Raw genomic sequence first — 284,912 nt, forward strand, 5'->3', positions numbered from 1 at the left:
CGGTGTTAATTAGGATGATGTCAGCTTACTGTTTCATTAAACTGTAATCAGAAAACGCGGTTATATGCTATAGACCCTATAGTATCTGTGGTATAAAGGCTGGGACGAATTTCAAATTATAAATATGTACACTTTATGTTGAAAGTATAGGCCGTCGCGATTCCTGTTGAACCGAATGGTGCGGTGATTATTTTTCAAAACGAGAGCTGGTAAATCGAGAAAAATGAATGAAACTGTAATCAGACAACGCGGTTATTGCTATAGACCCTAGAGAATCTGTGGCATAAAGGCTGGGACGAATTTCAAATTATAAATATGCACACTTTATGTTGAAAGTATGGACCGTCGCGATTCCCGTTGAAACAATGGCGCGTTGATTATTATTATTTTTTACGGTTTTCGTTTACAGATTTTTCCTAAACGGTTGTGATTTACTAGTGTACTGCGGTCGGCTGCACTCCTGGCTGTGTCAAACAATGGATCACAGTAGGCTTCACAACTTTGCAGTCCTGTCAATTGAAAATGACATAGCAGTGAAGCTAAGCCGAGCCATTGAAATACATACTATATTTGGTGACCATTGACCTCTAGGGGGCGTAATAATTAACGAAGACGTGTTTTAACTCCTCTCTCTTCACATGAGTATATTTCAAACTTATTTTTAATGTCTGGTGATACTGTCAGACCGCCCTATATAGCTAATAAAATATTTCCCATGGCAACTTCAGAAATTGGCCGCCATGTTGAAAGTTGTCAATATCAATATTACATATCCACAGGCCATAGATTATGTCCAATCCTCATGAAACTTATCCTATATGGAATGTACCAAACAGCTTTTTCTAATTCAAAACCGTTAGGCCGTGACAGCCAATCGAACTTGACGTCAAAGCCGCCAAACAGGAAGTAAGCCTGTTCTCAGCAACTCTTTAACATATCATAGCCAAACTTGCTACATAGACATCATTCTGGGGACACCCAAACAATGTGCTGACCTTTGACCTCAGGGGGACGTCAAACAACAATGACTTTATTTACCGTTCCGCCCACTTACAATATAAACTGCAATTCTTACTGGATTAGATGCTTCATGAACCACCTCAAGAACGGATGCTTGATAACATTGTGTCTCTGTTAGGGATATTGTTCTGTATACCCCTATGTATTTGTGTCATTTATTCTGTCGGGCAGACGATAATGCGCCCTTACCTCTAGGTAGGGTCGTTTTTCCATTTGGTGAACATTGACGCTTACTCACATAATGCTCTAGTTCATTCCACTAGCCGTCGTTATTACCGATTACTGAGACGGCCGTCATGGTAGCCGATTACTTCCGTCCGATTACCGATACGGTCGTCATGTAGCCACCTAGCCGATTACGTGCGTTGGGCAGAATTAGTTTATCGAGTCCCGGCCGTCATGTAGCCACCTAGCCGATTACAACCGTCCGGCGGCAGAATTAGTTTATCGAGTTCCATTATGCTTGACACCCACATTGCTGCTTACAGCTATATGTATATATTTTTTTGTTTCTACTTTTTTCACATACCGTATTATTTGGCAGAATAAATATTTCAGAAAGATTCAGACTTCAATTGTTCTGTGTTGTCAAATTTCATTAGTGACTAAACTAATTCAGGGATGCACCACACCATTATGTTAACCTCTGTTCAAAGTATAGACTATTTTCAGACACAATAGAGAAATATCAGTGGCAGGCAGAAATAGGCCTAAACTTTATTTGGAAAGAGTGAGTTTATGAAACTAGCCTATATATTCTTTCATTTGCATTGATGGATTTATTTCTAAAATATTTTCCTTGAACTCCCCCCATTATGTAGACTTGAATCCTACAAACTCTTACATTTGTTTAGCTTATTTATATATATTTTTTAAAGAGGACATCCTGAAGACTCAGGAGAGGGAAGCAGGAGGTCTTAAGGCAAGTAAAGAAAAGAGAGTGAGCCAGAAAACAGGCCCTGATAGATGCTCTGCTGTACTCTCTACTGCATTGGTTCTCAAAGTGCGGCCCGCGGAATCATTCCTGGCGGCCCGCAATGGCATATATAAATATGTAAGTTATAAAAAGAAAAAAAAAAAAACTTTTTTATTTTTATTATTATATCAATATTAATATAAATAAATATAAAGAGAAAATTCGACTCTCTCTAGCTTTCAATTAAATCCTTTTACATTTGTTAGTTTTACAGTTTTTCTCAGTCGCTTTGGTACATTTCTCAGATCAGAATTGAAATTTGCAAAGCAGTAAGTGCCTTTCTCAAAACAATGTGTTCAAATAGCAAAACACCATGGATCAGAATGACAAGTCCTTGTGTCAATGTCTACGGATAAGACGGTCAAATTGCTTAGTCATGTTGTCAATATAACAGTGTACTCTGGAGGGATTTTCTGATGTAAACTATGGCTAAAGTTTTGAAGACAAATATTGTAAATTGTAAGTTACACCTTAGTGTATGTGGGAGATTGATTGCAAGAGATTGGACAAGATTCACATTTACGCTTTGACTGTTTGTACTTTAATTTGTTGACAGACCATGTCATTGCTAGAAATGTGAACATAGGAAAATCTCCTTAGGGTAAACTGTACATGCATTGCTGTAGGAATTACAGTGCAGTCATCCTACAACTCCTGACGTTCCTGTCTGTTGGGCTACAAATTCTCAGACAATGTAACATTGTGTTGTGCTCCAGCTATATATATACTTGCCAGTTCATGGTTCAGGAGATGCACCTTTGAGCTATTCCAGTACTGGTTGATCGTTGGTTGATCTAACACTTCACAGATTTCCCTTCTTAAGGGAAAGTCAAGATTCACCTGGTAGCAATTGACCAATTCAGGACAGATTTAGAAAAAAGAACAAAGAAAAGAGTCTAATGCCAGTGTATAGAAATGTATAGAAATAGGCTTGACATATTATGACAACTTGTTCAACCATTTTGCACGTAAAGACTTATGCAATGAACTAATGCCTAAATGTTGTGGGGGTGAGACTATTCCATAGAGACATTACAATACATTTTGATCAACATGATATAAGCAATTGATAATGTATGAGAGCTTAGAATTGTACATAATCATGTGCATGGATGTACCAAAGCATTTGCAACGTGTTCAAATAAATGAGAAACTGTTTTTTTCATGTGCACAAGTGACACACTGATGTGAAGATTGAACAGGTAGTTTTGAGAATTTCAATTCTGATCTGAGAAATGAACTCAAGCGACTGAGAAAAACTGTAATCCGACTGTACATTACTTTGAAAGGGTGAACCTCAGTTTCGTGATTTAGACCTCACTTGACCTCACTCCCGGAGGTCCACGGTGCAATGTTTCTTTTGACCACTGGGATGCTGACGGCGTTTCCCGGCATATTTTTTTCTTCCTTTGGCGGCCCTCAGTGAAATTTTGGGTTCCTAAATTGGCCCTCAGTTGTCAAAACTTTGAGAACCCCTGCTCTACTGTAATATGAATTAAAGAACCACTTTAAAGATGTGATGAAAAATTTTCGCATGCATTTTGGGCACTGCTAGGGGCTAAGCCCCTCCAGCCTCTAAGTCCTAGTGACGTCCCTGCAGCCATGTATTAAGGGCTGGTTTCCTATTCAAAGGCAGCCTGTGGAAATGCATGATTACCCCAGCTGCCTTGGGCCTATATAATTCATTAATGCAGCCATGGGCAATGCGATAAGATGATCCTCCTGTAGACCTGGTTGTTTGCTTTTCCGTAACCATTTCAGCGAGCCTCAGAGCCTGGCTCATTACCTGCTATGGCTGCTAGAGCAACAGAGTAGGAGTAGGTTACCATGCCAGTGACGTAGCTGATTGTTGAAATCCAACATTGCGGCACCCTGTAAAAAGTTCACCGTACAATTTAATCCCTTTAGCAAGTCCAGCCCTTTTTAGCTATTGTACCAATGAGAAGGAAGACAATACATCTGTTATATCAACTAAACAAAAAGCCGTTCGCGTTCTTTCACCCGGGAATATCTTGACGCTTATTGTGACCAAGGATGTTGATCCAGTCAAAAATTTTCATCTTTGCGACTTGATTTTGCTCAGAGTAAAGACTGTATGATCAGCGTGTTTTTAGTTAGGTTTACCATATGAGGATGGTCCGGTCAGTTGTGCTTTTCTTTTGTCCACGCTTATTCCATTGACTTGTGTCCTACTTATGTAACAACATGGAGTGAATGTTTGTTTCTGCATACACTGTAATTAAAACAAGATGAATATGCAGCTTAGAATAGATTCATCATTGATATGTAATGAAACAATGCCTCCAATCATCATAATTTCTGCTCAATTGTGCAAAGTAAATGAGAGTACTGTGGACGATTTTTGAACTTCTTTGTGGTTCCCAGAGCAATGGTAATGAGCCACCGGCAGCATACGACGCCCAGAGCCCCTTCATGAGCGAGGCCCAGAGCCCCTTCTGCTTTGAGCCCAGGTAACACCCGCACCGGCCCTCTGTCTGAGCTGTGGCTTCACGCAGCAGTGTTGTACATGTCTAAAGTCCCCTCTGTCTTGCTGCTGCCGTTAATTTCCAGCAGGCCAACCAGTGCCTGAGACCTTTACCTTTTAATGCTCATCCCTTGTCTATTAAAGTCACAATGTGTCACATATCAACTAGCTTACAGCTCCAAGTAATCTTGACATATCTGTAGTCAATGCTTTTTAATAGTGATTTCAATGTTATCGATAAAATCACAAATCATTTCCTAAAATATAAAATGCTGGCCAGCCCCGTACCTCTTTGTTTACAAGAATGGTCTTGGACACAGCCCAAACCCCGCCCTCTCTCGCCCTCCAACCGGGAAGTGACAGTTAGAGCGGACACAACACTAAAATAGTTCCTTTAATTTGTGAAAATCAATCAATGACCACCTTAACACTAAATCTCTTCCATCTTCCCCCATCGTTTGTCCTCTGTCCTCCATACGCAGTGTGGACATGAAACGCTGTCCACTCTGTGAGGTCATCTTTCCGCCCAACTACGACCAGAGTAAGTTCGAGGAGCATGTGGAGAGCCACTGGAAGGTCTGCCCCATGTGCAGCGAACAGTTCCCACTCGACTGCGAGCAGAAGATCTTCGAGAACCATGTTCTGACGCACTTCGACGGCAACGTGCTTAACTTTGAGTAGACAATGGTTAAATCCCATCTGCTTGGCCTGTATATCTTCTCCGCTCAATCACATCAACTTCTCTTACCGCATGTTCTAGTGTGAAGATCTGCTCTTTAGGACCTTATAGTATTTTTGTTTTGTCTGCTGTTATCTTTGTTAGTTCGAAGGTGGTTTGACATAAAAAAACGTGAGATTGTTTCTGACCTTCACTTATAACCCAGGGCTTCTATATTCGGCGATGAGATGTGCAGATCTAAATAGGTTATTTTTAATGGTGCCTAAGTTCCTTCATTTGGGTATGACTTAATTAAGAGCTAAGACTGTTCTTCACTTGGTTCTGTCGTAGCTCTATTTTTTTCACTCGATTTTACAAATCAGGAAAAGAGGCAAAATGTGTTTGTTTACCAAACGTACATTGGACTCCATCTAACAAAACTCAAACAACCTCTTCAGATAGCAGCCTAGTGCACAATATGCAGGAGCGGAGAAGGAATTGCTTGTGTGATTACATTAACAAATTATTTCATGTGATGAAATCATATACTTTGTTTTTTCATATATGTAAACAATGATGTTGTAAAAGCCTTGATGATTCATGTACACTCTCATCGATTGTCTGTCTTGGTCAACTTCGGATGTTTGATTTCATTAATTATTTCAGTAACCGTCTGGATGATGCCTTGCATCTATTTGGGTCTTTGGTGCATGCCAGGCTTCTGTTATTTCTTTCTGTTCTCTTCAGACTTCCAACGATAACTTATGTATTTTAAAATGTTTGATTTGTTTTTAGCAAGCTCCATGTATTGCTTATTAAAGAATAAAGTCTGTTCAAAAGTCATCGGTTTGTTTTCAAAAGCATGCTTGTGAATTTGAATTCATGCTTCAGAAAAAAATTCTTCAGACTCAAAGTTAACAAGAAGCAGCTTTATTTTGAAAGATACAGTAAATCTAGAACAACCGATTGCATTGTAATTATCAAATACACGTGTGTATATATGTTTTACAGGCCCACCGGACTCTCTCCCTCCCCATTTTTACTCCACTAACTCCTGTAATTCCATTATGCCATTTTTTTTTTTTTTATACTTCTTTTTATTTGTGAGACAGGTAACATACAGCCATGACCTCCTCATGTCTGCGGACGCTGGACTACTCACCATCCTGATCCTCCTGGACCTGAGTGCAGCTTTTAACAGCATTTCCCAGACCATCCTCATCGACCGATTAGCCTCTCTTGGAATATCTGACACACCTCTGGACTGGTTTAAATCATATCTATGTGGACGTACTCAGTTTGTCCAACTCAAAAAATGTAGCTCCCATTCTTCCTCCCTCTCCTCTGGTGTACCCCAAGGTTCTGTCCTTGGACCCCTCCTGTTTATTATCTATCTCCTCCCTCTTGGCCATTTTTTACGTAGATATAATATTCAGTTCCATTGTTATGCAGATGAAACCCAGCTCTACTTGTCCACCAAACCCACCCCGACCCTCCCTCCCACCTCCCTCTCCGATTGCCTCCAGGAAATCAGATCCTGGTTCTCCCAAAACTTTCTCAAACTCAACTGTGAAAAAACTGAATTACTCCGTATTGGCACCAAATCCAACCTCTCTAAAATAAATAACTTATCCATCTCCATTGAAAATTCATCAGTTTCCCCCTCTCCCCAGGTCAAGAGTCTGGGTGTCATCCTGGATAGCACCCTATCATTTCAGTCCCATATCAATAATGTCACTCGGGCAGCATACTTCCATCTACGTAACATCTCTCGCCTTCGCCCATCTCTCTCCCCCAACAGTGCTGAAATTCTGGTTCACACCCTGGTCGCATCGCGTCTGGACTACTGCAACTCTCTCCTCTTTGGTTTACCTGCTAACAGTGGTGTATAAAGTACTCAAAAGCCATACTTAAGTAAAAGTACAGATACCTTACTTGAAAATTACTTAAGTAAAAGTAAAAGTCACCTTTTAGAATAGTACTTAAGTAAAAGTATTAAAGTATCTGATCTTTACTGTACTTAAGTATCAAAAGTACTTTTCTGATATTAAATGTACTTAAGTACTGAAAGTAAAAGTACAAGTAACTGCTGTTAATAAAAAAGCAAAGGGTCAGAATTTTGAGAATAATGGAGTTTATTTCAACTAACACAAACACAATAGGCAAAACTCCACAAGGCCATAAACACTTCCGGTCCAACCTACCTCCAGGACCTCCTCACCGCTCATTTTAAATCAAGGACACTCAAACCTCCTTGCAGTGTTAAAGTGTGCTATACAAATTAAATTAATTATTTATCATTATTAAAACAGCACCGAAAGTGTGTGTGTGTGTGTGTGTGTGTGCGTGCGTGTGTGTGCGTGCGTGTGCGCGTGTGTGTGTGCGCTGGTACACGTTACTTAATATTGATTTTGGTGTCATCCAGGATCGCGGATTTTCGGAAAACTTAAGTCCCTGCCCAAAAAGGGTATTTAAATTAGCTTTGTAGCAAAAATGGCACATATACAGCGTATTGAAGTGTATAAGATAGTGTTGTAATACTGCGTGTACAAACCAGCCTGATACAAATAGAAGAATTTTGATAGCCCTTGCCCTCGTCCTAGCCATGCATTTGTGTGTTGAGAGTCGTAGGAGTTTTGATCGACGTAGCAACAGTAACTAAGCAAGGGGGCTTTGCGAACGTGCGCTGGGACATCTGATTCGCCAAACAGGCTCGCAGTCTGTGTTCTACCACAGTCCCCAACGTTATTCTCATATCTCTCATTCTTTTTTTTTTTTCTAAAGATGAGTTGATTTTGTAACGAGTAACGAAGGTTTCAAGGGAAATGTAGCGGAGTAAAAGTATCCGTTTTCTTCGCAAAATGTAGCGAAGTAAAAGTAAAAGTACAGAGAAATATAAGTAGTAAAGTAAAGTACAAATATCCAAAAAAACTACTTAAGTACAGTAACGAAGTATTTCTACTTCGCTACAATACAACACTGCCTGCTAAGTCCATACATAAATTACAACTTGTACAAAACTTGGCAGCCCTTATCATTACTAGAACCCCCTCCATCAATCACATAACACCTGTCCTGCAGCAACTTCATTGGCTCCCCATCAAATATCGCATCATTTACAAGATCCTGCTTCTCACTTTCAAGGCCATCAACAATCTTGCCCCTCAGTATCTTACCGAGCTTCTCCATCAAGACACCCACCAATTCTCTCAGATCGTCTTCCTCCATCCAGCTCACCCTCCCACCAGCTCGCCTGGTTACCATGGGGTCAAGAGCATTCAGTCGCTCAGCCCCCCACCTCTGGAACTCTCTGCCTCATGACATCCAACACTCCAGGTCCATTAACACCTTCAAATCTCACCTGAAAACATATCTATTCACCCAAAACTACTCCCTTTAAGTCAGTTGCATTCTTGTAACTAGAATGAACACGCTGTTTCTCTCTTGTACACTGTTTTATTATGTTGTTTTTTTGTTGTTTGCTACTATGGATGTTTGATTTTGTAAGGTGACGGAAAGGAGCCCATGGAGCCCCGTGTCAAGAAAGGAGCCCATAAATAAAATGCATTATTATTATTATTCTCCCCAAAATACATGAAAAAATACTTTAATGCAATTAACGACAATACATTCACTGTACATAATATTTCAGTACCATAGATACTGTCAGTACAATACTTTGGCAATTCTCCTACACACAAATATTATTTTAACATCAACGCCCATGCATTGACATTGGCGTTGAATAATCCATCAACGCCACTGTTTTTCACAAGACATTTGTAAGGTTCTTTTGATCGTGTAGCATTTCTCGGGCAAACAGCTGCTCCACACATATGGCACTAACCTAACAGACCAACAGGGGGACAGAGGCATGCCTCAACTGGGAAGATTCTTGAAGAAGGTAACGCTAATGAAGGTTACATAGATGTACAAAACCCCAAGTCAGTCCAAGACAATGACATTGGCGCACAATCTGATCCTTCATCACACAGTTAAAAGGCTGTATAGAAAGGGTAGGACTGAAATGCAGTGTTTTATGAATGAAGGAACTTACAGAAGTTCCAAATGCAAAAATATTGGAGGTGGGTTGGGAACAGTCCAAAAGAGCTGCTCCCAATTGCCTTGTTCCTTCGATAATCCTGGACCGGTTCATAATCTAAATACAGGAGATGTAGTCTAAACAGCCTGCTTATGTCTGGGCAATTGGTTAGAAAAAGTGATTAATTCTTACATAGAAATAAGATGTACTGCATACTTCTGGGAAAAAAGCTTGAAAGACTGTAAAAAGAAGAGTGTCAAAACCACAGACAGGTGCCACTGACAGAATTGTGGCACCAAAATGCTTAAATAGTCACCTGAGGTCATCTTCTGGTACTAAATAACAAGACTTCTTCCCCTAAGAAGTACAAAAGTACGAAAACAATTTTTTTTCCGTCAATGCTTAGGCTCTATAGAGACATCTGAATGGGAACCATGAACACCAGTGTGTTCTCCGAGCCCTTCTTTGTGGCCATGCTAACTAAACCTCCACACCAACCGCTCCTTGTTCTGGTGATGAACTTATAAATATATCAAATAATAAAAAGACCCAAACATATAACGATAAATATAGCTGCGAGCAGCAATGTGGGGGGTCAAGCAGAATGGGACTCAATAAACTAATTTTGCTGGACAGACGTAATCGGTTAGGTGGCTACATGATGATATTGGCAAATGGTCATCTCAATGAAATTACATTGAAGTTGCTTTGTAAGGGCCGGAATAGCCTTGCTGCTAACAACGCCCCCCTAGGCGTTGATGATGCCCAATTATTTGGGCATCATCAGGATAGGGTCATAAGACTATGAGCCAAGTTTGGTTTGGATGCATGAAGGCCTTGCAGAGAAATGAGCTCACTTCCTGTTTGACGTCCCCCTGAGGTCAAAGGTCACCAAATGGTTTGGATGTCCCCAATTGATGTCATGAGTCTATGTACCAAGTTTGGCTATGATATTTGAAAGAGATGCTGAGAACAGGCTTACTTCCTGTTTGGCGGCTTTGCCGTCAAATTTGATTGGCTGTCACGGCGAAATGGTTTTGAATCTGAAAAAGCTGTTTGGCCCTTTTGATCAGATATGGCAAGTTTCATGATGATTGGACATAATTTGTGTCCTGTGGATATGAACTATTGATTTTGACAACTTTCAACCTGGCGGCCAAATTCTGATGTTGCCATTGGAAATATTTTATTAGCTACATGGGGCGGTCTGATAGTATCACCAGACATTTAAATTTAAATCAAAACGACTACATAGGGTGCGTTGAACTCGGCTTGGATCAAGGAATCTACTGATAACTTGTTTGTGAGTATTGGATGAATGGGTCGAAAATTATAAACATGAATGCATGTCCAACTTTGACCTTTTTTCTCTTTACGAACAGTTCCAATCAGGCTTTCGCCCACTTCATAGCACCGAAACAGCTCATGTTAAAATAACCAATGACCTCCTCATGGCTGCGGACGCTGGACTACTCACCATCCTGATCCAGTGCAGCTTTTCACCAAGGCGTTCTATGGGCTGCCATAGACTCCCATTGAAGGATAATAATAATAATAATAATAATAGGAAAACATACGAAAACAATAGGTTGTCTTGAAGCTTCGCTGCTTGACCCCCAAATATGAATGTGCAAAAATACAAAACTTACCTCCAAATGAGCTCCAGCATTAAACCCAGAGTCTTCATGTGCATAAATAGCTTTTTTTGAGGAAACATATAAAATAAAATATTTTTGATACCCAGAATGGTTTTAGAACACGTAATCAACCACTGTGATAAAGAATGAATGTAAGGGAATAAAAAGCAGATAGAAAGAGAGTGAGATGAAGAGAGAAGCAGTGGTCAGACTTGTCAATCACAGGTACGATGTTGTCCATGAAAATTATGTGAACCCTGTGATCATGTGGTCAGATCTCGTTTCAACAGAAACATGACCGGAAAGAGTTAGAAATATAAATCAATTATGTTGATTCAGCTTATTTCATAGTTGTAGGCTATACAAATGTTTATTAATTTTTGATTATGAAACAAACTTGCAACATGCTTTCCTGTTTTATGCATTCAGGGCAGGGGGCTTACAGAGTTATCTGTTGTTACCAAATATTTAAGTGTGAGCCAAACCATATGCAACCCTGCCTATTCGATCAAAATGCGACCTAGATCTGATCTGAGAGTGCCCGAAAGCTAGGCCTTACCCATCCTGGAGAGATCTAATCACAAAAGTCTCACTTAAAAGACAAGCATAACCGAGGCCAGAGAGAGAAAGAGAGAGTTGGTTGCCTGTGGTGGCTGGTGATTTTGTGTCAGGTGGTTGCTGGTTCCACCTTCTCCACCTCACTGCTACATCTTGCAGATGATGTCAGCTGAGAGCGGCGGGTGGAAGTGGATGGTGTGATGCCGGAGGCCCTGAGACGCCTTATTGTTCTTCCAACAGTGGCACTTGAAAGGCTTGCGTGCCCTGATCTGGTTCCTGTGGCCGTTCTTCGCGTGGTACTTGATCCCATTCACATTCTGAAGAGGAAGGCAAAGATGATGAATGAGGCCCAGGGGGGATTGTATTTCTCACCTGTAACTGTGTGTTCATGATCAAAGTACAAGCACACAGTTCACCTTTGTTTACAGAAGGAACTTTACATGAGTGCAATTCTAATATACTCAAATGGCCCGCTAAGAAGAAGTGCCTGTCTGAGGTGTCTAATACAAAGATGACAAAGCCCTTGTAACTGTGCAGGGGGGTGTGGTGGTGGTGAGAGTTTTTTGCCCGAGTCCTGCAGTCTGCAGGGTAAACAGTGAATGTGCTCCTTGTCGATCAGTAGTGCCAGTGCTGACCTGAGCTTGTGTCCTCGCCCAGAACCATGTCAGCCATACAATTTTCTCAAGCTGCACATCTTTTATTCCGACCACACACCCTCAGATTTGAATGAAAAATTCAGTAAAATCTATAAATCATTGGAGTGTACTCATTTTTGCCTTTGTGTTGACATGCTGTAATGCTCAACTAACACCAAGTTTTCCACTAGGAGCAGCTTGGTGTCTATTTGTGTCTCCACTTGGCAGTGAGGCGGTGATGGGGGCTTTGGAAGGGGGACAGCGCTCTAGATGAACTAAGGCTTTGTATCGAAGATATTATCAAGAGGGAGAGACAGTGGTCTGCCTTGTATCTCTTGTTGTAGCCCGGCACGGGGCAGGCGAAAGGCTTCTCGTCTACCCCGTTCATGCCCATGGAGCCGAGGATGGACTCAGAACTGATGGCGCTCCTCCTAGTCCTCGTAGTCCACCTCCTCATCACACTCGCTACCTGTGGGGGGGATGTTGGCGTGTATTGACACCAGGTGTGCATGAGTGAGTGCAATGATGTGTTAGTGAGTACAATAGCAACAGACAGCAGATAAAACATGTGGCTCTTTGGTTTTGTTTAATGATTGTATTGGTTGTTAGCAGAGAGAAGGTAAAGCCTCCTGCTAATAATCCTTATCCATGTTAGGCATGGCTCGTCTCTGTGTTCCCAGGTTCCCTACTTCCTCTGGGGCCTGGGGCCAGAGAGAAACCTAAATCATTAAGCCCTACTTCCTGGAGTCCTGGGGAACAGTTGAATCGTGTAGTCATTATTAAATAAGCTTGCGTGACTATCAAAACGCTGAAGGGCAAATTAACATTCCATAAAAAGCTTGACAAACATAGACATGGGAAAATGTACTCCCTACGTTGCTCTCATGAGAATCTCCTTATCGCCTGTGGCATTCCACACTACCAGACAACCTGCCTCTTCCATAGTTAAAGGATTTGGACTATTAAGAACCGATACATTTTTGAGATTGTCTATGTCAAGATGTAAGTCAGCTATGACTGTTGTTAAACTCTCCCCATCTCGCTGTGTAGACAAGTTCATACACAGCCATAAATGCAATTATTGCAGTAACAACGTTGACTACGCAACAATATACAAGAGTATGCACAAGTGGAGTTTATCGGCCCCACAGATCAGTGGATACACACTGACAGACAGTTTGTGTGTGAGGGAAAGGCAGGCCGCCCAATCAATGTGGGCAGCTAGAGGACTTATCAGTGTCCCCAAACGACTGTGAGGTGACGTGATCAGGGTATTCTCCAGGCTAGCCATGGAAGTGGGAAGTGGGGGAAATGTCAAGTTGACATTGTGTTCGTACAACAGGGAATCAAGCACTAATTTGGATTCAAAAGCATTTTCTGCATTCCAATAAGTAAAGAAACACCCCCTAGTAGATTTACCATTGCAATTTATTGAAATATGGCTCTTCTGGCCTCAGTTTCTAAGTCTGTGAGCATGCATAAGCTTCAACACAGAATTGAAAACATGTAGCATGGGTAGTCCGTATACACGTGGAAAAGTCAAGATACTGCTATGGGAGCTGCTAAACACTGGAATATAATGGATGGCAATGGGGAGAGAGAGAGAATTAGAGAAAGATAAAGAAAAAGAGAGAGAGACAGAGACATAGAGGTAGAGAGAGACAGACAGACAGACAGACACACGGATTGACAGACAGAGAGAAAGAGAGAGACAGAGAGAGAGAGAGAGAGAGAGCGGCAGAAAGAGGGACAGACAGAGGGAGACAGAGAGAGAGAAACTATTCTCTGTCCTAGAGACCTGTCGGGGTACTGCTGTGGAAGGAGGAGGAGGAGTTCATGGGTGGGGTGACTGGTTGCCGCTGGCGTGCCGCTGGCGTGCCGGGTGTGTGGAGGCTCTGAGTCAGGCCTTCCCCAGTGCTGCTCAAGGAGAGGGACAGCTTGGGCTGAGACTTCTTCCTCACAGTCTGGTTCTCTCGCCGCGCCGCCTTGATCATGAATATGCCAAGCCGGGGAGTTATTAAGGTGAGCCTGGGAGATTCTATCCAACTTTTAGGATCTCTTCTCCAGCTGTCTGCCCTTAAGAGACACGGTGCAGTCTCTAAGGATAAGTCTGATGGCAGCAGCCGGATAGGTCTAGAGGTGAGGTTGTTTGACGCCTTACCGAAAGCTTTTCGCTGTGGAGTCTGTGCAGTATATCTTTAGACATCGTCAAGCCTAACCTTTACCGGCTCCTTAAAGCTAGGGGCTCCAGTTTGGAGAAACAGCAAGAGTAGGCTTCCTTCCAAAGCCACTCCCCCAAAACACGTGACTAGCTCGCTAGCTTTAAGTCTACCAGCCTTGTGGAAGACTCTGCTCATGGTATTTAGTTCCCGGGCAGACTTGCATGTAGTATCATTCGGCCCGAATAAAAGACAAAAATTGAACCTAGGGTCTTTTTCGGCATGAAGACCCATAGAATAAGCCCTCCAGACACTATTTTTCGTTAATTATCGAGTAAAGATCTTGCCCACGAATGCCCGGATCAATGTAACAGCCCAAATGGCTTCCATGTTATTGGCTAGGGTCAGTGTGAACGCTTCCAAATCGAAATTTATTAATCATTAATATTGCTCAAAATAGTACCAAACCTCTGCAGTAGCATGACTAGGGTCCCAACACATAAATCAAAGCATTGAAATTTGAAAACATAGTTAGCGTACCGGGAGTTTATTAAAAAAGACTGTTTTCCTGTGCCTTACCGGTAGGTACATGTTTCCAGGAAGTCCACAGAAGTCGATTACCGGCTACCGTCAATAATAAAATAGAGGCGCCAAATAATTGTAAACAGCCAAGTATAAAGAGGGGAGATTGTTGAGTTTAATTTCTTGGCGCCTCCATTATATTATTTACAGTATCAGGTAATGAACTTCTGTGGACTTCCTGGAAACATGGACCTACCACTTACTTAGTTGTTGATGCTTCGTTTTATGTGCAGGGACGCTAGTCATGCAGAGGTTTGGTGCCAGTGGCGGTTCTACATCCAGTTACGCCCCGGGCAAGATTTCCTCCAAGCGGGGGGGGTTTGTATCATGATCCTACGGACTTCAGTGGGGGTTTCATTCCGCCTGTGCACAGCACCTTCTCAACGAGCAGGTGTGCGCCTGCAGCCAGAGGGGGCGCCAATATACCAATTCCCCACACAATGTTATGTACTTCATTGAAAACCGCTTTGCGGCGCGTTTCTATTTTTTACTGCTCGTGGCACCCGCCCCCCATCCGATTTGGCGCCCCACACAAATAAGGCGGCCCGGGCGGCTGCCTGGTTCGCCCATGCCTAAAACCGCCACTGTTTGGCGCTAATTTGAGCAATATTAGTGGTTAAATTTTTTTTGATTTGGAAGCGTTCACACTGACCCTAGCTAATAACATGAAAGCCATTTCGGCTGTTACATTGCTCCGGGCTTTCGAGGGCAAGCTCGATATTCGATTATCAATGAAGAAAAGTGTCTGGGGGTCTTATTTTATGGTTCTTCATGCCAAAAAAGATCCTGGGTTAAATTTTCGCCGGAATTACACTTTAATACAGGCCTGCGTCAGTCACATACCTTTATTTTTCCTTTTTTTGTTCATGGCTTTTAATTTATTAATTGCTGTGTCAGGATGTTGAGAACTTCAAGAAATATGTCAAAAAAATCTTCTAAAATGAATTGCCTACCCTAGATTTAATAACATGAGGCATCTAAAATAATCCCATTAAGACACTTTTGATAAAAGTATCTGCTAAATGACTACAGTAATGAAGCTCTCTGGTTGGAGTGAATGTATCATTAGATCAGATCCCATGAAAGAAATATATAAGATTCATTGTTGCTTTTTCGTTTTTTTTATAACGGATAGTTAAATTGTTTATCGTAATAAATGTTTGCCGTAAATGTTTGCCATAAAAATGAAATGTTCACACAGACATAGTTTAAGCAAAAGTGGAATTAACAAATTAAGTTGAAAGCACTTCAAGATGTTTTTGAACGCAGGGAGACAGTGGTAGACCCTTGTACCATGGCTGCTTACATTAGGCCTATACGACCCTGAGTCAAACACCAAAGACCACTGGGATGAACCCAGGGCCCTTAAACCAGTCATCAAACTTATTTATTCTGAGGAGTGCAACAGAGGAATCTTTAACTTAAATTAAACTGATTAAATGAGTAGCAGCATTTGAAGTAGATTGAAACCGGGCCTATCCTACCTCAATGCAACAGTTAAAATATTATCTTTTCATCCCACTTATATCGTCGGAATTGTAATAAGGATTTGTATAATCAAAGAGTAAAGTAATGCCAGCGCCCATACTTTCATATAAACAAATACATATGATTGTGCTGTCTTTATTTGTTGTGAAAGTGTGTTACTTATGAACGTGCAAGTTTACCTGTTGACATAGCTCAGGGCGACATAGGTAGGCTGCTGCTGCTCCTGCGTCTCCAGGAGACGGGGGACTGTGTCTGAAGAAGAGACGGAGAGGGAGAAGAAGACAAAAACAAGAAATGAGAAGAACAAGAAGAAGACAAGAACAATAAGAAGACAAAGAACAACAAGAAGATGAAGAACAAGAAGACAAGAACAAGAAATTAGACGAACAAAAAAAGATAAGAACAAGAAATGAGAAGAACAAGACGAGGAAAAGAACAAGAAATTGGAAGAACAACAACAACAACAACAAGACGACGAAGAACAAGAGCAAGACAAAGAACAAGATGAAGAACAAGAAGACGACGAAGAACAATAACAAGAAGAAGACGAATAACAAGAACAAGAACAAGAAAGGAGAAGAAGGAGAAGAACAAGAAATGAGAAGAACAAGAAATGAGAAGAAGAGGAAGAAATAGCAGAGAAAGAACAAGAACAAGAAGGAGGAAAACATTAGGCCTTGAGCATGGTACTTTTTTTTTATCTTTCCAATGTGTTAAACAACCTCTAGGTTGCCAGGTGGGTGGTTCCTGTATCAGTGGACATATAAGGGGCTAAGAAACATCCATTGTGACAACTCAGTCGAAGGCTCAGTCCGATTTCATTGCTCATAGGCAAATCTCAGCCCTTCCCCTCGCTGTTGCGCGTTCACGCACCATTGAACCATGTCCGAAACCATTGGCGTCAGTTTGGTTTGAAATGTGCTGGGGACAGAGACGCATTGGAAGTGCATTTTTAGAAGTGCTGGGTACAATGAGGATGCACTCTTTTTTCTCTCTTTAGTGCCGGTAATGAAAGGTTCTGAAAGACGGCATAACAATGTAGCTAATTACTAAGGAATAAAATGTATACAAAATCTGTCTGGCTCGTGTATGAAGAAAACGTTTTCAAAAAGCATCGGACATATGACTCACTATGTTCTGCTCCACGTATCCAATGTTGACAACGTGACATGATATGGCTAAGCTAACAACATAAACAAGAGGAACTAGGAAAGGAATTTAACTGCGTGTTTAAGTTCAGAAGGGCCAAAGCAATAAGCAATAAATATCGCGTCTTACCTTTATTTATGTGGCAGTGGTCTGCAGATGCATCCCGTGGTGTAGCCTACCACATCCATTTAGTTCAACAGGTTATCGTTCTGATACTGTCCATGGTACTAGCAACCTGCTCTGGTGCTTCTTACCTATGCATTCAGGCTAAAATGACTTGATTGTCTGATGTCTCATCATCCCAGGCAAAGAGTATTGGTATTATTAGTAATGGCTACTTGCCAAATCGAAAAAATAACTTCACACAGTGTGTCTTTTTCCGATGTATTTGTTATCATTCGTAGCGTTGATCAGCAGAGAAATAATTCACCAAAGTCGTTGACGTCGCTTAGCAACCGAATACGAATGTAGTCTACAGCATTGAGAAGAACCGTGTAATAATTAAGGGATAATTTATAGAATGCCGGTCATTATCGGGAAAATAAGCCCCGACAGGGCGAACAGGACACCGACGCGCAGCGAGGGTAATTGGTTCCCACTGAAGGGGCTTAAATTCGACCGGCGACGTTCTATACATTATCCCGCTTATTACACGGCTATGTGCCAAAACGAAAAAATGACTTCACATGGTGTGGCTTGTTACTATTTATTTGTTACTAGCATTCGTAGTGTTGATCAGCAGAGAAATTGTCCGCCAAAGACGTTGACGTCGCTTAGCAACCGAAGACGCTGGGGTTGAAAAGTTACCGGACTTCTTGAGGAGTGATACCAAAGACGTCATTGGTGGGTACAAAATGATTCTTGACGAAATCTGGTGGGGACGCGTCCCCAGCGTAATCGATGCCTATGTCCGAAACCCATTTAAAAGGTAGGGTAAGGGGTAAGGGGTTGGGCTAACATCCCCTTAAAATTTAGATTTTCGATGGGCACACTCAAAGAAACTGAGAACGCTCCAGGTGTGACTTGCTCCCACAATACCTTGCGAGAAAATGGGAAATCAAGAAAAGATGGCGGGCAAAAAGATGCAACAGGATTGAAAACCACAAATGTAAGTGTTTTCTATGTTAATAATCACGCCGGGGTCTACGCGGTAGCTCGGCCACGGGCTCCGCAGCCCGGCCTCAGGCAGCACACGGCTGGGCGGCCCGCGGTCGGGGAGCTGCCGGGCTCATGTGGCATGATATCTATATGTTCCTTGTTCTAGGGGGACTCCAGGTTGAAGATAAGCTTTAATTTCCTGCCAAGTAATGCAGTAATTCGTTTTAAAAATGCTTATTAGCCTGGAGTATGGTGAGTCAATGTGATGTCGTTTCTTTTTATAAACCTGTGTATTTTTTCATTTATTTTGGTAGAAATATCTATCAGTTATTATATATTGTACATAACATGTGGTCATAATCCAGTTGTACCATATAATTCCTACTTATTTGTTATTTGTTATGTTTTCTTTCAGGAGATCATTGAGGCCGCTGCCATTACAGAGCCCATCCCTCCACCAACTCAATCACCTCTTCTGCATTGGTAGCACTAAAACCCCAAGCATTTTGAGTTGAGCATCCGCATCTGGCTCTAGCATGTCGCCATTTTCAAGGGCAAACGATGCCCGAACCTCCAGGGCTCGGAAAAGGGTTGACCTCAAATGGGTCTTCATCATTCCGAACACCCGTTCAATGATGCTGCGCCCCCTTGAATGGTAGTAGTTAAAACGCCCCTGTACCTCTCCACGAACGGGGTCCTTGTACAGGTTTATTAGGCAGATGGGCGTAATTAAACAGGGATAACCACCATCACGTCAACGTCTAATGACATACGTCGACGACTAATGATAACGTCACAGATTAGGGACTAGCAATGACGTCAAAGGGTAGGGTTGTCCCATCTGGTAGTTAAAGAAGGGTAGGGGTAGGGGGTTGGCTTAAAAGTTAGGGTTATTGTGAGGGTTGAGCAGTGAGGGGTTGGGTTGAGCAATGAGCAATGAATTTGGATTTAGCCCATGCATCTGCAACCAAACATGTGTGTACTTTAACTCAAGCCCAAGTGCTTCAGGGTGTTTACAGGGTATTAGTGGCTACATGTTTCCTCAATTAAAATAAATACACTTTTCAATGGCAGTTGCGGGATATTGTGTATTTATCAACCACACCCAACATGTCATGCAGCTTTGTCTAGACAAGTCATCGGTGAGTACTATCCTGCTGTCAAAGACATGGTTTTGATGCTTGTGTTTTTTTAAAACCACCAATATGGTATATATGTGTCTAGAATTTCTGCAGCAAGTGGTAAACCCAATGTGACCTCAAGTCAGCCGGTCTGCAAGTGGAATCCAGGATCAATGAGAATGCTTGTCTCGACCCACATACACAACGGCAACAGGTTGTCAAACTTAATACCTCTTTAAAACAGAGTTTAAGCTGTTTCTTATAGCAAGTATAAAACCAAGATACCTATACAGTTTGCAGTCTAGTCCTGTTTTTGTCTAATGATATGTTTTTCCCTGTAAGCTAATTGAATTGTGAGTGTTGTTTTAAAACAATTGAATAAACTTTAGTGAAAGCTATACTGACCCTTTTTTTCTAGACCATAGTGTTATGACAAACGATGCTGAACCCGAGAGCAGACGGAGACGATGTTGAATTGATGAAAAAGGGTTTATTGAACGAGGCGGGGGAGCAGGTAGTGGATGAGGTAGCCGGGGGGAGAGCGAGGCAGGCGAGCTGGAGTGAGGGATCTGGATAACTGCAGGCAGAGGAAAACAGAGTTGGGTTGTGGTCAAAAACGACAAGTGACCAGAGAGCGAGAGCGAGGTAACAAGAATTACTGGAGCCAGGCATGTATCATTACCACTGTAGTGCGTAGTACGATCTGGCACCGACAGCAGGGAATCCAAGGGTTTATGAAGGGGAGCTGATTGGAGATGAAGACCAGGTGAGCATGATTGCAGATGAGGGTCAGGTGTGAGGTGAGACGGACAGGAGGAGTGGCAGACCCAGGAGGAGGAAAACACAGCAGACTGCTGTGACCACACAACAAGCACATTCAATGGCACACAAGCATGGAGAACCACAAATCATGTTGCACACAACAAGTGATTCTTACAGGGATAATGACTTGCAGATGCGTAACTCCTACAATGCACAAAGCAAAGTCCTAATGCTGCCTTCATGCCAGCAACACAAAGAACAAGTCTAATCCTGCCATAAACGACAGAAACTAGAAGGCTAATTGTTCAAGCTCAGAGGAAAAAAAGCTTTTCAAATAAGCACAGGTCAAATGATTCAGGTGATTTGCCTCCAGAAAAAAAGAAAATCCCTTTTTAATTAAAGAGAAGATTTTAATAATTGTAATGATCAACACAGAGATAAGAAACACTGCTATTTGAATCCTGATTGCGTAGTGGTCCAGTGGTATTTATAGTCCATATCAGCAGACGCTTCTCCAGTGAGCAGAGGGAGGAAGATTCTCCTTACCATTGTTGAGAATAAAAAATGCAGATTGTCCAGACTACTGTAATGAATTAATGCCCTTAAATATGACTACTTTAATGCCTTGTATTGTTCGTTTCCCTGGGTAAAGGGATATTAGCACCCCCTATCGCCTATTGACAATTACTTCAGGGAGGACGTTCCTCCCTTAAAGGCCAGATTCCACTGGACGCGTTACGGCAGCGTTACGGCTGCGGCACGCCTTGGCCGCGGTCACCGCAGCAGATAGGTTCCACTTTAATCAATGGGACCATTGCCACCGGGAGCGGCTGCGGAACGCCTCAGCAGCGTCCCGGGAGCGGCTCGCCGCGCCGCAGCGCTATCATTCCGTAGCATTTCAATTTTTCCGCAGGCCGTAGCTGAACCGCGTCAATTTCAACAGAGCAGATCGAGCAGTGCAGGAAGTGAAAAAGTAAAAGCCATAGAGCATCCGGTCAATTTTAAAAATAAAACACAATACTCAGCTCATGTAGCCTATCACAACCACATCAACATTATTACGTCATGACCAGTGGCACCAGGTCAGCAGTCAATCAATCAAAGGGCCTCAGAGGGTCGGCAACATGGATGACGAGAGACTCATTGTCAAAGTTCCACAACATGAATTAATTTATGTACCAAATCATCCTTTCTATGAGGACAATGGCTGGAAGGACAAAGCGTGGCATTTAATTACAGTAGTTTTGGGAGTGGAAGGTGAGTAGGCTACATTAGGTTTAGGATTATCGCGTGATCTCGTGTGAATACAGCTGCCGCTCCGCTGCCGTAACGCGCCCGGTGGAAATGCACGCAGGGCAGAAGTCGCAGCCGTTCCGTGCCGCAGCCGTAACGCGGCCGTAACGTGTCCGGTGGAATCCCGGCGTAAGCCTCCATTGACTCCATGATTGACTCCCATTCATTTCCCGAAAGTGTTGGTGGCCGGTGAATAACATGGGGTTCAATGGGAGAGAGGAGGAAAGTCCTAAGGGATGTGAGTAGCTAAGGGATCTAGATCCCGCCTACATCTATTCAGGATTAGGGTTGAGCCCTGGCTGCGCTATGAACAAATAAGCTGGAGCCCTGGCTGTGGAGCAGCCCGGAGGGAGTGGTTATCCCCTCACGTTTAGGCTACGAGAACCAACAAACCTGCTCGGTCGTATGCCTCGTTACCACCGTGCGGTGCGCTACTGTTCGTTGCAGTACAGTGCAGCTCTGTTCGCTTATATTGACGAACAGAGCAACGTTTCCATTGCCCGTGGCTGGGCTGCCAGCGGCCAAACTGCGGAGCACGCGAGAAGGATTGAATTGATCTATAAATGAAGTTCCTCAATCTTAATTGGCTTAACACCATGACCAACATTCTGAAACACCCATTAACATCCACATTTGCCTCAAACAATGTTAGGCTTACAGCCCACGTAAATAGTTGTGAAATAATGTTCTTGTTGTCCTTTTAATTGTTTGTTACTGACCGTTCTGTTTGATATTGTGGAAAGGATGAATGATACAGAGCATGATGCATTTTAAATGACATCACTTTTGGTTTTGTGTCTTCATTTTTCTTAAAACAATTGTAGCTGAAAATAAACAGTCAAATTAAAACCAATAGCTTCAGTCATTGAGGGCAAAAATCGGCCCAGATTTTATTATTTCATTTTACAAATCAAGACTAGGCCTGATTTCACTAATTGGCTTTGCATCCTTTCCTTCTGCCATTGTAGTCCAAGACATGCTGCTCACCAGCTTTCAAAGTACAATGCTGCCACTGGTGGACGTGTATCAATTCACGTAAATATCCCTCAATGATATTTTGTAGTTCACCAAAACACCCTGAAACAAGTTGAGTCTCACATAGTTATGCCACCATACACCTCTAACACTGCAAGCAGCCAATGGCAGTACCTTCCTCCCTCACTTTAAAAACAACCAGCTGCCACTGGTGTATATATACATACCTACTGACACAATGGCCCTGGGAGCCTCATACCTAAATGTTTCATTAATTGTAGATTTAGCAAGTGTGAGAAGGACAGCAGACCACTCTCTGCTGTCCAACCTGGTTAATGGAAACACAAAGTGAGAAACACACATTAATGTCCCCATTCCCCCTGCCAAACCCCCAAGGGGCCATTTCACACACTGCTGTGCGGTGTGTTTGTGTGTCCAACGAGAAGAAATAACTCCTCACTTCCCTAATGAGCATGGAGGAATAGAAGCTGTGGATCAATCTACTCCCACACACTGTAAATCACACACACCTGGAGTGAGGAGGAGACAGGGAGGGCCAAACCTCCAGCTCTCCACTTTATTCTTCTGTGGGGCCACCAGCACTGAACCCCACCCTGGGCCCTGTTAGAGCTTCAGATTGGAACCAGGACTAGTGTTTATGAGAGGAGATGGAAAGCCGTCTAATAAGGCTACACAGGTGGTCCACTTTGGTGGTCAACCCGTTTAACACATTTACGTTTTCCCATCATTCCCATAGAAGATATAAATCATAGGTAGATACTAAGAATTGTCTAATTACAATGGCTACAATGAGATCAACACACTGTGTTACTTAATATATGGTTTACGAAGGTTTCATGGATTGTTTTTTTCTTTTTAAAATACAGCGACCGAGCATCGAATTGTTAGTTGTTCTGCTGACTCAGCAGGTAGGCATGTTTGGGGGCATAGGAAAACAAGATGCCAACAACCGCGGCCCTCATTAGAGCAGTGGCTGTAGCGCAGGCAACCCACAACAGGAAACCCAGGATTAATCCCACAACAAACCTTAGGCAGCAGGGGAAGTGACGCCTACTTCATCCCTTCACGCCCCCCCCCCCCCCCCCCCCCCCATCATTCTCCCTCACACACACACACACACACACACACACACACACACACACACACACACACACACACACACACACACACACACACACTAAGATTGTCCCGGACTCAGTCACACCTCACCCCCTAATTTCCACCAGACGTGGGCTGTCCCGGCCATCCCTATGAGGGCACTGTGGGAAGTGCAGAGTGGTGAGAATCATGGCGACTTGTTTATGAGCACTCAGAGCAGTGGGCGACATTTTTAAGAGAGTGGTGGCACAGGTAATTCATTAAGAAGGGACCCTCTCCGGAGGAAATGAAACTCCTTTCAGTTGGGTGTAGAGTCAGTCCATGTGGAATGTTGTAGAAAGAGCCATGATGTTTACGCCATGTCATGTGAATGTCATGTTTCAACTACAGATTAATCATGCAGCCGCTATGCTTAAACGCAACTCGAAGAACGCTAAGATTTTGGAAAAGACATCACTGACTCATGATTCCCATTGTTGTGCACTGTCACCATGTCCTGCGCACTATCAACCATGAATACTTATTTTTGTTCAGCCTAGCAGCGCTGTACCTGGCCTAGCACTAGAACAGGAGTGCTGACATCTTAAGGAAATGTAATTAGGCTGAAAAGGTGCAGAGGGCACCAGTTACTACATCCCAAATGTATTACTTCCGTACCGATAGAGGTGGTGAATCAGATATTGTTCTAAATGAGGCCCAAGTGAAGGGGCACACACTCCTATTGTTGTTGCACAGTGGTACTACTACTACTAGGCTTCAGAGCTCTGACACGTCAGGACTTTACAACAGCACTGAGAAGTAAACACAGCACTCTCTCGACATCTGTTCCTTGCAGGCCGGGAACCATAGCAACAATGTCAAAATATCGGAGGGATTTTTTTATGCCACACAAGACAACCCTGCCATTCAAGAGATGGAGAATACTGAAAACATGGCTGAATGCTTACAATGGGATTTGAAAACAGTACTTCCAGTGATCATACTGGGGCTTCAAATGAAAGGTTAAGCTAGTAAGGAGGTTAGATTACATTTATCAACTTTTAAATATTTTCAAGTAGGCCAACAACGAGGTGTATAATAACTGCTCATTTTGTTTTGTTATACGACCAAATATATTTGATTGTACACATCTCCCCGTCCATACTGCCATTGTTCATGGGTGGCATATAACACATGATTACTACATAATAAATATATTTGTGAACCATCATCCTTTAAGTCAAATAATAATAATAATTACAACTCACTGAGATGAATTGACAGTAACAACCATGTGTGATAAATGTGCTGTAATGTTTCCTAGTTGAGTCTTACTAAACCTCACTGCTGTGGTTCTGATCCAGTTCACAGTAAGGCAGTGCCCCCTGCTGTCTGAACACCAAACCAGCAGGCGTCAGGGGGGAAGACATGCAGAAAGAATGTGCTGTGCAGTTTTCCAGGCGCCTAATTATAAAGCAGAATGTGTTTTAACCAGCCGGCCACCAGATGAGGAGGAAGAGAGGCCAAATCTATCACCCTCTCTGTTATTAGGCTTCACAGGCACTTGGCAGGACCCGCCAGATTTCTCACTTCTGACTCCAAGCGGGCACAGACCGAGGAGAGGTGGAAGGGGGGCATACCTTTTTTTCACTGTAGTCCAAATAATTGCCTCATTATTCCCCAATAAGTCATTCAGAGTTTTTTTCTCCATGGCCTCACACCTCGGACACATGCATGACACACAACCAGAGTGGGGAGGAAATTGAAACAAGTCCAGCAACAAACTAGAACAACAGAGAAGAAGCTGCACGCGTCAACTTCAATTAGAACTGGAGAGAAATTTAATGGCTTCAGCAGCATAGTGAAAATCTGCCTTCAATCATGTTTGTGTTATGAGTTATAACATATAGTAAAAGGTGGAATTCATAATTGCAACCCAGCTTGAATTGCAATTGTGATTCATTGAAAATACAAGGGCGCTGAGAGAATGGGGGGGGAGCTGCAGATTATGAAAACTAGAGTTGTCGCGCACGCGTTGCGCGCGCTCAACCTCTTTGTAATTAAACCCATAGCTATCATGTGGAGACCCCAGTCGATAATGTAACAAATTTCTGAGCGCATAATACAATAACATTTTGCCTATAATGTTACAATTTATAACATTCGTTCACCACAAATGACTCTTAAAAGCAGTGCCAACATTCAAATATTTTTTAACCATTCAGCGAACAAAAGGCAAAAGGCTGATTATCATTTATGCCGCGTTTCCACTGCAGGGTGCGGTACGGTTCGGTTCGCCTCAGTCCGGTAGGGAGGGGGCGGTATAGCCCAGCTCAGTTCCGAGGTCACGTTTCCACCGCCGACAGTACCCTTTATGGTAGCCCGGATGTCGATCGCCGCGGCAGCTATGTAAACATCGTAAACAACGTCTTCCTCCCCAAGAATGCAGAGGAACGTCTCCACCTCCTTGTTCGCCCAAGCAAGCGTTTTACGCGACATGTTCATTGTAAAGAATAATACCTCGAGGCTACTGTTTGTTTGTTTTTATCCCCACGTCGCCCGGAAGTGACGGTTCTATCTACCAATCAACGGAGGGGGTGTGTAGCTCGAATTTTCCGGCACCCTTTCAGGAGTCTCAGTACCCCAACGGAGGAGTACTGAAGACGAGGGAAAAACGAGTATGGCTCAGTCCGGGTCACGTCCACTTTTGGCGGTGGAAACGCAATCCGTACCGCACCTTTGCGAACTGAACCGTACCGCACCCTGCAGTGGAAACGCGCCATTAGGGGGCCACTCAATGACAAGCAGAAGCGTCATCAAAATGCCCACTGAAGTGGTGTGAGAAATACCGATTTTCTATTCCTCATTCACAGGTAATTTACATTTCCTACGGAGAAAATACTACCTCAGGGTAGGGCTGCTCGATTTTGGAAAAAATGAGAATCACGATTTTTTTGGGTCAAGATTGAAATCACAATTCTTCAAACGATTCTTTTTGAGTTTGAAAATAAAATGCATTTATTCTGCATTTCAAAAAAAACAACACAGTAACTGAGTTTTCAATTTTTTTAAAAGGGACATATTATGAAAACAACTTTTCCTGGGGTTTGGGGTGTTGTTGTGGGTAGATGGTGCTCCCACACGCATACAAACTTTGAAATAAGTCTGTACATGATTTTTTGAGTGAGATACGCATTTCTGGAAGCAGCCCGCCCCCAGCTACCAAACGAGCCAGTCAGTTTCGGTGCCCCCAGAGTGGTAGATATAACAGAGTGGCGACACTTCCATTGGACTCCGTTGTAGCGCCTACTTCCGGGGTATGGAGCCTCGAATAGTTCCAAACAACCATTTTACGGCGTAGGAGATCATTTATTTCCATTGCTGGCCGTTGAGTAACTTCTGAGGTAAATTGATTAAATAGCTACCTCTTTTGAATGGTCAACTGTCTATATTGTATCAGAGGCCCTTTATGATGCATATACTGATATTTATTTGTAAATGCACAGCGTAATTATATAGCCTATATATTTATCTTGGTAGACGACCGATTGCCTGCTAGTTTGTTAGCTCAACTTCACCACCTGTGAAGGTATCTCCAGGGGTAAATTGGTTAAATAGCTACCTCTTTTGAATTGTCAACTGTCTATTGTATTAGAGGTCCTTTATGATGCATATACTGGTATTTATTTGAATATCAGCGAATATTTTATCATTATATATATTTTTAGTAGAAATAACAGTTTGTTAGTTTAATTATATCCTGGAAAGGGTGATGTTCAGCACATGAAGCCCTACAGATGCCGCCGCTTCAACAAAATGATTATGATGGGCGGTGAATTTAACCTGTATGGCTTTTTCGTTTTAACTTCTTGTTGACTGAATTGTTTCTCTTTCTTAGTGCCAAATGGATTATTTTTTGTTTTACAAGAGCCCTCTCTGCTCTCCTTCTCATCCATTTTTCCTTTTCTAGTTGCCTTATTAGGTCCTCCAGTCGCCCCATCAGTCCCTGGCAGTCTGTGTAGAAATGTGTCGATTATCTACATTGTGTGCAAATCCTCAGAGAATCCCTGACCTCTGGTTGTTTTTTAAACTGAATGTACAAATATGAATTATGTAATCTCAATCGGAGTGTAGTCTATCCTTGAATTACATGAAATGGGGAATATTGTTAGCTGCATGGATCATACCGAAGTTTAATTTGGCGCAATATGTGTGGTCCGTTGCACTTGGTTCTGGAGGCACCCTCACAGAAGGGGGTTTCCTCCTCTTTGGCTTAGGGCGCTGAATGAAAACTGTTGGGACTGCATCGGGCCTCAACATCAACATCCCTTCTCTTTTTGTGGCAGTGAATTGGTCATCTTCAAAGTGTACCTGTAGGTAGGCATGTAAGATCAGTGTAATGGCTAAAACTTGTCTATTGTTTTACCACTTCTTGTGAGTTCCGGTGTTTGCTTTGTTGCGCGTGAAAATAGAGTCCATGAGATGTGGCTATAATGAACTTGACTTTGTTTATTTCTAACATCAGATGTAAATTAAAGCATTGAAGTTTTGTCTTTGTTTCTTTGTTTGTTGGTTCAGCTCAGTTGTGTTTCCTCGCCACGGTCCCGTCAGGTTCACGACAGGTTCATGTCATGTTCACGTTCTGCTCACGGTCAATAATGGTATTCGCAGGCCGGAACTCTCCACTCTCCTTGGCCTGGCACACCTTTATGCTATAGTCAACTAGTGCCTGACCTATAGGGGGCACACACTCAGAAACAAATTACAATTTCCTAATTTGGGACAATTCAATACAAATAAGATCACTAATAATAATTTTGTCACACAAACTAAAATATCAAACTGAATACTCAAAAAAGGTCTCAAATGGCTCCTACACACCGGCCCCTAATAGTGTGCATGGGCAACTATGACAACACTCAAATCATAAAGGAGCCTAAATTCATTGTAGTTTACTGTTACCATTAACTCAAATCATATCATGAGTAGGTACTACTTATCTCTGGCCGATGACTTTGTGGTCATCTTTTCTGCTCCTTCCAGAAGCAGACAGAACTTGGTTATTCTCAAACACGCCAGTCTTTGTAATAATTTTCACTGTCCTCACCAAACCTCTAGTATCTGGTTTGACTTCTATTATTCTTCCAAGGTTCCAAGACCCACGAGGGGCTGAACTGTCCACTACCATCACAATGTAATCTACTTGGAATCCTTTCCTGACTGTAGTCCGTTTTTGTCTTTCCTGTAACAGGGGTAGGTATTCTTTGGTCCATCTCTTCCAAAAGAGATCGGCAAGAAACTGAACTTGTTTCCAGCGCCGTCTGATGTATGTGTCTGACTTCTGAAATAGTCCAGGGGGAAAAGCAGGATGGCACTTCAGAAGAAGAATATGATTAGGTGTTAATGACTCAAGATCAGAATCATCTTCATGAACTGTGCTGATAGGGCGACTCTTCAGAATGCTTTCCACCTCACAGAAAAGTGTTTGCAAACCTTCGTCATCAAGTGGTTGTTCATGAGCAATGGAGTTGAGAGTCTGCCTGACCATACGGATAAGCCTCTCCCACACCCCTCCATGATGTGAGGCTGCTGGTGGATTGAAGGTCCACTGAATACCTTTCTGGAGCATTGTGTTCTGAATCTTTTCTTTGTTCCAGTTTGAGATGGCATCTTGTAATTCTCTTTTAGCTCCTACGAGGTTAGTTCCATTGTCAGAGCGGATGTGTGTCACCTGACCTCTTCTGCTTATGAACCGCCTCAGAGCGTGAATACAAGAGTCTGTGTCTAAGGAGTGTGCCATCTCCAAATGTACTGCTCTACTTGACATACAAGTAAAAATGACACCATAGCGCTTGACTAGGCTTCTACCTCTTTTTGTTTCAAAAGGCCCGAAGTATTCAACACCTACATTGCTAAAAGGTCAGCTTCGAGTCTTTCTTTCGGCAGGTCTGCCATCTTTTGTTCTCCAATTCTTCCTCGGACACATCTGCACACAACACACTTGGATATGACTTTGCGAGCTGCAGAGTTGGCATTAACAATCCAAAATCTTTTTCGAAGTTGTGAGAGAACATGGTTTCTCCCACCATGTCCAAGCTGCTCATGAATGTGTCTAAGTATTAGTGTGGAGACATGAATGTATTTGGGCAGGATTATGGGACGCTTAGCCTCCTCAGGCATTGCGGCCTTGCTGAGTCTTCCTCCTACTCTTAAGACTCCATTCTCCAGTACAGGATCCAGTTTGTAGATGGTGCTGTTCCGCCCTAGTCCTTTTCCAACAAATTTCGTCTTTGCCAGCTTTGCCATTTCCTCTGGATAGCTTTGATGCTGACAGAACATTACGATTGCTTTCTCCGCCTTCATCAGGTCATACAGGGAAATACATTGGCTGCCAAGTTCATTCTTGCTGGCTTTTCTCTTGCTCTCCAGCATTTTGCTCTGGCTTCTTGTCTGTGATTGTGGAGACACTTTACACTGCATCTTTCTATTCACACTGAGAGCAAGAAGAATGTTTCTAAATTTCAAGTACCACACGACAGCTCTTTTTAACTTATTTCAACTTGAAAAGTATTCAAGCAACTGCCATGTCGGATTGTTCTGCGTCTTAATCACAGTACTGTACACTGCTGTGCATCTCTTGACCTCAAGGTCATCGTGTGAGAGTGGCATGGCTTCTAATGGGTTCTGTGGCCACTCATCTTCTGATTTCCACAGGAACTCTGGTCCGTGGATCCACTTTCTGCATTTGATGAATGTGTCTGCACTCATTCCTCTAGATGCTAAATTAGCTGCATTCAGCTTTGTTCCAATGAATTTCCACTGTGTGACATCAGTGTTCTCTCTAATGACAGAGATTCTATTGGCTACGAATGTGCGGAATCTTGTGTGTTCATTTGCAATGTACTTTAACACTGTCTGACTGTCCGTCCAGAATGTTGAGCTGTTGAGTGTGATGTCTAGTTCTTTTCTGAGCATTTTGTCTACTCCAACAGCCAAGACAGCCGCCACAAGCTCCAGGCGTGGTATTGTCGTCTGCTTCAAAGGTGCTACTCTGGCCTTGCCAAGCATGAAAGCTACATGCACAGTGTGTTTTCCCTCTGTCAGTCTTATATAGCTTACTGTTCCATATGCGAAGTCACTAGCATCTGAGAAGTGATGGAGTTCAGCCTGTGTGGACCTTCCGATTCCATCTGGTTTCACAGAGCGAGCCACTCTGAAGTGTTCCAATTCGTCAAGACCGGTCAGCCATTTCCTCCACTTCTCTGATGCAGCCTGTGGTACTTCCTGGTCCCAGCTGCACTTGTTTCTGCAAAGATCCTGAAGAAGCAACTTAGCAGGTAGAGTTAGAGGAGACAGGAAACCAAGTGGGTCATAGATAGAACTGACCATTGACAGAATGTTTCTTCTGGTGTGCATCTTATCTTTCACAGAGATGTTAAACTTGAATGTGTCACTTTCTACACACCATAACAACCCTAGGGCTCTTTCTGTAGGGAGTTTGTCCCTGTCCAAATCAAGTTCTTTCATTTCAGTCGCTCGGTCTTCTTTGGGGATATGAGACAGTACAGTGCGACTGTTACTCACCCATTTGGTTAGATGGAATCCTCCCTTGTGGCAAACACAGGTAAGGTCTCTCACCAGGTCGACGGCTTCATTTTCTGTTTCAAGAGACTTTAAACAATCATCAACATAAAAATTGTTTTCAATAGTGCTTATCACTTCTTGATCAAAACAGATGCTATTGTCTTTGGCAGTTTGTCTGAGCGCAAAGTTTGTGCAGCTCGGAGACGACACTGCTCCAAGCAGATGCACTGTCATGCGATGCTGAACAGGGTATAAAGACACGTCACCTTTAGGCCACCACAGGAAGCGTAAAAAGTCAACATCAGATTTTGAGACTCTGACTTGGTGAAACATTGATTTAATGTCAGCCATGAGAGCCATAGGATGTTCTCTGAATCTTGTGAGAACACCAATGAGTGTGCTGGTCAGGTCTGGACCCTGGAGGAGTTCAGCATTCAGTGATGTTCCATGAAATGTTGCGCCACAGTCAAAAACCACTCTAATAGTGCCTTTCTTAGGGTGAAAAACACCATGGTGTGGGATGTACCATACCTTGCCGTCTTCTCTTTCAAGTTCAGCTTGTGGCACCACCTCAGCATGTCCATTGCTGATCACATCCTCCATAAACTCTGTGTACTCATTTCTGAATGTTTCATTTTTTTTTTACTTCCTTTTCAGGCCTATTAGGCGCTGCTCTGCAACCTGATAGTTGTTGGGCATGACAGGTCTTTCTTTCCGGAAAGGTAAGTCTAGGCTGTAATGTCCATCTTTGAGCGTGATTGACTGCTCTGCAATTTTGATAAATCTTTTATCCTCTATTGACATTTCTTTGTCATCTAATTTCTCATTGAAGTCATGATTGTACTGTTGTATAATCAAATCTTCCAGCTTTGCAACTGATGTTCTGTTGACAGTATGACATGACATTTCACTACTATTTCATTCATCCAAGCGTAATGAGTTGTTATTCTTTAATATATTGATACTTTGTGTGGCTTATATCTTAAAATGATCATGGTAAAACAAACTGATCATGGTAAAACCCTAACTTGAATACTTTGATTTCAATACAGATGTAAGGTTAGTTAAGGTTAAGCCAGTATGCTAACACGAACGTGAAGCTTTCCCTCAAACTTAAAAACGTATCTAAGTAATACTTATAGATAGCTTTCAGTTGTCCCCCAACAACTCTAAATGTAAAACTGCATTTACAAATATAAAATAATGCAATAACAGTCAGACAAATACTTGTATGTGTTTTTTTCATTCATATTTACCATTCAATATTGAAATCATAGCGTGTCGCAACTCTCTCTATACATGGGTATCAATCACGTGACCTTTTTGTTGTGGCGGCCATCTTTAGGACCATAGCGCCAACAACCGATTCCAGGGGAAATGGCATTGGCTACCGTTAACGTCAAAGAAACGGGCTCTGCTAACGTTAATCAGATGATCTCTCATCTCTCTGATAAAGAAAAGCAACGCTATTCCCAAAAAATTGATATTTTAGGTTTTGATCCATATTTACTTCCAAATCAACTACTGACCCCGCTGAAATCTGTCGTTATCTTGCCCAACATGTCTTTTGGCGACATTTACATTTACCTCGTCCACAATCCACAAACCATACACCGGTGAGTCCCTCAAGGCATACAAAAGCACGGAAGAGATGTATTTTAAATCAGGATGGGTGAATGATCCTCGAGTTGGAGATGAAGAAGCTGTTCCTTTTTAAAGGAAAGGTAAGATATATGTTTACTACAATGCTAGGATAATAATTAACAATTGCCAATGGTGTTTCGTTTTTTAAAACTGACCTTACGTTTGTTAGCGAAAACATATTACATACACTATCCAGATAAAAACATTAAGAACAATTTCTTTATGATGTTCATTAGACCTACACTGTAAAAAATAAAAAGTTGGGCAAACTCAAAATTGCAAAACAACTTACTGCAATCAATTTTCGAGTTTTGAGCACATCAAAAACGTGATTTTCTTCTTTAGACAAACTTGAAAGTTAGAGTTATACCAACTAAGATTTTTATATTTTACAAACTCAAAAAAATAAGTCAGGGATGTTAACTTAATATTTCAAATTAAGGTTAATATTATTTAAAAAAAAAAACATTTCAAAGAATGCAAAACGAGTTTTAAGTTCACTTTATTGAAATTAATAATTTGAAACTTCCATTTTACATTTCTGAATGCCAGACAGCAATAGAACAAGCAACATGTAGCTAGTTCAGCAGCAGAGAATCGCTGTCTAAATGCAGCAAACCAAAGAGCAGAACAAGTTTGACATTATGGTCAAACTTGTTCTGCACGAGACGGGAGCCGAGGTTAAACGGTGACGCAACTCTCGTGCCTCATACACCGCACGATGCCGAGAGCTGCCATTATTTAACACACATCCGCAACACACAGCGCACCGCACACCCAACCAACGGACATGCAAGTCTCGGTAACGGTGGCGGGCACTGGCGGCAACACTACGCACAATAAACAACACACAAACAATAAAGACCCCAAACCCGTTAACCCAACTTAACCTAACAGAAACAAATTGACAAAAGGCAATAAACCCCTTTTTCTCAACCGGCATCACGAATACCTAGACTCCCCGGGGGGTAGTGTCGAAATGCGCATGCCTACCGTAGTTGGCCCGGCCTCAGACAGAGTCTGACTTAGGCCCCGTCCACACGAAGCCGATTTCATGGCGAAACCGCAAAGGTCTTGTACGGTCCGGCCTTCCGTCCACACGAAGCCGGCGAATCCGCTGACTGAAACCGCAAACTTCTGAAACCACCCTCGGAGGTGGTTTCAAATCTACCCGGTTTCGTTTTGGATTCGTGTGGACGCCTGAAACCGACTGAAACCGTAAACCATGACGTCATCGCCCAACCCCTCGACCCTCTAGCCAATGACTGTTAAGCCCGCGGAGTCTCAGAACTCACAACAACAAGGATTTCTGTAGCAGAAGCAGCACCCCTTATGGGCCTGGAATGTGTACTACAGCGTTTCTACAGATCTACTCGGTTTCGCTTGGCTTCGTCTTTACGGAGATACTGCGAAACCGGATAGATCGAAACCGTAACGGTTTCGCCTGTTTCGGCTTCGTGTGGACGGGGCCTTAAGGTGCGGCCACACCAGACGCGTATCTCGCGTAATTTTTACTCGAGATACGCGCGTAAAATGTTGCTTGACCATTTTGTGTCAAAAATGGTTGCATACGCGCCATACGCGCCATACGCGCCATACGCGCCTACGTCACTCGCCTAGATGAGTCCATGTCCATGCAAGTGAACGGAGCGTTCCCTCTTCGTCATAACTATCAAACCAAACATCCTTCACATTCACCGAGCGAACATTACGAAAGTAAAATGCACATTTCTCGCTAAAAATGTTTCCATAAACGCATTTAATGGCGTAACTATGTTACTATTTCCACCCAGAATAAAGAAAGTTGTCGGCCGTGGCTGCGCTGGAGTCCGAGGTAGGAAACCCAAACGCCGCCGTGTTTGGGTGATAGAGTTTAGATCGGGTTAGATTAAATAATCTCGGATATAAATAACAATAATCGGGTTAAATAACTTCACATGGTGTGTCTGGTGTGTTTCCAGCATTCGTAGTGTTGATCAGCAGATATATAGTCCGCCAAGACGTTGAGGTTGCTTAGTAACCAGAGACTCTGTCCATGCAAGTGAACGGAGCGTTCCCTCTTCGTCATAACTATCAAACCAAACATCCTTCACATTCACCGAGCGAACATTATGAAAGTAAAATGCACATTTCTCGCTAAAAATGTTTCCATAAAAGCATTTAATGGCGTAACTATGTTACTATTCCCACACAGAATAAAGAAAGATGTCGGCCGTATGCTTCTGTCCAAGCTCACTACTCTGCCAGTGACGTCGGGTCAAGCTCAACGCTGATTGGGCAACGCGGCTAATCGTCATGCGAAAGTTAAATCTTTTGAACTCTTGAAATGTACGCGATATACGCGATATACCCGCGTATGCCTCATACGCGCGTAAAATGTTGCTTATACGCGTGAAACGCGTAATACGCGCGTAAACCAATGGTTCCCTATGGAAAAAATGGCGATTTTATACGCGAAGTACGCAAGATACGCGTCTGGTGTGGCCGCACCTTTAAACCCGTGTGTCTTGCTAACAAAGAGACTACAGTGAGCCCAACTCTTGACCCAAAACTCAACATTGTTTGTTGGACTAAATTGCATTGCACAGTTGTACATGAATACTTAATGTTTTATATTCATTTTACTCAGAAATCATAATGTGACCAACAATTTTGAGTTTTCGTTTTTACAGTGTATGTAATCTGAATTGGAATTGCTTGTTGTCATGAGCTATATCTTGTATATTAATTATTAGCTATGTAGTATGTGTATGCACCTTTATTAAATCTAGTGTGAAAAACATATTAAAATTTAAAACCGGATCATACCAAACAAATATCTGCTTGCGTGACCCCATGTATGCAAAGTGTCCTCCTTTTTGATGTGAAGGAAAAGGCCACCCTTCTTAGATAATGCTATGTATAACTTAAACATCATTGATCTGGCTATATTGCTAAACTTATAATTCCCGATTTGTGTTCCAAACTAAAGGTGAAGCATTCACAAAACCTTTCTGTGACCCCAACACATCCCTGGATCACAGTCCAAGAGGACGGGACAGTACTCTTGGCTCATTGCACCTGTAAGGCAGGCCTAGGAGAGGTCTGCTCTCATGCAGCAGCTCTTCTGTACTCTGTGTTGGCTGCTGCTGATATTAAAAACGGGCAGGCTTGCACGGAGAATGCCCTGTGCTTGGGCTCAGACAAGTATGAACTCTGTCTGAGGGGTCCCATATGAAGAGATCTGCAACATCAGTTTCTCTCATAAACAAGAGCCATGTTCAAGCTGCCAAAATCAAGGTCCTGGTCTTCCTGATATCAGACCATCAGATAAAGACTGCCAGTTATTCTTTGAGGCGCTTCATAATAGTGAATTGCGGGAGTCCAAACCAAAGAAGAGTGCCATCCTCTCTGTCATTGAGGGCGATGAGGTGATGCAACTGGACTTGCCAACTCCTCTTTCCACCCTGTACTCAAGCACCCAGCTGGAGATGGACTTTTCCTTGCTACTGGTTGAGAGTACCAAGGTCTTTGATGATCTACATCTAACGAAGCAACAGGTAAACAATATAAACATTCTCCTTTTAGTTTGCCATAGGCCTACTTCAATTTTATTACATTGTATTTTAATATCCTTAATGGTCAGGCTGTGTATTGGTACACCTCTTTATATTTCCATCAGTTCAGGTGAAATAAATGATAAGCCTTTCCATTTTGAAAGTAGTCCTATGGATGATTTTCCTGAACGTAATAAGTTTTAGTGAATATGAACACATCAGTGGTAGGTTAATCTCTAAATAGTCATGTGTCACTAACTTTTTTTCCCCAGTGTTTGATAGTTGAGGAGACCAGGGAGCAAAGTAAATCTAGAGTATGGTTTGATCAGAGGGCAGGAAGAGTCACAGCGTCAGTTTTCAGTGAGGCAGCCAGAGCAGGCACATCTGCATCCTTGATCAAAAGAATTTGCTATCCCGTGCTTCTCGGTTCTCCACTGAGGCAACAAGGTAGATTGATTACAGAACAGTTTCATAGGAGATCTATGCATAGGCCTACCGTGCATCTCTTGAGAATTTCAAGCTAGACAACCGTGCATAAAGCAGAATTAATTGGTTTAGTTTGTTCTAAGGCTTACAGATTGAATACAATAGTGCTTGCAAGTTTGTGAAGCCTTTGTTTATAAGCCAGTAAATCAATGCTTTTGAATTGTCATAATGCAACACCTTCTGGTAAATGATAGGCCATGATAGACATGTTCACATTTTAATACACATCTTACATTCCAATCTTTGTCAGATGGGGTCAACAAAAGGAGGACAGAGCAAGGGAAAGCTATGTTGCTATGATGCAAGACCACCATGACGACTTCCAGGTGAGGGCTTCAGGGTTCATCATCAACCCAGAACTCCCCTGGATTGGAGCATCACCTGATGGTGTGGTTTCCTGCACTTGCCATGGAGATGGTGTTTTAGAGATAAAATGCCCCTTCAAAACCAGGAACTGCTCTCTCACTGAAAGCTGCAAGGATTCCTCATTCTGTCTTGGCATAGGAGAGGATGGGGTCATGGCACTGAGACACATCCACAAGTACATGTTTCAAGTGCAGGCACAAATGCACATTGCAGAGGTGAGTTACTGTGACTTCCTGGTGTGGACACCACAGGAAGTTTTCACCCAGCGAATTTTGTATGATCCTCTCTTCTTCCACGATGCTTACGGCAAAGTGGTGAATTTCATCAAAACTTGGGTGCTACCTGAGCTGCTGGGGAAATGGTATACAGCACCACGCCTTACTCCCATAGACACCACAGCCACAAAACAGCCACATGAAGCGGGATGCTACTGTGGTCAACCTGGAGGCACAGATGTCATAATTTGCACATCTGGAAACTGTAGGCGAAAGCACTTTCACAAGACCTGCCTTAAGTTGACCAGGGTACCTGGACATGGAGATGTATGGAGTGTAGAAAACGAGTTTAGTATTACCAGTCTGTGACAGTGGAGCCAATGGGATGGGAAAATATATTATGTATGTATTGTAATTGCACATTTATTGTTACCACAATGTGACCATGTACAATAAACATCACAAGTGTTTGTATTTGAATGAATAATATTTTTTATTTCCAAACTAAGTTTATACACATATACATATATATATATATGTATATATATATATATATATATATATATATATATATATATATATATATATATATATATATATATATATATACACACACTTGATAGTTTACTTCGCAAAACTAGTAGACACAATTTTACAGGAAACTCATAAGTAGGCTTGTATAACAAAACAAAGATTGAGATATATTTACATTTGTACACAATTTTTTAACGTTGTGACACTAAGGAAAACAATGTTAGTGACACCCATGCTATTGCGAGGGGACAACAGATTGGCAAATGTTGCACAGAGCACAGCACACTCTGACCATCTTGTCAAGAGATGTAAGCTCTCCTGGAGTTGCAGTCTGGCAGAGAGAAATGGGTATTGTGCTTTGTAAAATGGTGTACTTGTTCCTCACAAGACCAATCACCCGTTCAACGTGAATTCAAACAGCTGCTAGCCCCCTTGAATACTCAAGTTCACTTGGATGCAGTTGCTTTTTACCTCTAGTGAAGGCAGGTATTTTGAGATGAGCACTGTACAATCCCAGAGCATCTCCTACTGTGAAACCTTGATCTGCTAGGACCAAATCACCAGGTAACAGATTTGCCAGGTAGCCACAGTTCTCTGTAATGTGCCTGTCACTTGCTCGCCCTACCCAGCCACGAGACACAAACGATATGACTCCCTGTGGAGTTATTGATATCAAGTACTTCGCAGTATTGTGGTGCTTGTATTGTGAAAATGTTTGTGCTCGGGCTCTTAGGTTTATTATGGATGCACAATTTCTGTAACTACTATTTTTGAAACACATGGGTAAACTAATTTGAATCTGTTCCTTACTGGGCCACAGTATGCATCTAGACAACCTATTGTGCAAGACATTTAATGCACTGTTAAAAATTCAGCCCGCAGTAGGCTTTGACACATGAAATATAAATGAAACAAAGTGCAGTGGTAAATTCAGTCTCATTCTCATTGGAGTCATTAAAAAGATTTGAAAGGGAGACAGTCCAGGTCCCACCTTGAGGAACTCTGACACAAAAGTGAAGACAACCATCAGCTTGGCAAAGGATGGAATTCCAGTTAAGTCCTGCACCATGTCATCATTGTCCTTGAAGGTTTCCTGGCTGAAGGATAACTTGCTAACCTTTTCCCTGAGTTGATAAACGTCTGACCTCAGTGCAGTACACACTTCTGTCAGTTTCCTCACAGTTTCTTGGCAGGCTTCATTGGAGCATGGTACACTGCTCTCAGCATCGACTGTGGAGTTACAGTAGTTGTGATCAGCTGTCTGACCTCTACCCTCCTGAGCTGAGGTGTCATCACAGGTCCAACATCATGCGTCCTTCTCTTTCTTTTGACAGCTTGGATTTGCTCAAATTTGCTGTAGCTATTTATTTTTCTTTTGTGTTGCTCGGGTGTGAGATAATCAAACAAACTTGGCACATAGTCGGGGTGCAATGGATTCTCACTCTTCTGACCTACAGTGGTAGAATGAGATATAGTGACACATTAGATAGATACATACATAGATAAATGTATAAATAAGCAGTATAATTGTAGTGCAAAGTAGAAATATAAGGTGCAAGTGAACAGATAAAACATATAAGGTGCTTTGAGACTGTATTATTATTATTATTATTATGACAAGAGTTTTAGCTGTTATTGTACAGTGTGATGGCATGTGGCAGGAAAGATTTCCTGTATATGTCCCTTAGACAGATTAATGAACCGTGTGTGAGACTTACAGGTGGGCTACACTGGGTAAGTGAACGTTCGTAACGCGCAAAAAATAGTTTTAGAAAACTAGTTTCATCACATCTGATCATAGCAGAAGGTAATTGTTACATCAGACGCAACGCGAACAGAACACTTCAGTTACGTGCCTGGTGTAGCCTTGTTACATCTCTACCAGAAATAAGTAATGGTACTCGACCAAAAATCGAATAATGCAATATTGATGAGCGGAGATAAAATTATTGTGACTGATCTTATTTTGTGAATCACTGTCATCATCAACATTATTGTGTGGCATGTCATTGTATCATCTTAGGTTTGATAGCTAACGTCAGTTAAGGAGTTAACTTACCCGAAATAAAGTGTTCATTGCACAGCCTGGAGTGTTCTGTCGGAGTCCAGTGATCCCTTTTAATGGCAGCTAACCACTTATGTCTCCTTTCTGTGTTTTAGGAATGTTATAAAACGTATGTCCCGTTTTTTTTGACTTGCTGTTATCACAGCCCACGACACAGCAGAAAAGGCATTTTTACCGTTTACTTTCGGTCACTGGGCGGTCCTAAAGATGGCGCCGGCTTTACGCTGTGACGTCACATGATACCCATGTATAGCTCTGCCCCCTCCTACATAGGAAGGGGGCACATTTGAATATTACCTCCCACTTCCCCACTCCCCTCTAATCAGAGCATCGCTAAGATTGTGTGGACCAGAGGACGAGCAGCTCCGGCGGGGGCAACTTGGCGCTAGCCCTACAGCTAAGCTCCGGGAGGCCAATCTCTGCCGGACGGCTTCGACGCGGCCGGTGTTACACCGAATTCTGCGACCGACCGAAATCTGTGACCCCAGGGGGCGTTGTTGCACATTTTCTGCAACACACACGAGTTTGAACAAGAGAGTCTGACTGCAGACATCCACCCGAACGCTCCAGACATCCACCAACAGAACTACCGCTACAGACATCCACGCACAGAAACATCCGCACACCGGAAATCGGAAACTAAAAAATAAAAATCGGAAAATAGAATAAATGTGTTTACATAAATGAACGGGCGAAATCGGAAAATAAAATAAAACTCAGGCGTTACGTAATGTGTTTACATAAATTAACGTAATAAATTATGGTATAAAATTGGATAAACGCTTCCGGTTTTGGACCGAAGACTCTTCTATGGCTCTTCTTTCTGTAAATACACACACCTTATTCAGAATTCCTTCTGTGTTATACTGCAATCATCTCAATTTAATATTTGATAGGACACAAACTGATACTCGTATTGTAAAGCTGAAGGGCATTAGAGATTGAGGCTAATAATTATTTTAAATACAGCAACTATGCACGAGTGGACAGGAATACTTAAAGCAATTCCTCTCTAGCTCTCCTTTTCTGACATATTTATATTAGGTCTAGTTACATTCTGCTGTCTTAATATCATAAGGTTCGACTGCACTCCAACATATTTATCATATATTATTTGCACTTTTGCATTCCTACATTCTTACTCTGAACCTTCATTCATTTAATATCTGCCTCTAATTGTCTATAATATTGTCTTACCTTGTGCTGCTGGAACACCTTATTTGACCATTTTTAAAAACGACAAACTAGAGTCTGTGTTTTTAACTTAGCTCTGTGTGTAACCAAAGTGAATAAGTAAAGTCATAAAAAAATCAAAACATTGTAAACGTTGTTAAGTATTTTAAGAAGCTGCATTTCCCTCACATAGCCACTAGGAAGCAGGACCAAACATATAAGCTGTAAATACTATACATAGCCACAAGGGGTGCAGGACCTTACTGAAGGCTGCAATAACGGCTCCATCCACAGAAGGCAGCACCACAGACAAGTGAGGAAGCCGAGGGAAATACGTCACACCGGCTCCTCCCACTACTTCCGGGCCACGCGGATCAGACAATAACAGTAAACACGAGCCAGCATGCGAGCTAGTGGTGGATTGAATGATTCGTTTCCGTGACTCAGACTCAGTGGAGTTAGTGCTACAGGAAACTCGTTTGTTCGTTCATTCGAGTTTCCGGTGAATCCAATGGTGAACGAGACGACCGAACGAACGAGAGAGACGAACCGGTTCGGTTCGTTTGTTCTAAAGACTCGTTCATTCGAACCGGTTCGCGAACGAACGAGCCAACACTAATGCGAGCCAGAATCTCTCGGCAGCCCATACGATAGGTTTAATAATGTTTTGGTCAGCTAGGAGACGCTCAACACGTGTCCAGATACGCTTCAACCTCCTTTTGCTTCATAGTCAGTTTACCATACCGAAATACTTTACCAATTAAAGTAACTGTTAAAAGCTATCCTTTGGATTTGACCACTTTCCTTGAAGAACTGTACAACGTTTTAACACTTCATTCAGAAGCGCGTCATACACTCGACAGATAACCAAACTCAGAACCTCAACACACACACACACACACACACACACACACACACACACACACACACACACACACACACACACACACACACACACACACACACACACACACACACACACACACACACACACACGTAGCATTCCCAGCTGGACTTTATTCAGACTTTAATTAGCGATGCACTCCATAAAGATGACTGATGGCCCATGGTGCGGTATCAACCATTTATTTTCACACATCCACACCACAGATACACCGTAAGAGCTGAAAGCAAATAAAAAGGCACAATCATGCACTCGTAATATGACCATGCTTTCCCCACAGCTAGCTACCACAACGAGGTGAATAGCACTAGCTAGCATTAGCTAACTCCAAAAATGCATACTCTTACACATATATCAAAAACAAAACGTAACAGAACTTAATTCCACAGTTTATCAACACACATACCTGTTCGCCTTCCAGCTAGGTGCTATTAAAAGGATGAACAATGCTTCATATGTTTTGTGAACAGTTCTAAGCATGAACAAACGTGTTCACCTCTTAAACCTTCCTTTCCGTCTGAGTCGCGCACCGAGAGACGGCAGGTAAACGTCTCTGTGGCCTTTCAAAATAAAGGTCACACAACAAGGTGCAAGTAAAATTCGCTATGAATATTAATCAGAAACATATTTAGGGCACCATACAAATTTGAATGAACAAATGTGATATCCAAGGCACTATAAACCAATCTCAATAATATAAAATATGATAAAACAAAATTGTATGGGTCATTTACACTCCCACCAAATCATTAGTGTTTCAAATATAGTCAAATCAAGCATGTGCAAACACAAATGATTTTTTAACTCAAAATAACCATAGACCATAGACCTGGTAAGGAAGAAGTGTCAAGTACTTCAAAACAAATGAAAACACATCTTAATAGATGCAAGGCATGTGCTAGTTTGTAACTAACTAGTCACTATCTAGTAACAAGACCAGTTTCTGAACAGGCCGTTCAAGCACTGACTGCTTGGTGAGACGTTCACCTTTCTTGCCTAGTTTTCTATCACCTAGACAGATTTTCACCCTCCTAACCAGTCCATCCCTATCCACTGTAGTTTCTGAAACTCTACCCAACCTCCATTCATTTCTGGGCAGATCATCATTTTTCATCATCACTACATCCCCTTTTTGTAGGTTTCTCTTCGGGGTGTGCCAGCGTTGCCGGATGGCGATGTTGGATAAATACTCTTTACGCCAACGGCTCCAGAACTGCTCCGCTAAGTACTGTACATGGCGCCACCTCTTTCTCGCATACATATCTTCTCTGATGAACTTGCCAGGGGGAGGAAGAGCTGGGGTAGACTTCATGGTAAGAAGTTGGTTAGGGGTAAGCGGCTCAAGACTGTTGGGATCATTGAGGTTTTCAACAGTGAGAGGGCGACTATTAACTATTGTCATTGCTTCATAGAAGAATGCTCGGAGGGACGCATCGTCCAGATTTCCAGGAGAGAGAGAGAGGGTCGAGTTGAGGACACTCCTGACCGTCCTAATTTGACGCTCCCACACTCCGCCGACGTGGCTTGAACCTGGTGCATTCATGATGAAGTCGCACTGATTCTCAGAGAGAAAGATTGCCAGTTTGTCAATATCAACTTCCTTAAGAGCTTCCTTCAGTTCATTTTTAACTCCTAGGAAGTTGCTTCCTTGGTCAGATTTTATCTGGCGCACTGCACCACGTATGGCAATGAAGCAGCGCAGTCCATTTATGAAGGAATCTGTTGACATGTCCTCCAGCATTTCGATATGAATGGCTCTGGAGGAGAAGCAGGTGAAGAGAAGGCCATATCTTTTGCACACACGCCGTCCTTTTTTGGTGTAAAAGGGTCCAAAGCAGTCCATTCCACAGTATGTAAATGGTGGAGTTGGATCCAAACGCTCTGGTGGGAGATCGGCCATTCTTTGCTCTTCTGTGTGTCTCCTGAGCTTTCTACACATCACACATTGGCGAAGATGAGATGCCACGGCTCGACCAATCCCCGATATCCAGTAGCCCTTTGACCTGATTTCGTTGATGGTCATTCCTTTACCTTGATGTTTAGCCTTTTCATGACAGTGGACGATGATCATCTTCATGACGTGATGTTCCTTCGGAATGATCGCAGGATGTTTGGCTGCGTGAGGGAGATTTGAGTCACCGAGTCTACCTCCCACCTTGATCACACCATCATTGTCCAGAAAGGCGTCGAGGCGATGCATCTCGTTGTGGAGTGGCAGCCGAGAGCCTTTCTTCAGAAGATTCAATTCCTCTGGATATGTCTGTCTCTGTAAATCTTTGATTATGAGGCGCTCCGCGTCCTCTCGTTCCTCCACTGTAGAGAGACCATTGGATTTGTCTTTGTTGATTCGTCGAAGGATACGCGCCACTGCTCTAACAGCCCGGGACCAAGATGAGAACCCTGACAGCCGATCTGCCAGGGAGTCTTGCTCTGTAGTTTCTGTGCTCAGTGTCTGAGCGCCTTTCACTTCTGGGTCTCCAAGTGGCAGTTCCGAGATCACCTCCTCTGAGAGGCCGATTTCCCTTTCCCATAAAAACGCAGGTCCTTGGAACCAGTCTGATGATATCAGCTCACTGATGGTTAGGCCTCTGGAGGCGTGATCCGCCGGATTTTGGTCAGTGGGGACATATCTCCATTGCTGTTGAGACGTGCTGAGGTGTATCTTCTGGATGCGGTTGGCCACGAACGTGTGGAAACGTCGAGCCTCGTTGTTAATATACCCTATAACGACTTTAGAATCAGTCCAGAAGTACTCCTTGGCATCAGCGTATCCAAGTTCTTCTTTTAACACATTGCTGGTCGTCACTGAGATGACTGCAGCTGTTAGCTCTAATCTCGGGATTGTGGTGACCTTCGTAGGAGCAACACGAGACTTTGCCATGATTAGGGCACAGTGGATGTCTCCTTCTTCATTTCTGAGTCTCAGGTATGAACACTGCCCGTAGCCAATCATGCTTGCATCGGAGAAGTGGTGTATCTCTTGTCTCGTAACCCTTCCAAAGTTTGCAGGTGCGTAACTCCGGGGGATGTCTATCTTCTCCATGTTGGTAAGGTCATTTTTCCATCTCTCCCACCGTGGACGAAGTTCTTCAGTCAGGGGATCATCCCAACCCGTTCCCTGTCTGCACATTTCCTGCAGCACTCCTTTTCCGATTAGCAAGAATGGGGCGACAAACCCTAAGGGGTCGTACAAGGAGGCAACCATAGACAGTATACCTCTTCGTGTTGCAGGTTGGTCCTTGAGGTTGACGTTGAACTTTAAGCAGTCTGACTCGATGTGCCATTGGATACCTAATGCTCTTTCTGCAGGTAGATCATCAAAGGTAAGGTTGAGATCTTTAATGTCTGATGCACGTTCAGATGACGGTATGCTCTCTAAGACAGCTCTGTCGTTGGACACAAATTTGTGGAGCCTAAGACCACCTAGGGCACAAAGTTCTCTGGCTTCTTGAGCGAGCTGAATAGCCTTTTCCGTACTGTCCATACTTGCGACCCCGTCATCGACATAAAAGTCTCTCATAATGAACTGTGAACCTAGAGGGTATAGGTCTCTGTTCTCGGAAGCTAAATACTTCAAGCCATAGTTCGCGCAACCAGGCGATGAGGCAGCGCCGAAGATATGCACCTTCATACGGTACTCCTGAGGCTGCGCGCTGAGATCTCCTTTCCTCCACCAAAGGAAGCGCAGATAGTCCTGGTCCATCTTGCTCACATGAAATTGGTGAAACATCCTTTCTACGTCGCACATCAACGCCGTGGAGTGTAGTCGGAAGCGAAGGAGAACACCATTGAGATTGTTCATCAAGTCGGGTCCGGTGAGCAGATGATCATTTAGACTGGTTCCCTTGTATTTGGCGGAGCAGTCGAATACCACGCGCAGCTTGTCTGGCTTCTTGGCGTGGTAGACGCCATGATGAGGTACGTACCATTTTTCTCCTTCCTTCCCACCATCATGGACTTCCTCTGCGTCACCCTTTTCTATGACATCCTCCACGAACTTGATGTACTGTTCCTTGCACCTTTCATCCCTCGACAGCTTCCTCTTGAGATGGTTGAGACGAACGACGGCAAGCTGTCTGTTGTCAGGTAAGTTGGGTCTCTCCTTAAAGGGTAAGGGCATTTCGTAGTGACCTTGACTATTTTTCCTGATGCCAGTTTTCAGTTTGTCCAGGAACAGGATGTCTTCCTGGGACACCGTTTTCCCATCCTCCTTGGCATCCTTAAAATCGGATTCCAGAACATGAATAGCATCTGCAGGGTTGACTGGAGGGAGCTCCTTGACAGCTATCCGGAAACACCGTCTTGCCACACTTGGAGCGTCAAGGCATGGCGAAGAGCATCCAACTATACTCCATCCTAGATCGGTACAAACTGCGTAAGGCTCTTCATTTCCTCCTGATATTACATCTCTTGGTGCCATTGCCCTTGCACAGTTGTATCCTATTAAAAGACCAACCTCACAATCCTGCAGCGGTGGAATCTTGTCTACGATTGTGGAGAGATGATTCCATTGTCTGGCCTTTTCGCTTGTAGGAATGTGGGTGCGGTTCACTGGAATACAGTTTTTCGTGTAGGCAGGAGGAAGGTCGATGTGGATGGGGGACTCGTAACCTTGTATACGAAGCCCCGAAACTCGTTGGCTTTTCACAATGGTGTCACATCCTATCATAGTTGTTAACTTCAGTGTTACTGGACAGGAGTCTACCTTTAAAGTTTTGCTCACTTCCTCGTCGACGAATGTGGTGTCACTTTGTGTGTCCAGCAGGGCGTAGACAAGTTTTTCAGTTTGTGAGTTATACTTGGATGACACCCAAACAGGCACAATCATCGACGTGTTGGTAGACTGTCCAGTCGTGACGGCATGTGACATCGCAGTCGTGGCAGGATCTGTTCGATGTGTGTTGCTTGGGGATATGGTTTCCCAAGGTTTGGACCGTTCCCCTTTTACATAGTTTTCATCGTGAAGACAGGTTGGATGTTTGCCTTTGCAGGTGTTGCAGGAATGTCTATGTCGGCAGTCCTTTGCACTATGGCCAGGTTTGGTACCGCCATAGCAGAGCTTGTTCTCTTTCACAAATTCTTTTCTCTCTGCCAGAGTCTTGGCGATGAACTTGGGACATCCGTGTAGCCTGTGTTGAGTGTCTTGACAGAACGCACAAGGGGGCTTTTCCTTCCCCTTCGCTGGCCTTTGCCTTTCACCGTCGGCTTCGGTTTCGGTTTGAGTACTCAGAACACTCGCCTTGTTCCTCTTGGGGTCCCTGTTATTCCTTTTAGCTGGGCTAGACTCGGGGTTGTGGAAGGCATATGGTGTGGTGATCGGATTACAGGCAATCCTTGCCTCCTTTGCTATGAAGGTGGTGAAGTCCTTAAAACTGGGGAATTCTCGATTTGAGTCCAAGGCTTCCGTAGCCTTCCTGTTCCATCTAGATGCTATCCAGTCTGGCAGTTTGTGGACTAGCTTCCTGTTCTCTTCACAGTCGTTCAGTATTTCAAGGTTTTTCACATGTGACATTGCATCTTGACAGGCGTTCAAGAAATCTGAAAAGTCCCGAAGTCCCTCTGCATCCTTAGGTTGGACTTTCGGCCACTCTGTCAGCCTATCTCTAAAGGCTCTCTGTATAACAAAGGGCTGGCCATATCTGTGGTTCATTTTGTCCCAAGCGTCCCTGTAAGCCTCGCTATCATTTCTATAGAAGGTCCCTTCCAGTGTCTTACGAGCTGGACCTCCTACATACTTCCTCAGATAATAAAGCTTATCTGCTGAGGAGATGGCCTTTGAGTCAATGAGTGACATAAATGAAGTTTTCCACTCAATAAACTGGATAGGGTCACCATTAAATACCGATGGCTCTGGCACTGGAAGTCTATTTAGGGCCATACTATCTTGGAGGGCCCTGGCTAGGGACGACATATTTAGCTCAGATGACGAGACTGTGACGTTAGGGGGTTGTCTACTTGGAGCTGGGGAGCCACTATGACTATTTGAGGAGTGGACGCTGCCCTCTTGTGGAGCTTCCTGGTTGTAGACTTGTAGTCTGGCCCGAGCTGCCTTGATTTCCTTCTCGGCCTGTATGCGTTCAAGAGCGCGTTTTTCAACTTCAAGCTGCTTCCTTTGTTGCTCCTCTAGTGTCCTTTGTTGCTCTTCTAGAAGTTGGATTTTCTCCCTTTGTTTCTCTTCCTCCAGAAATCCTTCCAACTCAACTTCCTTCGCGGCAAGCTCTGCTGCAGCGTTCATGCGTTTGGCTGTTAAAGTAGTGTCTTCAGAACCGTTGACTGACTTTGACATTCTAGAGACAGTGGATCCATAAACGGAGCGAGCATAGCCGTTTTTCAGTAGCTCCTTGAGACGGCGCTGTGCTTGTTCTGCATCAAAATCTAAATCGATGTCTACAATCCTCTCGTAGGCGATTTTCTTAATTTCTGTTGTAGCTGCCTCACATGCGTCAACATGGTTTCTCAATACGGCTGACGGTGTGAAGTGAACTAGTGCTTCGGAATATGTTTTCACCACTGACTCTTTATCTTTCTCCAGAGCATCGAGCAGAGATGCCAGCTCACTTTCATTGAGGTCTTTCTTTAACTGCTCTCTTGACTCACGGGCTTGACTCTTCCATTTTTCATACGCTGTGAGGATCTTTCTTTCCTTCTTCTTCGCCTCATCTTGTTGAAGTTCAAGCATTTTTGGAGTCAGGATTTTTGTTCGAGTTGAGCGTCGGCGGCTATCCTCTTCCTGTTCTTGAAGTTGACCTTGGAGGCTACTTAATGTTTCTTCTCTACTTTGAATTTCCTTCTCGAAACGTTCTCTCTCTGTAGTCACCAGTGTTTCATCAAGAGCCCCTTTAAGCCTTCCTATTTTATGCTGTAGGCTATCTATCTGTTTCTCTAGCTCTGACTGTGGGGTAGGATTCTCTGCTCCTTTAATATTCAATTCTGCCATAATTGATATGATAAAATGTTCGTCTTTACAATAGCCTATAGACTGTACAGCGGGAAGAAGAATCCTTAATATTTAGACTACATGAAGATAGGAGCAGATCATCTGACATAAATACAGACCACTCAGAGGACTAGAGCCTATTACTGTAGGCTGATTGTTAAATGATTGACTGCAATGTTAAAATGAAATCAACCTCTCCAATTAATACAAAATTCAGTTAACATTTAGACTGTACATTGTTACACATTGAAACACCCCTTTTTTTTTTTTCTTTTTTTTTTTTTCTATTTGGAGTTAACAGGAAGGATGATCAGAAAATGTACAGTAGCATAGCAGTCAATAAACATAAACAAAGTCACAAAATTCACTTGTTTTTTCTTTGTGTGAAGAGTACCTTATTTTTTCTTAAAGGTCCTATAAGCCTTACATTTAGTAGAAGAAAATTCAATAAATGTCCATTTTTGTTGAAATAATTTTCTTCTTAATTTCTTTCTTCTTAAACCATTACAGATGAATATGAATGTTCTAGGTGAAGTTGAATCGTTCCTTTCCAGTCAATGAAATGTTCCATACCTTTAATGTCTGACCGTCACACCAAACCTTTAAGCCAGCTGCATGATGACTTAAAGTCCCTTTGTCTAGAAGACCCGTAGAATGGAGCCGAGTTGCTCCCTACATGAGGTGTCGGCCGTGGGACATCTATCCCCGGTCTCCCCTAGTCGTGCTGCAACCTGGGTCCGTGGTTCGTCTTCGTAGACCTCTCCTCTCTGGCAGCGTGGTGGCAGGGTTGATGAAGGGTCTAGCTCTTACTGTAGCATTCCCAGCTGGACTTTATTCAGACTTTAATTAGCGATGCACTCCATAAAGATGACTGATGGCCCATGGTGCGGTATCAACCATTTATTTTCACACATCCACACCACAGATACACCGTAAGAGCTGAAAGCAAATAAAAAGGCACAATCATGCACTCGTAATATGACCATGCTTTCCCCACAGCTAGCTACCACAACGAGGTGAATAGCACTAGCTAGCATTAGCTAACTCCAAAAATGCATACTCTTACACATATATCAAAAACAAAACGTAACAGAACTTAATTCCACAGTTTATCAACACACATACCTGTTCGCCTTCCAGCTAGGTGCTATTAAAAGGATGAACAATGCTTCATATGTTTAGTGAACAGTTCTAAGCATGAACAAACGTGTTCACCTCTTAAACCTTCCTTTCCGTCTGAGTCGCGCACCGAGAGACGGCAGGTAAACGTCTCTGTGGCCTTTCAAAATAAAGGTCACACAACAAGGTGCAAGTAAAATTCGCTATGAATATTAATCAGAAACATATTTAGGGCACCATACAAATTTGAATGAACAAATGTGATATCCAAGGCACTATAAACCAATCTCAATAATATAAAATATGATAAAACAAAATTATATGGGTCATTTACAACACACACACACACACACACACACACACACACACACACACACACACACACACACACACACACACACACACACACACACACACACACACACACACACACACACACACACACACACACACACACACACACAGCAATGTCGATGAGTGTCCCCCCAGCGACCCAGGAACATGGCGTTGACTTGAAGATCCTCCTCAGCTGCCATGTTAAGGAAGACCTCCATGTCTTGGCTTTAAAACATCGTTAAAAAACGAGTGTTGCATCTACAAAAGACAGATCGATTTTTTACAATTGATGTAATTGTAGAAAAATTAAGATCAAAGACGATAAATTCTCACAGCACAGCAAACTATATAAAGGCCGGTAATTCAGTAGTGGTAGTCTACACCGAACAGGCTGAAAAATGGAAAAACTTAATATTTATTAGGGGTGTGCAGCAATTAATGTCCCTTCAGAGCATTAACTGTTTCTCTCTGTCATATGTTTTATGAACTGTCCGAGCCCCAGCACCCTATTGACTGGGGGATATTGAACGTTTAGAATCTGAGACAGGATAGTAGGCTATAACAGTAATTCATTAACTTTTATCCGCTTTATTACATTTTGAATCTCCTTTACCCCTTTTAACTGAACTAAGTGTTATAAACAGATTGTATGAACTAAACAGGCCGATCGAATATTTAAGGATCGATTTTGTCTATTGAATGATATCACACTTCTCAGCCACCGCAGCGGAGATGAACAGGTGATAGGTTCAACTCTAGTGAAAGCGGAACGAGCTGCGTCAATTCAATTCGTGCTCATTATTTTATCACAACTTAACTCAGTTTTGGCCTACAGATGACTGTCAAAAGTCAACATCTTAAAAACGTTTACACTCGCAACACATCTACAAAACTGTAAAATCGTTTAATAAGACCGACTATAGAGTGGGTATCACGTGCTGTTACCGCTGTCGCTGGGCCGTCTCCACTTGCAGCTCTTTTCTTTTGTCATCTGTCATCATATCAGGGAGTCGGTGGTCTGTTTGATTATGTCAATGAAACTGGGACGCGGACGCAGGTTAAGGGCACGCCCACCAACAAGAAACAGACGCAGACGCAGCCTGACGTAACGTCCGTGCACACCGCACACTTTCAGTGGTGTTTGTAGCCTAGCTCCAACCCCAGAAGTGCAAGAAAAATAATAATGCAAAATGGAAAATAAAAAGAGCAAGAATGGCGCAGAAAAAGCGAGGATTAAAAAGTGAAAAGCCCTGGAGACACATGCAGCCAAATGTGCAAAAATCGGCAGCTTTTTCAATCAAACGTGCTTGCGGCCTAAAACGACCAATGAAAACAGTGAAACGGGTAAGACAAGATGTTGAACAAAGGGCAACTTTACCTGCACCGTTCCAGTGAATTAATTAGCCTATCAAGTCAATGAATTGCATGGCGTTGCAACGTATAGCCTGTCTAACCTAACGTTACATAATTTAAATAATATTATGATGCGACGCCACATAACTGGCCGTAAACTTTGTCTTGTAGCCCCTCAGATACAAGATGCATCACCAAGCACCAGCCATGAGCCCACAGTTCTAGAGTGTGCAGGTAGGATTGCTCATTAAGTGAATGTTATTAGAATTAATACAATGAAGAGTATTGTGTAGACCTAGCCTGGTCCTACCAGACTCTTACTTCATTTCATTTGCACAGAGAGTCTGGACCTACTTAATTGACAAACGTTAACTCACTTGAAGGCGGGTGTCTGAGCACACTTCCAGTGCCACTCTGGATCTGCCATAACCAATCTCTAATGTTTGGCCGGGAATCACGTTGTGCGCAGGCTGTAAACAAACGAAACGCAGAGTTACGTATGTAACTCCGGTTCTATGAATCCTGGATGACCGGTGCATGAAGCACTGGATTTATCTGTCTCGCGCATGTGCAGTTCGAGTACCTATACCAACAAGGTCACATGTGACCCTCGTGACACCGGATTGGCTATATAGCCCGGTGTCGACAGAGGATCTGTTCCCAGAACCTCTAGAACCACGAGACTTCTGAGTGACCTGTAACTCTGGCGGTCATCCAGAATTCATAGAACCGGAGTTACATACGTAACTCTGCGTTCTATTTCATCCTTACTGAATTAATTAAGCATTAAGCACTGGATGGCCAATACCAACAACGTCACGAAGAATCAAAGCACTCACCCTACTGACCAGAGACAGCAGAGCTTGGCATCAGGACCACGCCCATTGGATGGGGAGTGGCAACGTTGACCCGGTAGAACCTGGAGAATGTGCTAGGCGACGCCCATGACGCCGCGGCACAGATGGTCCCCAGGGGCAACCCTCTCAGGGCAGCCCATGATGTTGAGACGCTCCTGGTTGAGTGACACCTCACCCTGGATGGCGGGGGGCAGCCACTGGCCCCGTAGGCGTGCGTTATGGTCTCCACAATCCAGTGGGACAGCCTCTGCTTTGTTAAAGCACGACCCCTGTTAGGGCCACCATGGCAAACAAAAAGCTGCTCCGACTGGCGAATACCGGCGGTAGCAGAAATATAAGCCCTAAGGGCCCGCACCCGGCACAGCAGCTCAGACCCACCCTCCCCAGATGGGGGGTCAAAGCGTGCTAACTGGATGGGCTGGTTAAGGTGATTGCGTGGAAGCACCTTTGGCAGGAACGCAACATTCGGCCATAGAGTGACACCCGAGCCATCAGAGTTCCATCTCAGGCATGTATCACTCACTGATAGGGCATGCAACTCCCCGACCCGCTTGGCAGAGGTTATGGCGAGTAAAAAGGCAGCCTTCATGGACAGCCACTTCAACCCCCCTTGACCCAAAGGCTCGAAGGGAGACGATGACAAGGCTTCCAGCACCTGCGGCAGGTCCCACACCAGTTGGAGAACAGCTTCCATTTGTTTCTGTACTGCAACCTGGTCGACGGTGCCCTGGCACTCATGACAGTACCCCTGACAGCCGCAGTGCACTCCCTCAGCAGTGGGTCGGGCCCTGCAGTGGCCAAGCCCGGAGCTGTAGGCGAGAGCGGTCGGATGCCAGATCTGACCCCCCAGCTGGGACAGGAGATCCCTCCTGTCGGGGAGGCGCCATGGCGAGCGGCAGCAGAGCCTGAGCAGCAGTGGATACCAGAGCCTCCCCGGCCAAAAGGGGGCCACCAGAAGGAGCCGGTGGCCCTGCAAAAGGACCCTCTAGAGTGTCGGTAGAACCAGAGGCAATGGCGGGTACGCATAGAGAGGCCTGTCTGGCCAATCATGCGCCAGCATGAACCAGCCCAGGAGAACCAGAGGGGGCAATGCGCCGACTCCTCCGAGGCAAAGAGGTCCACATCTGCCCTACCGAAGAGGCCCCACATTGACTCCACCACCTCGGGGTGAAGCCGCCATTCCCCCGGTGGAGGCTTCAATCGGGATAGGAAGTCTGCCGCCCGATTCTGGGCCCCCGGCAAATAGACTGCCCGTAGGCTGGCCAGACGGGGAGAAGCCCAAGTCAACAGGCTCTGGGATGCCCGGAGTAGCCGTGCCGACCTGGTGCCCCCCTGGTGGTTCACCTGGGAAACCGTGGCCATGTTGTCCGACCGGACCAGGACATGCCGGCCTGTCAAATGGGGCAGAAAGCTGGCCAGTGCCAGCTGCACAGCCCGGAGTTCCAGCACATTGATGTGTTGTGCAACGTCCCGGCCAGACCACCGTCCCTGTGCAGTCCTGCATTGCCACACTGCGCCCCATCCCGAGAGGCAGGCGTCGGTTGTCACCAACTCCCGGCGTACCGGAATTGCGCCCATGGGCACGCCTGCCTCCAGATACGCTCTCTTTCTCCATGGAGCCAGAGAGACGAAACACTTCAGGGTCACCTAGACCCTCCTCTCTGCCTATGCCACAGACAGTAAGCCCAGAGGCACCACAGCTGAAGCAGCTGCCCAAAAGCTGAAAAAAACTGAATAAAAAGCAGCCTCCTGCCGGCTCTGAAGAGGGGAAGGAGGCGGAGGATGTCGTTCACGCGTCGAGGTGAAAGGTAGGCCTTCATGGCGACCAAGTCCAGGACCAACCCCAGATAGGTAACCCGCTGGGAAGGGTCCAGGCAACTCTTTGATCGATTCACCGTCAAGCCCAGCCGGGCGACATGCGACAGCAGGCGGGCCGTGTCCTGGGCCACCTGGGACCTGGAGGGCGCACAGACCAGCCAGTGTGGTGGATTTTAACCGAGATATAAAACACTTCGACTAATTTAAGAGAGAGTAAAAGAGATCGAGGGGTCCGGAGCAAGTATTGACAAAGGACTTTATCGTTTAAAAAAAGCAACAACGATAACAGCCGAGTGGGTTTGCAAAGTCACAGTTTCTTTGTTCGAGGTTTCCGCCCACAATCAATCATGAGTTTGTCTAACCAAATTATCAACAAAATAATTTAGGACACCAGTTTGAGGTCAGCACGCATTAACCCTGTAGCTTCCTGCTCCTATCATGGGTTCCACCATCTGTTCTGACCCCAGACTCCCAGGCACCGTGTGTTTTCTACCATTAGATATACAGGCCTAATAATAATCATAGTTTACCATAGAATATAATCATTAATTTCTACCACACAATACCCCTTTTGTGGCTGCCAAGATCACAACAAATACATAACAGCAGTGGCGGCTCGCCTATAGAGGGCGCTGGGGCGCCGCCCTCCCGCCGACCGGACATCTTTTCTTTTTAAAATATATTTATATATATTTTTTTTAATAATCTTCTCATTTTGAGAATTCATCTATTTTAATTGCATTCGAATAATGCATTTACTTTAGAATATCTTTAGAATCCCCCATGATTAAATCTTCATTCACTGACATGTTCAACGTTCATTTTGGTGAAGTAGATGTTTTCCGTGGGGCGCTTTTCGCTCAGCCCCACATGCCTGAATTATTAGCCAATGGTTCCCCCGTTGCTAGGCAGAAAAGTACATAATTTCGCCAATCAGCGTCGTCGAATTGTATGGCTCTGGGGCGCTCAAGATATAGCCCCTGCGCGTAAGTTCCGCGCATTTGCCATTACCTCAGAGATCAGCAAATGGCGACTTTGAGTACTGCTTCCACTGTTTCCCTGTGAGTTCAGCTAGCCCCAAATTCAGTTAAGTCTTTGCTTAATCCCTTCGAAAGAAGAACATTTGCAGAGAAATTGCAAGTAAAAGAAATCGGAGCAGAAAAGCCAGAAGTGAACATTACCCAACAAGCAAGAGAAAAGGATAGAGCCTACAAGAGAAGTTTTTCCGGAGTTTGGTTCAGGCTTGGCTAACTAGCTGTGGGTATGCCAATGCAATTTTTTGCTTTCCTTGTATACTTTTTAAAACAAGTGCGTGTGATAGTTCGTGGACACAGACCTGACGTAAGAGGAATGACACATTCTGTCAGAACGGATAAAAAAAACGAGAGTGCATATGAACAACTGTGTGAAGCTAGCCATGCTAGAGGTAAGCAACTTCTATTTATTCCACTAGCCTATATGTATTTCCCTTGAGATGGACACTGGTTGCAGACCCTCACAACCTCCCCCCACCCCGTACTGTATATAGTTCTCTGCAAACCTATGGTGGGACCAGGCCTTCATTGTGCATATTGTATATAGTCCTCTGCAAACCTATTCAGTGTACATACAGTATATAGTTCTCTGCAAACATGGTGGCATCAGGCCTTCAGTGTGCATATTGTATATAGTCCTCTGTAAACCTATTCAGTGTACATACTGTATATAGTTCCATAGGCGTACTTTACGGGGGGGTTAGAGGGGTTATAACCCCCTCAATAATCAGATCCAGCTAATATAACCCCCTCAATATCATCACACATAATTCAGATGAACAAAAAAATGAAATATTCTGAATTAATACCTTGTTTGTTTTCTTTATTAATTTAATTTGTCAGCAAGATAGTATCATGTTTTGATAATCTGTAATGTACCCCCCAGCCCACCGACTACTTGGTATTACCCGAACTATTTCGCAAGGTCGCTGGGATGAATAGTAAGAGAAGACTAATGCTAACTGTACATGAATGGATATGAAAAGGACACTGAAAGGCAGCCAGGGCCAGACAACAATTTTTAATTGTTGGTCGTCAAAGGAGCCAAAAGCCAAAAGGAGTAAAAATCCTGACGATAAGGAGGTAAATACCTGTATTGTTAAGTTAGGTGTTATCATCCACTCTATATTTTTTCACTACCTGGATAGTTTACGCCTCCATTTAAAGTGGAGAGGGACCTTCACTTTCCCCATACAAACCCTCAGAATAAAGAGGTATCAGTGGAGAAACAAAATAATTTTCGATTGAGAGCATAATTTCACATTCAAACAGTATCGTTGGTGTGCTATGTGCAGTAAAACCAGACGATCTGAATAATTCCTGATTCATGCCAGATATTTATTTCCCGCTTTGTAAGAGCTAGCTAGCTAACTATGTGAACTTTATATGATTAGCATAGGCTACGTTGTAATGGCATCGATAGACGTCCTCAAACTAAGATTCTAGAACCCACTGCCTCAAACGTACTCGGTTACGGGTGGGTAAAATGCAATGTGAGTACAGAGACCAAATTGCTGTTTGCTCCCATACAGTCACACATACAGTTTTTTGGGGGAATGCATTAATTTACTTAGAGATGTCATCCATTGACAGCTAGCTCCTGTGGGCTAGTTCAGAGGTTACACCACTCCTTTTGAGCGTGCACTCCTGTACTGTACACACACATACACACACACACAACGGTGAATGACGGTGCATGTGAGTAGGCTTGCTCGTAGGAAACATTGAAACAGCATTATTGTTATTATTATTATTATTATTAATAATAATAATAATGGTATTATTATTATTATTATTTTATACAAAAATGTGTAGCAGTCTAAATGTGCTAGTAAGTGGGCAAAAGGAGTTTAAAATGCTTTACAACTTTTTGGTGAGGGAACACATATTCTCCAAAACTGATATCGATACCACCTCTCTCAACCCATTTAATATTTTTTTATATATCAGGAGAAGAGGGAAAGAGAGGGAAATGGCCAAGGAGGCGACAGAGGGTCAGGTGACCAGAAAGAGAGAGAAGAAGAAGACAGAGGAGGCAACAGAGCAATTGAAGGAGAGAGAGGAGGCGACAGAGGGACAGGTGACCAGAAAGAGAGAGAAGGCGACAGAGCAATTGAAGGAGAGCGAGGAGGCGACAGAGGGTCAGGTGACCAGAGAGAGAGGGAAGAAGGAGACAGAGGAGGTGACAGAGCAATTGAAAGAGAGCGAGGAGGCGACAGAGGGTCAGGTTACCAGAGAGAGAGAGAAGAAGGAGACAGGAGACAGAGGAGGTGACAGAGCAATTGAAGGAGAGCGAGGAGGAGACAGAGGGTCAGGTGACCAGAGAGAGAGAGAAGAAGAAGGAGACAGAGGAGGCGACAAAGGGTCAGATGGCCAAAGTGAGGGAGAGAGAGCACAGAGACAGGCAGCGCAGCAGGCACAGATGACCAGGTAAGAGACCTCAAACAAAATTGTGCATGCCATACACTGTCAGAACACTGACGTTCTGTGAACAGCATACTACTCTGTAGTATTCCATAAGAGTTTAAGGACTGAAACCACTTGATTCTCTACTATAGCACTTGGGGGGTTGTCAAACTCTAGGCATTGTTATAATAATAATATCAATATTATTTACATTTAATTTGTAACATACTCTTAATTCTGAGGAATCCCAGAATCCCAGTTATGGGTTTTAAGTGTAAATAAAACTGTAGATGCCCTTTCAAAAAGTGCTGACTTATCTTGACATTGCTCATTGTGCCTAGTATTTAGTTTTGAATGAGAGATCTTGTGTAAAGTAAGTAATTTGGTTGCTGTGGTTTCCTCACAGAGGGTCACATGATGAGGGCAGCAGTCAAATGAGCAGGTGAGAACACAAGGGAACATAATTTAGCTGTGAAGAGCATTATTGATCAATACATTCATTTAATAGGATTGTTATTTCAGAGAGTGACAAGTTTTCATGTCATATGTTACAGGATATTGAGCCCCAGGGATTTGATGTTTCAGACATCCTCACCTGCACAAAGCCGGCACAACCTGACCCTAAGCTTATAGTAGTGCAGAAGCGAGATAACTGTGTGTTGTCTTTTCAAGAGAAATGGTTCAAAACTTTTCCTTGGTTACATTACAGTGCCACTTTACAAGGAGTCATATGTTTTCACTGTGCCAAGGTTTTTTTGAATCAGCCAACATATGCAAGCAAGTGTGACCCTGCCTTTGTGAGTGTAGGCTTTACAAATTGGAAAAAAGCTATCCAGAAGTTCTCACAACATGCAAAAAGTTAGTTGCATATCCATGCCGTGAACATCTATGCACAAAAAGGTAACACTATAGCTTCACAGCTTTCTTCAGCTGTTGCCAGACAACAGGAGGAAGCAAGGCATGGATTGATGAAGATTGTAGGCTCAATCAAATACTTAGCTAGGCAAGGTTTACCGCTACGAGGTCATGTGGAAGAGAAGGGTAATCTATCCCAACATCTGAAAGAAAAGGCAGAGGATGACCCTGCTTTTCAGAAGTGGTTAGAGACACGCAAGCAGGATTACACAAGTCCTCTCATTCAAAAACAAGGTACTAGGCATAATGAGCAAAGACATTATAAGAGGAATAGCTGACACTATTAGATGCCTCCCAGTCACACAGTTTGCCTTGATTGTTGATGGGACACAAGACATATCAGGTCAAGAACAAGAATCTGTATGTCTTCGTTATGTGGATCATGACTTAAATCCTCATGAGAAATTCATTGGGATGTATTCAGTGCATGAGACCACAGGAGAATCTCTTGCAAATGTAGTATTAGATGTTATCTGCAGACTAAATTTGCCATTGTCAGCTCTGCGTGGGCAGACATATGATTCAATTCAATTCAATTCAATTTTCTTTATTTCGCCATGTACACAGGTACTAGGAATTTTGAATGGTATTCTCCATGCAGGCTGGAGCATAACAAATAGAACATAGAACAGAACAAAGGGACAAGACAGAACAACAATACAAGAAAGTACCAGTATGACCATGGAGGTAGTGCAATAATAGAATTGTTAAATAAGTTAAATAAAGTAAAGTGCTGAGAGGAGCCATAAAGCTCATGTGCAAGGGCTGTTTATGAGGGCTATTGCTTGTGGAAAAAAACTATTGAGGTGACGTGAGGTTTTTGTCATGATGGCCCTATATCGCCGTCCAGAGGGTAGACGGTTAAAGAGGCAGTCGGCAGGATGTGAGGGGTCTGCTGTGATCTTCACAGCTTTCCTGCGGGATCTGGAGCTGTGGAGGTCCTTGATGGAAGGAAGGGGGCAGCCGATGATGCGCTCTGCAGCCCGTACGACTCTTTGGAGCCTGGCCTTAGAGCGGGCAGAGGCAGAGTCATACCAGACCGAGTGTGAGGATGTAAGCACACTCTCAATGATGGCCCTGTAGAACTGCACCATGATGGGGGGGCTGACCTGAAGTCCTCTCAGCTGCCGAAGGAAGAACAGGCGCTGCTGGCCTTTCTTCACAAGTTGAGTGATGTTATCGTCCCATTTCAGTGTGTTGGTGATGGTTGTGCCTAGGAATTTGAAATGTTCGACTACAGTGACAGATGAGTTGTTGATGACAAGTGAGGGATATGTCTGAACCTTTTTTCGGGAGTCCACAATCATCTCCACTGTCTTGTTGACGTTGAGCTCTAGGTTGCTGACTGCACACCAGGACTCTAGATGGGCGACCTCCCTCGGGTAGGCAGACTCGTTGTTGTTGCTGATGAGACCTATCAGGGTGGTGTCGTCTGCATACTTGATGGTCTTGACAGACGGGTCACGGGAGGTGCAGTCATTCGTGTAAAGGGAGAAGAGCAGGGGGGACAGCACACAGCCCTGGGGGGCACCGGTGTTAACTGTGCAGGGCTGTGATAGATGCGGGCCCAGCCTGACATACTGTCTCCTGTCAGTGAGAAAATCTGTAATCCATAAGCAGGTGAGGGGGTGGATGTTCAGATGGGTCAGTTTGCTATGGAGGAGGTCGGGAATGATGGTGTTGAAGGCAGAGCTATAATCCACAAACAGGACTCTTGCAAAGGTGTTCCGATAGTCCAGGTGTTGTAGAATGTAGTGAAGGGCTATGTTGATTGCATCATCTACTGAGCGGTTGGGTCTGTATGCAAATTGAAGGGGGTCCATGAGGTGGTCAGTGGATGCTTTTAGATAGGAGAGGACCAGGCGTTCAAATACTTTCATGACTACAGAGGTGAGGGCAACCGGTCTGTAGTGATTCAAGCAGGTGATCTTGGGCTTTTTTGGTACAGGGATGATGACAGCAGATTTGAAACAGGCAGGTACATGGCCTAATTGAAGAGACTGATTGAAAATGTCCGTAAACACTGGAGCCAGCTCGCTGGCACAGTGCTTGAGGGTAGCCGGTGACACCATGTCTGGCCCACACGCTTTCCTGGTGTTCTGGCCTTTGAAGAGCCTCCGAACCTCATGCTCAGTGATGACTAGTGGAGCAGGTGGCCGGGGGAAGGGAGGCGGGGGTGGTGGAGGGGGGGGGCCCACTTGGTGCTTCAAACCTTGTGCAGAACACGTTGAACTGGTCTGGTAGATTTGGGTCGTTAGAGGTGGGGGGGGGGCTTCTTCTTGTAGCCCGTGGCAGATTGTAGGCCCTTCCAGACCGCCCTGGTGTTCTTATCCCCAACCTGTTGTTCAATCCTGGCCTTATACACCCCTTTAGCATGCTGGATGGCTTTGCTGAGGGCATATTTGGCTTTGGTGTACGCCTCCTTCTCTCTGCTCCTGTGGGCCGCCTCCTTCTCTCTCCTCAATAGCCTCACCTCCTTATTGAACCATGGTTTGTTGTTTCCAAAAGTGACAATGGAATGTCTGGGGATGCAGAGATCCTCACAAAAGTAGACATAGGATGAACATGTGTCTGCATACTCATCGATGGCGCAGCAAATATGTCTGGCAAATATTCTGGAACACAGGCTCACATTAGGAAGAAACAACCACTTGCTTTGTATTTGCACTGTGGAGCACACTGTGTTAATTTGATAGCACAGAAGGCATGCACAGCTTCTATAGTTGTGCGAGATGCCCTTGACTGGGTTCATCAATTAGGAGTTTTGCGTGGACAGTCAAATTCAAACATATGTTTCATACGATAGCGATATCTGACCACGGAACCTCAAGTGCCCTGAAACCACTTTGTGCAACTAGGTGGACCGTCAGACACGGTGCCATCCATTCTGTTTTAAAACAGTATGACTCAATCCTCACTGCCTTAGAGAAAATGGCAGGGACTAACTCTCCCACTGCAACCACTGCAAATGGTCTATTTCAGCAGTTTATGAGAGGCAGCACTGTAGTTGGTCTTGTGATGGCACAAGCAGTTATTGGAGAGCTAGAGTGTCTCAACAGGTCTCTTCAGAGAAGGACAGAGACTGTTTCTGGTATGCGGGCTGCTGTTTGTAAGGTTCAATCTACTCTCAATGGCAAGAGGAGTGATGAGGCCTTCCAACACCTTTTTGAGAGGGCATCTACAGTTGTGAATTCTGTAGACTTAGAACCCATAACAATGCCAAGAGTTCGACAACCACCCAAGTGCTATGGAGAATCAAGTGGATTCAGTCCTAAAACTCCTATAGAATATTACAGAGTTGAGTTTTATAAGGTACTTGACACACAGTTCACTGAACGTTTCCAGCAGGGTGGTCTTCTTACCCTCCAAAAGCTGGAGAACACCTTGCTTTCTGGAAATATTGATCCGGTGGTTCATGACTACCCAGAAATTAATGCCCAGCTGCTGGAAATCCAGCTACCGATGTTCAAACACAATTACATGTACCGTTCCTGTGGAGAGGCTACACACATTATCAGAGAGTTGCCAGCAGAGGTGCGAGGATTATTTACCGAAGTCGAAACTCTGATGAGATTACTCGAAACTCTGATGAGACTGGTACCAGTCTCGTCCTCTGAGGCAGAGAGGAGCTTTAGTGCTCTTCGACGATTAAAAACTTGGTTACGCACAAGTATGTCACAGCAGAGGCTGAACCATGTTGCAGTGTGCAACATCCATCAGGACAAATTGGACCTCTTAACTAAGAAGTCAATTTGTGCACAGTTCATTTCTTTTACACCAAGACGCAAACAGGTGTTTGGTGCTTTTATGTGAAATGCTTTTATACTTCTTTTGTATTTACCTGCTTTTGTTTAGATGTTGATAGTTTGAGCTGGTGATGCCCGACAATATGTTTATTGAATTGTGCATTTGTATTGAATTGTGAGAATTTGCTGGATGTAGGTGTCAATAATACAGTGATGCAATTGATTAATCTTTAAGTTCTTGCGTGTTTTTTTCAAGATAGACACACACAAAATCAATTAAGTGGAAGCTGCCACTGCTGACTAATGCTTAAACATTAGGGCTGTAACGATACACAAATTCACGATTCGGTTTGTATCACGATTTTTGACCCATGGTTCGATACATCCCACGATTCTTTTAAATTTAAAAAGCATTTTATTTAAACAACACTTAAATACCAATTATCTTAATGTAACATTTAATATTTATTTATTTATTTATCTATTATTTATTTATTAATATATTTATATTTATATACTATGCCAGTGGTGATGCTCTAAACTTAATTTCGTTGATTAACTCTGTTGAACAAGGACAATAAAGAAATCGAATCTAATCTAATCTAATAACAAATAATTTGGAACACTGAACAGATTTGAACCGAAAGAATACTATTAAAGTATAGCTAAATTAATAAAGAAATAACCAAAGATTGCAGTTGGAGGATGCTTTTTGCTGGTAGGCATAATAGGGCCCCTTTAACTGTTTGGTTGGTTTATTCAAATATCCTTATTAGCGCTTCTTATTAGGCTATGTAGCTTAAATAATGACATAATCAGGCCGTATAGAATGCAACATGTTTAATAGCCTAACTTTCAATAGATGAGGAAAAACATGAATGTCGCAATAACGATGCATAGTGTTACGAGTAGCATATGTGTGTGCGCGAGAATGGCAGTGTGCGTATGCGTGTGTGAGTGACGTCAGCGAGTGAGTGGACGAGCGAGGAGAGCGAGCGGTAGCGCGTGTGTCTAGTGAAGAAGCGAACGAGTCCGGTAGAATAAAGTACCCATCCTGTCAATAATCGGTGGCCGCTTCATTCCGACCTATAAGCAGACAAACTGCCAGTCAAATCACACAAAACAAGACAGGATCACACAGGCAATTTTTTTCGCGCTTGGCCCACTCTGGATAAATGTCGTTCATATCGCATATGAGGACTTCGACGGCTGTGGAGAAATGCAATCCTCCGTAGCCACGGAGAGCTGTGATCACAGAGAGGGCATCTCGTCACATATTTACGGCATCGATAGGAGGGGGCGCTGTCAGCAGACATTTTTATTATTTAGACAAATTATTAGCAAATTTCAATCGGACAATTTGACCGAAGAGTTAGAAAGGGCATATCGCGCTTCTGCCTTCTCACACCGCGAGACAGGTTCGTGGCTTTGGGTATCGCGATTTTCGGTTTGATACGCGTATCGTTACAGCCCTATTAAACACTGAATTTTACTACTGTCATTATGGCATAAATAGTCAAAAAGAAGCCAAAATCAGTAAAGGTATCGCAATGTATTTCTAATACAGGAACGGCAAATTGACATTTAATGATTGATTAAATAAATAAATAAATATGCCGCGAGTTTGACCCCCCCAATGGTAGACCCAAAGTTACGCCCTTGTATAGTTCTCGGCAAACCTATGGTTGATTCAGGCCTTCAGTGTTCATATTGTATATAGTCCTTTGCAAACCTATTCAGTGTACATACTGTATGTAGTCCTCTGCAAACCTATGTTGCCTTAAAGGGACACTGTGTAAAAATTACTCCCATCTAGTGGTACAATTGTATATTGCATTCAAACTAATAGTGCTCGCTTGTCCAAAAACTACGGTGGGCAGTATGTGCCAAGAAGCTGTGACAGGACACCTACTACCTCATCGAGTCATTCGAGTGATGATGATGAGGTTCGTTATTTTTAACAAACTTCAAACGGCATTGAATCATTAGTGTAAGATAGTGAATTATTTCAGTCATCATTCACGATAGTTATTATTTAACAATGTTGCGAAAACGAAACCCATTGTTCCGAAGGGCCGTTAGTCCGATAAGTCAAACAAGAGGCGCATTAGGCCGACGGTTTAATATGCCGAATAGGCCTACATATAAAGAGTTGTGTATCTCTTTCTCTCTCTGAGAGCAAAAATGACAAAAGAGAGAGAGAGAGGTATAATACTCTTTATATGTAGGCCTATTCGGCATATTGAACCGTCGGCCTAATGCGCCTCCTTTTTGAAAAGTCGGACAAACGGCCCATCGGAAGTAACTTTTAATGTTGCATTGTCGAGGCAATCAGTAGAGAAATAGAAAAATTCAATCTAAATCAGCAATGGCAGGCCTATAACTTTTTTTTAGTAGGCTAGAGTTTATATTACTCTACTACAACGCATGAACTATGTGCTTATTAGTAATGAAACATTCTTTATCCGTTTACTTTTCGATGTCCGTCCAATGTCAGAGATCATCATCAGGCGATTCAACGCCGGTAGGGAGAGGAAGAGGGAGAGGAAGAGGGAGAGGGAGAGGGAGAGGACAGAGAGGCAGTGGATCGGTGGGAGCTAGGCGAGGAGGACGACGAGGAAGAGGAGAACGAGAGTCAAGAGAAGATCTTGATAGGATTGCCGTTTATTTGTTTATTCCTTTTGCCTTTTTTCCCTATTATGGATCCCCATTAGTTGTCTCAGAAGCGGCAGACTAGTCTTCCTGGGGTCCAATTAAAATCTGAACATACAAACAATTAATACGTAACGCCGGTAGGACCTACATGTATTCTGTTACTCCCAAACACTAGCCGCGTTTACATGGCAGATCTATGCCGCATAGATTTCTATGCGGTATAGATCTGTTCCTAAAATGTGTTCCGAATGTACTGTATACATGGCAGTAACAAAAGTGTCCGTTATGTCTCTCGCACACACCTGACACGTCTCTGGACCGGCGGCGACATAATGGATGTCTTATCACTATCGGGGATTTTAAATTTGATTTTAATGAAAGCACAGCAGGAAAGAGCTTTTCTCTGCCTGCTCCTTCAATTAAGAAGGAGGAGGACAGCGCAGCAACGTCAATTTCTCGTCAGATCTTTATATTTACCCTATATGCGCCGCCGCAAACAAGAGGAATTTGGATGCGAGTCCGCAGCCAAGACTGGTGGGAGAGAGTGGTCTTACGGGAATTTAGTGACCAGGAATCCTCGAAGGTCCAATTGCGCACTACTGCAGCTGCCATCTCTCTAAGTTAAGAAGTATTTTAACGTTCAGCCTGCAAAAGTACTAGTAGTAGCCTACTCATTTACAGTTATCTCGGACGCGCGCGGACACCTCATTAATAAACACCCATGTCCCGTCGCTTAGCAACCGGACACGCTTACCGGACTACTTTTACGGAGTGATAACAAAGACGTGAATCAGGCAATAAATCCACTTTCCTTGACAGCGGTGAAGTTCGGTGTGCTTAATAGTACCGACGGAGCTCAGTAAACTACTGCGGCTGCTCTAAGTTAAACCCCAATCTATGCGGAATAAGTGTATACATGGCGATTTAAAACGGACTACACCACCTATTCTATTCGGCATAGAATCTATGGCGAACAGATAATTGTTTTCCGAATGAGGCGTATACATGAACATTTTTCCGCATAGAAATCTATGCGGCATAGATGTGTCCATGTAAACGCGGCTACTGTATAAGTGTTTCACTGTTGTGCCGCCTATGTAATGAATTACACAACCAAGCAATGACAAAAGCTTGTACTTTAGACAGTGACATCGACTTACCTGTCGAGAAGAAAGCAGGCAACATCGGCATCCCTTTCAAAATCTTTCTCCTTCATCAGCTCTTTCCACCTTGGAAAAGTGACTCCGATGTTTACCCTCCTTTTCTGTATTCGCTGGTCACGTTGCATTTTTAACGCTCTTTTTCCTTTTTTTGGCGACGATGATTCCTTCTCCTGTGGCGTGGCATAACTATGGTCTTTCAAAAAAATGCGGTGCATGTTCAAATTTGCCGGTAAAACTCGTCTCGCTAAACTAAGCTCTGTTCCACCGTCACGCTGGCTCAGAGTGAAAACGTGTTTGCAATTCCTGTACGACGTAGTGCTTTTTGTCCCTCTCGGCAGCTCATAGACCGGAAGAAAATGGAAGCCTCCATGAAGCTTACCCGTCCTATGTAACCATATTGATATTAATATTAATTATTCTTCGCTCAGGAGGATAAGTGAGATTTTTGGCAGCGATAATTTTACACCAATGAGGACTTATTTATGAATGAATATGTTGATTTGAGGTAATAAATTACTCAAAATATTACACAGTGTCCCTTTAAGTGTGTCTTCAACAACCACACACAAAAGTTTGCACATTTACATGAATTTTGTGGAATTCATATTTCATTGTATCTGTCTAAATGCATACTAATGCAGACTGTAGATATATTTATGAGTGACGTTTACCAACACAATGGCTTGGCCGTAACACACTCACCCATTATCTCTATCTCTCTCTCTCTCACTCACACACAGAGAGAGAGAGAATGTTACCTTGTGTGTAATTCAAAGTTATTGTTGATGCATCTGCACTCTTAATGTTGCTGATTTCTACAAGGCAAAAAATTAACTTAAAACTTAGTTCCCTGGCCCCATTCGTCTTTGTAAGTAAATGTTCTTTTTTTGCCTTTACTATTTGGTCAGAATGCACCAGAATGCTTCGTTTGTTTGTGAAAATCACAAACAAATCTTCTGGGGGAGGATGCCCCCAGACCCCCCTTTTTGGGTTTGGAATGCAAACGTTCAGCCCCCCCTCAAATAAATTCCACCAGCCGCCACTGCATAACAGTCGTTCAGGTCAGATTTTGCACTACATTTGATCATCATTAAAAACCTTTAAGCATGTCCAGGGATTTCAACCTGCATAATTCTCAGGAATTCCAACCTGTTGTTTAAGGCAAAAAAGATCTATCAAATGTCTAACTAGAATTCACACATAGTAATCTTAACATAGTATTTTCAGCATGCATTGGAAATTAGCATTTCAGAATATATGGCATAGAAATATGAAACTCAAAAAATGACATTTCAAAAAATAAGTAAATAATAAGAATTTAAAATTAAGATTGTCCGTAAGCAAGCATAGATTCGGATAGCTCTGATTATCTTCATGTACTGCTACTGTATAAATGTTGGGGGTTTGGGTTGTCCTATTTTATCAATTCTTATGTTCTCGTCTGGTCCGTATGCTCTCTTCCGCCTGTTTAGGTTATCATTTTCTAAGTCACCGACAACATCATTTATTGAAGGTAGTATTGGTTTCAAATTCTCGGCATCTTTTCATAATTACGTTCCATGGCTCTCCGTCATATTTATCTTCAAGATATTTGTTATGCTGACTCGATCCTAACAGCAGAAAACATTTCATTGAACATATAACATACTTTTTCTGATATGGGATACCTTCTATTCGTGTTCTATTTAAATTTACCTCTAGATCATATTCCTGCTGTGTCCGTTCTTTTAAGCAAAATTCAAAATCATATTTAGTATTTACAACATATTGTAGCGACCCTGGGACAGTTAAATAGTTTGTGTGTTATGTGTTCTGCTCTACAAGAGTCTCTTCAAGAGACATTGGTGTCGATGTTAAGATCTTAGTCGCCATAGTTTCTGAATTCACCATTGATATTGCGGTTGCCAGTGTTTCTATATTATCCTCTTTAGATATTATCATTGTGGTCACCTCTACTTTTGCTAGTATTGTTGTTAATTTAATTTTACCCTGAGCAGTTGCTGCTGTAAAATTTGTTGTTAGTTTGTTTATTAGATCACTCATGACTGTTGTTATTTATCTAATTGGATATACGTTAGTGGCTGCTAGTATTGTTTCTTCCTCTCTAATTTAAGTTACATTTGTGATTTCTAATGTTGTGCTAAATCTCTGATATCAGAAGTTTCATTAGTCTTACTTGCATCTAGATTTGAATTTAATCTATTAGTGGTTGCCAATCATTTTTTCCCATTATCTCTAACTGGAGGTTGATCTACTTTATCGGTGGCTGTGGTTACATTTACTTTGTCATTATCTGAAGATTTTAGTGGATTGCTTTGATCAATTTCAACGACCTTACCCGTTTGATTTTTGATTACACAAGGGTCTTCTGCTTCTAATGTAAAATTGAATGTTCTGTCTGACACTGCTTTAAGAAGTATATATTCTCTCATATTTAATTTATACTTTCTGTTATAGTCCCATGTTTTTCCTTACGTTACTGTTAAACACCATTTCATTGGTTTAGGTTGGATATGTACTTCACACCGATTTTTCCTATGCGCATGTTCATAATTCTGGCGGAAGGTTAATGCACATAATGGTTGGTTACCTGACATAACAGTAAACACAAATTCATTCGATTGGTTTTGCGGTGGTATTTCAGCATATAAGACTATTCTCCCTTTCTTGTTAACTATTCCTGAATGAGTGGGGGCCGGATTGTCCTGTGCTTCTCTCAGGCTTCTTCCGTACCAGCCCCTGATTCCTGGCTCTTCCAGGTCTGTGTTGTCTCCATGGTTTCATCCTTCCTCGTGATCTGTCCTTGAGCCAGCGGAATCTGGCACAACCCGTAAAGGATCAGGAACAGGCTCCCCATTTTCAGCATCATCATGTGGCTGTTGCTGGCTCGGCTTGGTATGGTCCTGGGGCAGCTGATCAGCCCCAGGCGTGTCTGCATCTGGCTCCTCACCCTCCTCCTCACGCTCATCCCTGGCTTTGGGTTGAGCGGCTTTTGTGCAGTGGTTGAGATGATACCACGTGGCACTTCCGTCCACCTGGATGGCTGTTGGTGGTGCGTTGGTGACTTTGTATGGTCCTTCTCTCCTGGGCTCGTTCCACTTTCTCCTGAACACCCTGAGGTACACTTGGTCACCTGGCTCCACCCCTCTTGGTGGTTCCTCCTCCAACTCCGGAACTCTGTGCTTCTCTCGCTGGGATAACAAACTTATGTACAGCAGTTAGTTGTTCAAACATATTTTCCTTAATTTTATTACTCTAATGGAAGTCCCTTTTGGGACCCTCGAATATTAGGTGAAGGCATGGGTCGACCCTTAAGCATTTCATGCGGGGTTAGATGCGTCGTTCTGTTAGTTTTCATGCGATAACTCATTAGTGTCAGTCGTAGTGCATTAATCCTTTAATTGAGTACTCTAATTTAATTTTGTTAATCTTTGTCTTAAGCGTCCCATTCCTCTCTCCACCATACCTTGTGGTTTGAGGATTGTAGACACGGACTAGTCTTTATTTGACATGCAGATGTTAAATCACTTGTTTGAGTGTTTTCTGAATAAACACTGCCCTATCGCCTGAGCTAATTTGTGACGGAATTCCAAACCTTGGCATGACTTCTCTAGTCTGAAACTTGATTACTGTAGCCGCACTTTGATCTTTTGATGGGACTATTTCTACCCATCTGCTGAACAGTGTTTTATTTTTCTAATATTTCACACTCATTTAGCTGGATGTCAATCATTGTTTGCAAGTATGGTGAAGAAAAACCTTGTTTTCTATTTTTTTTTTCTAATTCTCCTCAATACCTCCCCACTTGCGCAATGGTCAAAACCATGCGCATTAAATGATAAGCAAATCTAAGAACGCCGTTGGTGCAACCAACGTCGGAACGTCTAACCTTAACCATCAGCAAACTAAAACCAATCTTTTGGGAAGGGAAATCGAAACCAGTATGTCCAAAACCAAAGCCCAATATGGGTGGGTTTACCATCAGCCGCCTGAAACCACGCTTTTCCAAAGTCATGCACTAAACCGAAAAACGTACATGCGTTAGTGGGCTTCTATACCACAAAGGTAAAATAAAATAAAATAAAACGCGACATGCCCCATTCCAAGACCACCTCTGCTGCCAGAGCTGACATATCTGACTCCTGTTCCCCTTCCACCTTTCATCAGCCGGCTCTTCCTATGATGGTTGCAGTTCGTCACTTCATGATCAAGTGAGCCAGTGCTCACAGTGACTCTGCCAAGTAATCGTGACTGTGCCTGTTTTAGGTTGTCCCGGGCTTCAAGGTGGGATCTTACCCGTCGTTGGCTAACCAGCCTTCCATACTGGCTTATTGCAGGATGCCGTACCTGGGATACAATCAATCCCCACCCATATAGTGGTATAGATCGCAAGGTTGAGGGATGGAGACAGAGTCTTCAGCCCCATCTGCCCTATGCAGCCAAGTGTGTGCGTAATGGATACACATCAGGGAAACTATAAAACAAAAGGTAATTTATCAGAGTTAAAATTATTAAAATGTTGCAGCAGCAGTTGTGGCATTTGAAAGGTAAACCCACTACTTCCGAATCCAAATTGACGACATAGCATGTAGGACCCCTTCCCAGCAGATGTGGCGTCAATCCATTGTGGATAACCTAGTCTAATTTTAATTATTGCTGATTGTTTTTTCTAAATTATAAGACACTTTTAATAAATTGTATATTACTATCGTAATCTCTAAGGAAATATTTTATTTGTGTTGTTATCTTGGCACCTAGACCTCGTCAGGTCCAAGCACCAAAACAACATCCACCTATCCACCGCGCTCCCGCAGAGACAATGGGTTGGGTCAGCTCCTCTTTTGATGAGTGCAACTGTGTTTGCCCATTATTCCTAAATCCTGTGATCAACTTGTAACTTGCTCAGGGACACATCAACACTCAGCTAGGAGGAAATGGGGATCGAACTAGCAACCTTTCCAAACACCTTCTCCCTCTTAACCAACACAGTGATTCACCAGTGCTCTGTGTACCAAGATGTAATGATCTATACCACATGGCGCTTCGACACGATGGAGAGTCTCCAAGAACCACAGAATCACCAATCCCAGTCGTGGTTCTATGTTTTTTCAACAGTGGACATAGGTTACATTCAGGGACCAATTACAGAGCACATCCAAGCGCACAAATAATCTATCCAGTACAATGCAAATTAATTTTCTTTCTCTCTGTTGTCTCTCTGTCCAGCCCCCTCCTTACTTACGTTCCTTCTCTCTCTGTCATGGCCACTGTTGTGGTGCTGTGTATTCTGCCCCTGTGTTGGCCACGCCCCCTGTCTCTCTCTGCCTTGCCTGCCACTCAACTGCTCACACCTGGCCTGCATCAACTCATCAACTCCCCTACAAATACACCTGGTTTCCCTGCAGTCATCGCCAGATCGTACTTCGTGTTACCGTGGTAGTTACTCGTTCCTGGCTCCAGTGCATCTCTCTAGTATTCTCTCTTGTGGAATTCTCGTGCCTCACCTTTGTTTTCTCTCAACTATAGTTTTTTGATCGTCACCTCCAGCCTGCAGTCTTCACTCCCTCCAGCCCGATACGCCCCACTCCAACCAACCTCCTGCTTCACTCCTAGCTGAACTAAATAAACCTGTTCACCGTCACTCCAACTCCTGTCCTGTCTCTGTGTTCTGCTCTTGGGTCCAGCAGCTAACGCTACCCTAACACTCTCTCTAACTCTCTTTACCTCTCTTTACCTCTCTCTCTACCTCTCTTTACCTACTTCCTTTGCTTTCACAAGTCTCCATAACCATTTTCACTTTCAGTAATCCTTTCCTTTCCTTTCTGGTTTATTCGTTTTTGGACACCTCCAAAACTAGATTATTAATCTCAAAAGGCCATCGAAAGATTCGAATCTCCCCAAAGAAAATTCTAACCGGAAAGCCTTCTCCAATCTCATCGCCACTTCTCGTCGACAATCCACACACTCTTCCTCTTTCCTTCTTCTTCTTCTTCTCTGTCTCACTCTTCACAAATCACCTAATGACCTGGCCCATCAGGATTCACTTTTAGGACACACTATCAACCACACACACACATACATACGCATACACCAAGTATACACACATACCAAATTCAGAACAAAGGAAAAAGTAAAGTTGTTTTCCGCTTCTGTTAGCTTTGTAATTTCTTATCACTACCTCCATGTCCCTATACATTATTTGATCAAAAAGTCCCTCCCATGGACCATATAGTGCCGGATCCTTCTGTTCTTTCCTCCTATTTCTCAGAGATTTTTTCATCTCACCTTTAAGCAATATACGGTCTCTACTCAAAATCTCTACCGCTGTTGGTGCCATTTTAAATTATTACTCTATTTATTTATTTCGAAATACACTATTTATTAATACAATCTATTAAGTTTATTTTACTCGTTAATTTAGATGTACTTTCTTTATCTCTAAGGCTGCAGATGTGCACTCCTCCCCGGCGCTTGGAATGTGGCCCCTCCCTTCACTGTTTTCTATTTTTAACCCTGCTAGACAGGGCCCTGCTTCTCTGCTCATCCCCGCTGTTTGCTCGTCCTCGCTGTTTCTCCGTGCACATGCAGTTAGAGTCAGCGCGATAATGTTTAAGTCAAAGAAGGTTTACACATTTATTCATTACTTCAACAAATTAACTATTCTCTATCCGTCTAATTCAGGCGCGTCGTTAGACCTGGGCATTCGGGGCTATAGCCCCGGATCTTTTGGGATCAGCCCCGGATCTCTGCCGTAAAAAAAGAAAAAGAAAGTGTGTATATATATATATATATACAGGGTGCGATTTGTGAAAAAACCAGAGGGGGGGATAATTTTGAGAAACATTTTATTCAGGAAAAATAACCACACAACAGTGTGAAAACTTATGAAAACAGTTGATCTTGTGACTTTGTGTATCTAAACCTTACACTTAGGCTTCATAACGTAGGCGGTAGGCCTATTTTGAACGTGAACTTAACCACTGCATTTGCAAGAATATTTTCTCATAGCTAATATTGTTTTTAAATGTGCCAAATAAAAAAAAATATTTTTTTTTCCCCGATATCAGTTCAACAGAAAATATGAAGTACCACAATGTGCTGTCAAGACGTTTTTTTTTTTTTATGGGTTAATCGGGTAGACTATAGGTCAGACTACGAAAACAGTCCGCTCTGATGACGCACTTCAGCCTCTTTTTTTTGCTTTCCTGTTGGCGGATCGATAGCAGCGTGGTGGCAAGGGGAAATTACGTATTTCTGGATATCTAAAACGTAATGCCCAACACTCAAATGACGTTTGAGATATCTTTAACTTTCATTCTGCCTAGGCGAAACTGAATTACAGATATCTGCAAATGTCATTTAAGATGTGTGACGAGTTGAATGTCGTTTTCCGTGAAGTCATTGCAGATATCTGTAATTCAGTTTCGCCTAGTCAAAACTGAATTACAGATATCTCTAACTATCGTTTCGACTAGTCAAAACTACGTCACAGATATCTCTAACTGTCGTTTCGACTAGTCACAACTACGTAACAGATATCTTGAATGAAGTTGTTGATATCTACAATGTAAATTCCGGATAGTCAAACTTAGTTAATAAATGTCAATTCGGCTTGCCATAGTGGTGACCCTGCTTCAACCACATCTCTGCAAATCTGCGGGCCGGGAAGGCTGGATAGCTCTCCCAGAGAGCTGTCACTGACGTGCAGGCTGAGGACAGCCAGCGCACATCAAACACTCTCCCAATCCTACGAGCCTGGATGCCCAAATCAAAAGCCGCAGACTCAAGCTCTTTCAAATATGAAGATATGCTGCTCTGTATTCTTTTCATTTTTCGTCCATTTGGTTTAAACTTTTGTTTCGGCGGGGACAGGAAGTTGACTTTTGAAACCATAGAAACGCAAGTAAATCCGGTTGGTTTTCAAAATAAAACTGCTTTCTGCGAGCGCGACGCCTCTGACTCGCTCCCGGTAGATCAAAATCACAGCACAATCAAAATGAAGACGGACCCTGTGTATTTTGGTTGTTAATTATTACGATGTAATGGTGAAAATACTTTGGGTGGGGGGGATAATTTTTATCCCCACCGAGGATAAAAATAATTCAGCAGAGGGTAGGACGTGTAAACCAGAGGGGGGGATAATCCCCACCATCCCCACCGGCAAATCGCACCCTGTATATATATATATATATATATATATATATATATATATATATATATATATATATATATATAGCTGCTTTCATACACGTAAGTACTGGCTGCTCTTCTGAATATATGCTGCATCGTTACAGCAACATTGAAGACGATCGCGTTGACTTCTGCGGTCTGTTCTGCCTCCATGCTGTCTGCGTCAAACCAAAACAAATCTGAGTGACAGCGGCCGCACTTATCCCGCCTCCTGCAAATGTACGTAATATCCCTCCCCTTGCAATGCCGGCGCTGGCACTGGCCGCGGGAGCAAGATGTTATTCAAACAAAAATGCATCAATCATTGTTTTATTCTTTCATTACACAATTTCTTTCATTCTTATAAATAAAAAAATAATATAAATACATATATAAATCTAGCCAACTTGTCAATCAAAATTAGTCTTGTCTTGTCCCTCTGGTTGTTCATTCTAAAACACTACAATCTTTTGAGAAGCAAATGGTTGCAGCCTCTATAGGCGCTGATGTGAGTACTGTATGCATGCAATACTACTACTCATAGTAATAATCGGAGAGGGTTGAGAAACAGTGGGTTGACAATCCATTCTGGTACCTCATTTTGAAAATCCCCAAAAAAGAAACTTCACGTAGGACTGTCTTTCGATTTTTAATACATTGCTTTGGAGGTTTTCAGTCTAACATCCCACTGGTTTGATTTTACCTAAGAGAATTTTTTTTATTTTTTAAAGCATCCACAGCAGCCATAATAATGAGATTATGAGACAATGAGAATGAAGCGGCAACAGTGTGACTGTGCAGAGTGAGAGAGATGGCTTCAATGGATGACCAGGGATTGGTGGTGGCGTTACCCAGGAAGGGCGGCTGTAGTTAACTGCAAGCAACAGAACATGAATAGTGAAGTGGAGGAAGGAGTCGAAATGAGACTTCATTAACAGATTCATGTACAGCTCAGATTTATATGGAGATAAGCTTCTTAAACAACTTGCATACAGCATAAGCAAGTAACAGAAAGTAACATATTATTTTTTCATTATTTAAATCTACATCCTGGTTACACGTCGCGCGATAGCGCATATCATTTCATGCAAGCGAGTGTTTACTTCCTGGTTACAGGTCGCGCGATAGCACATATCATCTCATGCGATCTTAAAGAGAACTTGACGTGAACAGTTTAGGAATGCATATTCCGGGAAAACATTAGAACTCTGAAATTCTGACTAAATATAAAGCATGTTTTTATCTGTAACATTAAACCTACACTGAAAATAAGTAATAACTTAAAAATGAAACATAAAAGCAGACCACTACTTACTTGCCGTTGCCTGGCTGGGGGAGAAAGGTCCGTCGGAGCAGCGATGGCTTCTTGACATCGGGTAGGTGCACGCAGGCTATATAGGCTATTCTAATGTCTTATTTTTGCCCTGGCACTCGGCATAGGCGACCTATGTGTTGGGGGCGCCCTTAATTAATTAATCGATACATTAATTAATTAATTAATTATTTAATTAATTAAGATACTGTAGCACGCAGGAGTCAGGACGGTGCTCCCCCCCCGGGCTAAAGCCCCGGATGTTTTCAATTGCTAACGACGCGCCTGGTCTAATTTATTTATGATTATCAATTACTTTAAACAAATTGACTATTCTCTGTCCGCCTAATTTATTTATGACAGAATCAACTAAAAAGAAAACGGGCCGTACAAGTCTCCGAGGTAACTTAATCCTACCGCGGCTTGTATACAGAAATAAACCGATTTATGTGAGCATGTGGAACGGTAAAACTTTTAAAACGTGTTCAGGACCCTTAGGTCTAGAATGGGCCGGAGTCCGCCGTCTTTCTTGGGTACCAGAAAGTACGCCGAGTAGAACCCCACCAGTTGTAACTGAGGATCCACTGGCTCGATCGCACCCTTGGCCAGGAGTGCGGATAGCTCCTGGGCCAGAGCTGCGGCCTTCGTCGGGTCGCGGACGACTGTCATCTTGACCCGGCCGAAGGCTTGGGGCCGGCGTCGGAACTGTAATTCGTACCCCCGGGTTAAGGTGGAAACCACCCAGGGGTCTATAGTACAGGCAGCCCAGTAACTGATCTGCTGCTGGGAAAAACTGCCGACGACCGGCCCCGTGGTCCTATCGCCTGGCCCCCCGGCCTCTGTCGGCTCTGGAGGGGTACCGGTGAGGCTCCGCGGCCCGAGGCTGCCCGGGCGATGGGCGGGCGGGGGCACGAAAGTTATCAGCGGGCTGCTGGGCGGGCCGCCGAGACCTACGTAGGCCCTCATCTCTCGCTGGGTAAGAGCGTGGCTGGGAGCGGCCCCGGGGGGCAGCCGGGGGGGCTCTAGACCTGCCAGGAGCGGACACACTCCTGTGAAGACCCGACAGCTGCAGGTTGGTTTGCCTAGCTTGGGCAGCTCGCTCCAGCGTCTCCAGGGCAGCTGACCCAAACAGCTCCCCCGGTACCACTGGCACGGCTCTGAGGGCCTTCCTGCATGCCTCCGTCAGGGGCGACTGAGCCAACCAAACCTGGCGGCGAGTCTGGACCAGGGTGGACATAACACGCCCCAATTCCCTGGACATGAGGGCAAAGGCCTGTAGGGACGCATCGCTCAGGTCCTGCGTAGACGGCTCAACTGCAGCTTGTTGCAGCGAAGTCGAGAGCGCCAGCATTAGGTGGGAGAGGGAGTTGCCAATCCGCCCCATACGCGCTGCTGCGTCGTAGGCCTTCGAGAGCAGGTCGTCTGTGACCCTGCACTGGGGCCGAGGACACCTGGCATTCGGCCGCAAAGCCTGATCGGGGGTTAAAATGAGGGAGGCAATGGCGGGCTCAACGGGTGGCATGCGACCCAGCCCATATTGCGCTGGATCCCGCATGGCAGCCAAGGCCCGAGCACTGGAAGAAGGACGGGGGAGAGCCTTGGCATCCTTCCAGCAGACGTGTAGCTCCTTTAAGTACTCCTCCGAAGGAAAGGGGCTGTGGCAGGGCTGCACCTGAAAAAGGCGCTAGGCTAAGCCAAGTCTGCCTGAGGAACATCGAGCCCCAGGCGAGCCAGGGCCGTACGGATGACGGCCCCGATGGGGTTACCCTCTGTGCTGTGCCCAGAGCTCTGAGCAGAGGAGCGGGAGGCCTCCACAAAAGTGTTCGAGGCTTCCTCCCCCGTGACACCCTCACTGAAGAGGTTAGCTGATGCCGCCATCGTCAGGACATCGTCCGTGCCCGGCACATCCCCCAAGGAAGGGTCAGGCCGGATGCCAGCCACCGCGCCACCTGCCCCAGGTTGCAGGGTCAGGAGGAGTTCCTGTATCATCACCATGTCTGACGACAAGCGATCCACCTTGGATGCTAGCTCGTCCCTAGCCCTTTTCCTGGTGGGGGGCACTGCTTTAACCCGACGCCATGAACGGCCGGGCTGAGCCGAAGGAAGTGACGCCATTGATGGAAGGTCGACGGCTGTTGGATGTTCTACCGCTGCAAGCCTAGCCAGCCTGAGTGCCAAGGGCATTGAGCCGCAGTTCATACAGGCCCTCTCGGTAAGGCCCTCCCTCAAATGCTCGAAGCCGAGGCAAGAGGGGCAGCGATCATGGCCATCGTCAGGCTCAAGGAGGGTCTCACAGGCGCCACACACATGAGCCATCAGCAGAACAATTGGAGAGGGAGCACTGCCTTCACCAGTAAGCTACTAACTCGAGAAAACACAAGACAGTGTTACCGGGAGAGGACGCGAGAGCGCAGTCTTCACCAGCAAATGACTGAAAATAATTACACACTCAAATATACAGCAGTGTTACCGGGAGAGGACGCGAGAGCGCTGCCTTCACCGGTAAGTGACTGAAAAGAAATACACAAGTGTTACAGGGAGAGGGCGCGAGAGCGCTGCCTTCACCGGTAAATGACTGAAAATGAATCCCAAAAAGTGTTACAGGGAGAGGGCGCGAGAGCGCTGCCTTCACCGGTAAGTGACCGAAAGAAATACGCAACAGTGTTACAGGGAGAGGACGCAAGAACGCTGCCTTCACCGGTAAGTGACTGACTGAAAAAACTTTTTTTTAAACAAAAGTGTTACCAAACAAATTTGGTAACCCAGAACACAGCCGAGCTGTTTCTATCAGGGAAGCTATCAAGCAGCAGCTAAAAGCGCTGGAAGGGAGCGGACACGCTGCCTAACCCACAAGGTAGGTTAGCGCTGTACAATGTAAACAGTAGTGAAAATAATCCCAGCAGTGTTGCCGGGAGAGGACGCGAGAGCGCTGCCTTCACCGGTAAGTGACTGAACGATTATATCTATATTTTTCTAACAAAAGTGTTACTAAACAAAACTTTGAAGCTTCTACTCAAAGGAAGCCTTTCCAGGGGCTGTTTGTACAGACAAATAGCCCCTGGAGGACGAGTTCACCCGTTGCTCTGACCCTTGGTCGCGAGGCTGCACACAGTATGGAGTGCGATCCTTTCCAAAAAGCGAATACGCTATCCGCAAGCGGTACTACTACATGCGTCTTTTTGAGAAGATGAAAAGAACAGATCCTCTGTGGACACCGGGCTATATAGCCAATCCGGTGTCACGAGGGTCACATGTGACCTTGTTGGTATAGGAACTCGAACTGCGCATGCGCGAGACGGATAAATCCAGTGCTTAATGCACCACCTCTGGCGGTCAGTAAGGATGAAATAGAACACCGTGCATGAAGATGTCCCTAAACGAGAGCTGACTTTAAGGATTAGATATCTGAACACTAATTTGCTTGATATTGCAGATAAGGACATGCTGAAGTTGTATTTGTGAAATCTGATTATGTTATTACAGAGTGCAACCCTTTTTATTTTTTCAAATTGAATATATCATATTTTATTTATTCTTTTTATAATTTGTTGAAAAGGATGTTGTGTTGCAAAGAATAATGGTGGAGATGTGCACTCATGTTGAAATAAATCCCCATTGTGAAGCAACCATTACTTCCACTGAATTGGAATTATTTTAAAAAAAAATACACGGAATTACAAGGCGTCCTAACCCTAACAGTGTGCTATTGTATGCTTAACATGTAAAGTTATCATTACATTATTTAAATATGATAGGTTGTGATCTAAAGTGGGCCGGTCTGAGGCATGAAACTCCAGGGCTGAAAATGAGTCCCACTCCGGCCCTGGGCCCCGTTTCCCGAAAGCATCGTTAGCCTAAGTGGATCTTGAAGTGCGTCGTACGATCATCGTACAGTTTTCAGACCGTTTCCCGAAAGCATCGTTGGTAACGAACGTCGTGAAAACTCTCCTAGCTAACGAGTGCTCCAGGGTACTCGTAGGACGCTAAGAGCATCGTTAGCCTACTATAGAGTGAACTCATTATTGCATGAGGGTGTCTTCATTCATAAAAAATGAAAACATTCGGGAGTATGCAATAATACAAATTAAGTGTGTAGAGAAGTGGGCTGAGCACGCAACCCTGGGTTCATGGGCAGGGTGGGGGAGACATGCTTGCCAATCCTGACATGTTGTGTGCGGTGTGTTAGAAAGTCCAAAATCCAATTGCATAAAGTGGTGTTCAGGCCAAGTTTGTGTAGTTTGCTGTGTAGCTTGTTAGGCAGGATAGTGTTGAAAGCTGAACTAAAGTCAACAAAAAGGAGTCGCCCATATGTGTTACTGTGCTCAAGATGTTCTAGTATAGTGTGTAACACAATGGCAATTGCATCCTCTGTTGACCTGTTCTTCCGGTAAGCAAACTGATTCTGATCTAATGCTGGCGGTATGGAGGCTTTAATGTGTTTCGTGGCTAGGGTAGCTAAAATGTGATTAGGACTGATATATATGTCGGCCTAGGCTTAATCAATTGTGTTTTAATATCTTTAGCATTCATATTATTGCAATCTATTCTTTTCGTAGGCTACTCGGTTGGCCTTGATGGGGAGATTCCGTTTCAGCACCATGTCAGTGGATAGGTACAATCCTACGATCGTCGTGAGTGCAGCGAATGCGCGTTCACGTTAAGAGGAGTTTCGGGAAACGCTCCAAAGAAATTAAGGATGGTTCGAAAGATCCATCGGGACAATGATCTTACGAGCGAAGATCCATCGTTATCGGGAAACGGGGCCCTGGACTATAGGCTATAACGTTTACAAAATACATTTGCCTATCTTGCAAAAATGAAACCTAGCTAGCGTTATCCACGTCAGTGTGGATTAAAACAAAAATGGTTTAACGTTCGGTTATCTGTTTGATGGAAAAATCGAAACTCACTGAAACTAATAGATCTGTAAAGAAATGCAAGTCTCGTGCATTGATAATTGTATCGCTGTTTTGAATAGTCACCTACCATAACCTCCAAGTGCAGCTGAACCGAACGTGTCACATAGCTTCGTGCAGTCCCGTCCCTTTCGCACGTTGGCAATACATGGGTATCAATCACGTGACCTTTTTGTTGTGGCGGCCATCTTTGGGACCATAGCGCCAACAACCATGGACATATTATAAAATGGACAACGGATTCCAAATGGCGCCTATTCATTCCTATGTAAACTGCTCAATGGGACAGGGCAAGATCAAGGGGGACTCTCTAAATCGACGCCCCTTTGCCCGGGGCGAGACTTTACGTTCTACGTCACTCGCTATGGGTGTGCATGCAACCCGGTATCACGCGATTGCGTGCTCATGCGCACGAACGTTAATCTATTGAAGCGTGTTCCAGAGTACGATAGTCCGACTTTTTGCGTGCTACACAGAACGAAATGTAAACCAATGCTTTCTGAATGGGAGTGTTGTCAGACAATGAACGTGCTCCACAAAACGGTACGAGAGAGAAAGAGAGAGAGGGAGGGACAGAGAGAGAGAGAGAGAGAGAGAGCGAGAGAGAGGCTTCAGAAAGGGTGTGCGCAGATAGTACAGTGCACCCTAGTTATGTTTATGCCAAAACCACAAATGCTATATGTATATATATATATATATTGCCTAATAATATACATTGCCTATATATATGTATAGGCTATATATATAATTAGGCTATAATTATATTATTTAGCGTGTAATGAGACAGCGTGTAATCTATAGTGTTACGTATTTTAAGAATCTAAGCTTCCCTCACTTGTCCACTAGGAAGTAGGACCAAACATATAAGCTGCGTTACCCTCACATAGCCACCAGGGGAGCATGACGTTATTGAAGGATGCTCCCTCTTCACCTTTAATTAAGTGAAGAAGCCGAAGCCATAACGTCACCCCGGCCACGCCCACTGCATAGGCCACACCCACTTGACGTCCTGTACGGAGGACGTCGAGTGAACGCCCAGAGATTTTCAGCGACACCCGCGAGGGGACATGGGCCTTTGCCCATGTCCCGTAGTAGCCAGAGTTATTATCTCTCACACGTGTTCTACCAATTCCTAGAATTCCCTCCGTATAGCTTCACTTACCATGCCGAAACATGCCGACGACTTTATAATAAATGAAGTGAGTTAAAGCAACCCGGGATTGGACAACTTTCTTCGAGAATACTCAACAAGATGGTGACCACCGACGTTTGGAAGAAAGTCCCGTCCCGGCGCGACGCTAAAACAACTTCAACAGGCCCGCACGTCTGAGGTAAGTAGTACTGTTTGTCTTAAAGATTTAATCTGAAATAGGATTGGTTATAAGAACATTTAGGTGTAAGTTTGTTTTAGCCACCGTCCGGTCGTGCTGCATAACAACACGTGTAGATCAACGGTTGCAAGGAACACTGAACGCCCAACCTCCCCCTTTCTTCACACTTGAGTTGTTTTTAGTACTCGTCGTTAACGATCATTCTTGGTACTGGTTGAGAGGTGAAGCCCTCCACTATCGGTCTCTGTATAGATCGGGCCAAAATAGTATATTAACGAGAGTTATCTTTCACTTCTCCGCTGAGGCCGGCACGATCTGTGTTCCTAAGCAGTAGCACCATAGCGGACGTTCGGAGTGCATACTATCTTATCTGCCGATCCGCTAAATGCCACCCTAGACTGCATGTTTCATTTTACATTCAAGTCTGTTGATATTTTGTTACTAAAGACGATGAATTATTAAAGGTAAAAGACCCTCCAGGCCCCCTACACACGTGTAACCCCCCCCCCCACCCTTTGTCCCAGTCTTCCAGGTCCGGTAGTCAGACCCCCCCCCCCCCTTTGTCCCAAGTCCGATCGTCAGATCCCCCCCATCCCACCCTTTGTCCCTGCAAACGTTCTCTTCCCCTACCCTTCCTTATTCATATTGCTTAGAGAAGGCAACTCGCCTCTCTATTGTTAGTTAAATTGCCCCTTGCCCCCTCAAACCCTCAAACCCTCACACCTAGCCATGTGTTGGAACCAGGATGTAAATTTAGCCTTTGCAACCTGTGTTTGTGTGCATTGATCTTAATATTCTCTCTCTCTCTCTTCAGGAAATAGCAGTATATGCAGTAACGAATGCCTAACACTCAGACATTATGTTTTTCAAGGTTGCTGGGCCCTTCTGTCTGTTTTCATGCGTTTTGTGTATCTAAGCAGGAGTGCAATAGACACGGGTTGTGTCATGCACAATGATATTAGAGAACCAGGATGGTTCAAATAGACACAGGGTTCAACTGCTAAAATAATATGTTTAATTAATAAATTATGCACATGGTTTTAACCGGTGCACAAGGCGGCAGTTAGCTCAACTGCTGTAGTTCAATTACAATAACATTTGTTTCATCCGATAACTTCTGAATTTTTCTTTTAGGTTCAGTTTTTGTTTTGTTTATAGAATATCACCATATATTTAATACCCAGATGTGCATAATTGTTGTAGGTTTGGATGACCCTTTGTTCTGCCTAGTTTTAATGTATCGATTTGATGTTGACCAACAAAAAACTAGATAATTAAGTCTAATGTGCAATTTTGATTAGTATACAACGCAGCCGTAGAGGTACACTTGCGCAGTTTTAACCCAACTGGTGTGAGTGCGCTAACCCGCCGTGGAAGCAAATTTGCCGCAATCTCAATATTCTTATTGAGATCCATGAAGGCGTTTGACCAATAATCTGGGTCAAATGGCGAAAAGTTTGCTTCTTCCGCGAGTCTTGAGTGTAACCACGTGGTGTACGGTTTAAAGAGACGGCGCGTCTTCATGACGTCGGTTTCTTTTGTTACCAACCTCCGCTGGGCGGGGGGGGGCCCAGCTAAAGTGTTACGACCTCTCTCTCTCTCTCTCTCTCGCTCTCTCTCTCTCTCGCTCGCTCTCTCTCTCTCTCGCTCTCCCTTCCCCCCTCCCCCCTCCCCCCTCCCCAACGATAACTTAAGTGTTATATGGTGATAAGCTTCGAGTTCAGCCGGGCCACCATAAGGTATATTTATTACCGGCCCATACTTCCAAACTCTTACGGTGGGGGGAGGAAAGGTCAGGTTTTTAACGTTAATCTAGCTTAGTTGCATATTAAACCGGAGGCTTGGCCGTCGTTTGCCAGGGAGTTCAAATTGGATTGATTCCTCTCGGCCCGGTTCATTTCACGTTTGACATAGGAGTGAATCAAAGTGTGGACAACATCAAATGCGAGCAATAGGTAGAATAAATGAAGATTAGGTCATCCAATATACATAGTTAGTGTAGGACAATCGGGTAGTATGATGAAGGTAACTGTTATTATGAGATACGGTTAACACAGAAGTGATATTGAACATGCAAATTTTAACATTGTTATTTCCCTTTTACATCTTTTTGGTTATAGCAACTTGGTTGCACTACGATGTTGTTAGCTTTGGTTGTCATTCAATGCGCATGGCTGAAGCAATGCGCAAGGAGGGATGTAGTGTGAAATTAAATCAAAGTAGATACTATAAAACAATTAAAATTAGAATTCATGGAAATATGTTTTTTAACAACTAACTGCTGTACATGAGTTTGTATTTCTGCAATAGAAACAAAAGTTCCAGAACCAGATGCAGACACACCCGGAGCCTACAAACTACCACCGCCGAGCAAGGACTAACAGTCACATGAGGAGATCAAATAACAGCAGGATTTGAATCGCTCCGGATGGGTTGGTGGCCAGGGCGCTGGTATGATTACAATCCCTCAGGTTAGAATTGGCAGAGAACTCCGGCATTAATGACCCTTTCACAGGATGGATGGAGAATATGTTTGGGAGGTGGAAAGGCAGAATCCACTAAGTGCCCGTCGCGGGAATAAATGCAGAGACCGTGTTAATTGTCACCGGCTGCCGTTGTATTCCCTGCGCACGAGGGCTACTGCATCTGCTGATCACCACAGCAGTGGGCGCTACAGAGGTGCCAAGTGCCATTCAGGCTTACATTACCTGAGGGGCCCGACCCTATCCAGCTGTAATATCTAGAATAGTCACACCTATACTATTCTAGTAGAATCGACTGTATTTAAGATAATCAATATCCCGGATTTACTTGAATAACACATTTTAAAACAACCATACCAGACTATGTTTGTTATTGTGTAGTGTTGCTTGGTTGCGAGTGCAACCCGTTGTTTCTGAATCGCTGCATTGATAATGGTACTGTTGATCTTTGAGACGGTTGTTTACAGGCCACCTCTTGCTGACACGACGACAACGGAGAACCTGTTTGGAGATTCCCATGATGTAGGAGTAACCTCTCTGAGTTGAGCCCTTGACAAGGAGGGACGAGTCTTGGGTTCATGAATTACAGGCCCGACGGCGACAGAAGAAACAATGGCTACGATAATAACAACGCCCAAAACCACCCACATGCAACAGCGAACCAATGCACGAAGATCACCTGAACCACCCGAATCCATGCTAGGCTATCAATAATCTTGAATTTTTTAAAATTGTATTATGACTCCAATTTTCACTTTACTTTAGCACATGATGAAAATTGTATGACCTTGTAGCACATGACCAAAAGTATTAGCTCAGGATTTCTATTGATAGTTTTGTTTGTGTGCTGTTTGGCCATGTGATTGTATGATAACAAGATTCATGTTCATTGTTGTATTGTTAAATAATGACCTGTATTTCTAATGAGACCCACAATGTGAATACCGTTTCAGTGTAATGGGGACGCGTAGTGGTTTTTCTCTCTTCAAGAGTTGTTTCCACTCCGGTTGATGGTGTTGATGATTGATCCTAATTTGACTATATTTTCGGTGTGGTAAATGGTGTTTATGATTTAAAATATTATTGTATGGTCATCTAAGATTACGTATTTTAAGAATCTAAGCTTCCCTCACTTGTCCACTAGGAAGTAGGACCAAACATATAAGCTGCGTTACCCTCACATAGCCACAAGGGGAGCATGACGTTATTGAAGGCTGCTCCCTCTTCACCTTTAATTAAGTGAAGAAGCCGAAGCCATAACGTCACCCCGGCCACGCCCACTGCATAGGCCACACCCACTTGACGTCCTGTACGGAGGACGTCGAGTGAACGCCCCAGAGATTTTCAGCGACACCCGCGAGGGCGTAGTAGCCAGAGTTATTATCTCTCACACGTGTTCTACCAATTCCTAGAATTCCCTCCGTATAGCTTCACTTACCATGCCGAAACATGCCGACGACTTTATAATAAATGAAGTGAGTTAAAGCAACCCGGGATTGGACAACTTTCTTCGAGAATACTCAACAATAGCCAAATTGTCGAAGATGCCCGAGAATCTCCGGGGATATCAGCATGGGAAATCGGCGAATCAGACCCATGAACCTATAAAGAAAGACGTCATCTCAAGCGGGAGAGAACGTTTGCGGTGCTGGTTTGTGTCACGTACGTACAGTGCCGTGTTCCAATACCCGTACTGTCCGTACTTACTAGCCAAAATTTGAGTACGCAGTACTTTCCAATTCAGATCCGGCGAAAAGAAGTATACTTCAAGGACCCGGATGCCGTACTCAAAACGGGCTAATCGTGAAGTGTGGATCGAAGGACACTCCCCGTACTCAACGGCAGCCATCTTAGCTACGTAGCGAAAGAGGCGGAGCCAGGCTGAGCCAAAGTCGGCGCATTTCCCACATAGTCTGCATTAATAGAGTCATTTTGTAGTTTTTATAGTTTTTATAGCTGTTAGGCGTAAAGAGTTCACCGTTCAAAGCGGGATGTTTATTGCGGGGGAGGAGCCACGGCGGCAAACGTGATCGTAATTTCCTGTTAGTGTACCACGGAGTACTCGATTTGGAACAGCACACACATCTGAAAAATTAACGTAGTAGACAGTGCGGATAGTATACTACCTCTAAGTATACTCATGGAAGTACGGGTATGGTCTCACGAAAATACGTGACACTGTCACGTTATATAATCTATTGAAACGTGATCAGGGACACGTTTTGTATTTTGTATTTCAATTGGAAGTAGGCTATTTGTCGTGTCACTAAGCATGACTTCCAAACTAAGGTTCTCCCTAATGTCCCTTATGGAGCTCCGTACAGATCATTCATTGTTGAAAATTGTCTGTGATAACAAATGACAGCTTTTGGCCACCCGTTTCTACTTAAAATTGTCTGTGATGATAACTAACAATACGACAGCTTGTTGAGTTGTATCAGCAGAGTGGTGCTGCTGACGATGCGTAGGAAGGAGGCTTACGACTTCTCTCATTATAGGACATTTATTTCAGAACAATGAAATGTGGCCATCTGCCGGTTGTGTCGCCAAGAGTAAATAATATTTGCAGTCATGTAACCTGAGAACATAAAAAATAGGCTTACATTTTAACCCACTTGTACTCAGGTTGGTAACACAAAAATACCAAAACAAGTTAAACAAATGTGTACCTTTGGCTTACACATATTAGTCACCAAAAAGAAGACCTGCAAACTTTCCCAGTTTGAACCTGCTGACAGGCTTCGTCATCACATCAGCGACCATTTCATCAGTAGCACAATACATTAAATTCACCTTACCCTCATTCACAGTAGACCTAATAAAGTGATACCTAATGTCTATGTGTTTACAACGCTTTCTATTTACAGGATTTCTGGCAAGAGCAATCGTCCCCTGATTGTCTTCGTGTATTACCGTTTGTGTGTATTGGTAACCATCCATATTCTTCAGTAATTGTTCTAGGTAAAGGCATTCCTGAACAGTAGAAGCAAGTGCCATATACTCTGCTTCGCATGTGGAAAGTGCAACAGTAGGTTGCTTCTTTGCCTTCCATGAAACAAGTGCACTGTTTTCACTAAGACTAACACAGTATCCTGTGGTACTGCGGCGATCACTGGTATCAGCCGCCCAGTCTGCATCACTGTAGGCTTTTATACCAAGATTCTCAGTGCTTCTCCTAAAGGTTAAACCTTTGTCTGCTGTGCCTTTAAGGTATCGCAGGACATGCTTCACAGTAACCCATTGCTCCTCTGTAGGCTAGGTACTGTGACAGCCTGCTCACCACAAAACTCAGATCAGGCCTAGTGCAGGTCGTCAGGTATATCAGACTGCCCACGGCCTCTCTGTACATCCTGATATCTGTCATTTTCACTGCATCATTACTGTATTCAAGCTTTTGCTCACAAGGAGTATCTCTCACCCTGCATTCTGACATGTTGAAACGCTGTAGAATTTTGTTAATGTACTTCTCTTGTGACATCTTAATGCATTCATCAGAAAAATCAAAATCAATACCAAGAAAATGTTTGAGTTGCCCCAAGTCTTTCATCTTGAATTGCTCTGCAAGCATCCCTTTCACCTTTTTCAGTTTTCCTTCATCGCTTGCAGCAATGATCAAGTCATCGACCCACACAATTATGATCACTTTCCCTTCTTTAGACTCTTGGGAATAAACACAGTTGTCAGCTTGGTTTTGTGTGAAACCATTTTCAGTTAAGCAATCATGTAAAACCCTGTTCCAGTTTCTTCCAGACTGTTTGAGACCATAAAGTGATTTCTCTAGCCTATAGACTACACCCTCTTTTTCTTCATAGCCCTCTGGTGGATTGATGTAGATTTCGTGGTCGATGGGGGCGTGTACGAACGCGGTTTTCACTTCCATTTGGTGGACCAGTAAATTTTCCTGCACTGCCTTCTGTATCACAATTCTAACACTGGTTAGGTCTGCTGTAGGTGAAAACGTTTCCCCATAGTCTACCCCCATTTTCTGGCTGTAGCCCTTGGCGACAAATCGAGCCTTGTACTGGTCATTCCCATCTACACCAGACTTGATTGCGTAAACCCACCTACCCCCCACTGGTTTCTTGCCCACGGGTAGTGTTGTCGGGGTAAAGGTTTTATTCTCATTTAGAGACTGGATTTCCTCATTCATTGCTTTTCTCCATGCTTTTGAATTGTCTGACTGCATTGCTTCACCATAAGTTTGCGGAATGCCACAAACTGCTCTGCAGCAGTAGTCTACTGTGACATGCATCCCGTCACTATCACTGTCTTCTCTCACGAAGTCGTCTAGGTAATTTGGTGCCCTCCTTTCTCTTGTTGGATACCGCCTACCCTCAGGATCGACGCTTGTAACAGTTTCATTATGCTCAGTAGACTCATTTGCTGCCCTTGGACTATCGCAATGTGGACTTTTACCGGGTTCATTTTGCTCTAGAGCCTTTTCTGCACTCCTGTTGACCCCCTGCGTCCCCTTAGTCCTGACTCTGTGCCCCACACTGTCATCATTTAGATCTGGCTCATCTGTCTGTGTTTGTTTTTCTGCAGCTGTTTTGCTCACAAATTTCACCAGCCTGTGTTTTTGCACTTTGTTTGTATTTGGGTGATACACCAAATACGCTGGGCTATTTTTATCGTACCCCACAAAACGCCCCTGATCACACCTGGAGTCAAGCTTTCCCTTTTCCTGCTGATAATTGTAGCAAACAGACCCGAATCGTTGCATTCTGGACACATTGGGCTTTTTGTTTGTCAACATCTCGTAAGGAGTCAGCCCTGTGCGCTTGTTCAAGCATCTGTTGCGTACCGTTGCTGTTGTTTGTACTGCGTAGTGCCAAAGGTGTTTTGGTAACTCACTTTCAATTAGCATGCACCTGCCCATCTCGAAAAGAGTACGCCACCCACGTTCTGCTGTTCCATTTTGGTGCGGTGAGTACGGAGCTGTCGTCTCATGCCTAATTTTGCTTTTCCTCAGCAGTGCCTGGAAATCACCACCTGTGAATTCAGTTCCATTATCAGATCGCATACACTTCACCTTCCCATAAGGGGATACATCTGCAAGGAATTTTTCAGTTGCCTGCACTGCGTCACTCTTTTTCTTTAGAAAGTAAACAAATACTGCATTTGAGTAATCATCGGTGAAAGACTGTGCATATTTGTACCCATCTAATGACTCAGTGGCTATTGGACCTGCAAGGTCTGTGTGTATCATTTCTAAAGGAGCCTTTGTTCTGGCATCGGGGTTCCTATTTCTAGTTTGTGTAAACTTCCCTTGAATACACACCTCACACTCAGCACATGATGTAGGAGTAAGCACATCATCATAATTACAGTGGCCTAGTATCTCATGCCATGCTTGGATGTCGTGGGTTGCATTACACTTATCATCAGTTGACTCAATCTCAGTGGGCAGGTAGTACAACCTGCCAAACACATGAATGTCAAACCTGGTACCATATCTGGTTATCAAGACATCATTGTCTTCTTTGAAGACGACTGTGGACCCAGTCGTGGTTGCTGCCTTCACCGAGAAAATGTTCTGCGGGTACGACGGCACATACAGAGCGTCCAACAGTTTCGCATTGCACCGCCGTCCACTGCTGTCGATGAGGGTAACCACTGCCGTGCCTCTCCGCTGAGCGACGCCGCTGCATCTGGTCCCATCAGCCAACTCGACGCTGTGAGTCTCCGGCCTGAAGGTGCTGTCGAAACTTGTGAACAAGGCGATGTCGTTGATGACGTGGGATGTGGCCCCGGTGTCCACCATCAGGCCCCTCTCCTGGATGGTGCGCGCCGGCTGCCGCTGGTCACTGGCCCGTCCGTCCGCCATCTTGAATGCGAAGTCCTCCTTTACCTCAGCATTCTCCGACACTTTGTTCACGCCGTCCCTTCGGTCTCTGTCTTTGTCTTTTCGTCTGCATGTCCCTGTGTGTGTCACTTTTGCAAACACTACACCACGTCTTCTGTCGACACGCTCTCGCTCGGTGCCCCTTGGTCCCGCACTTGAAGCACACCATCTCGCTGTCGTCTTTGCCCGGTCCATGTGCGCTGCTACTGGGAGGTCGCCGTCCGGTTCTCCCCTGGGTCTTCATCACGCTGTCATCGTTCGACCCGGTTGCTCTGATGTTCTCGGTTTCCTCGAAACTCCGCAATTTGGTCTTGAAGTCAGCAAACGTGATGTTATCGTAGGTGTGCGCCATATGGATTGCGAATGGCTTGAAGCTCTCTGGCAATCCCTTCAGCGCCATAGCCACCAGCAAACTGTCCCCCAGCGTTTCTCCCGCGTTTCTCAGGGCAGTTATGGCGGTCTCTGCTCTAATGATATAGTCTATTACACTTTCGCCGCTGGACTTTTGAAGTGAGGTCAGCGTGGTGTACAAACTAATTATACGAGGCTTTCCCTTCCCCGCATAATAGTCTCTCAGAATATTTAATGCTTTTCTGCCATCATCTTGCGCATCTCTCATTACCAGAGACAGACTTTTGTCATCTAGCAGTAGGATCAACTCTGCATACGCGTCCGCGTTTTTCTCAGGATCTGCTGCTTTTTCAGCTTCTTCTACTGGCTCATTCAACACAGTGTTTTTCAGTCCTAATAAACGAAAGTGTCCCAACAATTTAGTTTCCCAAACTTCATACTTTGCTTCGTCGCCGTCGAATACCAGTCGATGTAGCCTGCTGCTACTTGCCTTTCGTTGCTCTGCCATGCTAGCTTGCCCCTCTCCTCGGGTTAGCAGCCTTCTTCAGCACGCGATCCGTTGCAACTTTCTTGGCTTTCGTCGACTATCTTCTCCTCCAAACGTCTCCTGGGCCCATAACCTGTTGAGTTTTATCAGCAGAGTGGTGCTGCTGACGATGCGTAGGAAGGAGGCTTACGACTTCTCTCATTATAGGACATTTATTTCAGAACAATGAAATGTGGCCATCTGCCGGTTGGGTTGAGCGCGGACTGACTTTTTGAATATAGAAAACGTTACGCATAAAAATGTCCATGTACGGGAAGTCCATTAGGTCACAATACAATACATGAACATTCATCACATTAATTATTGTGTGCTCTTGCGCCCTCTTGTGTCGCCAAGAGTAAATAATATTTACAGTCATGTAACCTGAGAACATAAAAAATAGGCTTACATTTTAACACAGCTTTTGGCCACCCGTTTCTACTTTCACCTTAGATACTGAGAAATTGTGACAATACACGGATATATTAAATGCAGGTGCGCTGCTCTGTAGGCAAACCGCAAAGGAAAAAAGGGTAGCTGCTTCATCTGTTCTTTTTAGAATTGTATGTCTTGATGTTTATTTTATCTAGCCATCTATTCTCTTGTTTTTGGCTATGTGAATGAACGTCCGCGTCGATGCCTCGATCGCAAGTCCAGTGTCGCGAGCGGACGTTGCCATGACATCTAGAAATCATACCGTATTTAATGGGTTGTAGTGAGTGTAACATAATTCACCTACAGTATTTTGTTATGTGTTGTTCTTTCAATTGTGTTAGGCATGTCGTTTACTATCTTGGTGGTTCAGGGATCGCTGTCCCTTTTAAGGATTACGAGCGTCTCATGACGTCAGAGCCCATGCGGGATTTGTTTACCTTTAGCACGTTTTGATTTCCTGTTTCTCTCTTACTAAATAAACGAGTCATACAACTGTGTGCTCAACGTGCGAAATTGTATCTCTCACTTATGGCAATTTCCACAGGGTTATCATTAATATTGATGTGTAGGGGTTGTTTATAACTCGTGAATAATATTGTTTAGACCACGGTCTGGGGGAATACTCCGATTCTGATTGGCTGCAGTGCGTGCATTAACTCCTGATATAGCCCTACAGACACCTGCTAAGTAGTTCCAGTCAGTGTTTAGATTCTCTGCCCGAGCCGGGCCTTTGATCGAGCGTTTTTATTTTTATTTTACCATTGGTTTATTGGCCTAATCTGAGGAGAAATCTATGCCATAAACAGAAATATTATAGGCCTTTATTACATGGGTCTTCTCAATGCCGTGGAACGCTCCGTTCATGGGTAGTAGTCCGGTGAGTTGTCTATCCCGGCGTCTTCCGTTGCTAAGCGACGTCACCGTCTTTGCGGACAAATTATTTCTCTGCTGATCAACACTACGAATGGCCAAAAGACTTGTAACCCCCCCCCCCCTTGAATAAATACTATGGCAGAATTATTATTATTATTATTAATATTCTCATTCAACTTGAACATGTGTTTTTACAGTAGAGCGGTGGAGGGATGACGTATGTTGGCCAACCCGGAAGTGAGCGTCGCCCTGGATTCCCTCGACAAAAAGCTAACGGGTTTTGCCATTGGATTTTGGATTATTGCTGAAACATTTGCACCTTTGAAGCACCTCCTAAAATACTGAAAATAAATAAATATATAAAAATAACCATGCTCCAAAGAACGAAATGTAAACCAATGCATTCTGAATAGGAGTGTTTCTCTGATTTTTCCATGCTACACAGAACGAAATGTAAACCCATGCAAACAAAGACTTCATGGTCATAATAATTTAAATATCATTAATATCCTGAGTGTGTAGGGTGGTATTCAATTTCTTTCAACGGGGCTGCATCCAGTCACTTGACCGTTATGGTTGCTATGGTGGTTGCTATCGACCGCCCCCTCTAATCCTTACATGGCTCTAAAAACCACGCGGCGAAGGAGCTGCCGTCCATTGTGTTTTTTTTGTCGTAAACTAGGGTCCGATGGTTAGAGAAAAGGCAGATATTCCAAGGTATCCTTAAAAGGCAGCTTGGATGTTTTTATTTTCTGCAGTTTAGACTTCTACTATAACCTATTTTGGAAAGCAAAACACCAAGCTCATTGATTTAACGAGGCAGGGTTATTTGAAACAATTGATTCAATAAATATTTGTGAGAGGTCATTACTTCTCCTGAGTTTGCTTCCTATTTATGTCGAGTATACACCCCTACTGTCCACAAGCATCCCCCCCCCCCCTCCCCATATGGATTTTGAGAATTGTTGCCACGTCCCAGTGGTGGAGGTATCATATATATGAAAGAGGGCATTCAATTATACTATAATGATCAATTAGGAGGCCGAAGCCCTAAAGGAAGTGATGCAATAGGTGACTGAGGGTCAACATTTGAGACCCCCTTTTATCAAAGGGGGTCTCAAAGGATGCATACGCTTCAACTTGTGGCTCCAGCCCTACAGGAAATGACTCAGCAAGTGCTCCATCTCGTTGCACCTGCACCCAGCAGCTCGCTTGCAAGATTTTGGCCTGAAGTTCTTCCCAGACCTACACCCTAGCCTTCCAACATGCATATCTGAGAATCAGGCCTCTCTTTAATAAGGACAAAAAGTTATGAGAGAAATACACATGAACTTTTTGTTATCTCATGAGCGGCGTGGTGCCGGCTCCTTTTGACCTTTTGACCCCAGACTTCAAAAACGTGGCCACAGGCCAGCTGTGTCTACACACCTTAAGCCACAAATGTACACCTCCATCCCACAAAAAATGGGGACTAGAAACTAACCTCTGTCTTATTTACATTTACTGTACTGTTGGAGGTCACGCCCCTTTTCCGGCCTTTTCGAGATAGCCAGGGATACTTAAATGTTTACACACATTTCCCGGGGCCCCGAGAACGACATATCCGAGCTTTGGAGTTCTAGCCCTTAGAGAAAAAAAGTTTTCCCAAATGGACTGTCATTGGGACAAAACCCCTCAGAAGTGTTGCCTGCAAGACCTAATGGTTCAGAATGTGGTGTAAAAACAGTTTTTGAGATAGGAAGGTCCTACCGCCCTGAAATTTGAATACCTTATTCTAGGGCCTAACTGGGACCCCCGCACCGAAACTTGGCCCGGTCGGACCCCGAGGGCAGGAAGGGGAGGCCCTTCCTGCCTGAAACTTGGCCCAGTCGAGTGCAGGAAGGTGGGGCCTGGACTTTCATAATCTTCGCTTGGTGAATGTGAAGGATGTTTGGTCGGATGTTATGACGAAGAATCATAATGTGAATGGGAATATTCTATAAATTTCTTGATATCATCTTTCGTCTCAACACTTCTGCTGCAGCCGCTTAAAGTCTCACTCCGAGAACCTTAAAATATGAATCAATCCATTAGAAGTATGAAAATATCTTCCCGGTGGCGTAAAGGAGCAAACAAGGTGTGCTATGACATCTACGTTTCGAGGCGATTGCAACAGTGCCACACATGATCATATTTGAATATGTTTCGGGGTAGTAATTAGCTGTCGATTTTGGAGGCCTTTATCAATAATGACCAGCTATAGATTTGCTTCCCGATGGAGATTTCTGACAAATTACATGTTATTTAGCATCTACACGTTAAGCTGAGTCCAATGAGATCAAGCTCGCCCTCTTGCTAGACCGAGATCATGTCCTAGACCTAGGTGTACCATGTAAAATACATGTTACCACCCGCATGCTTGGTGTCATTGGACTCAGCTCAACGTGTAGATGCTAAATAACATGTCATTTGTCACAAATTTCTATCGGGAAGCAAATCAATAGCTGCTCATTATTGATTAACCCTCCAATTTCGACAGCTAATTACTACCATTAAACATGTTTGAATATGCTCATGTGTGGCACCTTTGCAATCGCCTGGAAGCGTAGATGTTGAAGGACGCCTTGGAAGATATTTACATACTTCTGATTGACTAATGAATTGATTCAGCTATTCCCCCAGAAGTCTGGGGTCAAAAGGTCAAAAGGAGCTGGCACCACGCCGCTTATGAAATAACAAAAGTTCATGTGTATTTCTCTCATAGCTTTTTGTCATTATTAAAGAGAGGCCTGATTCTCAGATATGCATGTTGGATGGCTAGGGTGTAGGTCTGGGAAGAACTTCAGGCCAAAATCTTGCAAGCGAGCCGCTGGGTGCAGGTGCAACGAGATGGAGCACTTGCTGAGTCATTTCCTGTAGGGCTGGAGCCACAGGTTGAAGCGTATGAGTCCTTTGAGACCCCCTTTGATAAAAGGGGTTCTCAAATGTTGACCCTCAGTCACCTATTGCATCATTTCCTTTAGGGCTTCGGCCTCCTAATTGATCATTATAGTATAATTGAATGCCCTCTTTCATATATATGATACCTTCACCACTGGGACGTGGCAACAGTTCTCCAAATCCATATGGGGAGGGGGGAGGGATGCTTGTGGACAGTAGGGGTGTATACTCAACATAAATAGGAAGCAAACTCAGGAGAAGTAATGACATCTCACAAATATTTATTTAATAAATTGTTTCAAATGACCCTGCCTCGTTAAATCAATGAGCTTGGTGTTTTGCTTTCCAAAATAGGATATAGTAGAAGTCTAAACTGCAGAAAATAAAAACATCCAAGCTGCCTTTTAAGAATACCTTGGAATATCTGCCTATTTTCTAACCATCGGACCCTAGTTTACGACAAAAACAACACAATGGACGGCAGCTCCTTTGCCGCCTGGTTTTTAGAGCCATGTAAGGATTAGAGGGGGCGGTCGATAGCACCATAGCAACCATAACGGTCAAGTGACTGGATGCAGCCCCGTTGAAAGAAATTGAATACCACCATACACACTCAGGATATTAATGATATTTAAATTATTATGACCATGAAGTCTTTATTTGCATGGGTTTACATTTCGTTCTGTGTAGCATGGAAAAATCAGAGAAACACTCCCATTCAGAATGCATTGGTTTACATTTCGTTCTTTGGAGCACGGTTATTTTTATATATTTATTTATTTTTAGTTTTTGAGGAGGTGCTTCAAAGATGCAAATGTTTCAGCAATAATCCAAAATCCAATGGCAAAACCCGTTGGCTTTTTGTCGAGGGAATCCAGGGCGACGCTCACTTCCGGGTTGGCCAACATACGTCATCCCTCCACCACTCTACTGTAAAAACACATGTTCAAGTTGAATGAGAATAATAATAATAATAATTCTGCCATAGTATTATTTAAGGGGGGGGGATACAAGTCTTTTGGCCATTCGTAGTGTTGATCAGCAGAGAAATAATTTGTCCGCAAAGACGGTGACGTCGCTTAGCAACGGAAGACGCTGGGATAGACAACTCACCGGACTACTACCCAAGAACGGAGCGTTCCACGGCATTGAGAAGACCCGTGTAATAAAGGCCTATAATATTTCTGTTTATGGCATAGATTTCTCCTCAGATTAGGCCAATAAACTAATGGTAAAATAAAAATAAAAACGCTCGATCAAAGGCCCGGCTCGGGCAGAGAATCTAAACACTGACTGGAACTACTTAGCAGGTGTCTGTTGGGCTATATCAGGAGTTAATGCACGCACTGCAGCCAATCAGAATCGGAGTATTCCCCCAGACCGTGGTCTAAACAATATTATTCACGAGTTATAAACAACCCCTACACATCAATATTAATGATAACCCTGTGGAAATTGCCATAAGTGAGAGATACAATTTCGCACGTTGAGCACACAGTTGTGTGACTCGTTTATTTAGTATGGGAGAAACAGGAAATCAAAACGTGCTGAAGGTAAACAAATCCCGCATGGGCTCTGACGTCATGAGACGCTCGTAATCCTTAAAAGGGACAGCGATCCCTGAACCACCAAGATAGTAAACGACATGCCTAACACAATTGAAAGAACAACACATAACAAAATACTGTAGGTGAATTATGTTACACTCACTACAACCCATTAAATACGGTATGATTTCTAGATGTCATGGCAACGTCCGCTCGCGACACTGGACTTGCGATTGAGGCATCGACGCGGACGTTCATTCACATAGCCAAAAACAAGAGAATAGATGGCTAGATAAAATAAACATCAAGACATACAATTCTAAAAAGAACAAATGAAGCAGCTACCCTTTTTTCCTTCGCGGTTTGCCTACAGAGCAGCGCACCTGCATTTAATATATCCGTGTATTGTCACAATTTCTCAGTATCAAAGGTGAAAGTAGAAACGGGTGGCCAAAAGCTGTCGTATTGTTAGTTATCACAGACAATTTTAAGTAGAAACGGGTGGCCAAAAGCTGTCATTTGTTAGTTATCACAGACAATTTTCAACAATGAATGATCTGTACGGAGCTCCATAAGGGACATTAGGGAGAACCTTAGTTTGGAAGTCATGCTTAGTGACACGACAAATAGCGTACTTCCAATTGAAATACACAATTTAGAAAGTAGGCCTACGTGTCCCTGATCACGTTTCAATAGGGTCCTTGAAGTATACTTCTTTTCGCCGGATCTGAATTGGAACGTACTGCGTACTCAAATTTTGGCTAGTAAGTACGGACAGTACGGGTATTGGAACACGACACTGTGCTTACGTGACACAAACCAGCACCGCAAACGTTCTCTCCCGCTTGAGATGACGTCTTTCTTTATAGGTTCATGGGTCTGATTCGCCGATTTCCCATGCTGATATCCCCGGAGATTCTCGGGCATCTTCGACAATTTGGCTATAGATTGTCTCATTACACGCTAAATAATATAATTATAGCCTAATTATATATATAGCCTATACATATATATAGGCAATATATATAATTAGGCAATATATATATATATAGCATTTGTGGTTTTGGCATAAACATAACTAGGGTGCACTGTACTATCTGCGCACACCCTTTCTGAAGCCTCTCTCTCGCTCTCTCTCTCTCTCTCTCTCTGTCCCTCCCTCTCTCTCTTTCTCTCTCTCTCGTACCGTTTTGTGGAGCACGTTCATTGTCTGACAACACTCCCATTCAGAAAGCATTGGTTTACATTTCGTTCTGTGTAGCACGCAAAAAGTCGGACTATCGTACTCTGGAACACGCTTCAATAGATTAACGTTTGTGCGCATGAGCACGCAATCGCGTGATACCGGGTTGGTGCATGTGTGCGCGTAGCCGTCACTCGCGATGGGTGTGCATGTGAGAAAGGTTTTGGGTTTTAGTGTCTATGGGTTGGTAATGACGGTTCTGATGATTTTTCTGATGGAAAAGTGGTCTTTTATTTCCATAATCTTGGTTCAGTGACTGCATAAACCCGTTCGTTAGTTAGCAGTTAAACAAAATGCGATCTCTTTGTTTACAGTTACCAACGACCAACGTTTAGAGACTGATGATTGAGGGTTTGATTCCCTGGTGATGCAAGGTTTTTTCTATCATTTTGGACTGCACACACATCGCGAGTGACGGATACTCGCACAATGTACACACATCACTGTCTTTACAATTTCTAGGCAACCGAAGTTTAAAGATTGTCAAGTGGTTAACTCTTGAATCACATGTACCTGATGGGTTAGTGGTCAGAGAACAACTCATTAACGCGGGGTTAAGGGGTTTGATTCCTTGATGAAGCTAGCTTTTTTCTTTCATATTGGAATGGATGTTTGTATGCCATTTTGCGTAACTTGTAGTTTATGATGAAGAAATGTTGCTGGGTTTAAGGTTAGGGTAACGGTAAGGGTAAGACACAAAGTGTTTTTGCAACACAATGTTTCTTACAATAACACAAAGTCCAAAGTTTTGATGACTCCAGTAGGAAACTTAAGATACCTAGAGAAATGCTTGAGTGCTCACAAAACATCAACAAGTCAGCAGTGTGGTACAGGGTGATCATTTCTGACATACAGTACCAAAGCTGAAACTATTAGCCAGGAGTGGGAAAGATCCAGACGCAGACGTGGGAAGCAATAAGACACACCAACACACAGTTGCCTGTTGCAAAATGGTTCAGAGTTTAATAGAAATAGTTAGGGTTAGCTGGTATGGCGTTATCTGGTATGGCTATAGTCTAATGTTAGCTTAGTTTGTGTTGTTTCGTCATGTTAACCGCTAGTAATAGTAAGTCATTTGTAGAAATATAGCCTATCATCACAGACTGTAGGAATGTCACCCACCCTCCATCGCGAACGACACTGACGCTCATACTCCTGTAGTGCAAGGGAGTTCGAGCACAGATCCCTGAGACAAACGGCTACGCGCACAGATGCACACCCATAGCGAGTGACGTAGGACGTAAAGTCCCGCCCCGGGCGAAGTGGCGTCGATTTAGAGAGTCCCAGTCGGACCCAAGACCCCAGGAACAGTGCATACTTCCGCCATTCACCAGTGCTCAGTGGCCAAGCCTGGTATTGCAGCTGTTTAAGCGGGCTGTTTTATAATATGTCCATGGTCCCAACCATAGATATATATATTAATGTTAATATATATATCCAGGGTGCGATTTGCCGGTGGGGATGGTGGGGATTATCCCCCCCTCTGGTTTACACGTCCTACCCTCTGCTGAATTATTTTTATCCTCGGTGGGGATAAAAATGATCCCCCCCACCCAAAGTATTTTCACCATTACATCGTAATAATTAACAACCAAAATACACAGGGTCCGTCTTCATTTTGATTGTGCTGTGATTTTGATCTACCGGGAGCGAGTCAGAGGCGTCGCGCGTGAGCGCAGGCTGGATGACAACGGGATAATCTCTGCCGCCGCCGCTCTAAATCCATCAAACTGGCCATCTGATGAAGACGAGCGCATCCTCTACGGCGATGAAAAACTTCTCGCCATACACAAAACTCTTGCTGTTGAGGCCGCAACCAGTCCCATACTCCTGAAGGAGTTCGATGAGTTTAAATGTCACGGTGTCACAGGAGAGAGCATGCGCAAAGTTCTCACCGCTGTCTCCACGCTCCTAGTGTGCACAGCCGAGTGTGAAAGAGGTTTCAGCGCCATGAACCACATTCTTGCAGATGGCAGAAACAGAATGAATGTGTCCACACTGCACAATCTGCTTTTCATCTCTGTAAATGCACTAGATGTTGCTTCCTTCCCGGCCCGCAGATTTGCAGAGATGTGGTTGAAGCAGGGTCACCACGCTGCTATCGATCCGCCAACAGGAAAGCAAAAAAAAGAGGCTGAAGTGCGTCATCAGAGCGGACTGTTTTCGTAGTCTGACCTATAGTCTACCCGATTAACCCATAAAATAAAAAAAAAACGTCTTGACAGCACATTGTGGTATTTCATATTTTCTGTTGAACTGATATCGGGAAAAAATATATATATTTTTTTATTTGGCACATTTAAAAACAATTTTAGCTATGAGAAAATATTTCTGCAAATGCAGTGGTTAAGTTCACGTTCAAAATAGGCCTACCGCCTACGTTATGAAGCCTAAGTGTAAGGTTTAGATACACAAGGTCACAAGATCAACTGTTTTCATAAGTTTTCACACTGTTGTGTGGTTATTTTTCCTGAATAAAATGTCTCTCAAAATTATCCCCCCCTCTGGTTTTTTCACAAATCGCACCCTGTATATATCTATGGTCCCAACATCAAGGAGAGATATGCTTCCGCATCGTGGGTCTATGGCCACGCCCTACTTCATGACGTACCGGATGCAGAAATATTCTTGTTTTTTAGCATTGTTAGCATTGTAGCATCATAAGCGAGAGGTCTGAGCGATAGCAGTCGCATTGTTTACCGACCATGGAAGTAATCCCCCGATGATTCTCTATATGTTTAACAATTATTATTTCAGATTTGTTTGCCCCTTTTTGACTTTATAAGAAAAGCACCTTGTATATACCTTTTTGAATGTTAAAACAGAAATAATAATTACCACTCGTTTTTTAATATATTTCTGTTTCTGAAACGAGAATCAAATGCCCAATATATACATTGACCCATCAGTTGGTGTGCCCAGGGAACTCACAAGGTGTTAGGAAGCAAAGGAGTCTGAAATGACCCCACATGGTATCATGGACCTATTATGTGTGGGTGCAATAAATAAGACTGATATGATGGTGGCGGTGCCAGCCCCACGTCAGGTTTCAAAAACAAGTAATACTGAAACTGAATCTCAAACTTGATCCTGAAATGTATTCAACATGAAATATTGAAGGAGAGGGAGAGGGCTGTGGCTGCAATCGATGGAGGAGGCAGTCAGGTGTGCAGGAAGACAACAACAGGAGTATGATGGACAGGGATCTGACATGGACAGGGAATTATTTTATTTAAACATTCAGAGGAAATCAGGCCTACTGTAGGCCTATGTAAATAAGATTAAAGATGTCTAGGATAGTATAAATGATAACTGTAAATGGCAAGTGTACTTTGCTTTTGATGGAGCCATAATGTTATATTAATAAAAAAGCATTTTATTGATCAGGCCACTTAAGCACACCTTAAGCATAATTAATAAAATATTAAAAACACTTGGGTGGAGCGTGTTTGTCACTTATGTGAAAGAGCTGGAGTAACGGAATAAGATGCAGCTGGGCAGGGCGCTGAGAGGTGATGCATGAGGCATGATGGTGGCACAGCAGACAAGTACAGGAGCATGATGGACTGGGATCTGATGAGGAAACAAAGATTTTCTAACTTAAGATAAAATATACTCTGAAGTTTCCAGTTTCTGCAAACAGAATAGAATGGGTTTAGTTAAGGCTTTGTATCATTAACAGGGTATATGCAGGAATCAGAGATGAATTTACTACCTTTTATTACACCTGCATGAAGTTGGCACCCCATGTGTAAAAAAAACATGTACAACTATTTCAGATCGTTTGTGCTTCGTTTGTGCACGTTTGTGCACGGCAAATGAAAATTTGTGCTCATTCCGTTTTTGAGATATCAAACATTACATTTTGTAAACATATGACGTCACTCAGCACCCCAATATTGTCCGAATCGGTTCAAATGTGTCTCGATCATTTGTGCATCGTTTGTGCACGTTTGTGCACGACAAATAAACATTGGTGCTCTTTTAATTTTTAAGTTATTAAGGTTTCATTTTTGGTTACCCTTCCTTTTACAGTCCCCTAATTACTAGGTATTTACCCTGTACATACATGGTAAATTATAGTGTATTACTGGGTAATTACCACTGGTAATAAGAAGGTAAATACAGAGGTAGTTACCCGGTAAATACACGGTAAATCATAGTGTATTACTGGGTAATTACCATTGGTAATAAGAAGTTAAATACAGAGGAATTATCTGGTAAATACATGGTAAATCATAGTGTATTACTGGGTAATTACCATTGGTAATAAGAAGGTAAATACAGAGGAATTATCCGGTAAATTATAGTGGATTACTGTGTAATTACCACTGGTAATAAGGTAAATACAGAGGAATTACAGCTGATGTACCAAGTAAAACCTCCACTATTACCCATCAACTCAACTAAGTAGCGTGTAGTTGTAACTGTTTTAGGTTGGTAATAACTCCGATATTGTGTACTTCCTAGGAAATTAGGCAACCAATTCTTAGAAACACCTATTATCCAGGGTTTATGTTGGTAACAGCCCAAATTTAATGATGTAGGCCTACTATCTAGAAATGAGCATAGTACTTTCCAATAAAATTATTAATCTTAGTTATTATTCATAGCTACACCCATTTAGAAAGGGTTTATTCAATTTACCACTATGGAATTACTTACCTGGTAACAACCTCTGCAGGAAGTTTTCCTCTAGTGTCATGGTACATCTTCTTAAATACTGGGTACGAAGCCGTTTGTTTCCATGGTATTACCAGGTTCTTACCATATAATTTATAATAGATACATTCCATTATCCATGCAGTCAACACAAACATTTACCATGTACGTTCTGCGACGTTACCAAGTAAAACACGACAATTTACCCAGTAAGTAAGCTGAAACTGTACTGTAAAAGGAAGCCTCGTTTGTTTCCATGGTATTACCAGGTTCTTACCATATAATTTGTAATACATTATTCCCTTTTCCATGCAATCAACACAAACTTGTACCATGTACGTTCTGCGACGTTACCAAGTAAAACACGACAATATACCCAGTAATTAAGCTGAAACTGTCCTGGAAAAGGAATCCTCGTTTGTTTCCATGGTATGACCAGGTTCTTACCATATAATTTGTAATACATTATTCCCTTTTCCATGCAGTCAACACAAACTTGTACCATGTACGTTCTGCGACGTTACCAAGTAAAACACGACAATTTACCCAGTAATTAAGCTGAAACTGTACTGTAAAAGGAAGCCTCGTTTGTTTCCATGGTATTACCAGGTTCTTACCATATAATTTGTAATACATTATTCCCTTTTCCATGTAGTCAACACAAGCTTGTACCATGTACGTTCTGCGACGTTACCAAGTAAAACACGACAATTTACCCAGTAATTAAGCTGAAACTGTACTGTAAAAGGAAGCCTTGTTTGTTTCCATGGTATTACCACACAGTAAAAAATAAAGTGTCATTATTGCAGAGTAAAACTATTTTCCTCTGGATAGAGTAGTTATAACAATGTACAGAGTAAAATCGTCTAAATAGTAGTGTCAAAAGTGAGAGTTAAGTCCAACATGCACACAATGACCAAATCTACTCTACATGGTGATGATTCCCCGCGAAAGTACTAGTCTGAACTGGAGCTCGAGCGGGCAGTGGCACGTTGGAAATCGTCTCTCTCCCCACTAGCAGACCTATCGTGGTAAGTTTGTATGAATATTTGTAGGTTTTCACCATCTAGCTAGTTATTTTTCCACTAACGACCAACTTTTTGCAATACATTGACGATGATAGACGATGGTAGGCGTATTAAGTTAAGTTAGGCATGCATAGATGTAGTTAGCTAATCAATATGCCTCACTGACTTCAAGTTCAGATGCATTCGACTGCAATACCACGTCAAGAACTTAGAAGTAATAGAGTTGATAACGAAATTCATTTAAATTATACATTTCAGACTTGATTTATTTGTTAACACCGTGCCATGTATGGGTTAGTGATAATTGAAGTTGTTCGGCCGGGTGGGTGACGTTGGGTTAACGTACCAAAATGTTAGCAAGTTAGCTTGACAACGTGGTTTCTGCCCAAGTTGAAATAATTTGCAAGATGATATGTTGTCGTGCTTGACTTGTGCCTGTCTGAAACCAGACATTGAGAGTAATTTCAACAATTTCTGAATGGCAAGAAAGTCATTAGAAAGACACGAGGTTATACTCTCAGCTAACAAGTTTATTAGCACCCCGTATATCAACCTATTGATACTGTAAGAGGAGATTTATTTTTGTGAATAATTGTGTAAAAGAAAATATGATTTCTATGATGGTTAATGATTTGATAAATATATTCTTTATATAATTATTTAGATTGGGGAACTACTTCTTCCTGTGTAGTTTGTATCCATAGGGTTCACCGTAGTTAGGTTGGGCGGAGTGATACGCCGCACACGAGGCTAGTTTCAAGTTTGTTACCGGCGACAAGGGTGCAACTTGTCTGTTTTCTTGAGCGGAGAATAAAACATATACAAGTTGCTCTGAAGAAGCTGTCCCCGTGCTGTTCTTACCCACGACCCCAAAAATAGACTTTATTAAGGTGACGCTAACTTACACCCAGCGTTACAATACCATAAGTCCGGTGGTCTAATAAAAGAGTGTTTATTAGACCATCACGTTTTCTAATAACTTTGCTCTGATTCTTCAGAGAATATTTTGATGGATATTAACAGTTATTCAACCTTCCTTAAATTTAAATTTAACAGAAAATGCTGCTGCGTGTCTCGTTTGGCGGAGTGCAGAAGTACATGAAGCTGCCTGAACTAACATTCGGTGATTTCTTGAGAGAAGGTTAGTCACTAAATTTGGATTGAAAGTAGCCTGATCAAGTGGTGGCATATTGCAATTGTTTCTCATCAGAACATTTTGTGCACTGTTTATTTCTTTTACTCTAGTGAGTCTAAAATTTAACATTGCTGAAGACAGACGGTTGGACATCAAGGTTTATGACCAGTCTAACACAGAGGTCGACTCTGAAGTTTTTGAGGAGATCGTACAAGAGTTCCATGGACCTTTCCTAATTTCATTGGCCAATGAAGCACCTGGTAATTGCTGCCTACCTGCATAAGACTACACACACATCGTTGAAGTGGAAGTGTTGAACTATGTAATTGTGTTCTTATTTCCCAATGCTCAGGTTACCCTCAGTCCACGTCATCTCCATGCTCTATTGCATCTGAAGACACAGTGATCCTCAACTTCTCGTTGTGTGACCCAGCTGAGGAGCCAGTTGCAGCCGAAGGAAGTCAACCTAAAAGGCCTTGCCGCATTAACTATGAAGCAAAAGCTGTGAGTTGTGTGTGTGTGGGGAGTTTGATTCACATGTTTAATTTGAGGTGCATCTTATTTGTTTCATAATTTCCAAGTATTTTTCAAAATACAATACTGCACATTTTATTTCTTACCTGATTGAAAAAATCTTGACGACAAAGCCTGGAGGTGACCGTGTCATGGAGGAGTATGCGAAAACGAAATCATTTACAGATTCAACCAGAAGACAGCTCATCAACATACTTACTGCAGAGATGACGGAAACACATGGGTAAGTATGGATCAAATATGTTATCATGAGACATTGTTTAAACATAGCAATTATTGTTTAGATCATGTTGTTCAATGCTATCTATGAATGTTGATTATTGAATACACCAGCACATCGCCGCCCCGGAGTGTAAAAGTGATGTATGCACAGGGGATTGTCGCTCTGTTTCCATACCTTGAAGACCCATATTCACAGAATGGCTATGTAAGTAAAGGTTTTAAAATATATTTGCCCTTCGAACTGCTGAGATTTACATTTACATTTATGCATTTAGCAGACGCTTTTATCCAGAGCTCAGAGATCATATGAATGTATATATCACACTGTGCCTACATTATACATAGGAACATTACTACGATCCTGAAAGTGGTTCAGGCTACATTGCATGGCGGTTGAAGACAATTCAACGAAAAGCTGCTGAGGAAAGAGGTCCTGCAGTTAGTACATCTCCTAAAGGTAATATTTATCATGAGGTGGAATTATCAACCTGTGAAATGCGTTTAAAGGAGGATATGAAACTGTGTAGTTATTAACAGCAACAACAAAATTGTCTTGTTCTAAAGTTGGTGGGCCAGGCCATGGGCGTACTAGACCCTTTACTGCCGACAGAGTCCTGACTGACGAGGAAGTGGAATGCGCTATCGCTTTGTTGAGACACACTGCTGATGAGGAGACCATCCGTGAAAAGATGAAAGTCACTTTCGCATACCGCCACGCCATGGTCAATGATGAGAACAAATCAGCAGAGGTCTTCTCAGTATTTCCACGGTTCCTAGACACACCAGGGGTCTCATTTATAAAACTTTGCGTGGGATCGTTACTAAAAATGTACGTACGCCCAGAAGCCAAGTTTTGCGTGCGCCAAAAAATATTCGGATTTATAAAACACTGCGTACGCACACCTGTACGCAATCTTTGCTTTATAAATCACATACTGACTATAATTGTGCGCAGCTGAATCAGCTTCACGTTCCGCCCTCTACACGCCCCTTTTTAAACATAAATGGTCAATGCAAATGACCTCATGAATGCGATCTGCATATAAAACAGACTCGGATGGCAGAAGTACTGAGAAAATCAAAAAGCGAAATTTTCACGGAGGTTGAAGTGGAGACACTTGTGGGTGAGATGGAGGCCCGAAAGGTAGTTTTGTTCGGCGGTCACGGGATTGGAATCGCCAACAACCAAAAAAGCAGAGTGAGTGGCAACATGTTGCTGCAGGCAGTGAACCTCTGTCAGGTAGCACGGAGCGCACAGTCCCAGAATTAAAAAAAGAAGTGGTCTGACATAGAGTTACATATTTTTATGTAGCCTACCAATAAATCGTTATGGTCCCTAAATACCCTCTCCCTCCGAATCCTGCATGGTCCGCCAGAAGTGCCATATGGTGCAGCATTACCACGGCGCTCACCTCTGTATTTATAGGGTTACGGTAATAAGACTGACGAGAACGCCTTGGATAATCAGTTTGTAAATATACCCAACGTAAAATGTTCTTGAACATAACCCCTTTTTTAATGCCTTGATTTGTCATGAAAAGCATCAAGAGTAACGGACAACGATGGTGATGAGTGTGGCTTGGTTTTTCACACTTGGGGATTTAATTGACATTTGATCAGGTTGTTTACAGTGGTCACATAAAAATATTATGTTATTGCACAATGTTGGACAATTAACATAATATTGGCGTGAAAAGTTCACGTACGCAACTTTCAGCCCCGTTTTGTGCGTACGCAACGGTTATAAATGAGACCCCAGGACTGGTATGGCATCTACATTCATTGAATACTGAGACATATTGTAAAATGTAGCACACAGGTACCAACTCAGGTTGTCCTCCTTTTCTCTTTTTTTTCTTTTTCAAACTACAGATAGAACAAGATTTTAGAGCGATGTTGGTGAGCAGACTGCCAACAAGTTCATGGAGAGGTGGCCTACCACTTTCAAAGCAGGAGTCATTAAGGAAAGCCATGGACTGTCCCTCCACAGACCTTCTTGATTTAATGCACAACGCTGAGACATCTACTGAAGTTGAAAAAGGGTAAGTCTTTGATGTGGAGAAGCATGTTGCTAAATATATTGAGGATGGTGAAAAATTATGGCATAGTGTTAACCTGATACTTGTTGGCCTCTAGGCTGGGACAGTGACATTGTCTGCCATCATACTGCTGCTACATCTGCTACCACCATCTGCACAGGGACGAAAGAGGCCAGGGAATAGATCTGCATCTAATGCAGTTTATCACCTCATCAAATTCCAAAAGGTACACTAGACATTAATCAAACCTCATCCCTCCCACCACCCACCCCCCTGCCAACAACACCTCAACTCCAAACATCCACCAACACACCCCAACTCCACCCACCCATCACTCACTACCCCTTTGTCACGCACCCTACACTCAACATCACTCACCCCCAAACACACACTGCAGCCGTGCATCCCCTCAAACATCATTGTATCATTTTATCTATCTAATTTCTGTCATCACTCAAAGTTCTACAATACACACACACACACACACACACACACACCACACACACATACACACACACACACACACACACCACACACACACACAGCACTCTTCCCTTTGAACCTTTCTTCTGGAGAACCTTAGTTTCACTGCATGTGCTTTGCGCAAGTAATTCTATGCATGTGACATAAAATTCTTGAATCCTTATATTGTTTAGAGATTGGAGTGATATGTTATTGTTTTAATAAATAGTGTTGTTGAATGTGTTTTGTTATAGACGGGAACAAGTGTGCAGCAGCATCTTGACAACATCCCTCAAAGCAGTCAGCCCTACCTCCTTGCTCACGGACCCACAAAAAGCAGCATTCACTCTTTCTTCATTGCCATCGACAAGCATGCGCTTCCATGCCAAGCCACCAGCTCGGTTGGAGCCCTGGATGAGCTCTTCAAGGCCCACTATGTGTTTGGTACATCTTACAGTCCTGCCTTGAACAACTTTTTCACTTTTCTGCAAACTTCCATTTACAACATTGACGTGGGGAAAACTAAGGAAACGCCAAGAATTGCAGAGTTGCGAGCGAGAATGGTGCGTTAGGCACTCTTGAAATTAAACAATGAGATGCTTTCTTTGCATCAATGTCTTTTGTGAAGCAAACAATCTAGTAAAGCACCTCAAAGTGATACATGGACTCTGTACGGGAAGGACTCTTTATCTTCAATGTGGCCAAGTGGGATGCTCACGTTTTTTCAATAGTTTTTCTGGTCTTAGGAAGCATCTGAATAAGTGTCATGTGAATAGTGCATGTGATGTTATTGTTACAAATGTCATGTGGAAAGAATGACACCACTATGTATGTTGTCCCATATTGTTATCTCTGAGGAGTTATCAGGAAATAAATGGTGCTACAGTACCTGATGGTGTGTATTGTCTTATATTATAGCAGTTAAAAACATTACTATTTCATTAAAATAAAATAAAATAAATATACACTATATAGTGTATTTTAAGAATAGCCTATTTAGAGTGGAAACTACTCTATGTAGTGAAATCATATTACTCTAACAGTGTAAACAGATCACAGTGTTAAATGTTTTTACACATTTCATTGTAAATTGTGACACAAAATAGAGTAATATTAACTCTGAAAATCTTACACTGGCTACAGAGTAAATTTTACACTAATTTAGGGTGGGACCAAATGTTATCTGACACAGAGTTAAATTCAACTCTTATGGTGCGGCCACACCAGACGCGTATCTCGCGTACTTTTTACGCGAGATACGCGAGTAAAATGTTGCTTGACCATTTTGTGTCAAAAATGGTCGCATACGCGCAATACGCGCTATACGCGCCTACGTCACTCGCCTAGATGAGTCCATGTCCATGCAAGTGAACGGAGCGTTCCCTATTCGTCATAACTATCAAACCAAACATCCTTCACATTCACCGAGCGAACATTACGAAAGTAAAATGCACATTTCTCGCTAAAAATGTTTCCATAAACGCATTTAATGGCGTAACTATGTTACTATTTCCACCCAGAATAAAGAAAGTTGTCGGCCGTGGCTGCGCTGGAGTCCGAGGTAGGAAACCCCAACGCCGCCGTGTTTGGGTGATAGAGTTTAGATCGGGTTAGATTAAATAATCTCGGATATAAATAACAATAATCGGGTTAAAATAACTTCACATGGTGTGTCCTGGTGTGTTTCCCAGCAGAGAAATAGTCCGCCAAGACGTTGAGGTTGCTTAGTAACCAGAGACTCTGTCCATGCAAGTGAACGGAGCGTTCCCTTCTTCGTCATAACTATCAAACCAAACATCCTTCACATTCACCGAGTGAACATTATGAAAGTAAAATGCACATTTCTCGCTAGAAATGTTTCCATAAAAGCATTTAATGGCGTAACTATGTTACTATTTCCACACAGAAAAAAGGAAGATGTCGGCCGTATGCTCTGTCCAAGCTCACTACTCTCTGCCAGTGACGTCGGGTCAAGCTCAACGCTGATTGGGCAATGCGTGTCTCGTCAGACGCGTATCTCGCGTACTTCGCGTAAAAAGTTCAATTTTTTGAACTCTTTTGAAATGTACGCGATATACGCGCGTATAGCGCGTATTGCGCGTAAATATACGCGCCACATACGCGCTATACGCGCGTAAAATGTTGCTTAATACGCGAAAATACGCGTAATACGCGTAATACGCGCGTAAACCAATGGTTCCCTATGGAGAAAATGGCGATTTCATACGCGAAGTACGCGAGATACGCGTCTGGTGTGGCCGCACCTTTAAAGAGTAAAATTGACACTATGTTTTTTTACTGTGCAGGCTCTTACCATATAAGTTGTAACTGGTTATTCCCTTTTCCATGCAATCAACACAAACCATATATGTTCTGCAACATCGTTCACCAGTAGTTAAGCAGTTTAATTGTTGTTATAAAACCCCAAACCACTGTTGATGAAAGACATATTAAAATTAAACAAAATCAAAGGCTTATCTTTCAAACAATGCATATCTCACAAACAGGCACTGAACACTGAAGAAATCGGACAAAAAAAAGGGCCGTCCACATCAACTCAATTTAAATGTACTGATGGTGTTTTCATAAAACACATGACAGTGTTATGGCAAGTGACCACAAGGAAGACTCAGGCATGCAAACTGGCTCGGGGTGAAAAAGGTGAGAATGATGCGTGAGCTGAGAAAAACACAGACCCACTATAGGGTTCCAGGTTTATACTCCGGGGAGTTTTCTTTTACATTTTTTTATGTATTAGGGTTATTCACAAGCTAAAAAAAAATTACAGGACTGCGCACAATTACGAACAAAGCATTAATTTATCATGTGCAAGGGCAGCCCCAATAGGTACGTAACTTATTACAAAATTAAGAAAGAATATTGAGAAGAATAAAAGAGGTGGGAGGACAGGGCAATAGGAGTATGCCATTATTTATTTTTCTTCTTGGCCTGGACCAGGTGTCTCAAGGGCGCGGTGTCTCAAGGGCGCGGAACTCGCTGTTTTGCATGCTGCAAAGCAGCGACTTCTCTCGGCTATATCTAGTATGTATCAACACAACTGGTGACCCGCTGAAAAATTCTCTTTTGGCGCGTTTTCCACCGGAGGGTGCGTTCGGTTCGGTTCGCAAAGTTGCGGCACGGTGCGCGTTTCCACCGCCAAAAGTGGGCGTGACATGGGGATAAAAATAAACTGCAAGGTATTATTCTGGACAATGGACGTGTCGCGTAAAACGTTAGCTTGGGCGAACAAGGAGGTTCGAGCATGGACCTATTGAAGAAGACAATACTTTATTAAAGCATGCAATTGTGATGTAGAACAAAATAAAAAGAAAACAAAGTGCTTGCATGATATTGAAGCCTACAGCGATCGTTACTTAACTTGTGTGGTGGTGCCTTATCATTTGTTTACCCCTCGCGTTGCCATGGCAACGCGATTGCACTCTCATTGGCTGAATCGATGAGAACGTTTTAGATAATATAAGGTCGCGGGGAGACGAAGCTCTGTTCGTTTCTATATTTTATTTACGTGACCATATTTTTGTCATGTTTGTTTTGGGAATCAGTTCTCGTCGTTCACCTTCAGGATGTTTACGTAGCTGCCGCGGCGATCGACATCCGGCCTACCATGAGGGTACTGTCGGCGGTGGAAAGGCTCGGTGGAAACGAATCATTTAAAGGCTCCGGTGGGCTCACGCTTGGCCGTTTCAGATGGTAGGCGACTTTCCGCTCGCGCTGTCGGTTGGCCACGCGGCTTCACGAGCGAGCGCATGCCTCCGACGAGCACCGAAGCGACAGTTCCACGGGAGTGCGCCCACTTGTCGTGCCGCCTGACAGAATGCTGCGCCTTCTCTATGTCCGCTCGCCTCTCCATTGAGAATGTATGTATTAGCAGGCGCTACAAGGACTCCATGGCTGGCCATCAGACCCCCCCCCCCCAAAAATGTTTTCTCAACGGATCTCCACGAATCACACAAGTGGTCAATTTTGTCTTCAAAACGGCGAATTTCGCCGAAAGGTGACTTCAACCTCTACAATTTGAATAAGTGGTGAATGCCATGCAGCAATCTGCCTATGGGAGCATCTTTGTGGTCATTCGCAAACCAATGAGTCCACTCGATGAATGAGAGATGACTCTTTAGTGTCTTCTCTGTGAGGCATCCCTGCAGTCTCCACATCTTGGATTTGAAGGCTGACCAAGACCTGACCAGGTACCTCCAAATCTCCCCTTCAAGAATCAGAAGACAAGAAAATAAACATTAGGACTGTCAATTAATGAACGTTTCTAGAACATGTAGAACTCAAAGATTATTTTGTTTATCAGTTAAGAAAGGATGCTGGTCCTCTGGCCATTGTGTTTGGTCATATTGAAAAGAGAAAAAGGCATAGCCATAGATACAGTTAATAGGATGGGAGGGGACAGGCTGTTAGCTCCGGTTAGCCCTTTAGCATCGAGCTAGCGGAGCTTCTGTCATTCAAATAACTCGGACATGTTGTTTAAAACCTATAACACCCAATTTATTAAAATATCCGGATTTAATCGGGCTCTCTCCCATAAGTACAGTTAATAGGACGGAAGAGACAGGCTCTCTTAGCCCCGGTTAGCGCGATTCTAAAGAGCAGACCCGGAGCATGCCAACTCAACGGGTGCAAGTTAGCCTCCGGTTTGATATCTGCCGGATATTCGGTTTACCACCCAATCGGATTCATCAACATAAGTGCAATACATTACGGGCTTAGTATGCTGAGGACGGTTTAGGACACCGTATCGCAAAAAATCACAAACACATGTTGTCGCCATCAATGTCTGTGCAACAACGTCATTTACGTTCTGGCTGCTACCTGTTTTAGGGACCGTCAACAAATTACACTCACCGACTGTTGGCAGAGACGTTACCATGGAATTGTTGCAGGAAATTAATCACACAAATATATTGCAATATAGTTAATCATAATGCAGTTAATAGTTTAATATTCGACAAAAATCACCCAACTATATTTGAAATTATTAATTGCATCCCGTTTAACAATAATGCAATATATTAGCAAAGTTACCTGCAGTAAGTAGCAGCCCACCATTGGCAACTACTACTACAATCAGGTGACAAAATGTATTTTTTAGTGATTTTTATGTTATTTATATGATTTATTTCCAGAAACAATTCCATGGTAACGTCTCTGCCACCAGTCGGTGAGTGTAACTTTGTGACGGTCCCTAAAACAGGTAGCAGCAAGAGAACGTAAATGACGTTGTTGACACAGACATCGATGGCGACAACATGTGTTTGTGATTTTTTCGCGATACGGTGTCCTAAACCGTCCTCAACATACTAAGCCCGTAATGTATTGCACTTATGTTGATGAATCCGATTGGGTGGTAAACCGAATATCCGGCGAATATCAACCGGAGGCTCAACTTGCACCTGTTGAGGTGGCATGCTCCGGTAGAGCTGCTCTTTAGCATCGCGCTAACCGGGGCTAACAGAGCCTGTCTCTTCCGTCCTATTAACTGTACTTATGGGAGAGATGCCCGATTAAATCCGGATATTTTAATAAATTGGGTGTTATAGGTTTTAAACAACATGTCGAGTTATTTGAATGACAGAAGCTCCGCTAGCTCGATGCTAAAGTGCTAACCGGAGCTAACTGCCTGTCCCCTCCCGTCCTATTAACTGTATTTATGGCTATGCCTTTTTCTCTTTTCAATATGACCAAACACAATGGCCAGAGGACCAGCATCCTTTCTTAACTGATAAACAAAATAATCTTTGAGTTCTACATGTTCTAGAAATGTTCATTAATTGACAGTCCTAATGTTTATTTTCTTGTCTTCTGATTCTTTATTACAGTATGGAAGGGGAGATTTGGAGGTACCTGGTCAGGTCTTGGTCAGCCTTCAAATCCCAGATGTGGAGACTGCAGGGATACCTCACAGAGAAGACACTAAAGAGTCATCTCTCATTCATCGAGTGGACTCATTGGTTTGCGAATGACCACAAAGATGCTCCCATAGGCAGATTGCTGCATGGCATTCACCACTTATTCAAATTGTAAGAGGTTGAAGCAGTCTTCCTTGTGGTCACTTGCCATAACAATGTCATGTGTTTTATGAAAACACCATCAGTAACATTTAAATTGAGTTGATGTGGACGGCTCTTTTTTTGTCCGATTTCTTCAGTGTTTAGTGCCTGTTTGTGAGATATGCATTGTTTGAAAGATAAGCCTTTGATTTTGTTTAATTTTAATATGCCTGTCAATCAACAGTGGTTTGGGTTTTATAACAACAATTAAAGTGCTTAACTACTGGTGAACGATGTTGCAGAACATATATGGTTTGTGTTGATTGCATGGAAAAGGGAATAACCAGTTACAACTTATATGGTAAGAGCCTGGTAATACCATGGAAACAAACTAGGCTTCCTTTTACAGTACAGTTTCAGCTTACTTACTGGGTAAATTGTCGTGTTTTACTTGGTAACGTCGCAGAACGTACATGGTACAAGTTTGTGTTGACTGCATGGAAAAGGGAATAATGTATTACAAATTATATGGTAAGAACCTGGTAATACCATGGAAACTAAACGAGGCTTCCTTTTACAGTACAGTTTCAGCTTAATTACTGGGTAAATTGTCGTGTTTACTTGGTAACGTCGCAGAACGTACATGGTACAAGTTTGTGTTGACTGCATGGAAAAGGGAATAATGTATTACAAATTATATGGTAAGAACCTGGTAATACCATGGAAACAAACGAGGCTTCCTTTTACAGTACAGTTTCAGCTTAATTACTGGGTAAATTGTCGTGTTTTACTTGTAACGTCGCAGAACGTACATGGTACAAGTTTGTGTTGACTGCATGGAAAAGGGAATAATGTATTACAAATTATATGGTAAGAACCTGGTAATACCATGGAAACAAACGAGGCTTCCTTTTACAGTACAGTTTCAGCTTAATTACTGGGTAAATTAGTCGTGTTTTACTTGGTAACGTCGCAGAACGTACATGGTACAAGTTTGTGTTGACTGCATGGATAATGGAATGTATCTATTATGAAGTTATATGGTAAGAACCTGGTAATACCATGGAAACAAACGGCTTGTACCCAGTATTTAAGAAGATGTACCATAACACTAGAGGAAAACTGTTCCTGCAGAGGTTGTTACCAGGTAAGTAATTCCATAGTGGTAAATCGAATAAACCCTTTCTAAATGGGTGTAGCTACGAATAATAACTAAGAAAAAGTATTTTATTAGAAAGTACTATGCTAATTTCTAGAAAGTACATCATTAAACTTTGGCTGTTAAGAACATAAACCTTGGATAATAAGTTTCTAAGAATTGGTTGCCTAATTTCCTAGGAAGTACACAATATCGGAGTTATTACCAACCTAAAACAGTTACAACTACACACTACTTAGTTGAGTTGATGGGTAATAGTGGAGGTTTTACTTAGTACTTCAGCTGTAATTCCTCTGTATTTACCTTCTTATTACCAGTGGTAATTACACAGTAATACACTATAATTTACTGGATAATTCCTTTCTTATTACCAGTGGTAATTACCCAGTAATACACTATGATTTACCATGTATTTGCCGGGTAACTACCTCTGTATTTACGTTCTTATTACCAGTGGTAATTACCCAGTAATACACTATGATTTACCATGTATGTACCGGGTAAATACCTAGTAATTAGGGGACTGTAAAAGGAAGGGTTACCTCATTTTTTTCACTCAGCACCCCAATAATGTCAGAATTGGTTCAAATTGGTCTCATTCGTTTGTGCATCGTTTGTGCACGTTTGTGCACGACAAATAAACATTTGTGCTCTTTTAATTTTTAAGTTATTAAGGTTTCATTTTTTTCACTCAGCACCCCAATAATGTCAGAATTGGTTCAAATTGGTCTCATTCGTTTGTGCATCGTTTGTGCACGTTTGTGCACGACAAATAATATTTGTGCTCTTTTAATTTTTAAGTTATTAAGGTTTCATTTTTTTCACTCAGCACCCCAATAATGTCAGAATTGGTTCAAATTGGTCTCATTCGTTTGTGCATCGTTTGTGCACGTTTGTGCACGACAAATAAACATTTGTGCTCTTTTAATTTTTAAGTTATTAAGGTTTCATTTTTTTCACTCAGCACCCCAATAATGTCAGAATTGGTTCAAATTGGTCTCATTCGTTTGTGCATCGTTTGTGCACGTTTTTGCACGACAAATGAACATTTGTGCTCATACCACCTTTGAGATATTAAACATAACATAACATATATAAAACTTCTTCTGATCGTTTGTGCTCGATGCATGAATATTCCTGCTTTTATTGTTTAACAAGTGACGCAGTTGGTCACGCGGCGTAGTTGTGCTGCAGAAGACAACCGCGGGAAGATCTGAAGGCTTCGACTCAAACGTCTCCTGTGCTAACACCGGTTTTTGTCTTCTGAGAGGTGAGTAAAGTCGTAGCGTACATGTATCAAAGATGTGTCAGTTTGTTATTCCAGTGCCCTATACCTCGAAGCTCGCTGAACATACCCAGGCTTTCTTGGGAAAACCTGGCTCGACAGAGCCGCAACTCGCAATCAGAGTTAAATGGTACCACAAAGCTCACTTTAGATTCAATTAGTTGAACCAGGTTTTCCGCTTTAGGTTCAGTGCGCGTTCACGTGAAAGGGGCGTTTTTTGCGTCATTTTTCTCACCTTTACGATAGATCAAGCAGTCTATATGAGTATAAGTGAAAAGATTCTGCATATTGTCTGTAAAATAACTATGCCAAATGCAGAATTGTTCGCCATTAATCCAAATAGAATGATGATGATTTAAAAATGCATAAGCAACGTCCATCCTGCCTTATTCTATCATTTAGGGAATTCTCTTTTAATACACCCTATTTAAGAAATGTATTGCATGTTTTCGACCGCCGAAAGGTAGCGGCTGTAGCGTAGTGGATTAGTATAAGGCCCGAACGCCAGCGACCGGGGTTCAAATTCGCCGGTCTATCATCATGCATTTTACCCCCATAGATGTGGTGCCAGCACGGCCTTGAAAATATGGGTTCAAGTTCGAAATAAGCACAAAAATAGAATTCCATAAGCTTTAGTGAATAAGTATTCCATATGCATGAGAATTAGGACTTTTTAAGCTTCACATAAATTCGCGTCACTTGGGAGTCGAACCCCCCGCGCAGATATTCAAGACTGACGCGCTACCTCCACTCTAGCACTCTGTCACTGAGACGCAATGCGCAACAGTAATCATTGTCTACATAAGGTCCAAAAGGACGATCAAATAACGAACACCCTCTGATGAGAATCTGTATCTCTCATGAAGAACCCCAATTTCGTTGTTTGCACAATGACAATAAAGTCTGAAATCTGAATATCGTCAGACAATGCCAAGGGATCGGTTCTGTCCCGTAAAACCCTTGTACGAGAAGTGCGCTGGGGTCCACGGGAACACCCACAAATGGTGACGCCATTGTCAGAGGAGGGGCTAGGAAGCTGCGCACGCCGATTTAAGTAGCAGATCTCCGGCTAGACTAAGCCGAAAAACTGTTCCCGACCAGGTTTGGTTGCGAGCATAAGTCACCATGGTGATACAGCGACGCTAAAAGAGATCGACTTTCGTGGTACAACTAACCCAGGCTTGGAGCTCAACATACCTCGCTAACCCTCTAAGCGAGCTTCGTGGTACAGGGCCCAGAGACTTATATCGCCTACGTTGTTGAAAGCAGTTTTCATGATGCGCACACACACACACACACACACACGCATACACACACACACACACACACACACACACACACACACACACACACACACACACACACACACACACACACGTGCACACACACTAATAGGAAGAGTGGTCTCCTTTTTCATGAATATGCTTACAAGTTGGGCAATAAGAAGTTGAGTCCATTCCCTCTGTTTTTTGATAGATGCCAAGACCGTCAGCTTGGGACAAGGAGGAAGTAATAAATGTACTCAAGGCTGCTAAACACAGTGTGGTAACTGAGCATGGCATTGCAGGTCCTACAAATACAGTGTGGAAACAGCTTAGTGACTTACTCAGAGGGGAAATGTCACCCAAAAACATGTACACATTTGTGAAGTTAAATAGGCACAACTGTTGGGAAACCCTAGAGATAAAAAATGAAGAGAGTGAAGAACCTGATTGCACTGATACTGAGCCAGAATACATCAGTGACGACCCTGATGAAAACCCACATAACACAGATTTTCAAATGACCATATCCTATGACGAGTGGGCTACTGTATGGAAAGAAGAAGTTGAATACAGTAATACAAGTGGACAAACTAGTCCAGTACACAATATTAAAGCGTGGAACATGGACTCATTTATTGAATCAAAAGATATGGGAGAGCACTAAATCCCCATGCACTATAACATTCAAAAGAGCCAAAGTGTACCCAAATAGTCTGTCAAAGCCCATCGATATTACTGGGTACTGCACTGAATGCAATGCAAGATTATCATTGTGAGTGAGAGCATGCCAGAAGAGGGCAAACCAGTGCTGCTACAATGTCAAATTCAGAATGTCGATGACAATCTACACACTGGGAAAAGGAAGAGGAGATTAACTGGGGCAAGGCGAAAAATTGTGTCAGAGGAGCTGTGTAAGGGCAAACAACTTCCACATGTATGGCGAGTGACCGAGGCTCACAACAATATGAATATAGGTGATCCAGAGCCTAGCCACCTGCCAAATCTAGCTACCCTTAGAAAAGCAAAACAAGAAAAAAAGAGCAAGGAGCTAGGTAACCAAGACCCCATTTTGTCGCTGCAGGTGATAAAACACAGTGTGCCTCACAGTGGAAGCATCCATGATATTGGCCTTGACAATTTTTTCTGTCACTACTGGACCCCCTCTCAAATGCATGTATACAAGGCAATGTCAAAGATACCAGGCTCCACTGTTAGTTTTGATGCCACAGGCAGTGGTGAAAAAACTAAAACGACCCACTGGAACATCAGGACGTATCTTCCTTTATCAAGGGGTTTTGTCCTCACCTGGAGTTCACATTCCAGTGGTTCAGATGCTCTCTGAACGTCATGACATCCAAGCGATACAAAACTGGTTGTCTGAATGGCGACGAGCAGGTGCCGCTGTCCCAAAATAAGTTGTGTGCGACTTCTCCCTCGCACTCCTGGGAGGAGTTGTTAAGGCCTTCACTCTTCAACCAGACCTCAAAACTTACATTGATCAGTGTTGCGGGGTACTGATGGGCAAAGAGTACTCCACATTACCTCCATGCTTTGTCAGGGTGGATGTCGCTCATTGCATAAAAATAATCAGTCGATGGGACTGTCTCAGGAAGAAAGGGAACAGGGTAAGGGAGTTCTACCTGAGAGCCATTGCACAGCTCTTGCAGTCTGTCACAATGGACCAGGCAAAAGAGTTGATTCGCTCCATTGTTGTTGTGGCCGGTCTTCTCCGAAATATGCAAGACTAACCTGAAGAAAGCCATCGCAGAACAGTGGGAACCTCTCACAGAAGATGTGCCACAGAGGGCTGATGTGCCACAGAGGACTGATGACACACTACAAGCCTGCAGAAGCGATGTCCAAAGGTGGGTTAGTGACATATGTGAGGAGAGCAGGTCTCTTGCTGCCGATGATGGTGACAGGGACAATTTGCATTTTTTACCCGAGCTCGTCCCACATCTCATTCGACGTCCTCCTACCTTCCTCTATGGACTGGGATTATGGTAACAGCCTTCAAAAGCCAAAACATTACTGCCAGTTCTGCTCACGTTGAGGCAGAGTTTAAAAATTTGAAGAAGGGCCTCTTCAAACATGACAATTTGCCCATACGGGTCGATTGCTTTGTAGCACAACATCTTGCTATGACCGAGGGAAGTATGAAGCTGTCCGCTGCTACCATAAAGAACCACAACAAAATGGAAGTCAACACAATGGAAGACAATGACGATAGAGGACAACAAAATGGACGACAAGACAATGAAACACTGTTGGACACAGACAAAAATGAGCCGATTGAAAACTGGCGAGGCCTTGGTGTGCCCCCCAAAAAGGGGAAGTCATATTTGACACCATGTCCAGAGTGGCTTCACAAAGATTCTGCCGCGCAACAAAAAATATCCATTGGATTAATGAAAAATGGCAACCACCTTGCCAGTCACCCTATAAAACTGGGGAAAATGCATGTAGCCGTAAAAAATACAAGTGCATTTGACTCTTTCCTCCAGTGCCTGTGCTCTGCCTTCTGCGACAGCAACAGCTTCAGCAGGTACATCCAACAGAGCAAGAGTTCATTATTCAATTTGGTCCACTTCATCGTAACAAAAGGGGTAAACAAAGATGCGTACAAGCAAAGGGCAAAAATCCTGGTTGAAGCTTTTAGCTGTGAACCGTTGGTGTCAGGCGTAAATGAAGTCAATGCTGCATGCAATGTTGCAAACATAATAACGTCAACAATGAAGGAGGCCCCATCTGTTGTGCTCCAAGCCTTGTGCTCCTCTCCTTACTGCAGCTACAGCCTGCAACAGACAAGAGATGCTCCTCTAGTTCAAGTTCATGTTCACACACTGCATACAGAGGGAATGCGAGCACTTCAAGCGTCAGTTGAGGGGGGATTAAATCTACCCCCTTCAAAATGTTTTCGACCACTTCAGTCCCCCGGAAATTGTCCTAGCCCCCTAAAAACAGAGGACCCTTCAACTGGCATTGTTAGGTGCACAGGTGTGGTTACACACACATATAACACTGGAGCGGCACTGTACATCGAAACAGGCACAGAGAGGTTCTTTGCACTGGAGGAATTCCCCGCCAACATCACCTTACACAACGAGCCATTTACACTTCGAGGCATTGTGGCATATCTTCCAGGGCCGACCAGGAGCTCTCTTGGACACTACGTGGCCTTCTGCAGGAGATCGTCTGTTCTCTGGGAGCGATGTGATGACCTCGCCAACAAAGTCACAACTTCACCAGCCAAAACAAAAATACAACCACATGTCATAATTTATACAAAGGAGTGAAAAAAGAGCCAGTTTTTTCAGCCATCCATCCTCTCCAATCAATCTTAATTGACTTTTGTGTTCCTGCCTCTTGGCCACCTTTCCGCCAACAACCATCACATCACATCATATAGGCTGCCCTGGGCCCTGTCCTTCTGTCAGCAGAGGCTTTTTTGAGACCGTTTTTTGTTGCACTGACAAACTTCAACTTACTGCAATTAATTTCCCACCATCAGTTTATTTTAGGGCTTACAAGCACACAGTAACATTTCTTTTTTTTTTTCTTCAGTATGACACATTTTCTACATGACCAGCAACTGAATAACAATGATTACATGATACTGTGTGCAGAACCTAAACTTGTGTTTCCTTCAGAAAACCTAATATGTAGTTCAGTTCTCTTCCATACATGTGTTCATTGTTCAGTAAATACAATTTTCTCTGTGGTTCAGGTTTTTATTTCTTTCATCTCTGTTTTGCCATCACACATCTTACAACTAAACATTCTTCATTGATTCTTCTCTTAAATCTAACATAATCAGAACCACAATCTGCATCTGCTTTAATTGACCAAGTTTGTTACTAAATACAATGAATTTGGTTAGTTTTTTAACTTAAACTTTAACATATGACAATCACAAACTAAGACATGCCATCTTCCTCCGTTGGCCATGTTGCCATCTGCACTTGACCTTCAACTCACTTCATCCTAACGTTTGAAAAGCGTGATTTAGCGTGTCTTACCTGAATAAGTCTACCAGCACAAATCTCAAAGTCCACCGACTAGGCCCTAGGGGGAAAGAAAGAAACAAAAAAGAACACATGAAGCAAACAACCAAACGAACAGAAATACAAAACGCGTCCTAAAAGCAGCACCTGCACACGTGGTATCTCATTCACCCCAATCACGAGAACAGCAGCCGACACTCGGATTGCCGATAGCGTCTTGTTCCTTCTCCCATCGGGATCGCTGAACGCAGACCCAGGCTCGTCACTCGCTCAGACAGTGTCACCGTCGGCGAGCACTCAACGACCACTTGCGCTGCGACCCACACCTCTAGACACTGCTGCTACCGGCATGAGGACCCCGTGTGCCTACCGTCATGAGGACCCCGGGTGCCTTTACACCTGCCTGATCGCAAACCGCCAACCTGTCCCACCCCTATTAGGTGACGTCAGCGGTACGGGGAAAAGAGAACGTGTAGCAGGGAACATCAGAACGAGACAGAGAGAGAAGACCTAATCCACAGGCCACACATGTACGCTACGACTTTACTCACCTCTCAGAAGACAAAAACCGGTGTTAGCACAGGAGACGTTTGAGTCGAAGCCTTCAGATCTTCCCGCGGTTGTCTTCTGCAGCACAACTACGCGCGTGACCAACTGCGTCACTTGTTAAACAATAAAAGCAGGAATATTCATGCGCATCGAGCACAAACGATCAGAAGAAGTTTTATATATGTTTTTCACCTTTAGGCAGTGTGCGAATTAAGGGGGAGCAGGGGGAGCTATAGCTCCCTAGTGGTGACATGAGCTCCCCTGGAAACATGGTTTGTGAAATTTTGGGGGAGCTCTAAAATATTTATATGATATCCAAATAAATGCTATTTTGGGCATGTCTTTCTAAAAGGTGTAAAATAAGTGAAATAAAATTATATTTTGAGTTTATGATTCATGAAAACAACGTAGCCTAATGCTCGTCATTATTGCCGCTCGAAGCGGGGGGCGCTGTCTGCAGCCCCACTACCCAATCACACAAGCTTGTTTAGTTAACTTGCTTAAAAGACTGTCACCTGTGCGCCATTGTTGCTGACATGTCTAAAAAAAGTAAGCAACTCACCTTGGGCAATTTCTATAAAAAGACGCCCAAACAAACTGAAAAAGAGGACCAGCCGTCTGTAGCTGGTGGTAGCACATCGGACGTTGGGACTACTACAAAGCCGAGAGAAGAGGCAGCTAACGTTAGTTCTAATATTAACTTGACCACTAACGTTAACGTTACTGTGGGGGCTAAAGAAACAGAACAAGACGAGCCAAGAGCCAAGAAGATAGCCATAGTAGTAGAGGTCAAAGGAGATGAGGAAGAGGATGATGATGCTGATGATCACCCCAATGGCTCTTCCTCTTCCTTCCCGCCTGCTGCCGGAGATAGGGGATGCGAAGTTGCGGGGGTGGTCCCGGCTGGCTGGACCAGCCAACAGTGGGATGAGTGGACCAAACGCCTACCATGGCTATTCTCCAAGGATGGATGTGTAGGATGTTCTCTTTGCAGGGATGCTAAATGCCTTGTCCTCATTGATAAAACTGGAACACACTTGTCAGAAGAGTGGATTAACGGGGAAGTAACCAGTAAAAGACAAAACAACTTTCGTAAGAAAATATATAAGCACCGGGATAGTGTGTCGCACAACAGGGCAGTTGAACTGGCAGAAACAAGACAAAAAGCAATACTGCCGAACAAGATTCTTGCAATCAACGCAAAGTTGTTGGAGGAAACGGCCATCGCATTCAGATCTGCCTATATGGTAGCAAAGGAAAGGATGCCTTTTAAAAAACTCCCACCCGTCATGCAGCTCCAAGAGATCAATGGGGCAAAGGTAGGCCCTGTACACAGATCCGATAAATCCTGTGCTCAGATTATTGAGCACATTTCACATGAAATGCGCAACAAGTTTGTTTCTAATATTAAAAAGACCCAGTCAAAAATAAGCATCACTATCGATGAGAGCACAGTGCACGGACGTGCATATATGATTTTATATGTGAGATGTGACGTGACAGGAAAAGGGGCTGTGGATAATGTCTTTCTAGACCTCAAAGAATTAACGGAGGGCACAGACGCTGAGTCCATCTACAACAGCCTGAGAGAGGCTCTACGTAAAGCAGGTTTTGATGACGAGTTTTTGTCTAATAATCTCATCAGCATAGCCACTGATGGCGCGTCTGTCCTCACGGGCAAAAACATTGGAGTCATTGTTCGCCTGAAAAAGGATTTCCCAAATATCCAGTCAGTACATTGTCTTTGCCACCGCGCAGAATTAGCAGTCCATGACGCTCTAAAAGATGTTGCTGGATGTAACCACTTTGAGTTTTTCATTTCAAAAACTGTACACTTTGTACCACCAGTCCGCAAAGAATACCAGACTAGCTCCAGGAGGGCAGCAGAGGAGTTTGAACATGCAGGTTTTGAAAATCGGGCAGATTTTACCATCAGGTGGGTGGCAAGTAGTTTTTAGAACTGTCAAAGCCGTCTGGAACAACTACCCTGCTTTAGCAAGCCACTTTAAAACCGCAAGTGAGGATCCATCTCGCAATGACACTGATAGGAAGAAGTACCTTGGGCTCCACAAACCAACTCTCTAACGCTGGATTTGTAGCCGATCTGGCTTGCATGAAAGACATGCTTCGTGAGCTGCAGGCCCTCTCACTAAGGTTGCAGCAAAGGGACATCGATTTAGTGAGTGCTAGTCGTCGTATTCAGCAGTGCATTGATGTACTTTACGCTACAAAAGAGTGGTGGAGGTAAATCAGCAGAGAAGGCTGTGGAACGCATATCACAAGGACTGTTCAAGGTGTGGAGCTAGTTGAGAGCAGCGGTAAGATTAAAAGGGTTCTATCAGTTCTATCAGGCTGTCATCGACATCTTAAGAAGCGAATGCCAGAGTCAGATCTCGTTCATATGCTCCAACCCCTTGACAAGCGCTTTTGGCCACAGGACCGCAAACGCACTTATCCTTTATGGAGAAAAAGAAAATACGGGCCCTTGCGAAAACACTTGGCGAATCTGCCAGTGAAGCAGTGCAGGAGTTTCGCGACTGGAAGTTACAAGATGATGCACCAGGCGAAACGCTGCAGAAGCTGTCCATAGCAAGCAGAACATACCTGCCCACGTCATCAGAGTGCGAGAGGGGCTTTTCAGCTGTAAATGACACTGATGCCGCGTTTCCACTGCAGGGTGCGGAACGGATCGGATCGCAAAGGTGCGGTAGGGAGGGGGCGGTAAAGCCCAGCTCAGTTTCGAGGTTGCGTTTCCACTGCCGACAGTACCCTTGGTGGTAGGCCGGATGTCTATCGCCGCGGCAGCTACGTAAACATTGTAAACAACGTCTTCCTCCCCAAGAATGCAGACGAACGTCTCCACCTCCTTGTTCGCCCAAGCAAGCTTTTTACGCGACATGTTAATTGTAAAGAATAATACCTCGAGGCTACTGTTTGTTGTTTTTTATCCCATCGTCACCCGGAAGTGACGATTCTGTCGACCAATCAACGGAGGGGGGGTGTAGCTAGAATTTCACGGGACCCTTTCAGGCGTCTGGTCTCGTTTTGGGTAATGCAACGGAGGAGTCCCGAGAATGGGGCCGGAATGGGTACGGCAAATGGCGCATTTCCACTGCAGGGTGCGGAACGGATCGGATCGCAAAGGTGCGGGTCGGATCGCGTTTCCAACGCCAAAAGTGGGCGTGACCCGGACTGTGCCGTACCCGTTCCGACCCCATTTTAGGGACTCCTCCGTTGCGGTACCCAAAACGAGACCAGACGCCTGAAAGGGTACCCTGGAATTCTAGCTACACCCCCCCTCCGTTGATTGGTCGACAGAATCGTCACTTCCGGGTGACGCGGGGATAAAAACAAACAAACAGTAGCCTCGAGGTATTATTCTTTACAATTAACATGTCGCGTAAAAAGCTTGCTTGGGCGAACAAGGAGGTGGAGACGTTCGTCTGCATTCTTGCGGAGGAAGACGTTGTTTACGATGTTTACGTAGCTGCCACGGCGATCGACATCCGGCCTACCACAAAGGGTACTGTCGGCGGTGGAAACGCGACCTCGGAACTGAGCTGGGCTATACCGCCCCCTCCCTACCGCCCCTTTGCGATCCGATCCGTTCCGCACCCTGCAGTGGAAACGCGGCATTAGCCCGGGTCACGCCCACTTTTGGCGGTGGAAACGCGACCCGACCCGCACCTTTGCGATCCGATCCGTTCCGCACCCTGCAGTGGAAACGCGCCATGACAGTAAGACTCGCAATAGACTGTGTGAAGCCAGACTCTCATCACTACTTTTTGTGGACCTTAATGGACCTCCATTGGAGAGATTCGATCCAACTCCTTTCATCACATCTTGGCTTAAATCAGGCCATCGCCTGTCCACATCATGGGTTACTGGACGTAGTCGAGCAGAGGCAGCTGAACCTAGGCCTCTGTGGTCGCTTCTGTGTTAGGTAAGACCCGCTTTTATGGACTTGGATTTTGTGCATCGTTGTGTTGTGTATTTGACGTTGCGTCTCTCCAGGCATTGAGACGTTTGTGTGTTGTTTTATAGCTGTATTATTAATAATAATGGCATTATAATTGTTCATGGTTAGGCTGCCGCTATAGGCTGGCTGCTTGTGTGTTCTGCTCTGAGTTGATTTAATTAAACAGTCAAACGTTACTTTGGTGGTCCGTGGATTATTTAAGGTTGGTCTGAAGCACTCCTTTAACCTTGAGCAACTCTGCAACCCAAAAAAAATATTTGATTTATTTTACAATTCAAAAATGAACCAAACTTTCTTCAAAATTAAGGAAATGATACTGGGAAACGAATAAACCATTATAAGTAACGAATTAACTTAATAAGTGATCGAAATACTTTTATCAACCACCCCCCCCCCCCCCCCCCCCCAGCCCCCCCCCCCCCCCCAGCTCCCCCGGAGACCGTGGTATAATTCGCACACTGCCTTTAGGGCGCCAGCTTCGGAAGTTGAGTGACGTTGATTTGTTTACAAAATGTTATGTTTAATATCTCAAAGTGTGTATGAGCACAAATGTTCATTTGTCGTGCACAAACGTGCACAAACGAAGCACAAAAGGATTGAGACCGATTTGGACCGATTCGGACATTATTGGGGTGCTGAGTGAAAAAAATGAAACCTTAATAACTTAAAATTGAAAGAGCAACAAATGTTCATTTGTCGTGCACAAACGTGCACAAACGATGCACAAACGAATGAGACCATTTGAACCAATTCTGACATTATTGGGGTGCTGAGTGAAAAAAATGAAACCTTAATAACTTAAAAATTAAAAGAGCACAAATGTTTATTTGTCGTGCACAAACGTGCACAAACGATGCACAAATGATTGAGACACATTTGAACCGATTCGGGACAATATTGGGTGCTGAGTGACGTCATATGTTTGCAAAATGTAATGTTTGATATCTCCAAAAACGGTATGAGCACAAATGTTCATTTGTCGTGCACAAACGTGCACAAACGATGCACAACGAATGAGACCAATTTGAACCATTCTGACATTATTGGGGTGCTGAGTGAAAAAAATGAAACCTTAATAACTTAAAAATTAAAAGAGCACAAATGTTTATTTGTCTGTGCACAAACGTGCACAAACGATGCACAAACGAATGAGACCAATTTGAACCAATTCTGACATTATTGGGGTGCTGAGTGAAAAAAATGAAACCTTAATAACTTAAAAATTAATAAGAGCACAAATGTTTATTTGTCGTGCACAAACGTGCACAAACGATGCACAAATGATTGAGACCACATTATGAACCGATTCGGACAATATTGGGGTGCTGAGTGACGTCATATGTTTACAAAATGTATTGTTTGATATCTCAAAAACGGAATGAGCACAAATTTTTCATTTGTCGTGCACAAACGTGCACAAACGAAGCACAAATGATCTGAAATAGTTTTACATGTTTTTTTTAAACATGGGGTGCCAACTTCACGCAGGTCTTTTTACTACCTCCACAATATTTTTAATACCAACACGACATCCAAGCAGCGGGCGGGGGTATGCAAAGCACCACTTACTACTTACTATAAGGTATAAATGTGACACTGCCGCGGATCCCTGTAGTCCTATGGCTGCTGCTGCTAGCACCGCAAAACAACGACATAGAGAGTAGAGGTCTTCACTCCCGCGGGACGCTGACATAAAATAGTGCAGCGCGGGACAAAGAATTAAAGCTCATTGCGGGGGCGGGGCGGGATGATAGAGGTGCATTTCGGGGTGCGGGATGATACACTGCACTCCCGCAAATCAAATATGAGGGTAAAGTAAAATATACAAATTATCATGAAGCCCTCAATCAATAAGCAAAACCTACTTTTCCAACAACTTTTCCTTCATGGTCGAAGCAGCAGCTGATTCTTTGAGCCTTAATTTTTCATTTAGACGTGCTTGTACCGACCTGCAGAGTTTTATTTTTTTAATATGTGACTGTTTCGTGTTTCAGTTACTGAGGCCTATGTTAATGTTCTGTATGGTTGAAAACATGCAGGCTTACCAATAAGTTCTGCTGCATGTTACCAATACTATGGGCCTAATGAATTATGTGCGCGCTCATTTTTTTCCAAGCCAATGGCACAGGCCTTTTCCTGAGACAGAAAGTAAACATCCATCTTTGTGGGCATTTGCGGGCGGGAGCGGGATATAATATCATAGATGCGGCCGGGAGCGGGACTAAAAATTACAGCTCTTTGCAGGAGCGGGTGGGAGCAGCAGCAGTGGGAGCGGCACTGTACAAGGCGGGAGCGGGAAGTGAATATTGTGTCCCGCGCAGACCTCTAATAGAGAGCTGCTCCCCTTCGCACGAAGCCACTGCTGGTGAATGCTCGAAGCGTTGCATTTACCCATTGCATTTACCCATTGCATTTACCCATTCTCTCATATAGCTAGAAACTCAGCCGTACAGAACTCCTGAGGGGAAAAGACGGAAACTGTTGCTGGTGTTACACCGAATTCTGCGACCCACCGAAAAGTGTGGCCCCAGGGGGCGCAGTTGCACATTTTCTGCAACATGCACGTGTGCCATTATAACAAAAAACATAAATAAAACGTAAGATCTCCGGTGGGTCTTTCTTTTCTTGATACTAACATTAATCAAAACACTATTTTACACAGTAGCCTATAATAGGAAATGCTCAAAGGTAAATCAGCAGAATTTAACCATGACTGTAGCTTTTATGGATAAAGAAGCAACGGTGAAGGACCCTACTAAACGCCCTATCCATTGTATGGGTCTGTAAGATGCTAATCAAATGTATTTATAAGCACCTTTACTAAAAAAGTAATTGGTGGGGGGAGATCTTATGTTTTTATGTATGTTTTTGTCATGCCTGTCTACGCTTCAAACTCGTGCATATCGCAGTAAATGTGCAAACAGCGCCCCCTGGGGTCACACTTTTCGGTGGGTCGCAGAATTCGTGTCGCTCTAGCAACCAGCGACGCAAACTCGAACGGCTACTCAGTTCTGGTCCTGTTAGCACCGCTATACTGTATTTCTTAGGCTAGATGAAGTTAAAACATGTAAACAAAAAATGGAAACTCATTTTTATATTGAGGTGGTGGTGAAAAATTTACTACCAAGTGAAATTGGTTTGTTTACCTTTACTACCGCCCCCTCTTCAAGGGCCTTAATTTTAAATTTTATTTTTTACTACCTTTTACTACCGCTGCGGACACCCTGATTAATAAGATAGGACTGTGACAAACAATCAATAACAAAAAACTAAAGGGGGGGGGGGGGGGGGGGTAGGTATCGTGAACCTACGGCTTCAGTGGGGGTTTCATTCCGTCTGCTTCATTCCGTCTGCGCACGGCACCTTCTCAACGAGCAGGAGCGCCTGCAGCCGCAGGGGGCGCCAATTCGCCAATTCCCCACAGTGATATGATAGATAATAGAAAACCGTTTCGCAGCCCAGATTATTATTTATTTATTTACTTGGTCGTTCCGCCCCCACGTGGCTTGAAAAGTGCCGACCCGGGCCACCGCCCGGGTGGCCCGTGTCTAAAACCGCCACTGAGGGCAAGAGTGGGAACATAGAACAAAGGACTCACATCACAAACTCAGACAGTCACAACATGAAAAAAACACATAAATACATGAAACATGTACATACCTACGAGACCATAGACCCACATTACAAACTCAGACAGTCACAACATGTAAAAAACATAATACATCAAACATTTACATAAATACCAGACCATAAGATATGTTTGGGTTTCTTAAAAACAAAATACACGTAACATTAAAGGTTGGGTAGGTGATTTGCGAAACGCCAGCAGATTTGAAAATACAAAACTCAAATGGTCCTACCCCCTCTCCTTCAACGCTGACTCTGACTCCACCCATTCCAAGTACCTGGACGCGCAATCATGCACGAGCGCGAACAGAGATGCGCGAGAGAGCGAGCCAGGCTAGCGTAGGTTTTCGTTTAACAACATGGCACTACATTCAGCTGTAAGTTGCACCCAGTACCGCAGGAAGTAGGGGTGCTGGGGGTGCTGCAACACCCCCTGTCCGAGGCCCTGTCTTATCACAGAAACGATCATTTCTAAAACTCCGGCCAAAGTGGAGATTTCTGAAACGCTGGTTATGTGTTGTCGTGTCCACGAGGAGAAACAGATTTTAGGTTCTGAAGCGTCACATTATACACAGGAAATGCTTAACGTCATGTGAGCGCCCACTGTACCGTATTGGTGCGAATATAAACACAAACCCCATTGTAAGACGACATATATTTGGAAAAAAGATTTGAAGACCAGATCCGGTTTTTATGAATAAATAAATTGTATCATTGAAATAATATACGAAAATAAAAAGGCATCGAATAAAACACTGCATTGCCCACTAAACAGTAGTGCAAAGTACTGGCCGTACTGATGTGTACACCAAAGACTATTCCTGACACTCCTCTGCCCCGCTGTGTTCGCTCTGGCTGTGGTCGCTCCGAACTGTTTCGGCCCCATTGCAAAGCGAGTCATCCTCGCTGCTGTCCAAGGCATTTTGAGACGCAGGCATTTATTTTAATGCTCATATGACCTAGTGCTGGTTATATGAAACGTGTGAGGGTAGCGGTGGTGCGCTAAACTTGTTCTGTGAGCAGCTGGATGTGAACGATCGATTTTCAACTGTGCGCGCATGCACTGGTGTAATTGAGCTGCGCTGCTATACATCTTTTTTATCAATGAAACGAGTTGCGAGTCTTAGTGCAGGCTGAGTTTTTTTTTTTTCCCAGCACCCCCTGCTGAGAATACGTTCTCGCTGCTATGGTTGCACCAGATGTTATAAACATTAAACGGTCACATAAATCATTACTATTTTTAGAAAATGTTATGTTTGTTTCATATAATTGTATTGGAAGTCCTGGTTTTCACTAGGGTTGCCGCGGTGTGGACATTTTCACACCGAGTAATACACTCGTCTCCACACTGGTATTACCGAGTATAAACGGTATAAACTTTGAAACTAGGTCAACCGCCACACAAGCATCGGTTTTTTAGACCCTTCTCGTCCTTCAGTTGCCGCCAACGTTCGAAAGCAGCGCCTAGGATTATTCTTGATTTCAGTTTTGCTCTTTCAGCGTTTTTATTATCAATTACACTCTGAAAAGAGATTTCCTTCTCTTTGCTGGTGGTGGTGGTGGTGGGGATGGTGGCGTCTTGTCTGCTATGGAAATTGTCTTCTACTGCTAGGTCCAAATGTGGATTAACTAGTTCCAGTAGCTACCGCAGGATAACAACAAACAGGAGCTTGCTCTGGGTCACGAGCTCTGGGTCACGAGTACTGCACGAAGGGGTCGCGCGCGGGGCGCGGGGGAGGGGGAGTGCAGTATGACCGTTTGATGACGTACTTACTGTCCAATTGCAACTCGGTGGCAATGGAAATTATTGGCTGGAGTTTTTTCGAGCCCTGGCCCGTTCCACAGATGATTCACTTGTTTAATTTTCATGTCAGTACTTCTAACTCAGTGGCTGTAAGCGGGTTATGATAAGGATTTCAAGTAATTTTGCAAAAATGGCCAAAAAAGCGAATCACCTACCCAACCTTTAAGAAAGGGAAGAAAATAAAAGTAATAATAGATAAAGCTAAACTCAGTTAGTGATGGGCATACATTTAAATGTACAAAAATTACAGAGGTTATTGATCGGATGTGCTGTTCAAAAAGAAATGCACTATTAAACTATGCCTTGTGCTCCGTTATGCAAGCTCCAAGTCTACAATTGAACAATGTATTTTTGCAGTTTTGAGTGCTTTGTGCCAACTTGTGCTCCGTCATGCAAGCTCCAAGTGTCACACTGCTTAAGAAACAGATTCCTTCCAACTAACTATTTACGAAAAATGCAATCAATAACTTATGTACAAATAAATGGTTACATTTCAACCAGCAACGAAGTTGGAGTGGCCTACACACATAAATAATTGTAATACACCAACATTGTTAACTGTCATACATAGGTAGCTAAACAAGCTAATGAAAAATTAAATACCAATGCTGAAATGTTAGACTATTAACAATAATATAAAACTAGAACTGCAAGCAGTTATGCAGGGGTCCAAGAAATGTGCATTTCGCCGGCACAACGCGAAGCATGTGTTCGAAAACCAATTGGCGTGGCCTATGCCAAAATATGCCACTGACTCCAGTGAATCTGTGCATATAACGTTTTTGACTGTGGGAGCTTCGGTGTGGGAGTTATAGCCCAAAACGCGTTTTCAGAACATTCCATTGGCCAGTAGGAGATATATTATTTCGTCGTTTATTTGCGCCCCCTTGTGGCGAATTTTCCAAAGACAATTTTCCTTTGCCAAATAACTCCCGCCCACATTAATAATTCTTGGCCATATTTTCTATATAGACTCGGGTTTGCCCCTTGATGGTTTCCCTTATAGTTTGAAGAACATTCCTTTGGCCAATTAGAAGATATACAATTTCCTCGTTTATTGCGCCCCCTAATGGCGAAATTTTCCGAATTTTTATCGAACGACATTAAGGCTAGCACCAACATGTGTGTAAAATTTGGACTCGATCCGATGTGTAATTTTGGTTTTTTTTGGATTTTGGATTTTTCACGTCTAATTTAGCTAATAAACCAATATTCAAAACGCTACCGTTTCGTCGTCGAAGGTCGGATCAAAAAAGTGTCTCAGCATTTCTTTGCGTGTGCGTCTGAAGATGTCGTGTGCAAAGTTTGGTGTCGATTGGTCAAGAAATGTGGGAGGAGTAGGGAAAAAACAGTTTTGCGGTTTTCGCGATTTTGCGAAAAAAAATTCTAGACGCAAATGGGCGTGGCCTATGCCAAAAGATGCAGCAGACTACAGTGAATATGTGTGTACAAGGTTTTGAATGTGGGAGGTTCGGTGTGGGAGTTATAGCCCCAAACGCGTATTCCTTGGTATAGCGCCACCTAGTGGCCGGCGTGTCTGGATTTTGTAGTCTGAGTAGCGGTGCCGAGACCTGGATCTAGTCATGCAATTGGCGTGTCGGCACCATTTACGGTTTGGGCTGTGGGCCCACTTTTAGGCGGGAAGTATAATAACTAGAACTGCAAGCAGTTATGCAGGGGTCCAAGAAGTGTGCATTTCGCCGGCACAACGCGACAAGAAATGTGCATTTCGCCGGCACAACGCCAAGCAAGTATTCAAAACGCTACCGTGAACAACATGTGGATATAAAGGTTTTGACTGTGGGAGCTTCGGTGTGGGAGTTATAGCCTAAAACGCGTTTTCAGAACATTCCATTGGCCAAATAGGAGATAGACAATGTCGTCGTTTTTTGGCGCCGCCCTGTGGCGAAATTTTCCAAAGACAATTTTCCTTTGCCAAATAACTCCCGCCCACATTAATAATTCTTGGCCATATTTTCTATATAGACTCGGGTTTGCCCCTTGATGGTTTCCCTTGAGTTTGAAGAACATTCCTTAGGCCAATTAGAAGATATACAATTTCCTCGTTTATTGCGCCCCCTAATGGCGAAATTTTCCGAATTTTTATCGAACGACATTAAGGTTAGCACCAACATGTGTGTAAAATTTGGACTCGATCCGATGTGTAATTTTGGTTTTTTTTGGATTTTTGATTTTCCACGTCTAATTTAGCTAATAAACCAATATTCAAAACGCTACCGTTTCGTCGTCGAAGGTCGGATCAAAAAACTGTCTCAGGCATTCTTTGCGTGTGCGTCTGAAGATGTCGTGTGCAAAGTTTGGTGTCGATTGGTCAAGAAATGTGGGAGGAGTAGGGAAAAAACAGTTTTGCGGTTTTCGCGATTTTGCGAAAAAAAATTCTAGACGCAAATGGGCGTGGCCTATGCCAAAAGATGCAGCAGACTCCAGTGAATCTGTGTGTACAAGGTTTTGAATGTGGGAGGTTCGGTGTGGGAGTTATAGCCCCAAACGCGTATTCCTTGGTATAGCGCCACCTAGTGGCCGGCGTGTCTGGATTTTGTCGTCTGCAGTAGTCCGAAGAGATCTGGATCTAGTCATGCAATTGGCGTGTCGGCACCATTTACGGTTTGGGCTGTGGTCCCACTTTTAGGGAGGTAAGTATAATAACTAGAACTGCAAGCAGTTATGCAGGGGTCCAAGAAGTGTGCATTTCGCCGGCACAACGCGACAAGAAATGTGCATTTCGCCGGCACAACGCGAAGCAAGTATTCAAAACGCTACCGTGAACAACATGTGGATATAAAGGTTTTGACTGTGGGAGCTTCGGTGTGGGAGTTATAGCCTAAAACGCGTTTTCAGAACATTCCATTGGCCAAATAGGAGATAGACAATGTCGTCGTTTTTTGGCGCCGCCCTGTGGCGAAATTTTCCAAAGACAATTTTCCTTTGCCAAATAACTCCCGCCCACATTAATAATTCTTGGCCATATTTTCTATATAGACTCGGGTTTGCCCCTTGATGGTTTCCCTTGAGTTTGAAGAACATTCCTTTGGCCAATTAGAAGATATACAATTTCCTCGTTTATTGCGCCCCCTAATGGCGAAATATTCCGAATTTTTATTGAACGCCATTAAGGGTAGCACCGACATGTGTCTAAAATTTGGACTTGATCCGATGTCTAATTTTGGTATTTTTTGAATTTTTGCGTTTCCGACGTAAACGTAGCTAATAAACAAATATTCAAAACGCTACCGTTTCGTAGTCGAAGGTCGGATCAAAAAAGTGTTCTGAGTTTTCTTTGCGTGTGCGTCTGACGATGTCGTGTGCAAAGTTTGGTGTCGATTGGTCAAGAAATGTGGGAGGAGTAGGGAAAAAACAGTTTTTCGGTTTTCGCAGATTTTGCGAAAAAAAATTATAGACGCAAATGGGCGATGGCCTATGTCAAAAGATTGCAGCAGACTCCAGTGAATATGTGGGTACAAGTTTTTGACTGTGGAAGGTTCGGTTGTGGGAGTTTATAAGCCCCAACGCGTGATTTCTTGGTATAGCGCCACCTAGTGGCCGGCATGTCTGGATTTTGTCCGTCTGCCGTCACCTCACCGACCTGGATCTAGTCATGCAATTGGCGTGTCGGCACCATTTACGGTTTGGGCTGTGGTACCACTTTCTAGCTGGGAATAATAATAATAGGAAGAAAATCCATCCTTACAACAAACAATAGGGACTCCCACCCTGTTGGCTTGGGACCCCTAATAATAGGAAAAATCCTTACAAAACAATAGGGATCCAACCTGTTGGCTTGGACCCTAATGATACCGTCATGCACCTGTTCTTTGTTCTTTGGATCTTTTGAATTAAATGGCCTCAATCTATGGTGAATCACAATGATCTGTCACGGTTAGCGAGGTGGCAGGCAGGCAGGTTAGCGACAGTTCGGAGGTTAAAGGATAATTTATTAACTCAAAAGGCAAGGAACACGGGGGACGCGGGTAACACAGGAACACCGGACCACACAGGACACAAATCACCACAAACTAAAATGATCCGACAAGGAACAAAGGAAAGACAAGGGCCTTAATACAAAACACACCACAGGGCACGCACCCACGAAGTAACAGCTGAACACATTAGGGGAGGGAGCAGTAATCACATAACGGAGGAACCTGACATGTGGAGAAACAAGACCGATACCAAAGTAAAACAGGTAACACACCAAAACAAGACAAGGAAACCGACAGACCATTACATGATCGCAGGCAGAGGACCGTGAGAGTTATTGAGCAGCAGCTGAACCAGTCTAAAATCGGACACGTTAACGGAGCACTGAACTAGGCCCTCTCGGATGCCAGGTCGAAACAACATTTGTTTCACTACGACTCCTTTCAGCTGCACACCTCCTTCTCCAGCAAAAAATAATTAGAGAGAACGGCTAATAAAACGCTTGAGGTGGCGTTTTGAAAAGAAAAAACATATTTTTTTTTAGGACATGGCATGAAGATAATTATGAGCTTTTGATTGATATCCAGACATTTTTTGCGGAGACACATTCCTGTAGCCCACTTGTATTGGAGTGAACGGAGATATCTACTTCTGGGTCCCATGAATCGAGGGACCCGTCCACAGCCCGCTTAAACAGCTGCAATACCAGGCTTGGCCGCTGAGCCACTGGTGGAATGCGGAAGTATGCACTGTTCCTGGGGGCTTGGCTTGGCCCAGATCTGCAAAGGGGTGAGACTTATATAGACACACACCAGCCCAGAGCCGTGTTCAATACCCGTACTTTCCATGGAGTATACTTAAAGGATAGTACTACCTATACTATCCGTACTCACTGAGTATGTAAATTTTTTCAGATGTGAGTGCTGTTCCAAATCGAGGTGCTACGTGCGTTGCACTAACCGGAAAATTACGATCACGACTGCCGCCGCGGCTCCTCCCCCGCATAAACATCCCGCTCTTGAATGGTGAACTCTTACGCCTAGCAGCTATAAAAAGCTATAAAAACTATAAAAACTATCAAAAATTAATCTTTTAATGCAGGCTGTGTGGAAACTGCGCCGACTTTAGCTCAGCCTGGCTCCGCCTCTTCCGCTACGTAGCTAAGATGGCTGCCGTTGAGTAGGGAAAGTGTCCTTCGAGCCACACTTCACGATTAGCCCGTTTTGAGTACGACATCCGGGTCCTTGAAGTATACTTCTTTTCGCCGGATCTGAATTGGAACGTACTACGTACTCAGAATTTGGCTAGTAAGTACGGATAGTACGGGTATTGGAACACGGCGCGGGTCCTTGAAGTATACTTATTTTCGCCGGTGTTGTGTCGAGATCTGTTTCCCCGTCGAGATGTGTTTCCCCTAGTCCCCGTCCCCGTCCGAAATTACCCGAAGGGCGAAGGAAGCGCGCGTACACAAAAAGCTCGCCCACGAGCTGCTGTGCTCGTACCACAGAGGCACTTTGGAGAGAGCATTTCAATAATAATAGTTTGTTCTAAAAAGTTAGTATACACTGTTTGATGTTATTAAAGTCTTTAATGCTTGTCTGAGCCTCCTTTCCTATGGAACAGAGGGGGAACAGTATCTGACAGTAATATTCTAAGCTGTCAGGATGCGTTCCCCCTGTTCTAAATGGTCAAATTTAGTGATATCAGCCTGAAAACCACAGGACTTATCTGTTGTGGGGAAAGAATGTAGCAGTATGAATTGAAAGATGTGTGAGCCTCCTTTCCTTACGGGAACAGAGGGGAACAGTATTTTTCTGACAGTATTATGAATGAGCCACCACTTCCTTCCAACATGTCCATAACATTAAAAATGTTAAAAAAAAAAGGCTCTCACAAAAATAATATTTTTTATTGATAGAAATCTACAATACAACATCTTCAGATAAAATTCGCCTAAAAAAAAGGTCAGTTTTGAACCTTCAGCTCTCTCCAAAGTGCCTCTGTGATACGAGCACAGCAGCTCGTGGGCGAGCTTTTTGTGTACACGCGCTTCCTTCGCCCTTCGGGTAATTTCGGACGGGGGCGGGACTAGGGGAAACACATCTCGACGGGGAGGAACAGATCTCGACACAACACCGGATCTGAATTGGAACGTACTACGTACTCAAAATTGGCTAGTAAGTACGGATAGTACGGGTATTGGAACAGGTGTCTCATCAAGAAGATGACCCTCCCACGACCTGGAACCTGCAAAGGGAGAGCAAAGCAGCAAAGAACACAGAGGCCCCTAGTGGAGTGGTGGGGTCGTCACTACCTCCCCTTAAAAACGGGGATTCCCACCAGGAATGCCGGCCAGCCACAACTACACAAAATTTAATTAAATGATCTACTCATAACCACTAAAGAGAATAAATGCACTACTTTTTTTTTTTAGAAGTATACACTCTAAAAAATTAAAAAAAAAAAACTTATGGCAACAAAGTGACACGTTTAAACAATTGAATAGATTTGATTGCTACAATTTTAATTAAAAGTATTGAATAAATTAACTATATTCAAACAAAAAAAGTAAGTATATTGTTATAACAAAAACTGAGTTGGATTTAGTAAGAACTTGCCAAATACAAAGCAATATAGCACAAAAATATTTTGTAAATCTAAATTAATTTCCATCTACATTTTACTATATATTTGGTGTAAATGATCTACATTTACTATATATTTGGTTTAAATTGATCTACATTTTCTATATATTTGGTGTAAATTATCTACATTTACTATATATTTGGTGTAAATTGATCTACATGTACTCTACATTTGGTGTAAATTGATCTACATTTACTATATATTTGGTGTAAATTGATCTACTTTACTATATATTGGTTAAAATTGATTTATATTCCACTGAATATCTGGTGGAAATCATTTTATATTTTACTGAATAAAAAATATGTCAACTCATATTTGAGCACATTTGTACTCAATTCAACATATTACACTGCTATAGTTACTAGGGATGGGCGTGAGGAATCGATTACTCGAGTACTACTCGTTACAAATGAACTCGGTTGGTGGACAGCAAACTCGAGTTTGCATATACACACACAAACAAAGTTTCTGAAGCAAATGTATCAATTTTCTGTCGGCGCCACTAACGCATGACGTGGGCACAAAGAAAATTAAATTGCATCCATTTCCATGGCGCGTTCCGTGCCGTGTGCAGGCACGCCAGAATTCAAAAAGTTAGAGATGGCGGTTAAAGCAAAAGCGCAGCGAAGAATGAAATACTTTAAAGAAATAGGAGATCATAAGGTGAAATGTAAAATATGCCAAGCGAAATCGGGCTACAAGAAAGTACTATGCGGAAACATATGCTCCTGAAACACAACGGTGAGTTCGGGAAAGCAGACCCGCAGCAACGGTATTGAAAGTGAAAGTGTGTCGGCTATTTTCACCGCCGCAAGACGCAGCTGTAATCCGGGCGTGTAGAGAAGATCACAACGCTGAGTATTTCCATAGTCCATTTGCTGCCATTTTATTTGCAGCTCTTTAAATTATTTGCAATGGTTAGGCTACTTGTTTCGTTTTTTTTTAAACTGTTACAGGCCTTGGTTCGACGGGATTTAAATTGTGAGACGCATATTTATTTTTGTAAGGAAAATGTGTTTTGAACGTTTGCAAAATAAATAATGAATACTCTGATAACTCTGACTGTTTTGATGGAGAATAAGCATTACATGTTTGGTTGGTAATATTGCCGTTCATCATCAGGCCTATTCCTGCTGCAGATGCGTTGCATTCTAAAAATAGATTTGATTTAACGAGTACTCGATTGATCCTCGAGGAATTCCTTCGATCACTCGAGTTTGGAATTTACTACTCGTGCCCATCCCTAATAGTTACTGATCCGTACCTAACCAAATGTTTTAATTCCACTATAAATTGGCATCACAGGAATAGAAATCTATTCAATAGTATTAATTGTCACTTGTTGCCATAATTTTTCTATGCGTAATCCACTCAATATCATGCATTTTGGTTCCACAGTTTACTAAAGTAGGGTCAAAGATACACATGTATAACAATGAAAGCATGTTAACATTATTTATGCCACTTGTCTTGTCTGCAAATAATATCATTTTTGAAAGAGGGCTTAGTTGGAAAAGGTTGATTTTTTTTTTTTTTAATACTTTATTTTTTAGAATCACCATGTGTCTGTACATTCAAATGTACACATGAAACAATGAGACAAAAACACACACAACATTGACAACAAACTAGACACGCACATAAAGCAACATAAACAAACAAGCAAACAAACAAACAAACAACTACATTGACAACAAACTAGACACGCACATAAAGCAACATACACAAACAAGCAAAATCAACAAACAAACAACAACAAAAAAAAAAAGCAAGCAACGAGACAAGAGGACACATAAAACAGATAGAGAAATATAATATAAAAATAAATAACAAATAAAAATAAAAAAATAGACGAGTAGAATAATCACAGATTATAGCATTATGATTAAGTTAATTATAGTAGGTTGACAACTTGGCCCATCTTAACTCATATACTTTGAGGTTTCCCCTCATTTTATATGTTATATACTCCATTTTGTGTACCTGCTGAGTGGTGTCCCTCCATTTTTCTATTGTGGGCGGGTTTTTTTTGGAAGCCAGTGTCTGGAGGATTTGTTTTAAAGCGGTTATACGCAGCACTCTAAGCAAGTAGTTGTCTTTTTCCTCATGGGTGTGTCTATGGTCTTTCCCAGCAGTATATAGTCTGTATTTAGTTCAACAGCACATCCTACAATGTGACAGATTTCTTTCTGTACCTTTTCCCAAAATATCTGCAATACAGGACATGACCAGAATATATGTTGTACGTTAGCGTATGATTCTCCACATTCCCTCCAGCAGTTTGTTGTGATTTTATTATTGTATTTAGCTTGCTGCACTGGTGTTATAAAGAATCGTGATTGTATTTTCCACGCATATTCTCTCCAATATGGCGATACAGTAGTTGTGTGAACATTCTGATTCATTTCCATCCAGCTCTCCTCTGATATGCCTAAATTCAATTCTTCTTCCCATTTCAGTTTTACTTTTGTGTCTTGATGTTCACAGTTATTTTCCAGAATAGTATATACTGCCGAATTTGATTTTGGGACTTTGATTTTATCATAATTCTTTATCAAAAATTGTACTAATGGATGTATGTCTCTGCTGGTCTTGTTTTTAATTTCACTATTTTGAATATAGCTTCTTATTTGTAGAAATCGGAAGAAGTGGGAATGTGGCAAATCATACTCCTTGCTTAAAGATTCAAATGATTTGATCCCCTTTTCATTCAAGCACTGTCCAAAAATGATCAGTCCCTTTTGTGCCCAGATATCAAAGGCTTCATCAATTTTATAGGCATGAATTCGGGATCTTCTTTTATCTCTCTCAGAGCCACAAGTCTGTCTTTATTTCAACAGTGTTTTTAATTCTGGCCCAGATTTCCAAGTATTTCTGATTGATGTATTGTCTTTTACTGGTGCTTTTCGTTGGTATTTTGCACAAAAGGGAATAGTTTTTAATGGACCCTGACACATAAACATCTCTATTGTTCTCCACTTTGCTTCTGAATTATGATTTAACCAGGTTCGTATGTGCTGCATTTGTGCTGCCATATAATAGTATTTCAGGTTTGGGAGAGCAAGTCCTCCCTTCTCCTTTGCCATTTCAAGTTTTCATTTTAACCCTCGGTTTTTTATCATCCCATATAAATTTACCAATCATTGTATCCCAAATTTTAAAGGTATTTGTGCATAAATATAGTGGTATTGTCTGGAATAAAAACAAAAAACGGGGTAGTACATTCATTCGGACTGCATCTATTCTTCTACCCAAAGAGCATATAGCTGATCTCCCACCTATTCATATCCTGTCTAATATGTGCCTCCAAACATTTATAATTCAGCTGGTACAATAGTTTGTTATTCTGTGGTAGTACAGTTCCCAGGTATTTAATTCTGTCCTTATCCCACTGCCATAGATAATTACTCTTTAAATCGCTGTTTACTGGATCTCCTATAACCATTGCTTCACACTTCTGTATATTTAGTTTATATCCGGATACCTTACCATAGTTATCAATGACGCGCATTAGAGCTGGTAGTGATTGTTCTAAGTTTGTGAGATATAAAACCACGTCATCGGCATATAAAGCTAATTTATGAGTTTGCTCTGCTATTTTAACGCCCTCTATTTCATTAGTTTCTCTAATATATGCTGCCAGGGGTTCCATACAGATTGCAAAAATTAAAGGGGATAGGGGATCTCCTTGTCTTGTTCCTCGTTGTAGCTCGAAACTGTCAGACAGAGTCCCATTGACTCTGATCTGTGCTTTTGAACTACTGTACATAGCTCAAAGCCATTTGAAGTTATCATGAAAGCCGAATTTACTGCAAGTTTCAAATATAAAGGGCCATGACACCCTATCAAAAGCCTTCTCGGCATCCAGAGTGAGAATCAGCGTTTGGGTATTAATTTCCTTTGAGAAGTCTATTATATTCAATGTTCGTCTTACACTGTCTGCTAAATATCTATCTGGAATGAAGCCAGTCTGGTCCGGATCTATGATAAGTGGGATAATCTTTGTTAATCTATTTGCTATAATGCTACTTAGTAGCTTCTGGTCCACATTTAATAAGGTTATTGGTCTATAGGATCCACAACTTGTAGGGTCTTTCCCTTCTTTATGTATGACTGTGACTATGGAGTTACACCACGTATTTGCCCATTGACTGTGATCTAATGCCCAATTGAAGGCTTTCTCCAAAACTGGCAATAACTCTTTACTAAATTCAGAAAAAAATTCTCCTGTAAATCCATCATTTCCTGGGCATTTTCCCCGTCTCAACTTTTTTATCACCACCATGATCTCTTCTGGGGTAATCGGTACGATCAAGTTTGCATTTTGTTCTTCAGTTACTTGTGTTAAGCTTATTCCAGATAGGTATTCTTTAACTTCATTTTGCCGACATAAATTATTGTCTGAACTAAACAGTTGTGCATAATAGTTTGCAAATTCTCGTGCAATATCACTCTTGCCTTTAACAATTGCTCCCCTTGTTTGATTTTTAATTGCTACTATATTTGATTTTTCCTGTTGTTTTTTTAATTTATAGGCTAAGTTTTTCATTGCTTTTGCCCCACTGTCATAGTATTTCTGTTTTGTAAAAATCAGAGCTCTTTCTGCTTCCATAGTCAATAGCCTATCCAGTTCATTTTTAAACTTATTTAGAGATTTCAAATCAGAGCTACATCCTGTCTCCTTATGCTTAAATTCAAATGTCTTAATTGATCGCTCTAGTTCCTTTGTTCTTTTCTCCCTTTCTTTCTTTTTATATGAGGCAAAAGATATAATTTCGGTTGAAATTTGAAATTTAACAAACTGCAGAATGACCTTTGGAATCTGCCCAAACTTGTGGGTGTTACAGGCACATGACAATACATCACAGTCCATACGCATTGCTCAAAGGTTTTCAGACTGGAAAATGCTTTTTAATATCAATTAGTGTATTTTTACATGCGCCAAATGAAATCATCAGGGCTAATATCTTTTACAAACAGCTAAAATGTAGTTCCAATTCAATCTTCAATTTGCATTCCTACACAGTGAACAAAGATTAAGAACAGCTGCCTTTGCCAACTCTAAGTAAAAAACATCATGCCACTCCCCTGAAATGGCTATGGTTAATTGGATTTCTCAGAACAATCAACTTCAGCACAGAAAATCAGGCATTGAACAGAGCCCTGAACATAACTAACATAACTGACAGTTTTGACAGTGACTTAACAATTTCCTTTAACTCCTTTAACCTTTTCTACATCAGAGACCTCAACAAACAAGGCATTAGCAAGCGTATGTATGTGGGCTTGTGTGGGTGCGGTAGCCTAAATATAATCCCCTTTTTCTAAACGTATTTCAGGGGCATGTATGCAAATGTTACGGACATGCATTCCTTGCAGATATAGTTCCATTTAATGATCCATCCGTCCAGAACAATTGCATATTTCCTATACTTTTCTGTCCATTGTTTCTCTCTTTTTACATTCATAAAGTCACTCAAGCGCACGCTATTATTATTGTGTGTCATTACGTAGTCGATCTACAGGTATAATAGAGTGTAAGAGCCAGGAATAGGCTGTCCTTTTCCTTTATTCTGTTGTTGTGGTTTCCATGCAAAGTAAAAGTGCCAGTGTATTTAAAAGCCTCTTGTGGCCTTTTAGAACTGTAATAAATGTTAACAGAGAGCATAATGGATAGTAAAAAAGTGTAGTTATTTTTTAACTCTGTGTACTCTTTAGTGTAGATAACTTTGTAAATAAGAAAAAAAAATAGCTTTTTAAGAATGCAATTCACAGTGGTCTTTTAATTTCCTCACACTAGCAATTGAATCACCCTTAATGAAAACAGGATATCAACAAGCTGCACGAGCTTCAGTCCGCTTCTTAAGCCGCTATTTTCTTAAGCTAGTAGCTTATTTTTGAGGCTGTTCACTTTTGGGGACAGCTTCGAACTATCCAGTTCGAGAAAGAGCTTCTGGAAGGCTTCAAATGTGTACCTGAGCTCCTTGGGATAGGCAGATTCACTGCGTATGGTAACCCAATGAGCATGGAGCCAGCCCATGGCATGCTACTCAGAACGCTCAGAACTTGATACCGTCCACCACGATACCAACGTCGGGATCTTCTGATGTACTAGTCTTCATATTGTAGATTTTCATCTTTTGTACAGCAAGGTCCTGTGACACAAGGTCTTCATCAGCATCCTGAAATAGCAAACACATTACAGCAAAATGTTACTGACCAAATTGAACATCTTCTAAAATGCTTCAAACCCTTTGACAATTAAAGGCAAGACTATCTACTAGTCTATTTCGCCATTTGTCACATTGTTATCCAAGATTAGTTAAAAAATTATCCAACCAGCTTATTAACAAATGATATAGCACTGTGAGCTCATTCTTGAAGCTTAAAGTCATCCTAAGCAACTTATTTCAGAGGTTACTTCAGTCTCTCTGAACAAATGTCTCTCAACTGTTTTGTGAGTTCTCAAGAAGAAAAGAATGAGATGGGGAGTTTTAAGTAAAACCTCCTATGTCTGCAGTAGTTATTTAAAATTGCCAAAGTGTATTTACATGTCAACATGTACTTTTCTTACATCATACTCTTTTAAGAGTTGATCTGTCGATTCCCCAAGGTACACCATCAAACATCGAATGACAACATCTCTTGTCACGTGGATGCTTCGATTGCTTGGAGCCTGAAATTAAAAAATAAGCATTATTCAACTTCATGGTGTAAAAATCACTCTCTGACCTTAACTTGTTAAAGCTGCATTTTCTAACAGTAAATTATTGTGAAAATAGTCCCTCTGAACTGCTATGTCAGGGACCAGCCTAATGAAAAGCTTTTTGTAATTACTTATGTTTCCTGGAAACCAGAACTGATTCTGGAAAGTCCTGTATCCCAGTAAATTGTCGCAGTAAAGAAGTAGTGCTTAGTAAATAAACTCTGATATTGTACTGTTTAGCTGCGTCTCTTTTTCCGGGACGGTAGTTAAAATCCATTCCGGTGTCACTCTCTACTGTGTGACACTGCCTACGTGTACTGTGTCCAAATTTCATAGACAGGTTACATTTGAGCGTGAATAAGCTAATACCTGCTTCCTACGGGCATTGCCCTAGTGTGATTAAATAAAATACCAAGTGCCAGATAAATAGGGCTGACATGAACAGAAAGAAAACTGTAATGATTATGCACTCGCACCAGTGTGACCGGGTAAAAATTCACGTCACATATTCAATCAAAATAGTCGCAGTCTAGAGTCCCGATAGTAGCTTACAGTGCTCAGTCTGCACCACGCTCTAATTTACTGACCTTAAACCAGCATTCAATAACGCAACTCGTGGTAATATGTCAACACGAGCTGCCTGCTACTCCTGTTTGAATGCTTCTCCGTCAGAGAAAAAATAACTGATGTCTACAGTGAATGTACCCTGAACGTGGACACGGCTGTTTCTGTCTCTACACGGTCACGGAAAACCTCTGTTAGCCTTGTTGAACATGCACCAAACACAAAACTATTTCCAATAAAAAGTAAGGCCAAATTTATCAAACAGAACGAGCAAACAGAGAAACTTTGTTTTGAAATATAACGAAATCCATGGCCTTAATAAAATATTAATAGCGAAACTGTTAATTCAGTTAATTTATCTCGACAACGACATGCAGTAAACCGTGTAAATGGCTTACCTCTTAAAGCAAGAATCCTTCTTTGGTCTCTGAGATTAGTTCCTTGCTATGTAGCTAGCTAGCCATCTTGGTTGTTGCGCGATACAGGGCATGGGTGAGGGAGAGGGAAGGGTGAGGAAGGAAAATTAGTAAAAGTAGATCATTTGACGCGTCTTAAAAGAGAATTACATAGCATATAACAGGAAAATACTTAAAAAATTCAACATAATTGTCGCATTGAGCAGACGAAAAGAATGACACTGTCATTCTTTTGGTCGAGGCAAAACGGCCTCTGTTTTGACTTCAAATCACAGCAACAAAGCTTAATTTTGACTTTACAGCAGAGTAAGGTTGACATTTTTGTTAACAAACGCGAAACAATGTTCACATGCTACTGCATCATAGTTTAACCGTATCTGTTAGCGAATATAATGAAAAGTTATTCACCTTTTGGGAAGTGGCAGTCCGAGAAATGTGCTGACTGCATGGTGCTGACAGACGTCCATGTGGCGCAAAATGCCCGCTCGGCGGAAGTTAAAGTTATAAGAACCAAAGAGCAGTGCTGATCAAATATAATTAAATACTACTAATGGGATCACAGCTGATTTTTTTCGGACATAAATAGTAAAATACAATAACCTAATAAAAAGCATTAAATTGATTGAATTCAGCTAAATTTGTATCCAAATTGCTTTAAGTCTTTTTTATTATGTAAAGGTTGCATAAGGTTGAAAATACTGTAAAATAATAGATAATTTCTTTCTCGTAAAAATACGGTTATTTTCCATAATTAAAATACAGTTTATAGTTGTAATTTTAACAAGATTTGGCCTTATTTTCATGTTGTTTTTAATGTTTAATTAGAAACATTCACATTTTAAAACAATGAAATTACCTAGAAATATGGTAAATAAATGTTGTATTACGTATAATACTGCTTAAATTGACAGAAATGTGCTTTTCTTAGCTGGTTTTTAATGGAAAAAGGTTGTATAATAATTTATATTTGATGTAATATAACAGTATATGGACAGAAAAAAACGTGATTGATCTTTCAAAACAAGTAAAAAAATGTTGAAAAAGTAAATGTTTAGTCTCATACTTACTGCTCAAGTAAGTATGAGACTAAATAAGGCACAAATAACCAACTTTCTATTGTATTTCTTTCAAATGCTACATTTAACACTGAAATCCCAAAGCTTGAAATCCCAATACAACATTTAACACTGAAATCCCATTACTTTGCTAGATTAAAAATAAAATAAAATAAAATAGCACAGCCAGTGTTAGGCATGTGTAACTTAGAGCTGACTCTGGAGAATGCTTGTCCTGCCTACAAATTGCATGTCCATAGGTCCTTGGTTTACAGAGCCTAGGCTGAGCACTAACAAAGGATTTATAGCACATAAGTACGGACAGGAAGTGGATCATGATCGTGGAGATATTCACTGATTTTGACAACAAGAATTCCCCTTAATCGCTGACTCCACCTTCAAATAGCAATAGTTTGGACATGCAATTTGTACGCAGTACAGCAGGACCCAATCAGGAGAAAACAGTAAACATCCACAACTGCTACAATATGACAATTGTGCCAAATTAACAATCTTTTTGAAAACACTAGACATTTTTAACACTGAAATCCCAAAACAACATGTTAGGTTGCATTAAGTTTTTTTTTACTTTGCATAAAATTCTAATTAAATAATAAAATAAAAAAGTACTGCCAGTGTTTTCAATGAATCACCGCACAACAAACAATGAGTAGACCTAGACAAACATCATTAATACTACAACAAATGTAAATCTTCCAAGAATCTAAATACTGCCAAAAGAATACAGGTTAAACTAAAGCTGCATGAGTGCATGTTAAAAGACAAGTGCATTCACAGAGCAAACATGGTCCATGGCAACAGCTCATTCAGCAGCTCTATTACTTTAACGGTGCGGCCACACCAAACGCGTTACTCGCGTTGGATAACGCGAGTAACGCGCCTAACCTGACGCTTGATCATTGTGTGGTGGTTACTCGGTTCAACGCTTCCAACGCGTCAACGCGCCAACGCAGCTAGATGAGTCCATGTCCATGCAAGTGAACGGAGCGTTCCCTCTTCATCATAACTATCAAACCAAACATCTTTCACATTCACCGAGCGAACATTATGAAAGTAAAATGCACATTTCTCGCTAAAAATGTTTCCATAAACGCATTTAATGGCGTAACTATGTTACTATTTCCACCCTGAATAAAGATAGCTGTCGGCCGTGGCTGCGCTGGAGTCCGAGGTAGGAAACACAAACGCCGCCGTGTTTGGGTGATAGAGCTTAGATCGGGTTAGATTAAATAATCTCTGATATAAATAACAATAATCGGGTTGAATAACTTCACATGGTGTGTCTGGTGTGTTTCCAGCATTCGTAGTGTTGATCAGGAGAGAAATAGTCCGCCAAGACGTTGAGGTTGCTTAGCATCCAGAGACTCTGTCCATGCAAGTGAACGGAGCGTTCCCTCTTCGTCATAACTATCAAACCAAACATCCTTCACATTCACTGAGCGGACATTATGAAAGTAAAATGCACATTTCTCGCTAAAAATGTTTCCATAAACGCATTTAATGGCGTAACTATGTTACTATTTCCACCCTGAATAAAGATAGTTGTCGGCCGTGGCTGCGCTGGAGTCCGAGGTAGGAAACACAAACGCCGCCGTGTTTGGGTGATAGAGCTTAGATCGGGTTAGATTAAATAATCTCTGATATAAATAACAATAATCGGGTTGAATAACTTCACATGGTGTGTCTGGTGTGTTTCCAGCATTCGTAGTGTTGATCAGGAGAGAAATAGTCCGCCAAGACGTTGAGGTTGCTTAGCATCCAGAGACTCTGTCCATGCAAGTGAACGGAGCGTTCCCTCTTCATCATAACTATCAAACCAAACATCCTTCACATTCACCGAGCGAACATTATGAAAGTAAAATGCACATTTCTCGCTAAAAATGTTTCCATAAACGCATTTAATGGTGTAACTATGTTACTATTTCCACCCTGAATAAAGATAGTTGTCGGCCGTGGCTGCGCAGGAGTCCGAGGTAGGAAACACAAACGCCGCCGTGTTTGGGTGATAGAGCTTAGATCGGGTTAGATTAAATAATCTCTGATATAAATAACAATAATCGGGTTGAATAACTTCACATGGTGTGTCTGGTGTGTTTCCAGCATTCGTAGTGTTGATCAGGAGAGAAATAGTCCGCCAAGACGTTGAGTTTGCTTAGCATCCAGAGACTCTGTCCATGCAAGTGAACGGAGCGTTCCCTCTCCGTCATAACTATCAAACCAAACATCCTTCACATTCACCGAGCGAACATTATGAAAGTAAAATGCACATTTCTCGCTAAAAATGTTTCCATAAACGCATTTAATGGCGTAACTATGTTACTATTTCAACCCAGAATAAAGATAGTTGTCGGCCGTGGCTGCGCTGGAGTCCGAGGTAGGAAACACAAACGCCGCCGTGTTTGGGTGATTGAGCTTAGATCGGGTTAGATTAAATAATCTCTGATATAAATAACAATAATCGGGTTGAATGACTTCACATGGTGTGTCTGGTGTGTTTCCAGCATTCGCAGTGTTGATCAGCAGAGATATAGTCAGCCAAGACGTTGAGGTTGCTTAGTAACCAGAGACTCTGTCCATGCAAGTGAACGGAGTGTTCCCTCTCCGTCATAACTATCAAACCAAACATCCTTCACATTCACCGAGCGAACATTATGAAAGTAAAATGCACATTTCTCGCTAAAAATGTTTCCATAAACGCATTTAATAGCGTAACTATGTTACTATTTCCACCCAGAATAAAGAAAGATGTCGGCCGTATGCTTCTGTCCAAGCTCACTACTCTCTGCCAGTGACGTCGGGTCAAGCTCAACGCTGATTGGCTATCGCGGCCAAGCGTCACGCGTTGGAGCGTTGAAAGTTCAGATTTCTGAACTCCGGGCGTTGGCGCGTTGGGCGCGTTACTGCGTTTACGTGCGTAATTACGTGCGTCTGACGCGCGTAACGCCCCTAACGCGACGCTTCATCGCATGTAACGCGTCTACGCGCCTATACCAATGGTTCCCTATGCAAAATGCCGAATTTTGACGCCCCTAACGCGAGTAACGCGTTTGGTGTGGCCGTACCGTAAGAGAAAACAGCAAATCAGAGTCACATTTTGGGAACGCATGAGCTCCAGAAAAAACATTCATTTGATAATACAGTAGACATGCTGCATGTAAATACTGCAAGAACAAAGAACAACAAAGTTGCATGTGAACAGTCCAGAATCAAGTCAATGAGCAAAAAGATCCAAGGACAACAGCTCACTCATAGTCTGTTTTTGAGAACTTGGGCTTTCTTTGAGAGCGTGGTGCCGTCCAGCTCCATCACAACTTTTTGGCGCACTTCAAACGTGTACTTTAGCTCAGGAGGGTAGTTGAGGTTCAATACATACATTAGGCCAAATAATATGGCAGCAGCTAATGCAGTGTTGTCCAGTCCTTGCATTATCTGCAGGCCTTCCAGGACAATCCCCACGTCCTCTGGACCACTGGTTGCATCATTTTTCACGACAAATATTCCCACCGTGGTGTCCTCAATCGATTCTTTGATGGCGGCTTCGTCCTCTGCCTGCACAGTGAAATCACAAAATAGATCGGAGTGAGAAAAAGCAAAAATCATATTTACAATGGAATTATAATGAAAGTGCTATTTAAAAGATTTTTTCATGTTAAATAATTTAAGCCAGTCTGATAGCCTCTCCTTTTCTCTCTGTTAAACTTAAATGCAGACTGTACATGTTTCAAATTAAAATGCCTATATAGTGTTGTGCCGATAAAACACGAGAAGGTTCATTTTATAGTCAAGTTTTAACTTGGATAAAGCACTCACCTGTGTGTCATGTAATGGAAGCAAAAATTAAACTAACCAGACCTTAAGGTCGAGCAACCAATATAAATGTTACTAAACACAACGGAAGTGTGTTGCGTAATTTGCATCAGTACAGTAGCCTAGATCTATTTCATTAAAGGGGACCTATTGTGCTTTTTCGACTTTTATGACCTATAAACGTTGTTATAATGATTCATAGTCATGTTTTACCATACTCATGTGTCAAATAATGACGTACATGCATTTCGACGTATTCCCTGCTGACAGTCTGGTGTGGCTGTGCAGAGCGCTAAACACTCGGGACAACGTTTGCGATTCACTTGTTCACATTTCCGGGAAATCATCTACGTAGGCACTCCTGCCACGCCCCCATATGCCTGGTCAAATCTGCCCGCGCGCGCGCGCGCTTCAAGGAAGGTAACCAATCACAACGGAGTTGGGTTGGCAGGAGGGGGGCGAGGGGGCGGAGAAGGACGAAACCGAGCGTTGACAGAGCATGCTGAAAGCGCCCAGATGAGAGGAAGAGTTTCCCGAAAATCTACATCGTTTTTTGTGTATGGTTAAACATGACTATCTATCATTATAACAACGTATATAGGTCATAAAAGTCAAAAAAGCATAATAGGTCCCCTTTAACTACGCATTTTGGTGTTCAACAAAATATATAAATTGGTAGAATAACTTCACTCACCACAAACTCCCTGACAAGATTTGCTGGGTCTTCGTTGAGGTACACACACAGCCACTTGAGAACACATTCCCGCCCTGCGTCAACGTCATCGTCCTAGGTCATGGGGATTAGAAGAGAAAGACATTTGTTTGGATTTTTTTATAAATTCAGTATTTTATTTCCCAAAAATTCATTCTTACTTGAGTCATGGGGGCCAAAGTTCTCTCAAGACGCTTGCCTATCTGTCCTCCTCGTTTTTCGAACAGCTTTAGAAGTTTGTCAGATCGTACATCCAGCTGTGACAGAAATCTGGATTGCAGGGGCATGGTGGTAATGCGCTTAAATTCTGCATTTATCTGAAAATAAAAATAAGACAATCATTTGATTACTTCATTTTCTAATGATCTTATATTTAAAATATATAAATTGGTCTGTATTGGTCTTCCAAACCTAGGGGTGCAACAGAAACTTCCTCTTCCACAAACTCCTCATCCTGGCAATCAGCTGAAGAATCATGTAATGATGGTGATGCTAATGTAGTTAACACAATACCAGGAATAAAATCAGTTAGGTTATGAGGTGTGTGTCGGCTTCTCTTATGAGACATAAACGTTCCATAAATATTGGTTTGAAAAGTACAGCCAACAAACATGTCAGAGACAATTTCATTTCTCCTCAGATGTATGTTGATATTAATAAAGTATTCCCTTTCATTAGATAGATTTTTGCATCTACATAAGTGACAGCTGAAAGTAGCCAACTCTTTTTGAGTCTGACTAACTTGTGTTGAATGAACTCTACTTTGGTGTACAATTAAAGCATTCCAAGTCTTAAATGTACATGGATAGTGGATGGTGCGCCCAAAATGTGGATGCTTGAGTTTATAATGATTAAGAAGTAAAGACCTACTAGCTACTGCAACGGAACACCCCTTACACTGCCACATCACTGGAAAGAGAGAAAGAGGGAAAAATGTGAGGCCAGCCAACCAAATACATCCATATAGCTTTCCTAAAAGAATCGGTCAACATGCTTCACAGTTACTCTTTATTGTAGTTTAAATGCAATTCATTTAAATGCAACTCAAATTAGTTTATTAGCTACACCTAGTTAAAATAAATGGAGTTCATGGTGCTTTTAAACTGTTCAATGGGGACCTAATAAATCACACAGGAAAGTATATTCCTGCAAGCTAATGTTATCACTCAGTACCAAAATATTAAGATTAATTTTCATAAATTGACAGCAACATTCGAATACTATTAAGTTTAAATAAGTCAAGTGAATCAAATAAAGCATTTAAATACTCACCATTTCTACAGAGCCTTAGGAAAAATGCTTGAAGCAGAAGCCCGTCTTAACCCAACCGTCTCAACACCAATTACCTATACCTACAGAAAAAACTAAAACAGCCATATCAACTAACTCTCTGGAATCCCAACAACTCAACCCTGTGAAATGGACATAAACAAACTATTATAACAGAGGAACACACATAACACAACATTACATAATACCCAGTCCGTTACAATGACTGGGGAAGGCTAGGTATAGCTGGTAAAGACCAAACCGCATAAACTATGAATGCCTTTGCTACCCAGCGATGCTAATATTAGCCTAATGCTAAACGCTAGCTGCCATTGTCGCGTGTACGTGACGCCTAGAGAGCCCTCGGCTAAAGACAGGTCCATCAAAATTCTCACTGGCCCAATTAATATACTCACACGTTTTTACGTTTTACCAGGCATAGCAGCATAAAAATAAAGACATTACCAACGACTTTCCCCACTGTGGTAGCCTATAGTGAATATTTCCCAAAAAATGCACCAACATTTCGAGTTGCTTAAGCATGCAGTTAGTAACTCCCCCTCCCCCCAGCGAATTACACCCACTAACTTCATAGTTCTAAGGAAAGTCAACTACGCTTTCACACGATAGAAAAACATGCTTTATTCCCTAATTTCGTGAATGAGTCATGAAATTAAAGTTGTTTAGGCCTAGCTAACGCCAGCGAATAGTAACCACAGCGAACTTTAACACATTAGTATAATCACATTAGGCCTGGATTTTCAAAAAATACCTTGGCATAAACATGTTGCCCAACCTTACGAGCAAATTAAAACAAGTATTTAGAGTGACTGACTCTAACAGTGACATATTTGGTAAGATTTAATTACTAGAGATGTCCGATATTATCGGCCCACCGATATTATCGGCCCGATATTAGCATAAAAATGTAATATCTGTCAATATCGGTATCGGATTTTTTTCGCCTTAAAACCGATTTTTCTTTTTTTATTATTATTTATAGCTCAAATAAATGTTTTCAAAATTGTGCAGTACAGTGCACATTGTAATTGACTCATATTTGTGCATTTATTCAATTAAGGTTATTGAGTTTTAGTTAAAGAAACATACTGCTATGTTGCACATAGTTGTTCAGGTACAATGTTTTATCATTTGTGAAGTCAAGTTTGCCCTATTTGTTGTGGGCATTGTCAAGATTATCTCAGGGAGAGTGTAATCCAAACTGTTGTCTGAGACCATTAAAAAAATAAAAATAAACATGGCACTTTTCCCTTAAATTAAGTTGAAGTATTTTTCTTATTTTGCACAGACAATGTTAACATTTGGAAAGCCTTGTTGCATTCAAGAATGCATCCAGTGTGGCATCACAATAACATTAAGCATGTTGTGTTAATTCCAGAAAAACAGGAGATATGTAATGTTACCTAAATTAGGTTTGAGGAAAAATAACCCAAATATCGACATCGGTATCGGCTGATATCGGAATCGAAAATTTAGAGTTGGACAATATCGCATATCGGATATCGGCAAAAAAGCCAATATCGGACATCCCTATTAATTACCTTAAAAGATAACTCCTCAGGTCCACACGCATTCAACACAAGTGCAAAATGGCAACGTTCTTCTTCACCACGTGGGTGATGACGCGTTCATAGTGGGCGGTGTTCCATACAAAACATAACTTATTTCTTACTTCTTAAAATGACTGAAACTTATAGATTTAACATCCCTCAAAGCTGTAAGAGTTCTACAAGATTTATATATGTTGTGATGAGAAACATAAATAAAACGTTTTGTATACAGTTTGTTTGTTTACAGTAACATTTCTATCCAAGGCATCTATGGTGACTTGGTCAAGTCACCATACATGGATTACAAACTTACATTCAACCTCACTGAAATGAATCCATACTCTATCAAAGGTTTCCATAACCTGGGTCAAGTAACCATACATCCAAAACATTGGCAGAATGTAATGCTTTTAAGTGGTAGGTTAAGGAAACAGATGAAAAGCATGTAGTTTATGTGGTTTTATCCTGGGCCTCCTTCACTTTCCCTATGTCTGTTTAGATGTCCTTAAATGAATGTTAATATAATGTTAATAAATATTACCATCTAGGAAATTGCAGTATTTTGGTTATTTTCAATGAAAACATTAGTCAATTAACAAAGAAATTATAGTAAAATTACTAATTAAATAGTTATTTTACTTTTAATTTCTCAGTAACTTTAAATTATTTTTTACTTTTTTTAGTTTTAAAGTTGAATTTTACAGTTTATTCCCTTAAATAACAGACAAATATTTGTGAAATTACGATATATTTGTGAACGTATTTTAACAATAAATATATATATGGATTTCTAATAGTTTTTTTTCGTAAAAGAACAGGAATATTGTGTGTTTTCACAGTTACAGTGATTTCATTTTAGTTTACATTTTACATGTAAAATAACATTCTCTTTTTGTAAATTAAATGGTATTTTAAAAATACAGACGAAAGTAAAATTCTGTTATATTACAACTTTTTTTTACAGTGTAGACTTCAAAATGCTGTGACGCCGAAATGAGTGCTAGGGTTTCCTTCTCGATTACAGAATATTTCCTCTGAAAGGAATTACATTTCTTGGAGTAGAAAGGCACCGTTCGTTCAACTCCACCATCATCACTTTGGGACAAGACAGCACCTACCCCCACTTCGCTCGCATCTACATGTAGAATAAAAGGATTATCCAATTGCGGAGCAGCTAGAATCGGAGGAGAGCACAGAACATATTTAATGTTCTCAAAAGCTTGCTGACAGGACAACGACCAGACGTATTTCGCTTTTCCTTTTAACAAATCTGTTGAAGGAGCCACAGTTGAGAAGCTTTTGCAGAAACTGCGGTAATAGCCCACCAGACCCAGAAAACGTTGCAGTTCCTTTTTATTGGCTGGCACAGGATACTCTGCTATAGCAGAGACTTTTGCTTGCACTGGCCGCTCTTGCCCCTGACTCACTACTTTACCAAGGTAGGTGACAGTAGCCTTAGCAAACTCACTTTGCCAAATTGACTGCAAGACGCGCTTCACTCAGACGTTCAAACAACTTCCCGATGCGAATCAAATGCTCCTCCCAGGTATTGCTATAAACCACAACGTCATCCAAGTAAACGGCACATCCTTCAAGCCCAGACAACAATATTCAACTTGCGGCAGTGGATATGCATCAGGCTTGGTAACTCTGTTTACCTTCCGATAGTCTGTACAAAACCGAGGACTCTTATCAGACTAATCCACCTCTTCTCCCAACCCGGTATCAAGCGATTGCGTGCTCCAGTGCACGGACTTTAATCTATTGAAGCGTGTTCCAGAGCACGATAGTCCGACTTTTTGCGTGCTACACAGAACGAAATGTAAACCAATGCATTCTGAATGGGAGTGTTCTCAGACAATTAACGTGCTCCACAAAACGGTACGAGAGAGAGAGAAAGAGAGAGAGGGAGGGACAGAGAGAGAGAGCGAGAGCGAGAGAGAGGCTTCAGAAAGGGTGTGTGCAGATAGTACAGTGCACCCTAGTTATGTTTATGCCAAAACCACAAATGCTATATATATATATATATATACTGTATATATATATACATATTGCCTAATTATATATATTGCCTATATATTTATATAGGATATATATATAATTAGGCTATAATTATATTATTTAGCGTGCAATGAGACAATCTATAGCCAAATTGTCGAAGATGCCCGAGAATCTCCGGGGATATCAGCATGGGAAATCGGCGAATCAGACCCATGAACCTATAAAGAAAGACGTCATCTCAAGCGGGAGAGAACGTTTGCGGCGCTGGTTTGTGTCACGTAAGTACAGGGCTCTCATGTCTCATGCATTCGGCGTGAGACACACGCAATTCAACCCATGCACACGCTCGAACCTGGTCTCACGAAAATACGTGACACTGTCACGTTATTTAATCTATTGAAACGTGATCAGGGACACGTAGGCCTATTTTCTAAGGCCCTGTTTACACGAAGGGAAAACGCTGATAAGTTTGGCCTCTCATTTACACGAAAACGCTGTTTTTGTCACAGAAAACGATCATTTCTAAAAACTCCGGCCAAAGTGGAGATTTCTGAAAACGCTGGTTATGTGTTGTCGTGTCAACGGGGAGAAACAGGGTTTTAGGTTCTGAAGCGTCACATTATGCGCCAGGAAATGCTTAACGTCATATGAGCGCCCTATGTTTACAGTTTGTTTGCTACAGGAAGACGCTTGTGTTATTCGTTGTTGTTGATTCTGAGGATTCTGATTGGCTTTATCCTTCTCCCTACTAGAGTTTAGATTCTCTGCCCGAGCCCGGGCCTTTGATCGACGATTTTTTTATTAATTGTTATGGTTGTTGGTATGCAGGTTGGATGGCTACGGTGTAGGTCTGGGAAGAACTTCAGGCCAAATCTTGCAAGCGAGCCGCTGGGTGAAATGTGCAACGAGATGGAGCACTTGCTGAGTCATTTCCTGTAAGCCACAGGTTGAAGCGTATATGCGTCCTTTGAGACCCCCTTTGATATATAAGAGACCCCAAGGCTTACTTAAATGTTGTTGACTCAGTCACCTATTGCATCACTTCCTTTAGGGCTTCGGCCTCCTAATTGATCATTGTAGTATAATTGAATGCCCTCTTTCATATATATGATACCTCCACCACTGGGACGTGGCAGCAATTCTCCAAATCCATATGGGGAGGGGGGGGGTCGATGCTTGTGGACAGTAGGGTTGTACACTAGACATAAATAGGAAGCAAACTCAGGAGAAGGAATGACCTCTCATAAATATTTATTTAATAAATTGTTTCAAATAACCCTGCCTCGTTAAATCAATGAGCTTGGTGTTTTGCTTTCAAAAATAGGTTACAGAAGAAGTCTAAACTGCACAAAATAAAAACATCCAAGCTGCCTTTTAAGGATACCTTGGAATATCAGTCTATTTTTTAACCATCGGACCCTAGTTTACGACAAAAACAACACAATGGACGGCAGCTCCTTTGCCGCATGGTTTTTAGAACCATGTAAGGATTAGAGGGGGCGGTCGATAGCAACCACCATAGCAACCATGACGGTCAAGTGACTGGATGCAGCCCCGTTGAAAAAAATAGAATACCACTCTACACACTCAGGAGATTAATGATATTTAAATGATTATGAACATGAAGTCTTTATTTGCATGGGTTTACATTTCGTTCTTTGTAGCATGGAAAAATCGGAGAAACACTCCCATTCAGAATGCATTGGTTTACATTTCGTTCTTTGGAGCACAGATATTTTTATTTATTTATTTATTTTCAGTTTTTGAGGAGGTGCTTCAAAGATGCTAATTTTTCTGCAATAATCCAAAATCCAATGGAAAAACCCGTTGGCTTTTTGTCAAGGGAAACCAGGGCGACGCTCACTTCCGGGTTGGCCAACATACGTCACCCCTCCACCACGCTATACTGTAAAAACACATGTTCAAGTTGAATGATAATGCATGAATTTATTCTTTATTCTGCCATAGAATTTATTTAAGGGGGGGGGGGGGGGGGGGGGCATACAAGTCTTTTGGCCATAGTGGATCCAGATCTGTTCCGGAGCATTTCTGCACCTCGGGCAACAGCGCAGGGTTGCCAGGTCCTGCAAAAAACGTCCTGCCCACATACCGTTCAAAATCCACCCAAAATGTCCTAGAAGCAGCCTAAATAAAAAGGATATTCCACCTTGGCCAACGTTTTGAAAGTAATAATAATTGAGGGAATATCTGTTGTTGTTGTTTTAGCAGCGAAATGCATTGTGTGTGTGTGTGTGTGTGTGTGTGTGTGTGTGTGTGTGTGTGTGTGTGTGTGTGTGTGTGTGTGTGTGTGTGTGTAACACGCTATTTTATGTTGAAATGCGACGTAATCCAGTGTTCACGAAAACGTACACTGTCAACGTATGCTTTTGGCGACTGGGTTGGCTCTGGGTTGGATATACGTGTTTCTAACAAGATGATATCATTAAAAGTTAGGCTACATAAAGTAACGGTTTAATAACACAAACGCAGGAAACACGTGAGCTGCTAGTTTAGCGAAAACAGCGTCCTTAGCAACCTGACGTCATTGAAACATGCGAGCGAGCGGATAAAATCTTCCTAATAACTATAAAACTAAAGATCAGACGTAATCACTGACTAAAGATTATGCAAGTAAAAAGTATATTTCTCGCTAGGAATGTTATTAGAAACAAGTTTAACGGTGATTCGGTCCTAAAATAGGCCTATTGCATTTCCCATTCGATTAATAAAGAAAACCAAGCCCGAGCCCGTGCACGTTCTGTCCGAGCCCGGCCCGCCCCGACAGATTAACTGTAATTATGAGCCCGAGCCCGATTTCAACCCAACATTTTTTTTAATACATATGTAACTTTGTTCAAATTTAGTCTACTCTGCTAAATATATATGTAGGGATAATGCATAGAACGCCGGTCATTATCGGGAAAATAAGCCCCACCAGGGCGAAGAGTACACCGACGCGCAGCGAAAGTGTCTTGCTTCGCCCTGAAGCAAGACACACACACACAAAACGAAAAAATAACTTCACATGCTGTGTCTTTTTTTTTTACAATTTATTCGTTACCAGCATTCGTAGTGTTGATCAGCAGAGGGGTTGACAAGTCACCGGACCCATGCAAGTGAACGGAGCGTTCCACGGCATTGAGAAGACCCGTGTAATAAAGACCTATAATATTTCTGTTTATGGGATAGATTTCTCCTCAGATTAGGCCAATAAACCAATGATAAAATAAAAATAAAATCGCTCGATCAAAGGCCCGCCCGAGGATAGTGGTGGGAAATATCGGCCGACCCGGCCCGCGGGTCGGGTCGGGCTCGGGCTCGGGTTTGCCTGAGCAGCGCACCTGCATTTAATATAGGCCTATCCGTGAATTGTCACAATTTCTCAGAATCAAAGGTGAAAGTAGAAACGGGTGGCCTAAAGCTGTCATATTGTTCACAGACAAGTTTACGTAGAAACGGGTGGCCAAAAGCTGTCATATTGTTAGTTATCACAGACAATTTTTAACAATAAATGTTCTGTACGGAGCTCCTTAAGGGACATTAGGGAGAACGCTCCCGGACAGAACCTTAGTTTGGAAGTCGTGCTTATGACACGACAAATACTTCCAATTGAAATACATGGGTTTGAAATTTGTGCTTTTTGACACGAAAAATTGTGAAAATACGTGTCCCTGATCACGTTTCAATAGATTAAATAACGTGACAGTGTCACGTATTTTCGTGAGACCGGGTTGTGTATTCCCTGCGCACGAGGGCTACTGCATCTGCTGATCACCACAGCAGTGAGCGCTACAGAAGCGCCAAGTGCCATTCAGGCTTACATGGGGATCAGATATGATCTGATGAAAGTGAACGATACATCACCTGAGGGGCCCGACCCTATCCAGCTGTAATATGTAGAATAGTCAACACCTATACTATTCTAGTAGAAGCGCCTGTATATAAGATAATCAATATCCCGGATTTACTTGAATAACAGATTTCTAAACAACCATACCAGGCTATGTTTCGTATTGTGTAGTGTTGCTTGGCTGCGAGTGCAACCCGTTATTTCTGAATCGCTGCATTGATAATGGTACTCTTGATCTTCTTTGAGACGGTTGTTTACAGGCCACCTGTTGCTGACACGACGACGACGGAGAACCTGTTTGGAGGCTCCCATGATGTAAAAGTAACCTCTCTGTGAGCTGAGCCCTTGACAAGAAGGGACGAGCTGCGCCACCACAGATCACCTGAACCACCCAAATCCATGCTAGCCTATCAATCATTTTGAATTTTTAATAAATGTAATCATTTTACCAATTTTTACTTTACTTTTGCACATGTTGAAAATTGTATGACCTTGTAGCACATAACCGAAGGGTATTAGCTTAGGATTTCTATGGATACTTTTGTTTGTGTGTTGTTTGACCATATGATTGTATGATAACAAGATATATGTTCATTGTTGTATTGTTAAATAATGACCTGTATTTCCTATGAGACCCACAATGTGAATACCGTTTCAGTATTATTGGGACGCGTAGTGGTTTTTCTCTATTCGATAGAGTTATTCCCACACGGTTGATGGTGTTGATGATTTATCCTACTTTGACTATGTTTTCGGTGTGGTAAATGGTGTTTATGATTTAAAATATTATTGTATGGTCATCTGAGATGACCAAGGAGGGATTGTTAAGTATTTTAAGAAGCTGCATTACCCTCACATAGCAACAAGGGGAGCAAGACCTTATTGAAGGCTTCTCCACCACAGAAGGCATCACCTTTGGTTAGGTGAAGAAGCCCAAGCCATTACGTCACCCCGGCCACGCCCACTAGGCCACGCCCACTTGACGTCCTCTCTAGCGGGTGATTTCGAACTCCAGAGGCAGAGATCAATAGGTAGACGGCGCAAAAAGCCACCCGGGCCTAAGGCCCGGGGGGCTTGAAGTACATCACGGTATTTTCCTCTCACACGCGTTAGATACAATTCCCTCCCTTAAGCTTCAGTTACCATACCGAAACATGCCGACTTTATAACGAATAAAGTGAGTGAAAGCAACCCGGGATTGGACAACTTTCTTCAAGAATATGCAACACACTTAGTGCAAAAGAAATATCATAAACTGTAAACAAAAAACTTGCGGTGCCTCCAAAGCCATGACAACACCTGTGTAGCCAGCAAAAGTATGCTATATTTTAGGTATAGGTCACTTTTTGTGGGTTGGTTGTCACACGTTAAGTTACTTTTTTGGGGGTTGGTTGACACATGTTAAGTTAATCGTGGTTTATATTAAATGGTTAAAACTAATATAAATGGCCTTGGATATTAGAGATTGTATTTAGAATCAGAATCAGAAAAGGTTTATTGCCAAATACATTTACACATATGTGTAAGGAATTTGTCTTGGTATTCGTATTCGTTGCGCACGATCTTAACAAACAATAAACAATAAGCAAGTATTAAATAATAAGTACTGAAAAAGATAAGAGAAAATAAAAAATATATAAATAAATAAATAGAGATACACTATATACATATACATATGCACCGTAATAAGATAAGAAGATAAGAAAAGAAAATACACGTACAATTGTGCGTGATGGTGAATGCAGAGCTGTAATCCACCAACAGGATCCTGGCGTAGGTTCCTGCTGAGTCCAGGTGCTGGAGGATGAAGTGGAGGGCCATGTTTACAGCATCGTCCACAGACCTGTTGGCTCTGTAGGCGAACTGCATGGTGTCCAGGAGAGGGTCCGTGATGGATTTGAGGTGCGACAGGACAAGGCGCTCAAAGGACTTCATGACCACAGAGGTCAAGGCGACTGGTCTGTAGTCGTTCTTTGGGCCTTATTTTTTTGGGGATGGGGATGATGGTGGAGGATTTAAAACAGGCTGGTACATGGCATGTCTCCAGCGAGGTGTTAAAAATTTCTGTAAATACTGGAGACAGCTGATCTGCACAGTGCTTGAGGGTGGAGGGGGAGACAGAGGCCGGTCCAGCTGCCTTGCGGGGTTTCTGCCTCTTGAAGAGTCTGTTAACGTCCCTCTCCAGGATGGAGAGAGGTGACGGGGGGGGGGAGGCGGTCTCAGAGGTAGACAGGAGAGGGAACGCCTGGGCTCCTGCTGAGGTGGGGGAGGAGGGTGTGGTGATCTGGGGGTGGTGAATGGGGATACGGGGGATGATAACAGGACTGCATTGTCTTTCAAATCTGCAGTAGAACTTGTTCAGGTCGTTGGCCAGGTGAGGGTCGTCGATGGAGTGGGGGGCAGATGGTTTGTAGTTGGTGAGCAGTCTCAGACCCTTCCAGACAGACACTGTCGTTATCTGAGAGCTGCAGTTGGAGTCTCTTTGAATACGAGAGTTTAGCATCTCTCACTGCCTTGCTAAACCTGTATTTCGACTCCTTAAACTTGTCTTTGACTCCGCTCCAAACGCCTTCTCCTTTGCCGACCTTAGCCGTCCGAGTTCTGCTGTGAACCAGGGTTTGTTGTTGTTGTAGCTCACCCTGCTGCAAGATGGTACACAGCTGTCTTCACAGAAGCTGATATAAGATGTCACAGCATCAGTGTACTCATCAAGACTGTTGGTGGCAGACCTTAAGATCCTCCACAGCCTCACTAGTCCACTGCTTAGACGTCCTCACTACAGGTTTACAGAGTTTTAACTTCTGCCTGTATGCTGGAATCAGGTGGACCATGACGTGGTCAGTGTCCCAGTGCAGCGCGGGGGACGTCGTGATAGGCCTTCTTTAAAGTTGTGTAACAGTGATCCAGCGTGTTCTCCTCTCTGGTTGGGCACTTAATGAGCTGGGGGTATTTGGGAAGTTCATGGCTGAGATTTCCTCTGTTAAAGTCACCGAAGACATTAACAAAGGAGGCCGGGTTAGTTCGCTCCACGTCCAGTATCTGGTCGGCCAGCTGACGTTGTGCCTCCTGCACGTTGTTTTGCGTTGGAATATAAACGCCGACCAGAATGAACGAAGCGAACTCACGGGGGGAATAAAAGGGTTTACAGTTTATAATGTGGGTTTCCAGAACAGGAGAACAGTGCTGTAGCATCACTGTAACATCTTTACACCAGCCGCTGTTGAGGTAGAAACAGATCCCTCCACCCTTCGTTTTGCCGGAAAGCTCCATGTCGCGGTCCGCTCTGAACAGCTGGAAGCCTGCCAGCTGTAGCGCAGAGTCCGGTGTTGATCCACACAGCCAAGTTTCCGTGAAGCACAAAACAGAAGATGAAGAAAAAGTCTCTGTTCCTCCTCACCAGTAGCTGGAGCTCATCCAGTTTATTGCACAGTGATCTGACGTTGGAGAGAAATATTCAGGGTAGCGGAGTGCGTTGTCCGCGTCGGCGGAGCCGCACTAGCGCCCCGGCTCGTCTACCTCTCCTGCGCCGTCTCGCTGCATGAACAAAGGTGAGCGCACCTTTGACCAGAATGTCCAATGTTTCCACGGATGGGATGAGAAAGTCGGGAAACAAATCCACAGAAGTTGTTTCCCCGATATTCATGAGCTCTTCTCTGGTGAACGAGCTCCGGGTATTAAGGCAAAACACTAAATTAACGAACAAAACGAGAAAAATCGCTGCGCAGCGAAGTACCGAGGCTGCCATCCGCGGCGCCATCTCTATGGTAACCATAATGGTAATTTATAGTCAATTTAAAACTTCTTTTATGTCTCTACTCTAGCTTAAAAACAAAAAAGTTACAAATGGTTTTTTTATCACATTTTCTGCTGAGGGATTGGTTATAGATTAACTATAGGGACAACCATACACTGTGGCAAGCTACCCCATGATGGGGTTGATTGTCACAGCGTGTCAAAGTGGTTGAGAACCACTGTTATACATGCATGAGCTGTTTGAGGTGTGTAAAAGTTGTAAACAGACAGTATGCAATATTTTTTTATTATTATTAATTATATGATATCTACTTGCATTACACGATATGATTCAGTTGGTCTTATTAAAAAAGAAAATAGCACAGTGTATCAGTGTTGAAACTTAATTATATTGAACATTTAGCAGCATGAATTGACAACACAAAGTGTGAATAAAGGTATGATTTGGAAAATAGTCTGAAATGTAAAGTATACATTACTTGGATCTGTGCAGAGCTAAAATGTTGCTATCCCCTTTATTAAGCCAAGAGTATCCACTTGTCCAGGCTACTACTAGCATACAACAAACATGCTTAGTTATTTGACATACCATGTTAGCCTCGGGAGTTGCTTGTCGGACAAGGAACTGTGTCAGAGCTCCCCGACTTCTCCTCTGGGTGTCGTTCTTCTTGTGTGCTTCACCAGAAGCATGTTGTTTTACGTCTGTCAGACCACCGTGGCTGACCAAAAATTGATGTTTGCATACTGTACAGTTCGCCTTGAACTCATCTTCTCGAACACTGTCTATCCATTTAAAGTCCCTTTCCCACTCTTTTCTTTATTTTGCTTTTCTTTTTCCTTTTTATCGTTTTGGCGCGGGGAGCAATTCTTGTTGGTGTTTTTAGTAAACTTTTTGCCTGAAGCCGGGCGAGACCGCTTCAGGCAGAAGCAGAGCCAATCACTGTGAAGAATGTGTCCTAGCAACCATAGATATATATAGAACACTAGATACGCCACGCCCCTCTCAGCCGCGGCAAACGGAGCCGCCATCTTGTGTGGGTCTTGAGTAGGCATTCTCAGACTGTCAGACAGCCACAAATACATATGGTCACAGCTAATTTCTCAGCTCAAAAAAAATGCCAGTTCATTGTGCTGCTTTCGGGTGTGTACACCGACGTTCAGTACACACCAGAAGAGAGGGAATCACTTTCCACAGGTGAGATACATTTTTTAAGTACATTTTATAGTCATCATTAGCTAGCTTACATTGTGGAGGACTACGGTGAAAGTGAATCGTTTGCGCTAGTAACACTATCGCTGGTTAAACGTCTGCTTACTCTACTATTTACACAATTCAATTTCCCCTGTAACTTAAGTTTGGTAACCTTATTCCAATTTAACTATTTAGGGTTTAGGGGTGTGATCGTTTACAAACTCGTCTAACGGTTACACGACTGCAATGTTTTCATATAGGCCTACACGTTCAACCGTTTCGTATGGCAGGGGCGATGTTTTTTTTCGTCTGGCAGACAGTCAGACTTATAGACAGAGTTAGACCGAGAGATCTTTATTTATTAATTTTACTGTTTGACTTCGAAGTGATCATCTGACTTTAGACTCCCGCTTTCACGGAGACAAAAGTAGCCAATAGTGAGAGTGAAATGATTTGCCCCCCCCCTTAACCCTAGCTTGAGTTTAAATGTAAATTGGTTTTGGTAAATGCCATCACCTAAATTGTAACTGCTCTTGCCTTTTTTCTTATTCCTTAAGGTTTCCCAAAGCCGGTGACCAGCGAAGAAAATGGGAAGTCGCTCTTAAAAGACAGGGTTTTGCTGCCAATGACGATACCATGCTCTGCAGTAAACATTTCAAGCCAGAGCATTTTGACCGGACTGGTCAAACTGTCAGGATCAGACTTGGTGTTGTTCCATCCATTTTTGCCTTCCCCGCTCATCTTCTAAAAGTAGGTATACTATTTAGGCTTTCTTGTATGTCAGTGAAACTTATTGATTTATTATGTTATTTCACTAAAGTCAACAGCCAGCACTGACCGGACCACCTCGAATCTCAGGCGAGCCAAGGAGAGCCTACCAATGGACATCCCTCAATATGCCCCTGTTGAACCTGCAGCTCTGCCTCAGTCTCAGCTTGTTGTGAGTAGGGTTCGAACGATTATTTACGCCCCCTACATGCACTGTGCATTCCTTCATCAAATGGGGTTGGGGGGTTGACATTTTACTAGATGTTTAATAGATGGGATCAGGCAGATGAGTAATACTTACCTCAACAATCATCTTTTTGTTGTTCAGTGACATTATTCATTGTTCATAAAATAATCAAAACTTGATAAAGCTCTACTTACAAATAAATCTGTCTGTTTTTAATTGTATTATTGTGCTTTGATGTCTGCCTATGACAACATTGTTAAAAATTCAGGGTTAAACATTTCCCAGTTGAATTCAACTCCAAAAGTATTATTTTGAACATGTGTTGGGGTAGTAGTAATAAATACTTTCACATACAATGGGGAGTTTTCGAGCCAACAGAAATAACACTTGGAGTATGACAGCAGGTGTTTTTCCCTCCCTTTTACTAGGACCACACTTATGCTCTGTCCAGTTGCCCTTTGGCTCTTAAGGAGGGGTACATTAAGGCAAAGGACAATGTAAGCAGACTGCAGAGGGAAAAGGCGAATACAAGGAAGCGTGAATTGAGGGCAAAGAGTTCCTTAAAGGATGTGCTGATGGAGCTGAGGGAGAAAAACTTGATGACTGAAGAACTAAGTCAGAGGGTTGGATTGTATGCAGGTAAAATGACGTATGGGTCTGATTCCTTAGATACATGTCTACAGTATGTCCCGGAAACATGACCCTGTTATATTAATGCGTAATCTATGTGTTCAAAGTAGAATTTGTGCTCATGTGGCCGATTTGTTTGGAAATTGTATTTGTTCATTTTTAACTGCTCTACACTTTGGGCGAGATGACATCTACACTAGGCTATGAATACCAACACCAATCATAATATATATTGGTAATTTATTTGATAACCGGTGGAAATAATTCTTTATTCATTGTTAGATCTCCCACTGCACCTTTTCGAGAAAAAGGCCAGTGAATACAGCAAAGAACAGAGGGAGTTTGCCATCACATTACACCTGCATGGACCCAAGGCATACCGCTACCTCAGAAGCACGCTGCAACTTCCTCTCCCTCATCCACGCTCATTGCAAAGGTATCGTATGTTTTCTTCGAGAATGAAATAAAACCAACCTCTATTAGTTCTAAACAACAATTTTATATTGTCCGGGCTAGAGAGGTTAAAATGAATTGCCAAGTAGTCAAAATCTAAAATCATAATGAATTGCTTGAGGAAACTACTGCTTGGAACTAATCTTAAGGGAAACCCGAAAGACCCCCTGAAGACCAGCTTTACCCATCCCTCTTCAGGTGATGAGGTATTTGTCATAATGGATGCGTGCCACATGCTCAAGCTCGCACGCAATATGCTTGAGGTAATACATTTCTCTTGGTATTTGTGGTGGTCTTTATATTCCCATCCTCTGTATGCACTATCATCATATATCATATACTATTCTTTCGCATATCTTCATGCAGTTGCTGATGGGCGTATCCCTCTGTAGCTGCCAAAACCACGTTTACATCGTGGTTGTATTCGTGCGACTAATAAATAATAATTCTGATTCAATTTCTGTAGTCATACCGGACTATCAAGAGTGGCAGTGGCAGGATCGAGTGGAAGCACATTGTTGAGCTCCACAATGTGCAAAAAAAGGCAGGGCTGCATGCCAACAAACTGACAGATACTCATGTCAGTTTCAACAACCAAAAAATGAAGGTGTGTTTGTGTTTGTGTGTGTGTTGGGGGGGGGGGGGGGTTCATATACTGAGATTGGTAACACTTTAGTTTGATAGTCCACTGTTGACACTCAACAAGCCATCAGTAGATATGCAGTTGCATGTCAACAGTGAATGAGTTGACATTCAACCGAACTATCTCAACTGATAAGCAACATGTATTCAACTAACTGTAAGTTAACTATAAGTTGCACTATTAGTAGATGGTTAGTTGATATTTGACAGAGCTTGTTCAACAGATAAGAAACATGGATTCAACTAACTGTCTGTTAACTATAAGTTGCGCTATTAGTAGATGTTGTTTTGTACACGTAGCATGCATTCAACTGTCAGTTAACTATTAGTTGCATTATTAGTAGATGGTTAGTTGATAATCAACAAAGCTTTCAACAGATAAGAAACAAGCATTCAACTAATTAAGTTAACTACACGTTGCATTATTAGCTGGCGTTTAGTTGATATTCAACAGTGAGTTAGTTGATACTCTACAGAGCTTGTCAACAAATATGTAACATGCATTCAACTAAGTGTTAGTTGACTATAGTATATTTTTATTTCGTTCATTTATTTTTAAAAAAACAGTCTGCAACAGACATTGTGCTTTTTACTACATGTTCTTTACAAATATTCAACTATCAGTTGAGTGTCAACTTCTAGTAAGTTGACTATCAACTGCTGTTATTAACCAATTCTCAACTTACGTTTCATATGGATCAACTTACCCTCCACTCACAAGGAACACATCTAATGAATGAACATTCAACCCTCTGTTGATCAGATATGTTCATTGTAAAATAAAGATGAGAATATTTTATCAATCAATAGGCACCCTGTGTAGGTGACAACCTGTTGATTGTCATATGACTGTCGACAAACTATCAGTCAATATTCAACTAAGCATTAGTAGAGAGGTCTTAGGACTGTCAAATTAAAGTGAAAACAGTTTAGTGTCTACACACTATTAACAGAGCAAAACAGAGAAAATAGTTGATTCTCAACAAACTATCAGTCGATGTTCAACTAAGCATTAGTAGAGAGGTCTTAGGACTGTCAAATTAAAGTGAAAACAGTTTAGTGTCTACACACTATTAACAGAGCAAAACAGAGAAAATAGTTGATTCTCAACAAACTATCAGTCGATGTTCAACTAAGCATTAGTAGAGGTCTTAGGACTGTCAAATTAAAGTGAAAACAGTTGAGAACAGTAGCGGTCTACAAACTAGTAACAGTACAAAATAGAGACAAGTTTTGCTCAACTGATCAGTAAAACTGGATGACCGCAAAGTGAAATAAACAACACATAAGCAGCATATCAGAGAAGAAAGCAACTTTATTATTTTAAAAAAACTAAGAGTCAAAAGAAACAAGAATACTATATACCGTTTGAACAAATAAAACAAAAACATTTTTTTTTTTTTAAATAAACTAAGAGTCAAAAGAAACAAGAATACTATAAACCGTTTGAACAAATAAAACAAAAACATTTTTTTTTTTTTTAAATATATGAAAACACTCTCCCCTTTCTCCTCTGTCCATTTCCGCCTCAGCCTCTTTTGGTGAATGGTATCAGTTTCTTTTTCTTTTTAAGTTCTTCAATCTTCAAAGAAAGCTCTCCAATTATTTTTGAGTCGCAGACCTTTGATAAATGGAGGAGCGTCTTTTTGCCCTTTATCTCCTCCAGGACACTTCTGTCAGCTATGTAGAGTTCCGCGATTGCGGCGGTGTCCTTCACAGCATTTCTTGAGACGCCTGCCTTTGCGAATGCCCTTGACATTGTGTGTCCCCTTTCCATTATTCGAAGGACCTGGCGGTACCGCTTCACCACATCCGATATGGTTGTCACTGAAAATGGAAAAAAAATCCATTTCATCACTCAATTTGGCCCACCTGATTGTGTTTACCTGCTCGATACTGCTCAACAGTTGGCAAATCATTTGTTTGATCTGTTTTAACAATTGATTTCCGGAAAAGAAAAATGTTGAATTGATAAACAATTCAGTTATTTCAAAAAAAAGTACTGGTATTGATAAAAAATGAGTTAATAATGGTTAAACACAATACAATTCCAAAATGGTCAAGGGGTTCACAAACTTTCAAGCAGCACTGTATATGTAATTTCTGAACCTAAAGAAATACAGGACAATTATATAATTTACTTTACCACGATATCCTTTGGCCTTTGACTTCTTCGACTTCTTCGACTTTTTGCTCCTTTTTTTTGCTTTTTTCTTGTGCTTCCTCTTTTTTTTTCGGCCATCAGAGGAGGAAGAGCTGCTGCTGCTGGAATCTGAGTCTGTGCTGGAGCTGCTACTTGCGTCAGTGTTTGACTCTGGTTCGGGGTCAGTGTTGTCCACTGTGTCACCTAGGAAATGACGAAAAGCAGAAAAAAGCACTTAAAACAACTTTTAAGGGTAACTTTACCCCCAGTCTCAGCATAACTTGTCACACTGCACAATTTTGAAAAATGCGTTCTGACCAAGGTTCTGACGGCTCAGTTAGGAAGGAGGTGGCTGTAAAGGACACTGGGTTAATCTAGCTGTCACTCAGGAAGATCTAAATGATATAACTTCCTTGAAAAGCAGAGTGACAGAGAGTCTAAGGGCGCTATCGCTACACGATGTGAGCTCATATGTCACACAGATGTGTTGTTTGAGGTGGAGGATTTTTCTGATTTTAAATTGTTGGAGGGCAATTCGGAAGTAGATGATGTATCTTGATAGTAGTGTTATGAGACAGAGTAGCCTGAGTGAGTGAGCGAGAATGGCAGTGTGTTGTTGTTTGAGGGATTTCAGTGAGTGAATGGACGAGCGAGGAGAGCGAGCGGTAGCATGTGTCTGGGTGTGTGAATGCAAGCGAGAGAAAGCAGCATAAGCTAATGCAACCAACTGTAAAGTGAGTGCAACGGGAATAAAGTAAGCCTGTCAAGAATCGGTGTCCTCCTCATTCCGAACCACTGCCGGTAGAGTTAAGGGTGTTACCGTAACAGTTGTGTAATTTTTAAAAGAGCGCAGCTGGCTGGCTTTGCAGCGTTCACCTGTAAGGCGCAGGTGTGAATAGTGCCCACCTGATATGCTGATGTCTATCAGATGTTGTGACGTAGAGTGACCCTCATACAATGGGTGAACTCCAATATTGTGGTTGTTGTAGTGAAGCCACATACATTAGTTTTTTTTCGATCGCTAACCTGAAAAAAACCCACATTGAGCTCCAGTTGTGGGCACAACTGGAGCTCAATGTGCAAAAATCTAACTACAGTCTGCACTACCAACAGTCACTGGAGCTGAACAGTTCACATCACCTGCAAAATAGGCTCAGAGCAGTAAACACTATGAACCAGCCTCATCGCGATGACACATGTCACTCAGAACACATCCACACTCTCACTGCCACTCTTCTCCCTCCACCAACCTTTCTTCCTTGGTCCATTTCCAAAAGAAAGTATTTTTGCACTTTCAAGTCTCACAAGTCACTCACAAGTCTAAAACAAGACACCTTGTGTTTCAGTTGAAATAGCAATCCACAGTAGGGCTTTGACTTTTGCCCAAAAGTCATATTCGAAGTTCGTTTGTTTATTAATATTAATATTTGAATATATTCGAATATTTATTAATAGTATTTTAACCATTTAATGCCTTCAGTAAGACCTGGGCTGAATCCAAATACTTAGTACATACTATTTCTGTTCAGTGTCTACTGAACAGAAGCGTTCTACGCATAGCTGAAGACCATACTACACTGTCAAGTGTAGTACGGTCTACAGCTATGTGTAGAACGCTTCTGAAAGCTTCCGAACACCGCCGAAACTCCACCGGATGTTTGGAGATGACGTATCTCCCCTCAGATGCCGGCAAAACTACCTTGATAAGTTACCTGTTTTCCATCTTGTCATCGTTGCTATAAAATTAAAAATGTCTCTTTTTACTTGATGACTTACTTTACTTTTTTACTCTTTTTAATGACTCTTTTTTCGCCGCTTTCTACGACGTCTTTCTAAGCCGCTGTTGGTAGTGTCGGGTCAGCCATCACTTCTTCGTTCCTTACCAGACTCCGGTTGCATTGTGGGATAGCGTAGTGACCTACCGTTGTATACTGTGGCGGTAGTACCAATGGGTAGTACGCATTCTTTAACGTTTTCTGTACTACACAATGCGTACTGAGCATTCGGACGCGCTATATTTGTGGCGTACTACAAAATGCATACTATAAGTATGAGTATTCGGATTCAGCCCTGGATTGGGTTTTGCAAGGTTTGTTTACTGGCGTTGCTATGGTTACCGGTCTTGTGTGTTCCAACGGTTTATTGGGTTTCTGATAAATCGCTGTCTAATCAATACTTCATTCACTACCTCTTCCGTGGTCATTACAATATTATGAATAGACTGCGTCGGGTTCTCCGACGTCTCTCCTCTTGGCCTGCCGATAACAGGTTTGAATATTAAGGGCTGCCTAATATTCGTTGATTTATTTTTTGATATTCGAATTACCGGTATATTCCAATTACGAAGTTCGAAATCAAAGCCCTAATCCACAGTGTTTAAAATGCACCAGGATGAAGTCCATTCTGTTTTGAATGTGTGGTTTACAGTTGTGACAGCAGTGTGTTAGCATTTGATCAAAGTGCTGAAAATCCACAGTGTTGTGCAGGTTGTGATATAAGCCATGAGATAAGTGTGTAGAGTTCTGAAAATTGTGTTTAAGCAATGAAAAATTAGCTAGTGGTTGGTCCACAGGAACTGTGGTTAAGCGATCATAAAAAACTGTATTTAAGTCCTCAGGTAATACTATACTCTAGCTTTACAAACCTTGCTCTGCTGAAGGCCTTTGCTCAAGCTGCTGCTTCAGTAAAGCATTCTCCTCCTCCAGCAACTCGATCCGGGTCTGCAGCTCTTCTGACCGCTTCTTCCATTGGACTTTGCCTAGTTGAAAAATAATATTTTCCATATTAACAACTGCAACATATGACATGATAGATAACAAATTCATGTTAGTAGAGTATATGAGGCAAACTTGTAGGAAAAGTAAAATGTTGATCTATAAAACATACTACTGAAGTCTCGACTGGACACACTGACAAGCATAGAAGAAATTCAAATCTCCGCATGAAGCACATGACTCTGCACCGGCCACTGTCAGGCAACTCGGAGTCCAACAAAAATAATCCCACACAAGGATCAATTCTTCCCCACCATAATATGTGTTAAGGTGTGTTTTTCTGCACAATCCTCCTCTCTCTGGATGTGTTTTACATAGCGTGGTTCCAGAGTACGCCTGTTTTAGGCACCTGAATACTGTGGATATTGTCTTTAATAATCGTGATTACACTGTCAATCAAAATAATCGTGATTATGATTATGATTTTTGCCATAATACACATGCTGATATGTTCAGCGATCAGATGGAGAGGAGCGTCTCCCGTAGCCTACAGTGCCAACAGGTTCACGCTGCGCTTTGCATGAAGTGTGTGTGTTTTTATTTTTCTTCCCAACGGGACCGTCAATACTGTCCCAGTGTCAGTTTGGAGCTGAACTGCGCCGAACTGACACCCAGCTGATACACAGCTAAATCAGCTGTGTTTCAGCTTGAGCCTATTCTTCTCGCGAGCCGCGCGTCCAGCAGCAAAAATACAGTAGGCTATACATTATGTTTCACATCGTAGGCTACAAACCACATAACGTGGCATTGACATAGGGCTACATATTATAAACATATGAAACAACAATAATTAGATGTTTTTCTTCTTTATTTATAGGCTAGATGTAGGCATTTTTATTATTTTTAACCCCATATTATATCAATGATATATTTCGCAGTTTTTATTTCGATCTTCCTGCTTCTCTCCACCCCAGAATGTCTGTCCAATGAATGAATGACCTCAGATCACGTGTGGTTTTGCTTCGTAATGCTGGTTCACTTGCAAAAGGGGCAGTATGAAAGTGGACCACACCAAACAAAAAAAATCTAAATTCTATTTGGTCTGGACCAAAGCAAGTGAACCAACGGACTTTCCATGTGTGAATACACCTTAAGTCACACCACTAAATGCATGAGTAATACCATCTGATGACACTAAAATGCGCCTTGATAGGCGCTCATAGGCGCACAGGTCACACGAGACAAAAACCTGCAAAAATTATGTAGATAAATATCACTGGTAAGGGCTTCTGTTTTTGGTGAAATACAGTTGCTTATTTGCAGCTGAATTATTACTTTGAAAAGTAGTCTAGCCACCGTCTCGCAATTAAACGCTTGTGGTGGCGTTAATAAAAAGTCCCACAATTTTATGGTTCATGGTCTAAAGCTAATTATGAGCCTTTGGTTGATATCCAGACAATCCTCTAGTATTCAGTTGGCAATGACCACCCGCAACACTGCTACATGCGCCAAAGTATGTGAATATCGAGACGGGAAGAAAAGTCTACGATGTCGCCAAGCAGCTATTAACGTCGTCACCCCCCAGCTAAGCAAAGCTAACGTTACTAGCTCTTGCCGAGCCCGGCCAGAAACGGTTTGAGTATTACAATAACTTTACAAATGTGTCAACCCAACTTACCAGCAGTAGGCATATCGGAGCTTTCTCCTTCATTCCCCCGCTGTCCTTTTGCCCGGGCAGAGCGCTCAGCAGGCCTTTCCACCATAGGCAGATTCATATTTCCAGGCGTGGCAGATCTTAACTGGTGAAAAATCATATGCTGGTACTGAAACAAGAGATAGGCCAAACATAAGTGGTTCACACATACAAGTAATGGCGCCTGCTTTCGAAATAAAACAATAACTGTTGAGAGAGGGTTGATACTTACCATAGCGACAAGATCCAATTTATTTTGCGCGGACTAATAGCTTCTTTCAACGGCACCGAGTTGGCGGTGCGGCTTAGCCAATCGGACGGTAGAAGCGCTTGATTATTATTATTGAGTCAGGCATCAACCAGGGAATCAGCCCAACCTTTGCGGTGGGAGGTGTTTCGATGTAAAAATCAAGCGTACCTCCACATATTGAACTAATAACAGAAAAGTGTGCCAGATTTTCAAATCAGGGCCAGTAACATCAGTTATTTCCTCTGACCACCGGTGCTATGGCTTCGCTTGTGGGAACACTTTTGAGAAAAGTGAATGTCAAGGAGTCAAAAAAAACATCATTCAAGTTGATAACATGGTTGCAAAAGAAAAGGTTGCTGCAAAGAAAAGTGAAATGCAAAAACTGCAGACACAAAATGAAGATGGTCTACTACACACAGTCCACAGATCTCCACATCTGGTAAGTGTGCTAATGTTATTAATTATTGTTAACTCATGGGCCCATCAGTTGTTTGGCAATCGGCACAACCATTTAGGTTGGAATATGATATTATTGCGAGTTTCCGCGCCTCCACCGCGCAGCAGCTGGTCGCCTCCCTTCATTTCAAAGAGGGAACGCGGCAGAGGGGAGGCGGTTGCCCTACCGCTCAGCTTTCCCAAACTGTTCTCTCGACTTTATTATTGGTAAAAGCTCATACAGAGACTATTACACCGGTATACATGTTTTAAAAGAGCAATACATGTGATGAATTTCTGGTCAAGCTATCCCAACGAGGATGATTTTTTAAAAAGTCACTTTTCGCTTTTCGTGTTTTGATTTCCAAACGGATATGGATTGAACGGAAGATACACTGATTTTGGGGCCATAGGATTTGGGGCTGTCACGTTAAAAATTGTACCGGGGGCGAAAATTGTACCGGCCTACGTCATCCATAGTAATCCATTCCAAACCTGCCTGGCAACAGACGATCGCAATGGGGGATCGCGTCGAATGACGTGGAAGGTTCTTGAACATTCGCGAACTCGTTCATTGAGAGCGACAAGACAGATAACACTTATTTTACAAATAACATTTATTAGCGTTCCTAACTTTATATTTGTATTGTATTGCATTGTATTTATCTATTTCCCTACACAGTAATAGCTAAATGTTATGGGGATAACGTGAATAATAATAATAAAAAACAGTTAGTAAATGCCTGCTCACCTATCTACCTATCTATCTATCTATTAGCTATCTATTACCTATAATCTATTCTCTAAATTTAATTAAGGAAATTAAATTAACACAAGCTAGCTAGACTATGAACACATTAAACACTTAGTTTACTAGCTAAATTCGATTAAACAATTAAATGCAATACAAATATAAAGTAAAAACAAGTATTATCTAGCGCGATCCGTTATCTGTATTATATTATTTCGTCTTCGGCAACATGAGCGCAATTGAAACCTGCCTGGCAACGAACAACCCCTTACGTAATCTGTTGTGAAGACGTAGGCCGGTACAATTTTCGCCCCCGGTACAATTTTAACGTGACACCGCCCCAAAAAAACAAATGCTGATATTGAAATATTTGTATGGTAGCCCTTATTAACAATTCCCATTTGAATCTAATATATGTAAGTAATGAATCAAATGCTAATGAATGGTTTGATTGATTCAATGTTATTATTTCAGACATATCAAAAAAACAAAATGAAATGAAAAGCATGAAAATACAATAGACAAAAATGATGTTCAAATCAATTCACAAAAATAAAAGAAATTAGATATATTTAATTGATATGCCTGATACAAGTAGGAAGAACTATACACTTAATCCTACCCCTTTGTAATGCATGATTGAAATGATGAATAAGCTTGTACACAGCGAATAGCCGGAAGCATGTAGCTTGATATGTAGTATCAAGCTAGTTTAAGTTTTAAGATATCTATTTGATCAAGTTATAATTTATGACATGATCGTCAATAAGGGTTATTTACATCGCCACAATGTTTTAGGCTGAGCAGTTTGTAGACAATGTATGTATGTATATGTCAAACTTATAGCCATCATTTAAATTTCCAATTTGTTTGCAATTTTCAGGGAGTGCCGTCGTAAAAGATGTGGACGTTTGAGGAGAAGTGTAAGGACCAAGTCTCTTTTCTCAAACTCACACTGTAGTCTCTTCACATGGATGAAGTACATTCACAGGTAATCATTTTAGGTTTTCTCCAACTCCAGTATTTCACAGATTACAGCTCTAGGTTCAGAGTGTGAAATGTTTGTACAATTTAAGCTGAAACTATAGTTGCAAGTTGCAACAGTAGTTTTTCAGTAGAAAAAGCTTTGTGACAAAAGTAGACTTACGGATTGATCAAACAAGCACATATTTTCTTTGTTTATGTAAACAGTTCTGATTAAATCTTTGTTTTCTTTGTAGATTTGCACAGGGTTTGCAGCTACGGCAGGTAGACATGCTTCAGGATGGCATCACTAAAAGCACTGCTACACTCTCAATGATGTCTAAAAAACTGCGAAGAATTTGCCTAAAAAGCCTTAAAAGGCACAGGAAAGAAAAAGGCCAGAAAATCGGTGGAGTTAACGCTATCGTCCACATTGACGAGAGCAAGTTCTGCCATAAGCGCAAGGTATATTTGTAATATAATTCACTAAATATGGGGTCATTCAATTTCAACTCATCAAAAACCTGATCTTTCCTCAGTTCTTGTTTTGGATTTTATTATAAACTTAATGTTGAAATATCAATTGTCTTCAAGAGAAATCTTTAAGCTTTACTTTTAGATTAATTATTGTGGAAGTTTGGCTCTATGAACATAATTTCTGAATTTTCGGAATTTGTATTTAAAGCCTCACCATTCAAAATATTTTCCCTGGAATGGTTTTAACCACACTTGAAAAAAAATATTAATTTAAGTACTTGATGATGTCAATGCAATCAAATAAATAGCACTATGTACTGTATTCACATGCAAATCGGCATATTGGAGGGGCCGATGAAAAGTTACAAGGTCATGACTTGTGTGCTGTATGCATCTTTCAAGAAGTATGGAAGAAGCCTCGGAGTGTTTTGATACTATTTGCTATAACCAATCTATGCCTTAAGAAAACATGGGCTACATTATAGTTTTTTCAGGTAGAGCAAGTTGAAATAAGAAATAAAATTAGACCGTATGCTATATCATATCAAGGTAATCATGCAACTTCTAGGTAACTGTCAGGTAGTTCAATGCATGAAAGAGTTATCAACTCATTCACTGTTGACATGTAACAACACATACTAATAATAATATGCATTCCAAACTTAAAAAAACAAAAGTTTTTATATTACTCCATTATTTATATCATTTGGAAATTAGCATAATCATCCTACTTCTCACTGGCAGTAATATAACATTGATTATGTATATGTTTGACTGTAGGGTATTATTTATTTTATAACATTAATATTGTGTTTTGGCAGTACGGAAGAGGGCGCTTCGGGAACAGCTGGAGGAGAAAAAGGACATGGGTCTTTGGAATGCTCCAAATCAAACGGTCTGACAGGCGTCCTATTCTTCGCCTTGTGCAGAGACGAAATAAGGAGACCCTTGTTCCTATCATCAAAAAGCATGTGAAGCATCACAGTCTCGTCGTAAGTGATGAGTGGAGAGCGTATGCCGGTCTCGCCACAGAGGGCTACAGGCATGTCAGGGTGAACCACAGCCAACATTATGTTGACCCTCAGACAGGACTCCATACTCAGAACCTCGAGAGAGCGTGGCAGACCTATAAAAAGGAAATTTGGAGAATGCGGGGGAATCGGTCGGAGAAGGCCTTGAAAGAGCAGCTCTGCTTTATTGAGTGGACCTACTGGTTAGCGAGGAAAAATTCAGAAGGTGTCCTTGGCAGGCTTGTCAAGGACATAAGGCGCTCCTATCAGAAATAGGAAGCAGAGCTTGGCATTGATCAAAACAAGCTGAAATGGACAGAGGAGAAAGGGGAGTGTTTTAATTTATTTTTAAAAGAAAAGTTTTTGTTGTATATGTTCAAACGGTTTATAGTATTCTTGGTTCTTTTGACTCTTCAAACTCTTCCTTTGTAAAAAGAGTTCTGTTAAAGATTCGTTTTTTTTAATAATAAAGTTGTTTATTTCACTTTGCGGTCATCCAGTGTTACTGATCAGTTGAGCAAAACTTGTCTCTATTTTGTACAGTTACTAGTTTGTAGTTTGTCTACTGTTCTCATCTGTTTTCACTTTAATTTGACAGTCCTAAGACCTCTCTACTAATACTTGGTTGAATATCGACTGATAGTTTGTTGAGAATCAACTATTTTCTCTGGTTTGCTCTGTTAATAGTTTGCACACACCAAACTGTTTTCACTTTAATTTGACAGTCCTAAGACCTGTCTACTAATGCTTAATTGAATATCGACTGATAGTTTGTTGAGAATCAACTGATAGTCAACTATTTTCTCTGTTTTGCTCTGTTAATAGTGTGCAGACACTAAACTGTTTTCACTTTAATTTGACAGTCCTAAGACCTGTCTACTAATGCTTAATTGAATATCGACTGATAGTTAGTTGAGAATCAACTATTTTCTCTGTTTTGCTCTGTTAATAGTTTGCACACACTAAACTGTTTTCACTTTAATTTGACAGTCCGAAGACCTGTCTACTTATGCTTAATTGAATATCGACTGATAGTTTGTTGAGAATCAACTGATAGTCAACTATTTTCTCTGTTTTGCTCTGTTAATAGTGTGTAGACACTAAACTGTTTTCACTTTAATTTGACAGTCCTAAGACCTCTCTACTAATGCTTAGTTGAATATTGACTGATAGTTTGTCGACAGTCATATGACAATCAACAGGTTGTCACCTACACAGGGTGCCTATTGATTGATAAAATATTCTCATCTTTATTTTACAATGAACATATATGATCAACAGAGGGTTGAATGTTCATTCATTAGATGTGTTCCTTGTGAGTGGAGGGTAAGTTGATCCATATGAAACGTAAGTTGAGAATTGGTTAATAACAGCAGTTGATAGTCAACTTACTAGAAGTTGACACTCAACTGATAGTTGAATATTTGTAAAGAACATGTAGTAAAAAGCACAATGTCTGTTGCAGACTGTTTTTGTAAAAATAAATGAACGAAATAAAAATACTATAGTTAACTAACACTTAGTTGAATACATGTTACATATTTGTTGACAAGCTCTGTAGAATATCAACTAAACACCAGCTAATAGTGCAACGTGTAGTTAAATTAGTTAGTTGAATGCTTGTTTCTTATCTGTTGAAAGCTTTGTTGATTATCAACTAACCATCTACTAATAATGCATCTAATAGTTAACTGACAGTTAGTTGAATGCATGCTACGTGTACAAAACAACATCTACTAATAGCGCAACTTATAATTAACAGACAGTTGAATCCATGTTTCTTGTTCAACAGATGTTTCTTATCTGTTGAACAAGCTCTGTCAAATATCAACTAACCATCTACTAATAGTGCAAGTTATAGTTAACTTACAGTTAGTTGAATACATGTTGCTTAGTTAGTTGAATCCATGTTTCTTATCTGTTGAACAAGCACTGTCAAATATCAACTAACCATCTACTAATAGTGCAACTTATAGTTAACTTACAGTTAGTTGAATACATGTTGCTTATCAGTTGAGATAGTTCGGTTGAATGTCAACTCATTCATTGTTGACATTCAACTGAATATCTACTGATGGCTTGTTGAGTGTCAACAGTGGACTATCAAACTAAAGTGTTACCCTGAGATTTGTTTTAAATGTAATATGCAATACAATTAAAATACATTTCTTATTATTAAGGTTTCCCTGGCGGCACAGACATTAAGCAACTCGGTTGCAGTGGCCCTCCGGACACTGAAAGATCTTGGCTACGAACAATTTAATGACTGTGAAGCCACAGTGGAATTCCTTCAGGTACTGCAACACTAGGTTATGAATCCCTTGAACCCAATTGTCACTCCGTGCTATACTTGCATGGCAGTATAGCATGTCAATGTTTTTTCAGTATACAAAACGTAATTAGTGTATTGACAAGCAGGCCTCTCCCACTCACTTCCTACTTTCAGCCTCATATGTTCACCACATTTAAGCCAATATGTATTGAATTTTGACTGAAAGGCAATTAAGTTGGATATCTGATACCTATAGATCATCTGATTTTTCCCTCTGGTTGCCAAAGCTCTAGCATCGAATAACTTGTTACAGTGATTAAGATATATGAATAAACCCAAACATTTCTTTAGATGATTGACAGGCTCTTTGACGTATTGAATAGCCGAAACCCTCATGCTAGAGGATACAAAGCACCGATTGGGAACCTCAATTGGTGTTACAAGTTTGAGTTCCTGTCAAAGGCTAGGAAGTACTTGCTAGATTTGGTGATGATGGATGGTAAACCCCTTCACCAGTCAAAGAGGTTAATTTTTAAATACTTATTGCATGTTGTTCTGAATGGAGTTCATGATATGCTATTATGCACAGAGTTCACAATGTGCTGTTTTGCACAGAGTTCATGATAGGCTGTTCTGCATCAGGTTTAAAATAAGTTCTGTATATTTGTAGGTGGAGTTGGTAATATAATGAGCAATGTTGATAATTTAAAGTTAATGTAGTCTCCAGCATGTCTGCCATGATCAGTTCTACAAAACATTTTGGAAATTTAAGGTACCTGTCTGTCATGGGGTTTGTTATAAACATTGACACCCTGATGGGGATGATTCCTCAACTCCTGGAAAAGCAACAATATGTCCTGACCTACCGCTTCAGCCAGGATCATTTGGAGCTTCTCTTCAATTCTATCAGAGCATCAGGTTTGATATATAAGATAAGATAAGATAAGATATTATCTTATTCATCCCAGCAGGGAAATGTAGGTGTTCCAGCAGCTAGCATACATACATACACACAACACATACACTCGTACAGCGGTTCAATTTCTTGTTATCTCTTATTTCACTCACAACCATCTCTAGGGTTTACAGAGAATGGTCAAATCTAAATATTAAAAAAATAAAAGGGAGCAAGACAATAGGTCATATCCCTTTGTGGCGTTTTTGTGTGTGGTCTACTATAACTATGGAATAAGTTAATTGCCTCAATGTTAAGTAGCCCTGTGTTGGGTTTGATATCCTTCCTACTCTACCACTCATTTCTCCTCTATTCATATAAGGAAAACACGATTTACACGACACGATTTAAATATCTTAAAGGGTTGTATGTTGCTGTTTGTTTCTCATTAGGAGGCTGGAATAACAACCCAACTGCTGGACAGTTCCAGGGTATCTTCCGCAAGCTCATGTACAGATGTGGTGTCAAGCCTGTGGATTCTGGCAACGTGAGAGGACAGGATGCCACTGTCACCCGGTCAGCTGAGCACTACACAAGAGTCTCCCTTTCCGCTGCTGAGATGTCCTCTGCAGATGCCGCCACTGCTGAAGAGCTGGTTTCTCCATTTCTGAACATTTCTGCCCTTGTAGGGGACCACAGCTACCTCCCGACTCGCTTTGGTGCTCTAGTAGACAACGCACTGGTCTACATTGCTGGGTTCGTCGTCCGGTGTATTTTTCGCAGCCTGTCCTGTGATGTGTGCCGTGCCAGCCTGGTGACAGATGCTTTAGCTGTCCCATTTGACCAGAGCTACCATCTCCTGGAACTTCGTAATAACGGTGGGCTGATGATTCCTTCAAAAGGAACTGTAAAGGTCAGTAAAAACATCCATCAGCTCCTCTGTACACACAGCTAGCATGCTGCCCAACGATGATCAACAGCCCAACCCATCCTCATACAGTCACAGCTTTAACATTTTCTAATTCTCTTTTTGAAGGTGGTGAGAGCTGCGGAGAGGGCCATTCGTCAACACTCTCCAGGGAAAGCCCCTGATGAGGTTGTTGTAGCCCACTTCGTCAGAGAGGAAATCGGGACGGAGGACGTCTTTGCACTGGGGAGCCATGTCCAAGAAAGCCAGTTTGGCATCGACAATCACCTGTCACTCCTCCTGTCGCTGGTTGTCTCTGTTTTTATGCGAATACGGCTGCATCATATCGCCAAATTAACCTCGCTTACCTGGCAGAGAGGAAATTCCCGAAAGAAACTCGGAAAACCATCCTGTTTCAAGGATTTTGAAAACGACACATATATATATATATATATATATATATATATATATATATATATATATATATATAGTTATATATATAGTTCTGTATATGTGTATAGTTATATATGTGTATATATATGTGTTTGTGCATATATTTGTGTATATACATAGTATTCAATGTATAATTGTAAACATACTGTACCAAACTACATTAGGATTATAAATCAATACAAATTATATATAAAGTGTAAATATAGTATATCAAATTATAAAAATATATAGATGTAGATATATGGATTGTATATTGTAAATTATAAAATATATAGTATTTATTTTATTTAAGTTGTATATGTATGGATTGTAAATATCAAATATAGTGTCATAAAGAAAATTGTATATAGATATATATATAAAAAGATGAGGAACACAGGAAGTTAATTGATTAAATATTTGTCCTTTTTCTTTTTGTTTTGTATTTTTCACATGTTTAATTTGTATTTGAATGTCTGAAATAAATTCAATCAATAGTTCCAGTTGTATCTCAGTCTGGAGGGTTGCTGGTTCTAGTCCACAGTGATGCAGTGTTAGAGTGGTTTGAGATTTATAAGCTAAATGGATAAGATATTTACTTTTGGAGAAATAAAATGTTAATCTGAGGCCAGCAGAAACATTTCTGATAGTAGATATAGATCAGTGGCAAGTTAAATGTCCTGTGTTAAAAAGTGTGTTTCTTGTATAACATGGAGGAAAAAAATCTGACTACCACTTAAAATCAAACATGGAATATCAACTATGATGTTTTTAGTGTCATCCACTGAGCCATCGCCGCTCAAATTTGCTACATGTTTGCATGAATTTTCCATAAGGTGTAATGCACTAGGCAGCGGGTTGACCCATTCAAGATGGCCGCCGCGGTGGCCGTCAGCCGACCGGAGCTCAACATTGCCGTGACGTATCTAGTGTTCTATATATATCTATGCTAGCAACCACACAAATCTGCTGCCATTGGTCGGTACTCATGACAGCTGATTCCGTATTTTACGGGACGGTTGACAAGTCTAGCCACAGCACAGTGAATGACGGAAGCGAAGAATCGCTCTCATTCTTCCACGACCCGAAATACGGGACAAGGTGCGTCCCGTATCAGTTCATTACGGAACACGTCTTTTAGTTTCCAAATAAGGGACGATTCCGTTTTTTACGGGACGGTTGGCAAGTCTACACGCTTCCCCTCCTTTTGCTCCATAGTTACCATACCGAAATACTTTAACAAATAAAGTAAGTTAAAAGCGATCCGGATTGGACTACTTTCTTTGAAGAATGCTGCAATTGCTTTCGATAAATCCAGAAATATCCCAATAGCCTGTTCGTTGTTGTCTATGGCATGACTGATGTTTTCTAGGAGATCAAGGATAGCCATGCAGGTAGTGCTTTGTTTCTTGAAGCCATACTGAGAGGGGACAAGTATGTTATGTTTATCAAGGTAGCAACTCAGCCTCTTGTGCACTACCTTCTCAAATACCTTAGAGAGTGTAGGCAGGATTGATATGGGTCTATAGTTGTTTATGTCATTTTTATCTCCTGATTTATAGATGGGAATGATTCTTGCTGTTTTTGCACGTTTTGGTACGATCCCATAGAACAGGGAGAGGTTTACTCAGTAAGCAAGTGGCTCTAGGATGACATTTATAATGGCCTTAAGGATAACACTACTAATTTCATCCTCTCCTGATTTCCTTGAGTTTTTCATGTTCCCAATGATCGTACGGATTTCATTTTGATCTGTTGGGCGCATGAAGAATTAGTTTGGGTACTTATTGGGTGAAGGACGCTCCCAGGGGTGGGCTAATTTTGCTAGCTAGATTCTCTCCAATGGAGACAAAATTGTTATTGAAAAGGTTTGCAAAGTCATCTTGACCAGAAGAGCTACCAGTGTCAGGGAGAACTGAGTCTTTCCTGTCCCTACCAAGGGCTCTATTGAGAACCTGCCACGTTTTCTTGGAATCCCCCAGAGATCGTTTGAGGCAGTCGGTGTAATGCTCTCTTTTACTTTTCCGGATGATATGTGTGAGTTTGTTCCTAAATTTGGTGTAATTTTCCTTGTTAGTATCATTAGTATCCTTTATGTAGCATTTATAGAGTTTATTTTTGTGGTTGATAGATTTTAAGATACCCTGTGTCAGCCATGGCTTATGGACTTTAGTACTGCTTACAACCCTCTTTTCAGGGATAATAATATAATAATAATAATACATTTAATTTAGAGGCGCCTTTCAAGACACCCAAGGTCACCTTACAGAGCATATAGTCATCATACATTTTTTAAAAAGCAAGACATTGTGGAAAAAATAAATAAATAAATAAACATAAGCAATAAGAAATAAATAAAAAACAACAACAATCAAAACAGTGATCAGTTAGACGTTGTGTGCGAGTTTGAACAAGTGAGTTTTGAGTTGTGACTTGAAGGTTGAAATGGTGTCTGACTGTTTTATGTGTGGGGGGAGGGAGTTCCAGAGCCTGGGTGCTGAACAGCTGAATGACCGGGCACCCATTGAAGTGAGTCGTGATGTGGGGATACATAGTAGTCCAGCAGAGGTTGAGCGGAGGGAGCGGGAGGGAGTGTATTCTTGGAGGAGGTCGCAGAGATAACTGGGGGCTAGGTTGTGGAGAGCTTTGTAGGTGAGGAGTAGGGTTCTGTATTGGATGCGGTAGTGTACTGGGAGCCAGTGAAGTTGAATGAGGACAGGGGTGATGTGGTCAGATGATTTGGTGCGGGTGATGATCCGGGCGGCTGAGTTCTGAATGATCTGCAGTCTGTTGATAAGTTTGGTGGGGAGTCCGGTGAGGAGGGCGTTGCAGTAGTCTATGCGTGATGTGACAAATGAGTGAACTAGGGTTTCAGCGCTGGATTGGGTCAGTGATGGGCGGAGTCTGGCGATGTTGCGGAGGTGGAAGAATGCAGTCCGGGTGATGTTGTGAATATGGGGTGCGAATGAGAGGGTGTTGTCCAGGATGACGCCGAGGCTCTTAACTTTGGAGGAGAAGGGTACTGGGAATCCATCGATAATTATGAGTGGAGCTGGGGTGTGTTGTGATTTAGTGAGGGTGGATTTGGATCCGATGAGCAGGGCCTCGGTCTTGTTTCCATTGAGTTTCAGGAAGTTCCTGCTCAACCAGCTCCGGATCTCTTCCAGGCACGTGATGAGGGAGGTGGGGGGGATGGCAGCGGTGGGTTTGGTGGAGATGTAGACCTGTGTGTCGTCAGCATAGCAATGAAAATGGACCCCATGGTGACGGAGGAGTGTGCCCAGCGGGAGGAGGTAAGTGGTGAAGAGGAGTGGACCCAAGACTGACCCCTGGGGGACGCCCAGTGAGACACCTGAACACCCAGACTTGTGGTTGCTTAGTTGAACAAATTGTTGACGGCCGGTGAGGTAGGATGTAAACCAGGAGAGTGCAGCACCAGTGATCCCAATACCAGCTAGGCGGTCCAGGAGCAGAGGGTGGGAGATGGTGTCGAATGCTGCGCTGAGATCGAGGAGGATGAGAATGGTGAGTAATCCAGAGTCGGCTGCAAGGAGGAGGTCGTTGGTGATTTTGACTAGGGCTGTTTCAGTGCTGTGTTTTGGACGGAAGCCAGATTGGAACGGTTCGTGGAGATTGTTAGTGTCGAGGTGGGACTGTAGTTGTGCGGCAACCACCCTTTCAAGTGTTTTGGAGATGAAAGGGAGATTGGAGATGGGCCGGTAATGGTTAAGGTCAGTTGGGTCAGCACCAGGTTTTTTTAGGATGGGAGTGATGGCAGCCAGCTTGAGAGTGGGGGGTACAGTACCAGTAGTGCGGGAGGAGTTAATTATGTTGGTGATCATGGGGGAGATGGACGGAAGACATGCTTTGACAAGGGAGGTGGGAAGAGGATCGAGCTGACAGGTGGTGGTTTTGGCTTTGCGGATGAGTTCTGAAACGGTCTGTTCTGTTACTAGGGTGAAGTCAGAGAGGGAGCTGATGAGAGGTTGGCCAGAGGTGATCATCCAGGGTGGGTCATCAGAGGGGGTGCGAGATGAGGCCGGTTGTTGGTGAATGGTGTTGATTTTAGAGCTGAAGAAGTCAAGGAACGCAGTGCATTGGGTGGTGGAAATGTCTGGAGGGAGAGATTTAGGAGGCTGAAGTAAGTGGCTGACTGTTGAGAAGAGGACTCTGCTGTTGCCTGTACCAGTGTTGATGAGGTTGGAGTAGTATGAGGTTTTGGTAGTGGTGAGGGCATTCTTGTAGTGATGGAGGTGGTCCGAATACATTTGGCGGTGTACAGTGAGTTGAGTCTTACTGTAGAGTCGCTCCAGTCGACGACCAGTGGCTTTGAGCTGGCGCAGATGAGGAGTGAACCAGGGAGCAGTGTGGGTGAATGAGACTGAGCGGGTTTTCAGGGGGGCCAGGGTGGTGAGGGAGGAGGAGAGGCAGTTATTGTAGTGAGTCACCAGGTCAGTCAGGGAGGAAGCTGGGGGAGGGTTGGGGTAGGAGCTGATCAGGGTGGAGAGGTCTGTGGTGTTGATAAGTTTGATGTTTCTGAAGGAGATGGTCCGTTGTTCCTTGGTTTTGTGTAGTTGGGTATGAATGTCAAAAAGTACAGCTTTGTGGTCGGAGATGGGGAAATCAATGACATCAAGGTTAGTGGGAGTGATGTCAGTGCAGCAGATTAAATCCAGAATGTGACCTTTGTTATGGGTTGGGAGGTTGACATGTTGTGTGATGCCAAGACAGTCCAGAAGTGATGTGAAGTCATTAGCAAAAGTACAGGATGGGTTGTCAATGTGGATGTTGAAATCACCAAGGAGGATAACAGTGGGGGACATTGCACATACAGATGTAAGTAGTGATGAGAATTCATTGAGGAAAACGGCGGAGGGTTTTGGTGGTCTGTAAATGGTGACAATGATAGTGGGTTTGGGGCCTGAGAGTTTTACAGCTAGACATTCAAAGGAGGAATGAAGGGGGACTGTGACAGTGGTGACTTTGATGTTATCACGATGGAGGAGAGCAAGGCCACCCCCCCTCCCATTAACCCGGGGTTTACTAATAAACGAAAAACCTGGTGGGACAGCTTCATTTAGATGGGAGAAGTCATTTGGTTGTTGCCAGGTCTCAGTGAGGCAGAGAATATCTAGGCTCTGGTCAACAATAAAGTCATTTATCAAAAGGGCCTTATTACTGAGGGATCTGGTGTTCAGCAGACAGAGTTTCAGACAGGTGAGTGGAGTGTAGCAGGTTGCTTTGAGCAGAGGGGACAGTACACTGTGATTGACGGGGCTGACCGTACGGGCTGTGCGAGGAGGGGGGCGGGGCCCAGTGGACCAGAAGGAGCGGATGTTTTTGTTGCTGGTGTGAGTGTACTGAAAATTCCGTCCAGAGCCTCGGTGGATGTATTTTGGTCGTTTGAGAATGTCCTGGTGGGATGCAAGCTGAGGTGGTTGGGTCCTTGAGAAGATCCGTAGACGTAACATCTCCGTTACCGAGTAACGGAGCGGCAGAGATGCACTCGTTACGTGAGAGTCAAACATAGCGCAATCCAGAGGAACAGGTTAAAATCCACAGGTTGTGAAGTCGGAAGAAGCCAGCGGTAGATCCAGGCGATTATGGTGAAGCCACAGAGCCAGCACAGCGGAGGCAGAGGAGTGGAGCAAGCCGGTTATAGCTACGCTGGAGACGGGGAAGCCAGTTGGATGGCGCCGGGGGTTAACAGCAGTCTAGCCGGCCAGCAGGTGTCATCCACCAACAGCTGCACGACTCCACGCACAAAACACAAAACAAAACACGCAGACGTTTAACGTTCAGAAATAAATAAATAAATCAAGAAAACTGACGCAGTTACTTAACTTAACTTTGTAGTCCGACCCGAGGTCCAGAAGGGTTTCAGACAGAAGGTGTTGAAAGTAAGCAAAAGAAAACTGATAAAAAGTTAAAAGACTAGAAAGAAAAAGAAAATCGCGAAAAAATAATGTTCAGAATGACGTTCCGGTGAGCAGCAGCAGCAACAGCGTTCAAAAGGCAACAGCGTCCACCAACTGTACGACCTCACGTATAAAACACGTAAAAATAAAGAAAACTGGCGCACTGACAATAGCGAAAAGTGACTATATATAACTAGTAAACTTAGCTAAACTACTGAAGACCAAAAAAAACGACAAAATGTTCAATGCAATCGTGAGAAATATTGGAAATACTGAATAAAAACAAGCCATACAGAGCGGCGTTAGACTCGCCAGCGTCCCCGTTACTAGGCAACTGAAGGGATGGTACAATGGATAGAATCAGTTATGATATCAGTAAGGGAATTGTATGCAGAATCGGGATCACTGGAGTGATAAATAGCGTCCCAATTTTTGTTTTCTAGGTTTTGTCACAGTTGGTTTATTTATGGTTTTAACTTTTGTTTTCGGGGTTGGAATTAAATGTTTGGTCATTAGATCAATGGATACCAGAACAGGAAAGTGGTCAGAAATGTCGGAAATGATTACTCCAGATGTTAAGCTCGTAATTGGTATTTTGGTGATAATGTTATCGATGATGGTCTTAGTATATTGTGTGACTCTGGTAAAAGTGTTAATAGTAGGAAAGAAGGATTCTATTTCATCCTTACTGACCGCTAGAGGCGGTGCTTCAAGCACTGGATTTATCCGTCTCGCGCATGCGCAGTTCGAGTACCTAATATCAACAAAGTCACCTGTGACCCCTGATGAGCTCCGGACAGCCTATATCTTCCGGTGACATCAGAGGATCTGTTCCTTTCATCTTCTCGCTTCGCAGGTATCGTATCACCTTGCTAGCTAAAAGCTAAGTGGCTATTATTATCTTGATCGTTCGTTGCTGGTGGCCGTTGCTGGTGGCCTGGTCACCCTCCAAAGGCCGCAACGGACCCGCCGAGAGGTTTGGATTGCGTGGAACGCATCTCCCTCGGCTGGATAAGTTTACTTTGTGGTTATAATTTCGTGTTTCGGTGAAGGCATTGTACCCGCTCCCTCTCCCGGCGTTTGTACTGCGCTTATCATTTGATTTCTCCCGGCGTTTGTATTGCGCTTACCACTTAATTTCAAGTTGTGTATCGTTGCTAATGGTTTGTGTTAACTGGTGAAGGCAGTGTTTTCGCTTCCGCTCCCAGCATTTATAGTTATAGTTAGCCTTGTAGTTAGTAGCAGTGCTCCCGCTGAGGCTAACTGTCGGGGCTGTTATCCCGGCAACATTTGTCGGCGAAGGCTGTGCTTTCGCTCCCTCTCCCGGCATTTATACTGCACTTATTATTATCTTGTTTCGTTCTGACCGCTACCCTCAACTGGTGAAGGCAGTGCTCTCGCTCCCGCTCCCAGCAGAGGTGTGACTGTAGTTGGTAGCAGCGTTCCCGCTGAGGCTAACTTGTCTGGGTTTTTTTCTGTACATATATCCATTGGTGAAGGTTGTGTTTTCGCCCCCTGTCCCAGTGTCTATTGTTTCTTGCTTTATACAGTGTTATTTTTTCTGGTTGTCAACATGGTTGGCGACCACTCATGCTCGGCCTGTATGGCTTCTCTGCAGATTGAGGATGGCCATGATTTGTGTCCCTCATGCCTTGGCCTCGGGCATCTGAAGGAGGGGTTTTCAGAGAATCCCTGCATGAACTGCAGTTTTATGCCTCGGGCAGTGAGAGTTGCTAGACTAGCTGAAGTGGAACAACGGTTGGGTACGCATGGGACGCATAGGCAATTCTATGTCCCACCTGATGCTTGCTCTGTCAGCATCCCTGCAGGAGGTTGCAGTGGATGCTCCGGCCCACGATTTCAGTGACGCTTCTCTGCAGGCGTTCGCACTGATGTCGAGAGTTGGGGCGGGTGATGTCCACTCTCGTCCAGGCTTGCCGCCAGGTTTGGTTGGCACAGTCTCCTCTCACTGAGGCGTGCAGGAGAACCCTCCGCAGTGTTCCAGTGGAACCTGGGGAGCTGTTTGGCTCTCCAGCTCTAGAGGTGCTTGAGCGAACAGTCCAGGCCAGGAAGACTCGCGAGCATCTATCTGTGCTTCAAAGGAGTGTGCCTCCTCCTAGCAGGCCTAGAGGTTCTTCAGCTGCCCCACAGCGCAGCTATCACCCACATGCTCACCCCAGTGGCTACCTCAGGTCTCAGCGCCCACGTCCACAGCCTGCTCAGCAGCAGGCACAGGCCTTTTGGGCCCCTGAGCGGCTGCCCTCAGGGCAGCCTCAGGTCCCATATGCTGCCCGTCGTACCCCCAGGACCTTTAGAGGCCGGGGGACCCGGCGCTGAGGGTCAGGGGCCGGTCGTCTGATGTTTTTCCCAGCAGCAACTCAGCTATTTGGCTGCTTCCACCAGGGACCCGTGGGTGCTTTCCACCTTGACCCATGGGTACAAACTTCAGTTCCGACACCGGCCCCCAGCCTGTGGCCGGGTCAAGATGACCATCAAACACGACCCGGCCAAAGCCCAAGCCCTCACCCAGGAGCTTTCCGCCCTCCTGGACAAGGGTGCCATCGAGCCAGTAGATCCCCTGTTGCAACCCGGGGGGGTTCTACTCGACTTACTTTCTGGTAGCAAAGAAAGACGGCGGACTCCGTCCTATCCTCGACTTGAGGGGTCTAAACAGTTTCCTGAAGATCCTGAGGTTCCACATGCTAAGCACCGCAGAGGTTCTGCGTACTGTTGCCAGGGGGGAGTGGTTTACATTAGTAGACCTGAAGGATGCCTACTTTCACGTTCCCATAGCACCACACCACAGACAGTTTCTGCGGTTCGCTTTCCAGGGGCGTCGTTTTCAGTTCAGGGTGCTCCCGTTTGGCCTCTCCCTTTCCCCACGGGTGTTCACCAGGTGTGTGGCGGCAGCCCTCTCACCCCTACAGTCGCGGGGCATGAAGATCCTGCCATATCTGGACGACTGGCTCATCTGTGCACCATCCCAGTCTCAGGTGGCCCTGGACACGACACTTCTTCTCTCCCATGTGGCCCGCCTGGGTCTCCGGGTGAATGAGGTGGCATCGGCACAGGGGACTCAAGGTGTCACGCTGCTGCCTACTTGCTCTGGCTCCATGAAGGGACAGATAGTTTCATCTCCAGGGCATGCCCATGGGTTCCATTGCATCCCGTCGGGAAACCGTCACAACAGATGCCTCCCTCTCGGGGTGGGGTGCTGTGTGGCAGAACCGGACAGCTCAGGGGCTGTGGCCTGCTCAGGTCCGCTCAGAGCATATCAATGTTCTGGAGCTGCGGGCTGTGCACAGGGCACTGCAGTCATTTCTTCCCTTCCTGGGCGGCCGGCATGTGCTCGTGCGGTCGGTCAATGTCTCGGCAGTCTCTCACATAAACCACCAGGGAGGCACCAGGTCTGCACGGCTGTTGCAGGCATCCCGGGACCTCCTGTTGTGGGCAGCACCACGCCTGGCCAGCCTGAGAGCAATGTATTTGCCTGGGGTACAGAATCAGGCTGCAGACTTACTCTCCCGTTGCAAGCCGCCGCCGGGGGAGTGGCGGCTTCATCCGGAGGTCATTCTCAACATCTGGGACGTCTTCGGCAGGGCAGAGGTGGATCTCTTTGCCACAAAGGAGTCGACCCATTGCCCCCTGTGGTTCTCCTGGACAGAGGAGAGCAGCCCTCTTGGTCAGGATGCTCTCGCCCACGATTGGCCAGAGGGTCCCCTCTATGCCTTTCCACCAATCCCTCTGATTTTTCCGACGCTACAGAGGGTCCTCCAGCAGGGTCACAGACTGCTGTTGGTAGCCCCCTTCTGGCCAGGGAGAACATGGTTTCCACTGCTGCGCAGGCTCTGCACCAGTTCACCACAGCGCCTTCTCGACAGGAAGGATCTCCTGTCTCAGTTGCAGGGCAAGATCTGGCATCCCGACCCTCGTTGCCTACAGCTATGGGTCTGGCCGCTGCAGGGCCCAACCCGCTGCTGACGGAGTGCTCAGACGATGTCTGCAATACCATACTGAACGCCAGGGCGCCTTCTACCCGGGCGCAGTATGAGAATAGGTGGCAGCTATTTACGGCATGGTGTTCAGACAGGGCTGAGGACCCTGTGCATTGTTCAGTTCCAACGATTTTGGAGTTCCTCCAGTCACTCCTGGATGGCGGCCGGGCCCCAGCTACTCTGAGGGTATACGTGGCAGCCATCTCCTCGAGACATGCTCGGGTGGATAATGACACAGTGGGGGGCCACAGATTGGTGTCCCTTTTTCTGAAGGGGGCGTTGCGGTTACGACCCCCACGAGCACAGCGTGCCCCAGCATGGGATCTGCACCTGGTGCTCGATGCTTTATTCTTGCCTCCTTTTGAACCCCTGGCTCAGGCGGATCTGAAGTGGGTCTCCACTAAAACTCCCTTTCTCCTCGCCATCGCGTCAGCGAAGCGCGTCGGGGGACTTCATGCTCTGTCCGTGAGTGACTCATGTCTGAGGTGGAACTCGGATGGCTCAGGGGTTACCCTGTGGCCGAATCCAGCTTTCCTCCCGAAGGTTCTGTCATCGTCGGACCTCAACCGACCTGTCCGCCTGGCACAATTTATCGCCTCGGAAGGGGAGGACAGGTTCAAACTGCTGTGTCCTGTGCGAGCTCTGAGAGCATACGTAGCTGCGACCGCAGGCATTAGACGGTCGGACCAGCTCTTCCTCTGCAATGGTGGTCCTAGGAGGGGCTGTGCTCTCTCCAAGCAGCGATTGTCTCATCGGGTTGTGGACGTCATCACCCATGCCTATAAAGGAGGTGGTCACCCCCTGCCATCCGGGGTCAGGTGCCACTCTACCAGGGCTGTCTCAACGTCATGGGCTGCCCTGCGGGGCATGCCCCTGGAAGACATCTGTGATGCAGCATCATGGACATCACCATGTACCTTTTCCAGGTTCTACCGGGTGAACGTTGCCACTCCCCATCCGTTGGCCGTGGTCCTGTTGCCCGACTCTGCTGTTCCCTCTCAATGAGGTAGGTGTTGGAGTTCCTCGTGACCTTGTTGGTATGAGCCATCCAGTGCTTGAAGCACCGGTCAGTAAGGATGAAATAGAACGATAGTTACGTATGTAACTACGGTTCTATGATTCCTGGATGACCGCCAGAGCGCTCTGTCACTCAGAATCCTTGTGTACTCGCGAGAAGATTCTGCAGGAACAGATCCTCTGATGTCACCAGAAGATATAGGCAGTCCGGAGCTCATCAGGGGTCACAGGTGACTTTGTTTATATTAGGTACTCGAACTGCGCATGCGCAAGACGGATAAATCCAGTGCTTGAAGCACCGCCTCTGGCGGTCATCCAGGATTCATAGAACCGTAGTTACATACGTAACTATCGATATGTGTGTAGGGTGTTGAAATAATCTTTTACCCTTTCATTTTTTGCTATATCAATATTGAAATCTCCAAGTATTATGCATTTATTTTTGTTGCTATTTAAATTAAATAAGAGTTCTAGTTTCAGCCTAAACAAGTTAAAATCTGAATCAGGGGGACGGTAGACCACTCCAATTACATATTTTTTGGTATTACTAGTCTTGATCTCAATGAATAGAGAGTCTGAGAGACCATCATCTATAATCAAATCCTCACACACTCTAGCGTTGAGCTTGGACCTGAAATAAAAACAAACACCACCTCCAATTTCATCTGATCTATTTTTGTTGAGTCTGTATCCCTCAATGTTTAGAGATTCTATGTGTGATCTCTCTGTGAATTACCAGCTTTTTGGTCTGAATAGCTGCTTCCTCCTTGGAGCGAGCCAGTAAAAGCATGGGGCAGGACATTGACCAATGAGCCCGCTGCCCGGAGCCTTTGCTGGCCGCTCACCACAGCCTGCGATGTAGGCGGGCGGGGCTGGTAAGCCGGGCGAGTTCTTTTTTTTTCAATAATGTAGGGCTGGCTCGATCAATAATACAAGGTTTATTGACAATAATAATAATAATAATACATTTAATTTAGAGGCGCCTTTCAAGACACCCAAGGTCACCTTACAGAGCATATAGTCATCATACATTTTTTAAAAAGCAAGACATTGTGGAAAAAATAAATAAATAAATAAATTGACGGCCTGCCTATACGTAGTGGGAGATGCGTGTGAAACAGTTATGGCCGAGCCGATAACTGGGGTGTGGGGAGAAAACAGCCGTCTTTAGTAAAGAGGTTTTTCTCGCTGTCACACGCTTTTCCCTCGCCCCGTAATTGCCTTAGCCGGCGTTTGTGGGGCGGGACATTCCCGCAGGCCGCAGCCTGCGATGGAGGCGGGCGGGGCTGGTAAGCAGGTGTGCCAGGAGGAGGAGCTGCTGGCGGCGCCGTGACAGTGGCTGTCGGGGGCCTATGGCGGCGACGTGAGCCTGGAGCGCTGCTGGGGTGGAAGCGGAGGGCGGGAGACATGTCTCCGGAATTTCTCTGCCTCCTCGGAAGCAGCCTGCATTTCATCCACCATAGATGACAGACAGAACAACCGAACAGCCCATCCGGGCCGATGGGGCACTCCAGTAACTGTCGCCTCATAGGCTCAGGGATGCCCGGGGTCTGCTGCAGCCACAGGTTCCTCTGTATGAGGTGCTGCCATGCCGCCGTCCGGGCCGCTGCCACCGCACCGGTGGAGCAGAGGCAGAGGATGACTGCCCGTTCGGCCAGACGATGAGGGTCAGCCGCCATGGTGAAGATGTCATGGGCCAGCAGGGCGATATTATTCATAACAGCCTCTTGCTGCATCATACACTGATGCACTCTGTCTGTAAGCTTGGCCATCAGCTGGTCTTTGGGAGTGGGTCAGCAGTCGCTGAGCCCCGGCTTCACTCCAAAGACAGCACACAGAGCGGGATCCAGCGGTGATACCGCCCTGTAACCCCGGTCTGTCAGACCCTCCGTCTTCCTTACCTGGATAAATGTTTTCACCGGGGCCCCGAGCTTCCCGGGCTCCGCCGCAGCCCAATTGAAGTACGGTCTGATGGCGGGAAACATCGGCCAGATCGGGTCGAGACGGGTGGGGCGTATTGCGGCCTCGAGCCCCCAGATGCCATGCAGCTGGTCCGGGCATTTGGGGGCCTGAGGCATGGGCACCGCAAGGCCAAGCTTTGCGGCACTGCCCTGGCATTAATGCCCGGTAGCTCTGCCACCAAAGCTCCAACCACTGGAAGTGAGGTGGCGGCAGAGATGGGCAATGCTGCCGCCCCGGGCTCCGACCTCTCCATTCAGGGAGGGGAAGCCGGGGGAGACGCCCCCTCCTCGTTGCGGTCTGAGTCATCCGACTCCGAGCTCACAAGGAGAGAGAGGGCATCATTGAGCGGGACAGTAAAGTTGTCGATACCTTCGGCAATGATATCCATCTAATTATGCTACAGGATCGTCCTGAAGAAAATGGGAGCAGAAAGTCCGCCGGCAGCCGCTTATGTGTGCGGACTGCGGACGTGATTGAGGCCCCCCCATGCTATTTGTGGGCGGGGATTACAAATTTTTCAGTGCTATGGCTCACGCCTAGGGAAAACCCAATAGCGATGCCTTGGTAGTTTCCAAATGTAGAGCGAATGATTATTAAGTGCCGACCTTTCCGCGGCCAAGATGCAGATTGGGGGAACATTCGTCACCACTATTATTCAAGTAGTCTATGTTACAAAGCAACATTCATCAAAGGCAGGCGATTATCCCCCGCCAGCTGTGCCTACATTAGCGTCTGCGGTTTTGTAAATGAGTCTGCGAGTTGTCAACGATGCCGTCAACCTCAGTATGCTAGCTTGTAAGCTTAGTTAGCTATGCGCATGGCGACAGTCGGATATATTAATGCACTCTAATAAAACGCCCAGTAACGAAAAAATCGTCCAAATTGCAAAAGAGGACAATAACTAACTGTCGATAACATTTCTGCAGACGTATTACTTTTCTGTTTGATGGATGGTAAAAGATTAAACTTACCTTTATAGTGGATTTTAACCGAGATATAAAACACTTCGACTAATTTAAAAGAGAGTAAAATAAATCGAGGTGTCCGGAGCAAGTATTGACAAAATACTTTATCGTTAAAAAACAACAACAACAACGATAACACCTGAGTGGGTCTGCAGAGTCACTGGTGGTCAACGGATCAGCTTCTTCTTTATCCACACACACACAACAGTTTCTTTGTTCGAGGTTTCCGCCCACAATCAATCATGAGTTCGTCTAACCACATTATCAACAAAAATAATTTAGGACACCAGTCTGAGGTCAGCACGCATTAACCCCGTAGCTTCCTGCTCCTATCATGGGTTCCACTATCTGTTCTGACCCCAGACTCACAGGTACCGTGTGTTTTCTACCATTAAGACATACAGGCCTAATAATAATCATAGTTTACCATAGAATATAACCATTAATTTCTACCACACCTTCTTCCACACGTGATATATATTTTCAAAATGACGGTTCCTCCTTGCCAACAAAGGCATGTCACCTTGACCATGGCCTTCAACAGAGAGGGGCACTACTAATTAGGAATAACTGCCACCTACTGCTTTGGAGTTTTAAGCAGAATTGATTTGCAATCTTAACCCATTAGAGTTAGGTTGTTTTGACATAAATGATTCAAGTAATTTTTTAATTGTTGCATTTTATGCTAAAACTACATATTTTAAAACTGTTCAACCACAAAACATGATTTTATAAAGTAGAAGCTATATGTTAGACTTGGATAAGGTAACTGGCAAGTGTATTTTTTTAACACCATGGCTTCCCACACTTGAAACGGGAAGGACTTGACCAGACACAGGATTTCACTCAATCTTCATTTTTATTTGACCAGTATTGTGCAGTTTTTACTAAGCTACCTACTATAGCTCAATAAACTCCCCACTGGAAGGGTTTCAGGACAAGTACGGTGGATACAACTCGAGTAACTTTATGAACTTTTATTGGGGGGGGGGGGGGGGGGGGGGGGGGGGGGGGGTATGGAGAGATGTTGACGGGGGGGGGGGGGGGGGGGGGGGGGGGGGGGAAGGCCAGGGGGCGTGGCCAGTGCGTAATTTTTTTTTTTTTTTTTTTCATGGACCCCCCCTCTGCCTTGGGCCCCCCCACAACTGTCCCCTTTGTCCCCGCAGTCCGTCGGCCCTGCTCACACAAACAATAAGCACCCACGCACTAGGTAGCCTGACTACCAAGCTACGCTAGCCTCTCAAGTTGACAATAACTAATTAGTTGTTAGTTAGACAGATTCAAAATTAAAAAAAAAGTTTTTTGTCCCCAGGGGGCAATTGAGGGCACATAGCAGCAGCATTACAAAGGACAGGGCCAGATAGATAGGATGTAAACCTGCAACGAAAAACACAAACACAAAACCCAGAATTAACCAAAGAAATTATGCAAACATTCCCGTGACATTAATTCTTGATTTGAGTTACTAGCATGCTAGTTTATAATCACTCACCGGCAAGGCGTACTATTCCTGACCATCAGCTGAAGAATGGCCACCTGCGCACTGGGACTAGTCGCGCATACACAGACACACACAGTCTGGAGATCAGGAATGATAATAAACAAACCTGCAACCTGGTATAATTATAACATATATAAAATATAACATTAAATAGGCCTGCATTCGGAATAAGGTGGTAAATGTTGGTACTTATTTCCTCAAATACCCCAGAACGTAATCATAACATCTATCACTTCCAATATATACATATAAAGTATTAGTTACACTTACTGGGAAGTTCTGCACCTCCCACTTGGCCTACTGATTCTAGAATTCAAGTAGGCCACCATAACCAAAACAGTTAAACTTCTAAGTTCTCCCCATGAACGCACTATGGGCCCTATCTTGCATCCGGCGCAAGTGACTTAGTCACTGGCGCATGTGTCGTTGCTAGTTTACAACTGGCGCAGAGCGCTCTTTTGCCACCTGCGCCACTCGCCGGTAAATTAGGGAATGATCTTGCGCCCCAAGGGGCGGTTCGGCGGAAGGAGGAGGCGTGTTCTGGCGCAAACGGTATTTTGCCGTCTCTGAATACCATTGCGCTACTGACCAGGAAATACCTGGTTTAAAGTCAGTGGCGCGTTGTTCAGATGCTATTTTAAGGGCGCAAGCATACATGCGCATGCGATGCATACGGATTGCTTGTGCACCTCGCGCCTACACTTTGCTTCGCAAGCGTAGGCGCGGCGCAAGCGTCATTTATCCGCCTGTAAAATAGCGATAGCGCCGTAGAACCGCCCACAAAGCTACTTGCGCTTTGCGCTTTCCCACTTGCGTTTCAGACCGTTAAAATAGGGCCCTATGTCTCAACATGAATAACCATAGGTTCAAGGTAGTCTCAATGCCCATAAACAACACACATTTTCCTTGATGACATTATGACCTCCTTCACCGAAACACACCACCAGCCTCCGGGAGGATGGTAGTGGGGGGGTCTTGATCCTTCACCGAAACACCACCAGCCAGATATAAAACACTTCGACTAATTTAAAAGAGAGTAAAATAAATCGAGGTGTCCGGAGCAAGTATTGACAAAATACTTTATCGTTAAAAAACAACAACAACAACGATAACACCTGAGTGGGTCTGCAGAGTCACTGGGGGTCAACGGATCAGCTTCTTCTTTATCCACACACACACAACAGTTTCTTTGTTCGAGGTTTCCGCCCACAATCAATCATGAGTTCGTCTAACCACATTATCAACAAAAATAATTTAGGACACCAGTCTGAGGTCAGCACAGGTTACACTTACTGGGAAGTTCTGCACCTCCCACTTGGCCTACTGATTCTAGAATTCAAGTAGGCCACCATAACCAAAACAGTTAAACTTCTAAGTTCTTCCCATGAACGCACTATGTCTCAACATGAATAACCATAGGTTCAAGGTAGTCTCAATGCCCATAAACAACACACATTTTCCTTGATGACATTATGACCTCCTTCACCGAAACACACCACCAGCCTCCGGGAGGATGGTAGTGGGGGGGTCTTGATCCTTCCCCGAAACACACCACCAGCCTCCGGGAGGATGGCAGTGGGGGGTCTTGATCCTCCACTGGAAGCAGAACCACCAACCCCCTAACGTCCCTGTGGAGGATGGTGGCGGGATAGTTCTGCACACCTCGGCTTTTCTTGGGCTGTCCACCGAAAACCGGACAGCTTTGACATGTTCTCACCCTCACATCTCGTACTACGCCCTTCACGTCGGGACACACCTCAGCACGTTCTGGTCAGCCAACCACACCAGGTCTCCCGCTGCAACGTTTCTAGCAGGTGCGTGCCACTTCTGACGGACGTAGAGGCCCGGACCTGCCAGCTGGCTCCACCTCTTCCAGAACTTGTCGACCTCGATCTGGATTGCTCTCAGACGCTCGACGGGGTAAGTAGGATACTCAAAGCCTTGGGAGTCCCCACTGGGTCCTGCGCGACCGAGGAGAAGAGAGTTGGGAGTGATGACTTCAACGGCCTCATCTTGTACCTGGGCTCTGGCACCAATTGGTCTCTCATTTGACAGGTTAGCAGCCAGGTACAGGAGGGTCTGGAACTCCAGCGCTGTCAGGTTACGTTCCTCGTCAACACTGCTTAACCCTCTCTTGAGTACACGGACAGCTGCCTCAGCTGCCCCATTTCGGTGGGGAGAGTATGCCGGGTAAAGCACCCACATCCAGTCAGTTCCTACAGCTGCCGCCTTCTTCTGGACTTGATCTTTGTCGATGCTACTTAGGAACTCATACAACTCCTGTAATACTGGCCTGGCGCCCACAAAGTTGGTCCCTTGATCCGACCAGAGCTTTCTTGGGTGACCCCTGAGAGCCGTGAAGCGCTGGTATGCTTTCAGGAATCCTTCCGTCGACAGATCTTCCACAATGTCAGCATGTACTGCTCTCGAAGCCATACAGCTGAACACCACACCCCAGACTTTCATCTTTGTTCTTCGTCTTATAGTATCTTTAATGACATAGGGGCCGAAAAGGTCCAACGTTGTAAATTCGAAGGGTGCAGCTGGTTCAGTTCGTTCGAGGGGGAGCTCACTCATCACCTGTTGGCACATTCTCGCTTTGGCCTTCCAACAGTGCATACAGGAGTCAATGACATTTCTGGCAATCCTTGGTCCCAGCACCACCCATGCTTTAGACCTCACCCGGAGGAGTGTGCCAGCAACACCTTCGTGGTTAGTTTCATGGGCCTCTTGTGTCAGAAGGGTGCTTATCCACGCATTGTAGGGGACCAGGGGAACACCCGTCTCTCCCTGGGTAATGGCCTGGACTCTACCATGGCATCTCAGGAGTCCTGAGACTTCCTCCCTGCTGACAACGAGCCTGTTTAGCGTCGTCACAGGAAATGTAACTCCCTCCTGGGCGGCTAGGCACAGGTCTTGGAATGCAGCTTTGCGTTCCTTTACTGTCAGTACCGCCTCCCACTTTGCTGGCATAGAGGCCCTGCCTACACGGGCCAACCACTTCTTCACAGCTCTGCGGACATAACTGACTACTCCACAGAGCTTAGTCAGAGAACTGCACCTTCTTGGATCCACTTGGTCTATGAGCGTGGCTCCCCACAGCATCTGTGTTTCCTTGGTCTCAATTGAGGTCAATTTCATCCCATTTTCTGAGGATGCTGGAGCACCGCTCACTCCATCTGTGACTATTGGACCTTCACCAACAGGACTTGCAGGGTTCAACAACTTCTTGGCTTGAGCTCTGGTGAGGACTGCCGAAAAGGCCTTTCTCTGGAGTTTGCTCACCATCTCCCTAGCATCAGCTGCCACTTCTGAAGCAGACTTCATGGGCCAATCCTCCACTGGACCAGACAGGAACTTGGGACCTTTCTGCCACACAGAGTTCTCACCCAGCAGTTCAGGAGAGCACCCCCTCGTGACTAGATCAGCGATGTTGACCTCGCCTGGTATCCACCACCAGTCAGTTACGGGCCCAGCCTTCTGAATCTCTCCGACTCGGTTCGCAAAGAATGTCTGGAATCCGTAGCTCCCTCTCTGGATGGCTCCCAGCACCGTCTGACTGTCAATGAAGTGGTACCACTTCTCCACATCCAATCGTCCATGCTTCGATACGTATCCCTTTAGACTTGAGGCAAAGACAGCCTCGACCTCAGCCTTGACCGCGTCACCTTTCTGGTCGAGGGGGGTTAACTTGGCTTTTGACTCTACCAGCCGGGTGACCACACACTGTATGACGTCTCCCATCACAAGTACAGTACAGCACCATAGGACTCACAGCTCCCATCAGAAAACGTGATACCCCAGGGTTTACCCCTCCAGTCGGAGGGCGTGAGGCTTCTGTGGAACTTGATGCTACTCAGACGAGCGTACTACTTAAACAGTTCAATTGCTTTTCCTCTGAGCTCGTCAGACAGAGGTTCATCCCAGGTATCTTTGGTAAGCTTGCCAGCTTCCTGGAAGGCTCTTCTCACAAGAATCACTCCTTTCTGTTTCACAGGTGTTGCTCGACCGATCGGGTCATACAGTCCGGCGATCTGGCTCAGTAGAACACGACGAGTCAGTGGATTTGGTGTCTTTACTTCCACTTCTTCTTCAGTGAGGTCAATCTCAGTTCTCATCTTCTTCTTCCTTCTGGAGAAGTTGATGGAGACCATCACAAAGAGTTTGTCCTCTTGCACTAGGTAACCAACCCCCAGGGTTTTGTCATCTTCCTCCCTTAGCTGGTTGGGCAACACCAGAGTCACTGGCTTGGACCCTGTCCCGTCCCGCCTCCCACTCTGACCAGACTGGACCCAGGGCTTGAGGTAGAAGCCTCCTGCTTTTAGTATCTTCTCCACTCCCTTTAGGATCTTGTCTAGACAGTGTGGGTCATTGTGCAGTGTTTCCCACAGACCAATGTGTGGTGCGCGCGGGGGGGTGGGGGTGGGCGCGACAAGGCACGGCGGCGTCAGCGCACAAGTTTAGTTTTTACCTGAACTTGTGATTCTGTGACATTCAAGGAATGAATTGCAACAGACAACTAAAGCTGGAAGTTTTTATTTCAATTACAAATAAACTCAAGACCTACCTGAACCAATATTTAACTTTTTTAGGAAATATAAAATAAATAGTAACAATATACTACTAGGTACAACAAGGCAACTAACTAAAATAATGAAACTGCATTAGCCTAATGTGCAAAGCTTGCATGCCCCATCAGAACACTTAATTCTACGTGGGTTCCTGAAAAATAACTCAAGTGCTCGATCATAAGGGACCTCATTCGGTTCTGGCCCATTTATGGAGATTCTTAATCAATTAGGGCCTTTAGCAGACGCTTTTATCCAAAGCGACTTAAATCAGTTAATACACACATTGACACACCGACGGCAGAGTCAACCATGCAAGGCGACAGCCAGCTCGTCAGGAGCAGTTAGGGTTAAGTGTCTTGCTCAGGGACACATCAACACTCAGCTAGGAGGAGCTGGGGATCAAACTAGCAACCTTTCGGTTACAAGACAACTGCTCTCCCTCCTGAGCTAAGCCGACCCATAATCAGGCTGCCAGGTGTTCCCCTTGAAGCCTGTTCCTGAGGTCTGTTTTTATCTGGGGATAAAAAACAAATAAAATGTATTATCAATAAAGTATTAAAATGCCCATTACTTCAAGAAATATACTAAGGAATATTCTATGTGCTTACCCTATTCATAGCTGAGAAATGCCGCTTGCAATTCACAGATGAGACTGGGACAATCATGGCAATGCTGGCAAGGAGACTGAGGCAGGGGTAGAGGTCTAACCACTCATCATACTCACTCGCCAGCAGAGTCAGGAGCTCCTCCTGGCTCTTGTTCTTGAATGAAAGATATAGCACATAAGAGAAAGAGAGAAAGAGAAAGAGATAGAGATTTTCACATACCTGTAATGACCCTGTAATGATATGTTTTTTGAAAGAAAACCACTCTTGGAGGAGCACCTTGTCTTGGTCTGGACAGAATTTTTTTGCCAGAGTCTGCAGCTGTGCAATGGACATATTGTCAGGGAGGGCAGCCGACTGAGGTCTAAGGACATGGAAGGCTCCTAGGATGTCCAGCTCCTGGAACCTCCTTTTCAGTTCTGTCTCCAGGCCAGTAATGTAGGGTTGGATGACCTACAATTAACAGATCAGCACATTTTCTCTACCAGGAACAGAAGGATCGAAATTACTTTCCCTATTCTTATTTTTTTAAAGTTCAAATCTACACTAATCTGTTTCCACCTCACCTGTTGTTTCAGCAACATTTTGTCTGCTGTCCTCCTGGCCTATATTAAAGGCCCACTATGCAACTTCGGGCATTTCTTCGCTGTTTTCTTGGTTTTGGCACGCACATTTCTCTACACAGCGCCCCCTAAAGCTTCGTAGTAGATATTTCACAACATTGTCGTAACAACTCGTAGACGACCCTTCCCCATGCACTTCTACGCGAGCCATGTGCATTTGTTTTCAAAGAAGCCGGCGAATGTGTGGAGCCATGTCCGAAGTAGATGTTCATAAAGTGTAGGCAAGGTTATACATTTTTAAAAGGGTGTATTTGTATTGCAATAAACATAAATCCATCCTTTTTTATAGTTGACGGGGAGAATTTATATCCTAGATTATAATTGTTTTATCTTAGGTTGAACAGAACAATCAGTGTAAGAGGTTTGGCCAACATAATAATCTAAATAAACAAGAACCTGGATTCAGGGATTCAGTCTGTATCTGGGGGACGAAACAGACGAACAGCAAAACACCCATGGAACCAAAGGTGTTTATATGGTTGCAACCAAGCAAGCTAGAAACATACAGGGCTCACAACAAAACGGTCGAAAAAACAATTTTTACAGGGCTCACAACAAAATGATTGAGCAAACACATTTGTACAGAGACTATCAACATCAATAATACCACGAAGACAAAGGCCACCCAAGGGTACTTTCAATTTCAAAAGCAACACGGCCGAGTCGGCGTCTGATTTGCAGTCTTCTTTTTCTTTCAGTACACGCTATTCCTGAACAGCTTGCCCAACGTTTACTCGTGTCTGGCCTCTCTGCCGGTCAGTCTCCCTTTTCTCTTCTTCTGTTCCTCCGACATTGGGTTTCTCTGTCTCTTTTTAGTCGGCTGATCTATGATGAATATAACAATCCCTTAGTGACTTGTATTTATATCGAGCCGGTTCCGTGTTTGGGGGTCTGTGCCGTAAAGCAATTCGTTACTTCGCGAGACCCGAGACTCCCGCGAGAGTGGGCGGCGGGTCGCCGGCAGAAACATATTCCTTTTCTCCGCCAAGATGCGCAAGGGTGAGTCGAAACAACGAACAATCGAACAAAAATGTATAATAGAACCATCGCAATGACTCTTAGCCTGTTATATTAAGGTAAATCAAGCCAAAAAAGTTGCATAGGTCCCCTTTCACTCGTATCTGATCTCTTTTCTGGTCCATTCTTCTTTTGTTCCACCGACGGTCGCCTCTTGGGTCCCTTATCAGTCGATTGATCCATGATGAATGCAACAATTGCCTCGCAACTGGCTGTTTATATCTAGCCGGTGTCATGTTTGGGTTGTGTGTCTGTGCCGTAAAGCATTTTCGAAACTACAATCTGACTACATTTTCGAGGATACTTCCGCTGCGTCACATCCGGAATGTCCCGGTCCGAGCAGATCAAGTTGCATATGCGCTTTTTCACTGAAGAGGCGACATGGGAAAATGACACACCCACCAATCGACCCAGAAATGGATGCAGAACCATCAGCATAACTCTCAACCTGCATCCTTAATGTAATTTTGGCTAAAAAAGTTGCATAGTGGGCCTTTAATCAGTATCTCTCCTGAACAGCCCGGCCCCTGAGAAGCACTGGGTTGTTCAGCACTGTTTGATGCCTAGGAAATTTCGAAATAAATGTATCATATATTTAATAAACATTTACTAGCCACAGCCATTTGACTGTTCAACTTAATTTCAGACTAAGCTAACTACCTCCTCAAGCTGCTCCGTCTCGTCTGGATGAGGCCTTTTTTGGCGCAGAAAAAAACTTTTCAATGCTCATCTGGATTAAAGCAACAAACATTCAGAGTCAGAATAAAATAATATTAAGAATAGAATGTAATAAATGTTTTTTATTATTTTTGATATGGGCACCGTATAGGCCTCTCTAAACTATAACTGCATTTCATCTTAATCGCAGTGTTCGCTGCGCTACCAACGACGTTGTCTATGATGACGGGTGCGGGATGTTCAATATCAATAACGTTGAGTTCATAAAGCTAATATTACCTTTTCTGAGTTAACAAAAATTGTGGGCAAGTGTGTTAGACCACAGTATATCATACTAACCTTTGGTAAACTGCAAATGTCGCCGACCGTTTTCTCTGTGCCAAATATATTTTTCCATTGACCTCAAGCATTGCGCGTGGACAGGAGGAGCGGGCGAATCAGCCGTCAGTGAGTGTGCATGTAACTCTGCGTTTACATGCGGACACATCTGATCCGCATAGATGTGGAAGAACAGCTCAATCGGAATAGAAAAGTATCATATATATACGCCTCAATCGGAATACAATTATCTGTTCGGAATAGAATTCTATGTGGAATAGAAGAGGTGGTGTAGTCCGCTATAAACACTTTTTCCGATTAGTTTGGGGTTTAACTTAGAGCAGCTGCAGGAGTTCGCAATTTGTCCACTCCGTCTGTACTTTAATGCACACCGAACTTTACCGCTGTCAAGGGAAGTGGATTTATTGCCTGATTCACGTCTTTGTTATTATCACTCCGTAGTAGTTACAGTAGTCCGTTAACTTATCAACCCCAGCGTGTCCGGTTGCTAAGCAACAGGTGACATCGGTGAGTTCATGTGTTTGCGTATCGTCGCTCTCGCTCCGTCTCTGTGTCCGTGTGTGTGTTTGTGAACGAGAATGACAGGGAGAACGAGTGCTATGCGGAGATGAATGAACGGACCGATTCTTAGATTTCCAAATCGCGTACAAATAAAAAATAAAAGACTAAAAAAAAGACAGAATCAATTCGTGGCGCTCGATGTTGATTCTGTGGCGCCGCGCCACACAATGGTCTATGTATGGGAAACACTGTTGTGGGACGTAAGGAGGTCATCAACGTAGGAGTCTTCCTCAATGACTCTTCTTTCCTCCTTCATATCAGAAAACTGGGGTAACTTCGCGGTCTCTCGCATGGCAAACTGCGCAATGCACCCCGCTGGTTTATCTCCCATGTTCATCCTCACGACAGCAAAATCCTCAATCTCATCTTCCGGTGAGTCTCTCCATAGAAACCGATGCACATGGACCTCTCGTTCCTCCAGCCATACCGAATTATACATCTTGGTGATGTCTCCGATGGCTGCATGTTCTCCTTCCCGGAATCTGAGGAGCACCGCTCTGATAGGGTTTAGGACGTCTGGGCCTTTGAGCAAAATGCCATTCATGCTCACCCCTCTGAACTCCTGGATACTATTCCAGACGAGGCGCACCGGTGTAGTCACTGAGTGGGGGTTTGGTGCGGGTAGGTGGCTCACCCACCACACTGCACCATTCCAGCTGTCCATCACGTCCTTAGTGAGCTTAACAGCAGCTCCCCTGTCTACCATCTCGTGCACTTGCCTCATGTAAGCTTCTTTCCACACGGGGTCTTTCATGAGCCGCTTCTCAGCCCTCAGGAACGTTGCTTCCACAGCCCTTCGGTTGTTGGGAAGAGAGGCTGGGTTTTCCTTCCAGGGGTACTTCGCATCGCATCCCAGTGTGGCTGGTCGCTGTGGATGTCACTCTCTCTGAACGTTAGACCTGCCCTTATTATCTCCAGCTCTTTCTCGTCAGCCAGGGACATCTCCTTTCCTCCCGGTGGGCACTTTCCACAGCGACACCCTCCACAGGTAGGGTCACAGGTAGCACCGATGCTGTCCCATTTTAGCCACTCAAGGACTTCTTTATTGCATGCTGCTGTCATTCGAACTTCCATACTGCTCCCTGGTTCCAAATGGCTTCCTGGCCTTCCCACGAAGTGTTCTTCCACTTTGACAGCTACCATCCTCATGGAGTGTGCGAAGTGCGTCTCCGACTGCCATGTGGTCACCTCCACTTCTTCGAAGAGGTTAGGATGCACACCACTCACTGTCTTGCCTAGAGGACCGTCCCACAACACCAGGTCGCCGACCCGTTGCAGTCTTTGCGGAGCTAATCGGCCTTCTCGAGCACTGATCAATAGATCGATCTTCCCTGGGCGGGCCAGTTCTCCCAGATTAGCTTCAGGGAAAAACTGCTCCAGCCGCTCCGAACTCACTACTCGATCCATTTTGTCGATGTCTTCCATCCCGTAGCAGACCATCTCGTTGAACCCCAAAGTTCTTCGTGTGGTCCACACCTTTATTGTTACGAGATACCTTTTTCAACTCTGTATCAACTCTCACCTTCATCGTGCCAACACCATACACGACAAGGTAGATTGGTTCCCCGGTCAGTCCGAGTCTTTCAGCAGCTTGGTGCGTAATGTAATTAGTGTCAGAAGCGAGATCAATCAAGGCTCCAAGGCTGTCTCCTCTCTTTGCCGTGACAGGTAAGAGCATCATGAGGACTGGATGTTCTTTCAAGCCACACTGTTCTATCGGATTCTTGCCAGAACACGCTCTCGACGTTGCCTTATTAGTACAGGCCCTGCGGACAGCCTCCAACTGGCGGGGAGTCAGTCTCAACTCGGCGTACACAGCCTCTTGCTCCTCTGTCGACCACGAGGTCCCCTCTTTTCCTCTGCTTTGTTTTCCTTCTTAGCAGCATCCTTCATTGTTGGTGCCTTAGGGCAGAGGAAATAGTGGTGGTCTACCGGAATGTCGTCTATCTTACACTCCTCCTTACGACAGAGGAACCTTGGAGTGCAGGCACCATCGATCCCCTGAACATCCAGGCACTTTGTACACGCTTTTGCCTTTTTCACCTGAGCTTTCTTCTCCGACAGACTGGCATTCCTGAAAGCTTTACAACAAAACAGTTTACCTCCATGTTCTTCATCGCCACACACGGCACATGGTATCTGCTTGGAGTCTCTTTTGACTTCACTTGCTGTAGTCTTAGTGAACGACTTATTTTCTCTCCACCTGTCACCTGATTTCTCCCGGTAGCTTGGTCTCTCAGGAGCATTAGCAGGCCATGGCTTGCTGGGAAGCAACTGTTCCAACCTCAGGAGCAATGACTTTTGGTCTCTCTTTTCATGACATCAGGGAGTTTGCTCTCTAAAAACCGAATCACCAGCTGATTCTGTATAGCGTCTTCGCACCCCAGGTCTGTGAGGTCCAATGCTGCCCACTGCTAGGATCAATTCTAACGTCTCTCGTTGCTGGTGGTTCTTTACAGCAGGACGTGATTGTAGCTCAAATGATCTCTTCTGCCGTTTGTGCTTTATCACCATAACGGTTCTCTAATTCCCTAAAGATATCGATTGCATCTCTGCAACGCGATAGTCTGAGTTCACATTTCACAGTCTCACCTATACTGTCTAGCAAGTGAAGTTTCTTGCATTCCCTTCACCCCGTAGGCTCCGCTTACGCCTGGATACTCTCCCATTCAGCCTTCCAGCGCCAATAGTCCCTCCTGTCCCCGGAGAACTTAGGCAAACTTATGGGTGTGAGCCTTATGTTTGGTCGGGCCCATTGAGAGCTGATATTCCCAACAACGTACGCACCAGGGCCGCTATATGGCATGCTACTACCTTGCCCCATGCTGATATCGACTGGTGGAGAGGCACGAACACTCAACAGTTGTGGCGTGCTGGCAAGGGTTTGAGGTAGGGCGGAACTGACACCAAGTCCACCATCAGACCGTCGCGACTGCAAAGTGGGCTGTAATGTCTGTTGGGTAAAAGTGATGTTATCTGCAGCTGTTGTGGGAGAATTTAACCATTACTTTTATATTAACTATGAGTATTATCAGGCCTATATACATCAGGCATAGACATTAATGGTGGAATGTAGAGAAACCACACCTGGACCCAGAGTAATGGCCTGATAAGGCACCAAGGACTTTGGGGCCCAGACTACTGACATCCTCCCATTTTTAGATTAACTACAGGAGATGAGCACATACGTAAGGGAATGTAAGGCCATTTTGAACATATACCAGGACGGTCATATATTACATGCATGACAGCTCAGTTGGAGCGGATAAGAGGGACTGGGATCGGAGCCCCAGTCAGTGTGTCTTTTGCAAAACCACATGCTCGGCTCTGTTGTACCTATTTTGTGGGTAACAATAAAGTCTCTGTCATTACTTTTTCCGGACTCCCCGATTTCTATTGCTCATAGCTAGTTGATGTAAATTAGATATGTCGTTAAAAAAATTGCAACTACACTGTAAGGCTGTCGCTAGCTGTTGCGACATGCCCACCGACCTCACCATCACCTGCCACATCTTCATCCTCTTCCTCCTCACCTCCGTCACCGTCGCCACCGTCATTTTGTTCTGTACTGTTCCTCTTCATAACCTCATTATCACGTTGGCAGGTCCACTCATCCATCAGTTGCTCCTTGACCTCTCTCAATGATAAAAGGAGCATCCATTTGTCCTTTCCATGCGGCCGATAGTCTCTCCAAGCGTACACAGCGTCTCTGAGTTCATGGAGTTTCCTATCCAATTTACCATTGTAGACCCCTCGCTGCGTCCATGGCACTACTATACTTTTCCCTAGCGCCTCAGCCTAGGTGAACAGAATCACTAAAATCACCTTTTAGCAAAAGGACTCATTCAAACGACTCGTCCAAAAGATTAGTTCGTAACGAACGACCCGTCCGCGAACGACACAGACGTCTTCCCGCGAACGACAGGCGTCTTTCCCCGGTTGCTATGGCTGGTAGCGGCGTTGTTTACAAAGTCACTTTATTAGTTCTGCGGCTTTAATATCATCCACACAGACTTACTCACGGTTGTGGAAGTTCTTCAGCCCTTTAACGGCCCCGTTAGCTCTTGGCTTCGGCTCCTCCGTTATAGTGCCGTTACTCTGGGACTCTGGGTCTCCACTCCCGGCGCCGGTCATCAACGATGGCTCCTCCGCTCGGGGCCCGTGTAATCTCCGGCACGGCTCCGACGACGGTTTACAACTGTCCGGTTTTTACTAAGCTACCTACTATAGCTCAATAAACTCCCCACTGGAAGGGTTTCAGGATAAGTACGGCGGATACAACTCGAGTAACTTTATGAACTTTTATTGCACTCACACAAACAATAAGCACCCACGCACTAGGTAGCCTGACTACCAAGCTACGCTAGCCTCTCAAGTTGACAATAACTAATTAGTTGTTAGTTAGACAGATTCAAAATTCAAAAATTCAAAAAAACTTTATTTGTCCCCAGGGGGCAATTGAGGGCACATAGCAGCAGCATTACAAAGGACAGGGCCAGATAGATGGGTTGTAAACCTGCAACGAAAACACAAACACAAAACCCAGAATTAACCAATGAAATTATACAAACATTCCCGTGACATTAATTCTTGATTTGAGTTACTAGCATGCTAGTTTATAATCACTCACCGACAAGGCGTACTAGTCCTGACCATCAACTGAATAAAATGCGACCTAAAGGCGTGGCCACCTGCGCACTGGGACTAGTCGTGCATACACAGACACACAGTCTGGAGATCAGGAATGATAATGAACAAACCTGCAACCTGGTATAATTATAACATATAAAAATATAAATATAACATTAAATAGGCCTGCATTCGGAATAAGGTGGTAAATGTTGGTACTTATTTCCTCAAATACCCCAGAACGTAATCATAACATCTATCACTTCCAATATATATATATAAAGTAATAGTTACACTTACTGGGAAGTTCTACAAGTATTGACCAGCATGATGGATAAGATGAGGTGAAAAACCTTTAAAGAGCCCATGCCATTAAAATCACATTTTTCCTGTTGTTTGTTGAATAACATAGGTCTGAATAAGTTTGTGAGCTGTGGTAAGTTTGAAATCTATGCAGTGTGTCTGCTGAATGCAATAGGCAATGAAAGGAAAAAGGCAGAAGAAATGAGCCAATCTGGATAAGGTGACACTGTGACGTAGCGTTGTCAAACTATTATTCATGGCCCTGCCCACTTGGTTGGTTCGTAACCACCCACAAGAATTCTGAAGGAGTCGTGATTGAGCTAGTGCTAAATGCTAATACGTGTATGGTAGTTGCTTAGTTCGTAGTAACAGGCTATTTACAGAATTTTGAATGCAATGGCAGAACAACATCGAAGTACATGAACTGCGACATGCTGCCTGCCGCCGGTTGCCGCGGCGCGAGGCACCACCGCCGCGAAGCACCACCGCCCGGCAGCGGGCAGCCGGGCGGTGGTGCCTTGCGCCGGCAGCAGGCAGCAGGCAGCGCGCGGTTCTGTCTACTACAGATTGATGTGGAAGTGGAAGAACCAGAGACGTCGGAGAACCCGACGAAGTCCTTTGTGATTCATTATATCGTCTGGACGTGCACACAGCTTTTGGCCGTGATAATATGTATTATTTGATATAGATATCTATGTATTATATGATATTATTTAGATATAGAGCTCCAGGACTGTAAGTGTTGTACACTTCCTTGTTATTTGGATAACCGTTCTGCTGTTGGTGTGATGGCGCATAACACGTCGGACTCTCGTCTCTGGTATTTCTATCACGAGACTCGTAGTGGGGGTTATCTCAGCCATGGTTGAGAATGAATTGGGGGAAAGGAACATTGGCTTTGACTCCCTGAAGTAGGCATGAACCACAACATGGAGGAGAAAGGGATTGTTGACCGCGGTCGTCTCCCGCCGGAGCCTCGCTGCCGATGGACCACCGCTTCAGGAGGCGGTGATTAGCGCTGACCGCTGCCGAGGCGGCGGGAAGCAGGGCTCAAGCGGGATACATTCGCGGCCAACAATCCCCTTCTCCTCCATGTCGTGGTTCATGTACTTCAGGGAGTCAAAGCCAAAGTTCCTTTCCCCCAATTCATTCTCAACCATGGCTGAGATAACCCCCACTACGAGTCTCGTTGTAGAAATACCAGAGACGAGAGTCCGACACGTTGTTTAGATCCTAATAACAACTCCAGCAGCGTTACAGTCCTGGGGCTCTACATCTAAATAATATCATATAATACATAGATATCTATATCAAATAATACATATTATCACGGCCAAAACCTGTGTGCAGACGATATAATGAATCGCAAAGGACTTCGTCGGGTTCTCCGACGTCTCTGGTTCTTCCACTTCCACATCAATCTGAAGAAGACGCGGTCGTTTGATCGTCTGGAGGCTCACACAGCTTTTGGCCGTGATAATATATATTATGATATAGATATCTATGTATAAAATGGGTTTCTAAGAGCCATTGCGATACATCCACCGTAAACAGAGCGCATGGTACCGTGGCTACAAGCTGCTCAGGGCCAGGTGATAATATATATTATAGATTATATGATATAGATATGTATAATATGGGTTTATAAGAGCCATTGCGATACATCCACCGTAAACAGAGCGCATGCAGGGCCAGGTGATAATATACATCATATATTATATTATATTATATAGATATCTATGTATAATATGGGTTTCTACGAGCCATTGCGATACATCCACCGCCAACAGAGCGGCGAGCGCATGGTACTGTGGCTACAAGCTGCTCAGGGCCACACCCCCACCCCCCTCCTTGACCTGCCTTGACACGCCCACCGTAACCAGAGCGCATTGTACTGTGGCTACAAGCTGCTCAGGGCCACACCCCCACCCCCCTCCTTGACCTGCCTTGACACGCCCACCGAAACAGCGCGTTTGGGGGAAGCTCAATGTGCGACTGGTTTGGAGTGGCTGTAACTCTGCACCACGGCTGAATTTCGGGGACGTCTTTGAATACTGTGTTTGTAGCCAACTAATACCTATATTAAAGCATCCATAAATAGCATGGCATGGGATCTTTAAACATACAAAAATAGGACAATGCAAATTAAATCAATGTTTCCCATCAAACACAAAAGTACAATAAATCAGGCAAAAGGTAAGTATATTAAATTAGGCAAAAAGTATTTAAACAGAAAATAAGGCATTGAACGCCAGAAAGCCATTTCTACTTTTAAATTAACCTGTTAAGCATTTAAATTAGTACAACTCAGTCCAGTAAAGAGACCTGGGCTTACCGGTAGCCTCTTTGATCTTTTCCCCTTCCCATGGGTTTTAACTCTGGGCTTGTCTGAGAGCTCTTCCTTCTGCTGCCGCGTTGCAAACAACTGAACAAACACACGTCTCTTCCCTTGTCTCTGGCACGCGCTGCTCATTTAGACCAATTGCATCCACCTGTTCGCTCGCTGATGCACGCATGCGCAATAAGGCCATCACGTGCACCCACTCGCAGGCAGACTTCCGTGGTAGATCGCCGCTGTTGCGCGCATGCGCAGTAAGGCCAACACGTGCACCCACTCGCAGGCAGACTTCCCGGTAGATCGCCGCAACACCTCCCACTCGATCTTTTGCGTCGTGCGACCCGGAAAGATCGCACTTCTCAGGCGAGCTGGTGCCCGCCGACTTGACCTCTGCTGGGATGAGGATGATGAGGCGCTGCACGTCCCTGTGCAGTATGGTACCCTGGAGATCATTCTCCTTAGACCCAGACCCTTTGGCAACAGGCCTTGGAGTCTTCACCTGAACACACCCGCTCGGAGAGACCTTCTCGTGGACATCCCGGACGATGCCTCAAACTGCCCCCTCAGCGCATTTTGGTCGCAGAGCCAAACTATGTCTCCAATGGCAACATTTCATTCTGCAGTATGCCACTTGCTGCGGATGAACAGGTTTGGACCTGCAAGTTGACTCCAGGACTCCCAGAAGTGGCTAACTTGAGTTTGCATCTCTTGTAGCCTTTTGAAGGGGTACGTGCTGTAGTCGAATGCCTTGAAATCTCCACTCTGTGTGGCTCGACCAAGCAACAGGGTGTTCGGGGTGATGTATTGGATGCGGTCTTCACAGCTCTGGACTCTGGCGTCGATAGGCCTTTCGTTGGCAAGGTTGGCAGCTAGCTTGAGCACTGTCAGGAATTCACTGAAGGTAAAGCCTTCTACTCTACCAAGACTTTGGAGAGCTCTTCAGGGCTGTACGCTTACTTTTTAAAATGGTAGCACTGGTGCTAGCAAGCGAAAAAATTCAGTAGCACAAAAATAATTTTGGTAGCACGTATACTACAGTCAAAAAAATAAAAATACTATATGAACAGAATAGGACGTATATACAAAAGTAACACTATATGAACAAATTTAACAACAGTAAATTGACAATGAACATATTAAATAGTAAAGTGACTACGAGAGCCTCTTTTAAAACATCAGCAGCCAGAAGTGGTGAACACATTCAACAAATTAAGTAATTATTACAAATTTAACAAACACTTATTTATTAACCTCTGATGTCCTTGTTGGGCAAAATAACCTGCTGAGTACATCACATGTACATTATAAATATAGCTAACTCCTACCCTAGCCTGATGAGCACATCACATGGCAGTCACATTACAATATAGTCAACTTTTAACACATAACACATACATGATAATATAGTCAGGTCAAGGCCAGAGCCAAGGCCCCATTTCTCCTCCAGGCAAATGGTAAACACTCAGACAATGCACCAGTCATCCTCAAGAACGGGAGAGCCACAAACAGGAGATACTTTGAAGCTCTCCCCCGTTAGGAAGAACACAAGAAGATACACATGCATATACTAGGGCCTGGGAGCCAAGGTCAAGCAAAAACACACAGAACCACACACATCTCAAACGCACACACTTCTTCAAGAGGAGGATACAGCATAAGACTGTATCACACAGAGACTCTTCACCTTCTTCTGAAGCAGACCTTCCACGGAGGCGAAGCTCTGGACGAACCATCAGCGCTGATTAGGGACTTAGACATATTCGATTTCTCACGCTTTATGACTCTGTATAACCGTTGCCACTTTACTTAATAAATCCAAGGTCCTCGTGCTTTATTACCTCTCCGTCTCATTTTATCTGGTCCAGTAACTAGACAGACCGTTTTTCCCCTCAATTTGGTGACCCCGGTGTGATTTTTTCTGAATTGGACCGCAACTGGGAAACGAGAGACGGAGAGCGGCACGGCCTCTGGACCCCGGAGCACCGGACCGATTCCTGCAGTCTCACCTCGCGTACGCCCAACAAAAGGTAGGCAGAACCTGTTGATAAAATCCAAACTCTGCATAGTTATATAGGAACCACATTAGGAGGTGAGACTGTGAGAGCGGTTCGCTACGGGATATCTCGTGGGGACGAATAGGAATGCATCCCAGCATTTCTCCATAAACCCGATTGACCCTGAACGCATGACACATCGAATATCGGCTCGTTGCATGGTGAAAGAATACCCTCGAGACCATAGGGCCTATAAGAATCGGTCATAGTGATACAAGACTACCGATGGCCGAGTAATGAATGCCTGGGCCATGAGTGGAACCCAGAGGGATGCCTGGGCCGTGAACGGAACCCAGAGGGAAAGCAAAAAAAAACTAGGCTCGTTGCATGGTGAAGGAAATACCCTCGAGACCCTAGGACCTATAAGAATCGGTCATAGTTATACAAGACTACCGATGGCCGAGTAATGAATGCCTGGGCCATGAGTGGAACCCAGAGGGATGCCTGGGCCGTGAACGGAACCCAGAGGGAAAGAGAAAAAAACTAGGCTCGTTGCATGGTGAAGGAAATACCCTCGAGACCCTAGGGCCTATAAGAATCGGTCATAGTGATACAAGACTACAGATGGCCGAGTAATGAATGCCTGGGCCATGAGTGGAACCCAGAGGGATGCCTGGGCCGTGAACGGAACCCAGAGGGAAAGAGAAAAAAAACTAGGCTCGTTGCATGGTGAAGGAAATACCCTCGAGACCCTAGGGCCTATAAGAATCGGTCATAGTGATACAAGACTACCGATGGCCGAGTAATGAATGCCTGGGCCATGAGTGGAACCCAGAGGGATGCCTGGGCCGTGAACGGAACCCAGAGGGAAAGAGAAAAAAAAAAAAACTAGGCTCGTTGCATGGTGAAGGAAATACCCTCGAGACCCTAGGGCCTATAAGAATCAGTCATAGTGATACAAGACTACCGATGGCCGAGTAATGGATGTGTATTAAATAATTCTATGTGGTAAGAAGGTTAGAGTCCTTTATCAGGGTTAGAGTCCCTTTGCAGAGGAAACAGTATGCCTGGGGCACGAGTGACACACAGAGAGACAGTGTGTGTATGCGCGCGAGAGAGAGAGACGGAGTGGCTGTGTGTGTGTGTGTGTAAAAGGCCCAGAGAGAGAGAAAGAAAGAGAGCGAGCGTATTTGTGGGCCGGCTAAATATAGAAATAAATCAATCAATGATAACCCGGCTATGTGTGCAACGCTTGCTTGCTTTGTTATGCTCAAAGCTATTTTGCCGTGTCTGATGATTGTGGGTGCGGGACACAGAATGAGAAGTCTGTTGATATGTTTCTGTGTGCGTCTGCGGGAAAGAGGGAATCTGTGAGTGAATCAGTGGGTGTGTATGCGTGGTCCGCTCTATCTTTGCCCGTTAAAACGGGTAAAAGAAAGAATAGATAGATTGATAATAATGAATAATGTCTCTCTGACGTATTGCTTTGGTCTATGGCTTAACCTGCGGAAATAGATAAATTGACAATGATAAATAACCTTTTTACTGTGTTGCTTCAATTTACTGTTTGAACCGTTAAAACTAGACCTAGATAAGTTGACAAGGATAAATTATATCTCTTTTACTGTGTTTCTTTGAATTACTGCTGGACCTGTCGCATAGATAAACTACGATACTAAACAACATCTCTTTGCCGCGTTGGTTGACGGTTTAGTCTGTTGAAGCAGATTAATCAATAAGGATAGATAACGATTATTGGCTATGAGGAATATCTGGATGTATTGAATAACGTCTCTAGGCCCTGTTGTTTTTTGCTTTCCCCCCCCCCCCTGTTTTTTCCTCCTTTTTTCTCGATCTCCTCCTCCAAGAGTGACAAGAGTTACCCCCTAGTCTCTCATCCGCTCTCGTGTGTTAGACAGGCCCAGAGTGTAATCCCCTTTCCCATATGTGTAGTCCTCCCATTTGAGGTCCCCGTCCACCATATTTGAAGTCCTCTACTCCACCTCATGTTGTAGTTCCCCTCCCTAGAATTGTATGGAAGTTAGAACCTGTGAGGGTGTTTTGGTTCGGCCTGACGAGGCCTGTACCAATTTCGGTGGTCAGCTTCGTAGTTTTGTGTATATAGAAATTTGGAAAGGGGGAGCAGTATTAAGTTATATATAATAAAGTGAAAAGTTATTTGTGAATGAAGGGACAGAAGGATCTTTTTGTGTGTGAGAGATAGTTATTAGGCCGTTGTTCCATGATGGAGAGTTCAGGATGTTGCATTCCAGGCTTATCTTTTAACAGTCCTAGGTGCTGCTGGACCCTAAGGGGAGTGAGGAAGAATAAGAGAGAGAACACATTTCACCCCCATTTGTCGACATACACCATTAAGGCAGTACAGAGAGACACACTAACACACAGTACAGAGAAAGGAAATAAAGAGTGCGTTCAACTGAAAGCGTGTGGTGGCGGTAGAGGAGGTAGAGCTCTGTTGAGTTTTCAGGCTTTGATAAATTTGTAGTTCCCCGTCTGCCATGTTTGAAGTTCTTTGTAGTCTCTGTCCATAGGTTTCACCTGAACAACCCCTCTGCTGGCCGAGAAAAGGAACTACCACTGGTTTCTCCCACACCCAGCCCCCGGGGCACGCTCGCTTCAAGGCGTTATGGCCGCACCCAAAATGGGAGGGAGACACGCAGAGAGAGAGAGAAGCCACATTCCACCCTTGTCTTGCACCAAACAGCACCCCGTACTGAGGAGGGAGAGAGAGCGTGTTCTCCTGAAGGCGGGAGAGAGTCACAGGGAGACACGCAGTGGATATTCACATTATGGCTAATTTGTTTTTCTTTAAGTTTAGTTTTTATTTTGTTTTTTGTCTTCCTAGGACAACAGTAATGATAATCTAATGCAATTGGACTAAAGAAGGTGTTGCTATTAACTAAGTGATTATTATTATTTTCACACAGGAAAGAATAATTGAATAAATATGGGATGATAAAGATGAGGATAATAATTAAAAATATATACATAAAGTAAAAACGTAATCTTGATAAACTGTACAAGTAGGACTACACCAATTAAAATATAGGGTAAATCTCTTTGGTCAAGGATGACGGGGATTGGCGCTACATCTGCTGGGAAGGGATCCCACATGCTATGTTGTCAATTTGGATTCGGAAGTAGTGGGTTTACCTTTCAAATGCCACTACTGCTGCTGCAACACTTTAATAATTTTAACTCTGATAAATGACTTTTTGTTTTATAGTTTCCCTGAGGTGTATCTTTTACGCACACACACGCTGCATAGGGCAGAAGCGGCTGAAGACTCTGTCTCCATCCCTCCACCTTGCGATCTATACCACCATATAGGTGGGGATTGATTGTATCCCAGGTACGGCATCCTGCAATAAGCCAGTATGGAAGGCTGTTTAGCCAACGACGGGTAAGATCCCACCTTGACACCCGGGACGACCTAAGGCAGGCACAGTCACGATTACTTGGCAGAGTCGCTGTGGGCACTGGCTCACTTGATCATGAAGTGACGAGCTGCAACAATCATGGGAAGTGCCGGGAGGGGTGGAGGGTGGAGGAGGAACAGGAGTCAGATATGTCAGCTCTTGCAGTAGAGGTGGTCTTGGAACGGGGCGTGTCGCGTTTTATTTTATCTTATTTTACCTTTGTGGTATAGAAGGCCACTAACGCATGTACGTTTTTTCGGTTTAGTGCATGACTTTGGAACAGCGTGGTTTCAGGCGGCTGATGGTAAACCCACCCATATTGGGCTTTGGTTTTGGACACACTGGTTCGATTTCCCTTCCCAAAAGATTGGCTTTAATTTGCTGATGGTTAAGGTTAGACTTTTCGACGTTGGTTGCACCAACGGTGTTCTTAGATTTGCTTATCATTTAATGCGCATGGTTTTGACCATTGCGCAAGGGGTGAGGTATTGAGGAGAATTAAAAAACAAAATAATAATAATAATAATAATTAGAAAACAAGGTTTTTCTTCACCATACTTGCAAACAATGATTGACATCCATCCAGCTAAATGAGTGTGAAATACAGTGTTCAACAGATGGGTAGAAGCAGTCCCATCAAAAGACCAAAGTGCGACTACAGTAATCAAGTTTCTGACTGGAGAAGTCAAGAAAAGGTTTGGAATTCCGTCAGAAATAAGCTCAGACAAAACGTTTGTTCAGAGAACACTCAAACAAGTGATTCAACATTTGCATGTCAAATAAAGACTAGATTACGCCCCAATCCTCAACCACAAGGTAAGGTGGAAAGAGTGAATGGGACGCTCAAGACTAAGAATTAACAACATTTGTGCAAGCACTAAATTGAATTGATGCACTACCACTGGCACTAATGAGTTATCGCATGAAAACTAACAGAACGACGCATCTAACCCCGCATGAAATGCTTAAGGGTCTACCCATGCCTTCACTTAACATTCAAGGGTCCCAAAAGGGACTTCCATTAGAGTAATTAGAAATAGAATTAAGGAAAATATGTTTGAACATCTAACTGTTGTACATAAGTTTGTAATTCCAGCAAGAGAAACACAGAGTTCCAGGGCCAGAGGAGGAGCCAGATGCAGACACGCCCGGAGCCGACCAACTACCCAAGGATGATGCAATCAGATTTCGGCAGGGTTTGAATCAGTCCTGTTTTGGTGGTCCACTATTAACAATAATGTTGATTGGATAAATAATATATACTATAATCAGCAACGGTTGGTCAATTTTTCCACGGATAAGGTCAAGGGACTATATAGATATAGATATGCTATTGGCAGAGCAAGGAGGGGTGTGTGGGATGATGAAGACGACATGTTGTACTTTTATCCCCAATAACACAGCACCGGATGGGTCGGTGGCCAGGGTGCTGGCAGGGTTACAGTCCCTCAGATTAGAGTTGGCAGAGAGCTCCGGCATTAATGACCCCTTCACAGGATGGATGGAGAGCCCAATGAGCGATGGGCGCTACAGGTGCAGCAGGTGCCATCCAAGCTTACCTGGGGATCGAGTATACACCGGAGAGTTTGGACGAGGGACCACCAGAGGGGCCCGACCTGATCTGGCTGGAGAACATGGAATAGACCCCCTGCACCATTGTCCAAGAGCCCCCACGCCATGCAGCGCACCAATACATGAAGATCACCTGACCCCCCCCCCCCCCCCCTCTTTTCCCATCCCAGCCACTGCAAACGGACCCCACCACCAACTACGGAGGTAATTTCCGACACAAACCCCTTGGCCGTCACCCTGACACTGACTAGCCCTCACACACACACAATCACGTCTGAACCAGGCCCAAAAGACTGTCTCTGGCCTGGGGAAAGATGAAGCCTGAATCGACATCATTCAGTATGGATACAAGCCCTGGATTGTGGTTTATGCTGGGATTGATAGTGTGGTAGAACTTTTCATTTTTTCCAGGCGATGTTAAGTGATTTTGTGCTACCTTCCATAAAAGCGAACGGTGGTGTAGATATCTGTGCAGGAAAACCATGGTCGGACAGGATAGATGGTGAACACTAGCATATTGTGGTTATTTGATAATTTTTGTGGTGTTGACTTTCAATGCATGCTGAAAGTGTAGGACTTTGCGTCACATATATTTAGAGTTATTTGTTGTGATTTTGATTCTTATTTTGTTTATGGTTACACCTATATGTATGCCCTTTTGGATTTACTTATTGATTTACTATTTGGTTATTGATTTCTTATTGCTTTGCTATTTACTATTTGGTTAATGATTTCTTCTTGCCTTATTACTGATTATTGATTTACTATTTGATTTATTATTGCTTTACTATTTCATTATTCATTTACCAAACATTAATTGTTTACAGTGGTCTGTATTTCCTGTGCAAACTTTGACTGTGAGTATGGCCTCCCTCACCCTGCACCCTTTGACTTTGAGTACGAGCTCCCCTACACACTCCCAACCCCCGCCATCGACTGCGTCCCCGCCGAGCCGGACATCTACCCGTGAGTGCTAGTTGCCTCTCCAGGTGCACGGCCCCGGCGTCCTGTTTCCACCACCGTATGCTGAAACCCCACCACCACGCCCTCCCCCCCCCCCCCCGCCTGTGACGTGCTAGTAACCTCTCCAGGTGGGCTGCCCCATTCCCGTCCCCGCCAACGGCACCACCCCCCTCCCACCTGATGCACCCACGTCGCCCGGACCAGGGATCTGCGTTCCGGTACCCGGGGCTGCGGCCCGTTCCCTTAAGGCTTGAGGGCGCCCCTGGCTGTATTCGCTTCTGTACGCTTCACTGTTTTTAGCCGCTCCCATATCTATGCCCGCGTTGTTGTTTATATCGCTGTCCCACTAGATGGAGCTCGGGGATACACACGGGCGAGATTCCAGGGGCCTTGATTGCCCGTTTATCAGATGAGGTCCTGAGCGCAGTTGAATAAAAGGGTCTAATGCTCAGGTGGCGCCTTGCGACCACCTGCCCGTGATGACGCTCAGGACTATTCCTTGGTTTCAGTTGTTCCCGTGCCCCGGGCCTACCCTGGATACCCCATGCGTGTGATTGCTTATTGTTACACGACCAGTTAACTCCTCCTCAGATCCTTAGTGTGTGGTCATCTAGGGATGGGTTGAGGGGGATTGCCATTCGTTGTGTACCTCATATCTTTCTATTATTATTATCATTATTTAGGGACACGTTTCATGGTTACATTTCTTTCCTGTGATCGCTAGTGTAGTGTTTGTGTGATTGTTGCATTTTGATATTGTTATTGTTTACTGTTAGTCTTATTGTTGCTTTTTGCTGATACTGTTATTGTTTGGAGTCTGTTTTATTGTTGCATGTTGTTGTTATTATTATGGTTTGGTGTTGGTTTTGTTGTGTGGCCAGCTTTGTTGTTGGTTGTTGTTTTTTGGTATCGTTTGATATTTGTTTTTGTATTATTGTATGCTTGTGGTATGTTTTTGTGTATTATCTGCTGCCAGTATTGTTGGTATTGTCTGCTCGCGATGTAAAGCCGGGGTGGATGCCACCCCCTAGGTGGGGTGTGTATGGCATACCCATGTCTGAAGCATGGGTGGTGTTTCTCCCACGTGGTTCCCCATACACCCGGTCCAGCGAGTTGTTTTAGTCCCAGGCTCATGGTTGTTTGTTTTTATGGTCATTTGCCTTCTTTCTGTTATTTCTAATAGTGTTATAATGGTAGTCCCGCGCTGGAGTCCTATCCCTCGTACCCCTAATGAGTAAAAGTCGTCTTGCGACGACTTGAGGGGGATATGTTGGGCAAAATAACCTGCTGAGTACATCACATGTACATTATAAATATAGCTAACTCCTACCCTAGCCTGATGAGCACATCACATGGCAGTCACATTACAATATAGTCAACTTTTAACACATAACACATACATGATAATATAGTCAGGTCAAGGCCAGAGCCAAGGCCCCATTTCTCCTCCAGGCAAATGGTAAACACTCAGACAATGCACCAGTCATCCTCAAGAACGGGAGAGCCACAAACAGGAGATACTTTGAAGCTCTCCCCCGTTAGGAAGAACACAAGAAGATACACATGCATATACTAGGGCCTGGGAGCCAAGTTCAAGCAAAAACACACAGAACCACACACATCTCAAATGCACACACCTCATCAAGAGGAGGATACAGCATAAGACTGTATCACACAGAGACTCTTCACCTTTTTCTGAAGCAGACCTTCCACGGAGGCGAAGCTCTGGACGAACCATCAGCGCTGATTAGGGACTTAGACATATTCGATTTCTCACGCTTTATGACTCTGTATAACCGTTGCCACTTTACTTAATAAATCCAAGGTCCTCGTGCCGACAGACTTTATTACCTCTCCGTCTCATTTTATCTGGTCCAGTAACTAGACAGACCGTTTTTCCCCTCATCCTTTCCCCTACCTCGAGGCAATATTTACAAAACATAGACTTCTTGGATTGGTCGTAGACCAGTGCCCTGTACCACGAAGCTCGCTTAGAGGGTTAGGGAGGTATGTTGAGCTGAAAGCCTGGGTTAGTTGTACCACGAAAGTCGATCTCTTTTAGCGTCGCTGTATCACCATGGTGACTTATGCTCTTAACCAAACCTGGTCGGGAGCAGTTTTTCGGCTTAGTCTAGCCGGAGATCTGCTACTTAAATCGGCGTGCGCAGCTTCCTAGCCCCTCCTCTGACAATGGCGTCACCATTTGTGGGTGTTCCCGTGGACCCGGCGCACTTCTCGTACAGGCGTCTCTCCGGAGACAGAGGGTTTTACGGGACAGAACCGATCCCTTGGCATTGTCTGACGATATTCAGATTTCAGACTTTATTGTCATTGTGCAAACAACGAAATTGGGGTTCTTCATGAGAGATACAGATTCTCATCAGAGGGTGTTCGTTATTTGATCGTCCTTTTGGACCTTATGTAGACAATGATTACTGTTGCGCATTGTGTCTCCGTGACAGAGTGCTAGAGTGGAGGTAGCGCGTCAGTCTTGAATTTCTGCGCGGGGGGTTCGACTCCAAAGTGACGCAAATTTATGTGAAGCTTAAAAAGTCCTAATTCTCATGCATATGGAATACTTATTCGCTAAAGCTTATGGAATTATATTTTTGTCCTTATTTCAAACTCGAACCCATATTTTCAAGGCCGTGCTGGCACCACATCTATGGGGGTAAAATGCATGATGATAGACCGGCGAAATTGAACCCCGGTCGCTGGCGTTCGGGTCTTATACCAATCCATTACGCTAGAGCTGCTACCTCTCAGCGGTCGAAAACATGCCATACATTTCTTAAATAGGGTGTACTTAAAGTGAATTCCCGATAGAATGATAGAATAAGGCAGGATGGACGTTGTTTATGCATTTTTAAATCATCATCATTCTATTTGGATTAATGGCGAACAATTCTGCATTTGGCATAGTTATTTTACAGACAATATGCAGAATCTTTTCACTTATACTCATATAGACTGCTTGATCTATCGTAAAGGTGAGAAAAATGACGCAAAAAACGTCCCTTTCACGTGAACGCGCACTGAACCTAAAGCGGAAAACCTGGTTCAACTAATTGAATCTAAAGTGAGCTTTGTGGTACCATTTAACTCTGATTGCGAGTTGCGGCTCTATCGAGCCAGGTTTTCCCAAGAAAGCCTGGGTATTTTCAGCGAGCTTCGTGGTATAGGGCACAGCCAATTGAAAGTTTTTAACCACTGGGGGTTAAACCTGTATGTTTTCCCGTTGGCCGAGACGGAGTCATGGGTGGAGTTGTCTTCGTCCGAAGGTGCCGGTTCCGTGCTTGTGGTCGCCGAGTCAATGGAACCTCTGGTAAGCAAGTAGAAAGCTCTCTGTTGATAGCGTGTTTGCCAGTTCGACATGGATGGCTCGACTTGACATACAGCAGAAGAGTACGCCCCATACCGTCATGCTCACTCTCCTCTTGACTTCATCCTTTACTTGGTACGGTCCGAACAGGTCGACAGACGTGAATTGAAATGGTGCAGACGGACTCGACCTCTCTTCAGGCAAGTCTCCCATTATTTGCCGACAGGCTCTTGCCTTTGCCTTCTTGCAGACTACGCACTTGTCAACGACTTTTTGGGCAGTAATTCTCCCTCTCACCCACGCTCTCTTCGCATCCGCAGCAAAGTTCCTGCCAATCCGTCATGCCCCTCACTGTGTGCTTCTCGGGCTAGGAGAGTGGAGATCCAGGCCTGGAAAGATAGCAGGGGAACAGCTCGGTGGTCCTCTCTGAAGGTCTGGATCCTTCCACCACACATCATGAGTCCACTTGTTTGATCCTTGAAAAAGACCAGTCTGTCAGTCGTTGTGTTTGGAAAGTGTACACCCTCTTGTGCTGCCAGGCATAAGTTCCGGAAGACATCTCCTCTTTCATCTGGTGTGATGACACCAGATGAATGTACTGCCTCCCACTTTTCTTTATCTCCAATCTTAGCACGCAGGAACTTCTTTGCTGCTCTCCAAGTCCATTCTATCGTCCCAACCAGCCGCCTTAGACTGCTTAAGCGCCTTTCGTCCAATAGCTTTTGGACTGCTGCTACTGCCGGTGGTCTTCTGGACTTGGATTCCGTCTCCTGGATCCTGATTGGATCATGCGCTTTATGTTGGCTTCGGGTAAGTACAGCAACAAAGGTTTTTTCTGTATTTGGGTGATATTGTCTCTTGCTTGTGCAGCAACATCTTTCGCTGATTTTTTCGGCCACTCACTCTCAGGCAGCTGAAGGAACTCTGGACCCGACTGCCACCTTGATTCCTCAGTTAGGTCATCAGGACGAGCCCCTCTGGTGATGATATCTGCAATGTTCGCCGGCCCAGGAATCCACCACCAATCTCGGACATCTGTGCTGCTCTGGATTTCTCCAACTCGGTTGGCGAAGAAGGTCTGGTAGCCATAACTTTCACGCTGTATTGCTCCCAAGATAGTTAGGCTGTCGACTAGATGGTACCACCTCTCAACATCGATTCGGCAGTGTTTCTGGAAGTAGTTCTTCAGCCGAGCTGCAAAGACCGCTCCGCACATCTCCGCCTTCACAGGGTCACCCTTCTGGTCTAGAGGGGTCAGCTTGGCCTTAGACTCAACTAGCCTCACGACGACACCATGGCTGCAGCTCCAACGTAGGTACAGCACGGCGCCATACGCGTGCTCACTGCCGTCAGAGAATGTGATGGCACATGGTCTTCCAGCTGGATCTGGCGGTGTGAGGGCCCTTGTGAATTTGAGTAGGCTCAGATATGCATACTCTTCCATGAGCTTTATGGCGTCTTCTCTGAGTTCTTTGGACAAGGCGGCATCCCAGGTGTCTTCTACGCAATACATTACTTTTGCTTCTTGAAAAGCTCTTCGGATCAGGATGGCTCCCTTCTGTTTTGCTGGAGCCACAAGGCCGAGTGGATCATAGAGACCATTGGCTAGGAGGTCGAGTGTTGGGGCGATGACGTCATGGTTTGCGGTTTCAGTCGGTTTCAGGCGTACACACGAATCCAAAACGAAACCGGGTAGATTTGAAACCACCTCCGAGGGTGGTTTCAGAAGTTTGCGGTTTCGGTCAGCGGATTCGTGTGTACGGAAGGCCGAACCGTACAAGACCTTTGCGGTTTCGCCATGAAATCGGCTTCGTGTGAACGGGGCCTTGGCTTAACAGTTCTCTTCTGGTGAGTGGATCTGGGGTTTGTTCTCTTACTTCTTCTCTCAGCAAGTCCTGGCCGAGGCGCATTTTTCTCCTTTTCTTAGAGAAGTTCACTGCAACCATGACATGTAGCTTGTCATCTTCAACGGTATAACCGAGGCCTAGGGCTTTGTTATCTTCTTCGGTGAGCTGGTTCGGCAGGATCATGGTCTCTGACTCGATCTTCTCACCTCTCTGCCCTTTCCTCCCACTTTGATCCGAGTAGACCCAGGGCTTCATGAGGAACCCTCCTGCTTTAAGGATCTGCTCGATGTTGGACCTGAGACATTTCAGGTGGTCGAGGTCGTTGTGAGAGGTCAGGAGGTCATCGACATATGCGTCTTCCTCCAGCACACGTCTGTACTTCTGGCTGCTGTTCCATACTAGCCTCACTGGAGTGGAGAATGAATGTGGATTTGTTTCCGATCAAGTGACTTATGTGCCACTTATGGCCCGGTCCAGCTCTGCAGAACTTCTTTGGACAACTTCACTGCAGCTTTGCGATCAACCATTTCATGGACTTGTGAAGCATAGGCCCTCTTCCACTCTGGTTCCTTCGCCAGCTGCTTCTCCGTTCTGTAAAATGTGGCTTCAACCGCTCTCTTGTTGTTGGGGAGAGATGCTGGATCTTCTGTCCACGGATACTTGGCATGCCAGTGTGGTCCAGGGCTGTGGTGGTCCCCTTTCACGTACGTCAAGCCATCTCTCACCATCTCCATCTCTCTTTCTTCAGCCAGCGTCTTCTCTTTCCCTCCAGGTTGGCAATTCCCGCAACGTCATCCTCCACATCTCGGCTCCAATGCTTTCCCATTTCCACCACTTCAGAAAGTCTCTGCTGCTAGTGGCTGTATTGGACTGGGCTGGATGGTCGGGAGACTGGCAGGAGACTGGATCCTTACAGGTGAGTTCAGTGTATTTGACTGCTGCAGTTCTCATGGATCTTGCGAAGTGTGTCTCTGACATATGGGCCGTTAAGGTGACTTCTTCGAAGAGGTCTGGGTACGTGCCTCTGACTGTTTTGCCGAGCGGGCCGTCCCAGAGCACCAGGTCACCGACGGAACAAACTTTCTGGGGTACCAGTTGCCCTTCTTTGTGGCTGATCAGAAGTTGTATTTCCCTTGGTCTCGCAAGGTCTTGGAGTGAAACATCTGGGAAGATCTTCTGTAACTTGACAGCTGGAACATGTCTGTGAACTTCTGCAATTTTATCAAGTCCATAGCAGATCAGTTGATGTGACTTGAGGGTTCCTCTTGGAGTGCTGACACGTATTCTCAGCAGGTAGCGCTTGGTTGCGAACGACACCTTCATCCCTCCAACACCGTAAACCACCAGTGACACGCCTTCACTTCTCAGGTTCAGCTCGCTCACAGCTTTGTGCGTTATGTAGTTTGTGTCGGATGCCAGGTCAATGAGGGTCCCGACCTTTCGTCCATCGTTGGCAGTGACGTCAAGGAGCATTAGGATTACTGGGTACTCGTTTAAGAAGTTTTCCTCCAGAAGGCCTCTCTCAGCTGCAGTGGAGCTGTATGCTCTAGATCAGTGGTCTCAAACTCACGGCCCGGGGGCCAATTGTGGCCGCAGGATGATATTTTGTGGCCCCCTACTTGACATCAAAGTTTAGTGTTAGTGTGGGCCGCGCGTTATGACTTGTGATAGAGTGACCAGATGTCCCAGTTTTGCCGGGGCAGTCCCAATTCTGAGTTGCGTGTCTTGAGTCCCGACAAAAACCAAAGGACGCTAAATTGTCCCGGTTTCCACCCCTGTCCGCGATTACATAGCGAACATGATCTAATTATTGCCCGATCATTAACTTAGATTTGGTAAATTGTGCTCCTTTTCTTTGTGGAATACTCGATGGGGCCCAGCCTGACCCAGACTCTACCTCCAGCGGCCCCCATGTAAGTTCAGTTTGAGACCCCTGATCTAAATTAAATGAACACAAGCTAGCTAGCTAGACCATGAGAACGGTAAACACTCAGGTTACTAGTTAAATGCGATTAAACAATTAAATACAATACAAATATAAAGTTAGCAACGCTAATAAATGTAATGAACGAGTGTGAATGTTCGTGAATGTTCATGAACCTTCCCACGTCATTCGACGTCATTCGATCATCTGTTACCAGGCAGGTTTGGAATGGATTACGTATGGATTACGTAGACGGTACAAATTCGGAATGGGGGCATGTTGTAATGGCTGCATGTCGGACTGGCGGCATGTCGGACTGGCAGCATGTCTGAATGGCAGCATTTAAGCGTTTCATTTATTCGGCATGAACTGAGAAGTGTATCGTACGGAATTGAGTATTCCGCAATGTACATGGACAAGCACCACATCTAGCAACAGGACTGTCCATCTAGAACCAGGACTGTCCACCAAGCAAAAGGACTGTTTATCTGGCAACAGAACTTTCAACTGTTACGTATTTTAAGAACATGAGCTGCCCTCAAATAACCACTAGGAAGCATGACCAAACATATAAGCCGTAAATACTATACATAGCCACAAGGGGAGCAGGACCTTACTGAAGGCTGCAATAGCTGATCCATCGACAGAAGGCAGCACCTCAGACAAGTGAAGAGGCCGAGGCTAATACGTCACACCGGCCACGCCCACTTCACACAGGCCACGTGGATTTTGACCATAACAGTCTCTACAGAGAGGTGGGACGGCAGAAACTCTTGGTAGCACAGGACTCGCTGGGTTACAGTTTTGATCAGCTGGGAGTCGCTCAGCACGTGTTCGACACACTTCCCCTCCTTTTGCTCCGTAGTTACCATACCGAAATACTTTAACAAATAAAGTGAGTTAAAAGCGATCCGGATTGGACTACTTTCTTCGAAGAATGCTGCAACAGGACAGTCCACCTAGCTAAAGGACTGTCCAGCTGGCAACGGACTTTCCACCTAGCAACAGGACTGTCCACCTAGCAACAGGACAGTCCACTTAGCAAAAGGACCGTCCACCTAACAATAGGAGTGTCCACATGGCAACAGGACCTTCCACCGAGCAACAGGACTGTCAGGATGCAGGAAGTCACTAGCTAGCTTGCTAGTCACTACTTGCTAGTGGGAAAAACTTGGCCATGGCGGAGTGTGTATACTGAGGCCCCGTGAACACAAAGCCGAATCCATGGCGAAACCGCAAAGGTTTTGTACGGTTCGGCCTTCCGTCCACACGAAGCCGGCGAATCCGCTGACCGAAACCGCAAACTTCTGAAACCACCCTCGGAGGTGGTTTCAAATCTATCCGGTTTCGTTTTGGTTTCGTGTGGACGCCTGAAACCGACTGAAACCGCAAACCATGACGTCATCGCCCCACCCCTCGACCTCCTAGCCAATGGCTCTTAAGCCCGCGGAGTCTCAGAAATCACAACAAAAAATATGATGGCGGACTACAAGCTTGTAATCTTTCTGCAGCATATCATGTCCCTTGTTGGGTTGCTAAGCCATTATTTATTGAGAATCTAGTTCGCCATCGTAGAAGAGCTGTTTGTTTGTGTTGTTAGTGGTTCGGGGGGCAGCCTTTATGCGCATGCTCGCCTCTTCTTCTTCTGGATTTGTGTACCAGAAGCAGCGCCCCTTATGGGCCTGGAATGTTTACTACAGCGTTTCTACAGATCTATCCGGTTTCGCTTGGCTTCGTCTTTACGGAGATACTTCGAAACCGGATAGATCGAAACCGTAACGGTTTCGCCCGTTTCAGCTTTGAGTATGCATATTGTTGAATCTCTTACCGATGCGGTTCTCTTCGATGTGCCCGATCAGCTCGGCCAGAGAGTCGCAACTCAGCCCGCAGCCTCCGAATCGACAGATGTTGGAAAAGAAGGAGGCGGTGGCGGTGTCATGCCAAATTTGTACCGGCTGCCAAATTTGTACCGGGCGCGTCATCCATACGTATCCATTCCAAACCTGCCTGGCAACAGATGATCGCGTCGTCCGTTGCCGGGCAGGTTTCAAAAAACATTCGCGCTCACGTTGCCAAAGACAAAATAACATAATACAGTTAACGGATCGCTAGATAACACTTGTTTTTACTTTATATTTGTATTGTATTTAATTGTTTAATCAAATTTAGCTAGTAAACTGAGTGTTTAAAGCGGGTTTCAAAAAACATTCGCGCTCATGTTGCCAAAGACGAAATAACATAATACAGAAAACGGATCGCTAGATAACACTTGTTTTTACTTTATATTTGTATTGTATTTAGTTGTTTAATCAAATTTAGCGTGTTTAAAGCAGGTCAAGTACGAAATAGCACAATACAGATAACGGATCGCTAGATAGAAGGTTCGTGAATGTTCGTGAACCTTTCACGTCATTCGACGCGATCGTCCGTTGCCAGGCAACGGACGACGCGATCATCTGTTGCCAGGCAGGTTTGGAATGGATTACGTATGGATGACGAGCCCGGTACAAATTTGGCAGCCGGTACAAATTTGGCATGACAGCGGCAATGGCTGTAGCAGCCAGACAGACAGACAGATAGACAGACAGACAGCGGTGAGCAGAAAGAGAGCAGTCAGATGCTGGAACGAGAGGCGGTGCTGTCCTTCTTCTTCTTCTTCTTCTTCTTCTTCTTCTTCTTCTTCTTCTTCTTCTTCTTCTTCTTCTTTTTGTCAGTTTCCGGCAGTTTGGATCAGGGCTCCGAACCGGTTCAAGGAACGAAAACAAAAACCGAAAACGAACGGAATTTTACGAGGAACGGTCTTCAACCGTTCCGGAACAGAAACGTTATTCTGAAATCCCCGAAACCGGTTAATAACGTTTTTTTTCGTTCTCTATGTAGCCTATAAAATTTCACAAAAGTATAGCCTATTTCATGAAAAAATAAAAATATTCACTTCGCCGCCCGCTAAGCTCAGTTGTCACAAATTCCCACCACCACCCTGGCGAGAGGCGAGTTGGAAGCAACAGTTGCACTGAGCTCTATCTTCGACAAAGGTAGAGTGAGCTAAATTAACCGAGTCCACTATATCACCTTTGCATTGTTTCTTGTTGGTGGGCGTGCCCTTAACCTGCGTCCGCGTCCAATTTTCATTGACATGATTAGACAGCCCGCCCTCCCTGTTGACAGCCCTCACATGGCTGTGTCTACACACAGCTATTTGATAAATGCCAGATTATAAAACACTTATTTAAAAAATGTAGTCTGACTGTCAATAACAATTAGGGCTTGCATGAATGCCATTTTTTTAGGCTACTAATACTCGTTGGTTTTTCTGAGCGAATATTCGAATACTCATTCCAGAAAAACACACCATCAAAAACAACATTAATAATCCCTATATACTCCCTGGAACCGATTTTGACAGTATCTGCATATTTTGTTGAAGATTTAATAGCTTTTGAACGTTAATTAGTAGGCCTAAGTAAGTTGGAGTTACTTAGTTTTTCCCCGTGGAAGCGAACAGCTGTTGTTCCGTACCAAATCAGATGTCCTCTGCCATCTCAGCCCTTGCGGGAGCTTTTCAATTCATTCTGGAACGTGCATCTTTTCAGGGAATTTGTACATTAAATCCATAACAAATACAGAATATTGATTTTCTTATGTGTCCATATTATATCCACTATATTGACCGGGTATTCGCAAGACGCTCACGCTCTGCAGCAAGCCAGTCACAGTTGATTTGCGCGGCGCTGTACAGCGAACGTAAACAAACAACTAAGCTAAGGTTAGCATTTCACTAAGCATTTATTTTCCTCCCGAGATCCCGCTAATGTTGTTATAAAGTAAAGGGAAACAAGATATCTATTCTTCCTCCACCTCTCTCGCTTCTCTGCTTGGTGTCGCTTATAGTTTGCCTCCCTCGCTCTGGTAACGTCACGTAGGCCCTACGTGAAACAACGAAGCTCCGAATACTGATTTAAGCTTTGAATACTAATTTTCCCAACGAGTATTTGAATATTCGAATAATTCGGCCAGCCCTAATAACAATGCGGGACAACGTCTCTCAATTTGCGGGACGTGTACAAAGTAATGGAAATGCGAGACTGTCCCGCACAAAGCGACACATCTGGTCACCCTTTTATTGACCACAAAAATAGACTAGGCTGAATAACACTGCCAGAACGTTAAGAACGAACGTTATTTTACGTTCCGAACCGGTTCAGGAACGATATGTTGGTGGCGGAATGCAAGAACGAAAACATTAAATATACCGGTTCCGTTCGGAGCGGAACGATTGAAAAATAATTTCGTTTTCAAGCCTTGGTTTGGATACTGTCCAGCGTATTACTGCCCTCCACAAGTCTGATGATAAACTAGATTGCTACATACACTCCTGAACTGTGCAGGATCTGCAAAACTGCCCTGGTGATCAGTTTATGATTTTCAGAGTGTCCAAACAAGGAAAAAAACGAAAAAGCCTGAACTCCAAGTCCCAACAGTCCCAACAAATAATGCATGTCTTTCTGACCTATATTTTCTACACTCCAGAAAAATATGTTTCCCTGTCTCAGAACTCCCACAATCACATAAACCAGACACATGTTTTCCTACAATAAATAAAAAGTGATATGACCCAGCATTAATCTACACAGTTTAACTGAATCCCTACGGCACTGACAAGTTCAGGTATATCTTTTTTAACATGAGATTGTAGAGAGAAATAGTGTCTAACCCTGCTTTCTTTTTCGCACCCTCTCTGCCATTCCATCATTGAGCCTTCTTTAATTATTTCTCTCAGCTCGACTCTCGCCAGGATATATGAACATCTACCTCAAACTCTACTCAAACTCTGTTTTGCAATCTGAGCCACCTGCTCATTCCCCCCAACCCCAGCGTATCCCGGAACCAAATAAAAGGTTATGTTAGATCTAAACCCAATTCTAAAAAACACAGTTAGAATGTCAGTTATAATATCAGGTCGAGCCTTAGATCCCCCCCCTCTTAAAGCTTCCAGAGAAGCTGCAGGGTCAGAACAGATGATAACCTCTTTAGGTCTGGTTTCCTCAATCCACCTTAAAGCCCATAGGATTGCCATTACAGTTTTTGCCAATTGATTGAACACTATTGGCACATGCTTAGACCAAAGTAGCACAACTTGAAGTTTTTGTTACTATACCTTAAACACATTTAACCATACCTTAAACAAAAGCGCTGCCTTGACATTTAGTTGCAATTGTGCAACACACTTGCTCCTTTCTGCAACACACTTGCTCCTGCACACTACACACTATTTCATACATAAGACACAGTTCAAAAAGGAATTCTCAGAGTACCATTGGGAAAACACATCTATTAAAATACAAAACACATTGGTTAATTGAAAATACTTAAATAAACACCTGAAAACACTTACTTACAATACTGAACATCTATCAGCCAGCTACAAAAAGGCCAAAGGGCAATTGTGCACATCCCGGGGCAAAGCGGGGGAAATATATCATTGTGTGCCGCCATAAGTCTTCAAGGGTAATTGCACCTTCATGCTAAAATAGGTCCCTACAATACCCAACATATCACATTTCTAGATGATTCAGATTCAGATTCAGATTCAGATTTGATTTGTCACATACACAATACATTGCAGTGAAATGTTCACAGTCGGCTCCATGCTAAATATATGCATAACAAACATAACAAACAGTAAATACATTCAATATGTCAGAGGTTATTGCACAAAGTCTAAGGAGCGGGGTGGGGGGTTACTTAAATAAATATATACTGTATGTCAATAAGTGCAGTTGCTCAAAGTGCTTTAATCAGTGCCATTTAGATACCTCACAGCTTGGGGGTAGAAACTCTTCCTTAGTCTCTCAGTTTTTGCCGCCAGTGAGCGGTATCTGTTTCCAGAGCGGAGCAGGGAGAATAGTCCGTAGCCAGGATGGCTGGGGAACTCTGCAGGACTGGTTTGGAGGCTCTGAATTTCTTCAGCCTCCTGAGATGGTACAGTCTCTGTCTGGCTTTCTTTCCCACGGTGTCCAGGTGGGTAGACCACGTCAGATCATCGGTGATCTGGACACCGAGGTACTTAAATGTATCCACCCTCTCCACAGGGGTCCCATTGATGGATACAGGCGTGTAGTCCCGTTCCTGTGTCCTCCCGAAGTCCACCAGCATCTCCTTCGTTTTGCTGGCGTTGAGGTGCAGATTGTTTTTCAGACACCATTGTGACAGGCACCTCACCTCCTCCAGGTAGGCCGTCTCATCATTGTTTTGGATTAGGCCTACCACTACGGTGTCGTCAGCAAACTTTATGATGGTGTTTGAGTCTGCGATGGCTGCACAGTCGTGGGTGTACAGGGAGTACAGTAGAGGGGACAGAACACAGCCCTGGGGGGCCCCTGTGTTGAGGGTGAGGGGGGATGAGGTGTGCCGGCCAGCTTTCACCACCTGAGGTCTCTCTGTTAAAAAGTCCAGGATCCACCTGCAGAGGGCGTCGTTCAGCCCCAGGCTCCTGAGCTTTTTGATGAGGGTGGAGGGGAGGATGGTATTAAAGGCTGAACTATAATCAACAAATAATAGTCTCACATAGTTCAGCACTTTCCCCTTACTCTTGTCCAGGTGTGATAGGACAATGTGTAATATGTGAGTAATGGCATCCTCAGTGGATCTGTTGGGCCGGTACGCGAATTGTAGAGGGTCCAGGGTGCAGTGAAGAGCAGATGTGGGCCTTGACCAGCTTCTCGAAACACTTCATCACCACAGAGGTAAGAGCAACTGGGCGATAGTCATTATGACAGGCTGGTCTAGGTTTTTTGGGTTTGGGGATGATGGTGGACCTTTTAAAGCATATGGGGATGATGGACTGTGCCAGGGACAGATTGAATATAGCCGTGAACACTGGTGCCAATTGATCGGCGCAGACCTTGAGAACCCGCCCCGCTATCTCATCTGGTCCTTCAGCCTTCCTGGCGTTCACCAGCTTAAGTGTCCTCCTGACATCATGTTCAGAGAGAACGAGTGGTCCTCCACTCCCTCCTACTCCGTCGCTCTCCCTCCCTGGTGCAATGGCCCCTTGGCAGGTGTCAAAGCGTGCAAAAAAAGGGTTGAGGTTATCCACCAACTCCTTACTTGCACCTCCCGAGGAGGGGGGCGGGGGTTTGTAGTCCGTCATGATTTTTAGCCCCTGCCATACGCTCCTGAGGTCTCCTTGCTGGAATTTGGATTCCATCTTCTCCACATATTCCCTCTTGGCATCCTTCACTACCTTTCTCACATTGTATGCTGCTGCTTTGTAGTCATCCATATTGCCAGTCTCCAATCCTAATTTATATGCAGCCGTGCGTTGTTTCAGGGCATTCCGGGTATTATTATTTATCCATGGTTTCTGGTTTTCAAATACTTTAACAGTCACTTTGGGGACATGCATGTCTGTGGTTGTGGAGATAATATTAACGACATTCTCAGTGAGCACATTAATGTCAGTGTTAATATCTACAGTGCAGTTCTTGAACGTACCCCAAAGTGCTTCATGTAGTGCTACTCGCATGCTGTCCTCTGATTGGTCCGTCCACCGACGCACCTGTCTCGTCATCGGGGGTTCCCTCCGAAGTTTGTTGACATACGATGGCCAGAGGAAGACAGCAGCATGGTCGCTTTTCCCTACAGGAGCAAGAGACTGGGCCTTGTATCCACCCTTAAACGGAGTATAACAATGATCCAGTGTTCTTGACCCTCTCGTAGCACAGTCAATGTGTTGATAAAGGTTTGGCATCACTTTCTTCAAATTCGCCTTGTTGAAATCGCCAGCAACCGCTAGCGCGGCCATTGGATCGCTAGCCTGGTAGCTGTTCAGTGCATCGTGAAGCACTGTTAGAGCTGTTTTTGTACATGCCTGGGGAGGAATGTACACTGCTACGATTACCACAGATGTAAATTTGCGTGGAAGATAGTGAGGCCGACATTTTATTGCCAGGATTTCCACCTCAGGGGAGCAAAAGCGCCGCAGCACGGTGATGCTTCCGCTGTGACACCAGCACTCATTTACCATGATGGCTACGCCACCTCCTTCTTGGACTCCTCAAAAGTTCTGTCAGACCGGTAAACGGAGAGATTCTCCATCGGTTTTATGGAGTGGTCTGCTTTGGACGGATTAAGCCAGGTTTCAGTGAAGAGGAAGATGTTACAGTTCCTTATGTCTCGTTCAAATGCACAACGCAAACGGAGATCATCCACTTTCTCATCGTTCAGGGACTGGACATTGGCAACCATGATACTTGGCAAGGGTGGCTTGTGTACGCGGGCCCTCAGGGCATGCTTCACCCCTCCGCGTTTCCCTCTGGATCTTCTCCGAGGTTGTTGAGCTGCACTCCTCAGGATCTCAGCCGGGAGCGAGCGAGCCCAAACATCAGATGGACTACGTATAAAGTGAGTTGATAATTCGATGTCGATGAGTGCCTGGGAGTTGTATGTGATTATACCCAGTGCTGTATTAGCAAAAATATCCAGTGTTATCACCCAGAATACAAACAAATAACATAGATTTAGCGGTGCCGGCTTGACAGCTGCGGGAGCGGTCCGCGCCATCTTGGATCCAGCGTGATGCACTTCATGATGCAGCTGAACTGGACAGATCAGTGCAGCCGAGGTTTGTTGTCTGGGATAATGTGTGTTTCCTTCGGGCTGTTTTGTTCCGGAACTGGTACACCAACCATGAACCATTTGAAATTAAACTCGCCATTTCTAAACCCGACTAGTGTGTTGCTGCTGATCTGAAAGTGTTTTCATATGATACAAGTGTGTATCATTTTATCATCATAGTGACATTTTGTCAAAGGATTGCTAGGTTTCGATAGAAGAGTTTCAATTTGACATAGATGTGAATATATTTCTCAGTCAGTGGCGGACTCAGGGGGGGGGAGGCATGGCTCAACCATTGAGCCACGTGGCTCAATGGTTGAAAAAGCGCGCTAAAGTGCCCTTCAAGAGTGTCGAAAACGAGAGGAAATGCCTTATTGGCTGCCCTTTTCACGTGCAAAACATGATTAGGTGCCCTCTAGGGTGCTCCTTCATACAATAAATTACGTGCCTTAATGAGTGCCCTTATAGTCCCCTTCTGCCCGTCTGGTGCCCTTTTAGTGCCCCCTTTAGTACCCTGATAGTGCCCTTCTGCCCGTCTGGTGCCCTTATAGTCCCCTTCTGCCTGTCTGGTCCTTCTAGTACCCTGATAGTCCCCTTCTGCCCGTCTGGTCCTTCAAGTGCACTTCTGCCCATCTGGTGCCCTTCTAGTACCCTGATAGTGCCCTTCTGCCCGTCTGGTCCTTCTAGTGCCCTTCCAGTGCCCTTCTAGTGTCCTTCTAGTACCCTGATAGTGCCCTTCTGCCCGTTTGGTCCTTCTAGTGCCCTTCTAGTGCCCTTCTAGTACCCTGATAGTGCCCTTCTGACCGTCTGGTCCTTCTAGTGCACTTCCAGTGCCCTTCCAGTGCCCTTCTAGTGCCCTTCTAGTGCCCTTCTGCTCGTCTGGTTCTTATAGTGCCCTTCTAGTGCTCTTCTGCCCGTCTGGTGCCCCCATGTTTGAAAAAGTGTGCTAAAGTGCCCTCTCAAATTAGAGAAAGTGCCTTATTGGCTGCCCTTTTACACGTGAACAAAAAGTAATGAGTGCCCTAGGTTGCCCCTGATGATGATGATGTGCCCTCTGGAGCAAGAATATGGCAAACCGAAAAAAACATGTTTTGGTTAGCTATTGAGGTGCAGACGTTCCTCTCTTTGGTAGCTGACGAACGGGGAATGCGAGGCGTTGCTTTCATGTGGCGTCGCCATGACAAACAGCTACATCGAGTGGTACTTAAATCTCCACTGGATAACGAAGCAAAAAGCGGATTAAGAGTATGTCAGTACCCATAGTGGAAAAGCGCAATTAGATAGAAGTTAGAAAAACTTAATATTTTCAGTTTGCATAATCCGTTTAAAATGTATATACATTTTTTTAGCGTTCAAGATCATTCAAGTGTAGGTCATTTCATGCAAGAGAGACGATAATGGTCAGCTATCACCTCAACATGAAGGAAAACTTCCTTAAATGTTTCCGTAGCTGGCTGTCAGCGGTCAAAGACTGTATGGTAGCGGCACATTGAATTTTCTCCAGTCTAATTTTTACCTAAATGTTAGTTAAGATGAAAGCAGTAAGGCATCCTCCTTTCTTTGGCTAAAATGTGAAAGTGCACAATGATGTGAACTCATTTTGGTGTTTATAAAGTCGCTAGAATAAGGGTAAACAGTGTCTTTGAGGCAATTTTTTTCTGGAGGAAGACCCCCAGACCCCCCGTTTAAATTATGAGCCCAACTATTCTTTTAAGTGCTACATGGAGATGTAATATATAAGTGCCCCGAATGGGACCTTCAAGGCAGCGCTTGCTAAGGTTAGGGGATAGGACCTTCCAGGCAGCGCTGCCTTTAAGGCTCCGTTAGGGGAACAAAACACCATCAAGTACGAAAAGCAACTGTGTCCGCTGGTGGGGCCCCCATGTTGTCCAGAATGTGCCCCTTTTATTTTTTCGCCACTATTCTCAGTCATGTGTCTCATTTGCTTGCGTGTTGAGTTTTGACACAATGAAAAAAAGTCAGATGTGAAAAAAGAGCTCGCATTAGAGATGTGCCGGCCAATCTTCAGCTGCTCCACATACATCTTAAACCCAGCTCTTCCCACTAACTGGATCTCTAGATCCATTTGTAAAAATAATCTAAGTATTGTCTCTAATCGAATGTAGATGTTCTGCTATTTTGGAGTTACCACTTTCTTATCTCATTCCTGCAGAAAGACCAGTTCAATGTTCAGCTCGGGCAGCACCCAAAATGGCATTGGTAAACAGCTTGAATGATACGCTACACTAACCTGTTACAAAACCCAGCCTCCCAGCCCAGAGGTGGTGCTCGCGGTAGCTTTCTCGCCTTTGGGGGCGGTGTGTGTGTGTGTGTGTGTGTGTGTGTGTGTGTGTGTGTGTGTGTGTGTGTGTGTGTGTGTGTGTGTGTGTGTGTGTCAACCCAGCACGGTGAGCGAACCACCTCCTCCCAAACAGGACACAACTTTAAGGGGAAAAATCCCAAAAGGCATGTTTAATCCTTAACATAACAAAGTCTCTGAAAAAACAAAATAACGAAAAACCTGGGAGGAATCAACGGTCCCATCCTTCGTGGGTGGAATCCCGTCATCCACGAGGACCGGTCTCTCCGTAAGGAGCTCCAGGGCTGGGAGAGCCCCGAATGAGTGGAGAAGCATGCTATTTAAGCCCTGCTTCTCCACCTGTTCCTCAGGTGAGCTGCATGTCCTTAATTGGCCCGGGCCGGGTTGCCACAGTGTTTGTGTGTGTCTGTGTGTGTGTGTGTGTGTGTGTGTGTTATTGACACCATGCACATTGTCAATTGTGAATTGCCATAGGCCTATCAAAGCTCACGACTTACGGAAGTGTCAACCCCTATTATACCTAGTGCAGTGTGAAAAATGAGCGCCGCTGATGCTGAGAAACATAAAGAAGACATCCATTTATATCGACCCACATCGTGTTGTTGTACACGATGTCGCCACAGAGTGGCAGTGTTTTTCAACACATCAGTAAATTACTTTGGAACAGTAGGATATCCACAAACTTAACGCAAAAATTAGCATGAGTATCATTCATCCGTAAAGCAACGCAAGTAGACCAGGGGTTGATTCATGTCACGACATTATTCAACTCAATCAACTTCCAGGGATGTGATATGCTACTTTGAGTGTTCAAATCAGTTGTGGAAGAAAAAACTCATATAAAGCTGTTTATCATTTTTGTTTGTGTGATGATGATGATGATGATGATGATGATGATGATGATGATGATGATGATGATGATGGTGGTGTAAACGATGAGAAGGATGATGATAATACAAATACCCTACCTCCATTGTTCCAAATTATAAAGGTTAAATCATCGGACACAGGCAGATGATGAAACGGGAAATGTGTTCCCAAAGATGTCATTGCCTATTCCTATAACCTTTAGATTTTCCACCAATCCATCAAACGTTGCCTGTATGCCGTTACTCTCTCTCTCTTCACGTGTATTTGGCAGCGGAGAAGTCTTGGATCTAGGCCTGGTGGTGCTGTAATGGGACTTTGCTGGGACCAGCCCTTCATCAAGGCACACCAGTAATGGCAAACCCATTTTTCCAAGGATACTGGGAGCAGTGTGGGATAATATGGCAAAAGCATTGCAACACACCCCATTACAATAGGCTAGTTAACTGGTTGAATTGTATTTTTATTTTTTACTTTTATTTATTAATGAGTGAAAGTTGCGCATTACTCTCCATTCATTCATTCATTAAAGGCCAGTCAAATAAGATGGGGTAATAGTAGTTAAACGTGTGATACTCTGTACCAGCGATTACGGAATAGGTTGTTTAACAATCTCAATGTGGACAGTATCTATTCTGCTAAAATCTCTTTTCACTGATTACCAAGCAACGTCACATGTAAATGATTTTCTTTGTTTCTTATTCTTAATGTAAAGACCAAGACCATTGGACTGATTAAAATAAGCATATGAGAAATATGTCGATATTTGTCATTTGTGTGTGTGTGTATAATGTAAAAAATGACTCAAATAATCAAAAAATAATTGATTTATTGTGTATCTTTTTGTGAATTCGTATAAAGTTAGAAGTATTGTAATATTTCACAGTCTTTGTCGCATGTCATTCACTTTGCTCAACCTAACAACAGATTGTGGCCATGTACCTAGAGCTCTCTTGACATGTCCAGGAGGTATGGGACACATACATACACAATAGCTAAAACTATCCTTAAGGGGCTTGTGAAATACATGTTTCGGCCTCTGGCTCATTTTATAACTACTCCGACCAGTAGTTGAATTACGCAACAGCTCCCCATTTTTCAATGTGACTTTGCTCAGAAAAAGGGCTAGATGGTAGAGTAGCCTAAAAGCTTTAGCATAATATAGATCAACTCCGCTTTAGTGGGGGTCATTGCCCCACAATGTATCGACTCTTTACACCTCTAATAGTCGCGTCCCGGTTGAGAAATATATCGGCAATAAAGAGACAAAGGGATGTCATAAACGTTGATTAAAGCTCTGGTTAGCAGAAGGAGCTCTGATTTATGGACACTTTTCAGACTGCGTTATTGTTTCAGTGACAGACCCTTATTGCTTCTGGAGGAGTGCTGCGGAGCCAGCGGTAAACATCTCTACCTCACGAGGAGTCATTAATCCCTGGAGGGGATGTACCTTCACTACCGTTGTCTTTGGTCTGAGAAATCACAGCCAGCCGGCACCAACAGGTCACAGATGCCATCTCCCAGAAGGTAAAGAGGCTAGTCCTCTCTCCGTCTAAAGTGGCTTTACGACCTGCGCGGTTCATCCCTGTCACCATCCAGTTCCAAACACGAAATGGACGTGGAGGAATCGGGTTGTGATGCTACAGGTGAATGGCGGGAAGTTCTTTATGGGAACTGCAAAGTCGCACAATGTCGACATGACGTTTTGGATGGGGACAGACTTATTTCTGTGGACAGTAAATACCTTCATGTTCAACTCATTTGAATAATTTAAATTAACCATGTAGGCCTAGCCTTTATTTTCTTGGCGTCATCAATACAGATTTTCTCGTTACATCGATATAAATTATTGTTATAACGAGATCTGTATCTGACCATTGACCATCCTCTCGGAAATTAAGGACATTTATATTGACGGTATGGCAATATATACCTATTCTCGCCGGCCCTTCTTGAATTTAATTGACCACTTTCGTTGCTTCGAGGAGGTCTGGTGGTCTCCGTATATAATAAATAAATATATATAAATATTAGAGCTGTCAGTTAAACGCGTTATTAACGGCGTTAATGCAAACCAAATTTAACGGCGTTACATTTTTTACCGCGCGATTAAAGGGACTCTTACCTTTGTTGCATTTTTACACTTTTTTTGGATAAGGTTAAATTGGTATTAATAAGGTAATAACACTCTAATATGCAAGACAGACCCACCAGGAGTAAAAACAAACAATTATTTTACTCTCATAATATTTAGTGAAAACTTCAACCCATAAAATTCTTCGGACCGAATGACCTTATTGGCCGACAGACCTGTCTGTTTGCTGCATGGATATATAAGGTTTTCCGTCTGCTTCTTGTGGCGCATTCGGGCCCGCGTCATCAAGGCGCGTCCTCAACTAGAGGGTTTGTTTTGATTCCACGGCAGACAGTAGCGAGTAGCGACCGTAGCGACTGACGATGGCAGACCAAAGTGGTCCACGGCGTACTGAAACTGCACCATTCAGTCCGATTAGGGGACTCATCTCGGACTCAGACTCACAGAGTTACCCTCCTCTGGAGCCTCAGGAAGACCTCCAGACTGTTGGCCACCAACTGCACCATTCAGTCCGACAAGGGGACCCGAGTCGGCCTCAGAAGCCAAGTGGTCCCGCTCCCTGGATGATTCTCAGGACCTCCAGACCGTTGGCAACCAACCGCACCACTTAGTCCGATTAGGGGACCCGTTTCGGACTCAGACGCGAAGTTGTCCCGCTACTCTGGAGCTCCGGGAAGACCTGACCGTTGGCACCCAACCGCCCACTCAGTCCGATTACGGGACCCATTTCGGACTCAGACGCGACGTTGTCCCGCTACTCTGGAGCTACAGGAAGACCTCCAGACCGTTGGCACCCAACCGCACCACTCAGCCCGATTACGGGACCCATTTCGGACTCAGACGCGACGTTGTCCCGCTACTCTGGAGCTACAGGAAGACCTCCAGACCGTTGGCACCCAACCGCACCACTCAGTCCGATTACGGGACCCATTTCGGACTCAGACGCGACGTTGTCCCGCTACTCTGGAGCTACAGGAAGACCTCCAGACCGTTGGCACCCAACCGCACCATTCAGTCCGATTAGGGGACCCATTTCGGCCTCAGACGCTACGTTGTCCCGCTACTCTGTTTGTAATGCTCATACACCTTTCTTATACTCAGTGGGACCACTGTCCTTCAACATGGGGCCTCAAAACGGTATCACACGAAGCCATAAAATTACAGTGAGCCACCTGCAAAATTTCTTGTTTACTAGACCCCTGGTAGATATTATGACCCCTGGGAGTCTAAACATAACCGATGGGAGTCTAAACATAACCCATGGGAGTCTAGAACTTTTGTACTGTAGCGACCCTGGGACAGTTAAATAGTTTGTGTGCTATGTGTTACATTATATTTCGTTGTCTGCTATGCCAGTTGTTCTATGTGCATGTATTGTAATGTTCTTCTTGTCAATCAGCGTGGGGGCGAATCATTAGGTCAGCTGGGGGAGGGCCTTGGAAGAACAGGAGGGTGGGGGCCTGCACGCGAGTGAGACCGTGTTGGGGGTTGCCGGGGTAACCGGGGTTTGTTTTGTGTCGGTTTTCTGCCGTTGGTTACAATGTTACGGGTTTCAGTGACCTGGTTTTGGTTCATTAAAACTACCTTCAACTACTAATGACTCGACATCATTATGTCACCGGCGAGGTCGTTACAGTACGTGTAAAAAATAACGCTTAGTTTTGTACTCTAAAAAATAACGCTTAGGGGGTGGGGCATTGGAGGAAGGCGGGATGATTTGAATGTGCTGTAATTCTCAAATGCAACAAAGGTGAGAGTCCCTTTAACGCAATTATTTTATAAAAAACAAAAAAAAAACCTTTTTTTTTTTTCTTTGGCTCAAAACAAAGAAGCAGTAGCCTGACTGCTATGTTCAAATGACATTTGTTCAAAGCAGTCGTTTAATTGCACTATAGGCTCTTTTTTTGTATCGTCCTGTTTTGATCAGTGTATATGCCAATGTTGTTATCAATAAAAAATCATTTGCACAAGGCAAGCCGATGCACTTCACCATGTTGATAAGAGAATTAAAATAAGAAGAATTATGGGACAAAAAAATCAAGGGATATTTAGCATAGAAAAAAAAATTGAGATTAATCGCGATTAATTAGAGTTAACTATGACATTAATGCGATTAATCACGATTAAATATTTTAATCGCTTGACAGCTCTAATAAATATGTATGTATGTAAATAGGTATATAGGCTACATACCTATTTATTTATATTTATTCATTTATTTATATACGGAGACCACCCGACCAACTCGAAGCAACAAAATAAATAAATATATAGGCCTATGTATAAATATGTATATATATATATTGCGGCGAGCAGTGCGGGAAGGACGAGACAGGAGCCCAGGTTAAACGTTAACGCAACTCTCGTGCCACGATACACCGCACGACCCCGAGAGCTGCATTTATTTAAACAAACACACAACACACAGCGCACCGCACACCCAACCAACGGATATGCAAGTCTCGGTAATGGTGGCGGCAACACACAATAAACAATACCCCACAACACACAACTACATTCTACCGAGCACACAGCCCAAACCCGTTAACCCCAACACGAAAAGACAATAAAACCCCTTTTCCCCAAACAACATGAATACCCAGACTCCCCGGGGGGTAGGAGTCGCTACACAGCCCCCACCTTAGGGGTCAGACGTCCCGACGACCCCAACACCCAATGCACAGTCCCGAGTGTCCAGGGGGCCGGCACCGCCGCCTTGGCCCCTGCCAGTAGCGGCCCCGTTGCGGTGCAGCCTTCCTCTCGGGTTGGGACGCCCGTCTCCAATAGTCTGTAGAGAGTCTGGGGCAGCATGTCCGCCTCACCGAGACCCAGACCCTCGATGCGGCTCTGGACCAGGCGGAACGGGCTGAGGTGGAGATCCGCCGTCATGATCGTGCATCTGTGGACGCGGCTGGGGAAGCGGCCGCCCCCGGCACAAAGAACGTGGAGGTCAAGTCCAGGCAGCGGAAGAGCCGGGTCCGGACGGCCACCCTTCCCGCCACCGAGACGGCTGAGGCTCGGTAGAGGACCTGGGGGTGTGGTCAGGGACCACCTCTTTCGGGGCCCCCACCAGGTTCTGCTGTAGGGGGCCTCTGGAGCGCCGTTCGGGGCACCCCATCCTCCGCCGCCCTCCGACGTCTGGCCTTCCGACGGCCACGCCGGCGGCTGGGACGAGGGTGGGTGGCACGCTGCCCCGGCACCCGCAGTCCTCGACCAGCCCAAGCTGCCGACACTGCTGCGGCTCAAGGTCAGCCCTGTCGTGCCGCCACAGTGCACGGGAAGCCTTTGGTTAAAATGCAGCATCTGCTGGCCCACGACTAGTTTGTCTCGTTGTCTGTTATACGCTTTATAAGTTAATTATATTTAAATTATTATAACCATGTAGGCCTAGCCGTTATTTTCTTGGCGTTATCTATACATCCATTCTCGTTACATCGATATAAATTATTGTTATACCGAGATCTGTATCTGTAATTTAATAGACCACTTTCGTTGCTTCGAGGAGGTCTGGTGGTCTCCATATATAATAAATAAATATATATAAATATGTATGTGTGTAAATAGGTATATAGGCTACATAACTAGTTATCTGTATTTATTCATTTATTTATATATGGAGACCAACAGACCTCCTCGAAGCAACAAAATAAATAAATATATAGGCCTATGTATATGTACGTGTATATATATGTATGTATATGTGTATATATATATATGTATATATATTTATGTACAGTATTTATGTATATATATATATTTACATATATATATCTATAATTACAGATATAGATTTATAGATATTAATTTATTTCGTTATATATAGATGTTTATTTATTTATTTATTTATTGTGTACAGAGACCACCAGACCTCCTCGAAGCAACGAAAATGGTCTATTAAATTCAAGATGCGTGCATGGGCGAGAACAGGGATATAGTGCCTACCGTCAATATGTATTTCATTCATATATATATATTAGTGCTGTCAGTTAAACGCGTTATTAACGGCGTTTTTTTTCTTTGGCTCAAAACAAAGAAGCAGTAGCCTGACTGCTATTTTCAAGGCAGTATGTTTGTATGTTCATCGTTTAATTGTACTATAGGCATTTTTTTTGTATCATCCTGTTTTGATCAGTATATGCCAATGTTGTTATCAATAAAAGGCAAGCCTTTTATTGGAGAAGTACAAGGCAAGCCGATGCACTTCTCCATGTTGATAAAAGCATTAAAATGAGAACAATTAATGGGACAAAGAAATCAAGGGATATTTAGCATAGAAAAAACATTTGTGATTAATCGCGACTGCTCGCGATTAATCGTGAGTTAACTATGACATTAATGCCATTAATTATTTGAATCGCTTGACAGCACTAATATATATATATAGGCTATGGTCATTTCACGGATCCCTGTGAGACCAGGTTGACTCGTTCATTGAAACGGGGATCTGTGTGTGTGCCACGGAATATGAGTGTCATCAACTTGCATTGGAGCATAATCCGTGGCCATATTACGAAAATTGGCGTGTTTCCGTGAGGATTCCACGGATTTTGAGTTAAGCGTCCGTGGTCATTTCACGGATTCCTGTGAGACCAGGTTGCAACCTCCACTAAAATCTGTTTGTAGACAAAGGGTGGAAAATGAAGGGGTCAAGCCACGATCCTGAATAAATGTATCATTGCTATAAGCGTTCTTTCCTGGATACAGTGTCTACTTCTGTCCTATATGCCTACAGTATTTAATCACTTTAATTAGGTGAGTGCTGCATGCAGCGCTCAACTATTGTTATGCTCAGGCTTTCTTCTTTCATTATTTCTTTATTATTCTCTACCAACATTGGGACCCTACATCCTTCCACAATTTTTCACCTAGAGACTCCATTCCAATTTTAAAATGTCCAGATTTGCTTGGAATAACGTGCTTTCTTTCACACTTCTAAAATATCTTAAACCTTATAAGATATTCTAATTTTAAAATATATTTATTGACAATTCCGTTGAGACCAGAGCATGATGACGTTACGTGCTCTAGCTTGGGATAGATCGGCTTACGGGATAGCCACGCTTATGGCTGTCACAAAAGCTAACCATTTTGGACGTTGCGGCACGCAACAATGTCAATATTTATTAGGGGCCCGAGCAGCTTGGCCCCTATTATTTCTGCAACGTTTTTTTTCCCCTGAAATTCTGTAAAAGTCATACTGCAGCCTATACCGTAAGTCGAAAAAAAATTCAAGTCTCGGTAACGACTTGAATTATGGTTATTAGGTATGGTTACTAATAACTCCATAAACCCAAATTTGTACTTCACCCAAAGGTGGCGCTATTGTAAAAAATCATGAATTAGGCATGCAACCTCACCAGATTGACCTGGACTCAAAATTCTTTCAGAATATTAATCTCTAGAATCAGATGCATTTAGAAAACCCTGCTAAGTCGTACTGAAACAAAGTTAAACATCGTCGCTGTCCGATGAAAACCGCGTATGTCCATTTTTGCCGATTTTGAGATTTTACGATGATAGAATGTCCAGGTTCATTTCCGTATACAGTATGCGTCATGAACCTAATTGACCAATGAAATGTTTTGAAACACGTCATCTGATTTTCAAGTATATCCATTTGGTGTCAAAGCTGTCAATCACGCCGCGGATCTCCCGCCCTGTGGAGTCATCTCATAAGCGTCTCTGGAAGCGCATCATCGGGTAGCCGAATAACACTTTGAAGTTAAGGTATTTAGTTTTTTTGTCAACTGTTCTCAAGTTTATTCTAGTTGCAATATAAGATGAAGTAATTTTCACCGAATATTTTTTATTGTGTACTTGACTGACTAACGTAAATTAAGTAGGCTAAATAGGGCTGTAACGCGTATCGAAACCGAAATCACGACACTCAAAGCCACGAACCTGTCTCGCGGTGTGAGAAGGCAGAAGCGCGATACGCCCTTTTTAACTCTCTGGTAAAATTGTCAGATTGAAATTTGCTATTTGCCTAAATAATAGTCTGCTGACACCGCCCCCTCTTATTGATGCCGTAAGTTTGCGACGAGATGCCCTCTCTGTGATGACAGCTCTCCGTGGATACGGAGGATTTCATTTCTCCACAGCCGTCAAAGTCCTCATATGCGATATGAACGACATTTATCCAGAGTGGGCCAAGCGCGAAAAAGATTGCCTGTGTGATCCCTGTCTCTATTTTTTTGTGTGATTTGACCGGCAGTTGGTCTGCTTATAGGTCGGAATGACCGGAATCGTTCGCTTATTCACTAGACAGTGTCTAGTAAAGAAGCGAACGATTCCGGTAGAATAAAGTACCCATCCTGTCAATAATCGGTGGCCGCTTCATTCCGGCCTTCATAACGAGGCATAGTGATATGCCCTTTTTAACTCTCTGGTAAAATTGTCAGATTGAGATTTGCTAATTTGTCTAAATAATAGTCTGCTGACACCGCCCCCTCTTATTGATGCCGTAAGTTTGCGACGAGATGCCCTCTCTGTGATGACAGCTCTCCGTGGATACGGAGGATTTCATTTCTCCACAGCCGTCAAAGTCCTCATATGCGATATGAACGACATTTATCCAGAGTGGGCCAAGCGCGAAAAAGATTGCCTGTGTGATCCCTGTCTCTATTTTTTTGTGTGATTTGACCGGCAGTTGGTCTGCTTATAGGTCAGAATGACCGGAATCGTTCGCTTATTCACTAGACGGTGTCTAGTGAAGAAGCGAACGATTCCGGTAGAATGAAGTACCCATCCTGTCAATAATCGGTGGCCGCTTCATTCCGGCCTTCATAACGAGGCATAGTGTTACGAGTAGCGTATGTGTGTGCGCGAGAATGGCAGTGTGCGTATGTGTGTGTGTGATTGACGTCAGCGAGTGAGTGGACGAGCGAGGAGAGCGAGCGGTAGCGCGTGTGTCTGTGTTTTTTTAGTGAAGTGGCAGCTTCATTTTTCCTTTTCTTTTCTGCAATACAGTGCCAAATAAATATTATTTTGAAGATAGCCTGGTGAGACAATAGCTTTCCTTTACAGTAGGCCTAACTTTATCTCTAGAAAAAGTTTTCCCCTTGTCGCCTGAGACGTAGGTCAAGGAGTGGAGGAGTGATACAATTACGGTAGGTCTAACGTTACAACCTCTGTATAGCTTGTTAGTGTACTGATTCATTATCGCTTCATAGTTAGCAAGAGACATAATTATGAAGGGACAATGAATTTTCATACTGACAAGATTAATAGGCTATGCTCAGTTTATGAAATAGCCTTAGGTTGGACGTAGGCTATTTAATAAACTTAGCGTAGCCTATTCATCTGTCAGTATGAAACGCAACTTGCCCATTCATGATCGGAAGAACGCGTATCGACCACCGTTACTGTAAAATATGCACGTATGTCCATTTAAACTCGATTTTGGTAAAATGTAAACTATACAATCACACTGGCAATATTACGACTACATTTAAAGACGACGTACCAAGTATGACAACGCTACGTTCAACTGCTTTGAAATGAGGGTGTTTTTTTAATTTCCTGAAAAGTAACCGTTTTGGATGTACACGAGTTTCATCGGACAGCGACGACATGATAAAAAGATTCCCAGGCTACAAAAATAATCAAAAAATCACCAAAATCGCCACATAAAATCTTTAGACCAAGCCTCACAAAAATCATCGAACAGAATTTGTTTTACTTAGATCCATTTGAGAAATATTGGCCAATAAATTTGGAGCAGTTAGCCCATTTTCATTATATGACTATTTTGTTATTGTATAAAAAAACATACGACTATTATTAGGTGGATACCAATACCCCCTAATACTAATAAACCCAAACCGTGGTACTGCACCCAAAGATGGCGCTGTTTTAAAAAAAGAAAAAATAGCCTTATTTCTCCTTACGAGATTGTACTGGACTCAAAATTCTTTCATCATATTAAGGCGAGACATGGCAGGCAAAATCATCAATTTTTCAGTCACTGGTCAATTTTGCTATTTTGGGCTATTATGCACCATTAACATGTAATGTTTCACACAAAAGAAAAAAAGAAGTCAAAACAAAACATTTAGGTGTTCACCAAAAGTTAGCTTTATGAACGAACCGTTTCAAATTACAGCCGGTCTCTGTCATATGTGTTCCGTGGTATCGTTGGAAAGCACTCAATCTGCTGCACAACGTAAAACTGATATCTGATTGGCTGGACTCGATTTCTGACAAGACGATTAGTTCGAATGTATCACGTGGTATGCTCTCAAGCTTCCTGCTCTCAAAAATAGGGCGGCGATAAATGAACGAAAGGAGATATCCATAATCCCCTTTTGTAAATATTTTTCTATTTAGTATAGTAACAACATGAAAAAATAATTTTGAGCCTGGCTTTTTCAAATGGTCCGATTCTTTGTTTAAAAATATATGCACATTTGTGCATATATTATTAGATATAGCCTAATTAGCATATCTTAACATACAATTACAGAAAACTTCCAATACATTTCCATGGCGCCGCAGCGAGTGGCAGCCCGATACAGCAGCTCCCGACCCCCTTTTCCTATTTCCTTTTTATTTAAAAAATTGTTATCTAGATATACTTTTTAGAACTTCAACTCTAGGCTTTGTTAATACGTAGGTTTAATTCTTGAGATAAATTATAAATCAATAGGGCTCTTAAACGGTTGTGCAACAACAACAATGTGCAACAATGTGACGATCACCGCGACCACCGCGACCACCAAACAACAACAACACAGGACCAACGTCTATTCCCGAGACGAGCTCCTCCAGCACCGGGATCAACCAGTGGTGTGCCCGAAGGGGATCCCGAGGGAGTTGAAGTTAAGGCGGCGTGGGACCAGAGCAGGAGCCATGGTGAGGAACAAGAAGTCGGAGAGGAGGTGGAGATACAAGCCCCGTCTTCCCTCGGTCGTCATGGGGAATGTACGCTCACTGCCCAACAAGACGGACGAACTATCAGCCCTCATTACCGGACAGCGCGAATACCGGGAATGCAGTGTGTTGTGCCTGACGGAGACATGGCTGAACGGGAAGATACCAGATTGCTCTGTGGAACTAGCCGGCTTCACGCTAGTTCGGGCGGACAGAGACAAACAGAGCGGTAAGAAGTCGGGTGGTGGACTGTCCGTCTTTGTTAACTCCAAATGGTGCAACCCTGGACATGTTACTACGAAGGAAATCACGTACTCGCCTGATGTTGAGCTGTTGGCTGTGGGACTGAGACCTTACTATCTGCCCCGTGAGTTCTCGGCTGTCATTATTGTTGTTGTTTACACTCCACCATCAGCTGTTGCGGGGCGGGCTTGTGACGTCATTCACTCCACCGTCGCAGACCTGCAAACTCGGCACCCCAACGCTCTCATTATAGTGAATGGAGACTTCAACCATGTTAACATCTCAAAGACACTGACTGACTTCACTCAGTATGTGACCTGCAGCACCAGAGGGGATAAGACATTGGACTTACTGTATGCCAATGTTAAGGAGGCATACAGTGCAACAGCTCTCCCCCCCCTGGGCAAATCAGACCACTGCTTGATACAACTGTCTCCTATATACAAACCTCTTGTGAGGAGACAGCCAATCACCACCAGGACTGTACAGCAGTGGTCTGTGGAGGCTGAGGAGGCCCTGATGGAGTGCTACAGGACAACAGACTGGGAGATGTTTCAGGAAGACTACGGCGACGATATTGAGGGTCTCACTCAATGCGTCACAGACTATATAAAGTTCTGTGAGGAGAGTGTTGTCCCCACCAAGAAGGTTCGCTGCTTCCCCAACAGCAAACCCTGGATCAACAGGGACATCAAAGTCCTGTTGAACCGGAAGAGGAGAGCCTTCATGGAAGGAGACAGTAAGGACACACAGAGGGAAATACAGAGAGAGCTGAGGAGGGAACTGAGGAGGGCTAAAGACTGCTACAAGAACAGAATAGAGGGGAAGTTGCAGCAGAACAACCCCCGAGAGGTGTGGGCGGGGTTGAGAACCATCACTGGCATGAAAAATGCTGGAGGATCACAGGAAGGGACAAAGGAACGGGCCGACGAGCTAAACCTGTTTTTTAACAGATTTGACTCACCAACTGGGGCCAGACCAACACCCCCCTCCCCCTCCTGCACTACTCATCTCTCTGCTATACCACAAGACCCGGGGATGGCAGCTTTTGCACCTCCCCTCCCAGCACCACCCTCTCTCTCTCTCCCTTTCCACAATTCTAAGGTGGCTGGACCAATGTCAAGCCCAGGGATCAGTCATTCCCTCATCACACCCCCAACTATCCCAGTGACCCCAGCAACAACAAACCCCTTCATCAACACCAGCTACGTGAGACGGCAGCTCACCAGGATCAGGACATACAAGGCCAGAGGACCGGACGACATCAGCCCGAGGGTGCTCAAGATTTGTGCAGAGCAGCTGGCAGGAGTGTTCACGCATCTTTTCGGCCTCTCACTGAGGTTGAATAAGGTGCCAACACTCTGGAAGACATCCTGCGTAGTCCCTGTCCCGAAGAAGGGACGACCCAGCGCTTCAAAAGACTTCAGACCTGTGGCTCTAACGTCACACGTCATGAAAATCTTCGAGAGGATGGTCCTGGAGCACCTCAGGCCCTTGGTGCGTGACTGCCTGGACCCACTGCAGTTTGCGTACCAGACCGACATCGGCGTGGAGGACGCCATCATCTGCCTGCTTCACAGAGCTTACACACACTTGGAGAGGCCGCAGAGCATGGTTAGGATCATGTTCGGCTGGCGGAGAAGCTCCAAGTGATGAAGGTGGCATGGATTTCAAACTACCTCACGGACAGGCCGCAGTATGTCAGGCTGCGACACTGCTTGTCAGACGTGGTGACCAGCAACACCGGCACACCCCAGGGAACTGTACTTTCACCGTTTTTGTTCTCCCTCTACACCTCGGATTTCTGCTACAACTCCCGAGCATGCCATCTGCAGAAGTTCTCTGATAACTCCTCCATTGTTGGATGCATCACAGACAATAGGGAGGAAGAGTATAGGGAACTAGTTGAGAACTTTGTGGGATGGTGTGACGGGAACCACCTTCAGCTCAACACCGGGAAAACCAAGGAGCTGGTGGTGGACTTCCGGCGCAGAAAGAGCACCCCAATACCTGTTTCCATAAACGGGGAGGAGGTGGAGATGGTGGACACCTACAAGTTCCTTGGGGTGCACCTGAACAATAAATTAGACTGGTCAGACAACACTGAGGCCCTCTACAGGAAGGGACAGAGTAGGCTGTTCTTCCTGAGGAGGCTCAGGTCTTTCAAGGTGTGCACTAGGCTACTACAGATGTTCTACCAGTCTGTGGTAGCCAGTGCCACCTTCTTTGCTGTAGTGTGCTGGGGAGGAGGCATCGGGAGCGGTGGTGCCAGCAAGATGAATAAGCTGGTGAGGAAGGCGAGCTCTGTGGTGGGGATGAAGCTGGACTGTGTGGAGGCTGTGACAGAGAGGAGGATGAGGGGGAAGCTGCAGGCGATCATGGACAATCCCTCTCACCCTCTCTACGCTGAGCTGAGGCAACTCAGGAGCACATTCAGCCGCAGACTCTCTCAGCCACGTGCCTCAAAGCACTTGGGGGGCTCTTTCATCCCATCAGCTATCAGACTTTATAACACCTCAACCCCCCGCTCCCAACGTCCCCAAAGTCCCAACAGCTCCTTCATCCAGACCTGTTTAAGGACTAAACCGCACACCTAAGGACTGCACCTATTGTTAACCTTGTTATTTGCTATTTATTTACTAAATTTTTCGATTACTTCAGGGTCCCTGCACATTTGGCACTTTTATATTTATATTTATACTTATATTATATTATACCTCATATTTCATCGTACTTATTTATTTACTTAACACACAGGTCACCTACAAACGGAGAGTTACATGTATATAGTATGTTTGTTTTATCTTAACTTTATCTTATTAAAATAGTTTTGTACTATCATTTTCATTTCAATTAGTAAATGTATTGTATATATACTGTTTTTTCGCACTTCTCTTTTCCCACTGTACTGCTGGTCACCTGTGAATTTCTCCCAAGGGGGATTAATAAAGGACTATCTTATCTTATCTTATCTTATTTTCTTCTTCTAATCATGTGGCTAATCAACCGATAAAAAAATCCTATTCACCTGCCGTGTCTCGCCTTAATCTCTAAAATCAAATGCATCTTTTTCGCCCTGGTCTTCTGCTCTAAATTTTTTTACTTTTCATAGAAAAGCCAAACGTCCACAGTCTCAACCCATTTTGCCTATATTACCATTTTGTTATTGTTTAACTACCATACGGCTATCATTAGGTGGATACCTTTAACAGTGCACATTTTCAGATCTGTACTCCTTTAAGAACTTATGAGTACATGGTATAAAGATAATTATGAGCCTTGGATTGATACCCAGACATCTTTTGCGGAGACAGATTCCTGCTCCCCACTTCCATACTTCCACAATCCACCAATGTTCAGCGGTCAAGTCTGGTATTGAAGCTGTGGTAGCGGGCTGTTGAGGGTCCCTCGATTTATGGAGTCCCAGAAGTAGATATCCCCGTTCACTCCAATACAAGTGGAGAACCGTAATGTGTCTCCGCAAAAAATTCTGGATATCATTCAAAGCATTATTAGCCGTTGTTTGCAGGAGAAGGAGGGTCAGGCAGCTGAAAGGAGTCGTAGTGAAACAAATGTTGTTTTGGCACGGCTTCGTTAATTTCTTCTCATGTTATGGTGTGTTCCTGAATCCTCAGACGCCAGCCTTTCAAGTCAGAAGCCAGAAATCTCCCAGCTTTCTTGCGGCATTTCTCGGAGGCACGCTCTCTTTTTTGTCTTCATCTCTCGGAATTCTGAGAGTAAACCGAGAGCAGTGATGGCACTCTCAACAAAAATGGCTGCGCCCGTGAAGAGATTTATTTTCATTGTATTTGTACCGTGTTGGTCATTTTAATGTCTATTTTAAATGCTCTTACACACTTCATTACATTGCTACTTTATTCCGGTCACCAATTTATGCATTGCATGGTCTTGTGCAATGCATTGTAAAGTTGTGTTGTTTGATTTCGGGATTGTTTGCTAAAGAGTTTGTAGCTAACAAAAAACAACGACTAGCCAATTTCATGACACAATCAAAAAGACGAACAGGAACGCTATAAATGCTCCGAGACCAGAAATTATGTCAAAAATGCAACTCGGAAGGCTGGCGTCCAAGGATTAAGGAACACACCATTAGTCTCGAGTGGTAATTATGAATTATGACAATAATTTAATTAATATACAAGGTGGTTTTCTTTATTAGGATAAAAAGGGTCAAACTACGGTGGCGCTGAGCATTCACCAAATAAAAAAAAGTTTCACAGCTAATGTAGCCGTTAGCAAACTCAGGATCTCGTAATTACGAGATAATATCTCGTAATTACGAGATAAGGATCTCGTAATTACGAGAAAAGATCTCGTAATTACGAGATACGGATCTCGTAATTATGAGATAAGGATCTCGTAATTACGAGATAAAATATCATATTTACGACATAAGGATCTTGTTTACGAGAAAAGGATCACGCCTCTCATTCATCAATAACGTTGCTGTCTAGCTGCAGGCCGGCAAAGATGACGCTATCTGACGCTATCGTATTTAATCTCCTGCTCGGGTTGAGGCATTGGGTAATATTGATGTTCCTTAAAAGTGAGGAGGGCATTAATATAAGTATGTCAACATTGCGCAGACGTCTGAAGTCATTGGCCGGCAAAGATGACGCTATCCGACGCTATCGTGCTTTATTTCCTGCTCGGGTTGAGACATTGGGAAATATGGATGTTCCTTAAAAGTGAGGAGGGCATTAATATAAGTATGTCAACATTGCGCAGACATCTGAAGTCATTGGGACTGTTCAGGAGAAAAGCCCAGTCGGAGCTGCTACAAGTGGCTCTCTTCCTGCAGGAGCAGTTGAACCAGTACGGGATGCTTGTTCCATCATTTGATGTGCCAAAGCCCCTCGAATATTGACGCGTTAATTGTTCAGTGGAACCCAGAAGTGGAAATGTTGTTGTCGTGGTGGTTTAAAGGGCATGTGGCTGGCCCCTCACATTGCAGCTCTTAAAAGTTGAATACAGCAGTGCATTATGTGTTTAACTTTATACCATGCATTATTGTTCAGAAAACGTCTTACCTCAAGCTCTTTTCCAATTAATGAGCTAAATTGTTTTTATACAAATCAATAAAATATTGTTTTTGTGGGGAAAAATAATTTTTGTCCCACTGCCCACATTCGATTTTGTTTTAATATTGGCTGTGACAGTATGTCACATAATTAATGTATTCAAATTAAAAATACTATGTTCATAGTAAAGGCAAACCCTGTCAGTTGTTAAATTATTTAAAAAAAAACCTTCACAGTGGTATAATGAGCACATACCGCTGACTGAAGTGATCTATTGCTTTTATACAACGGTTACTATTATGGCAAAACGAAAGTCATAGACACACTACATTTAAAAAAACCAACAAGAAAGTCAAAGTAGCTGTTTTATTAAAGAATACAAAAAAGTAGTCCCTCCTGGCTGCCTTCAAAATGCACGACGGTCGCTATGCAACACACTTTAGCGTCCCTCCGAGAGAACGGTTGTAACGGTTTCCACTTCAAGGCGCGGAGTGATACTTCCACAAAATGATTGGGCGTCCTAGCAGTTATGTATACGCTCATTATACAACAGTTAGGAACCAATCAGATCGCTGGATTTAGGCCCCCCGTTGTATAATATGATATAAAGAGCTCCGAGCGTCAGATAGCGTCATCTTTGCCGGCCTGCAGCTAGCCAGCAACGTTATTGATGAATGAGAGGCGTGATCCTTTTCTCGTAAACGAGATCCTTATGTCGTAAATATGATATCTTATCTCGTAATTACGAGATCTTTATCTCATAATTACGAGATCTGTATCTCGTAATTACGAGATCTTTTCTCGTAATTACGAGATCCTTATCTCGTAATTACGAGATCCTGAGTGTGCTAACGGCTACATTAGCTGTGAAACTTTTTTTTATTTGGTGAATGCTCAGCGCCACCGTATCAAACAAATTTTAAATAATAATATAAATAATAATTGTTAAATTCAAAGATCACATATAGAGAATCATCGGGGGGGGGTTGGTAACTATATCTTCGATTGGCCGGTAAACAATGCGACTGTGCTCGCTCAGATCTCTCACTCACGATGCTACAACGCTAACAATGCTAGAGAACGAGAGCATTTCTGCATCCGCCCTAAACTGTCATGGTCCGCCCCTGGTTTTCCCGTTCACCTGCCTGCCACCCTGATCTCCCCTAATTAACCCAACCAGCTTCACCTGTGATCCTTCTATATAAATCCTCTTTCTCCACTCAGGCCACGTTTATACGTAGCAGGGTATTTATAGAAACAAATATTTCCCCCCCTTCCGTTTTCAAAAATAACATTGTGCACACAACATCGTTTTCAAAAAAGTTGTTGTTTACATCAAAACGCATAAATACGCCGTCGAGCGCAATTAAAGCCATGCAAGCCAATCAGAATCCGCAGAATGAGCAACAACGAATAACACAAGCGTCTTCCTGTAACAAACAAAATGTAAACATAGGGCGCTCATATGACGTTAAGCATTTCCTGGTGCATAATGTGACCCTTCAGAACCTAAAACCCCGTTTCCCCCCGTTGACACGACAACACATAACCGGGGTTTTCAGAAATCTCCACTTTGGCCGGAGTTTTTATAAATGATCGTTTTCTGTGACAAAAACGGCGTTTTCGTGCAAATGAGAGGCCAAACCGCGTGGAAATATCTGCGTTTTCCCTTCGTGTAAACGGGGCCTCAGTCTCTGCCAGATCGTCTCTCGTACTCACAGAGCTTTCCCGCATCTCCTCAACTGTTTTTACAAAGCTGACCCTGCCTGTTTCCGACCCCTCGCCTGTCTGACCACCCGTCTGTTGTCGAGTCCCTGCCGGCCTGTCTGCTTCCCTGTTTCCTGCCCCTCACCTGCCTGTCTGCGCTCCCGTTGCCGACCCCTCACCTGCTGACCCACCAACGATTCCCTGCCCACCTGTCGGTGACTTTACTGTTTGCTCTCTGCCTGCCCGATCCTGTACCGAATTAAATCCTTGAAACTGTCCTCAACTGTCGTCTGTCCGTGCACTTGGGTTCTGCCTAACCCCGCCGTTACAGCGCGATCTGGCCAAGAATGGACCCAGCCCAGACGGACGACCGCATCTCCCAGGTGGAGAACGCGCTGCCGCAGGTGATGGCCGCCACCCGGGCCGCCACAGCTCAGGGACAGCAAGACCGGGCACAAGTCCGCCAGGAATTGGCGAACGTCCAGGCCGGCGCCACCGCCCCACCTCCGGCCCCAGCGGCGACCAAAACTCCCGCCCCTCCACCCCGTGAGCCAAATATGGGAGCCCCCGAATGTTACGATGGCGACCCTACCACCTGCAACGCCTTCCTGTGCAAATGCTCCATTAACTTCTCCCTTCAGCCGCTCACCTTCGCCTCCGAAGAAGCCCGGGTGGCTTACACCATAAACCATCACTTCCGGACCGGCGCGTCTTTGGGGCACCGCTGAATGGCAGAGAGGGACCCCCGTCTGCCGTTCCTTCCGCTCCTTTGCCGAAGAACTTAGGATCTTCGGAACCGGTCCTTTGGGAGCTGAGGCCGGACGAGAATTGTTGGCCCTGTCCCAGGGAAGCCGTTCTGTCTCGGACTTGCTATCAAGTTCCGCACCAGGGCCCCCATGTGTGATTGGATTCCGGCCGCCCTCCGTGATGTCTTCCTACAAGGGCTGGCTGGGTACATCAAAGATGAGCTCGTTGCCCACGACCCACCATCCTCACTGGAATCCCTTATCGAGCTCGCTACCCGCCTCGACCTCCGAATCCAGGAGGGAGAGACGTTCTGAGGTCCCGCCACGCAGCCCTTCTCGCCATTGGTCCCCAGTAATCCCCGCCTTCCTTCCGCTGACTCCAACCTGTCATCCTGGGTAACTCCTGGCTTCGTAGGCACAACCCCAATATTGACTGGTCTACCTGTTCCATCCGGGAGTGGGAGTGACCTGTCTGCATTCCTGCCTTAAGACGCAATCACCGTCGCCTTCCCCCCTCGCTCCTGCTCCAGCCTCAGACATCTCCGGGGTCCCAGCAGTCTACCATGACCTGAGGGACGTCTTCAATAAGGCTAAGGCCTCCTCACCATCCCTATGATTGCACCATTGATCTCCTTCCGGGCACTTCAACCCCCAAGGGACGTTTGTACTCCCTCTCCGCCCCTGAGCGACAAGCCATAAAGGAGTACATCTGGTCCTCCTTGGCAGCGGGGATCATCCGACCCTCTTCGTCACCCGCTGGGACAGGTTTCTTCTTTGTGGGCAAGAGGCCCTGCATCGATTACCGAGGTCTGAATGACATCACAGTGAAGAACCTTCGAGATGCTCCGAGGGGCAACAGTGTTCTCCAAGCTCGACCTTAGGAATGCTTACCATCTGGTTCGCATCCGAGACGGAGACGAGTGGAAGACGGCCTTCAACACCCCTACAGGTCATTTCGAGTACCTGGTGATGCCCTTCGGTTTGACCAACGCCCCGGCAGTCTTCCAACTCCTGAACTGTTTCTACAATGCTGATCCTGCCTGTTTCCGACCCCTCGCCTGTCTGACCACCCGCCTGTTGTCGAGTCCCTGCCGGCCTGTCTGCTTCCCTGTTCCCTGCCCCTCGCCTGCCTGTCTGCCCTCCCGTTGCCGACCCCTCGATGATTCCCTGCCCACCTGTCGGTGACTTTGCTGTTGCTCTCTGCATGCCCGATCCTGTACCTATTTAAATCCTTGAAACTGTCGTCTGTCCGTGCACTTGGGTTCTGCCAAACCCCCCCCCGTTACAGGCATGTCATGCACTCGGGCGTGGCTAGGCGCCCATGATGCGGAAGCAAATCTCTCCTTGATGTTGCGCTACGCAATTGAGCAGTTTTCATAGGAATGAATGGGCACCATTTATTAATCCGCTGTCCTTTCTTTAAAAGGTCCATGGGTTTAACCCTAATGGTTCACATGGATGGATATTATGGGGAAAACATTTTTGCAACGTCGGAAAGTTCGCATGAACGACACCTCATGACGATATGATTTTACTTCCGTTCGGCAACTCAGGCCAAATATTGAAAACAGAGTTGCCCAGTTGGTTACGTATGGTTTACTAGTGGCGCGCGTCAACATGGCGGAACATGAACGTTTTACTCAATATAAAAGAATCAAGTGTTGCATTCCATACAGTGGCAATACTGTATGTGCTTCGCATAAATAAAAGCAAAAGGATAGTAGGTGATAGGCATCAAGGAAATAAAGGCATGCAAAGTTCTGTTTAGTTCTGAATGGTTTTTGTTGGATAAAAAAACCCTTCTGTGAAGAACTTTTAGATTCCCACCCGGCTGTTTCCCAAGTGCACATGAACAGTCGCTGTCGGGAACACATGTTAGCGTGAGCGTCATCACTGGCGAGCCGTCTCATTATCACCAGGAGGGTGAACGCGTCTTAAGAATCCATCAGTTTTTGTCAAGTATTTTGAAAGTTTCATTCAAAAGGGGGAACTAAGATAATACACCCAGCTCATTTTTTATTTTATTTTAAGTTCACTTGTCTGTTCTAAAAAATCTGTTCAAAAAGGTCCTGCTTTAAGGCAAGCTCTTAGTCACCAGTGTATTCAGTGTATCACCGCACACCTACGAGGCATTTGCTATCTTTATTTCTAAATTATGATATGATAGATTTTATTGAGCGGGACGTTGACTGTATTATTCAAGGTTGTAATACCGTACCACACATTGAAAATTGAACAAAAGAATAAAATAAACACAAAAATTAAATTTATACCCATGTACTTAAATAAAAAAAATACAGTACACAAAAATTTACTTAGATAGAAAGTCTTAAAGGACAACTCTGGTGTAAAATGGATCTGGGATATATTTAAGATGATAACGAGATGGGATGTTCGTTTGGGAGCACAAAAGCGCATGTAAACGCATTCTTAAATAGGCTGTTTTTAGCCGATTCTACCAAAACGCTATAAACTGGGAACCATGGGGGCATCTTGTCATGGTAAAATGAAATCGCTATTTTAAACCACTTAAAAGGCTAGAGGTAGCCCGACACTTCTTTGGTAGTATAATATGGGTCTTAAAATATAAAACGAGTCATTGATAACTTTTTAAGTGTACAGATTATTTATTAAAAATTACATTTTATACACACAATACCATCAGTAGTTCACCCGTGGACGCCATCTTGTCTTTAAGGCTTGATTAGTAGATTTGCGAACACAGATCTTACGTATTGATGATCGATGTGTCACGTGTACGGCTGTACACCTGAACGAGAACTGGGGGTGTGTGTTCAGGCTGTGCAGGGCACAAACGGTAGCCTCAGCTTGGACAACAGCTTGCGAAGAGAGAAGTTACTGAGACAAAATGGCAGAGAACAGATGGAATAACGACGACTTTGAAGGTGAGCCATTTGAATTCGATAGCCGTCCGTATTTATTCGAACCCGAATACACGGATGAAGAGCTGCGGGAGCGGGACGAAAGGGCTGCCAGAGAGCGACAGCGTGCGGCCGACGCAACCACTGACCTAGCACCTCGGGAAAGTGGTGGTGTACCTGCCACTGTTGTGAGGTTCTGCCAACAGAAGATGAGTGTCGATGTTGCCGGGAATGGGACCTTTTGGGGAATGAAACTCCGGAAACTCGTGTGGCATTAACCGAAGAGTTCTCTTCTCTATCAAACCTGGCTGTTCTGGAAACGTTTTTCCATCTCCCAAAAATAAATTGGAGCCGGAGACCAGTGGCGGTTTTAGGCACGGGCGAACCAGGCAGCCGCCCGGGGCGGCATATTTGTTGAGGGCGCCAAGTCACATGGGGGGCGCCACGAGCAGTAAAAAAGAAATCGCGCTGCGTAGCGGTTATCAATGAAGTACTACATAACATTGTGTTGGGAATAGGTATTTTGGCGCCCCCTCTGGCTGCAGGCGCACACCTGCTCGTTGAGAAGGTGCCGTGCGCAGATGGAATGAAACCCCCCCCCGCTTGAAGATAGTCTTGCCCGGGGCGCAACTGGACGTAGAACCGCCACTGCCGGAGACCCATACCTGAGGGGTCAGATGGACATCTATCCGCTGAGTATGCAAACGTTTTACATTGATGGGATTGCTTCTGATATGTCACATTGTTCGATTTTTAGTTTGTATAGTCAGCTAAGTTACTCGGTCATCCACCTGTGTAATAACCAAAACACCTTGCTTCCCCCTCCCCCAGCCATTGCAGACTTGTGGCGTACCGTGTTGTTTTGGAGTGGGGGCAAAAAGGAGAGCGCCTAGGACGCGTTGAACGACGAATCCTGCCAAGCTGTGTGGTAACAGCCATTAGTAGGAAATACCCTTCACCAAGTGGAGTTTACCATGGGTTCCAGGAGGCAGAGGATGCTTCCAGTATTATGTAGGAATGTAAATTAAAACGATGGTATCACAAGGTGATAATGTTAAAAGAATAGTGAAACTATTCACCCTTTGCAAGTAATGTTTATATACTTTATATTGTTCATATTTAAACAAAATAAAAAATATAATTCAACACAGGTTTTGTCATTTAATACAAAATAACTACATACGCTAACCATACATACTGTAACTACAACTACTACTAACATAAAATTTAGAAAAGTGATTATGAAAGCCACATTGAAAATACACCGGATCAAGATTGAAATTTAGAAACTGAAAAATAAGGTTAAATAATAAAAAATAAAAAAAACATTAAATTTCATATACACTAACCATACATACTGTAACTACAACTACTACTAACATAACATTTAGAAAAGTGATTAGGAAAGCCACATTGAAAATACACCAGATCAAGATTGAAATTTAGAAACTGAAAAATAAAGGTTAAATAATAAAAATAAAAAAAAACATTAAAATTCGTGAATTGCCTTGAAGCGTGACATTCTTTGGGCCACCAACTCTGCTGTGTCCGGTCTTTGAACAGGTGCTATATTGGACAACAATCTAATTTGTCAACGAGGAGGACGGGGCCAAGGCTCCAGATTTACTGTATCCCTCATCTTCAAAACATCCTCCATTAGGTCCTGTCGAAAAGCCTGTGAGGTAGCTTCGTAGCTTGGCTTGGCCACCCACTGTTTGGTTGCTTTGGTGTATGAGAACTTGTATTGGGCTCGTCCTGATCAACAGACAAAATTAAAGATAAGTCAATGATTTCATCACGTAGACAACCAAAATTTGTGAGGTGTGTAGTGGTAAAATAAGAGGGTGGGTAAACTATCAATTCTGTGATCACAGTGAGGTGGACCCCAACATATGGAATCAGATGTTATAATAAGATATTCAGAACATGATTGATGATGGTAGCAGATTTAATCGGTTTGGATAAAAATAGCAGTTTAATTGAATGTTGAATGTATATACTGCATTCTAAATATAGAGAATATAGAGCTTTCCTTACCATCTTTTGTTGTCTTCTGTAGCCTGCCAACATTCATGTTGTGGTCGATGATGGCCAACTCAGTGCGGGCCCTCATTGAGTCATACGTGAAATGCAGTCTCTTTGGCGCATACTTCAGGGTTACATTATGGTATACTTCAATGGATCCTGCAAGAAGTATCCCATTGAAATTTGATGTTAGTATTTCTAAAGTACGGTGGCGCTGAGCATTCACCAAATAAAAAAAAGTTTCACAACTAATGTAGCCGTTAGCACACTCAGGATCTCGTAATTACGAGATAAGGATCTCGTAATTACGAGAAAAGATCTCGTAATTACGAGATAAGGATCTTGTAATTATGAGATAAGGATCTCGTAATTACAAGATAAGATATCATATTTACGACATAAGGATCTCGTTTACGAGAAAAGGTTCACGCCTCTCATTCATCAATAACGTTGCTGGCTAGCTGCAGGCCGGCAGATGACGCTATCCGACGCTATCGTATTTAATCTCCTGCTCGGGTTGAGGCATTGGGAAATATTGATGTTCCTTAAAAGTGAGGAGGGCATTAATATAAGTATGTCAACATTGCGCAGACATCTGAAGTCATTGGCCGGCAAAGATGACGCTATCCGACGCTATCGTATTTTATTTCCTGCTCGGGTTGAGGCATTGGGAAATATGGATGTTCCTTAAAAGTGAGGAGGGCATTAATATGTATGTCAACATATTAATGCTTCATCAGCAAGGTCCCCCTCCATCTCCCCAAAGCTGCGGCTACGGTCCTGCACAGATGTCTCTTCGTCTTCCTGTTTATGAAATGACATGTGAAAATTGTCATTGTCAAAAAAGAATCAACAAGTAATTGGAAATAAAACACATTCAGTTACTTCAGTGGTGTAAGAAGGGTGAAATGAAAGTGAAAAGTTAACAAAATACACTGAACACCGCTTACATCTGATGCTGGCCACATTGGGGGTCGTGCAAGATAAATGCCAGAAGAGGATGGCCTATTTTGTGGCCTTCCTGTAGGGCTTGACAGTGAAAACCTGAGGGCAGAGCGGACCAAAACTCCTAGGTGGCAATTGTTCCACGCAATGTCTCTTGGTGGGCGTGGAATGTGGGGGTGGAAATTCAACCTCACAGATGTGGTGTTCCGGGTTAGAATCACTTGCCTTGAAAAAAAGAACAACACACATTAACCAATTTAATAATTTGCTTAGAACATATCCAATGCTTTTCGGAAACACTAAGGCCTACTTAATCGTACAACTTTTACTGTGACATACATTCACACATTCATACTAACAGGCCAAATATGTCCTTGGCGACTAGAGGCATCTGGCTCAAGTGAGGAGCCTAGGGAGGCGTCCGGCTCATACAAGGAGCCATTCATTCATGTATCAATTCTCGAGATAACAGCAGGCCAGGTGTACGCTCGAGGCCACAAAAACAAGTGTATTTCCCATACATAGCCAAAAAGGACCAACACATAGTTTTAAAGTCACAACCCATAGCCCATGGGGGCAGAACACTCCAGGTAACGCATCCATCTGACATCAGCATTGATCACAAACCAACCTTCCCCCACCCATCTCGGCGGGCCATTTACAGAACGACCAGGTAGCTTACCTGGACAACTTTCACAAGATCAACCTCACGCCCTCTTATTCCCCTTCATAAAATTTGTCAATAAAAATGAAATATACTTGATGCAAAGTTTCCTTGTATTTACATGCGTGCCTCCAACTCTACCGCAGAGCATAGCATCCATACGCGATTAGTACAACGTCCCATTTCTGATGGTAGGCTAGACAATAATCGACTTACCGTATTTTACGCACTATAAGGCGCACAAGCCTTTAATTTTCTCAAAAAACGACATGACAGTGCGCCTTATAATCCGGAGCGCCTTATATATGGCGAACACATGAACACTTTGGCCCCGTCCACACAGAGCCGAAATGGGCAAAAACTATCCAATTTCATTTTTATGCTGTTCAGGGATGTCTCCGTAAAGACGGAGTCATTTCGAACCGCATCGAGCTTTAGAAACGCTGTAGTAAATTCTCAAGGCGCTGGTTCTCCACAGAAAAAGTGGAGCGCATCAAACCTGCGCGGCATGCGCGCTGTATACAAACATTCAGTCACGAGAAGATTCAACCTTTTAAATTGAGCAGAAATACTTTTTAATGTACAGTTAGTAACTACATTTATCAAGGGGCTTTATTTAAAGCTACAAAAATTATACAAATAAAATAATAAATAAAAATTCAACGCAACTCTGACGTCCCCCAGCTGGTGGGGGGCTAATGCCATAATCGTTTGCGTTTCAGACGTCCACACGAATCCTAACACGAAACCGCATAGGTCCGGATAGATTTGAAACCACCTACGAGGGTGGTTTCAGAAATGTGCGGTTTCGGGCACCGGATTCGCTGGCTCCGTCTGGACGGTCGGCCAAACGGACAAGACTTATGCGGTTTTACCAAAAAATCGGCTTCGTGTGGACGGGGCCTTAGAAGGCGTTCACCAAGACGGGGAGACAGCGCCGGGTGACTTACGCCACTATCTGCCAATGGATCGTGGATGCCTGGGCTGATATATCATTCTCAACTGTGGTCCGAGCTTTCACGAAGGCAGGAATAATCACTAAACTGCCAGGCAACAGCAGCGACACTGACTCGGATAATGGGAGCCGGGCATGTTGGATGGATGCCGTAGGCTACTCGCCCAAATATTCAATTCGGACACTGAAGAAGAAGAATTCGAGGGATTCGTGGACGGGGAATGAACTGAAAAAGATAGCTTTACGCGTTATACGTAACTGAACAATGTTGAGTTATGCGCTAACGTTTGAATTAGCGGTATCAGACTGCGTTTCTTTTATGTGTTTACAACTGAACAAGGCTGGGAGACATTGTTAGTATGCACATTAACGTTTGAACATCGTTACCATGGGAGTGAACGCTTAATAAAGTTTGACTTTATCTGACTGTTTTGTTGACATTCCCTTTAGCACAGCTCGGTCTAGTGGATGCATAACGCAACCCCAGTCAAACGTTTGACTGCAGTATCTTCTATTCTATACGCCTTATAATCCGGTGCGCCCTATGCATGAAAAAAGTTCTAAAATAGGCCATTCATTGAAGGTGCGCCTTCTAATCCGGTGCGCCTTATAGTGCGAAAAATACGGTAGTATTCATTCGGTTCACGTGATATAACCAAACAATTGTATACATATCTCCGGTGCAAGACGTGCCGCTTTCGGAATGGCATTTCTCTTCAGCCGCAAGCGTTTTGGAGGGTAAGATGTCCTTTTGTCAGGAATTGTGAAGTCGTCCAGATCAAAATGTCGACTACAGACACGGTAATCCTTAGCTTTCAGCGTTGGAATTGGCGTCCCTACGTCGAATTGCAACACAACAAGCCACTGCTTCAAATTAGACTCCCGCAGAGGTAGCCTGTGAAAAGTCTCTGGATTGGATTTTCTCATTCTCGTGTCGCAACCAGGAAAGGCACAGACATGAACCATTTTGTCTTCTCTCTCTTCACAAGCTGTTCAGGTATATTGCCTTACACGTGACACTTTGATCATCAATACTGAAGCTCTGTGTTCGCGAATCTACTAATCGAGCCTTAAAGACAAGATGGCGTCCACGGGGGAACTACTGATGGTATTGTGTGTATAAAATGTATTTTTTAATAAACAATCTGTACACTTACAAAGTTATCAATGCCTTGTTTTATATTTTAAAAAAAAACATGGTTCCCAGTTTATAGCGTTTTGGTAGAATCGGCTAAAAACAGCCTATTTAAGAATGCGTTTACAGGCGCTTTTGTGCTCCCAAACGAACATCCCATCTCGTTATCATCTTAAACATATCCCAGATCCATTTTACACCGGAGTTATCCTTTAAGATAATGTTTCTGATTCTTCTTTACCTTCAGATGCCATCAGGCGGGGTCTCTGGTCGTAATCAGTCGCAAGTCCGTCACTGACCAATCAGCATTCATAAGCGGAATGCTACCTGTAAGAAATAGAAAGGACATACTCATTCATTCGACATTTTAAGCCTCATCATTGTGTTAGCTTTCTGGATACATTCATATTTCACCTACACGTGTGTAAAACCTAGTATCAACACAGAATGCATTTCATGTAAATCTGATGCTCTAATATTGTATGCTTCTCCTAACCTGACAATTGTGCAGATCTATAGCCAATAGTCATATATTCACAACGTATTTCACAAATGGTTTAAAACAGAAATATGCAAATAAAGTAGGGGGAGAAAGAGTGGGCCTATCAAATAAATTAAGTTATTTAGTAGCCTATATAAGCCGGAAGAACATTCAAATCTAGCCTACATTCATTATTTATGTTTCTAACTCATGTGTAGGCCTATAATTTCCAATTAGTTAGTTAGTTAGACACTTCATCTACTTAACTGAACAACATTTCTGCTTATCAAATTAGCTAAGGAATGTCGCTCATAAACTGTTGCAAAGTTAATTGTAAGTGGTGCTCCTCCATGTTCAAAGCCCGTGAGCCTCGTGCCCGCGAGCCTCGTGCTGCACCGCCTCCAAGCGGACTGCAATGATTTAGAAGTTCAGGAATCCCACGTGACGTCACCCTAGGGTGACGTGATGCTCTCTAAATAGATCGTATTGTAATCTTTTCTCAGTCCAGCGTGGTTTCATCTGAGAGGCTGCTTCACATTTTCTGCAATTGTTTGGTGAGTTACAAATATTCTATGAATATCAAGAACAGGGTGCATCCAGCAACCTTTTTGGTTTGTTATAGTTGTTAAATAATTTATGATTATATTCATATTGGTTCTGGTGTTGCACGAAAGTAAAGGCATAATGACCTGTTTTTCTACCTTGCATGCGACGTTATAAGACAATCGTCTCTTGTGTGAGGGTAGCATCTCATGTAGAACCTGATATCTGACCGATCTGTTGACTGTGAGGAGTTACGCTGCGAGTCAAGTGCTGCTCCGGACTGTCAACTACCTTCAATGAGGGAGGCTATTACCTCATTGAAGGCAAGTCTATCATTCATCATGTCAAAAGCGCTCAATCGAATAGAAAAATTAAATAACAATGTCCGTTGCTTCATTTGACCTTAAACCCAGAATCATTGTAGCGCCACAGTGGTCTCAGAATGCGCGAGGTGAGCTCCGTCTGCACGTTGTCCCATTCAGGGCTGTCCCGTCCCGGGATAGGCAGCCGGCGTTCATCCTACTGACTGCAAGAGTGCGCTTCATGGATCATCTCATAGATGAAGTGGTGCTTTATCAAAAATACAGGAGACTGAGACTCGACATTTAATAGTGATGAGTTGTTCACGTTGATTTCCCTGTTGATGAAGAAATATCACCGATATCACGTAGCCTAATTCTGCAGGCCGGACAATGGGTAGGTTATTTGATTGATCGCCGACATATTGTTTGTTCTATCAGAGGTTTCTGTCAACTAAAGAAAAGTCGAATGGGGTTGCAAGGGTTAAACCCCCTGTTGTGTTCGCGGACCCTGCTGTTGATCAATAACAACTCGTTTCACGCGTGTCGCTCGATGGCAGCTCTCCAGCAAGGCAGGTTCAGCTGCAACGCAACTCAAGTATTTTAATATTTATTTGATGAACTAATTAACATTTTAGAAGGACTTATGATAAAGTTCCTTAATAACACTAACCAGGCCTAGAAATACTTCGCCTGATTTCCTTTTTACAAATAAATTTAAATCATTAATACAATAAATATAACATAACATTGATTAGCCTACTTGTTTCCAAATGTCGTTTGCAAATATTTTTTCTAAGTAATACCTTTGAAAATGTTGGCTACACAGTACATTTAGAATAAAGAGAAATAAATAGAGACAGAGAAACCACGGTTGGTTTCTAACACGGTTGGATTCTATCTATGCCTGAGGGGCTCCGTCCCACCTGAAACTTTCTGTCAAAGGCCAGGGAGCAGGAGACTGGATCGGTGGTGTTGTTTGTGCCTGCTCCTATAACCCTGTATGCCTGTGCACTCCAACCCCACCCCTTTCCCTTTCCTGAGCATATTGTTTAAATTCTAATTTGTGACCTGTACCTGGAGAGTTCCTCCCCAGGTCCACCTAAAGTCGAACTCTGGCCCCTAATTCTTCTACGCCTTCATGCTTTAGTGAATGTAAAGTGTAACCAAACGTTCTTCTGCTAAACTAAAACATCTATAGGCCTAGAAAATTGCATCCAAGTGCCTATTTCAAGGAAAAATGTTGACAATTGATCATTTAAAGTGTGAACGCTATTGGATAATTAACAGAGGTAAAGACAGAATCCATGTTCATTATTGCCAAATGGTTTGAATTTCCTGCTAAACATATATATTTATTCATTTTTAAAGAGGAATGTGGTGAGAAAAAACGTTTTTCACCCATTCCCTATTCTATCTCTTCAGATATCATGTATGCCATATGTCCGAATGTTGCTTCCTAAAAAAATGGTTTGTTATTCAATTGTTGGAAGGGTTTGATAGTGTAACTATTTACTAGATCAAATAACTTAGAAACTGATACTCACATTTACCATGAAAGGGATATATCAAACAAACGTGAACATAACTTTAAACATGATGTAAACCAGTCACTTTAATGATAAAAACAAATGAGGAGTTAATGCGATTAACATTCACCGAGAGTTGTAATATAGAGGGAAAAAAAGCAACGTTAAGATGATAATTATAGTATTGTGTGTTTGCTGTACCAAGATAAATTACTTTTTCAAAATGCAAACTTCAAATAGAAAGCTGGGTTTTAATTGGTAGACGTTAAAGGTTTGATTTGGAAGTTTTTTATGTCAAAACAAGCCAGGTGATAGCACATATAGGTTAGAAGAAATAAGCAGTGCTGAGCTGGTGAAGAAAAGAGAGCAGCCTTACCTTTTGACAGAGAGACTCTGTCCAGAGCCTTTTTCCGGGCTGTGTCGTGAAGTATGGCTTGTTAGGAAAACGCCACTGCTGACCATAATAAAATGCTAAATTGTTTTGAATGGGCTTAAAGAAATAGTCTGTTTTAGTGTACAAACACATAAGTATACCATAGTGTATACGGAAATGTCTGTTTTCAGGGGGTTTATGCAGGTTTTTACCATAGGACTGCTGTATGTTAACCGCAGTACTCATTGGTCAAACACTTTTATCCCTTTACCTTTATTTCTTTACCTGATGGAGGTGTGGAGGATTTTCTTCTTAATGCTGGGGCAAATTGTCACCGTATTAATGGGGACTTGTAGAGCACTTTTAGACTTAATGGGTGCTATAAAAAAATATATCAGGACTGTCTGGTGCAACTTGAGTTCCACCATGGACCTTGGAGGAAGAGGCATTGTCTTGCTGATTTTGTTAGATTGTATAATTGTCGTACTGTTTAAGCACAGCACAGAGGTTACAAGAATGTCCACAATAATTTCTTCCTCAAAAGCTTTTTGCTGTCAGCTTGAAAATAATGTTCTCGTCTTGCTGAGTTTTACTTGGAAATAATAGCATGGTTCAAATGGACAAAGTCTCACCTGTAATGTATTATAATTATTTGCAATTGATAGCCACTTGTGCATCTGGCATGACCTTAATGGAGACATATTTGAGGAGGTTAGTTAGCAGTGGATAGTGACATATCTCTCAAAACAGGTCTAGCAATGACGCCACAGGCAACTGCTGTGTTTGTCAAATCCAAACACAGCATAAAGAAAAATGTGAAATGTTATAACCAGGCTATAATACACATTGAATACATTTAAAATAAATATCAACAAAATAGATAGATTTGATTTGACCTTTTGACAATAGGATGCATGGTATTTTTGTTCAACTCAAAGACCTGTTAGCCCATGTGATTCTCTTTTATAGCAGGGACAAAATATAATGAAAGCTAAAACCAGTAATCCTTGCTTGTGTAAATTAATGTTAGAACAAGCTTTACAAAATGATTTGATTTAACAAGTTACTACAGAGGCATTGATTAGTGTTAAACGTTTTTCTTCATCTTCAGGATTCATTGCATAGTTAATATGAGGCAATGGGCAACAGGAATACCTTATTAAACGCACCCTTGGCACAGTTGGAATGTGCATTGCATGCACTGCCCAATGTCGGTAACTTGGGAGCAAAAGTAGAAACCCAATTGATCAATCCTTTGCACTTTTCTTTCTCATGCTCTGTGGCTTCCTGTCACACTGTCAGACTGTGCATGGCCATTATTGAATCAACGTGAATTAATTTACCCGTCCTTTGTCACAATCTTCCAGACATGATGGTGGTGGTTCTCTATTTATGTTACACTACTTAGAAAATGTAAATACATTTTAAATTGGCAGCACATTAACAACAAGATCCAACTAAGTTCAATGTACCAAGTTGTAAAATGATGATTCTTTTAAAGACACACGTCATTAACATATACACCCTCCTCATCTTTAGAAAAATCCCCTGGAATTTAAACGTTGATTGTCATGGCTGTAGATTATGCAGGGAGGAATGTAGCTGGCCTAAAACAACCACTGGGATTTTTTCAGGTGTAATGACTGCGCTCCATCTAGAATGACACGGCATATGTATTTATCTAGTGTGTGTGTGCTGTTGGGTAAACTGTGGTTATTCAACGCCCCCCTCCTTGATTTCCTGCTTGGTTTGTTTGTAGTTTTATGAGGACTCGGCTGGAGTGATGAACTCAGAGCAGGAAAGGCCTTTTGTGTGCAGCGCTCCTGGATGTTCTCAGGTGAGTCCAGACCAGACAGGACCACACTGTGTGTGAGAATGTGTGTCTGTGTGTCTGTACAAGCCTGTGTGTGTGTGTGTGTGTGTGTGTGTGTATGTGTGTGTGTGTGTGTGTGTGTGTGTGTGTGTGTGTGTGTGTGTGTGTGTGTGTGTGTGTGTGTGTGTGTGAGTGAGTGAGTGAGTGAGTGAGTGTTTGTGTCTGTACGAGCCAGTGTGTGTGTGTGTGTGTGTGTGTGTGTGTGTGTGTGTGTGTGTGTGTGTGTGTGTGTGTGTGTGTGTGTGTGTGTGTGTGTGTGTGTGTGTTTGCGTGTGTGTGTGTGTGTGTGTACTGTATTATAACCAGGAGGCCTAAGGAGCTGGATACTGTCTCACACAGCAGACATAGACAGAGCAACTGAAGGAAACACAAACTATAAAGTACACTATCTTTCTGCTGCAGGTTTGAAAAAAGAAGAACTATTTTATGTTGATATCATGAACATGACCAAGATGAACACCTGAGGACATTTTTATAAAATGTGTTAGAAATAATTTTGGATTAGAAGTAAATATTAAAGGCATGTATGGCTTGTGTACTGTAATCAGAGTGAGAGCTTAAATGTGTTTCTTCACATTCTGAATCATAACAGCGATTTCCCACCGAGGACCACCTGATGATTCACCGACACAAGCATGAGATGACGTTGAAGTTCCCCTCCATAAAGAATGACAGCCTGTTATCAGGTGAACCACAGCCGCCTCAACACTCACACAGCGCTCCATCAGGTGAACTACAGCCAGCTCCAAACACTCACACAGCGCTCAATCAGGTGAATTACAGCCAGCTCCACACACTCACAAAGCGCACCATCCCCATAGGGGAGGTGAATTTCTTCTTTTATAATCAGATCTGTTAGCTGCTACTGACTCACGCACAACCAGACATGCATTTAGGTTGAGAAAAATGTACGAACACGTCTGTCCCAGTCGCCTATGGTGACATAGAAGATGATTGAACAGCAGAAAACCTATGATTGCCATAGTTTTCTCCTTTTCTGCAGAGATTAAGGGGCAACCACCAGCTTTTCTCTTTAACTCAGAAGGAACAGCAGAAGCGTAAGCGTGTTATGATGAATGTATAGCCAAGGATGAATACTGTTACATACTCCACTGGACACCCCTTTATCCCCCTCACTGTCGTCAGTCCACCTCTGACAGTCAAGATGGTGATGGGTTATGCATAAGACAATGGTTTACAACTATTTAAAGTGGGGGAAGATGAAGAATAGTTGAGGTGGTGTATTAATGTACAGAGCAAAGTAGTACATAACGACCTGGGTCTCTACCTGTGAAGGCCAAGCTATGGTTCTGCTGAAGGACCACAGTGTTTCCCACTATGCGGCTGAGATTGTGACTGTCCTGTTTCATTATTTACAACCAGTGGACAAGAGGATCATGTTTTCTAGGCCGAGTGTCCTTATCCTGTCTGAGTTACAGCTCAGAACTGTCCAGTCGTGGAGAGCCTGAAATGTAATAATGCATAACATTGTCCGTGGTTAAGTCATTGATTTTCAAGGGCTATTTCAGTATTGTGAGTCCACCACTGGTATGGTATATCACCACAATTTAGAAAATTATTGAATGAGATGGAAGTCAAGATTCGCATAAACTTATTTTTGAGAATCTTTAGCAAAACTGTGTTTTGAGTACTAAGCTCTTGAATGTTGAAGACCATCCCCAGTCTAGCCAGAGTAGCTCATTAGTTTATGCTTTGAGTCCTCTAAAGAAGCTTGATCCAAAAATCACCTGAACTGTCTGAAATCTGATTCCTCCCCAAAGTCAAGTTAAATATCACAGCTTTGCGGGAGACAAACCGATGGGGCTCTCACACAGTTGGCCTGGGCTTGGTTGAAACACATAGCTGGGATCTGACACTTATAAAAACATTATGAGTGCAATGTTTTATTTCCTGTGAATTACAGTTTCCACTTAATCTACTGATAGTACGTAGGTCATTGAATGCATATTGTTACAATGAGGAACGTAATTTTTGAAAGTTGACTCATCTACATTCACTAAATCTCAGACCAGACACCGACTCCGACACGCTTCCTGAAGAACTGTGAGGAGGTGGGCTTGTTCAGCGAGCTTGACTGCTCCATCGAGCAGGAGTTCCGCAAGGCCCAGGAAGAGGAGGACCACAAACAGGTAGACAGCAGAGGAGACTTTCTCAGGCTTTTTCATTTTCGGTTATTTCTAAATAGCGCAGTAGTTAGCAATGGGTTGATGATGGTGTGATTCCCAGTGCTTCCCCTAACTAAAAAGTGTTCAGGTGTCCTTGAGCAAGGCACCAAGCCCCTATCTGTTCCTAATGAGCTGATAGTCGTCTTACAGGGCTGACTCTTTGACTTGTTTATAATGTATTGCAATCGGATAGAGTTTCAGTGGCTGTACTGGCAAAAAAATTAATAAAATCGTGATATTACTGCAATCCATTTTTCATCAGTGCCAAATTCTCTCAATAGATATATTTTTAAGGACCTAAAATACTGTTATAGTATATGTAACAGCATACTTTAAATCAGTTTTCAAACACATACGAATAATGTAACATACTACAGATATGTAGTAGTAGACATCCAAACACTGTGTTCCAATACCTGTTGACGGACAGAGACCTCAGACAGAGACCTCTCACTCTCATTAAGTGGGAAGGAGAGCTCCAGTTCTCCACCTGTACTTCAAACAGCTCAACGCGGCTCACCTCCAAGGGCGGGAGACATATTATTTCCTGTTCTCCACAAAAATTGAGAGTCAGCTCTTTGCGGGAGCGCTAGGACGTCACATGCATGTGCAGCCTAGTGTTGAGCTAGGGCTAGCTCATGTCTGTCTGGAACAGCGGTGATCATTTGTGCATTATGTATGAATCCACCCTGGGGGCCACGTACCTGGGAGACAGGTGACAAGTCAGATCACCTCCAGCGAGTTAATGCTTATCTAACGTTTGGGGGAAACATGCTCATGCCCACACTGGCCTTCTGGAGTGTGTCTGTGCGCCGGTACGCCATGTCTGAGCCATTGAACTCTCCAGCAGAGCAAATGTTTTTTTATAATATTGTAACCCAATATTTCCTTTCATGAAAAATAGGTGCTCTTTTTCATATCTGAAGCTTTTGATTTTAAAGCCCCCAGACTTTTTCTATAAAGTATAACTTTTATTAATTTGGATGTATATTTTATTCAGGCTTTGGTTTGACGTGAAGTTCCAAGCACACCTTAACAGGTTCAGCCTGTGAACCCCAAACAGGGTGCAGTTGGTGGAATGTGTATTCTTTTCACTTAGTATGCTATTTTGAAATGTATCGGTCATCACCTGTGCTGAAGGGGAAATAAAAAAACATTTTCTGCTGAGTTAATAACAAGATGGCAACGTAGTTCTCAGTAGAGCTACTCACAAGCTCCACTAAGGACTCTCGTCTGATGACAGCTTACATACTTTCTCATCACCAACACCCTCTTGTTGCCGGTGATTTGCTGCTGACGGCTAGGCAGTGACAAAGCTAAAGGGACGTTTAACAATAACCTGCAGTTCTGTACTCTCACAAAGCCCCTAATCTCACTCTCTGTCTGTGTCTCTTTCTCTTTATCTAATGTTTTTCTCTGCTCACAGAACATCTCCATGCAGCACCAGCAGTCCCACTCGAGGATGGGCAGCCATGACAGCAGCGTGGTGATCCAGCAGGCCCTCCCCTCTCCCCAGTCCAGCTCTGTAATAACACAGGCTCCATCAACCAACAGACACATCAGGTAAGAGGCACAAGAAGAGTTGTTCATACAACTGCTACACTAACACCTAACTTGCTTTGGTTGTTAAGATACCACCGTAAACATGCAAATTTTTGTGCTTTTCTCGCACATATTATTACCCTACATGATCTTCCTTGGCAATCTAATAATAGATCAAATGGAATATATGTCTTCGACTTGGTGATTGTTGCCTAGAAACAGTCCCTAAGAAGGGTGTGTGTGTGTGTGTGTGTGTGTGTGTGTGTGTGTGTGTGTGTGTGTGTGTGTGTGTGTGTGTGTGTGTGTGTGTGTGTGTGTGTGTGTGTGTGTGTGTGTGTGTGTGTGTGTGTGAGTGCATGGGTGGGTTGGTGTGTATGGTATCTTGATGATCTTATGGATGGAGTTAAGGATGGTCCAAATGTAGTGAAAGCTGAAAGGAAGCCCCCAGCGATGGCCCTCTGCTAATGTCTCTAAGCAGATTGTCATCGCTGTGTGGTATTCTCTGAGGTAATCTTAGTGTTCTGTTACATCTTGCGAAGCATGGGAAGCTGGCACTGGGTGTGATGCTGTCCGATCAGTCCCTCGAAAGTGAGCATTAATATTGTCTCACTACTTATCGCCCACGCTTCAGCCCTTGCTGGGCTTAGGTTGGTTTAACATTTAATGTTTTAAAATACTAAATTCACTGGTAATAGGGATCACAGTCTGAAGTACGCCTTTTCTGCTGCCAGCTGTCTCTCAGTATTAAAACTTGTATGACCAGCCATGTACACCAAGGCCCAGTATATGTGGTGTTCAGGGAGTTGGTGTTGTGGATTTTTCTCATAATACTGACAACCTTTCAACTAGCTTGTAGTGCTTTATTCAGAATGTACCATTTTACTAGAAAGACAAATGGGCAATAGCTGTTTTAAAGGGTTCAAAAACATTTATATATATATATATATATATATATATATATATATATATATATATATATATATATATATTTTGTCAATGATATGCCATTGTTAACCTGAAAAAAACACACACAGGTTCACAAAACCACACCACATATGCCAATACACATACATACGACATTGTACCATTCAACTGCTGCCTTAAAGCGTCGTCTGTGATCGGTTTGATTTAATTATTATTTTGCGGTGAGCAACCGGGCTCGGGGCAGCTCAGTGTTCAATCAGTGACCGTGTTTAGATTTACAGCTTGAGGAACTAGTGAATATTGGATGGGAGGCCGATCACTATGCCTGACTGGCACCCTGACAGACTCTTTGTCCAAAGAAAGGGTGGAATTTCATCCTTTTAGACCAGTAATCACCGCCAAGGGGGGGGACATGGCCTGATCTACTCTCGCCGACTCAAACTAGTAAGTATATGTTTACAGCGATGAAGGTGGAATCTCATCACACAGCAGAGGAACTCACCTCTCCTGGGCGAGGTGAGTCTCACTTGATTTGGAAGCGCTGGCATCAGCAGGAAAGCCAGGGCTAAGACGACCCCTCACCTGTGGGCCGCTGCCTCCACAGGACGCTCTTAGCCGCTGCGTCCCTCTACCTCTACCCACTTCATGGGCCCCCACTACCACCACCCAAAATTAAATTACAACATATGTGCTCCAAATTAGAGCACAAATGGGGTCGCTTTGTACTTACTCTCTGACCTTGTTGCATGCCACTATTACAACAAAGCATAACTTATTTCACACTATGAACCCACCAAAAGGGTTTATGGTGATCAATGTAAGCTCAGAAAGGAATCTCTGCTCTGATCGGCTCAGTTCTCTGACAGATACTTGAGCTGCACAGAGACCATTATTATTGAAAGATGCATCTAACTACATCTAACATGTCCGCATCTATCTTAGTTTATGTGACACTAAGCTATCTGTGTGCACATGGGCCATGTGCAGCACGATTGACATGAACATTCTGGACTGAGGAGCTAATATGTAATAGCTGTGCATTTTTTTTTCACAACAACATCACAAAATCTTTGATGTAAACAAGCCATAGATTCCGAAATACACAATATCACAAACAATAAGAAGCACTCAGTTGCCATCAACATTCCTGAATCGCCTCTCTTCTGGCAAAGGGGATCCACTGAATTAGAAAATTTGAATAACAAGTAATTTTGGCCGTAATGTTTACTAAAGAGCTTCGAGGCTTGAAATAAATTAAGATTGGCTTTCCTCAATCACTTTTACTTTAGGAATGTGTTGAGCTTGCAGCTGTGAAACCTGAGGACACTTCTCTCACACACACACACACACACACACACACACACACACCCCCACACACACACACACACACACACACACACACACACACACACACACACACACACACACACACACACACACACACACACACACACACTCATTGACACACACACACACACACACACATACATATACACACACACACATATACACACACTGACACATACAAACACATGCATGCATGCATGCTTACAGAAAGAAATCCAAACACACACACACCCATACACACACATGCATGCACTCACTCACACACACACACACACACACACACACACACACACACACACACACACACACACACACACACACACACACACACACACACACACACACACACACACACACACACACATGGGCCATTCAGAAGCCACTATTAAAATATAAGCAAAATACAGCCAATCTCAATGTTGGTGCCATCTCTATTGTACAGAGAAATGATCTGAAGCATCTGCCTTGCACATCTAAACATCTGGCTCTAAGTTGTGTTAGAATAAAATGTGTTAGACATACCCAGTCACCCATGAGCGTTACACAGAATGCAGAGAATGAATAGAGAGAGAGGGGGGAAATGTTAGTACATTGGTCGGGGTAGAAAGGCATACAAATTAGATCCATTCTCTCAGGTTTAGCTGAGGAATTCAGTCATTTCAAATAAACAACATGACCAAAGCTGAACCCAGTTGGACTCCGTAATGTCTGATTGGACAGGCAATGGAAAGGAAAGGTTTCATTATGTTGTGATGCATTGTCAAAACATGTCCTCTTTGTACTAGGTTTCACCTTCGCACACATGGACTTACTATGTTTCACCCATTTCAATAAACGGTACCATTCTTCATTAAAATTCATACTTCACACCTTACAGGTGATATCATTGTTGAAACATATTTAGGAGTTTTTTTCACACATTGCATTTCCATTTGCATCTTGTGGTTCCTGCTATGTGTTATGGAGGGAGGTTGACATGAATATAACCTGTGTTCTTCAGTTAACCACAAACTAAACACAGTGTGAAAATTGCTGTGGTTTGATATACTTTTCTCAGTAGGATAATGTGCCTAACGATATTGAAAAAAACACTTGGTGCTATGCTTTTCAATGTGCTTTACCTCAACATTTTTTCAAATATGGCATTACTTTCGAATGCATGATTTGTCACACTATTATTGATTGAACGGCCATTGACTGAATTACTGGGGGGGTGAAGGTGGGGGGGACTGGGCTGAAGGGGGGGGGATGGAGGTGGAGGGACTGGGCTGAAGGGGGGGGGATGGAGGTGGGGGGGACTGGGCTGAAGGGGGGGGGATGGAGGTGGAGGGACTGGGCTGAAGGGGCGGGGGGTGGAGGTGGAGGGACTGGGCTGAAGGGGGGGGGATGGAGGTGGGGGGGACTGGGCTCAAGGGGCGGGGGGTGGATGGAGGTGGAGGGACTGGGCTGAAGGGGGGGGGATGGAGGTGGGGGGACTGGGCTGAAGGGGGGGTGATGGAGGTGGGTGGACTGGGCTGAAGGGGGGGGGATGGAGGTGGGTGGACTGGGCTGAAGGGGGGGGTGGATGGAGGTGGGGGGACTGGGCTGAAGGGGGGGGGATGGAGGTGGGTGGACTGGGCTGAAGGGGGGGGGGGGGGGATGGAGGTGGGGGGACTGGGTCAATGACGGGAGGGTGAAGATGGGGGGACTGGGCTGAAGGGGAGGCTGGATGGAGGTGGGGGAGACTGGATTTAAGGGGGGGGGGGGTGAGTGGGCTGAAGGGGGGGGGGGGATCAGGGTTTTTTAAGGGACACAGTGTTATTAATTAGAGAGAGGGAAAGAGAGACATACAGCAAGAGAGCAGGATGACCATCTGAGCTGAATTAAGATGAGCTCATTGTGTACTGCAGCGGGTTTAACAGTGCATAGGAACGCCCAGACTCCTTTCCCTCATTCCAGCAGGCCTGTGTCATCCCCGCCCCAGGGGCCACCACACAAGCAGGCTCCTGCCCCAGCAGACTCACACTCACACACACAAACAAACCCACACACACACACACACACGCGCATGTGTGCGCACACACACACACACACACACACACACACACACACACACACACACACACACACACACACACACACACACACACACACAAACACACAAGGACAGGCACTCAGTTCCAGAGAGCTTGGGGGGGGGGGGGGGGGGGGGGGGGAATCAGCGGTAGATGAAGGAGAGGAAGAAGGGGATCAGAGGTGTGTGTGTGTGTGTGTGTGTGTGTGTGTGTGTGTGTGTGTGTGTGTGTGTGTGTGTGTGTGTGTGTGTGTGTGTGTGTGTGTGTGTGTTGGGGGAGGTGAAGGATCAGTTGTTGAAATAGGAAAGGAGGATGGGAGGGAGGGGGGATGGAAGAAGTGGGAGACCTGCAGCCACCAGGTGGATGAAGAAAGAGAACAGGGTGTTGGGAGGAAAAGGTTAAAAAGTAAACAGAGCTGTTGCACTAGATAAGACGAAGGGGGGGTATGTACAAGTGCGGCCGAGGAAATCCTGGAGGGCGGAAAACCTCCAGCATGCTGAGAGCTAGCATGCTGGGGTGGGGGAGGGGGAGTGTAAACTGAGGGGAACAGGGCAGGGTAAAGGAATCCCTAAAAACGTTTGTAATAAGGGGGACTTCACTTATAGGTGAATATGATTCTTTTCATATCTTAATTGAACCGCACTGGGTCATTATACACTCATAATTGAATGAGTCAATGAGTGAATGTATATTTTACGATAACACTATCTGTATTATGATGTTTCATATGGGGAGAGGGATAAGTATAGTCCCTTGTTCCACAAACCAAACATGGTGTATGCTCATCATGGCCCCACTGTCCGCCAGATGGATGCCACCCCCCCCCTCATCCCCTATTACCAGCTCTCCACTCACCCCCTAATAAAAGTCAGTCAGTGTCTTGACCCATTAGCCCTGATTTATTTGATCAGATTGGTATTATTTCCGCAGTCCAAACCCCATGGCACTCTCCTCCCAACAGTGATTAAAGGCAGTCAATCAGGGGCTGGTCCTGCACAGTTTACGCAGAGAGCCAGGCAGCTGCAAGCTGTTTGAGGCCCTTGTTTCTCCCTCTGTTTACCCCTGTTGCTATGGTAACCACACCACCGTCTCCCAAGTGTCTGGAACCCGGCCCTGGGCTGTTTTGGATACATTCAAAGTTTTCTCGCTGCTGTGTCTACCAAGCGCTCAGTTACTTCACCCAGTGAGGAGAGCGAGAGAGAGAGAGAGAGAGAGAGAGAGAGAGAGAGAGAGAGAGAGAGAGAGAGAGAGTGAGAGAGAGAGAGAGAGAGAGAGAGAGGGGGAGAGAGAGAGAAAGAGAGAGAGAGAGAGAGAGAGAGAGAGAGAGAGAGAGAGAGAGAGAGAGAGAGAGAGAGAGAGAGAGAGAGAGAGAGAGAGAGAGAGAGAGAGAGAGAGGGGGAGAGAGAGAGAGAAGAGAGAGAGAGAGAGAGAGAGAGAGAGAGAGAGAGAGAGAGAGAGAGAGAGAGAGAGAGAGAGAGAGAGGGGGAGAGAGGGAGAGAGAGAGAGGGGAAGAGAGGGAGAGAGGGAGGGGGAAAGAGGGAGAGAGAGAGAGGGGGAGAGAGAAAGGGAGGGCTGGCCGAGAGAGGTAGGTTGAGGGGAAGACAGGGAAATAGAGCGCAGAGGAGGGAGGGGTTTAAAGGGGCAGGCAGTAGGTGGGGGAGGGATACAAGCCAAGAGCATTACATCACTGCTGGAGTGGAGTCAAAAGGGAAGGATATGAGTCAGTGGACCGACTGCTCTCTCGCCCTCCCTCCCCCCTCTCTCTCTCTCTGTCTCTCCCTCACTCTCTCTCTCTCTCTCTCTCTCTCTCTCTCTCTCTCTCTCTCTCTCTCTCTCTCTCTCTCTCTCTCTCTCTCTCTCTCCTCTCCATCTCTCTCCCGTCTCTCCAACTCTCTCTCTTCTCTCTCTCTCTCCCTCTCTTCTTTCTCTCACACTCTCTCTCTCTATCCCGCCTGTCTTGGACGGCAGCCAGCCTCTTAGTGTTAAAAAATCACACAGAGAGATACAAAGGAATAGCTAGTGGCTAAGGTAGGCTTACAGTGATGTCATGGGGGGTAGAGGAAAGGGGAGGAGACGGAGGTGGAGGACACACCAGGGGAATTGCTGGGGAGCCTGGTTTGGGGGGCAGTAATTTGAGAGTGCAGGTCAGGACTGCAGCGAGTCTACCTGCTCTCCCCTGGGGCCCAGAGCACAGGCCCTTATCAACCCCGTAATAGAGCCACAGCCTCTCATTACCCACACACACAACCACACGTACACAAACACACACCAACCCCCCACAAAAACACGGACACTAACCACACTCACACACACACACACAAACACACACACACACACACACGCACACGCACACGCACACACATACACACACACACACACACACACACACACACACACACACACACACACACACACACACACACACACACGTGCGATGTGCCTTGTCCCTGTATGTTATATGTGCTGCAGAACAGGTACCTGCTGGAAATCAGTTATTTTACTGAGACAGGCCCGTTTTATATTGTAACTTTGTTACTTCTAATACTTCCCTTTTTAATAAATAAAAAGAAAAAAAGAAAAAGACACACACATTTCAATATCTTTATTTGTGTCCGCATTTATAAAATACATTGCAAGGGCACAAATATTTTCAGTTGCTTTTGATGCCCTACATCCTCGAAACAACATGTTCAAGTACTTAAGTCAAACATGCACAGAATAGACAATACTTACACATGGGCTTATTCAATCAACGTTGGTTGAGCACAGTCTGTTAACAGACAGAGAAAATCTATGGGTACAGAAAACACCTCCTCCTCCAAATAGCTCGGCTGCCTATAATGGAGGAGATTGAGCAATATGTTGCAAGCTGCTTGGCTTTACATTTGGACAACCTCATAATTCTCAAGCCTCTGACCACCAGCCTGTGGACATGACCTCGCGTGCCGAAAATAAAAACGATAAGCTGGCATTTATAGCCTAAATGTATAATCGCTTGCACTAATGGTTGATATTTAACCTGTTTAGTAAGGAAAGCTTCCTCCAAACTTGAGTCAAAAGTACAACCAACTTCCCATAGGAAAACCTCTCTGCTATTCTCATCAATCACAATGACATCCAGTGTATTTGCT

The 284,912-nt window shown here is 43.7% G+C and overlaps 3 protein-coding genes and 6 long non-coding RNA genes across 13 annotated transcripts in view; 7 read left to right on the forward strand and 2 right to left on the reverse strand.

Moving 5' to 3' along the window:
- Positions 1-5,982, forward strand: part of tax1bp1b (Tax1 (human T-cell leukemia virus type I) binding protein 1b) — a 60,731-nt gene extending 54,749 nt beyond the window's left edge. The window contains exons 17-18 of the mRNA XM_030369483.1: positions 4,382-4,467; positions 4,964-5,982. Coding sequence (XP_030225343.1) covers positions 4,382-4,467; positions 4,964-5,162 — 285 coding nt within the window. The 3' untranslated portion in view covers positions 5,163-5,982. The remainder of the gene's footprint in view (positions 1-4,381; positions 4,468-4,963) is intronic.
- A 5,540-nt stretch (positions 5,983-11,522) lies between these two features.
- Positions 11,523-231,454, reverse strand: LOC115553796 (juxtaposed with another zinc finger protein 1; the record flags this gene model as incomplete). The annotated part of the gene is given in 6 exon segments (XM_075074215.1): positions 11,523-11,693; positions 12,337-12,445; positions 12,447-12,480; positions 13,810-14,009; positions 16,420-16,492; positions 231,343-231,454. Coding segments are annotated over 6 exon segments (699 nt in total), but the record flags the coding sequence as incomplete, so codon positions are not given.
- On the forward strand, positions 104,776-106,208 carry LOC115553350 (uncharacterized). The gene is made up of 4 exons (XR_003978446.1): positions 104,776-105,112; positions 105,279-105,363; positions 105,468-105,617; positions 105,710-106,208. It is a non-coding gene; the product is annotated as an uncharacterized LOC115553350 (long non-coding RNA).
- On the forward strand, positions 106,227-106,891 carry LOC115553349 (uncharacterized). Its single transcript, XR_003978445.1, has 3 exons — positions 106,227-106,318; positions 106,459-106,570; positions 106,678-106,891. It is a non-coding gene; the product is annotated as an uncharacterized LOC115553349 (long non-coding RNA).
- Positions 108,333-109,502, forward strand: LOC115553351 (uncharacterized). The gene is made up of 2 exons (XR_003978447.1): positions 108,333-108,378; positions 108,869-109,502. It is a non-coding gene; the product is annotated as an uncharacterized LOC115553351 (long non-coding RNA).
- On the reverse strand, positions 152,424-153,076 carry LOC115553348 (uncharacterized). 2 transcript variants are annotated; one of them, XR_003978443.1, is made up of 3 exons: positions 153,043-153,076; positions 152,584-152,664; positions 152,424-152,489 (listed from the first exon to the last, which is right to left on the reverse strand). It is a non-coding gene; the product is annotated as an uncharacterized LOC115553348 (long non-coding RNA). The 2 variants fall into 2 exon arrangements; XR_003978444.1 differs by having other exon boundaries at positions 153,039-153,076.
- Positions 167,970-168,382, forward strand: LOC115553346 (uncharacterized). The gene is made up of 2 exons (XR_003978442.1): positions 167,970-168,109; positions 168,313-168,382. It is a non-coding gene; the product is annotated as an uncharacterized LOC115553346 (long non-coding RNA).
- On the forward strand, positions 168,403-183,456 carry LOC115553345 (uncharacterized). The gene is made up of 4 exons (XR_003978441.1): positions 168,403-168,453; positions 181,105-181,218; positions 182,544-183,004; positions 183,128-183,456. It is a non-coding gene; the product is annotated as an uncharacterized LOC115553345 (long non-coding RNA).
- A 38,125-nt stretch (positions 231,455-269,579) lies between the features above and the next one.
- Positions 269,580-284,912, forward strand: part of creb5b (cAMP responsive element binding protein 5b) — a 68,125-nt gene continuing 52,792 nt past the window's right edge. For 3 of the 4 annotated variants that reach the window (XM_030370766.1, XM_030370767.1, XM_030370768.1), the window contains exons 1-5: positions 269,580-269,665; positions 273,615-273,692; positions 274,321-274,456; positions 275,757-275,878; positions 277,341-277,477. In XM_030370766.1, the coding sequence (XP_030226626.1) occupies positions 273,639-273,692; positions 274,321-274,456; positions 275,757-275,878; positions 277,341-277,477 (449 nt within the window). In that variant the 5' untranslated portion in view covers positions 269,580-269,665; positions 273,615-273,638. The remainder of the gene's footprint in view (positions 269,666-273,614; positions 273,693-274,320; positions 274,457-275,756; positions 275,879-277,340; positions 277,478-284,912) is intronic. The other variant, XM_030370769.1, reaches the window with a different exon arrangement.

This window comes from Gadus morhua, chromosome 11, assembly GCF_902167405.1.
Source record: "Gadus morhua chromosome 11, gadMor3.0, whole genome shotgun sequence".
NCBI classification, from domain to species: Eukaryota; Metazoa; Chordata; class Actinopteri; order Gadiformes; family Gadidae; genus Gadus; species Gadus morhua.